Here is a 244621-nt window from a genome sequence, read left to right as displayed (position 1 = left end):
AGGGAGGATGGGGGGCACCACCCTCTCCCCGCAGCCCCATCCACCCTCATCCCTTCATTTCCAGCTTCGGGAAGGTTTTGAGCCCGTCCTTGCCCACAGACGAGCCCTGCCCAGCGGGTGCTTGGTGCCAGAGATGCTGGTCCCAAGCTGGGGGCATCATCGAGTGCAAATCATCCAGTGCCCCAAAATTTCAAAACTTTCCAAACAGAGCTACAGTGAGCCAAGAGTCAGCGTCAGGTGGCCTGAAATACCATCAGGGAGAGAGATTTGGGCTGTGCAAGCTGGTGTGAAGGAAATCCACAGGATTTGCCATGATCCAAAGCCCACAGATGCCCCCCCCAGCACCAGGAGCCACATCCCAGTGCAGGGTTTGCCCTGACCTGGGTCCTTCTGCACCAAAAATCTGCATTTTGCATTTCAGCGCTCTCCCCGAGCAGCACGCTGGGACCCCGGGGCACAAAACCACGGCGGGGCCGGGATGAGGAGGGATGCAGCGGGGGCTTCTCCGTCAGCACCGGTGGGCTCCGGCACGGGGGAGCAGCGGCGCAGGGCAGAGCGGTACCCGGAGATACCACCGGCAATTCTCTCCTCAACGCTCCCACCCCACTGAGTAATTCAGCCCACGGGTCCCCCCCTGAGCTCTGCTCACCCGCAGCTTCCCCCACCGCAAACGGGGATATCGAGGGCTGGGAAAAACACTCTCGGAGCGGCCGCACAGTCCGGATGCTGGAAATCCCAGAGGCTGATAATGCCATGATGTTTTTCAGCTTTTCCAGCCCTCCCCAGGAACCCCAGCGCAGGGGACACCCTTTCAGCAAGGAGAAATTATAATCCCCCCCTCCGTTAAACGAGTGCAAGAGCATCTAAATGACAGATGCAGGTTTTTTTCCATCCTGCTTAGGATTTGGGATTCAAAGCGTGAGATGGATTCAAATAACTGGGGTAAATAAATCAGGGCTAGTGAACACTTGGAAACAAGCAGAGCGATAGCTATTTTTGGCTGTCAAATTTGGGAGGTTTTAAGGCTCCTTCAGGGCATGAACCGCTGCAAGAATTCGTTACCACTGCAGCAAAATAAAAGCACAGCGAGGAAGGAGTTTCCTTTCTCCTCCCAGGCATGGAGATGGGCAAACCCAGCAACGCCAGGTCTGTCGGGGGTCTCACACCCACAGGAATTCTGATTTGGGGCTCTGGGGTGAAAAATGGGGACCCTGGGTGATTTTTGGAGGGAATGTCCCCATGGAGGGTCCATCCCAGGAACCTGCCATCGCTCCCAAGTAGAGTTTTTTCCCCTGAGGATGGAAATAGCAGAATTAAACCCTTTTCTTTGAAAACGCCAAGTGGAGCACAGAACATTGCTGGGATTTTTTTGAAAATGAAGAAATACCCTTTCCGTGTGGATTTTCTGCAGGAACCCCAATTTTTAAATGACTCACATGCCCCTTTGGGAAAGCGAGGCTGCCGGAAGGGCAGCTCTCACAGTGCAGTGCTGGCCCCCACCAACTCAGGCTCTAAATCCCCTGCCCCCCCCATTTGCTTTGGGGCTGCAGCACCCACCAGCACCCAGCGCTGTCCCAGTGTCCTGCACCTCGTTCGTTTAAGTTTATTAATGCAGGGAAGCAAGGAAAGCTCACAGCCCCACTGGCCGCTGGGCTCATTAGTGAAATTTTGGAAGCCTGGGCTGCCCCGCAGCTGGGCACGGCTCTGCCTTTAAACCCTGAGAGTGCCAGAGCTGGACACCAGCTTTTTTGGGGTGCACAGTGTGTCCTGAGCACCCTTTTTTTGCAAGAAGAAGCTCTGCATGCTGCACACCTCCTGTTCCCAGGTAAACCGTCCTTGCTCTGTGTCCCCAGCCCAGCCCAGAGCCCAGAACTGGCACCCATGGTCCATCCCAGGTGGGCAGCCCCCATGGGTGCTGGGGACCTGGCCCATGGGGCAGCACCCAAATAAAAAGAGCTGAACTATAGTTTAAGGCAAAGCTCAGCATCAGCATGGAGGTTCTCTGCTCTTTGCCATGGAAACAAGCGTTGCTAAGGGATTGCTTAATAGGGAGTAAAATATTCTAAAAATCTAAGTTTATGTGGCAGCAGGATTGAACCTCCAGTCCTGGGGGTGGATGGGGCTGTTGGGGGCTGCCCTGGCCACAGCTCCCACGCACAGCCAAAGGCTCCAGTTCTCCATCCATATGGAGAAAAACCCCAGCACTGGAAGAACTGGGCACAGGGCAGGGTGCTGGGTGATTTGGGGTGGGCACGGGCTTCCTGACCACGTTGGCATGGCCCTGGGGTTGCTCCAGCACGGGGCTGGGGATGTCAAATCTGCAACCATTTAAGCATATATGTTATTAAACAGACTCACAAAAGGGTCCCCAAGGGATAAAGACGCCTCAGCGTGGGTGCAATGCTGGGCTCTTGCCCAGTGCCTCAGTTTCCCCTCCTGCTGCCACCCATTTCTCCTGGCATCCTCTGTGGGCATGCTGAGCCGGCGATACCCAGTTAACTTTTATTAATTTTATGGGCACGAGGGAAGGAGCTGGGGGGGGGAATAATACAGGCAGGGGCCACCTCTGACCTTGACCCCCGTCCTGGCTCCCCGCGGCAGCTGGGCCGTCGCGCCTCCGCCGACAGCTCAATGGGCGCTTTGTCTGCGCCCGCCGGCCCCGCGCAGCCCCGTCGCCCCCAATAATATTTATGGAGTCGGCGGTCACCTTCTCCCCTGCTCCCTGCATCTCAATAACAGCCGGGCTGGGGAGATCCAGGGAATCTGGGGATTTATAGTCTGGAGAGTTGCTGCTCTTTAGCCCCATGGGGTGTGGAGTGGTGGATCCTGCCTCTCGGATAGTGCCTGCACATGAATAACGCACCCCCGCTTGGTTTCGGGCGCTGTTCACAGCTCTCCAGCTTTTTTTTTTTCTTTCTTAAAAAGAGCCTGTTTAAAAGCAAACAGGTGGGGGGAATTTTCTTGCTTTTCCCAAGTCTCGCAAAGCTGTTCTGCTCCCAAACCAGCTTTGGGGGGGTGGAAAAGGGGGTGAAAACGCGCTGCTGATTTATTTGATTGCGTTTCTGCTCACTGCTCAATTCCTCCATCAATTAAACCAATCAAAAGCTCCTTTCCAAAGCTCCAGCAAAGAATATTTTTAAGATCCTTCTGCCAGAGATGCTGCAGATGGGTGCAGCCCCAGTACCGCCGGGTGTGGGGGGATTCAGGGTCTGCCCTGAGCCCATTTCTTCCCCCCTTGACATTTGGGGAAGAAAGAGGAGGATTGGTGGAGGTGCAGGGCACAGTGATGACCCCAATATCCTGATAAAGGGTAACTTCTCCTTGATGGGTGATTTGGGGCAGGAAAGGATGGGGCATGAATCCAAGCGCCTGCAGCTATTCCAAACTCTACCAAAAACCAGGCTGAAGCAGTGGATCTCTGTGGGTGGGAAATCGGGCCAATGTGGGCTGTTTAGGTTGTTCCCAGATGTTCCAGCTGCGCAGAAATTGGTCATCTGAGTTGGATGCTACCACCACTATTCCCACATGGATGAGAGTGAGAGCCTGGCAGCGTGATGGGGAATTGCCAAGGCTCACGTCCGTCCCTGCTTCTTCCAGGGGGGAAAACCAGCCCAGAAATGATCCAGTAAATCCCCCAAATGACTCACTGGACACCCCGGGAGTGACACCGATGGCTCTTCCAACAGCTGGGCTGGATCTTCAGGGACACTAAATCCCCTCCGTGATGTGGAGCTGCTCCCACGCACCGTCCCCAAAGGCACATGCTGCCCCTTCCGTCCTGCAGAAAGTGGATTTTGGGGCTGTTTTGCTGGTCTTTGGGAGATGCCCCAGGATAAACAAACCAAACTGGTCCTTTCCCAGCTTTGCCATCATCTTCTGATAAATCCTTTAGTTTGGAGCAAACCAGCCCCCAGCTGATCCCGGTGCTGAGCAGAGCAATCCTCCGGTGCCAACGGGCGTTTCTGTGCTGATTTGGTGCTTCCTTCTGTCACTCGAGCTGGGAGGTAACGGGCAGAAAGGATGACGGGTATGTCCACAAATCCCCCTGCATGGAAAATCCTCCTTTTGGGCTGTTTAACCCCAGAGCTGCAGGTACCGCTGTGCTTCAAGCAGGGTTTTCCCTAGGGCTGGGGTGGGGGGGATGGCCCGTCGTGACCCCCAAACACCACACGGGAGAGAGGAGGAGGAGGAGGAGGGGTGCTGGGGAAAGCAGAGCCGTGATTTCCACGCATGCTGAGCTCCCTTGTAGCTGATCCATCAGGGGAACGGCTACAACCTCTGTACCCCGTCCCCATTGCACCGGGGCACCCTGGGGAAACACGAGCATCCCTCAGCATCCCCCCTGACCCGGCTTGAGCCAGCGCAACTTCCAGCCTATTTAAAAGAGGAAACAAATCTATTTTCCTCCTCCGCCGCCAGATGCGGGCTGGAAGGTGCCACGGAGCGTCGTGTTGAGCCGTGTCTGCGGAGCCGCCGCTTCCCGAGGCCGCAGCACAGGGGCTGGTTCTCGTTGTGCTGCAGAGCAGCTCCCGTTGGCCTCGAGCGTGAGCGGCTTCTTCCTGTTCCCCTTCCCCAGGGCTCGTTCAGGGAGATGCTGCATGACACCGGCCCTCGAGCGCTGGCGGCTGCAGATGAATCTGGAGTGTCACCTCCTGCCACCGCCCTCGTTCCCGGCCTGCGGAGCGGATGCGTGGGAGATAACACACCCCTGCAAAGAGCGGGGTGAGCAGAGGAGGACGGGAAAGGGAAAGTTCTGGGAGGCAAATATAAACTGATTTTAGTGAAGCTGGAGTGTCAGAGCTCCTTTATGCAAAGGGTTTGTGTTGCTCTCCTTGCAGAGCAAGAGCAGCCAGGTGCTGACAGGGCTGGGGGTGGATGGTTTTTGAGGATGCCTCCGACACTGTGGGTTTAGTCCGGGTGGGAAACGGGGATTTTGCTGCAAGAGGAGGGTGGTCGGGGCCCAGGGAGAGCAGGGGGCAGCTCACCAGGGGATGCCCAAGCAACGGCTGCCACCAAGCCCCAAACCAGCTTGCAGAGGGTTGGCCCCACCGGGATGGGGTCTGCCCGCAGCCCCTCGCCAGCCTCACGCTCCCTCCCGACGGCGAGGGCCGGGGCCGGCGCAGCCCTCCCGGGAGCCAGCTACCGGCGGGCGGGTGGGCGACGGAGGGTGTTTGTAACAGGCATCATTGCCGGCTTGCTGAGCTAGGCATAATTGTTGCAAAACCGCTGCGCACATGCTGAGCTTCATAATTATCAGGCTTGTCTGCCAGCCTCTCCCTTCCCCCAGCACAACGGCACACTTGATTATGATTATGGTGGCTAATTTTGTCTGGTGCATCTTAGGCATATGGGCCCCCACCTGCTCTGAATATGCAAACGCCGCTGATTTGCTCCTCGGCGGCTGCTCTGAGCTGGGGCCCGTGGGCAGGCGGGGAGGGGGAACCTGCCCAGCGCCGCGAACAAAGAAACCCCACGCAGCGGCGCGGGCACAAAGAGCCGCCGGCACCGGAGCTGCCCACGGCACGGTGTGGCGGTGCCCGCGCGCGGCGAGGCTGCCAGTTTTGTTTCCTGTGGATGGGATGGAGCATCCGTGAGCGGAGAAAACATACGCCATGGTGTGCTCACACACACGCCGTGGTGTGCTCAAACACTCCCTTACACAACCAACACCCTACAGCCATCCCCACCATCCAACCCCCCGACGTTTGCCTGCTCCAGCCTGGTTTTTCCCCACCGCCGGTGGACGCACCCGCATCCCGCAGCCTTGCAGAACCTTCCCTGCCCACCCGAACGTGTTGTTTTGTGAAACGCGTGAGCGGGGCTTTGCTCGCACGTCGGTAAAGGCTCAGAAAAGCGTCTGAGGGAGGGTGAAGGGCAGCTGAGGTGGTCTCACGTCTGCCTCGCCGGGACCGCTGTCAGGGGGGCTTTGCCATGCTAATGGATAATTAGATAGGCAGACAGACTGACAAGGATCCAGATGGATGGATAGATGCCACGAGGATCTGGTGACAGATAAATAGGCAGATGCTAATGGGCAGCGCAAACAACAGCTTAGACTCCTGCTAATTCCCACTGTAATTTTTAAGCTCTCTCCATCCTCCCCCCACTTTTTCCCCCCTCTCTACCTCCCCTCCCCAAGCTCTCACCAGCACACATCCATCACTTATATTTATATTAATTTTTTTTTTGCACGGAAGTAGCATAAATGGTTCTTAAGGGCTCTAAGGAATAACGAGCAGCAGTGAGCTGAGGTGGGCGTCGTGCAGGCGCTGAGGGAGGTGAAACCCCTGGGGTTACCCTGGGACTGGCCAGAGCCAGGCTTGGCTGTTGGGGCGTCTCCATCCCTCCTTTCCCAGCGCTGCCATCACCTCCCCGACACTGATTTATTTTTCAATTAAAATAAATTAAAAAAAAAAAAAAAAAGGTTTGTCCCTTTTCTTCCACAGCAGAGATGGGGAGAAGAAAATTGTGAATGGAGGGGAGGAGGATGAGGTGGATTAGAGCTGGAGACCGCGGCCGAGCGGGCGGCGGAGACAAAAGAGAGCATCTTCGCTTGTTTTCCCTTGCCGCGGGGAATCCACGTGGCGGTTGCGGGAAGGCGGGGAAAGTAGGAAAGGGAGATAAATCCTGCTGGAAGGCTTTCGGCAGCGCCCGCACCACGCGGGAGATTTATAGCCCTGCGCTTCGCAGCCACCTGCCTGCGATGGGTGCTGCTCCCCTGCTCCACCGGGCCGGGCTCGTTAGCCAGGCCCCCTAGTTAATGAGATATGGGGATGCTGATGTGATTGTAGACCTTTGGGTCTTTCCAGTTTGGCAGGGACATCACCGCCGCTGTTGCCACCCCTCTGTTCCAGCTGCAGAGGGGTTGAGCTCTGGCATGAGCTGGAGCCTCGAGCATCCTCCCACGGGTACCAGCTCCGCAGCCTCCACGCTCTCCTCCCGCTCGCTGCCTGGGCTCCTCTCTATCTTATCTGCCCATCTCCCGCTTTATCACCTCGCCCTGATTTGTCTTTGAGTCCATCAGCCCCTCCATATCTGCTCTTTTTCCCACTCTACCCCTTTTCCCTTCCATGTTTTTTATTATTTTTCCTATAGTTCTCTCTCTCACTGGTTCATTCCTCCTCTGCTCTATAGATTTCCCTCCTCTTCTCTTCTCCTGCTCCTTTTCCCTCTCTCCAGTGTATTTTCTCTCCCCTCTGCCATCGCAGGAGGGGTTGGCAGGACCGCGACAGTGGGGACGAGCGCCCTGGGGCTGGTGTCCCCGTGAAGCTGGGTCCCTGGGCTGCCAGCGCAGGCGGGTCTCGTGGTCCTATTTCGGACTGAGCTGTGAAATACAGCCCAGGAGATGTCTTGAGAGCGAGCCGGCGATGGGGAGATCCCAGAGACATCCCCAAAGGTGCCCAGAGCATCTCTGCCAAGCTCCCTGTGCCTGCCCCGGAGCAGGAGCGGAGGAGAAAAACACCATCTCATCTTTATTTCACCCAAACTGAGGCCAAGGGGGAGGTTGGGGATGGGGAAGGGCCCCGGCCCCTCCGTGTCCGTCATCGCAGGCGCACCCGCTGCAGGGAGGGGGTGTCGGGGGCGGCTGCTGGGGTGACCATATCCAGCACCTGCTATGTAGGTCAGAGCTGGCACCGCAGGGGAGCGGGGGGCCCCCAGGCTCAGGGTCACCCCCCCGCCACCGAGCTGCCAGCTGGGATTAGACCCCTGGGAGCCTCTTACCAGCACCATATATATATACACACCATATCACCATATATATATATAAAATATATATGTATAATCTTGGCCTTTTTCTTGTTTCAGGTGGAAGCATCTTGCTGATACAATTAAAAGTTTTACCAGAAAATATTCCGGTTTTTAAAGAAGCTGATTCGAGTTCTCAGCTACTTGCTGAGAAAGCGCCCGGGGGCTTTTCTGACGAGCTCCCGCAGGTATTCCCAATTTCCTTCATTTGCTTTACAAGGTAAGTGGAAAAAAAGAGAAATACCTTCCTTATAAATATAGATAGATAGAAAAAATATTCCAGGGATTATTTTTTTCCCTGCACAGATTCCTCTTTCCAGGAGTTTTCCAGTCTCTGCGCCATCACCTAGCGCAGGTGGATAAAGGCCCAGCGGTTACAGGTTGAGGTGACTGGATGGACACTATTAAGAAATGTCAGAATGGCAAAAGTTTTAATTCCCGGTTTAAAAAGAATTCCTTTTCTGGGCACAGATGTTGAAAGCTCCTTCAATTCTCGATTCTTTTCCTTCCCATCACAAAATACCCTGGGAGAAACACCCAAAGCAGCTTCACCCATCCCTGTGCATCAGCCAAGGGCAGCCCCCGAATGACACCAGGACCCCCACGGGCCGTAGGCGTTGGGAAAAAAAGACAATCTTGGGAATGTGAGGATCAGAAAGGCTTAGAATATGACCCAGCTTTTGGGGAATTAATTTTGGACCGATTTCTTGCTGCGGCCATCACCTGCCAAAATCCCACTTCTCCTTTTGGGTAGTTGCCCTCATCCCTCTGCGAGCATCTGGCTTTTTTGGGGGGGATAAACGGGTGCACATGGGATATGGACACGGCCATTGACCAAGACAGACGGACGGCGCCTCCAGGACGGACAGAATTTGGCGCGGCAAAGGGGGCGACGATGGCATTGCCTAGACGAGGCGTTTAATTAAGATGCAGGAGCGGTACTTTGGGTGCAAAAAGCGGAGGGGGAAGGGTTAAGGGGCGGCGGGAGAGAGGGGTGAGAAGAAAGCCCGAAGAAAAGAAGGGACCTCATAGCACCCGGCGGGGCTTGATGGCTTAATTACCATATTCAAATCTAATTAATTCCCCTTTGCATAAAAAGGCCACGGCGGGCGTGGGACCAGCCTTGCAGATGGCGTCTCATGCTCAGCACCATTTTGGGGCCGCCGGCCATCTTAGAGCGAGGAGGAGGAGGAGGAGGAGGAGGAGGAGGAGGTGGAGGAGGAGGACGGCTTCGCCCGCGGCGCTGAGCATCTGCTCAGGGCACCCATCGGGCACAGGGCTGTGCTGGGTGCCGGCACCTACAAGCCCCATCGACCACCATTAATATTGCTTTGAGGAAGAAGAGGCTATTTAAAAGCAGGGAGACGGAACGAAGCAGAAATGGATGGGGAGGGGGGGTTCAAAGCGATGGGACACCGTGATTTGGGGGTATTAGTGTGACCCTTGCCCTTGGTTGGGGGTCCCCGCTCTGTCCCTGCATCTCAGGGTCTCTAGATGGGACGACACTGGACTCCAGGTCGATGTGGGGATTAGTGTCCCCAGGGGTATTTGCTGCAGGGGGTGGGCGATGGGAGTGTTAAAAACCAGCACCGACACGGCCCTGTGCCACGGGAGCATCCCAGACCCATCTCCGGAGGGTGATCCCATGGGGATGCACCCCACATCCCCCTTGGGGTGCCAGCCAGCAGGAAAACCAGCAAGAAAATCCAGCCTCAACAAGGAGATACCCCAACCCCTTCCTGCACGGGCATTGTTTTGGGGGAAAACGAGGCATAATGTTCCTCATCTCCCCGTCATGCATCTGGGGGTGAACCAAATCCCTGCTGGAAAACCAACCCCAACGGGCACCACGGCAGCGCCTGCACCGGCTGCCAGGCTCACCCTGGGAAAGGTGAAAGTTATTTTTCTAATGTTTTGGACAGCTTCACCGTCACGTGAAAAAAACTTGGAGGAGTGAGGACCGCGGGGGATGTGGTTTTTCTCCCTTGACTGACTCCCAAGGATGCGATGCTGCTGCTGCTGCAGGGCTGCACTCCTCCCCACCCCCTTCCCCAGCGCTGCTGGGGGCTGGGATGAAACTGTTACCCCAAAACAGGCTCCCAGAAGGAGCTGGAAGTTGTTTGTGCGGCTAAATCCAGTGTCTGCCAGCAGGAAAAATGGGGTTTGGGGGGTTTGGATGGGGCAGAGCAGGAGGATCTGTGGATGGTGGGGGAGGCTGCACTCCCAGCTGGGAGCAAAGTGAGAGGTGTGGGGGGAGATTCCCCCTTATGCTGTTTAGTCATAAAAAAAGGATGGTTTTGAGTCACAGAGGAAAGATTTTTAGATGTACATTAAAAGGGAAATGGGGGGAAAAGTCAATTATTTGGCAACCAAAAGCTGCTACCAGTAGCTCAGTCTTTCACTAGCTTTGAGGGGGGAATCTAAACGTTTTCAAAGGGGAATATAAATAAAATGAGGACAAAAGATTTTTTTTTTTCCCCTGAAACAATGAGAAAAAGATCAGCGTGGCACCTTGCAGCCTGGCAATTGCAGCCACCTGCCTGGACCCAACAGCGAGGAGCAGCCCAGCCCCACCAGAGCCATCGTGGGTGCCCCCCGCCGTGGTGCCTCTCCCTGCTCCCCCCAAATCCCTGGTGACAGAGAGCCCGGGGGGAGGTTTTGCGGGGAACACCGAGCGCCGGCTGGTTGGTCTTGCAGGAGGGGAAGAGGAAAGCAAGAAAAGCCCAAACTTACCCCATCCGGGCGAGGCGAAGGGGTCTTGTGCATCCTTGGGGGAGCGAAGGTGACTTCCCTCGCCTGGCTCCGCCGGCGCTGCCCTTGCCATGGAGGGATGTGACCAACCAAAGTACAACTTTGCCGCTGCAAGCCCGTGCCAGGAGCAGCCTTCTCCTGGCCGGGTGGCTCCCACAGGCAGGAAAGTCCAGTCCACGGTGCCCCACGGGGCTCCTCCAGCCTTTGATCTCCAGGGTGAGGGTGCTGTGGGGTGGGTGATCGCCCCAGGGCTCTGCTCGCACTGGTCTGGCTGCTCCCCTTCGCTCTGGCCGCTTCGCTCCATCCCCGTCCACGGCGATGGATGCTGCTGGACCCCCGTGATCAAAGCAACGTGGGGATTTCTCCTCTGCAAAAAATAAAAAGAGCAATGCCGTCACCTCCAAAACCACCCCGATCACCTCCAAAACCACCCTGACCTCGCTCTGCTCATCACCGCGCCATCTTAAACATCCCGCAGCCACGCTGGGCAGGCCCACGTGGCCAAGATAATGCTTTAAGGGAATTGCAAAGGTTTCTCCTGGTACTGCCGGAGCCTGGTGAGGGGTCTCGAGGTCTCTGCACCTGCCTCTGTGTACAAACCCCGCGCGGTTGGTGGCCGCTGCCAGGCTCTGGCTGCCCACATGGGTCCCTGCTTAGGGACGGGTTCCTGTTTGACCTCTCCGTCGGGGTCTGGAGAGAGGGTCGAGCGGCTCCATCACCCCATGGATCACACCCTGGCCTGCATCCCACATCCCCTTTTGCAGACGGGATGGTGTTGGTGGGGAGAGGAGCCAAACCTTCCCCGTCTGTGTCGGATGACAGGGGCGAACCCCCTCCAGATGTGCCCTTGGTCATCTCCCCCGTCCCCCAGCACCCGCTGCCAGCTTGGGGATGCCTTGGTCTGCCCCAGATCAGCCTTTTTATCACCCAAAACCACGGGATGTAGAGGTGAGGACTTCAGCCCTCGCTGGCCTCAGCACCCATGTTCACCCGGCACAACCCTGCCTGGGGTGGGGGCACCCATCAGCCCGTTCGCTTTGCTCCCAAGAACTCAACCCCTCCGACACCCCTCAGCACTCCCGAGAGTGTCCGATGGGAAGAGAGGACCCCAAAAAAGACCGGAGACAGGGTGGGTTGACGACACTGCCCCAGACGGGCGGCGGGAGCTGGAGGGGGGGACACACACACCAAGGGGACGCCCAAGGGGACGGGGGGCTCAGACACAATGCTGCCATTGAGGGGGCCGCGCCGTGGGTCCCGGCCCTTCCTGCCCAGACACAATAGGGGCGGCCCCGCGCGCCACTTGTGCGCATTGTGCGGCGGCCACCCCCCCCCCCCCCCGGCCCCTCCTTTCTGTCCCCCATCGGATAATGGATCCGCTTTGTGTGCTTGGCTGGACAAGGACTTTGTGGCGGAGAAAGAACCGGTGTTTGTCTGTCAGAAGAGATCGGCCAAGAAAGGGACGGGGAGGAGCGGTGGCTGGAGCGGGGCAGGGTCCCTCGCCGCAGCATTGGCCTTGCACGGCCCCCGCCGCTGGCAATATTCCCAGCGGTGCCGGGCTGAGAAAAGTCCTTCCTGGGAACTCAGAGAGGTGCAGCCCGGTGACCGCGGTGCGGCCAGCCCTGTCGCTCAAACCCCATCGCTGGTCCCCACGAGCATCACACCAAATGCCAGCTCCCCTCCCCGAGCCCAACACAAATCCCAGAGGGTCCATGTCCCCCCTACACAGCTCCGGGTCCCCCAGCCCCTCCGGGTCCCCCCTCAGCCACCGTTCCTGGGGATGGGATCAGCAAAACCTACAGGAGAGATTAATTCTCCGGCCGCCTCGCTCTTGCTGTACCGGTGTGCGGGAAGGCAGATGGGATAATCCCCGACTTCAGCGTAGCCAGAGCCGCAAAGAGCAGGATTAATAAGAACTAGGCTTTAATTTTGGCAGCCCTGAACAGATCCCTTGTCCTGCAGCATCCCCAATTCCAGCACGTTGGACAATTAAGGGACAGGGGAGCTCCGCGGCCAACGGCCACGTCCTAATTGCTCCGGGAGGGGAAAGCCAGCCCTGGCCAGGAAAACTGATGGATTTCAGCCCAGCCAAGCAGCCAGCATTGCGTGTGCAGCTACACATGTGTGCCCATGACTACATGCTAACGTCATGCGTGTGCCACATGGTCCCACACGCTCTGCGGGAGCAAGCGCAGGGCCCCTCCGGCAGCAAACCACGCGCAAAGTGGGGCCAAAACCCAGGATTATTTCCTGTTAAACCAATTCAAGAAATTGTTTACGTTTATCCTATAGGTCAGGGCAGGTTTTTTAATTGTGAAATTCTGGCTTTTGAAATCAGGGCTGTGCAAATACAGGTATTTAATGAAAACGTGGAATATTGTTTCCCAAAATTTTAGCTTGATAATCCGTTTCTCAATGTGCTGATGGGTCTGTGCTCACTTGCCGGGCGCTCAGGGGACATTTGCCAGCCCAGACCCTTCCTGAGGAGGCCAAGGCGGAGATGTGACTTCAGGAAAACCCAAATCCCATCACACCGGGAGCGGGTTCATCCCACCCGAGCTTCATCAGCATGCCGGGCCTCCCACCCCGCACCCCACGCACGGGTGGCATTTTGAGGTGACAACAACCGTGGGGCTGGAGGTGGCATCTCAGCAGCACGTTCCCCTTCCCCAGTATATTTTGCTGCTGGTGTTTGGGGTCTGGGTGCCCACATAGGGTGTGCATCACCAGCAGCATCACCCCAGAGGACCCCGAACCCGCATCCCGGGTGCTGTGGGGCTGAGTCGGGCGGTTTTTCGCCCGCCAGGGAAAGCGGCTGGGCCGACGGGATGATTAGGGTGGCCTGTGGAGTAATTATCTCATTGGGCAACTAATACCCTTTCAGCAGGAGCGGGGTGGGGAAGTATTGTTCGGGCTTAGGGATTACATCAACCCGGCTGGAGCAGACAATGTGCTCCCCCTGGGAAGAGGCAGCTCAGCCCCAGGGGGAGAGGAGGGAGGCAGGGGCTGAAGCTGTCTCAATTAGTGAGTGTCCCAGTGAGGAAGAGGGTGGGGGGGGCTCATGGGGGGACGTGGGGAGTTTAGCGGGGAAGGAAAGCATCCTTAACCCTTCGTGCTCCTCCTGCAAGGGGACTCGGTCCTTCACCCCTGCAGGGACAAGGAGATGCCAGGAGGGCTGGATGCATCCCCTCCTCCCCGTGATGCTGGGGAAAGCAAACCACAGTCGGTTTTTCCCTTTTTTTCTGCGTTTTTTTTTTCTCTTTGACAGCCCAGTGCCAGCCCCTTCCAGCCTCCCTGCACAGCAGCAGCATGTCAGCCACTTTGTCCTTGTATTGGGAACAGGCAGCAACTGGGCACCGTGGCCAGGGCCACCAGAGGGGCCAGCCAGGCGGCGAGCAGGGGACTTCCCCATCCCCAACCCCAAAAAAACATGCCAGGAATGAGGGGAATGACAACCCCCTGCACCTACACCCAGCGACAGGCAGCATCGGGGCACAGCAGGCCCTTGGCATCCCCCTAAACCGCCAGCTCCAGCCCTGAGTCCACCCGGCACGGCCACCCTGCTCTGGCTGGCACGGGGTTGGGGTTCGTTTTGGCTGGGTTCATGGTCAATCAGGCGTGAGGCCGGCGGGCCGGCGGCAGCCACCACGCCAGGTTACCGGCGGAGCAAGGGGCCGGCTCCACCTGGCCCTCACCATCCGCGGGGTGATTAAACACGGGGCTCCCAGCTGCCATACATTTTTAAATAAATGAATAATACATAGCAGGGTGATAAATAAATAACGGCCATACATTTGAACTTAGCCTCTGAGAAAATCCTTTTAGTTCAAAAGGACCGGGGCGCTTGGAAAGGGGAGCCCATGCATTTTGAATGGGCTGCCATCAAGTGTCAGGGCTTGGCAAAGGAGACGAGGGGGGAGGGATAAATCTGGCCCCGACACAAGCTCGGGGCGGGGGGGTGGACACACAGAGATGAGGGTCCTTGGGCATTGCCAAGGGCGGCTTTGGTGGGAGCAGACAGCGATGGCACCCAGGGATGTGCATGCCCCAATGCTGGGCACCGAGAGCCCGCTGTGCCCCAAATCCCTGCGAAGGAAGAGGATGAGGATGGAGGGTGCCATGGCAGGAGGCGAAGGGCAGCCCCCGGGAAAGGCGAGCGGCACATGAAAGGTCCAGTCCTGCTAACCCCAACTGTGCCAAGGAGGAGTCCCCGTTTAGCAGAGCAAAGGCAACGTTTACTTAACAGTGGCCCTCTAAAGAGGTGGGTGGCCCTGGAAGGCGGCCCAGACAAATACGAGGGGATTAGACAAGTGAAAGGTGTGAGCAGAGGGGCCAAGGGGAGGAGGATGCTCAGGGAAAGTCGTTAGCGGGGGCATAACCAAGTGCCCTGAGAGGGGAGGGGGTGGTGAGGCAGAGGCAGGTGGGAGCTGGATGGAGGGAACCTTATTGTCACCTTTTTTGGGGGGGAATCCAGAGAGACCCCATGTCAGAGGAGCTGGGGGGGGGCTGGGATTAGCTCTGAGGCTGCTCCAAGCCCCCGCACGGGGCAGCTGACGGCACACGCCAGCCCTGACATGTGTCCCTGCCACGCACACATGTGTTCTGGCCATGCACAGCCACATACACACATGTCCCGGCCAAGAAGATGTATGTGCCAGCCATGCACACGCGTGTCCCCACCATGTACATGTGTCCCAGGACAGGGTCCCGCTGGGACTCGCTCCCTCGCCCTTCACAAAGCCCAAGAGCCGCGGAGGCAACTTTAATTCTTCACACAAACCGCTCCCGCTCGCTTGCATCGCTAAGTGGGTATTGATTTATTAGGCTGTAATTTAAGGCAGAACGTTTTAAAATGAACTCACACACCAAGCCCAGGCACGAGAATAAACAAGACCTGATTTATTTGCTGCCCATCTCTTGGCAGATGCCGGGTCGGCAGCACCGCGGCGCGAGGCGGGACGGAGAACGCTGCAGCCGCATCCTGGTACGGGAAGACCAGGAGGGGAGAAGCCCCCTCACCCCCTGTGCATCTCATTGAGGGCTGCAGAGCAGCCCCACATGCATCCTGCACCCCCCCAGAGTCCCCCCGGTGCTGGGGTGAGCGGGATGGGGATGGTGGCAGCCAGGGCAGGGGCAGAGCTGCCCTGACCCCAACTCGCTGCCCCAGGGGATGGCAGAGTCCGGCCACACCGGGACAGGCGGGAGGGCTTGCTCCTGCCATCGCCCATGCCCTGCACCATGCTGGGACTGGTGTGACCCCCCCGGCAGCACCGGAGCCACCAGGATCCCTCCCCAGTTGGGCTCTAGAAGCTGCAGGCTGGGGGGTTTGAACCAACCCTTTAACTTGTCCCCCAGCAAAGAGCCACCACTTCATCCTCCTGACAAGCAGCCACGAGGCCAAACCTCCGCCAGCATCAATCAGCCACGCTCCCATGAATGCACAGAGCCGGGATGGGGGGGTCATTTCATCCTTCCCCCCACCTCCCCAAGCTCAGCATCCCCCATCCGCCTCCGCCAGCTGAGTCCCGGGTGTCAAACCCCCGCCAGGTCCCATCTGCGGGCCCCGGCCGCCGCGGTGCATTCCTGCGAGCCGGCCCCGGCGCAGCAGCTGCCGGCCAGAGCCGATCGCCGCCGCCGCGGCGCAGGCAGCTCGTCTTGACCTTGCCGGTCAGGTGTTGGGGGGGGAAATAAAAAAAAAAAAACATAAAAAAAAAAATCCCTCAGTGCCACCAGCCGTTGTCGGGGCACAGGGAGGGTTTAATGCAGTGGGGACCATAATGGGGCCGGCTGGGGGAGCGAGGGCGAGGAGAAATTAGTGTCAGTGTGTGTGTGCCTTAAACAAACCTGCACCGGGGTGACGTGAATGAGGGCACAGCCTGTGTATATATTAGTGATGGGATCTGACCTCGCTGGGAGGGCTCCTTCCCTCGCTCCGCTCCTCTGGGCGTGGGAAAAAGGCCTGGGCTCTTTTCACAGCTGTTCTCGCTGCTGCACTGAGCTAATGGAGGGGCTGCCCGGCTCCCTCCTCCCCCCGCCGCCTTTTCAGTCCTTCAGCAAAAACCCCCCTTTCACAGTCCCTTAAAAACACACCTCATTGTTCCCGCCTGGATTGCATTGAAATGCCACTCGCACCCCGTCTCCCGGAGCAGCCGGCCCCAACTCCGGCTCGGCTGCGCGTGCACACGCGTGTGCAAGCCCCGGTGTGCGTGGGAGCACACGTGTGCCCGTCTGAGGCTTGGGCATGGCAGCTGGTGTGAGGTTTCATGCCTAAAGTCTGCTTGGAAAGGGGTGTCTGGCAGAGGGGGGGGAGAAATGTGGAACCAAGGGGGCTTTCCACGCCTCAGGCAGCTGAGCCAGTGTTAATGCCCCCAGCCTGGACCCTCCCGTCTCTCCCTTTTACCCAAACCCTTCGATTTTGATATAAGAAATGAGCCAGAAGGTACCAGCGCCCCTCCCTGATTTGCAAACCCAGAGGCTTGATGAGCAGAGGTGACGCATGGCCGGTGGCTGTACCCCCATCCACGACGCAGCCACGGGGTCCGACGGAGACCCCAAACACCCCGGCACCACCCTGAGCTCCCCCGTGGCCCCGGCCCTGCCCCAGTTTCACAACCAGCGTTTGATGCTCTGGGAGCAAATACTCCACGTTAAATCCCCGCCTGACACGCGAAGTGATGGGATTCCCCAGGGACGGGGCAGTTTGGGCACCTCACACCTTGATTTCCCCCAACATCGAGCCCGTGGGTTGCTCAAAAACCCCCTCCAAGCTCTGCAGAAATCCAAGATTTACAGAAAACAATAAAGAGCCGCGCAAGGATCAGCCCTCGCCTGGTTTCCCGGGGAATTAGGGCAGAGAAAGTCTGGGCTCAGCCTCCCAGGGAGCTACAGGGACAGCTGAGCTGGGGGTCCTGCTTGCCACGCAGCCATTGGGGGGGGGGGGGCTTGGTCCTCAAAGCCAGCGGCAGCGGCAAAGGCGCAGCCCCCCCCCCCCAACCAGTCCTACCATCTTCCCTTGTTTGTCAAGGCCCAGCCCCAGAATAGCACCGGGATCATGCTTTTCATTAAAAATAAATAAATACATTTCTGGTGGCGGCGGAGGAAGGCATGAAAACACCATCCCCAAAGGCTCAAAAACCAGAAGGCAAAGGCGGCGAAACCCACAGTTATTATTTTTTGAAGCAGCTGGGATTTTTTAAGCTAATCTCCTGCTATCCTGGGCGGGAGGGGGCGGGGGGGGGGGTGGACATCTCTGCCTGGTATTAGCAGCAGGACAGACAGACGCAGGGACAGCATCCTCGGGGCCTGCTCGTGCCTCCCCGCGTGCTTTTCCCGCTGACCTTTCCCTGCTGCTCTGATAGATACTTTCTGACAAAAGCGGGGACATCGCACACCTTCCGTCCTCGCTGCGCGCCTGACGCGGGGACATTGCCACTAGCAAGTCCCTGTCACCGGCTATTAGGGGGAGAAGGTCTCTGCCACCACCATGCTCTTTCCGCACGAGCGCCAGCACCGGTGCCAGGCAGGGGGGTCCCCCCAGCTCCCCCCGGTACGTAACGCATGTGCCCCGCGTTACCCGTTTATAAATGCAAATCTCTTGAACAGCCGCACGCGGGTTTGTTATCGGCGAGGATGAGCCCCAGCTCTTTGAAGTCAACATATGTACGTGATGCTGCACATACGTGCGTGACCTACATTCGGGGCTGTAGCGTTTCCCCGGGTGGGCGATGCCCACGCGTGCTGACAGCTCGGCCAACCCTCGCTCGCCAAAGCTCCGGCAATCCCTGAGGGGCTTTCCCTGCGCCGGGAGGATTCCTGGCGTGGGGAAAGGGGAAAAGCTTCAGCAAACGCTGCTCGGTTGGAGCATCCAAAAAAACCAGCTCGCCGAGGAGCCCCAGCAAAGGGTTTGGCTTTGGCGGGAGTGACAAAGCGCCGCCACCGAGGCCACGTCCTCGGCACCCGGAGCATCACCGACAGGCAGCGGGTCCCTGCATCCCCCGCCGGCCTCCTACCCTGGCCCCCGCACCCCAGCGCAGGCGAGCACCCGCCCCGCTCCTCTCACTTTCAAATATTGCCATTTCCCCGGCTGGTTTTGACTTCTCCACCCAGCACAGCCATGGAGTTTCCATAGAAACATGAAGATATTAAACTATAAATAATAATTTCTCCATAAAAAAAAAAAAAAAAGAGAGAGAGAGAAAGCAGGGCTCCATCGCATCGCGTGGGGCTGGTGGGCTGGGAACAGACCCCCATTGTCCTGGCACCCAGCCCCGCACGGGGGGTCTCATCTCCCCCTCCACGCTGGGTCCCGTGGGTGGGGGGTGGTCCCACGTGCCCCCCTGACCTCCATCACTGAAGGAGGGCCGAGCGCTCCCGCACCGCTCCCTCCACCGCCGGCACCTGATTTATCCAGGTCGGAGACTTCAGCCTGACATCTATAAAAATTAGCAGCTAAAGAGCCGGCTGGGCCATCCTCCGCCAGCTTTGGGTAAATAAACGGGAGCTTCGTCGCCGCAGTGACACATACCTGATGGGAAGGAATTGTTATTTACTGTTGCCTGTTCAATAGTTATTTTTAAATGGCCTAAAGTTAAACACATCAGTGTTTTTCATTTTCTCCTGCTCAGGGATATGTTTTTGTCTGGGGCTTTTACCCCTTCTGTCTATTTAAGTGATACTTTTTATCATAAATGACTTTTTTTTTTCCCTCCCTGCTATCAAGTTGGAAAATCATCAGCTTGTGGTGGGAGGAGGGAGCAGTGCTGGGGGTGGGGGGACGACATGGGGACCCCCTCACCCAGGGACAGGGAGATTCGGGTTTAACGGCCGAGGCTGGGAGCTGCGACCTCCAGGCACACGTGTGCGATGCTGGCGGCCGGGATGGCTGCGAACACGGCTCCTGCCACCCATCCTTGATTAAAACCTGAACACGGCGCTGCTGGCGGCGGGGGGCAATCCTGGGCAGCGTTATTTTTAGGGCTAGGGCAGGCGAGGTGCCGGCCCCGCCATTTGGTGCTCTCGGCTGAGCTTGGCGGCTGTGGGACGGAGGTGGAGCTGCCTCCTGGCTCCTCTCACACCCCAAACCCCGGCATCCCCCCAGCTCCCTCCATCCCTTCCACCACCCACAGCACAAAGGGCTCCTTCTGTCCCAGGGCCAAGCCCGGGGCCAGATCCTGCCCACCCGAGCCGACATGGGGCAGCAGCACCGTCTTGGCATCCCAACAGCCAAAGCCAGCCACGAGCTCTCTACCCCCATCTCCACAGCCAGGCCAGGGTTTTGGGGAGCACCCCACTGCTCCCGACTCACTGTACTGTGCCAGAACGGGGACGCTCAGCCCAGCCCCTCTCCTGGTGCTGGGGACCAGGACTGGAGACCCCTGGGGCCGGCCGGGCTCAGACCCGGCCCACCAGCAGCAGCCCAGGGCTTCAAACCACCCCCCTGCCCCAAAGCAGCCGGGCCGAGCGCCCTGACAGCCCCTGGGATTATCCTCAGCGTAACATCCCTCGGGAACAAGATTGCAGTTTAGGGCCTAATGGAAAAGAGGAGAGAGATGGGATTAAAAGGAAAATAATGACTATTTCTTTAGCGAGGCCGGGGAAATGAGACGGGGATTAGCGTCCTCTTTACCAGCAGTCCCCAATCCCGCTGGGCGGTCCCAGATCCAGCCGGGGCAGCCAGGGATGCCCGCGCTTGGCATTGCTCCCCAGGGGTGACACTGGGGCTGGTGACATGAACCCCGGAGGGACGAGCCCACTGTCCCAAGCACGAGGCCGAATTGCCAGCGCCGGATCCAGCCCCAGCACCCGCCGCATCCCACCACCCATGTCCGCAGGTGGACAACACGAAACGAGGGCGATTTTGCAAATATTTGCCGGCGCGGTGATTTTCCTCTCCCTGCTGATTCGCCAGGAGAAATTATAAAATATTCTGCAAGGAATAAAACATTGAAAATTAAAACTTCACTTGCAAAGGCACAAGCCCGAGAATAAACCTGAAAGGCTCCTTTCTCTCGCCTTCGGTTGCACACACCGCGCGGTGCAATTGGCTGCTTCCCTGGAATAGATTCAGTTGCTATGATACCAAGTTTGCTTTTAACGAACCCCAGAAAATTAATGGTATTCAGCAGATAAGTCCTTAAAGTGGAACCTATTTTAAGAAATTCTTGCTGAATGGTTTACAAGTAGTCAGGAGGGAGGAGAAGGTTTCCCGAGCGTGGCAGAGCCTGCGCTGGTTCCCCCTCTGCTCCCGGCCGGGATGTCGGGGTGCGTGGTGTTGTGTTTTGGGGTACACTTCACCCTGGGACTGCGAGCGGCGTGGGCAGGATTGGTGCCCAGCACCAGCTCCCTGCGCTGTGCACCGGGCAGCCCCCCCCGCCGCCGCTTTGCATCCTCCCGCCTGTCCCCACGCGGCCTCGCTGCTGCTGAAACGCTTCTCCCGCCAGCCAGCCGCTTCCTCCGCCAACGCTACGGAAACGCGGGCAGGTCGGTGCAGGCAGCCTCTGCCCAAATCCTGCCCAAACCTGCCCCCCCAGCTACAGGATTCATGGCTGATCCACATTTTGGAAAGCCTGAGACGGTCGAAGGGATGTAAGCGGGTCTGGCGCGGAAACCCCGCTCCGACAAACCTGCCGTCCCTCGGAGCTCAGGGCAAACAAGCCAGGAGCCGGCGAGATTTTCCTTCCTCCCGGCACTGTGCCACATCCCCCCGGCCCCACAAGCGGAGCGCAGGGTGGCATCGGCCATCGGACGGGGCACATCTTCCCCCAGGGACGTGTGTCTCCACCAAGGAGACAAGCCGGTGGCTCCGGGTGCCGCAGCAGCCCCGCGCTGTGCTGCAGCGAAGGCTCTCACCCCGCTCAGCACCGCTGCCGCTGAAGCACCCACGCTGCGTCCCTGTCCCCAGGCTGCAGGCAGAGGGGCTCTGCAGGGCACGGGGTGTACAAGGAATCATCTCCTCTTTATCCAACAACATATTTTGGGGTGCACGGGGGCCATCGCCGCTTTATCCCACACTATATATACGGTCCATGTACTCCCTGCCCTGAAAACGGCCCAGAGTGGGCAAGCCCAGGGTGTCCGTGCAAGCTGGGGGTGCAGGATCAGTGCCAGGGATCACAGATCCAGGACAAGGAATGCGCCCCTCTCACTGCCTGAACAAAGCAAGACCTGTCGAGAGGGGGGAAGGTGCACCCCTGCCTCTCACACCCCCAATTCCTCCTCTGCTGCAGACTCCAGTAACATCAGGTGAAAGAGGAGGCACAACCCCACGTAGGAGCCAGGATGCACAGGGCAGGGTGAGGCTGATGGAGCGAGGGATCAGGGCGTTGAGCTTTTAATATTTCGAGCTGATTCTCTTTCCCTTCTCATTCCTCAGCACCAACCCGGCCAAGGAATTGATGCCCCAAAAACCTGAGCAGTGCGACGGGGAATGGCCACGGGCCGGTGCCACGGCCCCACGTGGGTTCCTGTGCCCCTCGTGCCGTCCCCGCTGCCTGTGGGAGAGCGGCGATGGTCCGGCACGGTCAGGGCCTGATCCTGCAGTGGTTTAAGCACCTGGGTGCTGGGGCCATCCACGAAGCCTTGCCGCTGCCCAACGCCCGAGAGCGCAGGGCCAGACTCTGCGGCCAAGGAGGGGCCCCTCTCGCTGCCCGCTCCAAGCTGCACCCCAAAGCACGCGCCTGAAAACACCGTCCCTGGGCTTCCCAGGAGTGACTGGGGACCACTCAGCCTTTGGGGTCACCACTTCCAGCCTTCCCCCTCTTCCAGCATCAGCCACGGGAACCACATCCAGCGCTCTTCCTCCTCTTCCTCCTCACGGCCCCCGCAGCCCCAGGGCAACCGGGGCTCAGCCCCCCCATCCCTCACCCTGGTGAGTCTCCCCCCTGCGCCGCGGGGACCGAGAGGAGCCGGAGGAAGCAGGAGGGAAGGAGGCAGCTGGCTGCACACAACACCCCAACCCACGGGCAGCAAAGCAGGAGCACGGGGTGGGGGGGTCCAGGAGGAACCTGGGGGGGAGGCTGAGACCGGAGCACCCTCAGAACGATGCTCCCAAATCCCCCTCTCCGAAGAACAAAGCTGCAATCTCTCTGCAGATGCAGAATAACCGACGAGCGACGATGATTTATTTCTCTTCCCCAGTAGATAAATCGGCCTCGGAAACGGGTTTGCGCTAAATTACAATTTGCATGAGGTAATATATTTAGGCAACTTTCCTTCTACTTCGTTATAAACAGGGTTTCTCTGGGGGTTATTTCTGAGCTGGCCCCGTTTCATTTATCTTCGACACACCCGGCGCAAGTGAGCTTAATTGTCGACGTGGAAATTAAAACCACGGTGGAAAAAAAAATTAAAAAAAAAATAAAATAAAGGCGCTGGGTTTGTAGGTAGCCTGAGGAACCCCAGGTTGGAATCAAAATAATCACCCCGGCACTGTTGCTAGCTCTGGGCCTCAATAAAAATGATTAAAGACAAAACCCCACTGAAATTTCCACTCCACAGCCGCGTTTGGCTTCCAGCCGCTCTCCCCCTTGCAAAGGCGCCGGGGCCAGTGCCTCGGGGAGGCCGGTGGCCACCGAGCCCCTCTCCTGCCGGGAGGGCAGGGCTCTTCTCCCGGAGAATAGCGAGTGGGTTTTTACATTCGGTTCTCTAGCTTTATGATATCACATACACTCATACAGCTAGATAACCAAAGAGAAAAACCAACCCAGGTCTTTACAAAACAGGCCTCGGCCACGCCGCGCGCCCAGGGGTGTTTTGCTCCGACGTCGGAGCCCCCCGGGTGGCCACGAGCCACATCCCCTCACCGCCAATAATGAGGAAACCCCAAGGGTTTCAGGGGGAGAGCAGGAATCTGCCCCGGTGCCTCGGGATGCAACACGCAACCCCGGCGCTCCCCGATGCCCACCCGAGCGCCCCGACTCGACGTCTACACCCCAAAAGGGGACCCGCACCCTCCAGTGGGCTCAGCCCCACGCAGCCCCCCATGGCCCAGGGGCCACCGCAGGGCAGGGTGCACCCCCAGGATCCATCCCCGCCAGCGGCCCGGGGACCTGCTGCCTTCCCAGCCCCAAATTCGCCCCCAGACCCACCCCAGAGCCCGCTCCCACTTTATAATTACTGTAAATTACTGGCACGGAACTGCTGAGTCATGAGAGTGGTCGGGGAAGGGACGGGCCCAGCCGAAAGGGCCCCCCCGGGGGGTTCCACCGCGCCCCCACTTTGCCCTCCTCTTCCTCCCCTTCCTCCCGCACCCGCTCCCTGCAGCCGGGCCCGCACCCCCGGGAGGGACCCGGCATATCCTGGGGGTCCGGGTCGTGAATCTCCCGCGGGGGGGGACACCCTGCTTCCCCGGGGTGGCCCTGTCCTCGCCCACCCTTGCCCGCAGGGACCCCGCGGTCCGACCGGGAAGCTCCGAGCACCGGCCCCGGGCACCGGCTCCGGGCACCGGCCGGGCCGCGGCGACGGATGCTCCCGGGGAGCTGCCCAAGCCGGGGGGCTCCGGTCGTGCGGCTGCTCGGAGGGAAACTCGGCGGAGCGGCTGCTCCCGGCCCGCAGCGGGGGACGGGGAGAGGACGGGGGACCCCGAGAAGGGGACCGGGGAGAGGACCGGAGAGGGGACCCGGGAAGGGGGTACCTGCTCGCCCCGCTGGGGCCGGTGCTGCCCGCGGTCGCCGTCGGCTCCGGGTCGCCGCATCCTTCTCCGGCTGGCGGGGTGGGGAGGAGGCTCGGCCCGGGCTGGAGGTTGGATGTCCCCGCCCGGTGCTGGTGCCGGTGCCGGTGCCGGTGCGGGTCCCGCTCCCGCTCCCCGGCGCCTCCGGGACCTGCCTCTAAAGTTGAGGCAGAGCCGGCGGCGGAGGGATGGCTGGAGGGCGGGGGAGGGCGGGAGGAGGGACGGGGCGGCCGGCGGGGACAAAGCCCGAGTGGCGGGGCTGGGACAGCCCGGGCGTGGGGCCGGGGCAGGGGTCACCCCCCCCCCCCCCGGGAGGCAGCGCCATTCGCCACGGCCGCCGCTGTCCCCGGGGGCCGGCCCGTCTGCTCGCCCCGGGCCCCCCCGCCCCCCCGGACCCAGCCTCCCGCAGCAGCCGGCCCGCCCCGTCGGGGAGGCGGCGGTGCCCTGGGGGTAACCCCGCTCGGGCAGGGCTGCGGCGGAGCCGCCCCCAACCCCCCCCGGCAAAGTCGGGGGTTAAACCCGACGTGCCCGGGGGCGGGGAAGCTGCCGAGGCGGCGGGGCGGGGGGGGCGGCCGAACCCTCCCGTCGAGGCTGCGCTCACGGGCCCCGCTTGAAAGGGGAAATTTTGCGGCTGTTCGGCTGTAAAACCGGGCTCAACACCCCCCGCCCCGCCCCGCCCCGCCGCGTCCCCCATTCCGGGCGGTAACGGGGTCCCCCGGCGGGCCGGGCCTCGGCTCTGCCCCTCAGCCGGGGAGGGCACCCCCCGGGCCCGGGCCAAAGCGGGGCCGCGGCTCGGAGGGGCGGCGGGGCAGAGCCCGGGGCGCGGTGCCGAGGTCCGGCTCCACGTCCCCCCCGTGCGGCCGCCCGGGGCCGGTCCCGGCCGGCCCTGCCCCGGTGCAGGGGACCCGCTCCGCTCTCCCGGTCAACGGCGGGGCAGCACCGGCCAGGGGCGGGGGCAGCGGGGGGACAACGGCCTCTCCCTGGCACCCCCAGAAGCCTCTCACCGGGAGCTCACCGGCGAGCACAGTCGTGACCCCCGTGTACCCACACTCACCCGGGAGTGTCGGGGCACCGGGGTCCACACCCGGGAGCACACGCAGGTGCACACGCAGGAGCGTTCGCACCGATACACGCACCCGTGCACACTCACACCCGCGCAGGACGCCCTGGCTCTCCCCACCGCCCCCGGCCCCGCAGCCTTGCCCCGGCCCTCCCGGGGCCGCCTCGTCGCACCTGGCTCCGGTAAAACGGCGGAAAACGAAACCAACAGGAGGCCCGGGCACAGCACCGGCCCCGGGCACTGTGACGTGTCGGGGCCCCGGGTCTGGGCAGCCCCGGGCGGGCTCCGCTTCCAGCGGGAACCGGGAGCAAGGGGGCGGGCGGCGGGGCCCGGCTCCCGCTCACCGCGCTCCGGGTTTCGGGGAGGAGGCACGGATCCGTCCCGGCCCCCCCCGTCCACACCCGCCCTTTTATATCTATACACCTATATATATATAAAAATATAGATTAATATCTGCGTTAGAAGGGGCTGGGAGCGATGCGCGGCGGCGCTTGCGGCGGTGCCAACCCTCGATCACCGGGGGCTCCCCGGGAGCAGCGGGGCTTTCTGCCCCACACACCGGGGACCCCCAGGACGGGGGACCTCTTAGCAGGAGTCCCCTCTGCAAGCGGCGGCCGCACGACCGCGGGGCGCGGGCGGAAGATCCTCCCGCCGGCACCGGGCACCGGGCACCGGGCACCGGCACCGGCGCCGCCGCTCTCCGTGGTGCTGAACCGCCGCCGCGCCCCGGGGCCGTGCGGGGTCGCGCCTCCTCCGTCCTTCTCTTTCCAGCCCGCCACTAATTAATTATTATTATTGCTATTCATTATTATCGTTGTCCTCCCGGAGGTTCCCATCGCTCCGGTGCACCGCGGCACGGTCAGCCGTTGCGAGCGGGAAGATGGTGCCAGCGAGGCAGCCGGTTGCCAAATTAACGGATCGTCCTCCCGCACACCCCCGGTAGCTGCCGCTCGCGCTGCCCTCAACCCTGCCCCCCCGTGGGTCCGCACCTCGCGTGGGACGAGCCGGTGCCGTTACCTCCGCAGCCGGGCTCCTGCCCGGTCCCGGGAGGCGGCGGCGGCCGTGGCCCCGCTGGGCTCGGCCCCGCTGCCGTCCACAGCGCCCGGGGCACCGGCGGCCCCGGCCCCGCTTCGCCGCCCCGGTGGGTTCCGCTGCCGAACCGCTGCTCCCCCGGGCGGGCCCGGCCGCGGTCCTCCCTCACAGGGTAAAACCCCAACAACGACCGCGGCCCCAAAGCTCCACCGAGGGAACGAACGGGACCGGCGGAGCTTCCCCGCCGCCCCCGGCAGCACTCTCCGGCCCGGGCCCAGCTCCGGGAAGGGCCGTTTCGGGCACCGATGGGGCCGAGGAGCAGCATCCGCGCCGGCCCCGCTCCCCCGCCGCTCCCGGGCCCGGTGGCCGCCGCGTAGGGCCCGGGCGGGCCGCAGCGGCCCGGTTTCCCCCCGCCGGTTGCCGGTCCCGGCTCCCCACGGCTCCCTGCCCCCGAGGGGCCGCGGGGGGAGGCTTGGCAGCGCCGACACGGGGAAGGCGGCCGCCCCACGCGGGTCCGCGGCGGGGGCTCCACGGGGCCCGCCCGGCCCCGTTCCTCCCCGGCACTTACCGACTCGTCGCCCGCTCGTACCCCTCGCCCCGGCGGCTGCGGGCGCCGTCTCCGGCCCCGGCGCCTCTCGTCCCCCCTTCTCCCCCTCGCCGACACCCTCGTGTGAATCAAATACCTTCACTACAGCAGCCATGTTGGGCTCCGGTGCGAGCACGGCGCTCGCCGCAGGAGCCGCCGGCCGCCTCGGCGGGAGGCAGTGCGGCTGGGCTCGGCTCCGAGACCCCGGTTCCCACCGGAGAACCGGAGCCCGGGTACCCCGGCCGGCCGCTGGCCCCCCTTGCCCATCTCACCGAGGGATGCCTCCGTGCGCCAGCCCGGTAACTTCCCGCCGTTACCGGTAACGCCACTAACTGCGGGTCCCGCACCTGCCCCGCATCCCTCCGGTAAAACCGGCCGCGTCCCGGGGCTGCCTTTGGAAAAGAGGTTGAGGGGGGGGAGCCGCGGTTACCTCCGCCTCGCCCGGTTGCCGGTTCCCCCGTGGCGCCGCTCGGCCGAGCCCACCTGGGGAGGGAAAGAGAGAGAAGAGGCGTCAGGAGGAGCCGCCGCCATCGCTCCAACTTGGAGCAACTTTCCCGGCGAGGCTGGCAGCGGGGGCGGGGGGGTGGGCGGTGCTGGAGCCCCTGCCCGGTCAGCCGGCACCGGTCCCGCCGGCGGGCAGGGCGTGGGGTGCCCCAAAGCCGGTCCCTTCCACCCGTGGAGTGGGGTCACCCACCCGCAGCCCCGGCCCTGCCCAAGGGGGGGGCCAAGCCGGGACACGGCCTCTGCTGCCGGGGAAATACAGGAGACCCTCGCGGAGGGGCAGCCCCACGCCCGGTGGCTGCCTGTCTGTCTGTCTGTCTGTCTGGTTTTACCGGGCGGGGGGCGGCCCAGCTCCCCCGCGCCGCGGGCACCGGAGCCTCCCCGGGCACCGGAGCATCGCACCGGGCAGCCGCCGCCGCTCCCCGGGCACCGGAGCCGCTCTCCCGCCCGGCCCGGCGCCCCTCGAAAGCGGATTTTTCAGCTGTTTTGTTTTGGTGGTTTTTTTTTTTTCCTTTTCCTCCCACCGAGATTTTTTTCCCCCCTTTTTCTTTTCCTTTTCCCGCCCCATTTTTTTCTTTTCCTTTTTTTTTTTTTTTTTTTTTTTTTTTTTCCCCGTTTGATTCCAACGTTGTCGCTGGGAATTATTTGCATTTAAAATACAACGACTCGTTCCCCTGCACATCGCTTCGCAGCTCAATTCAACCAGCATCGGAGAGAGGAGGGGCGACCTCGAGGAAAAGGGGTCCCCAAACCTCCAGCCAAATCCACCCGAATTCCTGCCCGGCAGGAAATATCGATGTGGGCGAAAACTAAAGATTTAACAAATTTTAATGATTTTCTTTCTGCAGCCACTGTCACCTAAAGGTGTTGTGGCAACAAAGAGCGGGAGGGGATTTGACGCTCGTATTTTTGGCCTGTTCCCGTGCAGAAATATTCCCCCAAAGCCCCGACCGCTTTGCAAAGATTGATCTCTCTAAAAACAATCATATCCTGCTCTGCAAAGTGCCTCAAAAGAAAAATCTGATTTTATATTTATCCTCCTTTCGCTGCCAAACCCGTCGGAGGACACACACGCGCGGCACCCGCTGAAACTAATAGCGAGGAGGGGGGGGCTGGAAATCAAACAACCACCTCCCCAGTCCAAACTGGGGGCAAACGGTTTCCCCCCGCGCACGGCAGAGATTTCCCCGCTCGGAAAACAACGGCGTGGAAATCCCCGCCGTGCCCGCTCGGGCAGAGCCAGGCGCTTCAGCACAGGAACAACCCCAGTTACTTTTTTAGGGGGGGAAAAATAATAATAAAACAAGATAATTTTTTTTTCCTTTCTCCAGAAATGCCGAATTTAGCCCCGGCCTTTTGCGTGGGGATTTTTTTTTTTCATCTTTTTTTTTTTTTTTTTTTTTTTTTGGCGGCCGGGATACAGCCTCGCACCAACGCAGGGTTGGGAGGGGACGGGAGGGGATGCCCACACAACACACCGCCCCAGCACAGCACCCCCAAACCCCTGCTCCTCCTTTCCTCCCCCCCGCCCAAAAAAAAAAAAAAAAAAAGCTGCACACACCGAAACTTCGCTCCGGAGCCCCTTACCTCGGGCACCGGGCAGGGCAGTCTGTCCGACCGGCCCGGGGCTCTAAACCCCGGGGGTGGCTTTTGTGAGTTTGCCGGAGTTTCCCCGGGCTGTCCCCTTTTGTGCCCCATTGCCATCTAGAGGCCCTGATTAATTAATTTCACACCGGAGCTCGGGAGAAAAATTTTTCCCACAAAACAAGTGGCCGAAGAGATGTGAAACCCCTAAAGAAAAGGAGTCAACATCAAGTTCAACAGCATGCGGGAAAGGGCCTATTTCCATCACAATCGCGTCTGAGCGGGGGCCGGGCGGGGGGCGGCGGGCGGCGGCCCCCGCGCCCCCTCCGCGCGTTCCCAGGCTGGGAACAATCGCGCTCTGTTTGCCGCGCACATGCCGGCGTTTGGGCACGGAGCTGCCTTGGGATAACAGCGATAATGAGGGGGGGAAGGTTTGGGGGGAGAGGGGGGTGCTGGGGGAGTGATGGAGATGGGGGGGAGCCGGGGGGGGGGAGCGGGGGAGCGCGCACCTGGGGACTGGTCGGTCCCGACCTGTTGAGCCCCGGGCGGGAGCACCCGGTGGAGTTGGCGGGAAGAAGCGGGATGGGGGAGAGGGAACCGCCGGGCTCGGTGGGGTGCGGGGTGAGGGGGGGTCCCCAAAGTCAGGAGGGGCGGCCCCCAGGGTGGGGGGTGGGGGCGGACGACGACTTTTCCCCAAGTTTGGTGCTTCCCCCTCCCATCCCCCGGCCACGCGTTTTCCCACAGCCCCGCGGGGAGCGGGGGGTGTCTGTCCCGGGGGAGCGGGGGGTGCTTGTCCCGGGGGGGGGGCGGGGGGGGGGGCCGGGGGGCCGGGGCCCGGGGTGGCCGAGGCGGTGGTGGACGTGTCCTGCAACCCAAGCAGCTCGGCTCCGCCGGGCATTGTCCCCACGGAGCCCGTGGCCATTGTTCCCGGCGCTGCGGGAGCTGGAGGGAGGGCAGCTTTCCACGCCTCGCCCCCCCCCCCCCGTCCCCCCCCCGCCACCTCGCCCCCCCCCCCGCCACTCACACCGGGCTGCCGGGACCCGAAGCCCCTAATCCAGGGGAGGAGAGGGGGGGAGAGGGAAAAGGCAAAAAACACCCCACCCACCCGCCCCCCCCAAAAATAAAAATAATAATAATAAAAAAAAAGGCCCGGGTGGGGGAGGCGGGGGGTCCCCCCTCGCAGACTTCCTCCAAGTTGGGAGCAGCGGGAGGGGGAGCGGGGCGGCTGCCGGTGCCCGCACAGCCCTGCCCCTCCGGCGGGCAGTACCGGCAGCTGCCCGCTGCTGCCCGCTGCCCCGGCCCCGGGGAGTTCAGTGCGGGGCAGGGAGAGGGGGAAAAACCAGCGACGAAAAAAGGGAAGTGGGGGGGGATTATTTACCTCCCTCCGCACATCTGCATCCATTAATGACTTAGCGGGAGCCGAGAGCCGCCGGGACACCGGCAGCCTCCGGGGCGGGGGCTGGGGGGGACGCGGCACCGGGCAGGACGCGGAGCCCGGAGACATCCAGCCGATGCGGAGCGGGATGCGGAGCCCGGAGAGCGCTGCCGGGGCGGCGGGAAGCGGAGCCCCCCGCCATCACGTTGCCTTTACGTGGGGTTAAACAGATAACGGCTGCCCGGGGCTTTAACGCCGGGAGCCCCCCGACCGGGCCCGGGCAGCCCCGGCCCGCCGCTACCGGGCCCTCGGGGGTGGGGGGGAGTCGGGGGGGCGGATTCCGCCCAAACATCCATTTTGTCCCTTTTGGAAATGGAGATGGGAGAGAGGAGGAAAAAATGCGCTTTTTTTTTTTTTTTTTTTTTTTTCCCCTGCTTTCTCCATATTTTACTACGTAAGGCATGACGTCCTCACGTCGGGAGCGGGATAGGTTAGCCCTGCGCTGGGGGGAATGCACCGGGCTGGGCGGGGGGGGGGCGCGGGGGCGGCTCTGGCAGCAGAACCTAAAAATAACGGGGATTTTATTATTTTTTAAAAAATAAATAATATTAATAATAATAATCCCGGTGACCCCGCGGATGCGGCCCCGCACGGGCAGCGGGAGGCAGGGCCGGATCCGGATCCCCCCGCTCCACCCCCCCGTGCCTCCGCCCGGCCCTGGGTACCGCGGGACCGTCCGGGCTCGGGGCACCCCACGGGGCGCGGAGGGAGCGGGGCCGGATCCGGAGGGGAGGAGAAGGTGCGGAGGGTGTTGGGGGGTCCCCCTGCCTCCCCCCCCCCCGGGGCTGGGGCAGAGGCTGCGGCAGGAGGCGGCGGGCGGGCAGGGTCACCCCGCTCCCCGGCCGGTGCAGGATTAGTCCGTGGAAATAAAGCAAAAATCGGCTATTTTTAAATTAAATCCAAAACAGCCCCCCCCCCCCCCCCCCCGGGTGTTAACACCTCCAAGCTCTTGAAGCGGTCGGGAATGCAGCACCCCCCCCCGCCCCGCCTCCGCCGCCCCGGGATTTTCAGAGCGCGTTAAAAATCGGGGGCTGCAAAGGCGGCTTCGCGCAGCGCCCGGCGGGGTTTGTGCCCCAAATACTGCCCCCGGAGGGGGGGGACACACACACATAAACCCCCTCCGACACCGACCGGGTGCGGGCCGAGGTTGGCTCCAGCCACCGGAGCGATGGCGGGGCGCGTCCCCCCCCGCGGAGACGGGACCGGGCCGGGGGCTGCCCCGGTACCGCCCCCCCCAGCTCTGCCCGCCCCGGGCACGGGCAGCCCCCGGCCGGGGGGGGCCGCTGGCTCCGTGCTCTTGCCCTAATGAGCTTCGCTTATGTATTTCCCCCTCAACGAATATTTCTCCCGGCGGGGCTGGGGGGCGCCGGGACACGCTGTCCCGGCCCCCCACCGCCCGTCCCGTCCAACCGGGGCTTCACGGGGGCCCGGCCGGTCCCTCCCAACCCGGGTCGGGGCGGAGGGAGGTAGGTGGGGTGGGCAGCAGGAGGTCGGGCCTGCACATCGGACACCCCAAATCCTACCACCGACCCCGGAATAACCATCCCCGGCGGCGGGGTGCGACCCCCACCCCCGGTGGCGATGCGACCCCCGGGCTGCCCAGCCCCGTCGCCGGGGCCTCTCCCGGTAAAAGGCTCTCGGGGCCGGGCCCGGCTCCTCCAACCGTCCGGTATCGGCGGGCCCTGTCCCGTGTCCCCACTCCCGCCTACGGTAACGGGGGTTTGGGGGGGGGGGGGGAGCGTATTTTGGCTTCCTGATAACGTTTTGATCAAAAATTCATTAAGAGGCGCTCGGCGCAGCGCCATGAATATTTCAGGGCTTTTGCAAAACAACAAAGTGGGTGTTTGGGGGAGGATACACCGCGGGGGGGGGGGGAAGGAGGGGGGCGGCAGCCCCCGGTGCCCGGCTCGGTCCCGGTTTGCTGCAGTGGGGAGGCGAGGAGGGGCCGGGCACCCCCGTCCCCTCGGGGCCGGGGCAGCGGCCGCGCTCGCCCCCAGCCCGGGGCTCGTTGCCTCTCCGTTATAAGACGTGAAACGGCTCCGGGTAACCCGGGAGCGGAGACCGGCCCCCGGTCGGAGCGGGCGTCCCGTCCCGTCGGGGACACGCAACGCCCGGCCCTGGCTGAGCCCCGGGGCCACCGCGACAGCCCGGAGCCACCCCCGGGGCTGCTCCGCGGTCACGCGTGGCCGTGGGGCTCCGAGGGGCCGCACCTCCCCCGGCTCCTGCACCCCGGGACAGGCCCGGGGAGGGGGGGACAGAGCCGCCTGGGTGGGGGCAGCGGGGGGGACCCATCCCCACCCGGGTTGTCCTCTCGGTAACACCACGACCCCGAGGGACACGGACCATCAGCCCACACACCCCCCCCCGGGCTGGGATCCGACGACACGGGGCTGCTCCCCACGTCTCTGAGGAGGGGACGGCCCCCCCCCCAAAAAAACAACCCTTCTGCCTTTCCCCCAGCGAGGCAGCACCGTGACTTCAAGGTCCACAGCCCCCCAAATCGGGGTGCAGAGCCCCGGCAGCACATCCCCCCCGCGGCAGAGGGAGGGGGACAGGCAGCGACCGGGAGACAAAGCCCCACCGGCTCTGTAGCCCCGAGCGCCGGAGCCCAGCACCCTCCCGGAGCAGCGCAGCCCCCCCGTCATGCTGGGCCTGCAGGTAACTGGGCTTTACTGGGGCAACTCCCTGGCCAGCTGGGAAGGGGACGAGGAACCACAGAGGTGGGGAGGTGGCCCAGATCCCTCCACCGTGGACCAGGACCCCGAAGGATTGGGGGGGGATGACACAGAGCAAACACAGATGCTCTGTCTCTTCCCAGTGTCATCCTGAGCCCTGCCCCCCCCCTCCCCCCCAAAGCTGGGGGTCCCTGGGTGCCACCTTTGGGTCCAGTGCAATGGGACATCCCACTGTCCCCGCTGCGCTGGGGGTCGCTCGGCAGGTTGGGGGGGGGGGGGCGGGAAGAGGCGAGAGGGCCATCCCTGCAGGACCAAAGCAGGGCTGGGGGCACCCCAGGGCACCCGCCCACCCCACCCCGGTTTAGGACCTGTCACAGCGGGGTGTTATACTGGACCTGCAGGTAGCCGGGGGGGTGCACGGCTCCGGTCAGCTCCCGGGTCTCCCGCCGCTGCCCTCCGGGTCCCGCCGGCCGCTCCCGTGTCCCCGCGGTGGGATGCGGTGAGTGTCCCCGGCAGCCCCCAGCCCCTCCCGGGGGCTCACCTCACCCTGACATTTCCTGGCGCTCCTTCCATGCCAGCGGGTTGCCATAGCAAATCTAAATCTTACAAACAAAACGAGGAGAAAAGCCTTATTAGCATATATTCAAATGAGCCATGCAATAATGCAAACCATAAATCATGCAGTCATTGCTATTCAATCAGTGTCTCTTACCCCAGCCCCCACACTTTCACCGGGGGTCTCGCCTCCGCTTTCCACGCAGAAGCCCCTTCCCAGACCCAAGGGTGGCCCGGGGGGGGCCCTGCCAGCCGGGGGGGGGCAGACCTGGGCCAAGGCCAGATCCAGCCCTGGGCTGCCGGGGCTCCGTCCAGCCCCTAATCCCGGCCGGTATTTGTGTCGCTCGCCGGGCTCTGTTAAACAGGGTAAACTCTTCCCAGGATTAATCTCCCGCCCATGTTTTAATCTCGGGGCTCGGCCACCAGTAACCCCACCACCACCGGGAGGGGTCAAGTTCAGCGCTGGTGAGCAGCTGGTGCAGAGGGACCCCCCCCTCCCCACCCAATCCCAACCTGTGGGTGTCCAGGCAGTGGTGGGGACCCCCCCGCAAACCAGAGGTGTCCCCCCCATCCTCGCTCACCTCCCGGCAGCATGGCTGTGGCCATGGCCAGCACACCACAGGCCCCAGGGGATGCTCCCCCACCCCAAGGAGCAGCAAAAACCCCCAGTCCCAGCCCAGCCCAGTGCTAGAATAGATGCAGCTCAGCTGGGCCGGACCCACCCCCCCACTTAACCCCCCGCTTGCCCCCACCGATGCCGGTCTCAAGGGCACAGAGGGGGTTTTTCCTCCTCCCACCCGCTCCCAGCACCAGGCTGTGGCACTGAGACCCTACGGGCAGGTTTTTTGGGGTGTCCCAGGGAGCCGAGGGGTGGGAGCAGCACGGCTGGGCCCCAGGGACCTGGTCAGGGCTGGGGGTGACCCAGCTGTCACCCACCTTGCGGGTCGGTGACCCTGGAGGATGGGGGGGCACAGGGGACAGCAACGCAGAGCCAAAAGGGGTCAGGGCATGGGCCGCTTCTCCCCCTTGGGGACATTAATGACGTGCCACTCGTTAGCACCCCCGAGTCACGTTGCTTGACCCCAAGAAGCTCACGCCAGACACCCCAACACCCCCAGCTCTTTATTGATGAGACGATAATAAATAGAAAAGAGCCCTTGGGCCGGGGGAGCAGCACCCACCCACCCCACCCCTCCCCTGGTGCCTCCCTCCCTCCCTCTCGCCTGGCTGCGGGACACCAGCAACCCCCCCCCCACCACGCCCGGGTCAGGTGCAGGATTGGGCCGGGGGGGTGCAGGGTTGGACCCGCTGCTGGTGCTCTCAGTCCTGCTGCCACCCCGTGGCACTTCTCCGGCATTCCCGCTCGCTGGGGACACGCAGGGACAGACGGACGGACAGACGGACATGTACAGTGTCCTCGCCCCTGGGGGGTCCTGGACTCGCAGAGGGCTGGGGGGGGGCGGGCAGAGCTGTAGGGAGTGGGGGGCCGGCGGTGTGTGTGGGGGGCACCAGGGTGGGGAGGGGGTTTGCCAGGAGCTGCAGCCCCAGGGTGGGGGTCCAGGACCCCATGGGAAGCCCTGCGGCACCACCGACCCCCCCAGCAGCGTTGCAAAGGGCACGGGGGGGGGGGATTTCGTGGGGGTCCGAGGATGGGGGTGAAGCGGGGGGGGGAGCTCTCCCTCCAGGCTCGGCCCCCACCCCTGCACCCCGTCAGCCTCGCTATCTCTGCCAAGCGTCCATGGCCTGCGCCCGCCGCGTGGGGATGGGGGCCCGCTGCTCCTCCGCCAGCCGGGGGGGCCCCAGAGCGTAGGGGTACCCCTTGGCATAGTCATCCCGCGGCTGGAGGTCTCCGGGGCCTCGGGAGGCTTCGCTCAGGGAGGCCAGGCTGGCCAGGGGCGGTTGGGGGGTACCCGAGGGGCAGCCCAACCCTGGGGAGACCCGCTCCGACTTGATGCTGATGGTTGGGTGCTGCGGGGAGGCACCAGGGGCTGGGGGTGGCTCTTCAGTGGCGACGATCCGGCTGCTGACCCTGGGGTAAGAGGGGGGGAGGTGTGAGGCTGGGTCTCCCCGCATCCCCTGCCGAGGCATGCGGGGTGGGGAGAGGCCGAGATCCACCCTCCCTCCTCCCTAGAGGGGCTGAGACCCCCCAAACTCATCTCACATACTAGCTCTGACCCAGCCGAGCACTGGGGCTGCCTGCCTGGTGTGTGACCAGGGGGAAAGGGGGGGGGGACACGGGGACCAGGTCCCCTGGGGAAATACAGTCGGAAATAGGCTTTGCCAACAGCGGCGGGTGGGGAGGTTACCGGAGTGACCCCGTGTGCCCCAGTTTTGGGGTGAAGCTGGACAGACCCCAGCACAGCAGGTGGGGGGGGCTGCACCTTGGGTGTTGGCAGCACCCATGGCTGGGAGGTGGCACCCATGGGTGCAGCAGCTCCCCACCCACAGGCTCATCCCCAAGCCACTCTACCCCCCCCCCCCCGCCCCAGCCTCCATCCTTACCCCAGCGCTGCCATGTCCCGCGGGTGCTGCCACGCCGGGGGGCCGGGCTGCAGGAAGCCGGGGGGTGGCGGGGCCTCACCAGCCCCAAATTCTGCTGAGCAGGAGGCCAAGAGTGAGCAGGAGCCGGGAGGTGGGGGGGTGTCCAAAGCCGGGGGGGGGTGGAGGGTCTGTGGGGCCAGGACTTACCCGCTTGGGCCGGGGTGAGGAAGGGGAAGCCGGTGAGGCCGTGGCTCGGGACGCCAGAGCTGCCCGGGGTGAGCACGGGGCTCAGGGTCTGCAGAGCGGGGTACAGCGGCCGCTGCAGGAAAGGGGGGTGTCCCCCATCAGGCTGTGTGGTGCCAACCCTCTGGGGGACCCCTGATGCAGTGTCATCCCTCCCCTCCAGCCCCTCCCCATGCCCCCCAGCAAAGCCCTGGTGAGGAAGAGGAGGTGGGAGCGCATCGGAGGGGCTCCTTGCTGAATTTGGGGAGGGGACGTCCGCGTGGCCCCGGAGACACCGGGCACTGCAGCGAGCTGGAGGTGTGGGGGGGGCATCACCATCTGTCCTGCTGCCCCCTCCAGTGGTGTCACTGGTGGGGAGGGTGTCCCCAAGGCACTGACCCCCAGGGGGACCCCATGGCCGGGGGGGTCCCAATCCTCTGCCCAGGCACCAGGGGCATCCCAGGGACTCAGAACCAGCCCAACCTGGGGGGCTACAGATTGAGGGGGGGGGGGGGGGGGCTTTGTCTCATATGCAGGGACCATTCCCAGTGATGGGACCACGCTGGGGCTGGGCCCCTGCGCTCTGGGAGAGCTGTCCCCACACGCCAGCCCAGACAGCAGGTAGGGCAGAGCCAGTGTCCCCCCACTCCCCACGGCACTCACCACCGCGCTGCCACCGCTCCGGCTGCTCCCCAAATTGCCGTGGGCTTCGCCGCGCCGGCCCTCCCCCCCCAGGTACAGTGGCGGGGGGGTCTTGGTGGCCAGGGCTCGGTTCAGGCCACTGGCAGGGAAGAGGGGGTAGCCGATACCTGGACAGACAGAGGGACAGGAGGATGCACGGGGTGGCCCTGAGGGACGCGGGGTCCCAGGGGCTGCGGTGCTTTTGGGGATCCTCGTGGCTGCGGCCGGTGGCCCCGGTGCCCTCGTCGCCGCGGGCAGCTGTGCATGCCGACACGGTGCCGCGCTCCGGCAAAGCCACTTCCTGCGCGAGGCCATCGGCGCATCTGGGCTGTGGCGGCCACCCCCGGCCCGCAGCGGCCGCGTGCTGCGAGCGGAAACACTGCACGAAGCCCTTGGGCCAGCAGGCTGCAAATTTCCCCCCCCACCCCACGGCCAGACCCTGCCATGGGGTGCACCCTCACCCCAGCCCCTCACAGAGTGGCTCTGACCTCCTGTGGGGGTGTCCAGCGTGTCCTGGGGCCACCACATTGTCCCCATCCAGGGAGATGGGGATGCTGCACACTGTATCCTGCACCGGGAATATCGCCCGGACACCTCCCCCCCACCCCGTGTCACCTCCCACCCACCCGGGGGGTTTCCACTGGTCAAGCCAGAGCATCATTTTTTCCAGGTGCTTTTCAGCTGCGTGGCCCTGGGGGCACCCGTGTCCCCATCACCACCCCCCTGGGCAGGATGAGCCCCTCATGCCCAGCTCCGAGCTGTGGGCGCAGGGTGCCCAGGGTGCTGGGGCTGGCCGGGTGCTGGGTGGTGGCAGGGTGCAGGAAGCAGCTGGATGGAGGCAGAGGACGGTGTTTCCACAGCTGCAGCGGCGCTACCTGCCCACGCACCCGCCCCGGCCCCGCTCCCGGTAAGTCCCCGGGAGATGCTGTGAGAGGAGCTTTGCATGCGGTGCCTGGCTGGGAAAATCCCTGTGGGGCTGGTGAGGATGGGGTGCCCATGGCGGGGATGGGGTGCCCACAGCAGGGATGAGGTGCCCACGGTGGGAACAGGGTGCCCATGGCAGGGATGGGGTGCCCATGGTGGGCACTAGGTGCCTGTAGCAAGGATGAGGTATCCATGGTGGGGACTGGGTGCCTGTGGCAGGGATGGGGTGTCCACAGCAGGGACGGGGTGCCCACAGTGGGGATGGGGTGCACATGGCAGAGATGAGGTGCCCACGGTGGGGACGGGGTGCACATGGCAGGGACGAGGTGCCCACAGTGGGGATGGGGTGCCCACGGCAGGGATGGGGTACCCACAGCAGGGATAGGGTGCCCACGATGGGGATGAGGTGCCCATGGCAGGGACGAGGTGCCCACAGAAGGGACAGGGTGCCCACAGCAGGGCCGGGGTGCCCACGGCAGGGACCTCCTCCCCCGCAGCCGGCTCCCTGCAGCACCTCTGGGCGACGGGTCTGAGCCTACCTGGGGGCAGCGGTCCTGGCGAGCGTCCCGGTGGCTTCGGTGCCGCCGGCTTGAAGGCGGGCGAGCGGCCCTGGCCCTGCGGGGAGCCGCTGGCACTGCCCAGGGATGTGTCGGTGGCCGGCGGGGAGCTGCCGTAGGCTGCCTCGGGCAGCGGTGCCGGGCTCTGCGGGGCGAAGCGGCGGTGAGGGACAAGGGAGGGGACGGGGACCCTCATCCCCAGCGCCGCGGGACGGCAGCAACTCACATAAAACCTGGGCCGTGCCACCGACAGGTCCACGCCCTCGCTCAGCCTTCGCGCCTTCTCCCCGGGATCCGGCCCCTCGTCCAGCTCCAGCTCGTGGCTCTCCAGCCCCAGCCCCTTGCGCTTCAGCGTCTGTGGGGAGCGGGGCGGTGAGTGGGGCCCCCCGCCCGGCCCGGCCCCCGGCCCCAGCTGCCCCCAGCCGTTACCTCGAGGATGTCGGAGTTGGTGCGGCTCTCGTGGGGTTCGCTGTACTCCGTGTACTTGAGCAGCACCTTGTCCATGTCGGTGCTGGCGTACTGGAAGAGGCGGTTGGTGCTGTTGAAGATGATGAGGGCGATCTCGCAGTCGCACAGGACGCTCAGCTCGTACGCCTTCTTCATCAGCCCGAACTTCCGCTTGGTGAAAGTCACCTGCAGAGCAGGGAAGGGGACGGGATGCTGTACCCAGGACCCCTGGATACGGCCCCAAACCCTCCTCCTGGCTCCCTAAACCCCCTCCAGCTCCGGAGGATCCGGCATTCCTGGGGAAGGTTGGAGCAGCGTGACTTTGCCTCCCTGCGTGGCCTCGTGGCTCCCCGTCCCCCTCGTCCCCATCTCGTCCCTGAGCGGCTCCTACCTGTCGGTTCCGCTGATCCAATATTCGGCTGATCTGTATTTTTTTCCGGCCCATTTTTGCTTCCTACACTCGAGGCGGGGCTGGAAGAGAGCAAGAAGCCCCTGAGCCCCGGCAGCCTGAGTGAGCATCCGCCCCAGCACCGCATGCGCCTCCTCACCCCTCCGGCCGCCCAAAAATAAGTTTTGCTGAAAAAAAACAAATTTTCAGAGGAAGTTTCAGCATTTTTTTTTTTTTTTCAGCAAAGACAGTGGCAAAGTGAAAAATGAAAAATAAAATCGGCAAATTCTGCTGGGGTAGGGAGGGGCAAAATCCCCTTAACTCTGCCCAGCCGGTTCCACCACCCCGGCTCTGTCACCCCCACCCCACCCTGGCTCTGGGGACCCGAGCACCTGCGTGTGCCGGCCGGAAAGCCGCCGCGCCGCGCTGCCGGGGCCCTCGCCGGGAGCACGGGATCAGCCTTTGCATCCCCGAGCGCCTGCCCCAAGCCGTGGGGGCTGCTCCCACCCTGCCCCTCGCACTGATGCTCTTCACCAGCGGGTCCGTCGGATGGGGAGGGCAGTTATAAAGGAGGCCGGGCTGGCTGCGGGGAGGGTCCGTAAAACAAAAGGGCTGTTTTTAGGTTCAAGGTTGTTTTTTTTTTTTAAGTTTTTAAATTTTTTTTTTCTAAGCGAACAGACTAAATTTGACCTCCGCCATTCGCAGGTCAGGAAGTGGCTGTATGAGGAGACAGCAAAGCGAAACCACCCACCTCTTCAGGCCACGTGAGTCCGTGGTGGGAAGGGCGAGGGCTTGGGGGACTCTGCATCCCACCCCGGGTGCAGAGTGCCAGCACCCACCGCAGCCTGGCACTGGGCTGTGACACCCCCCCCGTGACATCCCCCTGCTGCCGCAGGGACCAAATTCTTGCTCCTCTTGCCGTCCCCCAGCACCAGTCACCCCAAAACCCCTCTGGGATGCCCTGCTGCCACCGCAGCCTGGTGCAGAGCCATGGGTGGCATCGAGGCGCTCCCAATGGGACCCCGCACCCAGCTTCTCCCCCCACCCAGTTCAGGTGCAGACCTGGCCCAGATGGGTCCCCCACCGTCCCCAAGCCATGGCCACAGGGCAAGAGCCGAGCTGGGAAGCTGGCAGGGCCGGGAGCTTGGTGCTGTGTCTCCTCAGGGACGCCAGCACCCCAGGAGCCCCCCAAATCCAGCCAGCAGCCCCCCCGCATCACAGGGATGCACCCCAGGGATGCGGGTTGGGGACCCGCCAGCCCTTTGCCCCCCCAATGCCCCAGCTTGTCCCGCTTCCCCCTCTCAAGCACGTTGCCATTTACCATCTTGCTCAGCTGCTATATTTAGCTGATCAAAACTAATTTTAATTTATGGAAGGAAATTGCGCTGCCGTTCCCACGGCCCCGCTGCCACCCTGTGTCCCGGGGCCCACGCACGACACGAAGGTACGAGGGGTGCCAAGACCACCCCAGCCCCCCCCCGGAAAAAGCCAACAATTCCCTGGTGAAAAGGCAAAGGTTTTCCCAACGATTCCTGCTGCCCACGCGGGGCCAGGACCGCTCCTGCCCTCCCAGCACTGACACCTGCGGCACGGCATCGGGCCAGGGCGCTCCCAGGGCGCTCTCGCCTGGCCACCCCCATCCCCACAATCTTTAATTTGGGGTGCAGAAACAGGGGCTGTTCCCCAGGGGGGCTTCTGGCTTGCAGCTGGGTTTGGCCCGTTTGGGTCAGGGGATGCTCATCCGGCCGCGAGCTCCCGCAATTGTTAAAGGCTCCAGGGTGCTGGGGACAGAAGGATGTGTACCCCCATCTGTAGTGGGGACACGAAACGCTGCCAAGGGCCCCCTTGGCTGGGGCCACCCCCTCCCAGCTCCTCAGCTGCCACAACACCCCGATGCCCTCCTCCAGCACCCCAGTTTCTAGCTGCGTGGGGAGCACAGAGGGAGATGGTCCCTACACTGGGTCTGGTCCTGCAAGTCCCCACCTGGCCCTGGCTGTGTTCCCGGCTCAGGGGACAGCGGCCACCCCCAGGGTGCCAGCACAGCTCTGAGCCTCGGGGGAGCCACATCTGTCCGTCTGTCCAGGCGGGGTGCTCCAGGAGCAGGGCCTGGAGGTACCAGCACCCACAGGATGATGCTGTGGGGGTCCTGAAGGGGTACTGGCACCCATAGGATGATGCTGCGGGGGTCCCAGTGGGGTACTGATACCCACAGGGAGATGCTGCAGTGGTCCTGGGGGGTACTGGTACCCATGGGGTAATGCTCTGGGGGTCCTGGAGGGTACCAGCACCCATGGGACAATGCTGCAGGGGTCCCAGGGGGGTACCAGCACCCATGGAGCGACACTGTGGGGGTCCTGGAGGGGTACTGGCACCCATGGGATGATGCTGTGGGGGTGCTGGGGGGTATTGGCACCCATGGGACAATGCTGCGGGGGTCCCAGGGGGTTACCAGCACCCACAGGGCGTTGCTACAGGGGCCCCAGCCCAGAATAGCAGGCGGGGGTGGGAGGCAAGAGGAAGCAGCAGCCACAGCGCCGTCAGGCCGGGGGAGCTGGGGACCCACCGCAGCCGGACTCCCGGCACGCTCACCGCCGGCCGGGCGCAGGGCGGCTCGTCCCCCCACCGGGGAAACCGTCAGAGGCCTCGTGCAACACACGGGGTGGTTTCATCAGCTGCCTCCCCACGCAGCTCGTTACAGCTCCGCTCCTCCCGGGGCTTCGCCTCGACCGCTCGGCCACCACGGGGGACACGCGGGGGGATACACACGCGTGGCCCCGGCCAGGCCACCAGCACCGCGTCACGTGCCAGGGTCTTGCAGGGTGGGCGCAGGGTTCGGTCGGGGTGTGGGACAGAGGGGGGGATGCTCTCCAGAAGCGGGGTACAAGGTGTTACAGCCTCCAGACCGGAGGCCTCGGACACCGCAGTGTGGCGGGACACCGGCGCTTGGTTCCCCCCCCCGGACGGGTGTTAAGGGCTGGGAGGGGAGGAGGGACTTTCACTCTGGATTTTAATTGCTGCGCTGGGCGATCAGGCAATCAGCAGCGTTACGGCTGCAGGTGATTATCACAGTCGGGGGTGACGGGCACAATGGGACGGCTCTGCCCGGCATTGCCACCTCCGTCCCGCTGTCCTGCAAGGTGGCATCGTCCAGCCTTGTCCCCGTGGCCGGGGATGGCATTGCGGGAGCAGCCTGGGAGCTGGTGTCCAGCGAGGGCTCGTGGCTGGGGACCCCTGAGCAGGAGGGAGCGGGGTTGGGGTGTCAGCCCTGGAGAAACCAGGTCCCACCTCGCACGAACGGCTCCTCGTTAGCGTTGTCGTGGTGGGGACTCACGACGGGGCCTGGCTGCAGGGATGACGCACCCTTCAGTGTCGTCATTACGAAGGCAGCCAACAAAACCCAGCACAAGCAAAGCTCTCGAGCCTTCAAAACCTTTTCAGAGAGGAGACGCTTTCCCCTGCCCGCGCCGGGCAGAGGCTCCCGTGCTGCCTGGCATCCCGCCGGCCTCCGCTCCCTCCCACGCGCGCTTATCTTTAGCCCGGGCTCTCTGCTCGCTCGCACGCACCGGGCTCGCTTCCACGCCCAGGCACAGCCCCTCGTCCCGCCATCCCTTTGCCAGCACCTTCAGCGAGGTGTCACCCCGACCCCTGAGCTGGAATGAGGTTTATAATTAACTCCCCGGATCCTGTACATCTTTAGGGGTCATTTGCATCACGCCAGAGCGTGTAAACTCCCCATCCCAGCTCCTAATTAGCGCGCTGAGACAAAGCGAACCCCTTGAGAGCGACGTGTTTTTCCGTGTGCCGCAGCCCCAGGATGCTCAGTGCGGTACTGGGGCGGTCCCGGTGCTGCTTTTGACACCTTTACACCCTTCTCCATCCCTGAATGATCCCAGAAATGTTAAATCCACCAAGTTTATCCTCAAGTCAAAGTGGGTGGGGGGGGGGGTTTAGGGGAGCACCCGGACCCTGCAGCAGCTTCTGTCCGAGCGCTCCCCTAATACTTCCAGGTCAGGGTCTCTGAGCTCCCCAGCGATTCATCCTCCCAGCTCTCCCATCCCCATGGGACAAAGCAGCATCGACATAGAAACAGGGGATAAAGCCCTTTTCACCAAATTACGGGGATTTTGTTGCAAATCTGAAAGCTGGGAGTGGCTGGGTAGAAATGGAGTGTGAAGAGGGTGGCCAGTAAGTCCCTGCTGTCGGTGTTCGGCAGCTTCCAAAAAGTGTTTAGTTGGAGAAAAACAATGATTAAAGTGGGAGAAAGAGTTTCCATCCCCTTTTTTACAGGGAGAAGCAGCAAGCTTGGCCGGGAGGGGAAAATCTGAGCCAGGAGCAGCGAAATCCCAGGAGAGGGCAGCCCAGATGCTGCATCGCAGGGACCGGGAGGGCAACGGGGCTTGAAACGGGGCTTTATGGACCAGCCGTCTTGGAGGGATTCGTGGTGCTGGGACCACCGGGGGCCACATCCACCCCTGGCCGGTGCTGCCCTGCTCCCAGCTGGGGACAGGGCCCCAGCTCTCACCAGCCCCCAGGAACGGCAGCGCTGGGGCCTTGCAGAGCGAGCAGCATCCCGAGCCCGGCGCAGGGAAACGTCAAAGTTGAGCAGGGTTTCTGCGGGGGGTTGACAGGCCCTTCTGCTTTTTATAGGTTGTTTAAACAACTAACCAGTAGAAACCAGAGCGGGGCTGGCGGCGCAGGAAGGCAGGAAGGGGAGCAGGGAGGGCAGGAGGAGCCTGCTGGGAAGCAGGGGAAAGGAGAGCCTGGTGGGGACAAGGTGCCATGGGGACACCGAGGGCACGTTAGGAGACAAGGGGGTTGCCTCCGCTAACAGCCTTCCCCCATTTCATAAGCAGCACCCCAACACCCAGCAAGATCCCTGGGGGCAATTATAATTAATTATAATTCAACTATCTACCCCCATCGCAGCACGGGGCCTGGCCGTGGCACATCCCTGTGCCCCTCCAGAGCCAAATCCAAGCTTGGGCTGGGCTCGGGGGGGATGCAGCCACCATCCAGCCCCGGCTCCAGGCCCCTCGGGGTGACACAGACCGAAAGTCCCACCAGCACCCAGCACTGGCGCGGGCTGGTGCCGTGGGGCGAAGCGTGGCGATGGGCGGAGGCTTTTCGGTTCCAGAATGACTGTGTGAAAGGAGGAAGGATTGAAATGTCCCTGAAAAATGAGGCAGCTCTCGCCCTTGGGAAGAGGGACGGACACACGGACCCCCTCCAGCACCCAGACCACCTTTTTTGCTCCGTGTCGCCAACGCTGCTGGAAGCAGCTAAGGGAAGAAACACGCTGTTCCCACGGGGCTGGGCCACCCCACGCTGCAGCTGGGCATTAATAGGGGAAATGATGCTCATTTGCTGCTGGAGGGTTCGCTGGGGGCAGCCAGAAGTTGCTGACAGCTGGCCTGAGCCCATCCCCGGGGCGTTAGGGCTGCATGGCTCACAAACCTGGCCTGTTCCTGCCAATCCTGCTGTAATTCTTGGGAAGAGGAGGGAAATCCAAAGGTCTTAAATACACAAATTCCCCTCCCGATCCTTCTGGGCAGCCCCATGGCAGCGCAGCCTGTCGGATCCTCAGCCCCCTCACTGCCAGGACGCTTCTCCCGGGTGTCAGCAGGAACCCCCGTCCCCCTGCACCACCTAAAGTTTCCCAAACCCATTTTCCTTTCCCGCTGCTGCGCCGGCCGGCCCTCAGCACCAGCGTATCATCAACGCCCTAGGCTCGGAGGGGAGTGGGAACATTTGACATCCTAAACCAAACCCGCGGCCTCCATCTACATCCCAAATCCCCCTCCCCGAGCTGCACAGGTCTCCCCCCCAATGTCACCCACGTGTGACGTGTCCCGCTGGCAGCCAGCGACGTGGAAAAGCGCCAGGATCCGGCTCCCCAGCCGCGTTGCCCACGCTCCCTTCCCAACCGGTACCCGATGCCCCAAGGGACGTGTGTGGAGCGAGGGGGCACGGCCAGTCACCTCCCCGGCGCAGTTCCCTGCTTTCCAGCTCTCCCACTGTTAATTCATCCCCAGCGAAACCCCAGAGCCAGCAGCTCCGGGAAACTTTTTCTCATTAAAAGAGTAAAACCCCAGGGACGGGGACTTGCTGGCGATCGGCTGCAGCAGGCAGGAGGATCCGGCAGAGGATCCACCTCGCTCTGCCTGCGGGGACAGGGGATGGAGGGAGACCCACGTGCACTGGGACACGCTGGAGATGCCACATGCTGGCCAGAGTCACGGCCGGGTCACGTCCCCACCCGGGAGCGGCAAGGAAGCGCCTGCTCCGAGCTGCCAGGCCACTGTGACACCTCAGCGAACCTTCAGTGGCATCAGGCCCTGGCCCTGCACCGGGTTGTCCCGGTGCTGCGTCACCAGAACCGTTACAACTTACTCCACGTCGAGCCAACAGCCCCGCCGTGCCGTGCCTCAGTTTCCCCTCCCCGCCGTGGGCTCAGTCCCAGCAGCCGAAGGCCTCGGCGGGCCCGGGGGTGGCGGGGAGGCGGCCGGCGGGGGCCGGGGCAGGGCGGCTGCCATCCAGGCTGCACTTTTGGGTTAAACCCGGGCGTTCCTCCCTGCACAGACACGAGTAAAAATAACCGCCCCGAGCGCGGCGCAAACCACAGGCTTTTTATAGCCCGCCATCCCTAGACGGCGGGGCGGGGGACGGGGCTCCGCCGTGCCCAGGGCAGCCCGCGGGGCGCCGGTCCCGCCGCACCGGCACCTCCCCGGCCCGGCACCGCTCCCCCAACCCGTGCGCCCCGACGGGGCGGCCGGTTGGATGCATGGGGCCGCCCGTCGCGGAGGGGAGCCTCGGGGAGAGGGGGAGAAGGGAGGGTGTGGGGGTGCGCAGCCGCCACTGCTTCCCCCCCCACCCCCCCATTCCGCCTCCTCACCTCCTCCCCGGTACCGGTGACACCGGAGCGTGGCCGCGGCCCGGGACCCCCGCGCCCACCCCCCGGACACACACCTGGACACCGGCTCTTCCTCCTCGGTAACTCCCCGCCGGCTCGGCCGCCGGTGCCCGGCGCTGCAGCGGAACCGGCCCGGCCCCGGTGCGGCCCCGCCGCCGTCCGGTCCCGGTCCCGGTGCCAGTCCGGTGCCGGTACGTGTCCCCGGAGCCGCGCGCTGCCCGCCGCCTGCCCGAGCCGCGCCGGCACCATTTGCATAGCCCCGCCCTCCCCGCCGAAAGATTTGCATCTCATTATCGGGCTCGCTCGCCATTGGCGGTCGCCGCAGGGCTGGTTTGCATAGCCCCGCCTCTCCCGGGAAGAGGGGCGGGGTGGAGGTGAAGGGCGGGGACAAGTGGGGAGATTGCGGGGCTGGGGGAGGAGGTTGGGGGGATTGGGGGGGGCTGGGGGGGCTGGAATAGGGGATCTGGCAGGGGAGGACGTGGGTGAGTTTGTGGGAATTTGGGGGGCTGGGATGGGGGCGAAGTTTGGGGGGTCCTAGGGGATGCGGTGCCCTCGCCGGGGGGCTCAGGCTCAGGCTGAAATGGGGGGGCCCTGGGCGCAGGTTTAGGGCCAGACTCTAGGTTTGGCCTTTGCCTTTGACCCCCTCAACCTGGTTTCAGGGGACCCCCCCCCCCCCCAGCACTGCTGATCCCCTCGGCCACAGGGCTGGGGGGTGCCGGTCCCCCGGTCCCCAGGGTCACCGAGGACGGCAAAAACCACAGCGAAAAAAACCCCTCATCAGCTCGAAACCCCGCCACTGCTTTGCAGCTCTGAAAGGAAACATCCAACACACTCCCTCTCGGTTTTATCTTTTAATTTTATCAATGAAGTGACCTGTCCTGGGGCGGGGGGGGGGAGCTGCTCCATCCTCCTGCCCCTGGCCTGTCCCCGTCCCCCCCACGCTGCAGCGAGGGGCCCTGGAGCCTTTCGCGGGGGCCGCTGAACCGCGGTGACATAACTCGAGGGAGGCTGCGAGGAAGCGCTGGGGACGCCGAGCGAAACCTCTGCAGGCAGCTCGTGTGCTGCCGGCAACCTGCTTCAGTAAAAGCAACCCCAACGCCCGCTCGCTGCAAACCCCAACGCCTCTGTGTCCCCCCACCCGGCACGGAGCGTGGGGACGGGCCTCGGTGACACCTGGGACAATCCAGCGCTGTGATTTCTTGGCACCGTCCCCACTCGCAGCTCGGGGAAGGTGGTGGAAACCTGCTCTGTGCCGGGGCGTCTCGAGTGGGGACCGGAGGACGTGGGTGGCTGTGGATCCTGGGATGATGAGCCCAGGGGGGAATTTGCAGAGCGAAGGGAGGCGAGCGCTGCTCCGTCACACGGTGACAGACCCACGGACGGCCGGGTCTGACGCCGGGGAATAGCTGCGTGTCAGCGTTTGGCTGGAGGGTGCAGAGCAGCCGCGCTGGGAAGGTGCTTTTCCCCCCCGGGGGGGAGCAGAACCCAAGCTCAGGGGATGCTGATGTGCCCTGGCTCCGTGTCCGGCTCCAAATCCGGCCCCAAAATCAGCCCCGGAGAAGGCGCAGCCCAATTCACACCCTGTCCTTGGGTGACCTCTGCCTCGGTGGTGGGCAAAGCCGCGGTGATGCCGCAGGGATGACTGTGACCACCACGCTCTGCTCCAGCCCCGCCTCGAGCCCACAATCTGCTGGGCATCCCCCGGGTGGGTGCTGTGTGCCGTGGGGCGGGTGGCTGTGCCGGGGGTCCTGCGCCCTCCGGCCGTGGCGGGGAGGTGAAGGGCTGCCCGGGAGCTGCTTGGCGCAGGGTTCCCGCAGGGAACACCCGTGTTTACAGCAGCGAGGGGGGAACTGATGCAATTCCCAAGCTCCCGTTACGTGTTACGTGAGCGGAGCCGCCCGGGGCAGCAGGTGGGATGGGGGTTATCACAGACTCGCTGGAAATCAGCTCCCATGCCAGCCCCACAGCGGGGACACGGCCTTCCACCCCAGCCATGCCGGGGGGTCCCGTCCCAACCCTGGGGGGGGGCTTTGGGGAGAGGGGCTGGAGAGATGGAGACTCTCTGGAGGAGGCTTTTGGTGCAGGCTGCGTGGGCAGAAAGGGCATGACATCTTCCTTAGGGCTGCTTTTAAAGCTCCTGGTTTATAGAGGGCTTCAGAGTGCAATTAGCAGACTGTTAATTAGCCCTGCTCATAATCTTAATTGATCCTGAAGAGGAGGTAGGAGGGAGAGCAGAAGTGCGGGAGCAGCGTCCTGGCAGCCGTAGAGTCTGAGACGACGTGTCCAAACGCCCCGTCCTGGCCTGGGCTGGGGTTTGAGGACACACAGGGTGGCCCTTCACCCTCCTGGGTGGGACCTCCCTGCCCTGTCCCCCCATCTTCACCTCGCGCCACCCAGGGGCTCAGCCAGTACCACTACCAGTGGGCCCAGCTGAACCCCCTCTTTGGGCGCAGGGGCTGCCCGGACCCCCCGGATCAGGGGGTGCCCAGGCCAGGCTCTGCCTGGCTGCTCCCTGCAAGCTCCAGGTCGGTGGCTTGAAAGCTTTGAGCTCCCTCTTGAGGCCCTTCCTGCCCCAAAATCCTGGGGTTTTGGGGAGCCCAAGCTGCTGGGTGCTGGGGGCTCCCAGCGCTCTGCACCCCAAGTGACACAGCCCGCAGGACATGGCTGAGCCCCGTCACCCTCCCGGCCATGGGGAAGGGACAGAGACACCGTCACCACAGTTTGGGGACTTTGGGCCTAGTGCCAGTGACACGGGGCATGGGGACTGACATCCCCCCCCACCCCCCCGAGCCAAAAACACGAGAGCAGAGCTGGAAATAAGCCGGGAGCCAAACCCGCGCTGCCTGCCAAGGCCAACACACCAGCTTTCAAAATAGCCCGTGTCCCGCGCGGCTCCGGCCGGAGCGGGGGGTGCCAACGGGAACCACCCACGCGGGACGGGAAGGCCGGCAGCGCCGCGGCGGGCAGCGCTCCTCCTCCAGACGGAAAGGTCACCCTGCCCGGATCCCACCGCCGGGGCTGGGCACGGGCCCAGGCGCTGATGACACCAGGCTGGAGGAGTCAGCGTCGCACCCGCTCCCCGCGCTGGCCGGGGGCCCGGGACGTGCACGGAAAGGCCCGATCCCGACGTCCCCTTGTCACATACATGGGGGGAAATTGCTGCAGCAGGAGGTGGTGGGGGGGGTGGGTTTGAGTGGGGAAACTCTGCCTCAGTTTCCCCGCTGCTCCCAAGGCGCAGGGTCTCTCCCAAAGTGACAGGTGATCCGTAGATTGAATTTTCCTGAATGAAACCTCCTCGAATCCTCCCCAATTCCCAGGGGGGACCCGCTGGCGGGGCAGATCCCCGGGGAAAAGACGCTTCTGCTTCCCAGGATATTTATAAGACACGGGAAACTTGTGTCGGCCCCAAGGGCCGGCGGCTGACGGCAGGGCAGCGCCTCGCGGGTCCTTTCTCAGCCTTGTGGGACTGGGAACATTTTGGGTGCTTGTTCCTGCCCCGATAAGGGTGCTCCGGCCGCGGAGGGAGGCCAAAGGCCTCTCACCCCGGGGGGAAGCAGGATTAGGCCCCCGTGGTGTCTGTCCCCCTCTCACCCCCCTCATCCCCGCTCGCTCCAGGCCGAGGCCGGGGGGGGGGTTGATCCCAGGATTTTCCCAGGAGCGGGAAAACCGGGGTTGACCCTGGGAACGGGGAGGGGGGGGGGGGGGGGGAGAGGGGAGCGGCGGGATCCACCGCTCGGAGCGTCTGCAGCGTCCGTCTGTCCGTCTCTGTCCATCCACCCGAGCCCAGACGGGCTCCTCGGAGCCCCCGCCCCGCTCCCGCTCCCGCTCCCGCTCCCTCCTCTCACGCCCCCCCTCAAAAGCCGAGGCGGCTCCCGGGGCCCCGTCGGGGGGTGGATGCCGGGCGGAGCCGCCTTGCGCTGTACCGGGGGGGGTGTCCCAGCCCCGGGGGGGGGGGGGGGGGTCTCAGCCCGGGGGAGCCGCTGCGCTGCAGCCCCCGCGGCGAGGGGCCGTCCCGGGAGGCAGGACCGGCCCGCCCCGGCCCGCCCCGTCCGGGGCAGCGGGACGGGCGGAGGCGAACGCCCGGCGGGGCCGCAGCTCCGGCCGCCCCGAGCGGTTCTCCCGGCCCGGTGCCGGTTCCCTCTTCCCGGTGCCGGTTCCCGGTCCGAGATCCAGCCGCGGGAGCACTGCGGGGTGGGGGTGAGGCGAAGCACACGCAACTTTGGGAAGCGGAGCGGGTCTGCCGGCCCGGTGCCTCCCCGGTTCCCGGTGCTCCCCCGGTTCCCGGTACCGGCCCCGCCATGCCCTCCGCCTACCCGCAGCGAGCCCTGACGGTGCTGCTGCTGTTCGGCACGCTGGCCGCCGCCATGGCCCTGCTCGCCTCCAGCCTCATCTTCCAGCTGCCGTCGGGGCGGGCCGGTGCCGGTCCCGGTGCCGGTCGAGGGGCTCTGCCGGAGCCGGCGGCCGCCGTCCTGCTGCCGGTGTCGGCCGTGCTGGCCGCGCTCTGCCTGGTGCTCAACGTGAGCTGCCTCCTCCTCTGCCTCCTCCACGGCTACTTCAGCACCGAGCTGTGCCGGGGGCAGCCCGGGCCCGACCGGTGAGAGCCGCGGGGACACCGGGGGTGCAGGGGGGTGTGGGGCACCGGGGCTTGGGGGTGCAGGGGGGTTAGGGGGGACACCGGAGTGCTCTGGAGCCCTGGGGTGGGGGGCTTAGAGGGATCTTGGGCAGCGGGAGGCTGCGGGGGGAGCAGGGGGCTGGAGTCCCCAGGGGAGGGAGGGTGCTGGAAGGGTGCAGAAGGAATTGGGGGAATGAGGGGTGCGAGGAGGGTGAGGGGGCAGGGTAACGCTGCTGCCCCGGGACCTGTCACAAGGTGCTCGTCACCGCAGCGTGGGCTCACGCGCAGCCCTGCCGACCCCTCCTGCACCCCACAATCCGGCCTTTACCAGCCCCCCCCCCCCCAGTCACTGCCCTCACGAAAGGGGGTTGCAGGGAGCAAACGGTGCTGCTGGCACTCGGGTATCACAAAATTCACCCGGACACAGGGTTATCTCTGGCCAATGAACCCCGGGGCTGTAAATGTGCCCCTTAATTTGGGGTGTAGCTGTGTGTGACGACTGGATCAACCAGGAGAGAGTTTAGAGCCCGCCCGGCTGTGGTTACATCCCTGCGTAAACCCAGCGCGTGCATGAGGGTCCCTCTCGGGGCTCGTGGGAGTTCTGGGGGCACTCGGGCCTGGCCAGGCCAGCTCAGCTCAAAGGGGCGACGTGCTGGGCCGGGCCGTGACACCCAGGAGCCCCCAAATTTGTCCCTTTGCAGCGGGGGCTCTGGGTCGCTGCCGAGGTGAGGGCCCAGGCCACCCGGGCAGCACCAAAACGACCCCAGGCCCGGGATCATTAACCACAGACATGTGTTGACTTAATCATTACCAGCACATTTACAGTTGCAAAAGTATTTCAGAAGCAATTCCTCTCTCCTTCCTCGACCTGGGCTGGGTTGGTGGCTCCTCTGCCTGCGCTGGCCCGGCCCAGCACCAGCTCTGCTTCTGGGTTAGAAGAAAAAAAAAACAACTTGTGAATAAACAGATTTAAAGGCACCTTGGTGGAAACTGGTCTGTCCTGGAGGTCCCTCTGTGTAGCTCACGCGATGGTCCCCACAGGACTGTTTTGGGACCACACTGACTTAAGCAAGCCAAAACTCATTTAAAGGAAATGATAATGTTTCAACAGTTACTTTTGTCCCTAATTAGACAAACCCATCAATGCCTCCGAGCACAGCGGCTGGCGGCACTCCAGCGAGCCGCAGCATCTCCTCTTGGCATCTTCCAAGCCAAGCTGACGCTTAGCGAGCTCGTTAACGAAGGAGAGCAAAATATTTCTGCAAAATACAAAGTTCCAGCAGCAAACTTTGCTTTTGGTGGGAGCTGAGTTTCTGCTGGAAAACTCGTACAAGCAGAAAATTCCCCGTAAGCTGTAAATTTGTCTGAGATCTGGTACGGCTTTGGGCTGTAAAACGCTCCATTTTGAAGTGGTAAGGTTCAACTTTGACCATCCCGCACGTGAAACGGGAGCAGCTGTTAATTAGGCAGCGAGATGCAGAGTCACAGGTAGGGAGAGGGAGCGTGGTGGCCGTGGGACAGCCCTCACACCTTGTTCAAGGACTTACAGGAGGGAACAACCATCACCGCGCGGCTGCGGACCCCGCTGGCACGTCTCGCCCAGCAGGAAAGCTCTTCCCAAAATATTATATTAAATAATATTTCTGGGCTCTGCTTCAGAGCCCCTGCGAGGCGAGAGGCTGCTTTTGGCTCTGCTGCAGGTGTTGGTAGGGTTGGGATCCCTCAGCCTCGGATTTGGAGCAGATCACTTAATCTGGCCGTGCCTCAGTTTCCCCAGCTGCAACCTGAGGGTTACACTCGTGTTTGGGAGGAAAAGGGCAGGTTCTGGGGACACAGGGGTGCTGGTCTGTGGGCAGGAGGTACCGGCAGGATGCAGCCCCTCTCCCCCATGATGTGGGACCCCATTAGCCGCCATCTCCTCGTGGCCAGCGTCGGGCGCCGGTTTCATTAGGGGACCCGCTCACGTCCCAGGGACCTTTCCCACGTTGGGCCTGTCACACTGAATTACCACTCCGCTTCTCAGCGTTGCGCTCAATAGTCCGAGCCAGCTCCAAACAAAGTCCTTCTCCTCCTCGCTAATCCCCCCCCCTGCCCTGGCTCAGGTAATTAATAAAACAAAGCGGCTGCTCTTCCCCCGGCAGCGAGGAGGAGCGGGAGCAGGTCCAGGCTCTATTAACGGCTCCTGGGGCGGGCGGCAACAGCCAAGGGGCTACAAGAAGTCCAGGAGGAGGGGAGGGGGCCAGGCCAGGGCACAGCATCCTCACCCGCTGAATTGAGCCTGCAGGGTGGAAGGAGCTGGCTGCTGCCAAGGAGCAGCGCGAGGGCTGGTGCTGCCAGGAGGATGGCTGTGCTGCTGCCCCTTCAGCTGGTCCTTTGAACCCAGAGCACTTCCAACCGGCTCCTGGGGACTTTTGAAGGTGGCCCCAGCGAGGCCTTGTGCACGCCAAGTCGCTTCAAGGGACTGTTTGCAGCTTCCCAGCATCCCAGTGATGGCAGCATCTCTCTGAGCACTCGCCTTTCCAACCCCCCGAGTCGCCTGGCACCCGGTCACCAACCTCCACCCCGGCCGCACTACGCTGCGTCCCCTTAACGACCACATCCCGCTCTCCCAATTAACACGAGCATCCTCTGGCGACAGCAGCCTCCAAAGCCCAGCGAGGGCTGAGGTTTGCCCGGCCAATCTGGCTCGGAAGATGCCCAGGCAGAGCTGTTGGTGGCTTGGGGGAGAGCTTGCCGGCACAGGGGTGGGTGCTGGGTGGAAAACAAAGGCCCTGCTGGAAAGGAGCTGGTCTTTTCATGTGTTTTAAGCACAATTCAAGTACCAAGCCCCTTGCAGACAAAAGGCTTGCAATCTGAGCTGAGCGCAGAAATCCAGTCCCAAGGGTGAAGGGAGAACCTGGCCTTGCTTAATTCAACACACCAGCACTTGTCATTCTTTCTTTAAGGGGGAGATGGACTTGCCACGCCTCCGTTTTGTTCCTTGCTTGTTCTTCAGGGTCTGCTGAACAGGGGCAAATCACCTGCAAAAGGCCTTCAGCCATTTCTCTCTCTCTCCTGAACCCCTGACTCCTTCTGGTTTCCAAAGCACAGCTAGAACTGGGCAGGAAAAGTTTGAAATTTGAAGTTATCTCAAAATCTTATGTTCCAGAGCCGGAAGAACGCAGCTCAGAGCTGTGCAACCCAGCAGCCTGGGGGAAACCCCAATTCAGCAGAGGTCCTGGGGCTCGTGACCTGGCCCCGAGCCTCTTCTCTATGCAAAACCAGTGTTTCAGTTTCTCAGCAGGGGCCAGACCATCAGCGTTTTTCCTGTGCTGAGACCAGGGCCAGGAGACTACAGAGGCCTGTATTTTCCTCACCTGTTTTCACAGGGCAGACTGGTTCCTTCTGGACAGCCGGACGGTTCGTCACGCTGCCATCGGCTTGTTCTGCTGCGGGGTCTCAGTCTACCTCACAGGCAAGTGCTCATTTCCCACCGGCGCAGCGCAGACCCTGCGTTTGCAGCCCAGCCCTGAGTTTCTACTTCAGCATCGGGTTTGTTTTGCAAATGGCTTTGCCAGCTCATTCCCGTAGCGCGAAGTTTCTGTTCTTGGTGGCCAGCCCTTACATTTGCCAGTCAGCTGCATCGCCTTAGTCCTTCTGGTTCCTCAAGACGTTCTGCGCTCTCTTTTTCCTTCCAGCTCTTGCCATCTACATGCTGCTGCTGTTTGAACTGGAGGCCGGCATTGCCAGCGCTTGTATCCTCTCCTCCGGCATCATCGTCCTGCTGATCACGGTGACACACGCCCTGGTACGGGCTTCCCAGGTTTCACGCCACGGCCGCTCCGAGGTCTCTCACACCCTGTACGAGAACGACTCTGCCCAGCACGGCGAATCCTCCGCCAGCGATCTGAACAACAAGAACGTAGCTGAACCCCGGCCCCGGCCTGAGATCCACCGGGAATTTTCTTTCCCTCCTTTCCTGGAGCGCAAATCTCAGCTGGGCTCTCCGGCCAGCAGCAACCTCACCTCCTCGGGCAGCCCCGGGCTTCGCTCCGAGCAGGAGAGCTACAACCCGCCCCGAACGCACAGGACGCTGTCGGCAGAGTCAGGGCTGCTGCAGGCCCAGGGCAAGCCCTGGCACGGCGTCACGCAGGAGATGAGGAACGTGCTGTCACGCAAACCCGGCACCTCGGGCAAGGACTCGACTCTGGTGTGAGTGGAAGTGGGAGCTTTTCGCCCTGTCTTGTCCCAGGGGAGCTGCAAGCACCAGGGCCAAGATTTGCATCTCTAATTAGAGCTTAATATAGGTCATGTCTCAGCAGAGCAGGGGGGTGGCTGCTTTTCCACCCTTCTACAGACCCTTGGGGGGTCTGTGCACCCACTGCCTGATGCTCTTTGCTCCTTTTACTGAGAAGACACCACCTCCACTCAAAGTCAAAAGCCCTCGGCTGCCTGCCCAGAGCCCCCAGCCCCTCCTGCCACGCCGCTGGCCTTTGTCACCCCCCAAACAAGGACCACGCTGACAGGGCAGTGGCCGGCAGCAACCCACACCGGACCCCAGGGCTGTCCCAGCTGCAGCGAAGGGAAGAGGAACACAGGGGTGGAAAGAACCAAGTGGAACCTTGTCCATGAGCAGACCTACCCTCCTCCAGCAGAGCCCAGCCCATCTCCCTGGCTGGCTGTACCTCCCTGCTCTTCCTCTGCCTCATTCCTTCCTCCTCCATCCCCAGGAGCCAGCACCACACCAAGACGGTCCACACAACCCACCCAGCGTGCAGCCAGGCAGGTGTTAAGAAACCGAGGGAGGCGATGGAGGAGTGAGATGGAACCAGAGGAGCCTGCAAGGTGCAGAGGATGGGTTCGGGGTGGCAGAGAGCCTGCTGCTTGGTCACCAGCACGTCCCCGCTCTACGCGGAGCTTGGCTGGCTAAGCAGGGTCACTTCAGGGGTCACCCAGCAGTGGAGGGGCCCCTCTGGGCTTTACCTGGGTGCCACCAGAAGAGCCAGCTGTCGAGGCTGAGGTCCAGGAAGGGTTTGTGTTGGCACTGCCAGTCCTCTGCTGCATGCAGGGCAGAAAGCAGGAGTACCAAAGGCAGCAGCTGTTTCTGTGAAACACAAGCAGGTCTGACTCGCTCCGTCCCCCTCCTCGCAGCTCCGTGCTCTGCCAGCCCAGGCCCAGAGCAGCAGCACGCTTGGCTCTTCCCCAATTCCTTATCCTTCAGCAATCAGCAAAGCATTTCTGCTGGACTGTGAAGTAAGGCATGAAGGGAGGCCACCGATTCAAACAGATTCCCTCTCACCTCCCGTGCTATTATCCTGAAAGATACCTGTTATCCTCAGCACAATACGATTTCTTTGGAAACGGAGTTTAGCGCTGCTTTGATCCCTGCATCCTTGGTAAATTCTTCAGCAGAAGAGAACTGTTGGTTCCAGGAGAGATTAACATTAAAGTTGCATCCTTTTTAAAGTGACCTCCAAAGCTGTGCGTACAGCTCTGCTTCCCACTGCTTGACACGGGATGAAGAAAGTCCTTTTTTTGTTGTTTTTTTGAAGAACAGGACAGTTTCTTTTTTCACTTGAAAGGCTCCAACTCTGCATGTCTTTGTTTTGCTCCATGCCCTTTGAAACACGCAGAGCCAGCAGGCTCCAAGACCCCCCAGCCGGAGTGAGCAACAGGGGAAGGTTTTAGACAGAACTTTCTTGTTTTTTCTTTTTTATTATTGTTCTCACTAAAACCAAATTCAGCAACTCCCTGGCACACACATGAAAAACTCTCCTTGCAGAATGCCTCCTGAACAAAGCTGAAGTGTGCCTACGTTACGTCTTTACACAGCCATCTACAAAATACTGAAAGCAAGACCTAGTTTTTCTGAGATATTTCTGTGGCCAAGAGGTAGAGAGAAAAACGCTTCATAGCAGTCTGCCATCGAAAAGAACTGGAAAGGACAAATGCAGAACCACCCCATTTCCCTTTTGCAGAGTGCTGTGGAAAGGGACAGAAGTGCTCCCCAAAGCAACCCCCAAATGCAGTCCTGAGCCCCAGGGCAGGATTTGCCTGCTTTGGTGCAGCACCTTGTTAGTGGGAATGGAGAGGCAGGCAGGGCTCTGTGCAGCTTCAGAGACTGAGCAGGTGGTTTCTCACTCCTCCCCGTGGCTGGAGAACAGAGAGCTGGGCTGGAGAAGGCAGCAGAGGACAGTCTTGTCTAAAATCAGGAACTGGCTGGAGGATTCTTGGCTTGTGGGGCAACAGTGCTGTAAAAAGAAAGAGACAGTCACGTCCAGCCCGCAGGCAGGACACCAGCAGCCAGAAGAATGTGAAGAACCAGGGGCTTCCTCAAATAAACCCTCCCTGCTCGCAGCAGGAGAGCAGTTTAGACAAACACAGCTTTCAGCGTGCTGCGCAGCTACGGAGCAGCATACCCCAGCCCCCACGGGTGTCGAGACAGCAATCTTCACAGCCACACCACTGTGAAAACCACTAAAAATGCTCTGGGCTGCACAGAGCGTGACCCTGCCATGTGGGCAACTGGGAAAACACAGAACCTGAACCAGGAGTGTCTGAGGCAGAGTCATTCTGCAGAGACAGAGGCACTCTGTTGGCTGTGGTGGTTTTATCAGGGATGGGCATTTGGGAATTTTCTCCCTTCTACCCCTTCAGACTCCAATACCAACACGGTTCTCAGGAGAGACAAATACACTAGACTCAGACGATCTGCTGGAAGATATTTTAGTAGCTGTAGTTCAACATACAAAAATGCATCATCGTCGTTCTGCTACCACTTATCTCTATGGGACTCTGCCCAAAAAGAGCCACACACGTGACAGAGAACAGCACAAACGCAGCCTCTCACCTACTCCATCTCTGTAGCATCATCTCCAACGTTAAACTGCAACAGGGGAGGTTCAGACTGGACATTAGGAAAAAGTTTTTCCCAGAAAGAGCGGTCAGACAGTGGAATAGGCTGCCCAGGGAGGGGGTGGAGTCACCATCCCTGGATGTGTTTAAGGGTCGTTTAGATGAGATGTTGGGGGATGTGGGGTAGGGGAGAACTTGTAGAGTTGGGCTGAGGGTTGGACTCGATGATCCCAAAGGTCTTTTCCAACCTGAATGATTCTGTGCGATTCTGTGATCTGACTCCAAACGCCTTTGACACAACAAAGATTTGATGTATTACACAACCAAACATCCCTTTTTAAATAAGGAAATAAATTATTTTCCAGTTACCCTTTTGTAAACAAGATTATTTGCTTCCCAGTAAACACAGCCAGAAGATCACTGGAAAGCAAGCAGCATGCTCTTTCAAATAATAGTCTAGAATCATATTACCGAAGTAACTGCTTGGCATATTTGCACTGGGCTGCATTACATCACCAAAGCCTCTGCCAGCCAGAACGGTCACTCAGCTAAACAGGCAGTGTCACATCCCCTTGCTACCTGCGGCCCTGCGCAGCGTTCAGCTGGTCCTTCATGGCTATGGCATGTTTGAGCAGACTGTCAATGCTCTTGAAGTACACGCTGCTGTCGGTCATGTTCTTTATGGCACTGGAAGAAGAGAGAAGGGGGGTGGAGGGAGATGGAGGACTGGTTAGTATTTGCAAAGGCAGCGTGGTTTTAGAGCGCACCCCCCCACGACAGAGAGGATGGTTAATAAGAAAGCTCAGCTACACACTAGCTAGCTGGTGGGTGGATTTACTGCAGGGGAGCAGCAGGGCTGCGCCGCACGCCCAGCTGGGGAAGAGCTGGTGTGTTCATCAAAGTGAAGCCCCCGAGATTCACGGTAACGGTTCAGAGAGCACTGCCTCACGCCCTCACACCCACTGCTGTCTCCCTGGGAGGTGTCAGGGAAGAGCAGGCAGCCTCTGCCTTGTTTCTACCGCACCACCTCCGCCTGCGAACACAACCCTGCTGCTCGGAGGAGTCTCTCGTACCTGCAGGCGTACTCCACCGTGTAGATGGCTCCTTGGCTTTGCTCCTCCCAGCTCTGCATGTCAGACTGAAAGAGAAGAGAAGGCAGCACCGTCAGGCACACACCGGGCAGAGGCAGCCCGCAGCGATATGCGCTGCCAGCCCTGCCCAAACGAGGGCTCTGGCTGCTTTTCACTAGAAATTGGGTTTGGATTCCATCTCCCGCTTGACAGCCTGTGACACACTCCAGGTGCCGCGCGCTAGTGTTTAAAAGAAACATTTACTGTCTGTATTTCCGGAAGGGCTACTAGTTCAGGCCAACACTTTGGATACTCTGGCAAAATTCCCCTTGTTTTTAGATGTTTTAGCCTACGAGCCAGCCAAAAGTCAGGCTGCGAGCAACCAGTAACCGCTCTAAGTGCAACGGACCAGCTGGATGTTTCAAGAATACTCAGATCTCCCAGTGTGTCTGGCCCAGCAGGCAACCAGGCTCTGAACTAACACGGCTCCCGGGGAGTTTGGTCCTTCATGCAAAACCAGGTAAAAGTTTCTTTCACAGCACTGAAAGTTCTGATTTCATCAGACCTGCCATTCACAAGCGGGCCTGTTCCCCAGCCTGCTCTGAAACTCCGGTGTCCGACGCCAAGCAGCAGTCAGCACCGTGCCCTTCCTTTCACGAGCTGGAAGGAGCCCTGTGAACTTCCCAGAGGCTCAAGCAGCATGGCATGCAGCGGGACATAATTGTATGCTGTAGCTCCAAGGAAAGGGAAAAACCAAACAAATACACAAATCGCAATGAAAGCGCTGCTGAATTCAGAGGTGTAGCTCAATAGATAACTATTTCAAAAGTCCTTAAGTAGTTCGGGCACTCTAAAATACGTTCTCATGGGAGCTAATTCCCCAGCCTATTCGGCTGGGTCTAGTTACAAGCCAGAGGAAAGCCAAGGGCCTCTTTCTGTGAGTGAAGGAGGTCGGGTAGGAGCTTGGACTGCGTCCAAGATCACTTCTCCTGTTCAAAGCCTGCCCTACATCAGGACGCTTGACCACATAGTTTTAAGCTACAAAAGAAACAAGCCTCTACATGCAGCACTCTAGGCAGCTCTCTGCAGGAGAGGGTCCTTCGACCCAGGACTCACAACCCCACAGGGACTGTGCTCGTCTCAAGGACCAACCGCATTTTACACGACCGTATCTGCTGCTGGGAACGCGCTTTGCTGCAAAAGACACAGAAACCTTCCTGCAGCTCCTCACCCTGCTCTCTCCAAGAGGTGCCAGATGAGCTTTAACAGCCATTTAGACCCTGACATCGCACTGGCTCAGTCGTACGTGTCACAGCCGCACGCCTGTGGTCCTGCTGTTTCTGAGCACCAGTAGATTTTAATCATTTCCCGGTACCAGAGCCAGTCATGTCTGTTCCCAGCATTCCCACCAATTCCTGGAATTTTCATGTCCTTAATTAGGAACAAGAGCCTTTCCCTAGAGCTCCTCACTTCTTAATCTCTTCTTGATGTCCTTTCTTCAAATTCCCAGGACATGCCCTTGGATGCAGTTTAAGAACTAAAGCCAGCTATTAATATACAATAGCACTAATGACACGTTGCTTGGAAGTAAATTAATGAGGAGATATAAGTTCTCAAAAAGACCAGGGGAAATCCAGAAAGGCCCCTCTGTGCAGAGCGGGGCTTAGCGGCGCAGCTACGACGCGCGGAGCCAGCGAGGGCCTCGCATCACGCCGTCGCTTATCAGGGAGGAGGTAAATCTGCTTGGAGAGTTTCAGATGGTGAGGACGGTATTAAGATTATTGTTTTATCAAATCATAAAAAGCTGCTTGTTGTAAAGGCACGGAGGTGACCTTCTTCTTGCAGAAACTCTTCTCCCAGCCCCCTTCCTCCCAATTTTTCCTAGGTTTAATCCCCCTGGGAATTTCAAAGGCTGCGTTTCGGGAGAACTCGGCCAGCCAGAGATGGAGCTGCTGCACAGCTGAAGGGAAGCTGGAAACCACAGATAAATCCTATTTCCTTTATACATTACCTGCACCTTGGGACTAAATTACCTGAGAATGGATCCACACAGAACATTTCTTTTTCTTCTTTTCTCTTCTGAAGAATTAAAACCACCTCACTTTAATGCCTTTGCTCTGATTTAGATAAAACCTGACAGCGTTTTCACGGTGCACAGCCCTGCTGACACCCTCCTGTTCCAGTTTCTAGCCACAAAGCCGATGGGCTCTGGCAGAGCAACCCAAAATATCCATCCCCATCTAATTGAACGCTCCACTGTGACGATGGCCCTGGCAGGGTCCTGAGCACATCCCTCTCTCCCGGGGTCTGGCTGCCTGGGCTCAAGGGCCTGTTCACTGCAAACTGCAATGCCTGAAATTGGGATAAAATGAGAGTGGGATAAAGGACAATGGAGGGGACCTGGCCACAAGCCCATTACCAGCAGCCTGGTAGCACAGTCAGGACACTGTCCTACCTGAGTTAAGTTTAACCCTCCCAGGTCCTACCAGGGACTGGTTACCAGCAGAGAGGAGAGCATGCTCCCAAACACAATGCTGCAGCCTTGGAAAAAACAAACTCGGGAGCTGACAAGGCTGGAGGAAAAGTCACTAGCAGCAGCTCTGGGATCTGCTGTTGTTCCAGCTGCCACAAATAATTTTCTTTCCATTTTCTCCCAGTTCTTACCACATCACTGCACCATTAAACACAGAGCCAATAACCAAGAAAGCAGTTAAGAAGCTGGAAGTGCCCATGGATGTAACCAGCAGCACCTCCGAGCAAGCACCAGGAAATGTTTTCTAACACTAGAGAGGCAAAGAGGTACTGGGGTGGCACTGGGGCAGTGCCCTGCTGTGCCCTGGGGCAGAGGGCACCACGCAGTCGGTTCAGCTTTGTCCTGACGTGCAGCGTTACTGCGGGGAGCACAGCGAGCTCTTCCTTGTGTACAAAGGCCACCGCTGCCCCAGCTGGGGCTAGTGGCCAGGGCAGGAGGGCGGCTGCAAGGCTGAACATGAAGGCATCAAAGAGCAAAGGTACCTGATGCTTGTGACAGCTGCAGTCACACGGGGGGACGCAGGGTCCTTGTGTTTGCTGCTGGCATCCACAGGACAGCGTGACCTCCTTTCTCACAAGAAGAAAGGGCAAAACAGCAGCAATTTTGGCTACAAAAGAGAATTCTCTGGGACGGCTGCAGCTAGGAAACGAACTTAGATGAGCCAGAGAGGTCACAGAACACTGCGGATAATTGCGATGAGCATGCTGAGCTGGGAAAATGAGAGAATCAAAGGTTTTCAGAGATCTTGCCCGGCATAAAGCCGCTGCCTAACAACACGTGCCGCGTCCGGCGCCTTCGCTCAGCTGTCGCTTCCATTAGTGCTTCTGCGCTGCCCCTCGTCCCCGTTACGCACCGTTCAGTGATGGGAACTGATCTCTTCCCTCTGCATGACTCGTCATACAATTTGCTCAATTTCCTTTTGTTCAGGACACATTCCCTGAAACCGGGACTATCTTGATTAAATAAAAGCAAGTGACAGCTCAGGAATAATATTACAAACCTGTCTCCTGCATGCCAGTGATGCAGTCGCATCAGCCTGTGCTATACATACATATACATCTCTATACACCTACCACTGCACACAGACACGTATATAAAATGTTAATAAATAATTGAATAATAAAGTGTCACAATCCAGGTTAATTTGGAAACCAGGGCTGTAAAGCAAAGGTGAAAAATGGGGCCTGACAGTGCATTAGCATAGACATGAAGCAGTAATCTATTCATGAGACATCACTCCTAATGAATCATGACTGGCAGAAGAGGGAGAAGGACAACAAGGCTGGCATTAAAGTGTCTGTGCTCCGTGCTCTGGAGGAAAGTAGGAACACAGCTGTGAGATGCGATTCATTATCCTGCTTTGCCTCATGTGGGCTCTTCGCACTTGTTTCTTCACACTCCCCCTTCCCTCCTCTCACCCTCCCTCTTATTTTATGTAGGAAATAAAAATCGCACAGTGTAGGCAGGGGTAATAAGATTTAACATCTCCCTCCGCCCTGCACAAAACACACTACTCGTTTTTCTTTGTCTCCACACACAAGTCCAGCTGTGCGAGCACGGGGTTGGACTCTCAAGCTTTTTTCCTCAGGTCCACAGGTAAATTTGCAACGTCCCCTCATCCCCTCTGGTTCAGACTGAGCCGGGGTCCCGCAGCACCTCGCACCCCCATGGCTGATTTCCCCCCTCCTTCCCACCCCCTAAGGGAGGTGAAATAGGGACAACGTGCCAAGTCAGGAAAATGTTTTGCGCCCGACTGTGTTGTAGCTCTGGAAAGCGAAGCACGACTCACCTTGTGCTGCGCGAGCTCCGGGAGGGATCTCCGCACGTGCTCCTGCAGCCGGTACAGGGCCACGGAGGGCTCGTTGGCCAGGACGTACATGCTCTCCGTGAATTTATCCGTAACTGCAACAAGAAAAACAACAGTTATGGAAAGCGGGGAGAAACAGGGGGAAAGGTGGGGTTGGAAAGGCTGCCCTGGAACGCTGGTCCTGTCCCCAACACCACAATGGAGAGATCAGAGCACAACCCCAGGTATTTTTCATAACTAGTCTGTTAACAAGGACGTGAAAGCAAAACCCCGCTGAACAGGCAGCCCCGTCTCCACTCTCCCCATAACGGCAACTGCAGCCAGCGACAAGCTTGGCTCCAGCCACCAACAGCCCAGCCTGGGACGTCACCGCTGCCGCGGCCCCCTACGAGCTCTGGCTGTTCTAATTTCAGGGACCACTCGGGTTATGCCCGTCACTGGGTCCTTTCTGACCCCTTTGCAGGGGGCCAGGAGATGAGCAGAGCCCAGCAGCAGCCTGGCTCCCGTTCCCGGGCCTGCTGCTGCCCGGCCTCGTTACTGGCCATTCGGGCTCATCTCTGCTCCGGCCCTCGAGCTCGCCTGTGCCTCAGCCACCCCCCGCTGCGGGGTCCTTCTGTTGCTCCCCTGCAGACACCTCCCTCCCAGTGACATCCTAAAAATGTCCACGGAGGAGACACGGTGGCTGCAGACCAGGGCTCAGGAAGCTTCGGTGTCGTTCCAAGCTGCCTGCTGAGCCGCTTCCCCCCACTCCACCCCTCCTATCCCGGCCTGTCCGGGCCAGGGACGCCTTTTCCGCTGGTGGTTTGCGCAGCTACAGCACAGCTTTGATCTCTCTTTCCCTGCACGTCTCCAAGGAGAACACCGCCAGCTCCTAATAACCAAGAGACACAAAAATCGAAGATTGTCTCATTGTTCATAGTGGGGGGGTGAATCAGGGAGTGTTTTCACCAGGCTGAAGCAGAACACCTTCCAGTTTCTGCATAATTTTCTATTTTAAGGAAAATTATTCTCTCCTCTTCCCTTCAGAGCTTTTGTTTCAGTGACAACTGCCCAGATACCCCAGTTCCGTAACACCAGTGGACACGCTGAGCCTTCCGAAGGCAAATGGGAATAAATACAAAATTTTACCAGAATAATAATCCGCACCCGGGACAGACACAACGTCTATCTCCCCTCCTGACACGAATTATTCCCAGACCCTCGCAGCAGGGCAGGTAAAGAGGGGACAAGACGGGAGAGGGGGGGCACAGGGCAGCTCCTCGCGGCAGGGCCAGCTCCGAGGGGGGCCCAGCGGGGTCCCGCCAGCTCTGCCTGCCCCGAACTGAGGGTCCCGTCGGGACACGCCGTCCCCCGCCCTGTCACGACCCCATCGTGACTAAGCCCACGGTGCCTTTTCGGGCCCTGCAGTGCCCTGCCACCACCCCCGCTGTCGCCACTTGCCCCGTCCCGTCGCACCTTTCCCTCTCCCGACCCGCAGGGCCCTGCCGTGACTTTGCTGTCGCTGCACAGCCCTGGCCCGCCCGCGCCCTGTCACGACCCGCAGGCTCCTGTCGCGACCGGCCAACTCAGACCCGCAGAGCCCGGCCACGCCCAGCCCCGCCGCACCGAGCCGCCACTCCCCGGCCGCCCCCGGCCCGCTCCCACCTTTCTTCACCTTCAGCTGCATCTCGGGTTCCTCCATCCTCCCTCCTCCTCCTCCTCCTCCTCCTCCTCCTCCCTCCCGCGCCGCCGCTTCCGCTTCCGCCGGCGCCCGCCGAAACCGCCCCGGTCGGAAACACCCGCGGCGCCTCCGTTCGCTCAAAGGGCCCCGGCTGGAAACGCCGCCCCAGCCCCCCCCCCCCCCCCAGCCCCCCCACTCTCGAGTGCTCCCCCCGGGCCGTCCACCCCCGCACCCCGGGACCGGGCCCGTCCCACGGGCAGATCTCCGGAGCGGCCTCCCCCGGGTCGGGCCACCGCGCCCCCGCTGCTCCGAGCCACCCCGGTGTGTGTGGGGGCGTTAAACCACCACGATCGCCCCTTTCCTCATCGATGAACCCCCCCGGGGTCTCTTGTGGAAGCCTCGAGGCGGGTGGAGGCCGCGGGCGCCAGCGCTGGGCCCCCCCCGCGCCCCCCGGTGCTGTACAGGGTTGGGGGGACATCGCGGGGCACTTTGCCAGGCCCTGAGGCCCGAGGGTGTCGTCCCCGTCCCCCCCCCCGACCCCGCCACCGCACTTTTGTCCCCTCACAGCCCCGCCGTGGGGCTGGAGCGCTCCCACCCCCAGGGCTTGGGGGGCCGGAGCTGCTCTCCCCAGGCGGGAGCGGGCCCCGTGTGGGACAAGGCACAAACGGGGGGTGTCCCCCGCCCTCCCCGCCGTGTCGGGGGGGACCTGCTGCCCCATGGCCGCCGCCACCTCGTCCCCATCCCACCAAAGGGACTGTCGCTTTAACACCAGCCGTCCCGCCTCGCCCGGCCTCCGTGCCGTCAGCGGGCAGGTGGAGCTGGACAGGGGGGGCCCCCACTGTGCCCCCCGCTCCCCTCAGGCGGCCCCCCCCGCCCCCGCCAAGCCTGGCTGGGCCCTGCCAGGCCGCGCCGGCTGCGGCCGGAGGAAGGGGAAGTGCTGGGGCAGGACCGGGGGATGCCGGGGGGGAGCCCAGACTCCTCACCGGGGAGCGGCGGCTTGGCCTGAGCCGGGACGGGCCCCACCGGCCAACCCCGGGGGATGGCGAGGTGGGCAGGGATGGCCGCAGGCGGCAGTGGGGGGGCTGGGGAGAAGGGGGGGAATTCCCTCCGGCCTGCCCTGGCTCGGTCCCGCTGCGAGCGGGAAGGCGGCCGTGCTGGGGGGAGCGGTTTGGAGATGCTCCCCGGGCGGCTTCGCAGCGCTGCCGAGCTTTTGTCCGCCGGCGGTGCGGGGAGTCCGGCTGGAGAGGGCAAGCGGGACCCCAAACTGCGCTGCCGGCACGGAGGAGTTTGGGGGCCACTCAGGGACTAGGCAGCCTCCCCCCTCCCCTTCCCTTTCTGTCCCTTTCTGTCCCCACTTTTTCCCCCTTTCTAACATGTTGTTGTGTGCAGCTGCCCCATGGAAGGGGAAGAAGCAGTCCCTCATCTCGTGGAGACGCCCCTAAACGACACGGACGCCCAGGAGCAACGGAAAGAGGGTGAAAATGGAGCCGAGAGGGCAGCAGGCGCAGAGGAGCTGGCAGGGACCAGGGACACGGGGGACAGCGGGGCTCCCCCGGGGAGTCTGCGGCCAGAGCAGGACGTGCCACGCTTGAACCACGGGGACGGTGAGTGCTGGGGGTGACGGGAGCTGAGACGGGGCATGCGTGGCCCCGGGATCCTGCAGCATCTGTCCCCCTGAAAACTGGGATCAACGTGCCCGGCACCCTGGGCTCTGGGTGCAGGTGGGGTGCTTGCCGTGCCGGTTGGGTCTCCTTGTGCCACGTGTGGAGCCCAGCCTGCTCCCCAAAAAGCAGAACTGAGGTTCCCAATGGCCGCCCTTGTTTTGTAGGTGGAGCAGAGACTCTCCCGAAGCCCTCGACTGCCTCGACAGACAGGCAGAGGAGCACCGAGCTCTTGGCCCTGGACAGTGAGTGCTCACAGATGCTCAGGCACAGCCCTGGTGGGAGATGAGCGTGGGAGAGGTCATCTGGGTCTCTCATCCCACAAAGGCAGCTAGAAAAAAGTCTTTTACTGCTGCTGGTCCCTCCCATAATGTGGCAAGGCCAAGTCCAAACCCAGACTTTGGTGATGACTTGTGCCAGCAGTGAGAGGTCGCTGCAGCTCCACGCAGAGGAACTGGAGATAAACTCTTTTCACATACTTTCCTAATTAAACTACAAATTGCTTGTTGAAAACACATTCAGATTTCCAAGTGGAGCTCTTCAAGGGTAGGGAACATGAGGATGAACTTGAGTGCATCCCCCAGGATGTCCTCTGCAGTATATCGTTTGCAATTATGCCATTATTGCCAGATCTCTGCCTCCCGCAGTGCCCCAGATGGACCCTGCCCCTCCTTGGGCAGCTGTTTGGGCTGTTTTATCAGCTGTTGGTCCCTGTGCACTGGTCAAACCTCAGCCTTCAGGCTCTTTACTTGCAAGGGAATAATTCTTTTTGTGCAGGGACGGGAGGGAACAGCTTCAGATAAGTCACATGAGACCTGAGCTTTCATGAAGCTCTTGGCTTCAAGTCAGTGTAGTTCCTCCCTGTGCATGGAGGAGACGTGCCCTGACTCTCTCCTCTCTCTGGAACAGGTTTCCCCCTGAAGCACTCGAACACGCTGACGAACCGGCAGCGAGGCAACGAGATCTCGGCCCTCCCAGCCACGCTGGACAGTGAGTACGGCCGGGCAGAGCAGGCTGTGCGTCTCGCACACCAACAGATGTGGGGTGTGGAGGGAGCAGAGGGACAGTGGGGCTGGAGCCTCCCTCCACCTCCTGCTGCCACACTGCTCAGTGCCCGCCGGCCTTGTCTCTCAGGCTGCTCCCTCCAGTGCTGCTGCTCTCAGCTCTTGCCCTGGCTGGCTGTCCCCGCTGCTAAACAGCAGAAGGGTGTTAATTACCCATCAGGTTTTTTGGGGCTCAGATGGGGGCTGGCCACTTACCACCTCCCCAGGCTTGCAGGGACCCACCTGCAGACGATAGGTGCTGAACTGGGGAAACATTTTATCCTGACGGGTGAATTCTTTCTGTCCCCCAGCATTGTCCATCCACCAGCTTGCTGCCCAAGGTGAGCTCAGCCAGCTGAAAGAGCACCTTCGGAAAGGTACGTGTCTCTCTGGGTTCTCACCCCAGATCACGCAGAGTCCTGCCACGTCATAGCGCACTCAGAATCACCAAGGTTGGAAAAGACCTTGAAGATCCTCTAGTCCAACCATTAAAAAAAAAATTTTCACAGAAAGAGTGGTCAGACAGTGGAATAGGCTGCTCAGGGAGGGGGTGGAGTCACCATCCCTGGATGTGTTTAAGGGTTGTTTAGATGAGATGTTGGGGGATGTGGTGTAGGGGAGAACTTTGTAGAGTCAGGCTGATGGTTGGACTTGATGATCCCAAAGGTCTTTTCCAACCTGAATGATTCTATGATTAACCTCACACTGACCATTCCCAACTCCACCAGATCCCTCAGCGCTGGGTCAACCCGACTCTTAAACCCCTCCAGGGATGGGGACCCCCCCCTGCCCTGTGCAGCCCATTCCAATGCCCAACAGCCCCTTCTGGAAAGAAATACTTCCTAATACCCACTCTTTGATAAACCCTCAGCCCAGTTTTTACTGGGAGGACAGGGAGCAGAGGGGGCTTTACCCTCCCTGTTTACGATGTCTCATCCGTGTCTGTGCAGGTGAGAACTTGGTAAATAAACCTGATGAGAGAGGTTTCACACCGCTGATCTGGGCTGCAGCCTTCGGAGAGATCGAAACGGTCCGTCACCTGCTGGAATGGGTAAGGCCACGCTCATGCAGCACCTCGTTAACAGGAGACTTCCCATCTCCGATCCTGGCAGCCGCCAAATTGTCTGTCCAGCACCATCCTGGTACCATCTCAGCCAGTTTTTCCCATGGCACCAAACAGGACGCGGCTGCAGAGCTAACAGCTCAGATGCTGCTGGATGCTGCTCCCCACTGGGCTGTGAGCTAAGTCAGGAGCATGAAGAGCCTTATCTCACAGCTAGCAATAACTGTTTGTAATTAAATATCTGCTTATTGGTAATTTGAGATCAGGCTTATCACTTGGGCCCTGTAATCTGCCAGCAAATGTGCTCGCCGAGGTATCGTTGCAGTTAATGAACTCATTGCTGCTTCGTCCTTGAGTGCTGGGCTTGCAGCTGAGGACTGTCTGGGGGTGAGCAGGAACCAGATCCTCCTGCACTCTGGATCAAGCTGCTGCCCAAAGCTCAGTCCCACATCTGCGTGTGTCCAAGGATCAGCGAGCACTCGCACCTCGTAAGCGCTGGCCAAACGCTGGCTCTGTTGCTGTATTAACAGCAACATTGCAATCTGTTACCAGAGGGACTAACAACCCAAAATAAACAAGGTGATACATTGGTAAAGGCTATAATGATGTCCAGGAGAGGTCTGTGGCTGGCAGGGCTTGGAGGACAGGGAGGTTTTCTAGGTAATTCAGTAACAAAAGAGAGGGTGGGTATTGTACAGGTGTCTAGACAGGGCTGGTAACACTGTTCCCAGTGATGGGAAAGGGGCTGAGTGACAGGAACCATCAGGCTTAGTTTACTGACACTGGAGAAGGGCTTTTAAGTCCTCACCTGAAACGTTTGATGATGCTTAAAATACACCCAGTCGGGGACTTTGTAAGGGGAGGTCACTGGGGATGCGTGAGCTGTCTCTGCCCCACCAGGCCGCTGGGCCCTGGCTCTGTGCTCAGCCCCCCTGGGGCACCCAGCAAGGCTGTGCTGAGCACCCCAGGTCTCAGCAGGGCTCCTGCACCCCGCCGGGGCTAACGCCTGCGCTGTCCCCAGGGCGCTGACCCCCACGCGCTGGCGAAGGAGCGGGAGAGCGCCCTGGCCCTGGCCAGCATGGGCGGCTACACCGACATCGTCGTCATGCTGCTGGAGAGGGACGTGGACATCAACATCTACGACTGGGTGAGTGCTGCCGGGCGCAGGCCGCTGCGGGGACCGTGCCGGCGCTGGGAGCGACACCAAGCCCCGCCAGGGCTCCGCCAAGCTCATTTTAAAATAGCAGCAGCGAGTTCGCATCGTTCTGGGCTGAGCTAGCAGCAACACCTCTCTCCTAGATGCTTCGCAGCGCTCGTCTGCCTGCTCGTGTTTTGAGAAATTAATCTGGATAATAATTTTAAATGGTTTCCTCAGTTGTTCACACTGGTGATGTTAGCAGCCACAAGGAAACAGCGCCCAGAACTTAAGGTTGTCTTTAAAATTACACAATTTAAAAGCTATTGTATTGCATACAGAGAATAATACCTGAGCAGAGCCGCTCTGTGAGAAAACACCCAGCCCAGAGCTGGGAGAGGGTGGAAAGGGGATCCCAGCGGGTCGGGGACCTGCTGCTGCGGGAGAAGCCGGAGCTGCGTGAGCACAGCCCTGTGCCAGCCGGCAGTGACGCAGCCCCTTCCCTTTCCCTGCAGAACGGCGGCACTCCTCTGCTCTACGCCGTGCGCGGCAATCACGTCAAGTGTGTCGAGGCCCTACTAGGTAACGGGGAAGATCTGCACTTAGTCCTTGGCCTCGAATCCGCTGCTCGTTGGTAACCGCCTCGGGGAGAGAGCGGGACACGCCTGGGGGGAGAAACTGAGCAGCTCCCCACTCACGGGGGGCTGCCCAGCCAGGACGGGCACCTTTTGGGGGTCCCCTGAGCCGGAGGGGGACGCCACATCGGCAGGGGAGCGCCGTGCCCTGATCTCCACTGCCTGCTTGCAGCTCGCGGCGCTGATCTGACGACGGAGGCAGATTCTGGCTACACGCCGATGGATCTGGCCGTGGCCCTGGGACACAAGAAAGGCAAGTGTCCCCTCCGTGCCTGGCAGGGAGCCCGCCCTTCCCTTCCCAAGAACCCTCCAGGCAATTCCCAGCTTCCAGCCTTGCTCAGGGCTTTTTTTGACCTTCCACCACTGCTCCCCGCTCTGAAAACGAGCCAGAGAAATCAAGATGGGTCCTGTTCCCCTTGCTCCCCCTCCAAGCCGGAGTGGTGCTGGAGATCGGGCTGGGACGGGGGAGATGGGGACAGGCCCCTGGAGAAAGGGGTTTTCCAGCCTCCCACTGGAAAACAGCAGCAAAATGGTGACCAGGTCCTGCCCACAGCAGTGGGTTTCACTTCTCTCCCCTCCCTTAGTCCAACAGGTGATCGAAAATCACATCCTCAAGCTATTCCAGAACAAAGAGCAGGAGTGACGCAGCGGCTTGTGCTGCACCGCTGCAGCACCAGCGCTTCTCCCAGCCCACACAGGACCCTCCTCTGGGACCACCACAGCCTCACCCAGCCGTGCTGCAACAAACAGGGCAGTGGCACGATGCTTCCAGCAAGGAGCATGTGGAGGGAGCTGGGCACCTCGGTGAATCTGTGCCTCTCCCCGAGGGTGGCACGGCCACGGTCCCCCGCACCCAGGGACACTCATTCCTCAGGGCAGCTGCATTTCTGCCCTGTCCGGGCTCAGCTGCTTCGTGCGTGTGTGCGTTCAGGTATTGCATTATTGGAATTAAACCCTAAAGCAGCCGTGTGGAGCCCTGTCCATGGCCTCGGCCTCTCACAGCGGCCAGTCCCCAATCCCAGTACCAGCTACTGGGGAACAGTGAGGGGAACTGGGCCAACCAACCTCCCCAAGGCCTGCGCCCCGCCGGTGCGCTGCTCTTCCTCTCCAGAGCTGTCTCATTGAAGAGGGAAGCTCCCTCTTAACACCCATAAACTTGCCAAGCCCTCTCTGCACACAGCCAGGGAAATAGCCACAGGCAGAAGCAAAACCCTGTGGGAAGCATCACCCTGCCAGCCAGGAACACAGCACGGCCCCGGCCGACAGCCACGATCCTGAGCCGGAGCCCTGCAAGGCCACAAAGAGCCGCTCCAAGAAGTTCAGGGGTGGTTGGCAAAGATGAGAGACAGCCAGAGCCCCCGGCACACAGAGGGGACTCTCCTCCTCTCTCCTGCTCAAGCCATGCACCGGCGCAGCCATGGCAAACCCCGGAGGGCTCAGTCCCGGGGTGCCACTTGCCCAAGGAGCAGCCGGGAAGGAGCGGGGACACGATTTATTCAGCTGGTGACACAAGCTGCGTCCCATGAGGATCTCTGCTCTGTCACTGCCATCCTGTGGGCCTGGGGGTCCCCTCTCAGCGCCTTGGGGTGCAATTGGGGGCAGCACCTCCCCGCTGGCAGGGTTTGCTGTCCAGTTTCCCCCCACGCAGCAGAGCCCCAGCACAGGCAGTGGGGTGCAGCCCCCCACGCTGTCCCTAGAGCCTCTCCCCCAGCACCCTGAGGTGATACACCACGATCCTCCCGAAGAAGTCTGTGCTGTTCTCAAAGGTGATCTTCAGCTTATCCAGCTCCGTCTCCTCCACCTGGAATCTGTGTGGGGGCCGTAAAGGAGAAAAATAGGCAGGAGGATGCTACAGGCTTGGGGAGGAGTGGCTGGAGAGCTGCCAGTCAGAGGGGGACCTGGGGGGGGTTGGTTGCCAGCTGGCTGAACAGGAGCCAGCAGTGTGCCCAGGTGGCCAAGAAGGCCAATGGCATCCTGGCTTGTATCAGCCATAGCACGGCCAGCAGGGACAGGGGAGGGATCTTACCCCTGTGCTCAGCACTGGTGAGGCCGCCCCTCGATGAGTGGGTTCAGTTTTGGGCCCCTCACCCCAAAAAGGCCATTGAATGACTCGAGCGTGTCCAGAGAAGGGCAACGGAGCTGGTGCAGGGTCTGGAGCACAGGTCTGATGGGGAGCGGCTGAGGGAACTGGGGGGGTTTAGTCTGGAGAAGAGGAGGCTGAGGGGAGACCTCATGGCCCTCTCCAGCTCCCTGAAAGGAGGGTGCAGAGAGGGGGGATGAGTCTCTTGAGCCAAGGAACCAGCGCCAGGACAAGAGGGAATGGCCTCAAGCTGCGCCAGGGCAGGGTCAGACTGGCTCTTAGGAAGGATTTCTTTGCAGAAGGGGCTGTTGGGCGTTGGAATGGGCTGCCCAGGGCAGGGGGGGAGTCCCCATCCCTGGAGGGGGTGAAGAGTCGGGTTGACCCAGCGCTGAGGGATCTGGTGGAGTTGGGAACGGTCAGGGTGAGGTTCATGGTGGGACCGGAGGAGCTTCAAGGGCTTTTCCAACCGAGATGATTCTGGGATTCTGTGACACGTGGGAGACCTGCCCTGAGGGGGCACGCGTGGGGCTCACACCCCGGCGTACTGCAGCCGACGTCTGGATCTGCTCCAGCTCTGCCCAGTAGCTACAGCAGTGGCAAAGGGCCAACAGGCACCCGCAGGTCTGTCGTTTAAACTGCAGCTCTGCCATCGCCCCCCCTGCCCCTCCACAACGCGGCAAAGGATATCTGCATGGCATTGATGTCCTCGGGGTACAGGGCGGATATTTTCACCAGTTCTTCACCTGCTCTGCAGCCTGCGGAGGATAAAGGTGGAGGCAGAGGCTCAGGTGCTGGGGGAGCCTTCAAGCCCCCCAAATCCTCCCTGCGTTGGCTGGGAGCAGTGGTCCATCAATGGACCAGGCTCCCAACCCAGGTCCTCGCTATTCACCCCTCTGTGCTCCAGCCCACAGCCTCAGCCCCTCTCAGGATTTGGGAGCAGTTAACAAATACCTCTGGGCCTCACAAGAAACAGCTGTGGGATCCAGGTGCAGGTAAACTGAGGCAGAGGGACCCCTGTGCCCCTAAACCAGCTCCTCACCTTCCAGCGTGCACAGCCGGCTGGAGAATCCCCCCTGGAACTGGATGTGGAGCTGCGAGACCTTGACGGTGCGGGGGAAATCCAGGGTGACCCACTGGCACGTGCCCTGAAGGCAGGAACGACAGCGGGGCTCCGTCACGGCGGGGACAGCGAGGTGTCCATGGCTCCTGGCCCCCGCACACGGCTCCCGGCCCACCCCTCTGGCTTTCCCGTCCTTGTCCCCCCACCTGGTCCGAGTTCCAGCATGTCTCCTCGCTCGTGTCGAACATGTGCTTCTTCCCAAACTGCTTCACGTCCCGGTTAAGCACAGAGCTCACCCTGCAGGGACACGCGCCACCATCCCGGGGACACAACGGGGACAGCGTCAGCGATGGGACTCGTGTCCCCTGCAGGGCCAGGGGATGGTGTGTGGCACCCAGGAGGGACCCACTGTGGGGGGGGCGGTGGCCGCAGCACCCCGCTGCCCGCTGTCCCCTGGGGGGGCTGGGACTCACCGCGTGGCCGTGTCGGCGCAGACCAGGGGCTCCACGGGCATCGCTGCCTGCAGTCGTGCTGCCTGCAGAGAGATGGGGTCAGCCAGGGGCAAAAATGGGGTCACCCAGCAGCAACAGGGACCCCTGGGCAGCACTGGGGACCCCCGGACAGTACTGGGGTCAACCCGAGCAGCAATGGAGACTCCTGGACAGCACTGGGGACCCCCAGGCAGCATTGGGGGCTCCCAAACAGCACTGGGGGCACTCTGGCAGCACTGGGGACCCCCAAGCAATATTGGGGACACTTGAGCAGCACTGGGGACCCCTGGGCAGCATTGGGGGCAGCTGGGCAGCACTGAGGACCCCTGAGAAACCTTAGGGGCATCCTGGTATCACTGGGGGCACCCTGGCAGCACTGGGGACCCCCGGGAAGCACTAGGGATCCCTGAGCAGCATTGGGGACCCCAGGACAGCCCTGGGGACCCCCGGACAGCATTAGAAGCATCCGGGCAGCATTGGGGACCTCTGAGCAGCATTGGGGACCCCAGGACAGCATTAGAGACATCCGGGCAGCACTGGGGACCCCTGAGCAGCATTGGGGACCCCCGGGCAGCAATAGGGACACTGAGTAGCTTTGTGGACCCCCGGACAGCACTGAAGAGACCCGGCAGCACCGGGGCACCCCCGGCTCCCGTCCCCTCGCCCATCCCCGTCCCCTCCGGCCGCCGCCACTCACCGTCCGCCCGGCGCAGGAAGCGGCGGAGCTGCTTCCCCCGGCCTCGGCGTCCGGGAACGCCCCCCCCCGCCCCGCCGCAACGCTCCGCCCTCCCCGCCGCGGGACCCGGGCGGGCCGGAGCGCCCTGCACCCCCCCAGCAGCTCCCGCGACGAGGAGGGGGACGACATGCAGCACCCCGGCGTCCCCCCATGCAGCACCCCCGGCCCAGCACCCCCGCGAGTGCCGTCCCTCTGTGATTCACCCCCCCCCGCAAAGGTCTCGCCCCCCACAGCCGCTCTCACGGCCCCTGCACGGCCCTGGAGTCGGGGTACACCCCCCCACTTCCAAAGCCCGGCTCCAGGGGGGGTCTCGCCGGGCCCGGGGCTGGGGCGGCCGGTGCCCTCCCGGGCCGGCTCTGTAGGTGGCACTGGCGGAGCGCGGCTGGGAGCGGCGGCGAGAGGCTGCGGGGGGGCGGAGCGCGGGTGTGCGGGGAGCCCGGCCTGCTCCGGCATCCCTGCGCATCCCAGCATCCCTGTGCATCCCGGCATCCCTGCGCATCCCAGCATCCCTGTGCATCCCATCATCCCGGCCTGCTCCGGCATCCCTGTGCATCCCAGCACACCCCAGCATCCCTGCGCATCCCAACATCCCAGCCTGCTCCGGCATCCCTGTGCATCCCCTGTGCATCCCATCATCCCGGCCTGCTCTGGCATCCCTGTGTATCCCCTGTGCATCCCAACATCCCTGTACATCCCGGCATCCCTGTGCATCCCATCATCCCAGCCTGCTCTGGCATCCCTGTGCATCCCAGCATTCCGGTGTGCTCCAGCATCCCTGTGCATCCCTGCGCATCCCAGCACACTGGAGTATCCCCACAAACTGCAGCATCCTTGAACTGGAGCATCTCTGCACGCTGCAGCACCCCTACACTGCAACACCCCCCATGCTGCAGCACCCCCCCACACTGCAGCACCCCCACACTGCAGCACCTCCCCCACGCTGGCTCATCCCTGCACACCCCAGCGTCCCCTTCGATGAAGCCACCAGCGCAGCGCCCAGGCAGGTCCAAGCCATCCCTGGTGCCCCTCGGGCCCCCCTGGCCAGGCAGCGCTGAGCTGCCCCCCCCAGCCTGTGAGGGGGGACCCCAGAGCAGCTGTGCCAGGAGAAATCACCCCCCCCCCCCTCCATATAGAACCAGGCAGCTGCTTAAAATGACCCTTTGCAGGCACACGGTACCGCTGCGCTTGCCCACGGTCCTTGCGGATGTGCCCCAGCACTCAGCGAGGTTGCCAAGCCTTGACCCCGTGGTGGTCCCGTGGCCCCAGCTGGCCCCATGGCCGCCTCGCTGGGGGAGGCCGCGGCTCTCTGCAGCCGTCCCCAGGTGCCTGAGTGAGTCACGGTGGCCGTGCCGAGGCTGCCTGCGCGCAGCCACCGGCAAAAATAAAACCAGGCGAGCGCTGCAAAACCATCGCCTCCCCCTCGCCACGCGGCTCTGGGGGCTCAGCCCCCGGCTGGGGCTGCGCACACGCGTGTCAGCGAGCACACACGTGTGTGCAAACCCACGCGGTGACACACAGGCGTGACGGGCTCCGTCTTCCTCCTCCTTCCTCCCCTTCTCCCCCCCCCCTCCCCCCGCTGAGTTTCGCCTGAGAAATTGGGTCAAAAACCGCAGGAGCCTTAATTGCCCCTCGGCTCATCGCGGGCTCTGCCACTGTGCCACCGCTGCCCGTGTCACCTCCTGCCCGCACCTGCCTGCACCAGCCCCCCTCGCCCCAGTGACCCTCCAGCCCTGCCCGCCTGAGGGGAATGGGGCAGGGGGGGCAGCACTCTGTCCCTGGGGCTCTTCAGCCTCGGCATCTTCCTCACCCTCCTCGCTCTCGAGGAACGAGGCGGGCGGTAAACGCAGCTGCTTCCCGCCGGGCTGTGCCGGGAGCAGCACGGTGGCGGCCTTGGCTCCCGGCTGCCATCCAGGCCGGCACTCAGCCACACACCGTGGGGGGACGGGGGGGGGACCTTTGCATTTTATCCAAGAGCTAATAGAAAGGCTGGTGCCAAACCGGGCGCCGGCACGAATCCAGACCCCCCGCTCCCACCGGGCACGAGCTCCCGCCCGCCAGCCGCCGGGATGCTGGCCCTGTGCCGGCGCAGCCACCTCGTGCCGGCCCTGCAGGAAACGGGTGCCGGTGCCTTTTGTGTGGCGGGTGCCGGGGTGTGAGTTTTGCTGAGCAACCCCGGCTGGCGCCGGGAGCTGCTTCCGAAGAAGAAGCGGGTGTTGTGCCCTTTGCCGTTAATTACTTGTGCCAATTGATTTCCACTTCCGTGTAAACACTGGGGATTACCGGTGAATGCGGCACAGGCGTTATTCAACGCCGCGGCCTCTCCGCCCGGCACAGGGCCCTGCCTGTTCTCCGGGATGCGCCTCTGCCTTTATTCTGCGTAGAGGGGCCGGGGGGTCCCAGGGGGGCCGGGGGGACCTGGAAGGGCAGGATTTGGCACAGCCGGTAATTAATGCTAAATAACAACGTGGTGGCATCTCGGCGCTGGGAAGGAGCCATGCAGGGCGCCAATGGGTGCGTCCCTCTGGAAGGGAATGGATAAAAAGATATAATTCTCTTATTATAGCCCTGCTTTTAAGCCGAAAACCAGCGTTTCCTCCCAAAGGGGTGAGGGCACCAGGCTTGTGGCCGGGCCGCTGTGGTGCCGGTGTTCTCACCGCTGGGGCTGCCGGAGCGGCAGCACATCAGCCGTGAGCAGGCGTGGGGGTAGGCTGTGCCGTTAATGAGCTTTGGCTCTGCTAACGGGCGATGCTGCTCGTTGTCCCTGCGTGGGCAGTGCTGGGGGGCAATTACCACCCCAGCTAATGAACCAGCGCGGTGTCCCGCTGGCCCTGCTGCTAATTATTGCTGGTGTCAGAGAGGGGCTGACCGGGGCTGGTGTCCCCCACGCTTGCTCCCATGCCAGCCCTGCCAGCTGCTCCCCCGAAATCACCCACCAGCACCATGGTGGGCACCAGGGCGCAGGGTTGGGCCCTGCCCACAGACGCGGAGCTGGTGGCATTGTCACCCAGGAGTGTCCCCAGAGGGGGGGACTGTGCTGGGTCACAGCCCATGCCCCCGGTGGAGGGGGGGGTGCTGGCCGGGGCTGGGTGCTGCGGGAGGGTGAAAGGAGCGGGTCCGGCTGCTGGAAGGGGGAAGGGAAGGAGGTGGTTGCCATGGAAACAGAAAATAAAATCAATGCATCCTGCCGGCGGGTTTGGAGGGAAGTTGGGTCTGGCCAGGGCAGGGTCCCTGTCTCCCCGGGGGGGGATGCTGCAGTCCCCAGCCCACACCCCTCCATGCCCAGGTTGTGCCATGGGGTGTGTTTGGCCCAGGCTGAAAGCAGAAACGAGCCGCAGCCGGGGCGGGGAGCAGCGGGCGAGGGGCCGGGGGCAGCACGGCAGCGGGTCCATGGCGCCGGCTCTCAGCACAGACCCCGGGTCGGGGCGTCGTGCCCTGCTCCAGCCCCGGCTTCGCACCAGCATCTCAGCTAGGACAGGCACCAGGTGCTGGCTGGCCCTGCCACGGAGCCGTCTGTCCGTCCGTCCGTCCGTCCGTCCGCCCTCCCGCTGCCTGTCCCCGTGCCAGTGCCCTGAGTGCTGGCCCCAGCTGCGGTGGCAGAGGCCTCATTAATAAGCCGCTCTCCCGATGAATGTGGCAGCTCTCCTGGAACGGGCTTCATTAGCTGCCGGCGGACCTGAGCGGAATAACAAGCGGCTCCACGGGGCGCGGGACGGGGGGGTGTCCCCCCCACCCTCCGCACCCCCGGTGATGTGGGGACCAGGGCACGCAGCTGCACTGAGGGCACGGGGAGCTGCATGGTCCCTCGCTGTGCAGGGAGGAGAGTCCCTGGCACCCAGGTCCCCTGGTGCTCAGCACCCGCGGGATGGCAGCGGCGATGCTGCTCAGCACCCCGGTCACGGCGCTGCGGCCCCCGCTGCCAAACCGGGCAGCACCAGAGCTCGGGAGGCTCCCGGCCTCGCCTGCCCCCCAAACTGGCTTTGTCATCGGGGTGATGAGGGTGCTTCACCACCCGCTCTTGCAGGGCCAGCCCCTCCATCCCCTTGGGGACTCTGCGGTGTCCCCACGCCTGTCCCCGTGCTGCGGGTTAGCCACGTCACTTCTATTGTGGAACTTGGTGGGAGCGAGACCTGGCTGAGACCTATCAAACTCGTGTCATGTGGCTTCTGGCCCCTCCGCTCTCCCCTGGGTGGCTGGGGCAAAGCCAGGGCTGTGCTGGAGTCATGGGGACCCCCTGCAGCCCCACGCTGGAGCCAGAGCCCCGCCAGGTCTCCCCGGGGACAGCGGCGGGTCCCGGCCCTTTGCGGGGGGAGCCCCTTGCCATCACTGCCGCGCACCCCAATTGCCAGCGGCCGCCTCCCCGCGTCCCTGTCACAACAAAGGAAAACATCTCTGGATGGAAACTGCAGGAGGGTCGTCACGGCAACACTGCTGCAGGATTTCACCAGAAACCCAGCATTCCAGCTCAAAAAGACACTTGGGTCCCTGCTCGCCCTGGCAGACGCCAGCGCAAAACCTGCCGGGGCCAAGTGAGTGGGACCGGGGGATGGAGTCACCCCAACCACCACTGCCCCAGGGGCCGCCTGGCCTGTCCCTGGTGGGGTTGGGGACATGAGGCTCCCAGCGGGGACCTGGTGACTGTGGGTGCTGCCCTGTGGGAGCAGCTCGGGGGGGCAGAGCCATCGGTGCTGCCAGGGTGATGCCGCAAGGACGTGCTGGGGGTGCAGAAGGGCCACCGAGCCGGGCAAGGGTGGGGACATGGGGACATCCCTCCGTGCCAGGTGGAGCTGGCTCTCTCACCCGGATGGAGGGATGGCCACGGCGGGGTGTTGGGGCTCCAGGTTAGGCCTGAGGGGTGGGGGGGACTCCATGAAGTCACCTCCCAGCTGGAGCGACCAGCCAGGGGGATGTTGAAGCTCCAAACTGGTGCCAGCGGAGGAGCTGGTCCCCGCCGCCGCGGTCCCCGGGCGCGGAGCAGCTGCCGGCGCGGGGAGGCAGGCGGGGGGAGAGGTGTCTATTAAATCCCCATCCATAAGCCGCGCTGGCTGGTGTCTGTTATGACATTTATCTCCACTCGAGAGGAGAGCTCCGATAACTCACTGCCGGCACCTTCCTCAGCAAGACAAATGGCCGGCGGCACATCAGCCACGCTGCCTCTGCCGGGGCCCACCCAGCGCCCTGTTTCCCCCCTGGGAGGTGGATGGGTGGGTGCTGGGGGTCCCTCCGCTCCCCCCTCACCTGCTCCGAGCCCACGAGGAGGTTTGAGTCCCTGAGCGGCTCCGACTTCGCTCTCCCCACAGCCCCTTCGTCCCGTGGACCCGTCATGGGCCAGGGTCAAGGTTGAGCGCAGCTTCGTCACCGCGCCCGGGGCTTGTTAGCGAAGGGTGGCCCATGGGGGGGTGGGTGCTGGGGGGAGCCCCCTCCCGCGGGCTCCGGGATAATCCCCGACCTGTGCCCGATGCGTCGTGCGGATCAAACCCCACCGGTGCCGCCGGCTTTCCGGGTGACGCTTAGGAAGATGAGGAGCGGGAGGCAGGGTTTGGGCAGCGGGCAGCCCCGCGGGCAGCGTGGAGGCAGCAGGTTGGGGGGGATGTGGGTCTTGCTGTGGTGTGGGGAGCAGTGGGAACATTTTCACCCTAAAGGGTCCCCAGGCCCTCGCACGAGCGGGGCGAGCATCTCAGAGCCGGCCCCATCCCTCCACGTGTGGGCAATGGTTCTGCCTCCACCACGAGCCACGTCCACCCCTGCTGGACCGTCCTGTCCAGGCACGCGAGACAGCACAGCACCCTCCTTCCAGCAAACCCCACGCAGCACCCATGGGTGCCGTTTCCAAAGCAGGATAAGCGGGATTAGAGACCCCGTAGGGTGACAACACCTGGATCTGTGGGAGCGGGAGGTCGCCGGGACATCCGGATGCTGGGAAAAATCCCTTGGGACCTTCTCCCCAATCTTGCTCGGTGAACATCATGGGGGGCGCATTAACCCCTTGTCGCTGTCCCCCCCTCCACGCTCTCGGGCACCTACGTGGGGACAGGGACGCCAGCTGCAACCACATAAAGAAGGGGAACAGAAGAGCTCTGTGCGCTGACAACGCCGGGGTTGTGTCGGGCGGGGGGGGGGGTTCACAAAAGGCAGGAAACGCCGCGAAAAGTCTGACACAATAGAGTCGGAAATGAGAACTTTGCTCTCGGGTTTCCGCGGACCCATCCTATGGGGAAAATGAAGGGAGGCGGGGGGCAAGAATTTTTTCGCCGGTTGTTGCCAAGTCGTGGGAGACAGGGTGGCATTCTCCATTCACCGGCGGGAAGGTGACACCCCCCCCCCAGCCCTAAACCCTCCCCAACAGCTCAGTGATGGTTTTCTCCCCCATTTTGGGGGATCGTTTCTGGTATCGCAGCTCCCTGGAGTGTCTCACCCGTTTTATTGGGGTTGTTTGGGCTTTTTCAAGCCTTCATCCATCCTCAGCATCTTCCAGCTCCTCCGCACCCCCGTACGGCCCCGGGGCCGTACGGGGGTGCGGAGGAGCTGGAAGGTGCTGCTGGTTGCACCCTGTCTGGCTTAGCAGAGATTTTGGGGTGCAGAGGGGCTGGAAGGTGCTGCTGGTTGCACCCTGTCTGGCTTAGCAGAGATTTTGGGGTGCAGAGGGGCTGGAAGGTGCTGCTGGATGCACCCTGTCTGGCTTAGCAGAGATTTTGGGGTGCAGAGGGGCTGGAAGGTGCTGCTGGTTGCACCCTGTCTGGCTTAGCAGAGATTTTGGGGTGCAGAGGGGCTGGAAGGTGCTGCTGGATGCACCCTGTATGGCTTAGCACAGATTTTGGGGTGCAGAGGGGCTGGAAGATGCTCCTCTCTTTGGACATACCCTAAAATCCCGCTGGGTCCCTGGGCAAGGATAGAGGGAGCCCCACAATGGCTTGGGGAGGGGCTGCAGAGGGGCTGGAAGGTGCCCCCCATTTTTTGGAGACCCCCGTAAAATCCTGCTTGGATGCAGCCGGCTCCCAGCGCAGGGATGTGTGTGGGGGTGCGCCGCATACGGAGGGGGGCACGCCGTGCCCCCCACCTTCTGGGGGGGACTACGGAGGGGATAGAAGGGACCCTCCCTCCTATTTTAGGGACCCCACCCCCATTACAGGGACACTCCCCCCCCCCCCGGCTGCGGGGGGCTGCGGCGGGGCGGAGGGACGGCTCCGCTCGATGGGGAGGGGGCGGCCCCGGCGGGGCGGGGAGGGGGGGGGGTGTGTTTGTGTGGGGAGTGGGGGGCGGCCCCGGTTTGGGGGGGGGGGTGGGGGGCGGCGGCGCATGCGCGGCCGCCCCTCGCCCTGCGCCGGGCAGCGCGGCGGGGCGCGGAGCGGGCGCGGGTTCGCCGCCGCTGCGGGCAGGTGCGGGCGGGCGGCACCGGCGGCACCGGCGGGGGGGCCGCGCCTGCCGCCAGCCGCGATTGGCCCGGCCCGGCCCGGCTCGGCCCCCTCCGGGGGGGGTCCGGCCCGCTGCCCCCCCCACCTTTCCGTTTTCCACCCTCCGCACCCCGCTTTTAAGCCCCCGGTGCCGGCGGGGTGCTCGGCTGCACCGGCGGCAATGACCCCCTGCGCGCCGTGAGCACGGACCCAGGTACGTGCGGCACCGGGCACCGGGCACCGGCACCGGGCACCGGCACCGCCCGCGCCCCCGCTGCGGTGCCCGGGGCCGGTGGCACCGCGATGGCAGGAGCGGGATGGATCCGGGCTGGGGGACACGGTGGGGACAAGAGGGTTGTCAGGGCTGGGGGGGGACACATGGGCTGGGGGACAGTGTGGGTGCCAGTGTGGATGGGGATGGGGACATTGTGGGTGCCGGGGTGGGTGGGGATGGGGGGTGCTGGCCCCGGCGCTGGGGAGATGCTGTGACAGGGTTGGGGACACCGAGGGGACAGGGGCTGTTCAGGGGTGGGGACGCAGCGATTGGGGCTGAGGGGGGCTCAGGAGTGGGGTAGGTGGACAATAGGGTTGGGGGCATTGGGGTTGTGGGGACACCAGGACAAGGGGACACTGGGGGGGGCAAGGCTGTCAGGGCTGGGGACACTGGGACTGGGGGCTGAGAGGGGCTGAGGGACACCAGCACTGGGGACACGGGGACAAGCAGGGCTGGGGGACGCTGGCAGGGCAGGCAGCGTGTGGAGGAGGCGATAGGCAGGGACAAGGGACGAGGGGTGGCAGGAGAGCAGCGGGTACTGGTGGGTGGGTGCCCACCCGCGCTGGGTGCGCCTTGGGGTGTCCCCCCACCCTCCCAGCCCACCTTGGCCACCCGCTTCCTTGTTGGTGGTTCCCTGGCCGGGAAGTTTCTCATCCCTGGGGTGCAGGGAGCAGGTGGGGCCAGCAGCGCAGGGGGGGCTCAGCACCACGGGCAGAATGAGTCCCAGCATGGGGACACGGTGAGGCTGGGCTGGATGGACGGAGCGTTGCCGGGACGGACGGACGTGGGTGCGGGTACCGGTGAGGGGTTTGTGGCTGCTTGGGGGCTCCTCGCTCCCACGCACTGGCCCGGGGGCTCGGCCGACCCAGCAGTGGTGGGGAGGCCAGTGCCAGAGGCCCTGGTGGATGCCAGGCCCACCGGCCCGGTGTTCCCCTCCCCGCGTTCAGTGCCGGGCACCGGGTGCTGCTTTCGGAGCCGCTCGCCGGCGTGTGGCCAAGCCATCCGCAGGGATGGGGCTGGGGGCCTTTGCCATGAGGCTTGCGCCGGCTTGGGGGGCTCCCATGGTGCTTTCAGCTTCCCAGGGAGAGACAGAAAGGGGGGGGGGGGTGTGTGTTCAATTTAAAAAATAAATAAATAAAAAAAGAAGAGCAAATTCTAAAATAAAGGCTGCAGACTGTCTGCCTAATAAAAATCGCACCCAGCAAAGGGCCCATATTGGACGGGATCACAGTTTTCCGAGGTGCTAATTTATTCTCGCAGGCTGGGGGGGAGCGGGAAGCATCACGTTGCCTGTGAGATGTGACGGCAGCGAGGTTTGCAGAATTCCTTTGTTGTGGGCAGAGAGGAGGGGACGCGGAGCTGGCCCCGTCGCCGGGCTCCCGCCGCGGCCGCGCAGCCCCCGGGGGGGCTCTCGGTGGACACCCCCTCCCCGTTGGGGCTGTGGAGGCATCGTGGCGCTGGGAGGGAGGTGGGTGCTGCGGAGGGGAGCGGGGGGGGCTGGTGGCTGCAGTGGGGTTGGGTGCAGGGGGTGTAGGATCAGCCCCGTGGGGTGCCCACGGTGGGGGGGACACAGCAGGTGGGTGGGCACTGAAATGCTGTGAGTGCGCTGGGGACCGGAGTGACCTGTGGGGACAGCAGAGGTCACAGGGACTGCGCCCTGGCTGGGGGGCAGCCGGGGGCACCCCCAGGGCTGGGGCACCCCCAGGGTGGGGGGCACCCCTGGTCTGCTGCATCCGGGCTGCCTGGGTGGGTGGGCAGTGCCCCCCCTCTCCTCCCACCCATCCCAAGCCCGTGTCACCCCCCCTGCGCTGTCCCAAATGTCCCCTCAGCTCCGTGGGGTCCCCGTATCCGCAGCTGCCCCCATCCCACCCCACGGCTCGGGGCAGGTTGGGGCGAGAGGACACCCCAAAACTGGCCGGGTCGTCCTGGCGCCCAATGGCCTGTGAGGAATTAAGCTAGGTTTCAGCTGAAGCTAATCACCAGCCCCGGCTTTGCATATTCATGAGGTAGATGAATTATTCATGAGGTGACAGCTAGTGACAGATGTGAAAATGTTCGCCCGGGTTTGGGGGGGGCGGCTTTGCACCGGCGTTATTTTAAATTTCTCTCGGTTCCCGTTCCCCCGGCTGGGGCCGGCTCGGGGGACAGGGACACGCTCCTTGTCCCCGAGGGGGCTCAGCCACGTGGCACCGGGGACATCACTGCGCCCTGGCATCGCCCTGACTGCGGAGAGAGACCCTCCCCTCTGTGAAATTCAGCCCCTGGGGCTCAGGGTGGCACGGCCAGCGCTGGCTCCCGGTGCCACCCTCCTCACCTTGCTGTCACTGCTGGGGACGACAGCCCGGCGATGCCCGGCGTGGCTGAGCCCACGGTCCCCTCCGTGGGGACCCCAGCCAGATCCTGCCCCAGCACGATGGGGCTGGGGCTGCTTCCCCACCTTGGCACAGAGGCTGGTGGTGCTGAGCCGTGCTGGCAGCAGTGGGGAGCCAGGATTTGGCTGGGGGCTGATCCCGGTGCTGCGGGGTCAGGACTTGGCCATGGCCGCACCGGGGTGCCTCGCCGGCGCCGGATTGTGGGTTAGTGGATCAAGAGGAGGTGGGAGGGAGACGGCCTCAATAATTAACGAGGCGCCGAGGCTGGGAGGACGCTGCTGGCGTGGCGTGGGGGTCCTGGCGCGGGGGACGCCGTGGGTGGTGGCTCCGGCACCGGCAGGGACGGAGGCTGCTGTGCCGCTTGCCCTGACCTTGGGAGAAACTTTTTGCTGGCTCAGCACAGGCCTGGGCTCGGCAGAGGCGGCAGCCGGGGGTCCAGTGAGGGGCTGGGGGGGAACGGAGCGTGGCAGGGACCTTCCTTTGTCTCCGTGGCTCCTGTGCCACCAGGAACGTGGTCCCCATGTGCTTCAAGGGCAGGGGTGCCACCCGGGTGGCCCCAAGGGAGCAGCAGGCTGGGGCTGTGTGTCCCGTCCCAGGGTGGGGGGAGCCTGGCACCCCCCTGCCCAAATCCCGGGCTCCCCAAGGAGGCAGCCGGTGCTGCCGGCGGGGCTGGCCCTTCCCACCGCGGCACCTTCCCTGCTGCGAAAGCAAAACCTGCAGAAATGCTGATGTCAGGGAAGGTGACGGTGCAGCCGGAGCCGCACAGCCCTGCAGCCCCCCAACCCTGAGCCCCCCAGCCCCTCGCCGCCGGCAGCACCCGCTCCCCTCTCTGCTGCCAGCCTGGGGTGCCCTCGGCGGGGTCAGGGACCGTGGTCCCATCCATCCCGCCCCGGCACAGCGCGTGCCCCGCTCCGCAGCCAGCTGGGGTTGGTTGGAAATCCAAAGAGCAACTTTCCTGTTTAACATTTAAATAAACCCCGGGCTGTTTACCCAGCAGCGCTGCCCGGCGTTTGCTCAGCACGGACCCGTCTCCAGAACAGCGGCTCTGGGTAAACAGCCGAGAGCTTGGAGGAGTATTTATACCCCGGCACGTTAACGCGGCTCTTCAGGGTCTCTCGGGTCCCTTCGGCTCCTCCTCCATCCCACCACCCTGACGCAGCCCTGGGCACAGGGCTGGGACCCCACGGTTTGGGGCTGGTGGCCCCAGGTTGTGGCTGGGAATGGGGGCTGCCCTGCTGGGAGCTGGGGTGGCCACGGAGCAGGGAGGAGGAGGATGGAGAAGGGGAAGGACTTGGGGATGCTGCAGAGAGGTGTCAGGGAGTGAGACCCAGTGTCCCGTGTGAGAAATTGTCTTGTTTGCCCTTGGAGGGGAAAAGTCGCCTGGAAGCTGCAGGGCAGGAGTGTTGAATGCGAAAAAGAAAATGGGTGAAAAGATCAAAAAGGGCCCGTGGGTGATTCAAAGCCCTGGGATGTGTGTGAGCACCCTCTGCCCCGGGGCTGAGTGTCTTGGATGCCCCCATCCAGCACCCACTGCCCCCATCCCACACCCACCCTCGCCCAGCGTGTCCCAGGGTGGTGGCTCGGCGAAGGATGGGGAGGGGGGGCAGGAGCTGCCCCAGAGCTGCCCCATCCACGCCCTGGTGCTGCTGGTTTGTGCTGGGAGAGCTCCGGACACCCCAGAAAGTCAAAATTAGCATTTCCATGGGGAGGAGCTGGAACCTCCTGAGCCCGACTGTGCCAAGCAATTTACTTTTTCCCCCGTAGTGGAAAGACGAGGAAAAGTTTGGTGCTGCCGAGGCCGTGAGCCCGGGGGATTTCCCTCCTGGAACATCTCTGAGCAGGGAAGGAGCAGCCCTGGGGCTGCTCTGGGGTTGTTTGGCTCCTGGGGGACGTGGCTGGGCAAAGGTGCAGTGAGCCGCAGCCCGCTCCCCGCTCCGCACCCCGGGAATTTCCCTCCGTGGCCGGAGCCGGGGTCAGGTCACCTCCTCATCTCCCGTCAGCAGCTGGGTTTGGGGGCAGAAAGCCCCGCGGAGCTGCTGCAGGAGGGAAGGGGCTGCAGATGCTTTCTTCTTTAGAAGAGATGAGATAAAACCCAGTTTTGCACCCCCCCAAAAAGGCCCCGTTCCAGCGCTTAACATGGGGGGGGTCTCCTTTTTTCTCTCCATTTTGCTCTTTCTTTCTATTTTTGTCCCTTAAAAAGCAGAAGGGACAGAATGAGAAATCAAGGGCTGGAAAATGGAGCATCAGGGATGGGGGAACCCGTGGGCTGAGCCAAAGCCTTGGCTCCGGGCAGCTGGGAGAGGGATGGGGGGCTCCTGGTGTCCCCCCCCAAGCCAAGTGCTCCCCAGCTCACTGTCCTGGCCAGGGGACAGGGCAGGGGTCAATGTCAGGGCCGGGGGGGACCCACATGCTGCAGCGGGGACCAGCAAACCCCATTGTGGATCTGCTGTGCATGGGGGACCCCAGGGCTGGTTCAAGCTTGTGGCCACGTGGTGCTAAGCTCCGGCGTGGCCCCATTTGGGGTTTGGGGGTGCTGGTTGCATCCCTGTTGCCTCTGCTTGGCCGGTTTGGAGGCACCGGGTGGTTAAAATCCCAAACAAAGCCCGAGCGGGGCTGGGGTTGTGGTGGGAGCCGGGTGATGGTTGTGCCCGCGGCGGGTGGGCGATCTGTCCAACTCCCCCCCGCCCTCCGCCGCGAGCCCGGAGACCAAATGATTTAGAAAATACTAATCGTTGCTGCAGTCAAACAGATGGATGGGAGATTTTCGGCGAGCGGCGGTGCCGGCTTTGTGCTCCACGCGCCGCGCGCCGGCTCCGGCAGCCGCAGGCGTCCGCTGCATGTTAATGCTGGGGCAGAGCAAGGGCCGGCTCTGCCGCTGCTGGGCTGGGGGGGCTGCGGGACCCGGAGACGCGTGTCCCACCTCCAGCGGTGCTGGGATGTCACCGTGGGTGGCCCTGGTGGCAGGGGACACAGCGGGACGCCCCGGCAGGGCAATGGGAGGCTCGGTGGGTCAATGGGTGGCACCTCGTCCTCCATCCTGACCCCACACCGGCTTCACGCCGAGAGGGAAATGAAACTCTCTGGGCTAACAGCATCGTGTGAAGTGGGGCTAATCCTGCTCCCTCCTGGTGGCTGCCGGGAGGCCCCTCCGGTGATTTATGGTTCGCTGGCGCTGCCGAAGGAGCGGGCGAGCAGCGGCCTCCCACCCCCCCCCCGCTCTCGTTGCAGGTCAAGGATGGTCCATGTGATGGGGGATGCCGGCTGCTGGTTCCTGCTCGGGCTCTCCCTCCTCCCCATCACTGTCCTGGGTAAGTGCCCCCGGCGCTCCATAGCTGGGGCTAATTACCCGATAAACAGCAACCAATAACGGACTATCAGCCGTAATAAATAATGAGGGTGAATAACAACCGGGGAGGGCTCAGGCTGCGGCCCCCAATGCCTCCCTGCCCTGGGCTGCGGGGGATTATCAAGGGAGAAGCCCCCCAGGCGATCACAGACCCCCCCCACTGCACTGGGATCCCTGCAGGCGAGACCTTAAATCCTTAATCCTGCTGGCAGCACCCCCGGCCCCCTCCCTGCCGTGGTGCTGAGCCCCACCCGGGGATTTGCCATGTCTCTGAGCAGGAGAGCCCATGTCCCCCCCTGCCCTGTCCCTTGTGGTGGGGGCATCATGGCATCCTGGTGCATGGGGGGCTTTGGGGTCCCCCCGCCCTGGTCCCCTCCCCATGCGTCTCCCTGTGAGGAAAGGACTTGGGGTGCGATGGAGGGTGGGGAGTTGGGGGGGGAAGGTGCCAGGAGGGGATTAGTGGCCATCCCCGGTCCCCAGCTGGCTGGACTCTGTGGGGAGCGTCCCCCCGAGCCCACTGCGGGCAGGGAGAGCCTGGCCACGGGGGTTTGAGACACGTGGGATTTGCGGTGGCAGAGCTGGGGCAGGATTAGTGTGGGAGGAGGAGGAGAAAGAGGAAGAGGAGGTCACAATCGCTGCTGTGCTTTATCCCAGCACGGGGATGGCTTTCCTGCTGGTGCCAGCAACTCGGTGCCACCCAACCCCTGCGGACAGGGACGGGGAGTACCGATACCCCCACGGGAGTGGTGTGGGACATGGGGGTGCCTGGCAGCATCCTGGGGGGGACTGGGGGGCTTGGCCGAGTCAGGGGTTCAGCCCTGGAGGGGCAGATTTAGCTGGCAGCATCAGTCTCCAGCCATTAGATGGGGAGATTGCGCATTGTCCCACTTCATGCTTTTCTTTGGGGGGGCTCCGGGGTGCCCTACCATGCCCCCAGCTCTCCCCACTACAAACCAGAGCCCTGTGGGAGCTCCCGCCACCCATCCCCGTGGTATCTGGGCCACTCTCCCAGCAGGCTCCCAGGACGATGGGAAGGTGATCCACATCAACAGGGTGCAGCACCAGGCCGTGCGCGTGGGGCTGGGGGAGCCCGTGGCCCTGCCCTGCCTCTTCCTGCTCCAGCCCTCCGCCTCGCTGGGGCCCAACGAGCCCCCTGACCCGCCCCGCGTCAAATGGAGCAAGGTGCGCTCGGCCAGCGGCCAGCGGGAGGACGTGCCCATCCTGGTGGCCAAGGACAACGCAGTGAAGGTGGTGAAAGCCTACGAGGGTCGAGTGTCCCTGCCCGGCTACTCCCACGACCGCTACAACGCCACGCTGGTGCTGCGCGCCGCCCGTGCCAGCGACGCGGGGCTGTACCGCTGCGAGGTGGTGGCCGGCATCGAGGATGAGCAGGACCTGCTGCCGCTGGAGGTGACGGGTGAGCCCGGCTCTGCGCCGGGGGGGGTGGCACCGCCGGGAGAGCTGCGGGGACATCGCGGCGGCGGGGCACGGCTGCCTGTGGGGATCACATGCCCTGTGTACTCCATGCACCCTGTGTGAGCTGGGGCTGGGGAGTTGAGAATGGTTGGGGTTGGGTTAATGGTTGGACTGGATGATCTTCAAGGGCTTTTCCAACCTAGCGGGTTCTGTGAGCCAGGCACCCTGTACAAGCTGTATAAGCCGTGTGCCCCGTGCACACTCTACAGGTTGTGAGCTGTGCACCCCATGTGAGCTATGCACACCATGCCCCCCGTGCACGCTCTACAAGTTGTGAGCCGTGCACCCCGTGTGAGCTGTGCACCTCATGCACCCCGTGCACCCTCCACAAGCCGTGTGAGCCGTGCCCCCCGTGCCAGCGCTGCCGTCCGCTGCCCTTCCAGGTGTCGTCTTCCACTACCGCCCCGCGGGTGAGCGTTACGCACTGACCTTCGCCGCCGCCCGCCGCGCCTGCCTGGACAACTCGGCCGTCATCGCCTTGCCGCAGCACCTCCAGGCCGCCTTCGAGGATGGCTACGACAACTGCGACGCGGGCTGGCTGGCCGACCAGACCGTGCGGTAAGCGTGCGGCGCGGGCTGCCGGCCGGGCACCCCTTGCGTCGGGCGGCCTTGGGGCTGAGCGCCCACCGTACCCCTCTGCGGCAGGTACCCCATCACGCTCTCCCGGCCTGGCTGCTACGGAGACCGCAACAGCCTCCCTGGCGTCCGCAGTTACGGCCGGAGGGAGCCCGGCGAGGAGTACGATGTCTACTGCTACGCCCGGGAGCTGCGAGGCAAGCGGTGCTGCGGCGGCTGGGTGCGCGCCGGGCCGGCTGGGTGCTGGTGCCTGGGGCCGTCGCTCCGGGGCGATGGCTGTGGCCGGGAGCGCGGGCATCTCTGTGTGTCTCGTCTGCCGCGGTTTGGCTGCGGGGATGGTGCGGGTGCCGGTGCCGGGCCAGCGCTCAGCATCACCCTCGGCGCCGAGTGGCGTGACGTGGTCGTAGCGCTTGAGTCGTGGTGACTTATCGCAGCTTTCCGTCCCCGCATCCCCGACGGGCTCTGCTCTCTTGCAGGGATGGTGTTTTACACCACGGTGCCGGGGCGGTTCGCCTGGCAGGAGGCCCGGAGGCACTGCCGGAGCCGGGGGGCTTCGCTAGCCACCACCGGGCAGCTCTACCTGGCGTGGCGTGAGGGCCTGGATCAGTGCGACCCGGGCTGGCTGGCCGACGGCAGCGTCCGCTACCCCATCAGGCTCCCGCGCAGGAAATGCGGCGGCGAGGCCTCGGGCGTCAGGACCCTCTACCAGTTCCCCAACCGCACCGGCTTCCCCGCTGCCGCTTCCAAATTTGATGCCTACTGCTATAAAGGTAACGGGGACCAGCCGCGATGCCGGCACCGCCTTCCCCCCCCCCAGGCCCCCCGCCAGCCCTGGCCCTTCTTCCCTTGGGAATCAGTGGGCACGGCTGGGAAAATTGCTGCAGATGAATATTTAATTGGGGAATTAACGAGATAAATGAGGAGAGCTGCGCTGGGAGGGAGCCCAGCTCCATGCATCCCCCTGGCACGGTGCAAGGCTGGGGGATGCGGTGCCCGGTACTGAGCCTGGGGCGGGGGGGCGATGTGGGTCCCCACTTGCGCCCCGGGTACCCGTCCTGCCCCTCGGTCCCGCCGCCAGCATGGCTGATGCTCGTGGTCTCGCCGCAGCACACGCAGCCGCGGGGCAGAAGGAGCCAGAGGAGCCGGTGCTGCCCGCGCCCGACCCATTGGGCAGCAACAATGTGCTGGTGGAGCACGGTGAGGACCTGGGCACATCGGGGGACGCCCGGGATGCCCCACGCGACCACCACGGCCTCCTGCCGCAGCCGGGCGAGGACGAGCAGTTGCGGCCAGCGAGCAGCAGCCCGGTGGCCCAGCGCGGCGATCTCCCTGGGGCTGCGCCATCGCAGGCACCGGGGCTGGGCAATGGTACGTCCCTGCCTCCCACCGCAGCGGCCCCCTCGCCGGTGTGGCCCCATGAGGATGAAGCTCTCAACGTGGTGGACCAGGCACCGCTGAGCTCCCGGCAGGATCCGGCCACCACCAGCCCGGCACCGCCAGCGCAAGAAGACCCTGACATTGAGGAGCCGCCAGCTGCCCTCCTGCCACAATCCCAAAGCCCAGCCCGGGAGCATGTCACCAGCTCATCGCTGACACCGCCTGGGCTGGGGACAGTCCCCAGCGTGGCTGTGGAGACCCCCAGCGCCGCACCGGGCAGCTCCCACGCCCCGAGGCGGAGCAGCTACGCCGGGCTGAATGGGCGCTACTTCCAGCTGCAGCGGCAGAGCCGGAACCCCGCAGTGGTGGCTGGGGACCCCCCACTGGTGGCCGGGGACCCCACGGTGGCCGGTGACCCAGTGGGGATGGTCACCCAGGCCCCTGTCCTGGCTCTGGAGGTGAAGGGGGCCGCAGCCAACGCGATGGAGACGTGGAGCATCCCCCATGCCGGCACCGAGAGCGCCTGGCAGGAGGGCACCTACTCGCCCTCCAGCGCGGTGGAGGAGATCGGCCCCAGTAAGTGATGCCTGAAGGCGGCTGGGGGGGTCCTAAGGCGGGGGGCGGTGGTCCCAGCGCCGGCTCGGGGACCCCATGGCTGTGCCGTCTCTTGCAGAGCTGATGGCACCGGCCACTGCCCCGGTGTCCCCCTCGCTGCAGTCGCCTGCCCGGAGGGATTCACCGTGGTGGAACCCCCACACAGCCCCCCCCAATCCTGGGGGGACCGCACAGACACCCCCTCCTCCGTCCCCATCCCCACCTGCTTCTGCGGCTCCCCGCGATGGTCTCAGCCACCGGCACATCACCGCAGTTGGGGCTCAGCCCCACGCCCGTGGGGACTCCCCCCGGCCACCCACGGATGCCACCGAGGACTCCTCTGGGGACAGCCTCTCCCCGGAGGATGGCGGCTCCGTCCCGCCGCGGCCCCCACTGCCCCCAGCCCCGCTGGTGGCCGAGGGCCCCGAGATGGCCCCGCAGCCCCGTGGTGACAGCAGTGACAGCAGCGGGGCCCCAGGTGATGGCTTGCTGGAGAGGCAGCGGAAAGCAGTGACCTTCTTCCACCCAGCCAGCCCCTCTGTGGGGCACCCCACCACCTCTGGCCCCACTGAGGTGGCTTCTCCCCGGCCCCAGGAGGGGCTGAGCCCCACGGCTCCCCACAGGCCGGCTGAGCTGCTGGCTGAGCCCCACGGCAAGCAGCTGGATGCGTACGGGGATGCTGGGAATGGCCGAGCCAAGCCAAGCGGCCAAGCAGCCACGTCCCCCGCGGTGCGGGATGTCCCCTCGCCTTCGCCTCCCGCCGCGGCCGGCGAGGTGACCCCACGGCTGGCGGAGGTGCTGGAGCCGTCGGCTGAGGAGGGGTCCACAGGCTTCGCCCCCACAGCCCCACAGCCCACCAGCCACCCCGCACCGGGGCTGGGGGGAGCGGAGCATCTCCTCCTGCCCCCGCCTGCCCCTCAGCAGCCCCCCGGACCCCCAGGTGGTCACAGCCATGAGGATGCACCGACAGCCCCCAGCGAGGAGGATGCTTCTGGGGAGGCGAAGAGGGAAGAGCCCCCCGCGCCCCTCGGCTCGGCCACCCACAGCCCCTGGCCATCACCCACTGCCCCCCACCCATGGGTGCTGAAGGTACACGAGTCCCTGAGCACGGGGCCACTCTTCGAGCCTTCCACAGCGACAGAGCTGGGGGGGCCGGGGGGGTCCCCGCTGCTGGATGCTGACAGCGGGAGCGGCGAGGAGCCAGGGCTGGAGGAGCGGGAGCTGCTGGCCTGGGCGGGCGCTGACAACGCCAGCCAGCACGGTGAGCACGGTGCTGCGGCAGCGGGGTGCAGGGGGCACCCTGAGCTGGTGGGCACAGGGAGAAATGGGCCGGGAGGACCTCGAGGTTGACACACACCGCCCCCGTCCAAGGCCAGCAGTGTGGTGCCAACCCACAGGGTCGGTTAAGGCAGAGGTTTCTGGTTGTGTCTCTCCTTTTACCCAAACCAATTTACTCATTGGGGAGTTTTTGGCAACTGTGATGGGCTGGGAGCAGATCCTGGGTTTTTTCATGAGCTATTAACGTGAGCTGGGAAAGCATCCTCTTAAATATTTAATATTTGCAGTTGCTAATAATAATAGCTGGAGGGGTGGCTGCTGATGGGGGATGCGCGGCACACGCTGCCCGGCTGCTGCTCGCACAGAGGCAACAAATATATTTAAAGAGTAGAGCCACGGCCAGGCGGAAAAGGCACCGTGGTTCATGTGTGGCAGCTGGCAGCACCGGGGCAGGGCCCAGGCCCTGGATCCCAGTGGGGAAAGGGGGTGGGTGCTGCAGTGCGCCCCCCCCCAAACCCCAGCTCAGGGCACCCGCTCCCACCCCGCAGCCCCGGCCGACCCCTGCCAGAACAACCCCTGCCTGCACGGCGGGACCTGCCGCGCCAACGGCACCGTCTGCGGCTGCAGCTGCGCCCCGGGCTTCACCGGGGAGAACTGCGAGATCGGTGAGCGGCCGGAGCATCGCGGGGCAGGATCTGGCCCTGCCTTGGCACGGAGCAGCGGCCACGCTTGGAAGCGGGGAGGGGAATGGGGTTGCGGCCCTGAATCCTTGCTCCCCCCATCCTCAGTCACTGCTGGCACTGGTGGAGGGGTCATTGGGGTGGGTGGGGGGTGTGGGGGGTGTGGGGGGGGTCTCGGTGTACCTGCAGCTCCCAGTGTGTCCCCGCAGACATCGATGACTGCCTGTCCAGCCCCTGCCAGAACGGTGGCACCTGCATCGATGAGGTCAACTCCTTCATCTGCCTCTGTCTGCCCAGCTACGGCGGCAGCCGCTGTGAGAAAGGTGGGGAGCACAGCTCCCCCGTGTGTCCCCCCCCCGGGGGTGTGTCACCATGGGGTGGCTGAGGGGACACTTCCCAGCCCCTGTCCCTTTGGGGATGAGCGTGGGGAGCTGGGAAGGGGACACAGGAGTCCTGCCACATCCCCCCCCTCCATGATGGGGAGCCCCCGGGGTGCTGGGGGGCTGGTCCCCTTTGCCATCCCCCTCATCCCCATCTCCCCGCAGACACGGAAGGCTGCGACCACAACTGGCACAAGTTCCAGGGTCACTGCTACCGGTACTTCGCCCGCCGGCGCTCCTGGGAGGACGCGGAGCGGGATTGCCGCCGCCGCGCCGGCCACCTCACCAGCATCCACTCGCGGGAGGAGCACGGCTTCATCAACGGTGCGGGGTGGGGGGTATCACCCCATCCCGCCGCTCGCCAAGCATCGGCACCCCGGGGTGCTCCTCGCCTTCACCGTGCGAGCCGCGGGTGCCTCTCTCCATAGGCTTCGGGCACGAGAACACCTGGATCGGCCTCAACGACAGGATCGTGGAGCAGGACTTCCAGTGGACCGACAACACCGGCTTGGTGAGGCCCTCGGAGCTGCAAGGGGTGGGAGGGGGCTCGGGGTGCGGGGCGTGGGGGGGCGCAGGGGCTCTCACCCTCTCTCGTGTCCCACCAGCAATACGAGAACTGGCGGGAGAATCAACCCGACAACTTCTTTGCGGGCGGCGAGGACTGTGTGGTGCTGGTGTCCCACGAGATCGGCAAGTGGAACGATGTGCCCTGCAACTACAACCTGCCCTACATCTGCAAGAAAGGCACAGGTAGCACCCCCGTCCCCTCCTGGTGTCCCTGTCCCCCCCTCCCCAGCATCCCCATCCCTCCCCAGCATCCCCAGCCCCCAGGCACCTCATCCTCATCCAGGAACACTTGAGCAGTTCCCCTTAATCTCCATCTTTCCTTTTTATTTATTTTTTTTCCCCACAGTCCATTCTTCCCTCTCCACTTTAATTTGTTTAATTTGCCACCATTAAAACTATTAAGTTCTCATTCCTTATCTTGAAAGTTATATTAACCTCCAGCTGCTCGTTGCGAGCCGGAGGAGCGCGCCGCCCTCTCCTGCCGGCCGCGCATTAACGATGCGCTCGCCCCGATAAGGCCATTAATTAACGATGTAAATCCTGGGGAACACCTCGCTCTGCCAACCTGACGCAGGAGCCCCTCCTAAAACCATCCACCGCCGCTCCAGCTCGCGGAGAGAACCGGTGGCAGCAGCAGGGTGTCTGTCCCCCGCATCCCCTCTGGGTGCTGGGGGGGTGACGGGGGTCCCCTCCCTCTCCCCAGTGCTGTGCGGGCCCCCGCCGGAGGTGGCGAATGCTGTCATGGTGGGGAAGAAGAAGGAGAAGTACAGCATCCACTCCAGCGTGCGCTACCAGTGCGAGGAGGGCTTCACCCAGCGCCACGTGCCCACCATCAAGTGCCACAGCACCGGCAAGTGGGACCGGCCCAAAATCCTCTGCACAAAACGTTAGTGGGGACGGGGGGGGGCCCAGGGCGGGTGTCAAGACACCAGCTCTCCCTCCTGGGGTCATGGTTTCTGACCCCCCGCCCGGGTCCCCTCCCTTGCCCCCCCGTTAGCCAGGCGGTCGCACCGAGCGCGGCGGCACCACCACCACCGGCACAGCCACCCCCACCACCAGCACCACCACCACAAACCCCGCAAGGAGCGGCGAAAACACCGCAAGCACCTCCGGCTGGACTGGATGGAGGAGGGCCACTACTTCTAGAGCCGGGGGACGAGGAAGCACAAAGGGTCCCCGACGGGATGTGGTGACGTTCCCTGCCCCCCCTCCCACCCCCCACCCTCCCCTCTTTTATAACCCCCCTTGGCTTTAGCTCCTAGGATGCCCGGCCCCGTAGGGAATAGGATCCGGAGGGGGCGGCTGCGTGTGCGTCCCCAGCCCTCCCTGCATGCCCCATGCTCAGCCCCCCCGACCTGGGGTCGAGCCCCCAGCCCTGTACGGGGACCCCCCCCCCCCATCCCTGCACGGGGGCTGTTCCCCGGCTGGGCTCTGGCCCCCTCCCCAAAGGGGGGGGTTTCATCTGCCAGCCCCCCCCCCATCTCCCACCTTGGCCGTCGTGTCTCACTGGCCCAGGGTGACTCTGTTTTTTTAGCAGCCCCCCCACCCATATTCTCAATCCGGCCCCCCCTGGTCCTGCCTGTGGGGCATCCCTGGGGCTGGCACAGGGACCCTTCCCGGCGTGGGGGGGGGGACACACACGAAGCCACCGGGGCCGGTGTCCCGCTCTGCCGCCTGGGTTGGGGTTGGTTTATTTTTTCCCCCTTTCCGTTCGTTGTCGGGTCCCCGTTGGAGTTGGCGTGTGTGTGTGTGTACGGCGCTTTCTGATCTCTGCTGTTTGCGACGTGACTGCCGTGTCCCGAGCCCCCTCCCCATCCCCCCGTCCCCCCCCCACCCCGTGCCATTTCTGACTCTGCCTTTCTGTACTGCTGGACATTTTAATAAATTTTTTTAACAGTTGAGCAGCCCTGACCCTGCGCTTTCCTGGGGGCAGGGGGGTGTGGGGAGCCCAGGGACGATCCCTGCCGGCGCTCTCCCCTGCCTCCTTTCACCGCCACTAAATTAATTTTCAGCAGACCTAATCTTTCTCCCAGGGCTTGGTTGTGCCAGCCCCGCCCCGCACGAGCCGAGCGCCCGTGAATCACACCGGAGACGCTGATGAATTTATCGGGGTGCTGCCTGTGCTGGCTGTGGGTGCAGGGGCTGTGGCTGCCATCCATCAGCCACCACCTGGGGCTCCGGTGGCCCCTGGCACCCACAGTCCCCCCTCTCCCCTCCCTGGGGTCTCGGTGGCCAAGGCGGGGGGGTCACATCCCAGCAGCTATTTATTTTCCTGGCGCTGGCAGTCGGTGACGGTGACGGATGGCCTGTGCTCAGCTGCGCCAGGGGTGGAGGGAGCCCCGAGCCCCTTCCGGCATCAGGGACGCTGGGGTGTCCCCCTCTGTGTCCTGCCATCCCCGCGGTGGCTCCCAATTGCTGCCAGCACTGTGATACCCCCTGAGGTGGCTCTGCTGATGCTGCTCCCTTGGATTTGGTCCCGAGAAATCCGAGGGATGCTGGGGGGATGCAACAGCGGGGATGCTCTGACCGAGGAGTGACCATCAGGGCTGTGGGCGTGGCACGGGGAAGCCTGGGGTCCCGTTGGCACCCAAAATGCTCCTGGAGGGTGACACCAGCAAAGGAGACACGAGAGCCTGGCTCAGCTCTCAAAAGCGGCCGAAGCTTTTATTTATTTCATCTACGTCCAGCTCGCGAGCGCCAGGGCTGCCAAAAGCCTCAGGACGGTGCTGGGCCGGGGGGGGCGCAGGGGACGGTGCCCACCCGGCACCTCCCTGCCCCCAGCATTGGCTGCTTCTGCACGAAGCCAAGCGCTAAGGAGCTGCCCCAGCCCCGGGCTCGCAGCGTGCGGCCACTCGCTCGGCCCCAGCAGTGGCCCTGGGGGGTGGCTGGTGGCAAGCAGGTGCTGGAGGGGCTGCAGGTGTCCCCCCCGTGGCTGCCCATGGTGCAGGAAGCCAAGCCCAGTGCCCCTAGTCCTTGCCCAGCGCCAAGGTGGGATTTTGCCAGTCCCATGATGCTGGTTGCCCGCAGCATCTCCAAGGGGGGGGTTCAGTGCTGCGTGGCCACAGGAACAGCACGGAGCTGGGGGCCCCCAGACATGAGGATGAGGATATCGGGGGGGCTCAAACCGGCTTTGCTCTGGCCGGGCCTTTAGCACATGCAATACGCTGATTGAGAAGCAAGAACTGCAGTGAGCTGGGAGCCAGCCCTGGATCCGAGCGCGGGCTCCTGGCTGGGCTCCTGAAGTCCTTCCCCTCCCGCTGCCTCAGTTTCCCCAAGCGTCACCGGGCTTTGGCCGCAGCCTGTGGTGCAGCAGCCGCGCCGGCATCGCACGGGCCCCTCTCCCAGTCCGACGCGGGGGCTGCCCGCAGCTCCCCACGCTGCCACGGCCCAGGAGGCAGCGACCCCGGCGGGGCGGGGGGAGCCCAGCACATGGCGGGGGGGTTCCCCGGCCAAGCCTGGGGATGCTCCGGGTGCGGGTGAGCCTCACACACGATTGGGATGCCCCCCACCCAGCGCCTTCTCTGGGGCAGCCTCACCAGCTTTTTTGAAGCAATAAACCCCAAAAAGCTTGTACTTTTTGTCTGGGAAGCCCAGGTTGCGCACGCCGGGCTCCCGGCCTCCGCAGCGTGCCCGGGGGTTGACGATGGGGTAGCGGATGCTGCCGTCCTCCAGCCAACCGGCCTCGCAGCGGTCCAGCAGCTGGATCTTCCAGGCAGCATAGAGCTGCCCCACCTTGGCCACGGCCGCCCCGTTGTTCTTGCAGGCCTGCACCGCCTCGGCGTAGCTCAGCTTGCGGTACGTCTTCAAGAAGTAGACTTTGCCTGGAGGACAGTGGGGGGACAAAGCCCTGTTGGCCACGGGGACCCGGCTGCAACATCCCAGCACCCGGCAAAGCGGGAAGGGGCTGAGCGGTACAAGCCCTGTGCCCCCCCCCTCCCAAAACTACATTTTTTGGGGCAGGCTGGAGGAGGAGACCGGCTGGGTGGGCTCTGGGGAGCCGCCGCCGTGGTGCGGGCAGATTTATGGGGGCTGCGCGGCGGTGGTTGGTGATGGCTCCTCGTGGTGATTACACCCGCTATTTATCCTGCCTGCCACCATTAAATAAACATCGGCAGAGCCCCCCCCCCGCGCGGCCCTGCCAGCCGGGAGGAATTTACACAGCCTGGGAGCCCTCCCGGCTCCCATCTGTCTTGCGCAGCCCCAGCCTCATCCATCACCCGGCCTGTTGCCGCTGTGATTACCTCCGTCCCCTGCTCCTGCCCGGGGAAGACGGGTTTTGCTAAACCAGGTAGCCCAGCCCCAAAGGTGATGGGGCCAGATTCTGGTCCTTGCTGGGGGTCCCCAGCACCAAACTCCCTCTTGATATCCCAGGGAGCCCAGGGAAGGCGCATACAGCCGCATCCTCCTCTCCCCCAGGGCTGAGCATCTTCCTGGACCATCACAGGAACTGCCCCCCCACCCCACCCCACCCCATCCCACCCCTGCCCAGCCAAAACGGGGAGCTGGGTGCGCTGTGCCTCAGTTTCCCCCCTCCCACCATTACCGTTGAGGTTGGAGGTGAAGCAGAAGGCGTCGTAGTGCTCACTCTCCTTGTGCCGGTAGCCGTAGTTGCGTACCCCCACCGGTGTGTCCTTGCGGCCGCACTCCTCCCGCGGCCGGGAGATGGGGTACTGCACCGAGCCGTCCTCCAGCCAGCCGGCGTTGCACCAGTCCATGCCCTCCAGCCAGGCCTGGTGCAACTGGTCGTGCGAGGCCAGGATCCCGTCCTGCTCCAGGCACGCCTGCTGCGCCTCGTGGAAGTTCAGGGTGTAGCGGCCCAAGCGGGGGTGGTAGGGGAAGATCACACCTGGGGGGGGGGCAGAGAGGAGGGGTGGGGTGTGTGTGTGTGGGGGGGGTCCCCCACCTTATTTTGCAGCCGCACCCAACAAACGGGGTCAGCAGCGCAAGGTGCCAGGAGCCGGTGGGGAGCGGGGGCTGCTGCGGGCTGGGAGACCCGGCTGCAACATCCAGCGAAGACGAGCTGCCGTCGACTCAGCACGAGGAGTTTGGGTGCTTCAGGCTTTGCCCAGTAACCCCAAAACTCCCCCTCTGTGACCGCAGGGACCCCTGCGGCACCCCTGGGCTCCACGAGCTGCTGCTCTGGGACGTGGGGACATCAGTGGTGCCCATGCGGGGTCCAGCCAAGCCCTGGTGTCCCCAGAGCAAGCCCGTACCGGCCGGAGCAGCGCTGCTGTGCCGCCCGAGCCCCCCAAAAAAGGGTTTTCTCCCTTTCCTGGTGTCCCCAGCCGCAGCAGCCCGTCCCGGCGGGCTCAGAGCCACGCACGGCATCAACACTGCTGCCACAACCCGGTCCCCCCCGGTGCTTTACGAGGCCGTGCCACTATCTATCTCCGGCGTTTATTAGCTGCCAGCCTGTAAACCTGGAGCAACAATAAAAGCCAATAACAGAGGCAATAAACCACGGCACACGCCAGGAAAAACAACCAGCCATAAAGCAGGGCTGAGCCCAGCTCCAGGACGTGGCACCAGGACCCGTGTCCTGGCCATCCCGCACGGGACATGGGGACACCCGTGGTCCTCCCCATCCCCGTCCCCCCTCGCTGACGTAGCCACGCTGCTACCTTCGAGGTCCAGCTTGACCATGCCGGTGTCATCCTCGAGCTCGTTGGTGACCTCGCACTCGTAGTGGCCGTAGTCTTGCAGGGTGACGTTGCGGATGATGAGTGAGGCGTCGCCGAAACCGTCCTCCTGCAGCGCCGTGCGGCCGCGGTAGCTGCCGAACGCCCGCCGCGCCTTCCCCAGCGCCACGAAGACGTCCACGAAGGCCATCGGCTCCGTCACCTTGGTCCACTTGAGGCGGATCTCGGCCGGGTCGTGGGCGGACACGTCGTAGTGGTATCGGCAGGGCAGGATGATGGTGCCACCCCGGTGGGTCACCACCTTCCCCGGGGCCGTTTGCACGACCACAGCCCCGCTGTCACCCTCTGCAAGGGACACCCAGCTCAGGGGAGTCCCTGTCCCCAAGCCTGCCCCTGCCTCCAGCCCAGGCAGGACCCACGGTGGGGATAAGGCAGGGTGGGGGCGTGGGGCAGGGTGGGGGGACCACCTTTGGGGGGAATTTCCCTCTTTTTGGAGGCTTTACAAACCCTGAGGAGGGTTGGGCAGCTCCTGGCCAGGGCAAGAGGGGGACAGTGGATGCGCCAGAGACCCTGATCGTGCTTTAATGGATATTGAACCCAACAGCCCCGAGGGCTGCAGGGCAGCTCCCCCTGCCCCAGCGCGGGGGCCCAGCCCAGCTCCCCGCCACGGACCCCCGTCCCCACTCACCCATGACGTGAACCACCTTCTTCCGTCCCCGGGCGCTGAGCAGCGCGTCGGAGGCGAGGACGCCGGCGAGGAGCAGCAGAGCTGCGGGGCCGGCGGCCCAGGGGCCTCGGGGACGCATCTGAGGGGGGGAGAGGAGCCCCTTAGCACCCCCCAGCCCCCCAGGGAGGAGAGGGGAGGTCTGTGAGCAAACCTGACCCCCAGCTCCAGCAGCCACCCCCCCCAGCAGCGATGCCGGTCCCCAACCCGCACCCCATTGGGGCTGTTGGGCCGGGGGAGGGAGATGCCGTCACCCCCTGACACCCCGCGTGGGGGAAGCCCCCCACGACACCCACCCCACGCAGAGTGGGGGTGACCGGCAGCGCTGGGTCACTCATTGCCTCCCCCCACCCAGCACCCCGGGTCCGCAGGGACCCCCGCGCCCCCCTGAACTCCGCTTCACCCGCTCGGTTACAGCCGGGATGAATATTTCATGGCAGCCGCGCGGGGCCGGATCGCGGGAGTTATTTATGGCAGCGCTGGCACATCTGGAAACCGAACTGATGGCGTGGGAGTGGGCTGCGGCTGCCAGAGCCCCCCCCGAGCCCCCCCGGTTGCCTGCGCCGCTCCACGGCCCCCCTTCCCCAGGGACAGCCGGAGGAAAAGGTGTGTGGGAGCTCCCCCCCTCCCCGGGGGAATGTCATCTCCCCCGCGCTGAGCCCCGTGTCCTCGGAGATGCCCCAGATCCCAGCCCGCAACTCCGTGGGGATGAGCCCCCCCCCGTGGGGCTGGGGAAGGGGAGACAGGGCTTGGCTGTGGGGCAGGGGGAGCGGGGTAGCCCCCCCGGGGATGCCGGTGCCCGGTTGGGAGGCAGGAGGAGAACCAGAGCTGCCCCCCCGGGAGTCCCAGTGCCCGGTCGGGGGGCAAAGAGAGCGGGGCAGCCCCCCCGGGGGTCCCGGTACCCGGTCGGGGGGTTGAGAGAGTGGAGCAGCCCCCCCGGGGGTCCCGGTACCCGGTCGGGGGGTTGAGAGAGTGAAGCAGCCCCCCTGGGGGTCCCGGTGCCCGGTCGAGGGGCAGGAGGAGGACCAGGGCAGCTCCCCCGGGGGTCCCAGTGCCCGGTCCGGGGCAGCGGGAGCGGGGCAGCCCCGGTTCTCCCCCGCCGGCGGCCCCGGGGCCGGTGCGGTGTTGCAGTGCGGGACACTGCGGCGGCAGCCCCGGGGCTGCGGGACGCCGGTGCCCGGGACCGGGCAGCGCAGCGCGGGGGGAACCGGCCCGGCCTCCGCCGGCCCCGCCGGGAGCAGCCCCCGCCCGGGGTCCCGGTACCGGCGGGAAGGGGGGGGGTGTCGTGTCCCGTCCCGGCTCCCCGCGACCGCACCGCAACGAGCGGAGCCGCCGCCGCCCCCCAACCCCCCTCCGCACTCACCGTGTCTCCGCGGGCGCCGGTACCGGCCCGCGGGAGGGGCCCGGCCGCAGGAGCGCTCCGGTGCCGCCGGTGCCGCCGGTGCTGCCGGTGCCGGTGCGGCTCCGCGCAGGGGGGCGGCACCGGGAGCTCGGCCCGGCCCTGCCCCGGCTCCCGGCGCTGCGCAGGGCCGCCGGCTCGCCAAGGTCACCGGCCCGCCCGGCCTCGGCCGCGGCCCCCCGGTACCCCCGGTACCCCCGGTACCCCCGGTACCCCCGGCCCGGGCTGCCGGCGGGGAACCCGCGGGAGAAAAGGAGTTTTGCCAGTTAAATCCCCGTGTCCCCGGTCCCCGCAAAGGCAGCGCCGAGCCACTTCCAGCACCCCCCCCCCCACGCGTGTGCACCCCACAACGCGTGTACACACCCCCCACCCCCCCACCCCCCCCCCGCACACCCCTGCCCGCCCGTGGGCATCCCCGGCACACTCAGGGGCACCCCTTCCCCCCGTGCCCCTCCCCAAGCCTGACCCTGAGCCCCCGCAGCAAGGGCAGCGCAGACAGCAGGACCCCCCCCCCCCCACCGCGCTGCACCCCAAAAGGCAGGAGGGGGCGAAGTCAGGCGGCTGCTCCCGGCCCCGGGTGGGAACCGGTGGGACCCCGGCGGGTGATGGGGGGGGTTGGCCGCTGGCGTGGGGTGACGTCCCCGGCCGGAGCGTGGACACGGGTTCAGAAGCTGCACTTTCCCTCCTTTATTTTGTAAACAGTGTTTTCCTGGCACGGTCCCCACTCCCACATCCTTCCGGGGTGGGACGGGGCCCCCACGGCCCCCGGGGACCCTCTGGGAGGGGAGCGCAGCACCCGCAGCCCCCCCTCAGCCAGCGAGTCGTCCCCCCCACAAACCTGGGCAAGGGCAGGGCCGTGGCTGCAGCAATGCCCCCGCAGAACACCCTGGGGTCCCCCCAACGCAACCCCCCCAGCGTTAGGGGACACGGTGGGGACCGGAACATCCTTGGGGTCACCGCTGGCTGCGCTGGCTGCTCTTGCAGCGGGGGATTGAGGAGACGGGCAGCAGCCCCCCCACCCTGGTGTGGGCAGGAGGGGTCACTGGTGCTTCTTGCCCCCGTGCAGGCTGGCAGGAGTGGCGGGCAGGAAGAAGGCAGGGCAGCGCAGGCAGCGGTAGGCCAGGAGCTGGGGGCCCAGCGCGTAGAGGACATTGGTGAGGAGGAAGCTCCACCAGACATCTTCAGGGGTCTGGTAGGGGAAGGGCGTGCGGGGGTGCAGCGAGGAGCCCAGGTGGGCGAACTGAGCCTGGGGACACAGGGCAGGGGGTGGCACACAGTGGGGGGGCCGGCAGCGAGGGGCTGGCCTGGCACAGCCCCCCCGACACCAAAGGGTGTTTCGGCAGGAGCACACCCAGCACGGCCTATCTATAGACCTGCCGCTAGCGCCAGCCTATTTCTGTCAAACTCATCCCCGGCTCCGTTAAGATCCACCGAGGCCAAAGTAATTAGCGGGCAGCGGCGGTGGGAACTGCTCCACATGCAGCCGCGGGTGCGGATCTGTCCCCCCCAGGCTCAGCTCCAGCTCCCCGCTTGTTCTCTCCTGGCTGGGACTGAAATTCAACCCCGGGGGTCCCCCCGTTGTCATCCCCCCCCCCCAGCAGCCCGGGGAAGGACGATGGCGCAGCCCTCACCTGCGCGATGGCACCGGCAAAAACCAAGCTCCAGTCAGGCAGCCAGGAGCAGCCGGGCAGCACCAGCCCGTAGATGCAGAGGCAGAGGAAGGGGAGGACGTAAAACATGTAGATCAGCATCTGGGGGGGGACACGGAGAGAGTCACCCCGTCCCTGGTGGCTTGGGGGGGGTTCCAGTCCCCCCTCAACCGCACTCACCTGCACTTTGGGGTAGGCGACGGGGTCGCGCAGGTACGGCTCGTGCTGGTAGATGTACTCGAAGCACGAATCGGCGGGACAGTCCAAAACCACCTGGGGATGTGGAGAGTGGAGGGGAGGTGGGCGCGGGGCAGATGCACCCACCCCCAGGACCCCTCACGGCCCCTCCGGGACCCCCATGTGGGGACCCAGCACTTACCATCCCCCTGAAGAAGGTGAACGCAGCGGTGAGGAGCAGGAGCAGGACCAGCCCCGCGTCCTGGGGCCGCTGGTACAGGTATTTGCTTTGCTCCTCCGTGACCTGGGAGAGGGAAACCACCGTATTTTCACGCCGGGATGGGGATAAAGCCAACGGCTCCCGGTGCAGCCCCTGCCCCAGCTCCCAGCTCACCTTCTCGGGGCTGAGGCATGGCAGGGCCTTGGGCTGCTGGAAGAGCCTCAGCCCAGCCCAGATTGGGATGAGGACGTAGGGCAGGTTGAGCAGAAAGGCAGGGCTGAGGTCGGAGCTGTATTTCCCTGGGGAAGGAGAGCGCAGGATGGACACGGCGGGGTGCTTGGCGCCCAGATACCTGCCGCTTGCCCCCAGGTCAGCACCATCCTCCTCTGCCCGCAGGGCAAGTGCCTGGGAGCAAACCCACCGGAGAGAATGGGGGGAGCGGGGCGGGGGGGGATGGAGGCAGCCTGGAGGGGTCAGTAACCCTCTGCACCCCAGTACCTATCAGGTTCCCAAGCAGGAAGACGACGATGCTCATCATCAGAGAGCCCAGCCAGAAGAGACCCAGGTTCCTGTAGCTCTTTCTGCAGAGACATCGGGATCAGACCCCTCTGCCAGGCTCAGAGCTCCCCTCCTCACAAAATTCAGGCTCCTCCAAACCCCACGAGCCCCCTCCCCGAGCTCCAGATCCATGAAGATGCCACATGGCCACAGAGGCCACCTTGCCTCCCCGCCACCGGCCCCGCTCACCTCCGCCCGATGGCCGCGATCATGGCGAGGTAGAGCCCGTAGTGGATGACGCCGTCCCAGTAACAGATCAGGATGCCGTGGGCCGTGCGCAGGTGGGGCTCGCCCTGCCCGTTCAGAAAACAGCGGATCATATGGGGTGGGGGCAAGCGCCTCCCTGCACCCCCTCCCCAGGGGACCCCGCGGGAGCTGGGGCTGCTCCGTGCACAGTCCCTCTGCAGCAGGAGCAGCTCCGGGAGCTGCAGCAGCGTCCGCGCTCGCCCTGGGTGTGTGGGGCTGCTCGTCTGCGAGAGCCCAGGGCAGGGCGAGGTGGTACCTCTCTGATGTAGACCTCCACGAAGCCAGAGATGTAGCCATCCTCCTCCAGCGAGATGATCAAGTCGACGACGGAGGTGAAGGAGAACGCCACAAACACTGCGGGAGAGCGAGCCAGCTCTGAGCGGGTCCCCTGGCTCTCCCCACATCCCAGATCTCCGCTCCCTGCCCCGGCACAGGATCAGTCCCCATACCCTGGGGAGGGGGGAACTCACCGCAGAAAAGGGGGTCCTGGAAGTGGCTCACTCCGCTTACGAAGAAGATGATGGAGAAGAGGCCGGCGAGCACCAGCACCCCCGTCAGCATCAGCACCAGCGGGCTGCTGCAGAACAGCAGGATGGGCTCCAGCACCTGGGCGCAGCCGGGGGGTGAAGCCCCATTTCCCCCAGTGCAGGCGAAACACCCTTTGCCTGCACTGATTTTCAGAGGTCTCTACTGAAACAGGATCAGACCCAGCTCCCCGGCACAGGGTGGGGGGTCCCGCTGTGGCACAGGGTGCTGCCCTTCCTCCGGGCGGGCACGAAATGGCTCCTCCAGGGTTTGAAATAACCCCCGGGGAGGTGAAGCCCAGAGGGAGGCTGGGTCTGACACCCAGGCACGGGTGGGAAGGGGCTGCCTCGCCAAGGGGAGGGGAGAAACCCCAGCATGGTCCTCCCTCTCCCTCTCCCTCTCCCTCTCCCTCTCCCTCTCCCTCTCCCTCTCCCTCTCCCTCTCCCTCTCCCTCTCCCTCTCCCTCTCCCTCTCCCTCCCCAGGCTGTGGCGATGGGCCACTGTTACAAGAGACTGGGAAAACCGATTCTAAAGCAAATCGGTAACGAGGAGACAGATACTGAAAGTGTGTCCTAAGAGAGTGAAGTTGTAGAGAAATCTATCCCGAGCTCGCTGCATCCCCTCCAAGAAGCATCAGCCGGAAAAGCCACAGCTCTGGTCTAGCCAATACTTCAGCTACGAAACATGAAAAACATGATGGTATTTTTCACTCAAGCTTTTAACCCTGTTACCAAAGGAAAAGAAAATGTGAAGTCGTGGCTGGCTGGCGGCACAGACGCCGCTGTTAACAGCTTATCCTGCAGAAACACCCAATTACCAGCCCGAGCGCTCGGTGCAGCACGGCCGACGTGCCGAGCGGGGACAAAAGGCCACCGTCCCCCGGCCCAGGGTCACCCGGCTGAGAACAGCTCAGACCTCATTTACAGGAAGCTGCGACAGCACCGGGCTCACGTTCACCTTGTGCAGGTGGAATTGCTCTTCTGGGGACAGGGACAGGGACAGGGACAGGGACAGGTCCCCACAGGACCCCGCACGCAGGGACAGGACAGGCGCCACAGCAGCACTAAGTGAGGCTGAGCTCGTCCTCACCACGTGTCCCAAACATCCAAACCAACACAGATGTTCATGAAAAAACCTCAAAACAATCAAATAATTGAAGCGTCACCACCTAAGTGCGTTATTACTAGTGTATAATTAATTACTACACAACTAATTACTCCCGCAGAACAATTAATTCAAAATTCAAATACGGATGCTACGGTGGAGTAGCGCAACGCCGGGTTCCTCCGCTCACTGGAAGACGTGACCGTGCGTGGGACGGGGCTCGAGACACACCGGCACCGGGGCCACCCCCACACGTACCAGCACCTTGGGGTGCTGCGCTCAGGGCACCCAGCTCACCCCGAGGGGCTTTGAGGCCACCATCGCTCACCCCGCAGCAAGGACTAATTAAGAAAGAGGGGGACGTCCCCCCCCAGTGTCCCCCCGCAAGGTCTGGGCAGGAGAATGATGCTATTACGGGCTTCAGTTTGGGGGAAGGCTGGAGGGGTCGGTGCTCCCCACAGCTACAGATGGTTTTCACCCGGTGCCGCATCGCGCAGAAGGGCTGTGGATTTCCTAGAGATGGATCCCGGAGATCTGGGCTGCAACAGCGCCGTGCCGCGCGGGATGGAAGGGAAGAGGAGACCGGAAAGATGGGAATGAGAATCGGGAGATTTTTAAGTAAATTTTATCAGGTGGCCAGGAAAGTCCCGGCTTTGGGATTAAGAGAAGTTTGGCTAAAAGTGCTGGTAGAGCAAAAGCAGAAATTAGCTATGAAAAGAAATGTGTAACGAATGGGAAAAGGAGGAGGAAGGGGGCCTGGCGGGAATGAAAGGATAGAAAGTGCTGTAAAGTGATGAAAGAAAACAGGGGGAAAACCCACAGCTGGCAGGTCCTGGGGCGTGCGGCTGGAAATAGAGAAAAATAACCAGCCGGAGTGCGGTTTTCCATAAAAAACCCATAAAGGGTGTGAGGAAGCTGCCCCTGGCTGGTGGCTGGTACCAGACACCCCAACATGAGGGTGACGGCCGGGTGGGGACGTGCGGAGCAGCTGGGCTGGGGCATCGCGGGGGCATCACTCAGCAGAAAAGCGTGACGGTGGTGATGGCGAGGCCGGCATGGAGGGGTGACATTGGCCACGCTGGGACATGCCAGTGGCCAAATTGCCCGGGCGGTCACTCTGGGAAGGGGGAGACGGGGCTTGGAGGGGTCCCCAGCACCCCAGGAGGACACCCAGTGTGTGTGGGGGTCCTGTGCCTCTGTCCCGGGGGGCTGCGCTGGGGCCAGGGGGCTGGAGAGGATGGTGATAAATCAGGGAGGTGCTGAGCGCCCTCATCCCCGGGGGGCTGGGGCTGTTGGCGAGCCCCGTTATGCTCCGCGTTGTGCGATGAGCCCGAGCGGCCCTGCTGCGCCTCTGCTTGCTGAGAACGGGATTTAAAAGGCATAAAGGTGGCCACGAACCACGGCGGCAAAGTCCCGGCCTGCAGCCGCCTCTCCACGGGCTTGGCCGGGGCAGGAGAGCCTGGACCGAGCCCCCTGCTTCGGGCTGGACCCCAGGACAGACCCAGCACCCTCCCCTGGGCACCGCTCCCCCCTCGCCAGGTCTGGATGGGACCCAGTGGCCCCCCGCAGGGTGGGATGGCTCCCACCATCCTCAGACAAAGCCTTGTCCTAGGCCAGACTGGATGCTTCCCCCCAGTCCCAGACTGGATCCAGCCCCCAGGCCCAGCGGAGGACAGGACCCAGCACCCTGCCCCGAGCCGGACCGCAGCACCCCCAGCCCCAGAGATTTGTCCCCAGCCTGTACTCACTCTGCCAAGGCGGTCGCACTGTTGATGCCAAAGGCCACGGGGATGGCGAGCAGGGACGGGGCGAGCACCCCCGGCACGGCGGGGAGCTGCATCCCCGGCCTGGCCGCCGGAGCCACCACTGGAACCCGCGGACTTTGGCCCCACTGCCGGCAAACAGGCAGCGCCCTTAAAGCGCCAGAGCTGCCCGGGAGGAAAGCCAGGGGGTCGCGGGGGGGGGAGCAGGCAGCAGCTGAACACACGTGTCTCCCTACGAGGGTCCCTGCGGGTCCCTGCGCTCGAGGGCTGCCCTGAGAAACGGCGCTATGGGCTGCGGGGGAAGGATGAAACCACTCCAAAAGAGGCTTTGAAAGCTCGGGGATTCATTCGTTTCATTCTGGAAACCTTAAGTACTTAAAAGAGCCAAGAGGACACACCTCTTCAGATCTGTAAGAGCTAAAAAGAAGGAGCAAAGCACATGAAAGCCAACACTTCATCCCTGCCTTTAATAATGAATTGAACTGAGCAGAGAGCAGGAGTTTCAAGGTCTCTGCATCCAGCTGGGAGCCCAGCGTCCCCCTGACCTCCTCCTCTCACGCTCTCTGCTCAAACACGAGCGTTTACCTCCCCGCCAGCCCGTGGAGAGACCTGCCTCAGCACTCCCCGAACTGGGCAGATATTTTCTAAGGAAACTTCCACGGTACTTAGCACGGCCGCTCAACCTTTCCCCTTCCTCCCAAAGCCTTCCCAAACGTGTCACTGTGGCACGTCACTCTTTCACCCTCTTGCTTCAGAGTCCGGGGGCTGAAGTGGCCGCCCTGCACTTTGTCCTGGGCTTGTTCGTGGTTTCTCTGTGCAGGAGGAACTCGAATGCAGCCCGCACGCCTCGTCAGCACATCACTGACGAGGAAAGGCTCGTTAGGCCGGGCTTGTTCAGTCTAGGGCGAAGGGAAAGCACCTGGGAGTAAGCGGGGGTTCAATCTCCAGGGCTGAGAAATCACCCACCAGCCCCATTTGTACAGGGGGATGTACAAAAAGCAGCTCAACACCCTGGGAAAATAAAAAAAAGGGGGTGAAACCAGGTAACGTGGGGTGACTTGACGCAATAACCTTCAGATCTTCTCAAACACCGAACCCTTTACAAGCGTCACCTGGCTCCCAGCTCTTGCTAAAGCCGCTCGGGGCACCCCTTTGCCTCCCCCTGGTGCATCCCACACGTAACCCCGGGAGATTTCCCAGCGCATCCCGGTGCCGTGCTCACACTCAGCCACCCCCCTGTGCCGGGCAGCCGTCACCACGTCGGCACAGCGGGCACCGCGAGTTCACTCTTTGATGGAAGAGAGTCCAACTTTGGTGACCTTCCGGGTCTGCGGCAGCAGCCGCCTGTTTGATTCGGTTTCTGAAGCTGAGATCCCCCGTTTGTAGCTAATGATGGCGAGGAGAAGGACCGCGCTAAGTGGCTCGCCGGGTCTCTGCAGAACTGACCCCTGCCCGCTGCTCCCAGCAGTGCGGGACTTACAACGACACAAGAAAACACAAGAGCAGAGCAAAGCACCGACTGATGAAGGCGGTTACTGAGAGAAGGGGCTCGGGAGGACCGAGGCCGCTGCGTCGAAATAAAAGGAATAAAACAACTTTTGCCAACACAACATCAACGCAGCAGACGGGGAGCGCGGGAGGATGGGATTAGCTTTAGAGACCCGATGAGCAGCAGCGGGAAGCCTGCCCGCTCCCCCCGCCTCTGAGGGCACGCAGCGACCAGGGCACCGAAAGGATGTTGCACTGCATACTGTGGAATAAAAAAAGATGAAAATGCCTCCGCTGACCAGCAGCCTCCCCGCAAGCCCCTACTTCTATTAAAAAAAACAGCAGAGAAACGGGGAGCCCAGGGCCAGCCCCCCGGTGCTCCCGACTCTGGTAATTCTGGAAAACCAGCTCAGCAGCTCCGGCTCGTGCCAGCGGGATCCCAGACCCAGCGGACGGGGAGAACCGTCACGGTGCAGTTGTCACAGTGCCCTTCATCACCTGAGCAGAAGCCGGGCCCTACCGAAGACCGGCCAGATTTCTTCTCTTTATTTCCCAATCTTCCACAATTACTGCCCACGCTGATTAACCACCCCAACCCCAACACCCCCCTGTGGGAGCCGTACGCCAGCGCACCCCCCGCAGCAGCAAACCCAGCTCCGTGCGTGCACAAGGCGCTCCCACATCTTGATTTTTCTCAGAATGAACCTCTACTGAATTCATCCTTTCCCCCATTTTTATTGAAAGCCAAGTCCTTGCCTCCACGTTGTTAAAAAAAAAAAAAAAAAAGAGAGAATCGCACGCCATGTATTTGGACTGAGAGAAAAACAAATGCAAAAGAAACCAAACCAACTGACCGCACTTTGTTTTCTCTAAGGTGCTTGGAAGGAAAGAGACCTAGAGCAGTCTCAGCCTACAAAACCCCACAGTAAGACTCCTCTTCCCAAAAATTCAGTGATTAAACATAAGGAACAAATGAGTTTTATTATATTTACAGACTGAATGAAGAAAATTTGTATTTGGAGGGGTTTCTTACGACAACAAAATCCAAATGGCCTTTGACAAACTGTGCGTGAAGGCTTGGTTCTTCGTCACCCCCATCCGCGGAAAGCGGTGGCAAGTCCCTTCTTCTGCCAGGAAGCTGGGGGTGAACTTAGTGTTCAGGAAACCAAGAGGCTGTCACCTCTGAAGCTGAATGAACTCGCCCTGCACCCCTCAACCCTCGCAGCCACGCACCGACCGGCGCCTCGACTTCCACAGGGCAGAGGTGAAACCACCAGGCACTGGGTTTGCAATGTCAGTTGAAGGTCAGAGCAGACTTTGGGCTTCACAACAGCATCAGAACTCAGTTCTTCGGGGAACAATAGCCTGACTGAACAACAGCCCCAAAAGTTGGGTTGGAGACAGTCCCTTGTTGTATTTGCAATTAAAAAAGAAAAAAATACAAACAAACACCACCACCCGCCCCCCCACCCCGTGCAGCACAAGCTGCGTATCTGAACAACAGAGGATCTGCTGTTAGGCAAAAAAAAAAAAAAAGCATTCCTTGTAAGATGGCACCGAGCTAACCACGAATGGAGTCCCTGAACTAGTCCTACGGGTATCTTTGGTGCTACCCTCCACTGTCAGCAGGGCACCGTGTAAGATCTGTGTTCTCCTCTCTGAGCACCACCCCGGCCTCGTTACAACAGCGTTGCCACGACACTCGAGTGTGCGGTGAGCAGGCTTGCAGGCCCTTCTTCTGGGTGAAAGATGGCATTGTGACTTCGTAAGTTTTATGATATTAGCAAATAAGAGAATGATAATGCGGTTTCATAACATTTCACAGTAAAATTACAATTGTTTTGAAAATACGTTGTCCCAAAAAACATTCTCAGTAGTAAGGTCGTCGTGGATTGTTCTGTGGGGAATAACAAGAGAAAATTAATCAGAATTGCTGTCTTCCCAGAACAATGAGCACCTGAGCTTAATTATCTGAAAAAGCCACTGAAACGTGACATTTCTGACAGTGAAACCTGAGGTTTGCCCATCAAAAATTACAAGTGTAGCTGCGTGTGTGTGGCTGCTAGGTGTGCTGGCACGCTGAAAGTAAGAGGCAAATGCAAACTTACACACCTTTTACAACAGGAAAACGATTACTCAGAATAAACCATGGATTCACGGACGGCCCATCTGCTTCCTTTGTGTGCAGCATTTATACTTGGTATGCACAGATAAAACTGAAACCAGGGGCTTTTGTATTTAAAAAAAAAAAAAAAGATAGCAAGGAAAGAGCGTCCATGGATGTTTTGGTAGCGATAATTTGATTCAGCATGAGAGCAGAATCAAAGAGAAACTTTCACAGCACCTGCTCTGTTCCAGTGTTCCTAGGAACACTCCCACCCTGACAAGATACGCACGGAAGCCTCAGTGGATTTGTCACAGCTCTGTTTCGGGACCCCCTTACCAGCGGATTCGGTCGGAAGCGGTAGGCGAGCATCATGCGTTTGCGGAACGCCTCGTACTCATCATCCTCCTTGGTCAGCTCGGCGGGACGATCGATGCCAAAGCCAGCTCCATCCACAGCAGTAGTTCCCCTGGTTGGAAAGAGGGAACAAAGCCTCTGAGGTAAGCACAGAATCCCAGAATCACCTCGGTTGGAAAAGCCCTTGAAGCTCCTCCAGTCCCACCATGAACCTCACCCTGACCGTTCCCAACTCCACCAGATCCCTCAGCGCTGGGTCAACCCGACTCTTCAACCCCTCCAGGGATGGGGACTCCCCCCCTGCCCTGGGCAGCCCATTCCAACGCCCAACAGCCCCTTCTGCAAAGAAATCCTTCCTAAGAGCCAGTCTGACCCTGCCCTGGCGCAGCTTGAGGCCATTCCCTCTTGTCCTGGCGCTGGTTCCTTGGCTCAAGAGACTCCTCCCCACTCTCTGCACCGTCCTTTCAGGGAGTTGGAGAGGGCCATGAGGTCTCCCCTCAGCCTCCTCTTCTCCAGACTAAACCCCCCCAGTTCCCTCAGCCGCTCCCCATCAGACCTGTGCTCCAGACCCTGCACCAGCTCCGTTGCCCTTCTCTGGACACGCTCGAGTCATTCAACGGCCTTTTTGGGGTGAGGGGCCCAAAACTGAACCCACTCATCGAGGGGCGGCCTCACCAGTGCCGAGCACATACAAGCCAGGATACCATTGGCCTTCTTGGCCACCTGGGCACACTGCTGGCTCCTGTTCAGCTGGCTGGCAACCAACCCCCCCAGGTCCCCCTCTGACTGGCAGCTCTCCAGCCACTCCTCCCCAAGCCTGTAGCGCTGTTGGGGGTTGTTGTGGCCGAAGTGCAGCACCCGGCATTTGGCCTTATTGAAACTCCTCCAGCTGGCCTCAGCCCATCGCTCCAGCCTGTCCAGATCTCTCTGCAGGGCCTCCCTACCCAGTGCGAGCAGATCAACCAAGCAGATGCGAGAGATCACCCTCCTCCTCACCAGAAGTGCCTGCTGCCGTGGAGAGCAAGGATGGGGGAGCGCTGGGCGCGCGCTGCATCGAGACAGACAGCTGACACCGAGCAGCTGATTGCATCTGCCACGTTTCTGCACCACCCTTCCACACCAGTGACGCTTGTTATTGTTAGATGGAAGCAATAGTGTCAACATGTATTTGCTTAACCTTTCCCAGCTGGAACAGAAATACCCTCGGTGCTCTGGGTGCCTCCCTGCTCAACGCTGCTCTGACGGGCAGACTAACCCTTGGCAACGCACCGGGTTGGTTTGTACCAACTGTTAAACACTGCGCCTGCCTCCCGCTCCTTCGCTCCGGTCCAAACGCGGCAGCAATTCCCTTCCATCTGCAGTAGCACCTTCTGAACCTTTCTAAGAGCATCAGAGATGGTAGAGCCCCAGCAAATCACAACCCTTGTTGAAGCCTGTGATGGGCAGAAACGGCCGTCCCTCTGTCGCTGGTAAGCCACGCTGCTTTGATTACAGCGATCTTTTATCACAGCGCTTCTCTGAACCAATAAACATCCTGCCAGGGAGATCTGGCGAAAGAGGAGCAGAAGTGCTTTACAGAGATACTTTCTATCCTGCAGTAAACAAACAACTTATTTCTGAAAGGATCTAACACTAAAAAAACCAATTTAGAGTATTTCCTATCCCCAATATTTGGTTTTGAAGCTCAGCATATGTTACCAACAGATGATCCACCTAAAAAGAGATGCTCATCTATTTTTGGATAGAACTCTGATAAAGCTTTATTTTATACAAAGTCTGATCAAATCAGAAAATTTCTGTGCAAGAGTGACGTCAAGACAGTTGCATGATCACACCCAAAGCGCTCTGACCTGGACTGAAACATCTTTCAATCACAGGTCCAGCAGCAGCAAATATTGGTGGCCTCTCACCCACAGCACACCAGGGAGCAGCCAGCAGGCACCAACGAGGCTTCGGATGCAAAAGGCATGTTCCTTAATACTTAAATAAATTTATGACTTTGAAGACATGACTAAATCCTCACAGGCCCTGGGAGAGGTGAGGTGCAGACAAGTATTATCTTCATTTTATAGATGGGGAAACTGGGGAGAAGGCACCTCTCGCAAGAACACACCACACAAATCGAGATTAGAAACAAAATGCTCTTGGCTCCAGTCATATCTCCTGCCTGAAAGTATCGAAATCAGGTCTTGGGAGAAAAGGAACCCCAAAGAAATCTGAAACGATTTTTCTCCTTTCCTGTGAGGATTCCATATTCTGTTCAAGTGATGAATTACAGTCACATTTATTGCAGCTGCTTCCAGTAGGCTAGGGTAGGAGCATCAATTATCAGCCCAAGAGGAAAGGACTAAATCAATAGTAGAAGAACTCTGCTTACTTGCTGACTGGGTTTTTAATCCCCTGCCCATCCGAGCCAAGTCCTTCGCCTTCCTTCCAGCCCATCTTCATTAGCATTTGATAACCTATGTTTTCCACAGTCAGTTTGAACTCTTTGTATTCAGAATAATCTGGCTCACGTCCTTCCTGCAGAGACACAAAAGGTAGTGTTGGTTATTTTTTACATGCACCCATCTCTGTGGGTCAGAGGAGGGGAAAACCAGCTTCAGCTACTCAAAGTTAGGATGGTTCTGACAATCAATTAATAACTAGCACGATTTCTTGGGATTCCAGTTCTGCACCACCACAGAGAAGGAAATGGGTAAATGATAAAGCACTGCACAGCCCTATAGCATAATCTGCAAGAAGCAAGCAGTGCTACTGTGAGATTAAGCTGAGAAATATTTAGCTCCTGAATTTAAAGTTGCTCACTGGATCAAGCTTCAGATACAGTTCTTATTTAAGCCAGGATCTCCAGGGAACGTCAGACCCCACGCTGGCTACATGCAAACATTATGGGGGATGCGCCAGCACCAAGAAGTTCTAGTTTAGGAAGAACTGGCAGGTATTGAAGTGCTTTGCATAAGCTTTTTGTAGGCTTTATATTTTCACTTTACTGCAATCATCTGGATAAAATTTCAAATTTTCCTTGCTTGGCGTCAGCAACCACTTATCCAAAACAGCAACAAACGGTGGGTAGTCCGAGAGGCTTGTCTGTAATTTCAGCTAACCCCCAAATCCTGTCCCAATAGTCTGTCCTCTAATTTGCTACAGCCGTTTCTCTGCAAAGAGCAAAAAACTAAGCCCTTGTTTCCTGCAGAAGTAACAGAGCTCCCACTGTACGGGCAGAAGTTCCTCAGGGCTGCAAGGCAGCTACCTGCTGGGAAAAGGGCTAAGCATGCTTGAGATCTCTCCCTCCTGCTACGGGACAAGTCTGAAGCATCGCCCCCGCCCTGCGAAGTCTCTGCTAGTTCACCTTCAGTGCCTTGAAGGTCTCCATGAATTTCTCCAGCTCGTCAGGTGGAAGAAAGTCTCCGATGAAATGTTTCCCTCTGCCCATCTGGGTCAGCTGCTCAGCCCACTCTGCCCAAGACACAGAAGAGAGGAAACAGCAATAACGCAGCGTTCTTTGACTTGGAAATTGGGAGGGTTTGTGAAGCATAAAGCCTCACACCAACAGACAGTTATGAATCTCCACTCAACAGCACAGATCCGTGAAAAGTGACCCTGCAACTCCCATGCCAGCAACGTGATCTCAGGCATCTCCCTCTGGAGGCCTCCGTACCGCCGCAGAGCGAGACGCCTGCACGGCAGCTCCCACACACCTCGCGTCTTGTCCATCTCCATGCGCCGAAGCTGGTGCTCCCACGTTCCCAGCTCGCTGTCCACCTCTTCGTCGCTGTCATAGCCATGTTGGTGCTGCTGAATTGCTTTTTCCCACATCATCTGCATCTCCTGCATGGCTCGCTTGTGCTTCATGATCATATCGTACATCTGCTGCATCTGGGGGCAGAGAGGCGACAGCGCGCTCAGGGAAACGCCCCCGTTCCCAGCAGCGCTTTGCCCCAGAGGCACGTGGAGTTCTGCGGCAGCGCCCGCCCCGGCGGCCCTACGGGGTACATGTTGGCAACTACAAATCCCAACGGGCGGTGCCGCGGCTTGATCCGACCCGCTCGCTTTCCCCATCAGACAGGAGCATTATCACAGAATCCCAGAATTGGATTGGAAAAGGTTGGAAAAGCCCCTCGGGATCATCGAGTCCAACCCTCAGCCCGACTCTACAAAGTTCTCCCCTACCCCACATCCCCCCACAGCTCATCCAAACGGCCCTTAAACACACCCAGGGGTGGGGACTCCACCCCCTCCCTGGGCAGCCTATTCCACTCTCTGACCACTCTTGCTGGGAAACATTTTTTCCTCATGTCCAGCCTGACCCTCCCCTGTTGCAGTTTAAAGCCGTTCCCTCTTGTTCTGTCACTAATTCCCTGGGAGAAGAGACCAGCACCAACCTCTCCACAACGTCCTTTCAGGGAGCTGTAGAGAGTGATGAGGCCTCCCCTCACCTTCTCCTCCTCACACTGAACAGTCCCAGCTCCTTCCATCGCTCCTCACAGGATTTATGTGCTGGTTCCTCTAACAGAGGTACCTTGGTATCACCACTGAGGACTGCTGCCATCCGCTCGGCCCCACACAGTTTAAACATCACCCTCTTGTTCTGGCAAAAGCCAATTCTGCTCTCTTTCCCCCAAAACTTGCAAGTATTCACTTACTTTCTCCCCACTGCTGAAGCAATACATAACCAGCTGCAGATGTGACACAACAGACCTTATAGATTTTGGGGTTTAGTTTGGTAGGACAACAATTGGCTGGCTTAATTCATATTCCCCAAAGTCCTCTAATATTTCTGCTGACTGCAGCACCACATGATTCTTAGGCATTCAGCACAAATCCTAGAGATTTCTTTGTGGGCCAAGTTTCCCCAACTGGGAAAGTTTCTTTGCTACCTCCACCTCCATTTTCGCATTTAACCCAGCCACACTGCAACACTAGATGAATTTGGAAATCATTTCAGGGCATTACCTCCTGCTGCTCTTTCAGCTGTTTCTTCTGGGCTTCGGAGAGCTCCGTCACACCCACCAAACCAACCGGTTTCCCTTTTTCATAACCAAGACCCTTGAGGTCCTGAACTGTAATAAGCACATGTTAAAAGACTTTCAAAAATCTGAGACAGCTGTTGAGACCAGCGAAACCGTTATCTCAAGATCCCCACATGAAGTTTTACATTTATTTCCTCGTTCCAGCATTGAGACCCTTAAGTGAAGAACAACCACCTGGTAGGACTTGGGAACCACAGAGGCAGGGAAGCCACCGGGTCGCAGCTCCTTCACCAGCCAGCTCAGAGTGTTCCCTCACCCCGGCCCAGGGCTCTGCCCGGAGCACGTCAGCAGACTCGCAAACCACGTCTCACATCCTCAGGGGTCACACTGCATGGCAATCTGCTACACCGTGCTTTAAAAATTATTCCTCCTTAAGATTAATTCTCCTCATAAGGCTTCCTCGTGAACCCCGGCCATTGCAGAGCGCGATGCTTAATTATTCAGAATTGAGTCACAGGCAGATCTGAGCCTGTCAGCTCATTGGCCAATCTGTGCACGTAAGTGTCTGCTGATTACTATGTAAACAGCAACTTCATTCAAAATGAAAAGCAAATGACCACATTAGAATAAAGACATGAGCATTATGCTGCTTTTGGAAGTTGCCATTCCCCAAGGAGATTTTAGTTTCTAATCTACAGGCTCAAGAGCAGCATTGCCAGGGATGTTGTCCCTGCTTTCAAAGAGGGGGCATTTTAAGCCTCTGCTTGACAATCCCATTGATGTACCCTCCTTCTCCTGCAGCATCCCTTTTCAGAAGCTCCTCCTTTGGAATCATTTTTGCTGTTTTATCAGGTAAGCCCTGAAATTAGATACTAACACTATCTGGGCAGGGCACCTACTGATTTAAAATGACCATACGGCACTCTGAGTTCAAAGGGCAAGTTACAGGGAAGAGAGAGGGGGAAAAAAAAAGGAAGCTTATTTTTAATTGCTGCACCATGAAAGAAAGTAATAGAAATACTGCTGGGGCTGCAAAAAAAGAGATTTACAATGGAGATTGCCTTGCGAACTTGGTTCATAAATACCTGGCAGCTCCCAGCTAAAGCACCTCAGAGCTAAGATCCCAACAGGTAAATATTTAAGGGGTTTAAAGAAGACACACAACCGCACTTGAAAAGCGCATTGCATTTTTTAATACACGGATTTCTTCCTAATGACTGCAAAAACCTCCATTTGAATGTAAGTCCAGACTACAGTTAAATGATGCTTCATTAATTATTCATTATCTATTAATTATGAAGCCTGATAATAATAGGATCATTGTTCATGACACCAAATGTCTACACAGCATGCTAATTAGGCCCCAGGGGTCATCTTCTCCCTTCCTCTTATTCGCAGGCAGGGCAATTGATCTGAGCACTCTTATCTCCCCTCCCTTCCCGCACGCTTTCGGCCGAGCACTCCACGCTGGGGAAGGGGCCTCCTTCACTCCCGGCTCCCAGGGAGAACATACAACAGCGCATCCACCCTCCCTCACACAGCTACAGCCTCTGCACATTCGCACCAGCACCGGGAGTCAACTCTGCAGGAAGAGTTATGTAAAACACTGCAAGAGGTTTTCCAAGAGGAGGGAAGCAAGAATTTGTGTTATGCTAGGTTTGGTGCTAGGATACGCACTTTCAGCTCCCAAGAAATAAGAACGAATAGACAAATAAACCTATCTATTATTGATGAACAGCCCAATTTCTGTCCCGGAGGGGAGTAAGATTTGGGAACAGTTTTAATGAACACGCTACACCTATTCCACGTAAAGAAGAATCTGGCTCCAAACGTTACGTGAGACTGGGGCACTTCAGCATCAGCTCCAGCCAAAGATTCACCTCCTGTCTCAGGGCATGGGAAAGCTTTCTCTGAATGCACCGAGGAAGACTCTCTGCCCTTCACAGAGGTCAGCAGCTCTTTGGCTTAGCTCTGAATTGCATAAACACTCAGGCTAAGAGCCAGGCATGGCTCTAGAGGCCTCGCAAGCTGGTGCCTTGCCAGCATATATAACCACCTTAAAGGAGAAAGGTGAGACCGGAGCATCTTCTTTTACTTCCCAGAAAGCATATGCCACTGCTCCTTCTTGTGCTAAAACTACATCTGGTTTGTCTGACTGCTCTGGTACCTTGCAGACTTTATGCTAGGAGATGCTGAAAGTCACTGCAGAAATTCAGCTCTGGGAGATATTTTTGTAGGCTTGGCCCGAAGTATCACAATACAGGGAAAGTTGACGGAAAAAGCAAAGCTCCACCCCAAGTCCACATCTGAAGATAGAAAAGTCTATTCATAAATAAGATCAGTCAATGAATTTACATAAAAATAGATAAGATTTATAAGTTCCTTCCACCAGTCGAGCACCAGGCAAACGCTACGCAAAAGATAAGGAGTTGCTTCTCAGTCTCATGTTCAGCAAGCCTGGGAAGAATACATTTTTTTCCTTGAATGACATCAGCTTTGCCTACAGGGTTAATGGTGCAGTCTATCTGCAGCATTGGCAGAAGACTACCTGAAGGTTTATCCCTTTCCCACATGCCCAAAGAGGAGCTTGTTACAGAAGGAAACGTCCTTTAAGGACAGCAGGAGAAATCCCAGTACAGAAGTGCCTGATTTTTTGCTTCATAGTCTGAAGATCTAACTGAATTAAAACTCATCAAACCCCAACCAATCCAATATCAGGTTTCAGAAAATTCTAATGACAGCCTGTAATTTCCCATTAGTCCACAGAGTTCACTAATCACAGTATCTCCGTTCTGTTCAGCTTTTCAGATGTATTAGTCCCTGCAGTACGTATGCAGTTAAGTGGTTTGTATCAATACATTTAAGAGGAGCCTTGTTTCTGTCCAAACAGGCTACACTTTCTCCTCTCCACGATACTGATTTATTACTAAGAGTAGACAGGAAAAGAATCAGAACAGTCCTCCACTAATTCCAAACCAATTGCTAAGGATAAAGCACTAAGACGTAGATATTTAGGTACCAAAGCATACTGTGCAAATCTAGCCTTCCACAGGACCAGGGCTGTAATTTGGAATTCTCTTCACCTGTCAGGTTGAAGAGGTTGATTCTAAAAAGGGATTAGTCCATCTGAACCAATAAAAAAAAAAAAAATCCTTCCCCGTGCAGAGCATTAACAGCGCATTAACAGTTGATTTGTTATGCCTGGCAAATTGTTTGCTGTCCTTTTCTTCTACTTGACACAAAGCCCTGCAGAAAGTGAGCATGAACACAACTAGCATGTCCCTGTCTAATTAAGAGGAAGCTAAAAGAGCCAGGGGAGATTTCAGCAGGAAGCATGCTGGAATGAGCACATGGATACCCCTGCAGCCCCCCCCACTGCAGCAGAAGGTATTAAGACAGAATCTGATGCTTGTTTTGATAGCGCCTGCCCCGCTTCATCATCAAAGCTTCATTACTGTCTGCAAGAAAAAAAAAATTACTCTAGAGGTACAAAATCAGGAAAGACTTTTGCATCTGATTTCTGCCTTACTATGAGCAGCAATTCAAGGTCAGATAAATAAGCCACCCAGGTTGGTATCTCGTCCTGTACATACGAGATGTAGAGCCAAGACTTCTGTACAGGGCTGTGATCAGAAGACAGAATTACATAGGAACTTCTCTTCATCTACATTTGAAGTGCTGGATTAGGAGACAGAGTCTTTCCTTCCTTCCTGACCTCTGCAGAGCCAACAGACACCACAGCACATATACAGCCAACCCTGCATCTTCCCCAAGCCTCACAATCAAAGCTATTAACAGCTGAGCAATTACCTCCTCTAAAACCCAGCTACAGCAGAAGACCCACGGACTTGCTGGAGCACTGAGTTGTACAGGATGACCATGTGTTGAAAATTATCTGTGGTCTCACCCTGCAACTCGGAAAATTACAGCTTGTTTTCTATGACTTGTCCCGCTTCATCTGTTCTGCTATTGCTTTTTGGAAAAGGTCCTTATTGAGACAGGTACTTACTACTTTTCCTGTGACTCCAGCCCCATACTATTAATTCTCTCAGTTTGCCAACACCGACACGCCTTATCTTACGTCTTCTATTTTTCACATCCTTTCCCCATACCACACTAATTGGGCAAAGGATTCAAAGATGCCATCTTAAACGTCTGCATTCACCTGTCACCCTTGAGTGACTCGATTTTTGTATGCATCTCTAACTGCCTGCCTAATGACCTATCTGCACATGGACAGATGAGCCACCAGAGTTCAACCTCCAAGAGCTCCCGAGAAGTGCCTCAACTGGAAGAATTCTCTTCCAGGGCTCAAAGAGCGCTGCACCCCCTGGGCGATCCTAGCAGGTGAAGTAACAGGAGCATGAGCCTCGATGCTGGATGAGGACTGTGAACCCCGTCTGTAATCAAATGAACTGAAACGGGTATAAATTGGAACGGGAAATTATAGTCGCGTCCGCCAGCACTTGGGGAACAGAAGGCTAAATGGGAATAGCTGATCAGTTAGAGTGAGATGGAAGCGCTGCCCAGGGTTTTTATCCTACCATGGGGAATAAGCATAGTTCAGCCTTTGATATTTGTTTTCCAACAGACTCTCTTCCTGAAGTGAAATAGCCCTAAACAGCGTAGAGGCTGAGGCTGTAATGAGCTATAGCACAGCAGGGTTTTAGAGATAGCTGGAGAACGATAAGATCCAATCCCTGGTGTCAGCGAGATAAAGTGGTTTATCTGGGCTTCCACACAGGGGAGAGTTAGCTGCTAGACCCAGCTGAAAGATAGGGGGTTGGCAACCAAGGAGATTACAACAAGAGATAAGACTCACTGGGTTTTCCGTTTACAAAGCCAGCTGGGCTAAGGCAGAATGCGCCCCCCAGGAAAAAGTTATTCAACACAATATCCAGCCCCACTAACCTGAAAGAGGGGAGGGAGAATCCAGCTGTTGGACGAGCTGCGGGAGGGGTAATTCAACCTTGTCCTCCTCGGGCCCCCACCTGCTCTTCCGCTTCTTTTTAGTAGTGCCTGTAGCAGCAGCTGTAGTTGGTGTTGCAGCCGTAGTTGTAGCTGTCTGATCCGGTGGAGTTGTAGAGGATGATGGTGAAGGTGAGGGCAAGGATGAGGGCACGGGCAAGGGCGAGGGCACGGGCAAAGGCAGAGGTGAGGGCACGGGCAAAGGCAGAGGTGAGGGCACGGGCAAAGGCAGAGGTGAGGGCACGGGCAGAGGTGAGGGCACGGGCAAGGGCAGAGGTGAGGGCACGGGCAAGGGCAGAGGCAAAGGTGAGGGAACAGGCAGAGGCAAAGACGATAAGCACAAAGGTGACGGTGATGCCTCGGGACTCGTCTTCCTTTTCAGGCTGGACTCTCCAGGCAAGGAGGCACACACAGTGCTGGTTTTGGCCTTACGGAACTCCTCCAGTTTCTGCCGGTAATACTTGTAGCCTTTGCTGTTTGGCTCATACAAAAACCTATAAAGAAAAAAAAAAGTTTAGATGTAACAATCATACACAGGGGCTAGATGTAGCACAGTTTGGTCAGGGCTTTTCTTTCCTGCAATGCTCTTGCACAACTAGCCATCCCCCACGCTTCCTTGCTCTCCAGCACCATCCTGTGTGTATGTGCATGCAGCGCAGGGCTCCGCGTGCCTTTGGGATCAGGAAGCATATTTCCCATTCATGAGCAAACCACCGTTATTTTTGGTGCCAAATAAACATACTAAAGAGGATCATGTTACATTTGTGGAAATGCAAGGTCCTCCCCCAGACTTCACCTGCCTTCCAGAACATGTCTGGAAAAACTGCAAGGGGTCCAACAACACGTCGGGTTTCAGTTCACAGAGGAAAACAAACATTCAGGTTGGGAATGCCAAACCACTGCCTAAAGAAACTGCTCCCAGGCCTCTAGTCAAGCTAGAAGCGTTGACATTACCAGTCTGCTTAATTACACCACAACTCCTCCTTCTGTTCCCTCATACACAAAAAAACATTGCTTTATTTGCTACCCCTTCCAGAAATAGGCATCTCTGACCTTTTGGGTAAAATAAAACTCCTTAGTCTCTGTGGGAAGAACATGAACAATCCTCAAACTAGCAGCTATGCAAAAAAAAAAATAAAAAAAAATCAATATAGTCATGTTTGTTACAAACATGTTATCTTTTTGGGCTCACTCCAGTTTAAATACTTCACACAGAAAACCTGTCTAGTCCTACCTCCTCTACAATCTTCCCTTTTTAGAGGAGCAGTTTAACACTTGATGTAACCTCTCCTCAGGATAGTGCCTGCTCCCACAAGAAAACATAAGAGGTGACAGGCCTTTCCCACCTATCGCAGCACAACACACACAGGCGAACACAAACAGCTCTCCAATGTATTTTAAAATTCACTAAATGTGGTCTCGCATCCCTGCATTTGAATAACAGCATTAAGGATTGCTTCAGGACCTAGCAGAGGGCAGGATGGGACCCTCCCCACGGCAAACCTGATGAAATCCTAACAGAGGAGATTGTGTTTAACTTGCCCATGCTCGGGTGGGATCACAGCGGTGTTTTAAAGTAAATAATGAAGCAGCTCAGATATTAGCACATCTGTCTAACGTGATTCACAACACAAGGGGAGCACCCCAGAGGGCCAGAAGGCAGCCAATAAAATGCCAAAATATCAGCAACAAAATAAGGCTTGCTGAGCCCCACTTCACTTCCAGGGAACACACCAAATTGTTTCTAAGAGCAGAAAAATAAAACAAGGATGAGACCAAAGGGAGACATTACACAGCTGTCAGTGAGCACTGACAAGAGCAATGCACGTCTGAAAGGCTGAAAAAGATATTCCAAAGGGGGAGCTAATGGTGAAGGAGTGCTACCTGTACGGTAGTGAAGATGTTGTGTAAAGAGCAACCCAGGAAATTAATTGGACAGCAGTGGTATGAGTGGTGGATGGGGGCCCACACCAAAACACAGCTAGAGGGAAAAGTATAAAGGTTAGAATTCTACTGGAACATTGCAACAGAAAACAGGTGGGGAGGGGTGCAGGTCGTAAATTAATTCTGGGGAAAGCGAATCGATTTCTTTCTCTCTGAGCCTTGCTTTAAGCTGTGAAGCTTGAGAATGTAGAAGTGTCAGTGCTATATAAGTGCACGGTCCTTGTAACTTCAGAGTTACCACAAGCTTGTCTATTAATTCCCCCTAAAAAAAAAAGACTCATCCCCATTACACTGAGCAGCAGGTTTGTTCCTTTACCTGAAAGCATGGTTCTCGCGGTTGTTCTGCAAGGCAATAGCTTCCACCTCGGGACCCCCGTCTGCTATGAACCTGGCCAGTTTCTCAGCAGAGTTCCTTGTCTCTTCGTCGTCTGGGGGTGAAACTTTAAGCAGGCTGTCAGTACTGGGCCCAACTCACACAAGCAACAGTCAAAGCCTATCTGTTCTAAGAACCCCAAGAGCAGAATAAGGGCAAAAGGTCGAGTTTAATTTTTAGAAATATCACACATAAACAGTCATAAGAGTTTATATCACAAAAACATGATATCGCATAAGGTTGTACAACAGCTTTGTAACCAGAGGAGTGCCCATTCACACATCAGCTTCCCCTGTGCCAGGAGCTAGATGAGAGCAGATTAACAGACAAACCAGCTTTTGTCTCCAAAGATGGACACTCGTTTCTCTTTACTGCAGAGGAAGTCTGCTTCTTCCCTGCGTCAGGCACTTCTCCATAGGGTTACACTTCAGCACTTGCAATTATCTCTAGTTAAAGGCTTTGCCACTGATGTCCCCAGGAGTAGCAGGAAGGCCTTAGAAAAAGCGGCAAACTAATACCGCACCGCAATCCCACGTGGACCTACTGTCACTGCACATCTGCCAGCCATTTTAGGGGAGGGTTGTAGAACAGAGGAAATTCTCCAGGGAACAGTCCCCATCCTCACCTGGAAAAGGTGGCTACTGCAGCCTTCGTCCAAAGGCACAGAGAAGGCTCATTAATATTTCAAGCATGTTTGATGTTTATAAGGAGCCAGGCAAATATGTTATTTAGCCACGACAGCCTTATATGACATTTGCTACCTGCACAGTACCAGTGCCAGTACTCCAGTGTGCTGGCACAGGACCAGGAGGCAGAAGACATGATTATAAGCCATGGACAAGTCATAACCTTTCCTTGCTTCAACATTCCACACCTGTAAAGTATGGATAATACTGCTTAGCTTCCAAACCATTGCATCAGTTAGTTGATATTGGAAACAAGCTCTTTCAGCCTACAGTCTATTAAACCATGATTTGTTTGAGCTGTTAACTCATCAGCGTGACAGCTAAATTGCATTAAGACTCCTCTCCACAAAAAAGGAAGCTGACACGGAGGGGCTGAGTGATTTCGCCAGGCCCACGCTGCAGGCCTGAAACAGAGGCTGGACTAGAAGTGATAAATGCCTGGCCCCCAGACCACACTTCACGTGCTAAATAATTTCTGTCTCAACACAGTTAACCAGATTCCACTGCTCACACCACCTGTCTGTTGGCAGATCATCCACTTCTGCTGTTTTCCCACCTGAAAACACAGTCCCTCACTTGCAAGGGTTTATGTCCCAAGCAGAAAAGAAAAGCTTCAGATAAGGAAACAGCAGCAGAAATGGGGATTATGTTCAACAAACAAACAAACCATTTTCATTTTACAAATCAAACAAGAAATTTTCCTAAATGCATTGTCACGGCTGAAACACCTTCCAGAATACACACAATGGAGAATCATTTGAGTTCTCTTTAAGTGTTTTGGAGAAATAAAAGGAAAGTCTCTTTCAAGAGCCCATTACCCAGGGCACGGTATCACATGCTGTGGGCGTGGGAAACAACCATTTTTGGCACAAGAGTTTGACGCCATCATGGTGATGTTTGATCACCATCTCCTTCCATTTTGAAGTGTTATTTACAAGCAGCAGATTGACAGCCAAATACCCACTCCAACTGTTTCCAGAACAGAGCTAACGAGCAGTTACAGAGAGTGAAGAAGTAAAATTTAACTTATGTAATTCATATTTCAGATCCCAGTCTTAATTACCTTTCTGAGAAGAGGATGCCTGAGAACTTTGATTCTCTTTTCTTATCTCTGCCACTTTCTTTCTGTAGTAAAGGAATTCTCTGCTGTTCTTATCATGCAAAAACCTGGGGTGGAAATGGACGAAAAAAGGGCAGAAAAAAATGCATCAGCGACAACGATACAAACATTGATACTCTGCGATATAAACAGCTCAAAATCAAAAGAGATACAAAATAGATAAACTACTCAGAATGTACTCAAAATGTGGATTACAGAGTCTTCAGCATGTACAAATATACAGAGCTTTAATCTAAGGACTCGCAGCCAAACTTCTTGTGTCACTTGAAGGGAAATAAATAACAGTCTCTTCTGATAGAGGAGGGAATCCTCCGTCCGCAGCCACGCAGCGTGTCAGCGGCGGAGGAGACAGACCCGTCCCGAGACCCAGTCCAGTCTCCCCAGGTGCTGTGCAAGCACCCAGACCCCCCGACTGTGCTCCTAACTCCAGCTGATGCGCTGCCTCAGCACCACCACAGTGTCCCTTCCTGCCTCACTTTCCCCAGCTATAAAACAATTACTCGTAACAAAGCTCAAATCCACCAAACGATAAACTAAACCAAACACATCCGCCAGAACTACAGACACAAGGCTGATGTTTTTCTCCTACAAAGAGACAACGTTCAGCTTTGGAAGACAAGAGTTATCACTGCACTTACGAAAAAGCTGGGTTATCCTTGTAGTCTTCCATAGCGACCTTCTCTAATTCTGGTCCCCCTTCAGCCACGAACCTAGCCAGCTTTTCCACCACTTGTCGGGTCTCCGCATCCTCTGGGGGTAAAACTTTAAGCAGGCTGTCAGTACTGGGGTTCAACTCACACACCAAACAGGCAACAGGTACATTACTTCTAAGAACCACGGCGGCAGACAAAAGTAGAACGGGAATGGGAAGAAAAAGGATGAAATGGGGGATCCAGTCTCACACAGCTGTACAAATTACAATCCCTAGGTTACTGTCAGCCTCTGCACTCCCCTAGTAGGAAGTTCATACTTTGTCTAGATTTTCTCCCACAAGGAAAAGCCTAAGATTTGGATCACCACAGCTTAGGCTGCAACTTCAACTGCAACACAATTTGCTTCTGACAATTCTACTCCATACAAAACACAACGGGGAAGAACAGGAATTTGGTTTTAGCCACCACATTACTCGCTAAAGATTACAGATCCCAGTTCCCAAGCCATCGCTCTGTACCCAGCTAGCGGAGACAGATTGTGGAGCTGGAGCACACAGCTCTTCCTACTGGCATATGCCCATGTCTCAGCCCTCGCTTGGAGGGAATCCCACCAGAGCTAAGAGGAGAGCTCAGTCTCCAAGAAACTGTGTTGCAGCCTCTGTGCCAAGAAAGGGACCCACTAACACCGAGAGCGGTTACGGAGCTGATGCAGGACACGTTCAATGGGAACTAAATGCAGGCGTTTGTCTAGACAACAATATTTTGGGTAGGGCGCTGAACAAAGAGCACGCAGGAGCAGAGCTGTTCACGCTGATCCAGACTAGATTTGAACCCACGATTTTTGAATTAAGGGTCCATATTCCATCTCTGCTCCCCGCAGCCAGCGGCTATTTCTCACATTCCTGCAGTGCATTTCACGCTTGAGTTCAGACTTGCTAAGCTTATGCTTTTATAAATACCACCAGAAATAGCTAGGCATGGTTTTGTAAACATATAATGAAATAAATTATGACACAAAGCTTAGTGTGACTTATTTAGCAACTCCAATCTAATTTTATACTTAGTACGCATGCATGAAATTCAGATTATTAAGCAAATCTGCCTTCTGGCTTCCTAGCCTAGGTTATCCAGATAAACTTGGTTATCTAAGTGCTGCAATATTCTTGACTGGTTTTCTATCCTGCTTAAAGCAGCCAGGACCTAGAGATGAGATCTTCTAATGTAACTTTGACAAGGGGCAGGAACTTTGATTTTACCTCATCATAGCTCTGTGCCTAACACGCTATCTTATTTATTAACACACACAATTTTTCCCCCTACACAGCCACTCTCAAACTGAGGACTTTTCATTTTCTATCATTTAAAAAACTGAAATTCCGTTTTAAATACAAGCATTATGTCTATATATTTTCTAGAGAACTCAGCACTAGGCATAATACATTTTGATTGTACAAAAGCAGGATTCTTTTGATTAGCAAACAATCAAGCACCACCAAAGGCAGCACATATTTTTTCTCTATTTTCACAGAGACTTACAGACTGGTCAAGCACTTGCCTTGGTAATTCAGAGAAAATAAATCTTCCTAGGCACAAAACAGACCCGTCCTAACTATGGGGAGTGACCTCTCTCCCATGCTGAGCTCAGGTGGGATCAGTAGTATCTCACAGCATTCAGTTCTCAGCTTTTCTGCTGAAGCTGGCTTTGGAGGAGTCCACCAGCATTAACTGCTGTCATTTATATTTCATGATGCAGAAGTCTGCACACAGGAATTGTGCTAAGAATACCAATTCACAGCATAAGGCAAAAAAAACCCCAACCCTTCACTGGGGAAAAATATTGAAGGAATCCTGTTCCCACACTCAACTCCTACCACTAGGGTAAGTGGACCTGCACCCCAAAACAAACAACGTAGTACAAGGTGTCATTTACCTTTAATTTCCAACCACTGCTCATAATCTTCCTCCTCATCTTCATCTGGCGACTGAAACACACTGAGGCGGTTAACGACTGGGGTCTGTTTGGAATGGGAGTAGTTCTTCGCTTGGTGCAGCATGCTGCTCAGGACCTGACCGGGGCGCTTCCCAAACAGCATCGGTTTCTTCCCAACATTTGATGCTGAAGTGTTTGCCGAGTTATTAGTAGAACTTGGGGGAGGTTCTTAGAAAAGAATGAGGGGAAAATAATTCCTGTGCATCCTTACTGTTTTAATCTCAGGTTACAAATAACAACTCAGGCAGTAATACAGCTGCAACAGGCCGTTATTTTCAGAGTAAGTTAAAGACACTGACTGGTAAAAGCTGCAAAACAAAGTGAAAGCTGTGATGACTTTTTACAAAGTGAGATTCAAGCTAGAAGAGAGATGCTTGTCTTTACAGCACCTACGGAGGGAAAGAGGGCAAACCTCCCTGACGCATCTCGAAGACTTTAATCCAAATTTAAAGGGGTCATCATTGCTTTAGAACTTACTCGTACTCGTAACAGCTCATAGCAGGGTTTCTAAAGTGAACATACATGGAGGCAGCTCACACAAAGCTGGTATCACCAGGAGAAGGAAGGCCTCCTGTGGTTCAGAAGTCGACCTACCAGTACTTGACTTTTCCTTCTGCAGCTTGAGAAACTGCTGGAGGAAACTGCCATCATTAACAAACTTGTTGGAAACACAGGCTTCATTGTCAGTACCGTCATCTCTGAATAGAAAAAGAAAAGTAGGTGATGGTACTCATCATCCTCCCCCATCCCCTTCACATGCATCTATTTTGAACAGAAAACAAGACAAATGCCAGTGACTACTAATCTCTCTCACCCAAGGTTGAAAACACACCTACCTTTTCCAAAGCACAAGAACTATTCAGCTTGCTGCTTACAGCATTTACCCACACCCTCCACCTGGTTTGTTCACTCTGTTGAAACAGGATTGCTACTTGCTCTGTTATGCTACTCTGCTTCCAAGAACCACAGAGAATCATTTAACTGGAGAACTGTGCTAACTTTTAGTAAAAGATAACAGGAAGCAGAAGGAAAGTGTAATAATACCTTGTTAAAAACATGAATGCTGTCAGCATATATCTGTTCTCACTAGTACCTGAAAAATCTGGCTAGCTCAAATAAAGTAGCCTTTACTCAGTTATCAATTTCAGCTTTCTCAGTATTTGCCTCCAAGTGCGAGAGCTTTGGAAAGCTTGTCTCTTCAGTTTCATTTGACAAACATGCCCCTTTTCCATCAGCGAAGCTCCCATCTAAAAGCACCGTAATTCACACGTACTCTCCAAACAGAGGTAGCTGCTGTATGCTCAGGTAATTCTGTTTCGCTTGCTGCTCCAGTCTGGCCTCAATCTCTCTCTTCTTCTGCGCTATCAACTCCTCTTGGTGAAGAATATTCACGTTTGTCTTGGCCGATTTAGATTGCGCGACCCCAAACCACCGGCTCGCTTTTCCTACGGGGAAAATTAATTTCTTTTTTTCTCATTTTTCCTACGGGGGGGTAAAAATCAAAGCTGCGGCCCTCGGGGCCTCCCTGAGCCACCGCGCCGACCGGGAGGGATGATGCCACGGCCCTGCCCCGGCCACATACACACCCACTCCCAACTCCCGCAGCGGAAGGAAGGCCGCCGAGCACCGTACGCCGCCACCCCCGCGCAGCAGCCGACTGCCAGGCCGCGGGGCCGAGGAAGGACAGCGGCAGAGGCCGGGGGTGCAGCAGGACCAACCGTACCTGGCGCATCCCTGGGGTTGTCCATTTTGGAGCTCCCGTCCCACAATGCACCGCGGCTGGCGGGGCGGGCGGTGCCGGGCGGCTCTGCCGCAAAGACCTCTGGGAGACGTAGTCCCGCGGGGGCCTCCGCCTCCCTCCCCGCGCCTCCCGCGGCAGCGAGGGCCGGTCAAGGGGCCGAACCGGATCGCTGAGGGGGGCTTTGCCGCCGCCATTCTCCTTCCCCAGCCCCCCCGGACACAGCTCGGCGGTAGAGACCGGACGGACTACAACTCCCATCAGGCCGCGCGCCCCCCGCCATTTCCCATCAGCGCCTCAGGCGCCTCCCAGCGGCCCGCGGGCGGCGGCGGCGGGGCGGACTCCATATCCCGTCGGCCCCCGCGCGCCGCTCCTCGCCCCCGCCCCGCCCCTCCCGCCCGTGTTGTCGCGGCGGCCCTGAGATGGCGGCGGTGGCGGCGGGCGCGTCGGGCTCAGCGGCCGGCGCGGCCCCACAGCAGCAACCGCCGCCTCAGCAGCAGCCGCAGCCGGCGGCGGGTGGTGCGGCGGGTTCCGGAGAAGCGGGCGGTGGAGGCGGCGGAGGGGCCGGCGGCGGAGGAGGTGGCGGCGGCGCTGCTGGGCCCGCACCGGGGTCGGGGTCGGGCGGCGGCGCGGCCGGGGGGGAGTCGTGGTACCTGGCGTTGCTGGGCCTGGCCGAGCACTTCCGCACGTCGAGCCCGCCCAAGGTGCGGCTCTGCGTGCACTGCCTGCAGGCCGTGCTGCCCCGCAAGCCCCCGGCCCGCATGGAGGCCCGCACCCACCTCCAGCTCGGCTCCGTCCTCTACCACCACACCCGCAACGGCGACCAGGCCCGTGGGCACCTGGAGAAGGCGGTGAGCCCGGCGAGGGGGGGGCGGCTGGGAGGGGGTCCTGTCAGCGGGGCCGGCCTGTGGTGGTTGCAGACTAACCGGCTGTCTTCTCTTGCAGTGGTTGATATCCCAGCAAGTATCCTTTTCCTGGCCGCCCGGGCAGGGAGCGTCGCTGCCCGGCCACCTCGCTCCCGCAGTGAGGGCTCCCATAACAGAACACCTCCTCAGAGAGAGAGCCTGGCCCTGGGGCTGGGGGTTTAGCTGGTATTTTTAATCTACTTCCGTGGTTGGGAGCTGCTTTCCTAACATGTATATTCTGTTAAGGGCTTTTGGACGTCGGGCTGTTGCTGTTTTCCAGACAGTTTAACATTTACTTAACTCTAGTGCTGCTAGATTCCTCAGTTTGAAGATGTTAAGTTTGAGGCAGCCAGCCTTCTGTCCGAACTGTATTGTCAGGAGGTGAGTGCGCTGAGACTGCTTCAGAAATTGTCGGGTGTCTTGGGGCTGCTGCGTTTGAGTGTCTTTGGTCTTGGAGTAGTGTATCGCTATTACTAATAGGATTTATGAAACTTTTAGAGGTCAGCTGCGATGTAGAAATAGAGTGCTAAAGCGTAAGCTGGAAAGACTTTTGGTCTTTCTTATCATGAAAGTTGCTGCTGGAATTGCAACGCAGGTCTTGCACAGCAAAGGAAGTTTACTTGGCCAAAGTATTTCTTTAGCCCTCATTTAGACAAAGACAGGCTAATTTGGGGGGAGGGAGGGAAGTAGGTGGTTTTCCTCAGGCTTTTGTTGTGTTCCTAGGCTATTTTTATTCTTTTTCTCTGGAAAAGCTTTAACTAGTCTTTACTTTCTTTGAAGCAAATGTTAGCTTTTCTTTTTGCAGGAAAAGTGTATATTAGAATAACGGCCAAAGGAGTTAAATAGCTAATACTTTTGAGCAGACTTTCAGTCAAGTGTAGATGTGTGGGCCCAAACGTTAAATACTTGGCTTTGTTACTTTTCATGTTTTAAGGTTCCTGACCTGTGAGACTTTAACGAGGGATCAACACAGAATCCAACTTGTTTAAAAGTTACTATTGTTAGGGATGAAGTTCCCAGTGGCCTGTTTTTTATGTCGACTATGGTGCATGTTTCTGTTTCAGAATTCAGTGGATACAGCAAAACCTCTGTTACGCAAAGCCATTCAGATTTCACAGCAGACTCCGTACTGGCACTGTAGATTGCTTTTTCAACTTGCAGTAAGTGATTTGTATTGATGACCATGTTACACTGTAGCCCTGTGATTGGAAAAATGGCTAGAAGATATCTGTGTTCCTCTTAAAAAGAGCTTGGATGTCTTTTTTTTTTTTTTCTTTTTCTTTCCCCAATCATTGCTGCTAAGAGAGGAAGAAAAGTTCATGCTATAAAGTAATGATGCACTGGTAGGCTACAGATTGGATCAAGGCCCACTTCTTAGGGAAGAAGGCAGCAAGGATCATTCTGTGGGCTCTAGTAACACGCAACTTTAAGAGACAGAGCAAAATAAAATCCACCTTAGGGCTTGCAGGAAGGGCAAATGTTCTTTTAAAGCCTGCTGGAATTGGAGTTTGCCGACCTGAAGTGTTTGTTTGATTATTTTCAACCTAATTAGCACACAGAGCAGAACTGGAATGGGAAGAGCAGCTGGTGCAAAGGCCTCCAAGCAGCGTTACTCTTCCTGTTCTGTAATATGCTCCAAGCCTGGCTTCAGCTGCACAGGTCGGACCGTCTTCGCTTCTAGAAATAAACTGGCACATGGTGGAATTTGCAGTGTTTTAACAGTTGTTGCAGTCTTTACATCATTTGGGAAACTAGTCTTAAAGTGCTGATTGTCCTGCGTGATCCAGCGCATTAGGTGGGGGCCATATCCAGAATATTAACTTATCAGTGGGACGAGCAGATTATTGCTGAAGAACTCCCCGTTTTTCCAGGTTATGCCTCTTCTCCGTTCCTAAAGAGGCTCGAGGTGTTTAATGCGGGAGTTGAGGGAGTTAATTGCTCTTAAAGGTATTCTGCAGCAGAGAGCCAGTTAGGAAGCAATTTTATCTTTGAAGACTGGCTTAATAGTCACCTGTACTTGTCTTTTCCCCCTTCCTGATGAGCTTAAACAAGCAGACCAACTTTGTTGAGAAGGAGTTGCCAGGCTCCTTTGTGTAGTTTAGGAACAGTGAGTTGTGGAGAGCCTTCCTTTCCTATCGATTAAAGGACAAATGTTTACTTTGCGATGAGTTAATGCCTGAGTACTCAGAAGAAGCTTAAGTGTTTTTCTTGGTGCCTCCCTCTGAATAGGATCTTTCCTTGAAGCTTGATGTTCTTTGCTGATTTCCTTTCTGTCTGCTATTTCCTTTCGGGCTTTTGCTTGACCACAGAGGCCCGTGTGTCTCATGGCCTTGGTGCCTGTTCTACAACCCTGGGGCTTTCTACCTGACTTTGGAGAACTCAGAAAATCATAGGAGGGAGGGAGAGGTGCTCTGGCAGCTGCATCATCCTCTCCCCATCCCCGGAAACACACCTCGCAGACTCTCTGCTCTCCCTGCTGGAAAACACGCTCTGTTGTTCCAGTTACTCCAGGTCCATGGTTATATTGGAGCTGTTGGGATCTGATCTGCACATGATCTTAACGGATTATAACAGCTTTGCGTGGTATGAAACTGGGCTGAGACATTTTCTTTGAAATGTTACAGACATTTTTTTTGGAGAATGCCAGGTGTTCCTGGAAAATGTGTCTAAAATCAGATGATACATTTAACAAGTACCAGTTTAGAACTTGTCACGTGTAAAGCACAGGAGTAATTACATTTTTAAAAAAATGCTAACTAAGTTCACAAAGAAAATGCCAATCTCTTACGGACTTTTTTTCATTTCAGCAACTACATACACTTGAAAAAGACTTAGTATCTGCATGTGACCTTCTCGGAGTTGGAGCAGAATATGCTCGGGTGGTGGGATCAGAGTATACCAGGTGAGTTCCCTGGACTTGTTTTTTCTTCCCACAGTAAATATTTTACTTTCCTTTTTCTTTAGAGATACTCTGGTTTTATTTAGAGATGTGATTGCTATGTGGGTTTTAAAAGCAAACCAATATTTCTGAAAGTTTCTCCAGCTCTTTCCTTTTAAAACGAGTAATGTCCACTAAGACTCTGGAGAGTCTTTTTCTCCCACTGAATTTTGTTTATTGTCTTTATCAGCAAAAGTTTTCGCAGTAGCCTGGTTTGACCTTAGAAACTATTGTAACTGGGACTATCCAAAGCTTGGATACAAACCTGAGAGGCTGGGATTTTGGTTCGTGGGGCTGATTGAACCGTTCCATTTAGCTTTTAAATGTCCTTTCTGGGGCAGGTTCTTTAATACTCTTTTCTCTGTTGTCGTTGAGGGGGTGAATGGCAGATTTTTTTATTCTTCAGGGTTTTTATTTACAGTTGTGGTTTGAGTAACTTTTTTTTGAGTGTGACGTTGTTTTGTTTCCTTTCAGAGCACTGTTTCTGCTAAGCAAGGGGATGGTAAGTAGGATGTACTTTTTAAATAAACTATTTACTTGTTTAACTGGTATAATGCAAGTTACAGAGCAATAGAATGTAACTTGCTTGAACATAGGCTGTTTGTTTCAAGGTATCTTGCACTTACCTGTGCTTTATATATTGTGTTTTGTTCATGTGAGCAAGCACAGTATTAAAATATATCTGGGATAAGCCTTAAGTCTGCAGGATTCCTGTGAATATGTTCGGCTTTTTTTTCTTTATTAATTATGACAATTTTCTGGAAGGAAAAAGGATAACTTCAAATAGTCACTGGAGCCCTTGTAATTAGGGATGAAAAGTCTGGTCGTGTGAAAAGTGCAATAAGATGCCTTTGAGTCTGTTTTTGTTTTAAATAGATCAATGTACTTGGGGCGCTCCTCTGGTTCTCCAAGTCTTTAAACCGTTTAGCGCAAAAAGAATTAATTTTTCTTTTATAGCTCCTTCTAATGGAACGGAAGCTGCAGGAGGTGCACCCTCTCCTTACTCTTTGCGGGCAGATAGTTGAAAACTGGCAAGGAAACCCCATCCAGAAAGAGTCGTTACGTGTATTCTTCTTAGTCCTGCAGGTCACGCACTACCTGGATGCTGGGCAGGTACGTGTGGGTTGTGCTGCTTAGAGTCCCCACGTGGGAACTGGGGAGAAGGAGTACTGCCTCAAAAGGAGCTAATTATTACACTGAGGTGATTTGGGGGGATTTTTTTTTTTTTTGGCTGCGCTGTGCTTTTTGTCAATGCAACCTAATTTCTACAGACTTTAATCACAAATGAAATGAGGAGTGAAGAAATTAGTCATTTCTTCTTCCCCGAGGAAAGGTTTGCTGTGATACGCTTATAACCGTGGCGGCCCCTCTGGCTTTTGTATCATGTCGGTGGAGATAAGAGGCTTTGTGTATAATTTTGAAAAACATTTTGAGTGTCTGCTGGTCGTATATGCAAATATGAAGGGCTGATTGTTGTTAATCCTGGAACGGGCCTAAAGTAGTCACTGTTGTGTCGTGCTAGCGTTGTGATTTATGCACGAACTAATTTCCTGAATGTGGGGATTATTTATTGCCGGGCAAGTTTTCCCAACTAAGTAAATGTTCAGGCATCTGGGCTGCAGCAGCTATGTCTGATTTGAATCATCTTTTGCAGGTGAAAAGTGTGAAGCCATGCCTGAAACAGCTTCAGCAGTGCATCCAGACCATATCCACGCTGCACGATGATGAAATTCTGCCCAGCAACCCCGCTGATCTCTTTCACTGGCTGCCCAAGGAACACATGTGTGTGCTTGTCTACTTGGTGAGAAGCTCTTTTTTACTTAATGTATATTGCTAATTAATGAGGAATTGGTTAAAAATTGCTTGGAGCCAGCAGCGATAGATTCTGCAGACCATATGCTGCTTTACGTTACACTGACAGTTTAATTCTGCCACAGCATCTGTGAGACTGTTGCTTTCAGTGATGTCGGTGTTTGAAGAGACTGTGCGAGGAGTCTGGAAACCGGCATGTAACTTTATTAATATCCAAGCCAAATAGAATCAGGTTAACTCGTACGAAGTAGAGCTACGTTGGCTTATTTTTACCAACACAGCGACAGTCGTGACTTCAGATTCCTGAAACTAGTTGCCCCGCTTCTTGAATATGATTATGCTCCTGATTGATGTCAAAAATTAGTTTGAAAAGCTGGTAGCTGAGGAGTTGTGAAAACTCCCAGACCTTTCCTCTTTGCGAAGATAATTTTTTGTAATCTTTCCCATATTTTCCGGCAGGTGACGGTGATGCATTCCATGCAAGCAGGATACCTGGAGAAGGCTCAGAAGTACACAGACAAAGCACTCATGCAGCTAGAGAAGCTAAAAAGTAAGGATAAGGATTATAATTTAGCTGATGCCGCAAGATTCCATTACTTGTTGCTAATTTAAATTAAAACCAAACTACAGCAACCTTCTTTAGCTCACTGCAGCAGCCTGCTGTTTCTGCTGCAGCTAAGAACTTTGCTCTGTTTTAAAACTGGATAGTTACTTTGAATACAGAAATCGAGTTTTGGGGGTTTTCATTGTAACGCAGTAAATGGGGCTGTAAATACCTGCATTTTCATGCTGCCTTTCTGATTGTCCGTGTATTTGGTTATCCAAGTTTTTGATTCAAATGAGTGCGTGTTCCCAAGGAGTTTTTCATTTACTGGTGCTCAGATTCCCACTCCTGACAGTTCAGGCATTGTGGTGTTGGTGTGGGTTTTTTGATTGTGGGGGTTTTTCTTTGGGGTTTTTTTTTTTTTAAACCTGTGACGTACGGAAGAGGAGCTGGGCAGTATGCTGACTCTTCTGACACCAGGTGGTCCAGCCAAAGGGATCACTCTTGAGATTTCCACAAAGGAGTCTTTGTACTGAGGTCTCACAGAACCCCCTGCAGTTGAGGAAGCTGGCTGGGTGCGGGGGAGGCTGTGTGGATGGGATGTTCATATTGTCTTAACTTCACTTACTGAGTTACTTTTGTTCCCTTTTCAGTGTTGGACTGCAGTCCTATCTTGTCATCATTCCAAGTTATTTTGTTGGAACACATTATCATGTGTCGGCTTGTCACGGGGCACAAAGCCACAGCACTGCAGGAGGTAAAAATGGGCTTTGATCATTTCCCTAGTTGTGGATGTGTGCAGTGATAGCTTTTAAAACATGGCAGTTTCAGCTTTGAGGAAGATACTTGGGCTCAGATGGGGATTCCAGCAGTGCTAAACTACTAACAGATATAGTCAGGCCTAACAGTGCTCAGGATACCACAACTCTGAAGCCGTGGAATTAGCTTTTTCTTAATATTTCAGAACACTTCGAAGCTCGTGGAGTCAACAATAATTCATCAGTGGCTACATCTGACACCTTCCTGATCAGGTGTCGCAGTCTGACTCTGGTGTCTTTTCCCTTTCTCTCAGATTCATGACAGAATGGCTCTTAACTGCCTCTTAGTGTTCCTGTCCTGTCCAAGTATTTCTTAGTTTTTAAGGTTTCCTGCCTTTCTGTCCTTTCCTCCTCTTAGATAGTTTGGGGGGAAGCAAGAGAGGGACAGTGTTATTTAATGCAAGAAAGAACTGAGCTTTTTTTCCATTCTCACAGTCATTTTTAAATCCTGTTCATCAATCCCTTATTTATAGGACTTGCTGCTGTATCATCTCAACCTCTGCTGTCAGCCTTCTCATGAATGTACTCGGGCGTTGGGGGGAAATTTAGCTTGCTAAAAGAGTAGTCATCGGTTCTGGCTTATAAAACTCATCACAAGCACATACCCTGTGGAAGATTTTGATCCCAGTTTCTCTGTTGCATGCCAACTCAATCTCTGAGCGTGTCAGAAGAGCTCTGACTTAGGTTTGCAGGTGGTGCCACCATATGGTGGAGCTGCTGCAAAGCAAATAATTCAAAACCAGTTTGAGTGTGCGTCTGTGTGGGAGGCGTGTGTATGGAGCCGTGTGTACCTTGGCTGGAGGCAAGGCTGGCCTCTGCTGTTACCTGGGAGCATGACTTGGGGTTCTTGAAGCAATCGCTGCAACGTACGGAATGAGGTGGATGATGCAAGTAGGTGGATTTAGAGAAACGGAGAAAAAGTATCTTAAAATATGTTGGTTTTTTTTTTTTCTAACAGATTTCACAAGTCTGTCAGCTCTGCCAGCAGTCTCCCAGACTGTTTTCTAATCACGCTGCCCAGCTGCACACTCTATTAGTAAGTGCCTGTGATTACCAGTAAACTTTTGACTCTAGAAGACAGTACCCAAGACTCGTACTTGTCACTGGGACCTAACGAGGACGTAGAGAGGCAGACAGTGATTTCCTGCTGAGTAACGGGGCTGCGTTACCGATTGCCAGCCCTGCTCTGGTTGGACTGGATGATCTTCAAGGTCTTTTCCAACCTAGATGATTCTGTGATCCTGTGACTCACCCCCAAGGCTGTCAGAGGCTTAAGTCCCTTTTTAAAATAAATGATGTGTAACGTGATAGTTAGTGTGTAAGGTAAGTACAGGAGATTTGTACTGTGCGCGTTTGAGACAGTGTGTTGTAGGAACTGTGTAAGGGGAAGAACTTATGTAGTGTTGCTGTTTGAGTATTAAATTAAGGGGTGTTTTTTAGATAAATGGGGCATTTTTTACAGGAGCTTATTATTTTGAAGAACTTTGTGTAGAAATTGCTTATTTTTCCCAGAGCCAAGCAAAACTAAGACGTGCTGGTTATCTTTTTTCCTGCTAATATCCTGGATTTCTTTGGTTTTGTGCTGTCCTTTCTTCTTTGCATTCTTGACTTGCTATAATTATATTATGCGTTACCTTAGAAATATTGTGTCTTCTGCAGGGGCTCTACTGCATTTCTGTTAATTGCATGGACAATGCAGAAGCACAGTTTACTACAGCACTGAGGGTAAGACTTTCTTCCCAAACTATTTACTGTGGATGTTCAATGTGGAAACGGGCTTGTTGCAATTGTTGTGTGGGTCGCCAAACACTTGAGGTTAGAAGGGAAATCTGGAGATTGTCTGTATTAGTTGCACTAGTTCATTTGTGTTTTCTTCTACCCTGAGCACAGCTCAGGTCAGGAGGATTTATTAGCAGCAAAATATCAGACACCAAATCTGTGATTTAGATGGGCTGAGCAAATTCTGGGTTAGATGCTGAAATATTTGACTCTGCTGTTGGTATCTCGTTTATTTTAGCTCACTACACATCAAGAACTGTGGGCATTTATTGTGACAAACTTAGCCAGTGTGTACATCAGGGAAGGCAACCGGCATCAAGAGGTAAGTTGGTTTCTGACTGTTGTTCTAAAAATCAGAACTTTCTTGGAGAGAAAACCACTGTGCTTGGATTATTCTTTTTTTCTGAGCGTTTTTGCAAAGCGGTGCCTTGTCTGGCAGCCAGGCAAACTCCTTCGTCAGGGTAATGTCAATTAATGGTAAAGAACGAGTGGTATCAGCTGGCCTTGCTGCAAACCACCGAAGCGGAGTGTTCTGGATGCAGCACAGAATTCTCTGCAGCGCTGGGAGGGCAAGTTCCCAACGTGTGGTGTGTGGTTAACTCTGTCATCTTGACTCATTCAACCTGTGCGCTTCAGTTTCCATCTGTTCAGGGCTTTTATTAGATGACATAAAACCTAGCAAGGTTTAACTAAACAGCCAGAAATAGGTATGTGCGTGTGTGTGTGTGTGTTCGTTTCGCTTCGGCCCGGTGCCTGAAGCCACGTTAATGCAAAAATTCAGCTGTGTGCACTCTGACGTCGGATCCCTCGGCAGTAACTTTTCAGAGACACTCAGGTCTCTTCTGAAGAGGCTGTAAATGAACTTTTTCACCAAGCACACAGGACTCTGTTAAAAAGCTTAGAGAGCAAAAATAATAATTAAAGAAGTTGACTCTTTTTTTTTTTTTTGCCTGGTTGATTTCTAGTTTTAATTAAATAGCAAAACTGATACAGCACTCATTTGGGTCTTGAACTGCTCAGATATGACAGCTAAAATTTTTCTGAGGGAATACTAACACTGCGTAGAAAGTTCTGTGAAGTCTGAGAAAGCATATTTTATATAAAAGTGGATGTTAGGATCGGAATGGGCATGAAAACTCAATGTTGGAACGTTTGTGCGGTGACCTAACCCGTACAAGTAAACTTGAGTGTGTTTGTGGTGACTTGCACCGTTTTGATTTAACGTGCACTTCTTACAAAAACACTTGCTGTCGGTACTGTAAGCCTGTATGTGAGAAACACTGATTATCTTTCTTTTCCCCTCCTACTTTTGTAGCTTTACAGCTTATTGGAAAGGATAAATCCAGACCATAACTTTCCTGTGAGGTGAGAATTCCAGAACCTATCTACATGCTGATGTTGCATTGGTGATGGTAATACTGGATTTGTAGCAGGCTTTTTTTTAAAAGAAAACAAAATCAACTTCTTTTCAAGGCAGAAGTTCTGACCACGCATTAAATATAATGTTTTGTTCGGAGATTTGATTATTAGGCAAATTCCTAGAAATCTGTCTGTAATGCATGTAATGGCTGCACAATGCCGAGGTTTCAATGCGTTGCTTTGTCCGTAGCTCTCACTGTCTTCGAGCAGCAGCTTTCTACATCCGAGGTCTGTTCTCCTTCTTTCAAGGAAGATACAACGAGGCAAAGTGAGTATAAATCGGTGCACTTGGAAGGTTGGGGAAAAAAAGGAGAGACTAAATCAAGCTTTTTAAGATAAAAATGAAAACCCCGAGGCCTTGCTTTCAAACCTGCTAGCTCTTCTCCCTGTGGATTTAGTCAACCTTCTGCTTCACTTAGAGGAAAATACCAGGAAGCTGTTTGGTTTTAGATCTCTTTAGTTCTGAATGCTGAGAATAACACTTGTGCAGTGTTCTGCAGTGGCACGCCTGAAACAAAAGCTTTTCAAAGGAGGACCCGTGTTAGACTCCTTCTTTGCTAAATGAAAGGTGAGGGTTGGGAATGAAGTGCTTTGTTTAAGGTCACCTGCAGCACGCGTTTATTCCAAAGTGCTAATATTTGCCAGTTGGATTAATTCAGTTCTTAATAATGTTTCTTAGGTACTGGAGTTTTTAAAACGCTTTATTTTTGCTCTGTTTTGGTAGACGATTTTTGCGAGAGACGCTGAAAATGTCAAATGCAGAAGACTTGAATCGATTAACAGCATGTTCTCTCGTACTCCTGGGTCATATATTCTATGTGTTAGGGAATCACAGGGTAAGCCTTCACTGCCGCCGGTATTACCGTGTAAATGTTTGACTTGTCATTTGCCAAAGAAAATCGGGACATTTTGTGAAATTAATCTTATTTTAAGAATGCTTGTTTATTGGTATCCCGCTAAAAGTTGGCAGCTTGTTGACTTACATAATTCTGTAGCTGTAATTTGCATGTTTAATAACGCTTTAACAAAGTAGTAGTGTTTGAAGCCTATTCTAGAAGGGTGTGTTTCTATAATGCCTGAAATCACTTGAACAAAGGAGCTGAATAAAGGACAAATAACATCATTCAACTGGATTGTTTTGGAAGGAATTGTGGGTACAAGCTCCTTAATTCTCACCGTATGCCAGAATGCATGAAATATTTCTATTATCTTGCACAACATAGACACTGTAATTCCTAGGACAGAGCAAAATTCCAGACAGCTTTAGATATGATGTTTACGTTATTGTCCCATTAAGCACTTCCACTCGTTAGCTAGAGCGTGGCAGCAATTAGACAAATTTTCAGCACAAATTTAACATATCTATGTAATGTGTATTCGCAAGGGGGGGAAAAAAATATCCATTTTATTTTGATATCTGCTCTTCACCAGGAAAGTAATAATATGGTAGTACCAGCCATGCAGCTTGCAAGCAAGATACCAGATATGTCTGTGCAGCTGTGGTCTTCGGCTCTCTTGAGAGGTAAGTTAGGGAAAGGTCTTGCACTTAAAGAAAGCGGCCAGGAGCCCCTCGCTGCTCGTGGGGGATCAAGTGGGGGGGGTGCAGGCCAACGCCAGCCTCGCTGGGAGCGAAGTGAAACGCTGCCTGGCTTTGCAAAACACCGCTCAGAGTGCGAGGTGGTTCTTCCAGTTAGTGGTGTGCAGCTCTGGCAGTGCTGTCAGATGCTCCGGGGGGGTTTGGGGGGGGGGGGGTGTAAGACCCCTGGGGCGGGAAGGGCCTGGAGCATCCCCCCCCCCCCACCCCCGGCCCCATGTGACTGGTGCGAGCGGCTGTCGCGTTTCTCCTGCGGCTGCTGGACGGCAGGTCCCGATGCAGACACCTGAACTCGGGAAGGGCCCCGGTTTGCACCCCTGTAGCATTTATTCTGCTGCTGCTCTGCTTCCCTTCGACTGCACTTCCAATTGTAGTAAACATTTGATTAAGTTTCACTTAGGCTTTGCTTCTGTGTATGGGCTCTAATAAATATAAGGGACTATTATATCGCTTCATACATAAATATTGTTTAATCTGACTTACACAGGCCCCAGGATGCTTTGTTCAAATATTGACTAGCTTCTTGGCAGACCGTCAACATTAATGCTGCAATTGATTTGCTCTCACTAGAAAATAAAGCCGTAACTCTACCCTTTTTCCAAGAACTTATCCCGCAGCTTCCCTTTATATTAAATTGTCATGTTTACTATAAGCACAGTGCTCTGCATCGAGCTCTGTGAGCCAGGCTTATTTTCTGCTTTGCTGTTGCCTTTGCTACAAAATCGCTTCCAGGCGATTGAAATACTTTTCTTACTCATTTCCAAGTAGTAGTTGACGTACAAAACCTGCCGATAGTACAATGATGAATCTACTGTAGATGAAACACCGCCCCGTGTTCAGCTGCTGTTGCCTCCGGTCGTATCCACGAGCCTGGGAACAGTGAGAGGCAGTTCCCGTTCTGCTTTGATTTTTCCTAAGAGCTTTCTCTATAGAACTAATTAACTACTCTTGAAGAAAAGGTGCTTGATGAGGAGAACCAGAATACAACCACATCTTCATCGATAGGAGATGCAGCGTCCCAGCCCAACACACTGTGCTGCTTGTAATTTTATAGCTGAAATTGGGTGATTCTTAGTAGGTTACCAGTCTTAAATCTGACTGAGCTGATAACTGTGAGTAAATCTCACAGAAAACCAGACACTAAGATCAGCTTTCGGTGTACGCAAAGCAGCAGGCTTCTGTAGTCCCCCAAAAGCAAGGATTCACAAAAAAAAAAAAGTGTTGCTTGACGTCTGAAACGGGTATTGCTGAATCCCGCAGCAGTGAGCCTTTGCTGTCCCCACTAGATGGTGCTGGAAACTCAAAATCCAAACGCAAACGGCAAAGGGGCTTTTATTGGAGTGGGACACTTGCTTCCTCCTTTTAGAGCTACCGTAATGTTATTTTTAATAGTTGGAAACTAACACCAAATCCTGCAACGTGCGCTGCCGCGCTACTGGAAAAGGGGAGGCTTCAGGTTCCCAAATGCCCCTGCTTCTCTAAAAGTGATGATAATCTCTTAAAAGCAGTGATAAAACTTTGGTATATTGGCTGTTTAAATGATTCTGTCATCAAATACAGGGAAGAGCCTTTTTGGATAAGAGAGCTGGTCAGCTGAGCACAAGCAGAGCCCGTGTTTCTTGGTGAGCACACGATGCTCTTGTCTTTCAGACCTGAACAAAGCCTGTGGAAACGCCATGGATGCACACGAGGCAGCACAGATGCATCAAAACTTCTCCCAGCAGCTCCTCCAGGACCACATTGAAGCGTGCAGTCTTCCAGAACACAATCTCATCACGGTAAGCGACCTCCATCTTGCAGTTATGAGCTGTTTTTAAGGCAAAACTTTGCTTTCCTTTACTATTCCTTCCTTCTGCTGAGCGCGCCTCAGTAAGTTGCCAAAATTCAGTCTACTTCTAGTATTTAAACTGGACTGATAACAGAAAAAGGGAGTGTAATAGGTTAATTTTTATAAAGGTTATTTGGTGGGGCGTGGTCTTTGTTTCTTAGAAGTGTTTTCTTGGTAAACCAGAACTTTTCTTTTTTTAAACAGTTTTTGTAGCAGGTAGCCACTTTGACAACCATTGCTTTTGAAACAAACTTACTATGTTCTCAGGTTTAATTTTAATGTTGAGGTCATCCAGTCTGCCTTGTTCTGGGGAGTGTTTGTACACTGCTAAAAGTACAATTTTTACTGATACATTAGCATTCCTAAGGTTTGGGGTTTTTTTACTTATCTATAAATTCAAATATTCCAGTTACACCATCTGATGTCTCTGTAGCCATTGCCTTAAGGTGCAACTTCCTTTAGACTTCAAATATTGATAGCCTTCCTGTCAGAAATGTTTTTAACACTGTTTTTAAAATATAGAATGATTTCCTAAGCTGCAACCCAGCAATGGCATAATTTAATGTTCTGGATTGAAATAATGTCCAAATGGGAACATGAGCTGCAAGGAACTTGATGTCTTTTTCCCAACATTCCCTTTTGGGGAGAAGAAAGGGGGGGAAAAGGCTGATAGGAGGATGCTATTTGCTGGCTTTGCTCACGAAGGGATCCCCAGACTTGTGAGGATGAAAGTGTCGAGACCCCCCGGCCAGGCGCCTGCCTCCACCCGTGAGCGCGGCCCAGCGACACGAGCCACCACTCCCGCCTCCCTGTCTTTGCTTGCCGTGGCATAATCTGTGCTGGATTAGAAATCTGGAGGGGGAAGAAGATTAAAAAACCCAAATATTAAATCTGCCCATTTTAGAAGATTTTTGCCCAATGTGAGAGAAAAATATTTTAGTAGCGAAATGAGAGAATCAGAGGCTTTACTTGCTCTGGGAACACCAGAGCTGCAGTGCATAATGGGCTCAAACACATCCAAAGTTAGTCCCTCGGTGGTGGAAGTCACAGTTTCCCACGTTTGGACGGTCAGAGGTTTACCTGTAAGAGCAGGAAATGCTTTTGCTTGATCACCATTGACCCTGGATCCAGCACAGGAGTCAGCTGGGTTTGGAATGACGGGAGCTCCACGCATGTAAAACAAAGTCAAACCTGATACGCAACTTCTCGTGATGAAATCTTTAATTATCTCCCGGTAGCGAACGTCTCTATGGCGAGCTCCTTCCTCTGGCCTCGCTGCCATTCCTCCCCTCCCCGGGCAGTGGCTGTAGGATTTTCATGCTGTTTGTTATCTTTCAGTGGACAGATGGACCACCTCCTGTACAGTTCCAGGCACAGAACGGACCCACCACCAGCCTGGCCAGTCTCCTGTGAAACAGAATAACTATCAGGACAGTGTGTTTAAAAAGAAAAAGAAAAAAAAAAATGCCAAAAAAGGAGAAAAAAAATTCATGCAAAATCTTTTCTTCAAAGAAAAGGCAGCAAACTCCTCTTCTAGCGAGGGCCTTGTAGGAAACAGATTGCAAAGACAACGTACATTTCATAGACTTGCGAAGTGAGAAGGGCATTTTAAGCTGCTTTTACATAATGTGTGTGAATATACAGCTAGTGTGTATATACCTACTGGTTTTAATCTGCTTTCCTCTTACTGAGAATTAAGGTTTAGTCCAAAGGACACTTGTTCCTTAAATTGTTAGGTATCTACTTTTTAAAAATTGTCACAGAAATGAAGAGGACTCACGCAGTTTTGAATACCAAGCCTTCCCTGGAGTACGATGCATGCCAGTTTTAATGTTTTCTGTGCCCTTCCGCTCCTGGGAATAATTGGATTAAATCATGATTGATTGTAGGGTGCCCTAAAGTTCGAAATTTAGTTTCTGAGGTAATATTCTTTCCTTCTCGTTGTCTGCAAGTCGTTGCCAGTGCTGTTTGTAGCCTTGCAGTGAAGGTCGGGAGGAGATGGGCGCGATCCGAGTGCTGAGGGGTGTTCGCAGCCGGGGGGGTGCGAGGTCCTCAGGGTGTCCCCCCCCGGCTGAGCAGCAGGTTCCACCTCCCGGATGCAGGAGTGTGGGACAGTGTGCCACCACTTCATCCCTGGGAGGGTTTTTTTCCTTCTGTCTCCCCTCACTGATGTGCGGGCCCGCCCAGGGGCAGGCAGAACCACAGCTCTCTCCATCTCTGCCACTTGGTGTGATTTGTACAGAAAGAGGAAAGGTCTTGTCCTCCTGGCTAGTCCTGCGTTGGCCAAGCAGCTGGGAAACAGCGTTTTTTGCATCTTTACTGCAGCCTCACCAAGGGAAGGCAGCATCTGTGCCTTAATGATTTTTACAAGTCAGAGTTAAACTAGGTGGTTAAAACCCAAATCCAATATAAGCCAGAGGCTTATGATAAAAACTATAGTCTTGCCCTTGGCAAAAACTTAACGTTTCCAAACTTTTCTGTGTTGGCTTTCCTGTTCTGTCTCAGTGTTTTGAACTCTTCAGCTGTGAATTCTCACTGCGTTTGCCTGTGCCTCGGCAGCTGCCTCAGAACAGGAGAGACGAGGCCCAAGTTTGTTCTGCAGAAAACAGTGTGAGAGTTGTTAATTCCATGAAGCAGCAGCAGCAGCTTTATAGCAAGGATCTGTGCCAGTCCGTTCAGTGCCATGTAAAGCTTGGGAGGTTCATGGGGTTGAATAAAGGTCTTTTTCTCTCTTGGTAGCTCTGCATATTTATCTCCCAACTTAAAAGGGGTAGGGACAAGGAATCTGCTAGAAAAATCACTTGTGCAGGGCTCTCTGTGATTGCTTCTTAGGGAGGAGGAGAAAATTTTAGAGGAAATATTTGACCCCTTCAAACCTTTAAAACTTATTGCAGAAGGAATACTGTGAAATCTGTCTTTAATCATAGGATGGTTTGGGTTGGAAGGGACCTTAAAGATCATCTAGTCCAACCTCCAGTGGTCATTCTTTTTCAAAGTCTTCTGTCTAGCAACTGCTCGGACACACTTGCTTTTTGTAATTCAAACCCCTCAGTTTTTACCACTAAATGATATTAAGAGGACAAGTGCTTGTCCAGTTACCAAATAGGATTTTATGTTTCCTCTACTGGACATGTGATGCCAGTTTAGGTCCTGTTCTCAGACATGTACTCTTGCAGAAGCCATCTGTATTTTAGGCCTTGTTCGGTCTCCACCAGGGGAAAAAACGGCCTCAATATTGGTATAGGGAGAGAGTCTCATTATTGGGTTTGCAAGAAAAAAATCAGTGCTGTTTAAAATCTCCCTTAAAACTCAAAAAAAATAGGAAAGAAGTTTGTGAGTTAGCGTACAGGGTATTTGGAGGTACCACATACAGGGAGAATCCACGCAGATGGGCCCCGTCCTGCATCTCTTGCTCACTGAGACCGTGGTGGGTGTCACCACCCGGCTCTCACAGCGTCCTGTCCCCTCGGAGGCTCTGGGCTGCGGAGCTGCCCCCGGCCCTGCTGCGGTGTTCCTGGGGCCGGGGCAGGAGCCCGTCCCCCTGGCAGCACTGTGGTGGCCCCGGGTCGTGGCGAGAGGAGGAGGAGGGTTCATGGGTCTGAGCTTGGCTGGGCCGCGGGGATCTGTTAGAACTTCATAAGCTCAACGGCTGGCGTGTGCTCGGATTCCGATCGGGAACGATCGGGTAAATCCTACCTCGGGAATATCGATACCACAGGGACTATTTTTAAGTCTTTCCCTTTTCTTGGTGTGTGTATGGGAAGCAGTATCTCCCTTTGGCTGCTCCCTCCAGAAGTCACTGAGTTGCAAGGACTCAGTACCTGGTTTTAAGCGCCTAAATTTTCTTGTAGCTGAGGAATGACTAGTAACTGCAAAACAAGTACTTTAAAATCTGCTAGAGTCCCATTCAGGTCATCCAAACATTCTCTTTTTTTTGTCTTTTGTCATCCAATCTGAGGCTGTTATTTAACTGATTACATGCTCATCGCAACTATAAATTGCTTTAAATGTTGGCCAAAAAAGTGCTGCTTCTATAAGGCAATATTAAAAAAAAAATCCCAACTCTAGAGAGCTGTGGTTTGGGCTGAGTTTAAGAAAAGCACTTTGCAGCAAGTGAGATGTCCAGGTAGCTGCATCTCCTGACCTTCTCCTGCTGCTCGAGGACCTGCAGAGCTGAAGATTGTGTTGGGGGAGAGCGATTTGCAGTGGCAGTTTTCTGGCTTCTCCTTGTCGGTACTTGTGTGCGGACCAGGCTGCTCTGTAGCTCGGCTCCTTTGCCGGTCTGTCCTCGGAGGGAAGGAAGTACTTGAGGGAAAGCTGCCTGCTTGCTTCTGATGGAAGTGCGCTCAGGTTTGAACAGGAACCATTTGCTGAATGTGGGAGCTGAACTGGTAAAGTCAGGAGGAACAACCCGGGATTCCCTCGGCTGTGACGAGGCAGGTTGGCCTGGGCTTTGCTTTTGTGCAGAACAGCGCTCGGCCGCGCTCCCCCGCAGCCTGTGGAGGCCAGAACTCTGCTCCATTTCCAGAGTCCTCTTCCCATCACAGAATTTCACAAATCCTGTAAATTTGAAAATAACTCGCTGATTTTCTATCTCTAAAATTCAATGTACATTTGTTACAATGTACAGTGCTTTTTAACTACACTTGTATATTAAATTATTTAATAGTTTTTGCTTTTCAGTATCTTTTGTATGTAGCAGAGATTAAAACAAGGACCTCATAACTGAAGTTCTTCCTAATTTTCGAATGCGTATGTAAAGTTGAACAGAAAACTAGAAGTTTACAGTTTACAAATAATGTTCTGTTAAGTGCTTGGTCTGTCTAACTTGATTTGAACAACCTATTTCTAATCTTTCTTGTCCAATCATTTAATTCTCTATAGAAACAAACATGAAGTCTTTTATGAACTTCTAAAAAAATTATTCTTCTAAAGATGTAATTTAGAGAACTGTACAGTTTTTTCTCTAGTATTTTTAAAGGAGTAGCAAGAACTTACACAGAAGCATCTAATCACTGTTTTGTAGATAGTGTAAAAACTTATATATGTATAGAGAATGCAGTCTGAAGTGTTTGCCTGTTGTATTTCATTTCCTACACTATGAACATCAGAAAGGCCCATGTACACAGGAAATCTAGATCAATCTGGCGGCTGGGGAATTAGAAAAAAAAAAATTTAAAAAAAATCGTGAACTTCATCCCCCGTCATCCCATCTGTGCACTCACTGTGACACCAGGAGCGAGAACCGACATTGGTAGAATGTCAGGGCCTTCTGCTGCAAAGCTGCCTGTGGACACGTGGAGTTCAGCACCGTGTATTCCGTGTTACTTCACTGCTTTGATTTTATTCATTTTTTTTCCAAATTCGCCAGAAAGTAAAATGATGACAGGAGCTCAGTAACGTCCCATTTCACTTCAGAGATTACTGACCTCTCCAAATCATGCTGAATAAACCCGTCTCCGGAATGTACGGCAGTTCTTGCCACAGTGGTGAGAAGGAAATCGTGTCGGTAGTTTAGGCTGTACAGAACACTTGGAGAAATCAGGATGAAATAACACCTGTCTGTGCTCTTCTACTGTCTGTCTTAGCAAGTGTATTTAATTGTTTCCTGCAGTGAACCTTTAAATGTTACGTCAGGTTTGTACAATGTATTGTTAAGTGTTTGTAGTTCTCCATAAGTAGCAGGACGCGTACCCTCTGCCAGTGCTCCTTCCCCAAGCTGTAAATACAGTAACTCATGTAATGAGACGGAACCGGGGGCATCACTTTGTTGCCTTGGTTTCCTCTCGTTTTCTATATTAGAAGAATTTTTAAATAAAGTTTAATTTTACTTCTTCTAGCAGTTTGTAGAATACTAATTCCTTTAGTTGACCTGCAGGCGCTCCTCCCTACAAAAGACACATTTTAGGTGGCCACAGTGAGTTACCCCCTGGCCCAGCCCGGCCTTAGAAGCTGTTTTAAGGCCCTGGGCAGAGCGCTGGGGGTGCCGGGGGGCAGGCGGGGAGTGGGGCTGGATCATGCTCTGCCTGCAGCTTGGCTGCGGGCTCCTGCCTGCAACGAGAACCAGAATTTCCTGCTCGCAAATGTCCACCGAGCGCTCGCCTTCGCACCCTGGAGATGGCCGAGGGTGGCTCTGAACCGGCTCTGGAGACGGCTGCAACCTCGGCAGCCCTCTAGGGTGAAACAAGACTTTTGTGGATCAGTCAAACGCCTGGAATTTCTCTTACTTGGTCTAGAACAGGAGTATTTCTCACCGCAGTCGTGCAGTCACGAAGGACGTTGAGTATATCTGACCTTCACAAATGGGATCTGGTTTAATGGAAGATTGCTTTTAGTGTCTTTTATCCCAGAATTTTCTGGCAGGTATTTTTACATTTGCAGCTTAAATTTAAAAGGAAGAAGAAAACTGCTGAATTGATTTGTCTGAAATTTCGACGAAACTAAAAATTTTAAGACTTAACTGCAGACGGTCCCTTTCTAAAACATCATCTGAGCTGCTCAGCTAGTCCCTTGAATTTCATCACAGAAGCCGAGTAGGTTCTGTTCCAACAAGTTACTCACTAGATGAAAATTTAAACCCAAATGGCAGCTTCCTCTTGACAGTGAGCCTTGGCTCTGCTGACCCTCCAGTCTCCTCACCCTGGTTATGTGCAGTTCCATCCTCAGAAAAAAACTGTATCTGGCATAAACCGAGTTGTCGTCTCCTTCCCTCCGTCCTGCCCTTGTTCATCTGCTGTCAGGGCCGACTCTGGGATCTCCTCTGAAGCAGGTTCCTCGCAGAGGAGGTACCCAGTGGCAAAACTCCACGTGAACACATCTAAAATGCGTTAGCAAGAGGTACGAAAGTTTTGGTACTTGCCTGATAGATCCGGAGACGCATCCAGAGTAGATCCTCTTTGTATTTTACTGCGTAGAGGCTCGTTGTGAGCTGACAAAGCAAAATTAAGATGCCAGCCTGCTGCACAAAAAGCGACTAAGTTTTCTTTTGTGAAGTATTTTTGCTCTTATTTAGCTTATTGCACGCTTGAAACATAAAGGAGAAAAGGGATGTTCCGGTGTTTGGGACCACTGGATCCTGCCTTTGCAGACAGCAGAGCTCGCTGTCACCTCGGTAAAGTTCTGACCCAACCGGGACAGGGGAAAAAGTTACTGAAGAGATTTCTGGAAATTACTTCTAGGTAGTAAAATGCATCTTGGGCTAGACCTGTTTTGAAACTCTCCCGATGACACAGCGAGTGAAGCAAGTGGAGATGCACAAGTGTGTGGATTAAAGTGTGGATTAAAGCATCGCTTCAGAAGGATCGAGCCCTTAGTACTTAACCATAAGGTTTTGAATGGCCTGAGGTGAAGCCAGTGGCTTTTAGTGCTTTAAGTCATTAACCAGAGTAAACTGGTTGCGAGCTGCACAAATAACCCTGAAGTTATTTGTAGCTAAAACTCTCGTACAAAGGGTGGAGGAAGGTGCTTTGTAACAAGAAGACTCGGGTTCAGACTTATATAAAGGATATTGAGCACAAAGTTGTTAAGAGAAATGGTGAATCTTCAATCTAGAGTGGAAAACAGCTGAGAAGTGGAGTGTGTTGGCACTTTCCTGACCGTAGGCTGAACACGCTCCGGGCGTGCTGGAGAGGGAGGGACGAGGCCTGGATTCTAGCTCTGGTTCTGCTGCTCTTTTCTTGCAAAAGCCTTGATTACGTGCCTTCCACCTTCACTTCCCTGCCTAGTAACATGGGAAGCACACTGACTTATGCTTATTAACGATTATGAATGAAAATAATAAGCATTATCTCACATTTAGTCTTTTGAAACAAGCACTTAAGTAACCTGATACGAAGCTGCATCTAATCCTATAATAAGCTGTATGTGGAAAATAATTGATGAAAGATTGGTGCAGGCATTATAAATAAAGGGCAGTTCCCCTCACTTTATTTACCCCTCGATTATAAACTTGCTTCACCCAAGATTTTCTTTTTTTCCTTTTAAGAGCAAGCTCACTTGCAGGTGTCTCAAAACGCTGAATAAGAAGTCCTGAGGCTTACGGCAGAGCCAGTGAAGGTAGGTGGCAAGCTGGCAGCTCAGAAGGCATTTTTTTGTACGAATACAGTTGTTCAGGGAGTCTCATGGGGAAAGTTAATTTATTAATTCCTTTGTTCCCGTTTCTATGCGTTGCCCTGACCGGGTGGATTTAGATAATCCCCCCCGCGGCGGTGCCGAGCCCCGCGCAGCCCCTGACCACGGCCAAGGCTCCCCGGAGCCCGCAGCAGAGGGGTTAACATCCCTTCGCCAGCTCCCGCAGGAAAGATCGTTATCGGGGCCCCGTCGGAGGTGCGGCCGATGGCACGAAAACGTCTGCGCACCCCTGACCCAGATCCGCGGAGGAAGCGCGGCTGACTCACCCCAACCCCGGGCTCCCGCGGGCCCCGGGCGACTTGCCGCGGCTTGCCGCTGCCGGGCCCGGCTCCTGCCCACCCCCCCCGCCCCGCGGGGACGGGTCCGCGACGCTACGGCGGCTCGGGGACCGCGAGGGCCCTTCCCCGGCGAGGTGCGGCCCGCCGGCCCCTTCCTCCCCCCCCACGGAACGAGCGAGCGACCCCGCCGCCGGCCCCTATCTGAGGCCCCAGGCCGGCCTGCGCGGGCGGATAAGGGCCGCCGGCGGCTCCGGCCCCTCCCCGCGGGCAGCGCATCACCTCAGTCGGCCTCGGCGCGGTGCCGGGGGATGAGGGGGGTGGGGGGGGGCCGAGCCCCGCCGCCGTGCCCGGGTCGCGGGGGGCGGCCGAGCCCCGCGCCTCAGAGCCCGGGCCGGCCGCGGGCCACACCCCCTCCCCGTGCGCCGCGCATTGGCTTCCGTTCCCCCACCCCCCGAGGGCCGCGCGGACGTTACTGGCCAGCCCCGCCGTCAATCAAGAGGCCGCCCCGCCTCTTTTCCTCACCGCTTAGTACGTGGGCGGGCCGAAGGCGGACTCTGGCTGCGATTGGCTCGCGGGGTGGGCAACCCCAGCTTTTCATTGGCCGTCTCAGCCGTCCGTACCTGGTTTCAAAAAAAAAACCGCACCCCCCCCCCTTAAAAAAAAAAAAAAAAAAACAACCAACAAAAAAACCCCAAGACCCAAACCCCACCACCCCACACACCCCCAAAGGCCCGGGCAGGAGGCGGGGCGAGGCGCGCGGAGGCGCAAGTTTGTCCAAATCTGCCTAGCAACGGGGGGGGGGGGGGGGGCGGGACAGGCGTCCCGAGGAGGTGACGGTTGGTGGCGCGCGCGGCGCCCCGGGAGTCCCGCGCCGGCGGCAGCGCGGGGCGGCCCGGGGAGGGGAGAGGGGAGGGGAGCGGGGAGGGGAGGGAGGGAGCCCGGCGCGAGGCGGGTCTCCCTGCGCGCGCAGCCCCCTCCTCCCTCCCTCCCTCCCTCCCGCCTCCTGTCAGTGGCCACCTGAGGGAGCCGCCTCCCCTCCCCCCACGGCCCCAGTCCGGCCCGGGCCCCGCTGAGGAGGAGGAGGCGGCTCTGAGGGGGCTGAGGAGAGTGAGTGACATCCCCACCCCCCGCAGCCCCTGGGGACCCGGCGGGGGGGGGACACGGGGGGGGGGGGCGCTGGGGGAGAGGGGTGGGGGGACACACCCCGAGGGGGCGAGGGGGCAGCGGGGCTGAGGGGAAGGGGCGAGTGAGGAGGCGAGGAAGGAGGTCGGGGGGAGGGGAGAAGCCGAGGAGGGCGAGGGGAGAGGGGCCGGGGGTCGCTGCGCTGGGGGGGTCGCGGACCGGTGTGTGTGGGAAGGGGAGGGGGGGGGTGTTGTGAGGCACGGCCGCCCCCCCCCCCCCCCCCCCCCCCCCCGGGGTACGGGTGTGGGCGCCCCGCGGGCGGCGGGGCCGGGGCGGCAGGGCCCGGGCACGGCGGGGGAGGGGAAGGCCCGGAGGGACGCTGGGGAATTGGCCTGAGGAAGGACCGGGCCTGGGAGGGGCGCTCACAAAACCGGGGGGGGGGGGGGGGGGGGGGGGCGGGAAAGAGGGAGGGAAAGGGGGGGGGAGGGGAAAAAAAATTAAAAAAAAGGGTTGGGGAAGTACCAGCGGAGGGTGGGCAAGGCTGAGGGGGTGCCAGGGAGGAGCGAAGAGTGCATCCTGGGAGTTGCCCGATAGGCACAGCTACCAGAGCATGTCAGCAAAGGCAGATTATTAGTCCCAGAGACTTGGGAAGGCGGGGGAGGGGAAGTGGGGGAGGGGAGGGAACTACCGATGCTAAAGATGGGGCATCCGGGGAAGAACTTGGGGCCACCGGGCCGGGCTGGGGGCAACCAGCTCCGGAGCGGGCGGGGAAGGGGCACCCCGGGGGGAGAGCCCGGCGGTTGGAGGGGGAAGGGTGCTGCTAGAAACAAGAGGGCAGCTTTTTTGGTAACGAAGGTACCAGGACTCCTGAGAGAAGCCTCAGTGGTGCGTCCTTCGGGGGGAACAAGACGTCCACTGCAAGAGAAAGTGGTGCTCCAGAAATGGACAAAGTTCTGTCGCGGGGCAGCAAAAATCGAGGGTCTGCCGTTGGATGAGGCGTCCCTGGGAAGAAAGGGTGGATGCAGGCAGGGTGAGGCCACTTACGGAGGGGACCTGCTAAGCAGGAACAAAAAAACTGGTTGCTTGCTGGAGAGGGCCAGATGGGTTGAATTCACGACAGGACTTAAGATGGAGGTGTTTTGTGGGGCTGATGCCAAAGAGGAGTCCTTATACCCCTGTGTCTAGATGCGTGGAGGTTCTGTGCTCAAAGATTGAGAGCCAGGCTCATTTTCACCAATTTGAAAACACCACTGTTGCGTTTGCCTCGATCACTTTCTTTTTCTGGCAGTGTTTTATCTCTGTACTACTTCGGGGGGGGGGGGGGGGGGATTTAGTTTGTACGCAAGACAAGCTCTATTCAAAATAAAGTTATATCCTGTCTGTGGTCTACCACCTTCTCCTCACCCCCAGCTATCTGCCATGTTTCACAGAGCGTATCTAGAGGGCTTCTTAAAAATCTAATTCATTATTAATTTTCTATCTATCTTCCACTTTTTTCCCCGTCTTTGTGATAAGTGGTGAAAAGCTAGAGGAGTATAAGGGAGCGTATGTACGAGCTGTGTACGCTGTGGCAGTTGCTATAGGTAAAAGAATATTGTCGGTTTGAGTATTTGGAAGTAACTAACTTTACAAATTTTGACTCTTCACGACATTTTTAGGAGCAAATTCCAAACAAGAAAAAAGTGTAAGGGAAGAAAAAGCTTTTCCTTTTGCTTTACCTTGAGAAGGACCCGTAAATATAACTCCTAAACAACTTAGGAATTGGTGGCACAAATATTTATTTGAATGAACTGAATACAAAGCACTGTTAAATGCAAAGAAAACTGTGTGAAATACTTCAGTATTTTTCATGACTGTACCAAGCACAAAGTTTTAAGAAAGAAAACGAATTTTTAGTGGTCAGTCTTCCTTTAAACTGTAGATTGAGTTTTTCTTCTAATCTCAATCTCAATGGTACAGCTGACTCCTTTTTTCAGACTTTCTCGAGAGTTTAATGACACATCTTACCTGAGCACGCGTACTGTTCAAGCGGTGACTAAATCTTCCAGAGAGTAAAACAGATGTTGTTACCGCACAACTATAACTGAAATTATGTCCGTGTCCCTAAATCCTGCTGTCCAGTGGGCTACTGTCTGAAGCAAGCAAAATGCTGCAAGCTATTTCACGTCTCCCAGTTGGCTTCGTTTTAACCATCTTAATTCCCTGTTGCCATGAGCAATTTCAGAGGGTCTTGCAGGAAGAAACTCGTCTATAAGCCACAAATTGGGGACTACAAATAACAAAATTTTGTTTAAAAAAGTACACAATCACACCAGCTTTGCTTTTGAAAGCTGCTTGAAGAATGTGAATTAGCTTTCATCCAAAGTTAATTATCCAGTTGCCATCATGACAGACTGGGTGCTTCAGGGATTGTACATAAGAGGCAGAACCACCTTAGTGCAGCAAAAAATATCAGGCATTGCGATGATTTAGGTATAACTGAATGTCTCTTCTCTCGCTAAGAGTTCAGCTGTTTGGGCCAAGGGGAGATCAACTGCTTTCCACCCCGCGATCCTCAGCATGAATTTAGGGAGTCCGCTGAGTCTCCAGAGAAACTGGCCTGTATGTTGTCACAGTTCCCCAGAGGCAGGCACGGAATTTAAAAGGAGTAGTGGCGACTTCTGCAGCGGGTCACAGCCACGTTTTTAGCAGCACCCCTGAGGGAACAGGAGAGACAACCCTAAAATGTCTCCTAGTAGTAGTGTGATGCTGTGGAACGAGGACTCGGAGCATATCTCTGTGGCATTCTTGCTCAGAAAAAAACTCTTTGGGAAGATGTGTGAAGAGTATTTACCTATCCTGGCTTGCTGGTCGGCCCTCTGTTCCTTGCAGAACGCTGGGGTTTGATCTCATCTACACTTCTGGGCTGACTCAGAGTATCTAGTTTCACAATTCTGGTGTGCCACCAAAAATATCAATGGATGTTGCAGCCAAAGAACAATGAGAGAAAACACACTATAAGAATACCCCTGTTGCTGACTAATTCCCTTTTCTTTGGAGCAAGGTGGCGTGTACGTTTTTGGAATCCTTACCGGCGCGGTTAGTAGCCCAGCTCTGAAAGCTGAAGGCATTTGAGCTGCCGTACCATGTACGTAGAGGTGGCCTGGCTGTTGGAGAGCATCTGAGAGCATCTCCGGAGGCCAGCGGTCTTGCCTGGTTGGTTGGTTATGTATAGAGATGCCATAAGTTCCTTTCAGAATAGGATAATAAATATTTTTACTCAAGTAAAATAAACTGCATTGACCAAATCCATTGACCCATCCTAATCACAGGAGAAAATACTACTCTTTGGGTCTTCCGCAGGCTTAGAGGAGAAAGCTTAAAAATCAGTATGGGCAGGAGGACAGAATCACTATTGTGTGACCGAGTCCTCCCTGCCTTTTCACTTGAGTCGTTACTTTTAATCAAATAGGTTTCTAGATTTGCAAAATAAGCAAATTAATGCTAGTTGTGAAGGATGCTCTGTGAACACGCCATTTCCCTAGAAGGAGACACACGGACGTACTGTGGCCATGTGTGAGCTATTGCGCCTTCATCATCGTTTCATTTTACAAGAGGTTCCTTCTGTCAGCCATGACATCAGTTCACCCTTCAGCTTCTGTGGCTTAGGACAGATCTATTTCTTGCTGCAAGTGAATAATCAGGGTGTTAGTGCCAAGCTGAAATACTGGAACGATACCTGCAGTGTTTGCTTTTTGGTTGCCTGGCACAGTAAACCAGTGGCCTTACGCTCACGGAGCTACCAGAGGTATTTTCAGGGTTTTTCCATCTTTTAATTGTTTTTGCAGCCCATAGCAGTTTTTTCTTTGCCAGAAAACCCCATCTTCTAATCCACTGTCCTTACTAATAGTCTCTTATAAGTTCTTGAAGTTTATGCAACTGAACCCACTTGCCCAGCTGATAGGACGTGGATGTTCCAAGGAGGCTGGAGAAAATGAGGGGAGGACGGTCGGTGTTTGGTGACAGCTTCTGGCCTTTGGGTCCAAAGGGCCCCGATCAAACGGCTTCACAGCCGGGCATCATGACTGCCAGTATAAAATCAAGCAGGTTTTTTTCCTAGCTATTAGATTTCACCATTTTTTCAACGTACACGCATATAATTACTGATGAATTAGAAAGCATTATATTTTTAATTTATAGATAAGTATCTCCAAAGAGCATTGGAGCCCAGATACAGTTGCCTTGGTTCCTATGTGCAGACCAGTTAAACTATCCTTCAACAATTGATTTATATAACTGAAATAGCTAGGGAAGTGAGAAATTTCCTTCCTCTTAGGATACAATGCCAAGGATGTCAAATCTCCAGAGAGCCTGATGATAAGAATTGGGCTGTCCTTTTCTGCAGTTATTAAACAAGTATATGATCAGGCATTAGAGCGCGGGGGCCGTGGAGTGCGGTTCTGTGGCACTCCCTCCCCTCCCTCTCGGCTGCCTGTGCCTCTGCACGCTGCAGACCCAGAGCAAGGCTGGGTAAGTGTGTGATGGAGGACCGGCCTCCTCTTCAAAGGAAAACAAAGGGTGCTTCAGCTTTTGGTGACAGAGATGGGATTTTTTTTCCCGGAGAGCCATCTCTTGGCAGTGCATTGGGAGCGGCGTGTAACTGGTAGCAGCATCTGATGGCTGCGAGGGATCTCCCCCACTGCCTTTGCTCAGTAGAAGTAGTTGGATTCGTTGCCCAGGTCAGATTTCAGGTTGGAAAGCAGCTTACCAAAGTCTGCCTGTCGGCACAACTAAGTGTTCTTCCTTCTTCCTCAACTGATTCTAGTTCCTATTGAACAGCCTGTATTTTCTAACGTAAAGACGCGGGGAAACCACATATGCAATTTGTGACGTACTATTAAAATATAAGATTATTCTGGAAGAAGAAAACCCCCTAATCTTGGTCCTGTTAATTCTGGAAAGGTGGTCTCAGCAACTAATGCCACGAATGTGCGGAGAGTTACAGTTTAGGACTCTCACAAACTCTAAGCGAGAAGCAGTGGTTGCTTTATGAATACTTTTCCCTTGAAATCTGCCTGAAAAAAATAAGACCAGTAATGACTGATCCCATCAATCCTAAATTTAGAAATGAATTTAATTTATAAGCCTCGCTTTTCAGCAGGAAAGCAGGTTATGGAACTGACCTAGTATAGTGCTGTTGGGGGAAGAGAGGCGACTTCATAGAACTGAAGTTAGAATTAGCAGGCGGTCAGGGGAAAAGACTGGCGGTTTTTATGTGCTGATAATAAACATCTTATTACCAGAAGGAACAATGTTAATAAATGCTTATAGTAAACATGGTATAAGACTCTCATAATCCTCGTGAAAATACAGAGGTTTTCAAAATGCAGCGTATTCCAATAACAATCTGTCTAGTTGACTTTATTTAGATCAGTAAAACCTGGCTGTGCTTTCTCAGACCTTTGGCTTTACATCAATGTGCCCGTGATTGCTTGTAACGTAACTTTATGGTAAGGCTCTGTTGGCATCTTACAAATAGCACAGTCAAGTCCTTGAGAATTACAGGTAACAAAGGGCTCGGAGTATTCATCTTTCAAAAATAACAACATGAGTTATAGTAAACTGAGGTCATGTTGAACTGTCAAGCTTTTATTCACTACAGAAGTTGTTTGAGAGGTACAGATAACTTGCTTGGCCTTGACACGATACAAATTTTAATAAATCTAATTATAATCAAGGAGATGATTTTGTAGCGAAATGGCACAGTTGTCTTTGGATGCAATGCAAGTTTCAATGCAGTGCTGATCCCTGGGTGGATGCCTTGAGAAACCAGGAACAACCGGGCACTCCCTTTCACAACTCTAAGGATAAAGTGCTCAGTTTTATCGAAGGCACAGTGTTCTGCAATCTGTTTTGCTCTAAGTTCCTACGTTTTGCTCTTTATCTACCTTTCATTGCAGTCACTTCTAAACCAGGATTCATTTCATCTCTGTTGCGAGATCTCTACGTGTGACTTCAGTTCTCTGCCTGGCTCCCTCCAAGGCTACCTTGATTTTGGTCCTGGAGGTTCGGTGTGCTAAGGTTAATCACAGTCTCGTGCCGACCACCTCGCTCGATGCTTTTGCCTGTAGCCAACCAGTAGCCCCGGTCTTTGCGGCAAGAAGGGCTTTACTTCCAGTAAAAAAAGAAGTTAAGGCTGAAGCTAATTCAGTTAAAAGATGATTTTATACACAACCAGCCTCAGTGTTCGTACACAGTATGGGTTTTAGCGACAGGGAGAGCATGAATCATTTGCCTGTCTGCATATTTAAAGAAGTCTAAAGTAAGAGTAACCTGACAATGTTTTGGAGGATCTTGTATCTATTTTCATCAAAACTGTATCACTGGAAAAAGATGGTCTTGCACAGGCAGAATTTATAGCGTTCCATCAACTCCTTATTTCTCGGTTACCCCGTCCTTAAGGATCTTTAGCCAGAACTCGTCTGTTAAACCACAGAGACCTGTGGATGTCACGGCATCCGTACAGACAGATATCTGATTGTGCGAGCATTAATCTCCGTTAGGAATCTAGTCTGATGCTGGATTGAGAGAATAAACTACTGGGAATTGCTCAAATACATCTGTGGAATTTAGGTGGAGTTCTTCAGGCTGCAACTACAAACCCGTTTACCTTGTGAAAGGCATTCCCTACACACTCGGAAACCTTTCGTTTGCAGGGTCTGAACTGTAAAAACAAATCTTTCCTGAATCAGGCTTTTCTGTGTCCAGTTTGCCAACTGGTAAACACTGACTGGGGGGTTTGTTCAAATCTGATTAATAACGATGTATTATTAACAATGACAACCCGGAGTCAGTAACAACCACCTCCTGCCATTTCCGAGACACTCGGGCAGATAAACACACATCCTACTTGAAAATACTTGTGAACCCTTTCAGTTTTAAGTTTGATAACCTGAAAATCCACAACGTGGCTGAGCAGCACAATCTGACTTTCAAAATCTTTGGTACAGTTGCTGAAAACAGCACCACAGCCCCGTGCAGGGACATCTCACGTGTGTCAGAGGGAGAAAGCGAGGTTTTAATCGTGGCATCTATGATACTGTACGACTTTCAGGTCTGCTGCTTAATCTCCTTGAGAAATGAACCATTTCAGCCCCAAGGATACCAGGCAGCCTAACTGGTGCCTTCAATGATAAAAGCTGGTTTTCTAGAAAATGGGGTAACTACAAATAGAGCTTCTGGTCCCTTCTCTTCCACAGTTGCTCAAACTTAACAGTTATTGAGGTCATATTTATATTTCCCCCATTACCTCTAATTTGGAGGGCAGTAAAGACCAAAACGCTCTCCACGATGGAGGAAATGTCGTACGCGTTTTCATTCTACGAGTACGTCCCAGTAACGCTGGTGTGTGAACTCTCTTTTCTCCTGCCTTCACTGCTTGGGGTTTCAGAGTATATGGACACGGATACTAGCGTCAATTAGTAATTTAAATATTTTTTAATCAGGAGGCAACAAGAAAATGATACAGAGCTGGAAGTTGCACTCGGGAAACCATTCATTCTTAAAACTACAGAGTTTAATAGCACAGTGGTCCTGTAGCACCTCGAGTGCCCCCACCCTGACGAGCTTACTGGTTAGAGGAGGCAAAATGCAGTGCGAGTGTGTAAGAGGGGGGGAAATTAGCAGATAATAAGAAAATAATCTGATTGTATGTGTGGACCGTGGCACAACCCTGTTTTCATTTAAAAAGGGCAGTGTTAAGTGATCAGCAGACCAGCTGATGCAGAACAAGCCACTGCTGGTTACCTCTTGGAAGCAGATTCCCCCGGTGCCGAGTATCCCATAGTCTGTTCTGGAGAAGGATTCCACGCTAGAGAAAAGGCTCAGGGACCAAGCCTTATCTCTTGCACAAAACGATAAAACCAGTGAGGTTCGTGAGGGCTCCTGGTTTTTCTTTGTGTATCACGCTTACAGGCTGCAGACAGTTAAAAATAGGCTGGCAGGTCCAGATGAAAAAGATTCTTGGGGATATTCAGTGACTGATACAATCAGCAGGAAGGGAGCCTGAGATCTCTTTGTAGGTGTGGACCCACTGATTTGAGTTCCTGCTTCTCATAGGAGCGTTTGCGGCGGTTAAAACTTACAGTAAGTCAAATTATACCAGAAGTTTGTAGAGTTTTCCGCAACTGGTTAATTCTTCCTTTAATCAGGGTCAAGTACTGAGGAGCCATGTGACAATGATCAGTAAACAAGCAAGAGGTGCTTGTTTACAGCCGTTCCCTCCAGTAATGGCTCCGTGGGTCTGACTCACTGTTTGCCAGCAAAACATTTGTGTCCGAAGTTGCAGATCACAAGACTGACTGATCTGAGACAGTCGGTGGTGGACCAGTTTTCAGGAGGTTGAGATGTCCTTTGGCAGATCTTTAAATAACAGCAATGCAGGGTGAACTTTGTTCTCTCCCACTTGTGAGCAAAATCGATAGTCCATGAAGCGCTTGTTGAATTGGAGCAAAGCTCCTAATATATCCTCTTCCAGCCATTAAAGTGCTTATTTGAGACAGGGTCAGATAATATCACACTGAAGGCACCATCTTGGGCCAAGCAGTGTTTGCATGCGTCCGCTGCTTTCCCCATTTCCTCAGTAACTTACTGATCTTTAATGTCTTTCAGTTCCAGAAAGATTCATTTTCATTTCTCTTTAGGGTCATTCACCTCATTGCTTAGATCGTGGAATTCTGACTGTTTCCAATCTCGTGTCCTGCTTTGCCACAGAAACCGTTTCACATTTAAGCGTCGCTCCCGGTGGGTGGGAGATAGGCAAACAGACCCGGCGGTACAGATTACAGAGTGACTCTGAAGTGTCTCAGATTCTTCTCGTCAAAAAGCACCAGTTTACCATCTCATCCTATTCCTGAACTACTTACCAGAAATTCTGTCCCGAGCAGCTGGTGGGAGCTGCAGCTCGCACTTGCATGAAAATAGTTCCACCAGAAAAAAACAGTTTCACCAGAAAATAAGTAAAGGAGCATCTCTTGGTCTCAAGCCTATGGAATTCCTTTCGTTCTTAGCATAAACCATCTTAAAATTGTATTCTTAAGATTTTGAGTACTGTTGCAGCATGCTTACAGTTTTATCCTTTTTTTCCTTTAACTATTTGAGGATGTAGTCTCTTAATTTCAAACCTATAGCCAGCAATGTAAAAGATTTAAAAAACCCCATCCTTTACGAGGTGCTAGGGTTTGCTTTTTTTAAAAAAATAAGAGGATTGCCCTCTGTCTTGTCCCAGTGTCAGACTCCAGGTCAACACACCCTCAGCAGTAGCCCCTAGTTTATCTTCTGAACGGTGGAAATTAGGTGAATGTAACACGGACGCCGATCTGAAGCAGCTTTCAGAAGTATCTGTGCTGATTTCTTGCTCCTCTAGACCATCAAACGACCTCAGAGTTGTGTTCTCTACCTTTACTAAAACACATATCGGCTACCGAGCTTAAGAACCCGTTTAGCCTGTTTAGGATGCCAATATTAGCATGTTCCCATGCGTCTTACATCTGCTGTTGGTTGCAGGACGATGACCAAGGCTTCCAGATCTGGCTTGAGCTTTACTTCTTCTTTGACCTACATTCTGATGTGCATTGAGAAAAGGCTTAATCTCATTTTTCTTTCTTCCTTTAGGGACACTTGTGAATTTTGCCTGAATTGTTGGGGTTTTTTCTCACATCCCTGTACCAAATTCTGCTCTTGTCACAACAAAATTAACATATGCTATATTGGGTGGTATTTTTATGAGGAGCGGAGATAGTGTGGTATTAAAATAGATAGGAAGGATGAAGTATTTGATCCATATTACCTATGGACTTTGCATTTGGAGTGTGGGAAATACCTTTGGAAGAACAACTTCATAGTTGGACTTTGTGGCTCCAGCAAAATTTTGCTTTTGTGACGAGATGTTCAGCTTTAGAGTAGAATCTAGGCTACGTCACATCAGTTCGGGTTATCAGGACGAGTATTTACGCCGTTTTCCGGGTTTATGCTGCCTTCTTAAATGAAAACCAGGCGCGAGTAAGTATTCAAGGCCATTTGCTAGGTTGGATCTTTGTGATACATTTTTATAAAAACTGAAAAGACTGATACAAACAAAGCGCGTGCCTGCTGCGTGCCGCTGGCTGGGGAGGCGGACGGGGACGGGGACGGTTCCCTCTGGAGCCACCCACACAGAGCCAGCCCGGGCACCGGGGAGCGTCATTAGCGCCGTGCAGCTGATGCCCTTCTCCAAACAGTGTCACCTTAGTGACACACCCAAGACATGCCAGCTCCGGCCCAGCCAGCCGGCTGAATTCCAGCCTTCCCTCTCCCAGCTGACCGCACACGCACGGCGCTCTGCCCTGCGCTTAATTGAGTAGCTTTAATCAAGGCCCAGGTGAGAAATGGTGAGGTAATACTCTGGAATTGCCTTCCTGTGCATCGTCTGATTCACAGCGAGGAAGGGATTCGCAAAAGTACAGCTCTTTGCTTACATAAATGGCTTCTTTAATTTTGAACTATTGGATTTTAATTTAAATGTAGTATTTAATTTAGATTAAAATCCAATAATATTAATAATACCGTGTTGCCTATTTTAATAAAGGAGATGCATAGCGCCCAAGTATTTAGTTAGAAGGTGGAGAGTCCCAAAAAGGGATATATTCAGATTAAAGGTGCACTGACACTTGGCTGTGAAGGTTTTAGGTGCTATTTTAAATAGGAGAGGGAACTGCTTTAATCACGTTTTAGCAATACTCTCTTACTGACGAATACTCTCTACCTGGCAAAGATGTTTATATATTAAAATAGGGGTAAGGTACCATTTATCAATTGCTCTTTCAGATGTTTGGTTTCCCTTGTTTGGACCTAAGTAGCGTCAGCTTTATTTTTTTCTGAACACAAGATTAACATACCTACAGATTCTTCCCCAAATCCCAACTCTTTCAAAGTCTGACAGATACGAGGTAGATTAATTTAATTAGCTTTTTTCCTTAATTTGTTGCAGTTTCATAGAACTCTCCTCCTGAAAGCAGTTTAGGACTAGTTTCACTGCAGCAGTTTACATAAATGTGTGAACAAGTTGCCTCATGGTACGTATATATTTCTAGGAATACACAAGTCTGTGGTATCGGTGTTTCTCTTGCTGGTAGAGCCACCGACTTGCCACACTTGATTGTCACTGAAATGACATCAGCTTGTGTCTCTATTAAGCGATTACAACACCGATGCACCTTCCAGGTGACTGAATTATCAACAGTCCCTCTTGATGCTGCGCCTGTACCATCCCCCGGCAACACCTCGTTGCTAAAATTGGAACTTTGCCCCCAAAGAGAAGCCAGTCTTTATTAAAAAATAAAAAATCAGTTGCTGGTCTTAAACCACACACAGTTCTAAAGTATTTACTAAATAATCACTTACTTTGATGTTTTAAGTAAGCTGATGAAAGAAGAACATAAAAAAGCATTCTCTTCACTCTGCAGTAGCATTGCCGTGCATCGTGTTCCGAGGACTGTAGACAGGTGGTTTGCTTTTCTGGGCTTACAGTTACCTGACCCGTAACAACTAAAATTGAATTTTCCCTGGTGGTCTTCTTGTGAAAAGGGACAGGAGGGAGGTTTGATGCGTGGTCCCGCTGCTGGGCGCCAGCGGGCAGGCGGAGAGCGAGCCAGCTCTGGGGGTGACGGGGCCGTGCCGGCTCTCCCCCTGCATTTCTCCGAGGGGGCACCTCCAGTCTTTTGACAAGGGGATGTCCATCATTTTTAATGTGAAAAAAATAATCGGCAAGAGTCTGGATGATGTGCTGACAGGGAGGCAAAGTAATGGTGCAGACGGGTGAGCTGTCACTGTCGAAATCCTTTGTGCTTGAACATGGGGTACAGTAAGGGGATGTAACCCACCCAGAGGCAGAAGCGCGTCCCCTGTCTTTTCACAGGACCTATAAATTAACTATCAGTCTCAGAATGAAGTCATCACAATCTGAAAAAAACCCAACCCATTGCTAATTATTCTGCTTCTAAATCTCTGTCAATAAGTATCACACTGGGAGATGTGTTGGCGGGGAGCATTCGCACACCAGGTCTGGCAGAATATTGCTTTTGGGGTAACTTTCTTCCCTAACTCCTTGTGACATCCCTCCTGTTTTTAACTTCAGGCTTCAGCTAGGTTTTAGAAATCATGTCAGAAATATGACTGTGGAGCCAGAAGCTTCGTAGGGAGAAGCTTTTAGTGAGGAAGGAGGACCCTGAAGGATGGTGTATAGCCTTACTGAAAATTATTAACCCGAGACTGACAGGGCTTAGTGAAGATGGCGTCGAGCTGGTGACTTAGGAGCCGGCAGACCACATCCAAAAAATAACCTGTCTGCAGAAATGTGGAAATCTGGAGGTCTTGAGGCTTGCTGGCATTAGTCTACTACAGAAAATCTAGGAGAATTTGGCTCTTTTGGTAACTTGCAAAGGTTATTCATAAAACCCCCCCCCCCCGGCAGACCTGTCCGGGGATTACAGCCCAGTGGGAATATTATAAACAGAAATACGAGGGTGAGAACAGCGTTCAGGGAGCTGCCTCTGCTGCAGGACGGAATTGGGTAGTTAGTTGGAAAACCACACCAGGGATCTGCAAGTGTGTTAACGGGATCGGTAAAAACAAAACAAAACACCAACAAAAACCAGTTCAGCATCTCTTCTGCTGTTACTCTGCTCTAAAATAATTTACCTGCTGGATTTAAGATCTGGTGAACGTGGCTTCCGAAAGCCCTTCTAAAGTTTCCTATCAGATGCACAGGAGAGCAGGGCTCCTCCACAAACGCTGCTTTTCCGTCCCACCCCGCCGCAGTACCTGGGCCGGGGCAGTAGCCAGGGTGGCCGGTGGCCGGGACGGCCGGTAGCCAGGGTGGCCGGTAGCCGCGCTGCTGCGCTGGCTCGGGCCCGGCCGCGCTCTGCGGCCCCGAGTCCTGCCGCGGCCGGGAGTTGGGTTTTGGGGTGTTTCAAGTTATTTTCCGGCTGCTTTCGGCTACTGGCTGAGCCACCGGGAGCGGGCGGCAGCGCTGGCGGGAGCTACCCCGAGCTCTCCGGTGTATGAAAATACCGATTTCCGGGGTGGCTGCTCAGAGCGTCCCTCTCCCCAGCCGGCGGAGCTCGGCTCCTCTCGGTCGGACTTTCCTCTCTTCAGGACGGATTTCGGAAACGAGCCGAGTCCGTGCCTCCCCGCCGCCCGTCCCCACTCGGTAGCCAGGCCTCCGACTACCGGTAGCCCTGCCCGGAATACGCAATCTGCCCGGGGCTGGCTCCCGCTGCCGTGCGCTGCTACTCCTCCTCCTCCTCCTCCTCCTCCTCCTCCTCTTCCTCCTCCTCCTCCTCCTGCTCCCCGCTGTCCTGCCGCAGGCTGGAGCGGCCGCGGGAGCCGCACGCCGCTAATCCGCTTCCTTCATCAGCGCCTCCAGACGCTCAGGAAGGAATAAGATAAGCGGCCCCCGGGACAATCCGTGTCAGCGGAGGTCCTGCCGTCGCACCGGACCGCGGCAGCTCCCCTCCGCCCGGCCCGGGAGGCGGCGGCGGCCCCCAGCGCGACCGCAGCCCCGGGGCAGGGAGGCCGCGGCGGAGCCGCCGCCGCTCCACGTGGCCCCGAGCGCCGCGGCGGGACCCGCGCCCCCCGCGGCGGCGCCCCTCGCCCGCGCCGCAGCCAATCCCCGCCCGCCTACCATGTGCCGCGACCCCCTCCGGCCAATGGCGCCCCGGGTCACAGACCTGCTCCACCATTGCCCGGAAGCGGCGCCGGGCCCCTGCGCGCTGCGGCCGCCGCTGCTGCTCCCGCTGTCGCCGCGCCAGCCCCGCCGCCACCGCCGCTGCGGCGCAGGACGGGGCCGCCCTGTGTTTCGGGGACAGCCCCGCGCATGCTCCGCCGAGTGACGCCGCGACTCCATGTGTGAGAAGCGCATTATTTGGCAAAGGGAGCCGCGGCGGAGAGGATTAACCGGGGGATCCCTTGGCGGCGCGGAAAAAGGGGGCGGCCAGGCGCGGGGGAAGCGAAACCGGCGGCCGGGGAACGGGCACCGGCGGCGCTCGAATGCGCGGGGACCAGCGGGGAGGTGCCGCGGCGTGTGAGTTCCCAGATTAAAAGTTCTCGTTGGGTTTATTGTCTTGGGGAGGGAGAGGCGGCGGCAGAGTTATTTGTGAAAAGCGGCCGCCGGGGATGCGGGTGCGCTCCCGGGGAAGTTCCGGGAGAGCCCGGTCGTGCGGGGACCGCGGGCAGCCCGGGAAAAGTGCAAAGTCCTGCTCTCCGGCCGCCGGGCTCCAGCCCTCGGGCGGGCTGATTGATTAATGCCTGCCAGGGAAGGAGTTCGTGCCGCTGCCTGCGGCGGCGAGGAGAGGGCTCCCGGGGGCTCCCGGGGTGGATCCTGCCGGTAAACCAAAAGTTTGGCGGCGCGGCGCGTCCCCCGAGCCCGGGGCCGAGCTCCCGGGGTCGCCGCCGGCTTTTGTTCGGCGTTGGGACGGCAGCCTGCGAGGCGTTTGTTTCGGAAAGTTGTTACGGGCTTTCCGCCGTGCCTGCTTCCTCTTCCTCCTCCTCCTCCTCCTCCTCCTCTGTCGCCAGCCGGGCCGGTGCGGGGCTGGGAGCGCCCCTGCCCCCGCTGCCCCCCGTGTACGGTGGTGGCGGCGGCGGGACCGGCCCCGGGAGGGGGGGGGGGGGGGGGGCCGCAGCGGGGGGCGAGCGGTCGCCCCGGGTAGCCCCCGCCCCGGGCAGCCCCCGCCGTGGCACTGGCCCGGCTGGCGGCCAGGCTGCGGCCCGTGTCACAATAAGAGTCCTCGCCCGCCCGCCCGCCCTTCCTGCGGCTCAAGGTGCACCGGGCTGCGCCCCCCCCACCCCTCCGCCTCCCCGCAGCGAGGGGGGTCGGGGGACGGGGGGGGCGCAGCCGCCGCCTCCCCCCGGGTGTCGTGTCGGTAATGGGGGGTTCTCGGCCGGGGCCGCGGGTGGAAGCTCTTCTGGCTGGGCGCCCTGCCCCGGTTTCTCCATTACTGCACGTTCCCGGCGCCTGCGGGAGGGGCCGGGCAGGATTTGGCCCCGGTCGGGATAGTCCCCGGGAAGCGGCGCTGCCCGAGCGCACGCAGGCGTCGAGCTCCCCGGTACCCGGGAATCGCCGCTCCCGTTTGCAGAGGAGCCGTTTGGGGGGGGCTCGGTGACTGAAAACTGTCTGGCATCGGTCGCTGCTTTGGAACCACAAAGCTGGGGAAGCCCGTAAGTCGGGATGCACGTACTTACTTCTCTAGAGCATCTGCTTACTTTTTTTCTAAAATTTATTTTACGCTCTCTATATGGCTTAGGTTTTACTTTCACTTTTTTCTGGCTGCCCCTCGCTCTTCTATTTTTGTACTTCATGAGGTAGACTCCTTTCCCCAGACAGAGGTTCCCAAGCTGATGGACCCAGCAGCGACTGTCACAGAGCACTAATTTGCAGTCATGGCCCTAATCCTCGTTTCCAGCTTCTTTTGCAGGTGTCTGACTTTCATGTTTCTCTCTCGCTTGCCCGCCTGCGAATGCAGCTGGAAGCAGAGGTAGCAGAGCTGCTTGTAGAGACAGTTACACAGGAAGTGAAACGAAGAGGGGCCTTTGGGAATAAGAGACATGCCAGTAGGCTGGAAGCTGCCATGCATCAGCGGGAGAAGAGAACGAAACCTTCCTTTCTTCAGACAAACTATTGACCAGCGTCTCAAGTGGATGGAGACGTGGGTAGGAAGAAGCAGGAGTGTAAGAGATGTGCTGTTAGTGGAGAGGACGAGGTGGTAGGGGACCAGAGGCAGCAGAAAGCACGAAATAAAGGGATGTGTAGCCCGTGGAGAGCTTTTTGTGTAAGAGAGCTGTCTCCTGGGCGATGTGTTGCCGGGCACGTGCGTTCTGCAGACCCAAGACTGGTGACAAACGGTCGGTCCCACCAGATCGTGGGATGTGGCGGTGATACGCACCGATGTCTGCTGGCGTTTGGGCCACGGGGAGGCCGGTAGCCCCCCGAGCGCTCTAAGCGGGGACCGTGCTGTATTTGGGGGGGGGGGAGAGCTGGCTGGTGGCGGGGACGTTGCCCCCGAGTGTCACCTCAGAGCCATCTGAGACTGTGACACGTACGGAACGGTGTATTCCCGTACATCACGCTCCGTCACTCGCCGCTGGCGTCGCCTTCGGTGCGTCTGGATTGTCAGGCTCTGGTCAAAAAAATGGGGGTGTGATATCCTGGAGGCAGCGAGGCTCTGCAGTTAAGTATCTCAGATAGGATCACAAAATATGCTGGTTTCAGGGCTGGAAACTATTTAGTTTCTTTTTTTTTTTTTTTTTTTTTTTTCCCTCCCCACAACTATCTGGTTTTGAGAATGGGGAGGGCAGCGCTGCTTGGCGTTGAGGCTGTGAGAGCTCACCCCTTTGTGCGTTCTCTGGGGGTCAGCAACAGGCTGATACTCTTCTAACTTGGAAAAAGAGTGAACATATTACCAGTTAGCATGTGCTGGCTGAACTTTGAGTGTGAAAAGGACTGAGTTCTGTGCTTGAAGTGAAAACCACCTCGCTGAGCTTCACTGGAAGAGAGAGAGTTGTATCTCTGTGGTCACTCGGTGTCCAGCAGTGGCGCGGAATGCAGGTAGCCCAATATATTTCTCTTTCCTCAGAGATGGAAGCACAAAGGAGTAGCTAATACCATCCCTAACAGCATTACATAGTCATGAGGTTACATCAATGGGTGATGATGCAACACCGCTGGCATATGATGCAGTGTCAGTATGCTAATACTGTAACTTAATATAGCTGCGTTACGACTTTTTTGTAGTAATTACAGGCCGGTAGTCATATGTGGAGCTGTATAAAATCATTGGTTCAAATTGAGACAGTGCTGGTGTATTGTGTGATGTTTGTGACGCTTCTGCAAGGCACGATGAAGGATTTGGATCACTTTTTTGGTCAGACAGAAGCACATGTACATAGGTCCAATGTTTGGCCCTTTTAGGTACCTCTGCACGGCCTCGGGTTTGAACTGGAATTATCCCTTTGCTGTCAAAGGAACTATAATTGTGGGAGGAACTCTGGGCTTACTGTCTTATGGTCTTACACTTCTATTTCTGGGTGTGCTCTTCGTTAGCCCTACCTGTCCGTGTGGGCTATAAGCATTCTTACTTCCTTACTGAATCACTTCTGCTGTGCTCTTTAGGGGCGGGGGAAGGAGAAGGAATGATGCTTGGGACAAAGGAAGTCAACTTGTGACGTCTTTTGGATAGCGCTGGAAGTATTTTAAAAATCAAGTCTAAAATTCACTCAGATGTAATGAGGCCACATTTGAGACACGTTTTCAGCGGTACCTCTTGAAATGGTGTCCATGTTGTGAAGTCCCTGGCCAGTCGCCAACCAACCAAAATCTGCAAGAAATTGGGATGGACAGAACCGGCGAGGTGCTGCGGTGGTCAGAGCTCAGCTTTTCTGCTTTGATGGAGCACTCGCTTCGTGGGTAACTTCAGAGTGGAAAATGCTGCTTTGCTGATTAAATTTAAAATGTTTTCATAGAGCATGTTTTGAACCGCAAACTTCTAGAAGCAATCTCTAGACGTTACTCACTGATAGTAGTGTACCTAAGTGTACTTCAGCATTTAAAAATTCGAATCTTTGGGCATCAGAACTTACTTTTTTTGACACTATGCACATATGAACTGTGAGTTCTTCCCAGGCTCAAGTTACCATTAACACTTTGGTTTCTTACTGCCATACTCTGAGGGGAGTAGTCGCGTGCTTATCTTGCTTGTGTTTCACAAAACACTCTGTTTCCCTTTTATGTGTCTTGGGAGGTAGAAAGTCGCGTGCTCTGTACAGAGTTCACGTGTGTGATACGCACCTGTGCAGGGACGGGCTGTCATCCTGCGGACAGGTACTGCTCAGAGAGGTCACGACGACAAAGTTGGAAAGAAAACATGCAGTGTGTGCGTTCCCCTTTTGAATTAAAATACACGTGCTGAGCTGTCGTTACAAAATAAAAGGAAAAATGAACTGTGATGTAGAGGTTTTTTTATTCCTCCTCTTAGAATGACCAACATTGCAGCCCTGTTCCAGGCGCTTCTTGACTTCCAATTCATGTCTTTTTCAGTAATAATCTTAAGTAATGTAGAACTGTATGGTGTGTTGGGGTTTTTTTCACTCCAAATGTTCCTGGAGACTGTGGTATCTGAAAATATGGTAGACTTATTTTTAGACTTGGGGAAGTAACGTTTGCTTTTGTGTAATGCTATTCATATTTGAGGTAGCGCAGCACACGGTCTGTAGACCAGTATGTGAAGTGCAATGTAGTTAGCATATTTTGTTGATTGGGGGAAAAAATGGCATGTGAACACTCTTTCCTCTTCTCCTGGCATTAGACAAAAGAAGTGTTCAGAGAAGAGCTGATGGACTGGGAAGCTCCAGGACAGCCCTTCAGTTGTGTTCTTTGAAAGTCTGTTCTGGGTAGTTTCATCAGGCTGTCCCTGCTCTCCCGTGCTGCTTGGTTTAGATTTGTGCCCTTAAAACTTACAAGCTAGAGTTTGGCACTTTATATATAGACATTCTGCTTATTTATGCATTCATATTATGATTGATTGGTGTAAAGACTTGCTTGGGATTTATTTTTTTTATTTTTTTTAGGCTTTTCTAGCTGCCTTCCCCCTCCTCTTGTCTCTGCATTTCTGTGGCATCCCTTTGCCTGGGGAATGGGACATCTGTTGAATATGTTGACCCTCACTCAGTTAGTGGTTCCTGCTTGATTCCTTACGTACCACCTGGAATTTCTGAGGTTATTCATTTCTTTGTGATGTTTTCTGTCTGCTGAGCACCGCTCAGTCTGAATGCCCTGTGTACAGCAGTGACCCTCGCTGTCAGATGAATCGTGTGTCCATTTTCAGGTGGGGAAAAGGAGAGTGAATTGCCCAAAGCAAGCATTACAGGACAGGGACAGAACAAAGTTAAGGTTTATTAATACACAGTTTCCTATGTTGGCTTTTTGCTGTTCAGCACTTTTCCTTCCCCCTTCCCCAACTACTGAAGGTACCGGCGTTTCTACCTTTCATTGCCTTTAATTGCGTTCTTTGGTGTTTGACTTCTTGGTGTGTCAGATCTCGGGACTCCAGTGGGGCACCAGTAAACGAGCGTGTGTGTGTGTGTGTCTGTGTGTCTGTGTGACCTGTTCGGCATCACCTCGGGAGACTGTGGCTACCACGGGGCAGGGAGGAATTCTCCCGTACAGCTTTCCTTCCTCTTAATTACAGAGCGCCTCTTCATTGTGCTGGGGCTTTTTCACCTGTTGTCCGCTATGCTCCTCTCTTTCTAGTGCAAGTGAGGCTGGAAAGCAGCGTCGTGACTCGCTTCAGGAGCACAGCTCACTCTCTTTGAGCGAAGAGGGCATTTGGAGGAGAAAAAAATAAAAATCTGATTATAGCATTTGGGCTGAATGGGACAAAATCAAGGTTTAGCAAGAAAGTTTTGCCTGCATTTGATGTGTTGACTCTTAAGAAAAAATGTTTGAATGTGTTGCTGTTTCAGCGTTCTGAAATAAGGCAGAAAGTGGAAAAACTTTGCCATGTGCAGCTGCAGCAATGCCCTTTTCTTTCCTCTTTGCCTTTATTATCAGGAGGGTTTGACACAGTTCAGGATTGCAGGGCAGCGCTGGTCGGCAGCGGGTCGGTGTCTGGCCAGAGCTTTGGATCCAGCACAGCTCGGAGGTGTGGAAGGCAGATGCCAGGTGTTTGTCCCTGTTATTGCATCTTCAAAATCACACTGCTCAGGGCCAGCTGATGTCCTGTGTGCTGTAGGAACTTGTTGTCACCTTTATCATTGTTTCCCTGTCCTCCCTGGAGGAGAAATTTTATATTGCTTTGAGTAAGTAACTTAAACCTCTCCATGCCTTGGCTATCCCATCTGCAAAATGGGTATAAGCTGTGTTACAAAGGAGGTGTGCAAAGTGTGGCTTGTAACAACAACTCCTTTTATTTTAATCTTCGTCTTCTCTAGCTTTTATCTCTGAAATGATTTAACTCCATGTCATCTTGTGTTTTCAAATGAGAATTGCTGGCAGGACTTAAGATGAGAAGAGGGGGAAAAAGAGTTGTCGCATTTACCCCACAATCCGCAATGCCAGTTTGTTGTATTAGGAAATGCAAACATTTGAAAGGTCTGGGAGAGTAAAATTTAACAGCCAGTCACAGGCGCTGAAGGCCAGACAAATACGGGGAAGGAGTGTCACGTGTCGGGCGGGGAGCTGGCAAACCCCTAGACCGAGGGAAGCAGGGAGAGCGCCCCTGACTCTCACGTTCGTTATTTCAAGGCTTCGTGTGTTTGTAGGTGATGTGCTCAGGTCAGGTGGATTTTTTTTTTTTGCTCTGCAGAATTTCTTTCTGTAAATCCCTGATAACCAGCAGGTCTCTCCCGGTGGCAGGGTCAAGGCTGCGCCTTTAACCGAGACGTGCGGAAGCTTGTGATCAGGAGTGTTTATTTTGCCTTTTATTTTTAAGAAAGCTCAATTTCGGGAGGCTCTTTCTCCTCCCACCACTGTCCTTCCTGGAGAGCCCTTGGGCATTGACTGGACTCCTCGGATCCTCCCTCCAACTTCTGGTTTGTGCACAGAACAGACCGATGTGCTGACCCAGACCCGACGGGGGTCCTTTCCCGTTTAGAAATCTTCTGCGGCTCGAGCAGGTGCTGCTCACGTTAAGCAGAATATATTGGATGGTCTGTATCTGTATCATGAGAATGATCGGAGTCTTAAAGCGCTCCAGGAGCGTTTAGGTATCAGCTATTTAACATGCACATCTCTGAGTTTGTATCGATCTGTTCTGCTTGTATTCTTTCTTACTCAATTCTGGTTTTGACCTTTTTTTTTCTTTTTTTAACTCTTATGAGTGAGTTGAGCATTTCAGCCTCTATTCATTCTCCTGCTTCTTTGTTTCCTTCTCTCTCCCCTCCCTCCCACCCTCCCTCCCCGCTTTTTCTCCCAAAAGAACAACAAACGAAAATCAATCAGTATTTTGCAAGAGTAAAGGAGTTTTCATGACTGTTTTTGGGTGACCCTCAAGGTGAGGCAGTTTGGCCACGACTTGCCTCTTCAGAGACGTTGGCAAGTTTGGCATTCCAGATGATCTGGCATTAAGTTAATGCTCTGCCGGAAAGGCTTTACTCCTGCCATGTTTGGAAGAAGAGTTGGTGTCCAATTCCTTTAACAATTATGAGGTGACTAATAACTTGAATGCAGTTTCCCTGCTAATTTGTGGTGCCCTGTAGTGAACTCTGCTGCGGCATGAAAGGGATCAGTGTGTGAGCGCTTCGTCTTCTGGTTTTGGTGTCTTATGCGTCACCTTCTGACTTGGGCTTATTCCTGTATAAACACGAATCAAACTAAATTAAAAAGTTATACCCAAATCTCTCTGGACCCGGTGGCCCAAGCCGTGTGGATCGAGAGTGGGGAGGCAGTCCACCGCGCTTCCAGTCATCCATAACAAGATGTGCTTTTTGTTGCCCTCGCTCCAGCGGTGTGAATGGGAGCTGGAAGGATGGGAACAAAAAAAATGAAGCCTATAAAAGAGCACTCCCACAAGGCAGGAGATAAGCCCTGACACGAAGTAAACACCATTCCTCCCCCTCTACCTCCACTTCCAGTCTCTTCAGCTGAATATCAATGGATACTTAAAAAGTCAGGTACCTGAAGAAGTTTCTAAACCACCTAGCAGCAAGTGAGGCCGTACGATATTTTCTTATTTTTTGCACCCCCATCAACTGAAAATAACTCATCACTGTTTAAATGTGTAAAGTACAGTGGGTAGTTCCAGCAGAGAGTGTGGAAATAGATACTCTGCCTCACCTTCCGGGAAGAGGTTCTGCTAACTCTTTCTATCATAATCACTAATTCTTTAACAGTAAATGTTACTCAAAGTTCTGACAAAAGTGGGTAACAACAATTTCTAAGAATGTCAGATGACACCTCAAAAGGGAGGTTATTTTTTTCAGTCATATTTGATGGGAGACCAGATGAACATGGTGATAGGTAGGTAAGAGTGAGCTGCTCTCAAGGCAGTATATGGGTTTTTTTCCTTTCTCTCTTAAATATCCAAAATAAGTAGAAGTTTATGATGGGATCTTTGCATTAAAATGCCAGATTGATGGAGTTGAAGGAATAAAGGCTTATTTTGTCGCTTTTCAATAGGAAAAAAATGAAGCTGTGATTGAATTTTCAGTTACTCTTGAAATTGATTTTGACATGACCTGTCTCATTCACTTTGGGATACAAATACCCAATTTTACTACCTGTAAGACTATAGGAGTTGGCATTCAGGAAAGCTTAGCTTTTTTTTTTTTTTTTTAAAATTCAGTAGAACACTTCCAGTTGAGTGATGCTGGTTGTCTCTTGTTTCCTAACTCAGTCTAGATGGAGAGACTTTTGTCAGTACTGGCAGCTGAAACTCCCATCTCCTGCGCACCAGACAATTACCCCGTTGCCAACACAGTGGTCAGCAGCAGGTTTTCTTAAAACAGTTTTGTAAATGCCCAGAGCGTGGCTGGACCGACCGGAGCCCAGCGCTGGTGTGGGATTCTGTTGAAACAGGGCAAGCCTCCTTGCAGCAGCAAAGTCACTTTTGTGACTGTTTCGTAGGGGAAGTCTTGCTGAAGATGGTCAGTGGTGGCTTTTCTCGTAGTTTGGTTTATGCTACAAATACCAAAGACTTTCCAGATACTAAAATGAGTCAGAAAATGGAATTGTTAGCTTTCACACTAATGCTGATTTACCTGCTGCTGTAAGTAGGAGCAACTTCCTTGCCACAGCCTGTCAGCTATGCCCAGTATGTTCATTTGCTGAAATAGCCATGTGATCACGAGCTTTGAAATGCTTGCAAGAATTAGAGGAAGTAAACTGAAGGCATTCATATTTAATAGGATCTTAGAAAATCCTGTCTCCAACAGAATTAAGTACTGCAGCGTGCATGTGTCCCTAGCATTGTGGTATGTACAAACACACTGAGATCCACACACAATATAAATCTAAAATTTTCTGGTTTTCATTGTAAAATAGTGAAATTACATACGTGCCAGTCGCAGGCACAGTGCTAGTGTTACTCTCTGTAGGATGCTGTTGAGTATGGATTTCCAATTCTGCTTTCTGCTGGCTTCCTTGTTTGTTTGGAAGGCTCATGAGATGTTGTGTGTGAAGGAGGTGCCTGGTGGTTTTGGTAGTGGAAGAACCTTTGCCTGCTTTTGTTTGGTGTCTGTGGAGGGTGTCCAGTGAAGCTCCACTCATCTCTGGGTTGTGCTCGTGAGGAGCTGAGGATGCCCTGGCAGCATCCTTCCTTTCCGGGCCGTGCATGCGCAGTGCCTCGATTAACTCTCTAAATGTGACAGGAGTTTGATGTCCTCAGCCTAATTCAAATTCACTTTTGTAGTTGAGGGGAAAAGGAGGGCGACATTTGTAACAGCTTTTCTGTACCTGATCCTGAAAACAGATGATACTGCAAAACACCTGTGGCTCGTGGTGTAGCTTTTATTGAACGATCCCAATGAGGAGATGACATTCCCCATAAAACTTGAAAAGTAATCCTTGCGTAACTTTCAGAAGCTCAGCTCGACTAATCTGGATTGGCTCTGCGTAATAATTCTTACTTTCATTAAAGTTATGCTCCAGTATAGTCGGTAGCCCTTGCGGTTAAGGCGAGGATTAAATTAATGTCTTGCAGCTCACGGAAGATTGCCCATACGTAGGAACTGTCGCTGCAATGGCAGCATCGCCCAGAGAAACTTCTGGATTGTTGTATCAATAGGTGTTAATATAATTTGCAAATCCTGTTTGTGGGAAAGTTTATGTAGAGTCAAAAAAGAAGCAAAATTAATTAGTAATATAGAATATGGGGTGGAAAGCGTAGTGTCTTCGGGGGTGGTCTGGTATATGGCGTGTACGTAAGGTATTGTGGTGGGAAAAGCTCTGAAATTCTTCAATTCTGAAGAGGGTAAACTTCTTACTGGACATCTTTAAATAAATACAGCAAGCTTTGCGACTGCGTTCCCGCACTTCTCTGCGCTGCGGGAGAGCTGGGGGCCGGGAGGCAGAGTGCACCTCCAAGTTGTTACCCTCAATCTTCGTTCCATTAGTTTCTGTGGGAGGTGTTTAAGATTCCTCTGCTTCTTCTCCTTCCTTCAGCAAAGGTATCCAGAGAGGGGTGTAGTAATTCCTCTTGTTGGACCAAAAACTGTTGTTAAACCTGAACATGATGGTTTAACAAACAGCCAGAACTCCTGAGTGATAGAAGTGGCTCGGGGAACAAAAGCATGTGAATCCTGTCGGTTAAGACCTGATGGGTAACTTATTTCTGTGAGGTGCCTGAGAATTATGATGATGAAGACTATAGAAGTAATTAAATAAGACTCATTTTAATATTGCGCATGTTATTGATCCCTTAGGACATTTAGATACACAAACTTGATAAGAAGATCTCCTTTGCAAAATGTTGTTCGGTGTAATTGTGACACCTCTGGTTGTTTTCTACCCAAAATGTGCTCATGTTTTTTGTGGAACTTAGATGATGTTTTACATAAACCCACTGAAGTAACCGAGTCTAAATTTCGTCTTGCTCATCTTCGGAATCTGTTTGCTTGCTGCTTGTTCTGAGTCGAGGGACCCTGACAGGTTTCTTACCAGTGGTTAGGTTTGCTCAAGATTAAAAATCCCCCTCGATCCCACGGGTGATAATGACAACTTTTGTTTCCTTTTCCCCTCTAAGTGCAGGACCAGGGGCTAAACATCAGCCCCGCAGCCTGCCTTGGTTTTCACACCGCCGTGGCTGTGTGCAAGCGTGGCTGGCGACGTTCGGTGTGCAGTGCTCCCTTTTGATCTCAGGTGGGGGATGCAGTGTGCATCCAGATCAAGTTTTGTGTGCCGAGGCTTCTGAATTAATTAATGATGGTGGCTGTGCTCGGCTTCCCCTGTAAATAGGTGTGGCCCCTGGGTCCCTGCCAAGCTGCCATTTCATTCCCTTATTTGGATTTCTGAACGGTGTCATTCTCTACACACACCCTCGGTTAGGTTTTTAAATAATATAGTTGGGGAAACTAAAATTGCTGCTACAAAATTATTAGCTTATGGGTTATTAATGTACTCCTACAACTGAGATTAAGATCATGTCATTAGTGGAGGATGGTATCTTGAGCCCCCCCCCCCAAATATTTATTTAAAACAAAAAAAAGGGTTACTGCTGTGTTTTCAGTAGCTGATGCTGAAGCCAGGTAGGCACAAACCAAATTGTTCAGGAGGATTCAAGTTGTCGTATCTCAGTTGATTCCAGGTTGCCCAATTAAAGTCACTGGCACTTGGTGAGCACAAACTGCCCGCAGAGCACAGCAAAGCTTCGTGGCAGCAGTGAGCGTCGGCGAGGCAGATGAAAGCAAAGCCCCCCGAATAGGGCACTCCAGAGCAAACATGGTGCATACAAAAAGCACGTCTTACTCCATGATGAAAGTAGATCAGATTTTTTCACCAGAGCTAGAAATAACAATTTGCCACCTGCTTTTTTTTTTTAAAAAAAAATAATACTTGGAGACTGAAATGAGTGGCAACATTCATCTCTCGTAATGAGAGTTGCAGCAGTCATCTTCCTTGGGGTTGTTGGGCGCTCGGTGAAAGAGGTGATAAATTCGTGCATGCATCCCTCTTCCCCTGTTTAATATTCTGCCAAACAGTTCTGCAAATGCATTTCATAACGCTGCCTCTTTGCATAGAAAAGAGACACCCCCTTCCTCTGTCAAAAATATATTTTACATCTGAAAACAGAAGATAGTAATTCCAGTTCTTGAAAAACATGTTTATACAACAATCCACAGAGACCTGCGCTGTCGGGCGATCAGATTGCGCTTTGATTAAAACCAGTTGAAGGCAACTCCTCGGGGTGGCCGGAGGATGAGGTGGACAGGCTCAGTCATCTTGAAGGAAACACAGAGCGTGTCAGTCCTGCAGCGTCAGAGCCGGTGTTGTTGATCTGGATTGTTCTGGATGACGAATAATTCAGTGATAGGAGCCCTTCGTGCTCATCCCATTAATCCAGGAGATCTTGGCCCTGGGTGAGGATCAACATAATTGGCCATAAATACGGAGTAACTGAAAAATAGTTCAAACTGTGCTATGTATAAAACAGAGAACCCCCAAATCAAAACTCTTGAATCTATTTTTAGCTCTTCTTGGGGTTCTCTCCTTTTGTTTAACAGTAGATACGATAGTTCCTCTTCTTGAAGCAGGCACTGCTTTGTTCATGGCTGCTGCTTGGCTGCTGTCTCTGACATGCAGGGTGTTTTCTGTTGTTCCTGCAAGTCAGCCTCTTGCAAAGATTTTGATCTCATGAATCGGGTCTACCCATTTAGTAATTACAAAGATTAACTTGGATAGATGTGAAACAGATGTATAAAACGGTTTGGACCTGGCTCCAATGCAGCCTCTTAATCAGTGGATTCATCCTTTCTCTGATTTAAGTCCCGTTTCACAGTTTAAACGACTAATTGTGAAATTAATGACAAAAATAATATTTTCTGTTTCACTCATGGACTTCCCTAATTCCTTATCATACCTTTGTTCCTTTGAGTGAGGACATGACATTGCTTGAATGCTTCTCTACCAGGGAATTCAGCTCTTAAAGCCAAAGCAAAACGAAATTGGTCTACCCAAAGGGTTGCTCTAAGGTTAACTTGATCTCGAAATACCAGCTTTTGTAGCTCACTTTATAACACATTGCTCTTACTTTTATGAAACTGAAGTGTCTTAGAGCTGTTTCCTGTGAACTTTTTGAGGAATAACTGGTTTTTCAGAGATTTGCTGGGGAACCTGCCCCCCCCCCCCACCCCCCATTTGAAGACATAAATTGTATTATGAGTGAAAAGCAAGCTTCGTGCTTGTGTCTGCTAGAGCCCGTAGTGGTGCAACCCTAGACAATCATGGGTGTTTCTATTCATGAGTAGCCAACCAAATCGTGATCTGGGTATTTTGAGCCTGCCTGATCTTCTGAATCAACCTGCAGAGAAATGCACTCCATTTTGTGCTGACCTGGGACTCCGCGCAGGGCTGGCCAGGGTTGCATTTTCCACGTAGCATCTGTAAACTCTGTTGCATTTGCTGTGGGTGCTTCAGCGTTGTGAACTGCTGACCAGGACAGCAGTAATTGGGTACTCCAGGCTCTGGTTACAGAAAGCCAGATTTGCAAGGTCTTGAATAGCAAGGCTTCCTAGAAGAAAAACATAATTGCAGTTAGTGTTGATTTTTCTCTCTAAACTGCATTATTGGAACCTCTTTATCTTTGCATCTTCCAGGTATCCACACTTGACTGAGTTCTGGCTAATGTCAGTGGAAAGCACAGGTAGATCGTGAGGCTTGTTTGGGGAGGGAGGAGGGAGCTTGGTCATGTAATTACCACCGAGATACTCCAGACTGAGGAACGAGAGAAGTCAAAATGCGTTTGCACTTTGGTCTCAAAACAGTAAGTTTTGATTGCAAGAGATTAGATTATACCAGTGTTTTCCAAAAGGTTCAGCCTGGATTTTCTGGAGAAAACTTACTCTCAGATTTCCTGTTGTCCTGCACGCTGGTGCATGTGAGTGGCAGCATTTGAGAGGGCAGAGTAAAGCTGAACTCTAGTTCTGCTAAGCGAGATCTGTGTGGAGTGTGGTGCCGCTAGTGTAATTAGTAGATCGTACTCTCCCAGACCCAGAAGTAAAGGCAGGGTTTCTCCTTGAAGGCCTGCCTGCACTTCCATATGATTTGGCAGCCCTTGGTATCCAGTAGAGAATAAATGCTGGAAAATAAGTGTTCTCTAGAAGAAGGATGTGCTGGGGTGACGTGCTTGAGGAACAGCTGTTGCCAGTAAGTCGTTTTCCTATATCTGACTTTCTGCTGCTGTCTCAAGCGATGCCCTCGCCGGCTGGCGCAGCCTGTGATCCCCGTCTGGGCACCGGCTTAACTAAAGGGTTACTACAGCCCCTGGTTTCCCTGCCCCGCGAACGCAGGCATTGATCTGAAGGGTGTAATTATAAATGCTATTGATGGCCCGGGAGGGGAGTTGGATGTTTTATCTCTGGCACAGGAATTCAGGAGTGAGTGGGAGAGACTCTTAATTTGTAACAGGTTTTATTTGCAATCTGACTTGTACACAATAAACGGGTAGCGGTGGTATTAATGAGCATCTGAAAGGAGCTTTTTTCCTTCCTACAAGGTGGCACTTCACTGAAGAGTGGGTGTGCAGGGTGTTTGGGCAGCTTTCACCTCGATCTTTAGGCACACAGAAGTTAAAAAGCAATGCTTGAATATTTGGAGAAATACCAACGTATGCCAGGTACAGAATGGATCAGCACATTCATAAAAAGCCAGAGAAGTGCTTTTCCACTCCATGATGGTTGCTTACACTGTAGTGAAATGTGCACCATGACTATTATTTCTCTCCAATGGCTCTTCCTAGAATTCTTTTGAGATGTGTGCAGGGAGGAATCTGCGGTTTTGGAGTGTACAAAAATGCTTTCAACTGGTATTTCGGTGCTTAAAAAACCTGATTTGATACTTCGAGTTCTCCTTCTAGACCAATAAAGTCTTTGAAGACTTTACTCTTGTACTCAAAAATGTTTATGGAAGTAAAGCCTGAACACATGAGACAGAAGCTAGCCCCTTGTCTGTCAATATTGAAATTGAAATGTGACTCCTTTTTTTTTCTGCTGACCAGTTCACTCAGCCTTCCAAAAAGTACAGAAGTTTTCTTATCTTGGTTGTTTGAGGAGGTATGTGCAGCAGTAATGCTGAACTGTAGTACCTGTGTCATAGTTTCCATGCCTTAATCTTCTTAGAGAATCCATAGCTTGTCTTCCTCTGAAAATGTAATGTTTTTAAAACCCTGTCTTGCGGGCTAAATCTCTCTTGAATTTTACTGGATCATAATTTTTCTAGCTAGTGTTGATGGGATTCAGTAACGTTGCTAAAAATGTGGTCCTTATTATTCTGATCTACAGCTTTCATCATCATTTCATAGAGAAAAAAAACTTCATGAGTGACAAAGTAGGCTCCGAGCAAATAGATCTGATTTCTGTTGTGGCAGGTTGGCAAGAGATACTGTTCAGTCCAGTGCCTGTTTAATTTCCTGAATATTTCTCTTATTATGGTTTTAAAAAGTTGCTATATCAGAATGAGAGCCACGATTCTTTTTAAATGAAACATCCAACTTCTGGAAGAAATTGCGGAGAGATAGGATACTAAAGGCTTGGATTCTTGAAGGGTGGAGGAGCTGCTGCAGGACCCGCAAGACGGGCAGCGGGTGGTGTCCGCGGGTGCTGGCAGAGTCGTGGGCGCCCTTGGGCGCAGCAGCGATGCACCAGAGCACCCGAGCACGAGCCCTACCTGCGCTGGCCTTTCCATGGAAGTGCTGTCAAAACTTAGAGCTGCTGCTTGGACAGAGTTTCACTTCCGAGTATTAACCGTTTAATTGCCTGCTTCCTACGAGGCTCCCTGGACAGATGCTTTAAAAGTTAATCCCTCAAAATATTTGTATAAGCATTTTAACCTTTTTTTCCTTAGCGGCGTGTGCTGCGAAAACAAACTTCCCATCTTGGCGATGCGGGAGAAGGCTGAGCCGCTGGAGCCAGCCGCGGAGGGCCGGCGCGTGGGAGCCAGAGCGCGATGTGGGGCTGTGGGGCCTGTGGCCACCCCGGGCAGCGTGTTGCCAGCCGGCCGTTGGGTTTCGGTGGAAACTTCCACGCGCTGAGTGTGGGTCAGCACGAGAGGTGGCCCCAGCCCCGCACCACCAGCGTCCCACGGCGCTGAAGCGGTTAAACTGCTGTTCTGGTGTCCTTGCAAGATGAAAACTATTTTAGTCCCATGACACGAGCACTATGGGAGTTTAATGCTACAGTTCATTAAAAATGGAGGCTGGCCAGAGCCTCAGAAATACGATTTGGTAGCTTGGGCTTCCCACGTCCAGAGCACATCGGAAGGAACGATCTCTGCTGAACTCCCCCAAAACACGGGGAGGCTCTGACCCGAGGGTGCTGCCGAGCTCGTTTGCATAACCATATTCCTCTTTCTCGGGGAGGGGGGGGGGAACTTTCTGCAAAGCGCAGGCTCCCTCTGTGCTGGAGGTGCCTTGCGTGCCGCCCTCCTGGCAGAGCTGAGCCGGCCTCGGATGGAGCCGGTGCACAGCCAATGCCTAGAGGATCCTCCCCTCCCACTGTGACCTTTACCAGTCCTGTTCAGCAATTATCTCTATACCAGGCAGAATAATTCCTTTTTTAAAAAATTTTTCATCCCCCCCGCCCCCCCCCCCCCCCCAGCAGAGTTACAACTTGTGGCTTCCTGCTGGCTGCAATAGTGTCGTAACCACCAATTACCACGGCCGTGCCGTAGCGCTCGGCGTGGCCCGGGACGTGGTTGCGTTGTGCCAACTGCGTTCTGTCGTCTTCGGCGATGAAGAAGTGGTTTTGTTTGTGTCCGGGCCAGATTGCATGAGGAGCAGCGTGGAAGTATCTGTCGGGTTTTATAGCGCTGTTGAAGGCCCTGAAGTAGCTATTGCAATGGTTTTCAATGGGCTTCTAATTAGAAAAGCATTGGACTAATAGGATGAGCTATAATTAGCAAGACCTGCCCTCTAGATAGCTAATCAGGGACCAGAATACAGTTGCATATCCATTCATGCGGTTTCTATATCTGCACTTTCGTAGCAATTTGTTTAACCTATTGGAACCTTTTGGGGTGCTTAAAATAGTAAAACAGAGAAGACGTCCATGGACAAGACGACCTCCAAGCTTGCTGGAGTTCGGTCAATCCTCGGGTGGGTGTCAGCCCTTTCCTCCATCGCAGAGAGGAGGACTAGAAGTCGGTGAGCCATTGTCCTGCCTTCTGGACAAAAGAAAATAACTCTGCAACTTTTTGAGGAGGGAAATGACTCAGTTCTTGGTGGCTTAGCAGAAATAAGAGGCCGAGCTTCCAAGGAGTCGTCTTGGCAGCCAGCGTGCATCAATTACTGTGCTCCACCTCCAGCCCAGCGCTGCTGCCGTCTGCCCCGAGAGCCGACCCCGGCGGCGTGTCAGCGTGCTCAGCCCCGAGCAGGACCCGCTGCTGAAATTGTGGCTGTTGCCTGGTTCTTCGCTTTGTGCCGTGTCAAAGCAGCCTGGGATAAGGGGTGTTGGACTCGGCCTGCGCTGCTGGCGCAGGTAACTGCTGATCCAGTAGTATGGCAAAACTAGTTGGTTTTTCTAACTGACCAGTGTACACTGGCTGCGGGTTTCTTCCCTCAGTGTTTTCATAGAGAGGGAGAAGGAAGGTTTGGATATCACACACTGTGTGTACAGGCTCATAAAAGGATTTTTGTAAAGCGTAAGCAAGCGTCAGCCAGCGGAACTTTTTCTGGAGTAAGAAGCAGATAAACACACAAGCATGTTCTTCTAGAATTATTTTTATATGCTGTCCTACAGAATAAAAGCTTCACTAAGAAGTCGTTTCCCCCTTCTTTCTCTGCTTCATGTGCAACTTCATGGAGGCTTCTGCGGGGAACAGTGATGTGGTCTCGAGCAGGACCGGGAACGGGGGGACAGCTGACTCCATCTGTGTTACGTGGTGTGGGCGGTGGTGATACCCACCAGAACCTCTGACTGGATTTAGTCAGTGCGTCCAGCTTGGCACCAAGACTTGCTCTGGTGTCTTGTTAGTGAAAATACCAAAGTGTCGCTAAATTGCTGAACTGAGCCCGTGCGTGAGCATGAGTGTGACCATGTCACATCCAAAGATGACTCTTCATTTGCATCTCAGTGTTCTTGCCACTTAAGTAGCGTTACCTTCACGTAGGTAGCGCTGGACAAATATTGCCTTGTTGGCTGCACCTTACTAGCTATTAAAATGCTTGTCTGGGGGCCTGCTGGCTTCTTGGACAAATTAAAGGCAATGAATTTCTTTCTGAAGATGTGTCTTCAGGTGTTCTGCATGCACACGTGGACCCGTACTGCTTTTTGTGCAAGAAGTAAAACAAAGAGGGGGCACATCAACTGCTTTAAGACTTGCCCGGAGCAGGCTCCTGTGGTACCAGCTGTTAGGACAAGTGCAGGTCTCGTAGGTCTCGTCTTCCTCGAGGAAAACTGTCGGTTAGAAGTGGGAATGTTGGTTTCAGCAGGTGTTGGGGTCAGACCAGAGATAGCAAGAAGCAGTTGGTTTCCTCCTAGCATGTTAATGTAAAGTCTGAAGGAATACAGAGTAAGAAAAACAGTAACTTTACAATGGTTTTAACTGTGCTTTTGTTTTTAATCCAAAAGCATTTGAGCACACGCCTGGCCAGCAGTTCCTTTCCTTAATGTAACAGGGTGCAGTCTTCTCATCTTTCCCATGGGTACCAGTGTTTCAGGCCAGCTGTCTCATCAGCGAGCGAGTTTTGGGTGAAGGTGGTGGGCCTGTCACCAGCTATACTAACCGCTTGTCTCTTCCCGCAGGATCCTCGCTGCAGTTGCTTTCAGCCACTCGGCCTGGTCAGGATCCCACCTGGAACCCATGAACTTCACTGACAGGTAGGAGTTGTGAATAAGATGGAGGACGAGTCTCTAATGTTGCACAGACACCCCTTCTGCCCCTCGTTCAGTACTGGAGATGAGGAGGTGGCCTGGGAGGGTGGAATTGTCTTCTGGTCTTTTGCACCTTCAGCTCCTGCCTCATCCAGGAGGACAAGGAAGAGCTGCAGAGGAGCTCTGAGATCAAACTCAGATCAGAATTCGGCTCCTTAACCAAAAGTGGCCTTTCATTTAGCACTTTAGCTCCAAAGTAGGTAAATCTGCCTTGCTAAGGGACAAAGTTGTTTCACTTCCTTTTAACTGGGCAGTCACAACAGCTGCACAACATTGTCGGTCTTGAACGAGAGGAGAAGCAAAAGCAAGCACACAGAAATTCCTCCCTTGAGGCTTTCTGTATATTTTGATCATTTGTGCAACCCCCAGAAGAAAAATTATGAATGGAAATGAAATTTCTGCCGATACCTTGTAGCTCTGGCAATGCTCAGTGGTGTAGCTGAAGTGAAGCTCTCTTGCTCGGCCGTCCTGTGTGTGATGGTGCTCACCTGTCCCAAAATGAAGCATTTTATAAATAGCAATTTAAGGATTTACCCAATGTGGTTTTTTTCCCCAAAACATGTATTGCCAAGGCTCCAGTGGTCAATGCTAAGCATTTCTGGTCTTTGCTTTTCCTCCTGTCTCAGTTTTCCTGGTGTGGTTGTTGATGTCTCTGCTCGTAGATTTACTCATTTGATTTACTGTGTTTTACCCGAGTCAGCTTCAGAACTAACATCGTGCCAGCCATGAGCACCGCTGGGTTCTCTGGCTGTAAGTTCCCAAATCTTGCAAAGCAGTGCCATCTTTCATGAGACCAGAAGGCTAAATGAAATCATAAAAACACCTTAATGACATCAGTCGGGGGTGAAGGACTAGGAGCAACAGTGAGAGTAGCAGAGAGACTCACGCTTGGATGTATTGACCATAGGCATGGAAATTTCTTAATCTACTCTCTTGTTCAGTGGGTTATCACCATACAACACCTGAAAAACAGCTCTGTGCGGTTGTAGGGCAGTATGCACAAATACTATCTTATTTTGTCAGTTCAACTTGTTATCCAAATACTGCATTCTGAACCATAATCGAAACTGGTATTTAACGGCTCTCCTGCACTGAGGAATCTCCATGATTTTTTTGGTAATACAAAGCCCAGACATAGTCATTAGCAGACTTCCTGCCCAGTAGTTTCTAGACAAAAATAGATCCATAAAACTTGGGGGAGAATTCAGGTCAAACAAGGCCCTCGTGTAGTGGCTGTAAGTAGTGCCCTCTAAAAACACCTCTTTAAACCCAAAGCAGTGGACCTTAGAATTAATATAATTTTAAAGTTCCCTGTTAAAGAATTGGACTATGGATGGGTACATAAGAGAATTCCTTAGTTGTTCGGATCTTTCTTTTGGTACCTTGGCCTTTGTATCCACTTACACCAGTTCCCTCTATGATCGTCCTGTGGCTGTATTAAATAATTTATATTGGGTTGAACGTGAATCCAGAGCACAGCACTTCTTGGAGAGGAGTGATGCTGAAGCCAGTGTGGATGGTCTGGGTGCACAGAGAGCCTCCCTTCTCTTTAAGTTTTTAAAATGCAGAAAAAACCCAAGGAATTGCCTGTATTATAATATGCACAGCATGTGGTGCTGGAAAAGCTGATTGTTGTTGTGACTGAGTATTTAAAGATGCTAATTTTGCTGCTCTTGCATTAAAATAAATGAACCAACCTAGATCCCTCCTCTAATAAGCAGCATACATTAAATGGGGAGGGGGGTGGAAGAAGGGGAGAGGATCTGATTGCAATCTATGGTGCCGTTACTTAATATTTAAATCTGTTCCCATCAAATAAAAGTTTAAATCAAGTTACAGTCCTTTAAGTGCAAGGTTTTATTTTTGAGTCAAAATAAACACTGGATAAACAGTTTTTAATGATTAGTTAATACCTGTGAGGCTCGATGTGCCCAGAGAATCCGAACCTTGAGGAAAGGCAGACTCTCACCGAGGCGGAGTCGGACCGTGCGCTTCCAGTCATAGCTGGTGTCTGTTAACAAAATGACTTTGATTTCATTCTTCTCCTTCGGCTGCCTCGCGTGGGGGTCGCTGAATTCCCCCGGCAAGCTCAGGGGTGACAATGAACCAACTCCATGCTGAAGCGTGCAGTTCATTCCTGAAAACTCCAGCTCTGACTCACGGTCATGGAGCGTGTGAAAAACTGGCCCTGCTGTGCGGAGCGGAGCAGGGAAGCGGTGTCGTGGTGGCAGGACTGAGAAGCGAGGGGTGTTTTTTAGGCTGGATACTCCACGTAAAGAACAGCAACGCTAGCAAAAAGTATTCAGGAGAAAAAAAAAAGCAGGTTTTTTAGTTGCTTTATTATAATTTTTTCTAAGATCACCTTGATAGTGAACACTTCTCTGGAGCTCCTACAAAAATTTTGCAAGTTAGTAGATTGATTTTTACAGGCAACAGCTATTTCATGCAACAGCATTAGTTTAGTCTTTAAAAAAATAAAACATCTACATGTTTAATGTAATCTATGCGGCACATTGAGCTTTCTGTTAAGAATTGTGAATGCTTCTCTCTTTGTCACGCAGAGCCCTTCGATAGTGGTTAGACTCCCGACTAATAAATGGAGCCAAACTCAGCCATAATAGTGATTTTTAAGATGAGTTGACACAAACGCTGTGGAAAGCAGAAGGGTGACTCCTAGTGTAGTGGGACTTCAGCTACCAAAGTCCCGTTTCTGGCCAAATACAGAACTTCATGTTTGTGGTGCTCCAAGCTCGACTTCAGTGCCTTTCTACAAATGTTTATCTGTTCATTTTAGTAAATATTTAGTCAAGCCCGGGCTGAATTGCTTCCTACTGCACTACAATGACTGCCAGCAGTTGCACCGTGGGCACTGTGTGTCTTAGTGCCTGGTCACTCGGATGGAAATAAAAGCAGCTTCTGCGAGGCTGGAGGTGCAGAAGGAGCTGCAGGTGCTCCCCTCTGAAGCCAGGAGCAGCCATGGGGATGTCGTGGCTGTTTTTAGGACAGCGTAGGGTTCTGGGACCCCACATTTCAGCTGTTTTCCTTCAGCGATTTGTTGTGTTGGTATCCCTGAAATGATGCTTTTCTGGTGGTGGACTGCTCGGGAGAACTTTCCTCTGCTGCCTCCAGATGCCCGACACCCGTGGCACAGAGGAAACTTCTGTGGGCTCTGTCTCCTTTTAATTGCAAGTACTTAACAGTCCTAAGCAAGCTCATTTATTTTTCCCCGAATGCTTAAAGAAGGGGGAAATAATAATAATAGCAAAAAAGGGAGGCAGGACTGCGCAGCCGGGAGGTGCTGTGGTGGCCGGCTGGCGTGAGCACATGCAGCTGAGCAGCGTGGGAGCCCGGTGAGGGAAGGGTTAAGGGCTGCCATTTTGTTATGTAACACCCTTAATGGACATATCAGTGAATGGCACCAAAATGGCAGGGCTTAACCCTTGGTGGGCTGCAGTGCTCAGCCAGCCAGGGGCTGGGAGCCTCTCCCCGCTGGGAGCAGGGAGCGGGCTGCGAGCAGGTACCCTCCTCTCGTCCCTTCTGCTGGAGGGGGCTTCAGCACTGGCAGTTCTTCTTCTTTTTAGGTCTCGTGGTATGGAAATAATGGCTGAGACAGCAAAATGATCAACCCACCTCTGGCTGCTCTCACGCTTTTTGTTGCCTTCATCAGGCAAAGGATGGATTTTTGGTTGCCCAGTTGAATTCAGGTGCGGGATGATTTCTGGGTTGTTTTTTTTTTTTTTTCAACCTGCAGAAGAACCTGTGTTCTTGTCCTACTGCTGTTGCATTAGTTTAGTCTTTAAAAAAATAAAATCTAGTTCTTACTTGGGCTTTCTAAAGTTTTTTTTTTTCCTAAACATCTATGTGATAAGGTCATGAACAACTTCTCTGTGTGTGCATGTGTATGCACATTTATACACGTGCACGTGTGAGTACACATGCACACAGTTAGTACACACACACACACACACATATAAAAATTTAATTACTTTTTCCAGGGCATCTCACTTATGGCTTCAGGATCAATGAGTATATAGGAAAAAAACCCACTTATGGCATAACAAGAAAACCAGCTCAGTTGAAGCAGTGACTTTGCATTGAAACTTTTTACATCCTGCTAGGAGAAATTAATTTCTAGGCATGGTGGGGCTGGTGCGTGCGGCTGATCCACGGTGACTGCACGGGCTGCGCCTGCAGGTCGGGCTGGTGCCCACAGCGGGTCCGTGCTGGGTGCGAGGGACTGGTCAAGAGTCAGTAAGTTTTTGATCAACTACCTTTAGCAAATACTCACTGAGGAGCGTTGGATGTGTCTTAACCTCCCTGTTTCCTCCTCTGTAACCTTGTCTGGTCTTTCTCTCTTTTTTTTTTTTTTTTTTTTAATTTCCCCCCCCCCCCGCTCTTTTGCTGTAAAAGTTTCCAGATCATGCTGGGGAAGAGGGTTGATTGTTGATCTTTGCTTTTGGCTACCAAAAAGAGCGATTATCACATAGCTGGATGGGTTAGTGTGCGGCTGCAGTGGGATTCGAGCCCGTCTGCAGATGGTCTGTGCTGAACCCGTATCTGCTGCCGGGGCTCGCCAGCAGGGCTGAGGATTCTACCAAAGTGTCGGGATGTAATTTTAACTTCAGTCCTTTTAACTTCAAACCACCAAGTTGTGCTAAACAGTGAAAAGTAAGCAGAACTACTTCTCTGTGAAAGAATTACTTGGAGTTTGTACGAGGAAGTTATAAATCATGAATGGGAGAGGAGTGAGGAGGTAATATGGGTAACTCTGAATGGGATGTGGGGAAAAGTGGAAGTGTACATTACAAACAGCAAGCAAAGTGTGCTGCTTTTTTTTTTTAAAAAAAAAAAAGGTTTTGTCTTCATGTACCATGTCAGTGTTCTCTGTGTGCATCAGAGCTGTTCCGGCTGCTGCCCCGCTCCCCTGTCCGTGCCCTGGTCAGGCAGCAGCCGGGTGAGCCGGGCATGGCTTCTGCAGCTGTTTGGGTTTATTCCGGGCTGGACCGTACATCTGGAAAAATCAGCGTAAAGTAATTCATTTCCCAAGTCTTAAACTGGAACTTTGTGAGTTTTTTCCTCTTCTGTAACTTTTCCCTGCAGCAGCAAAAGCAAGCAAGAGCAGGTGATTGCAGCAGCATCCCCAGCCCTTTGCGAGGGCCTGGGCTGTATGTCACATGTCCTTCACATCCCTGCTGGAAAAGACACTGGCTGATTTAAACCAGGTTTATCTTGGTCTTGCTGCTCTGCTCTTTGGAGGGAGGAAGGATTTGGAAGACAACAAGAGAGCTCTTTTGACCCTTTTCCCGATGGAAAGCGTACCGGTGGTATCACAAGCATACACGGTGTTTACCGGGCTGGTGTAAATAGGTTGGGAACTCAGGAGGTTTGGGGTTTTTCCTGTTGTCAGTGTGCTCAGAGGGCAGTGGAGCTGCATGGAGGCGTTTTTGACAAGGCTTCAGGGTGACCAGTGTAATGGCCTGCAGTCCAAGGAGTTTATTGTGGTTTATATGGTATACTCAACTGCCTTTTGAATTATCGTAGTAGTTAATCTGTTACAGTGATAGCACTTAACAACTGAGCATTTGCTGCTTAGGTCCTGGGCGCTCCACCCCGAGCTATTCCAGTCCTTGTAATAAAAAGCAGAACCTTTCATAAAACTTAAAATTTACTGTGTAATACTTGCTTTCTCTTCCTTCTTTCAAATAAAAGGTATAATCGAGTTGAACCGAAGCTGTTTACTGTTCGTGCTGATCGGTTCCTTTTGCTGTTAACGGTGGGGAAGCAGAAGTGGTGATTTTGGGAACGGCTTCAGAAGTTACATGTTATCCTTGAAACAGCCTGGATGTTTTGAACCATCTACCTGATTTATTCTCATCTACTGGAATCAGTTGGTCACGGTGCAAACTCAGTAAATCCAGCAGATATAAGGGCTGGTCACAGAGTGTGCTGGTAAGATGCTGTTTAATAGTGGTGGTAAAGCCTCAGGTGATGACTGGCATGCTGTCCTCGGGTGCTGGGGATTAAGCAAATTGCCAGATTTGCCACTGGGAGAGAGTTTTCTTCCCAGGTGGGTTTGGGTTTCTCCCATGTCCTCCTGTCATGAGAGGAGCCGCTCGTGCCCTCTCCATGGAGGACGACACTGTCCCTGCTGGTGCAGGTCTCTGCAAGCACCCTCTTCTTCCTCCTCTCTTCCAGGGTACCTGTCTGGTTTTAACCTTTTCCTACAGACCTCGAGTTTAGGCTGTTTTGGGAAGAGTTTTGTAGTCTCCCATGTGAAATAGATCCTGCCGGGGACTTGCCTGAACTGTTCACCTGCTTCTCAATGCCCTCTGACATGCAGGAGATGGGGCCCAGTAACCCATGTGATTCTCATAAAAATCTCTGACAATCACCAGTTTTCATCTCTCTTCCTGAAAAGAGAGGCAGAATAACCTTTTTAAAGAAAATCCTTCTCATTATTTTATCTTTTTCTCCTCCCCTTCTCTCAGTGCTACATTAATTTTCCTTCAGGTCTCTCTGCATCTGTATCCATGTTAGCAAACTCTTTTCCAGTACCATTTCCTGAAAGGGTTAAAACTGGTTTAGGGAGCTTGATTTTAGGGCTCATCTACAGTAAGTATGATCGCTATCACAATAAATATAACCACTATTGTGATAGGGGAACTGTGCAACCAGATCTCTCTATTACATGAGCCTGCACTTGCAATCTCCAGATTTGGCTGTAAAAACCTTAGTGCAATCTCGTCCCAAGGTCTTTCCAGTAACGTAGATCTTCCCAACGCGCCGTTTCGGTTGTGCTACAAACACTCTTCTCTCTGGCAATCACTGTCCCTGGTTGCTGCTTTTTCAGCCTACGTCGTTGCAACAAGACACTGTGAATTTTTAACAGAAACTTGAACTGAATTTTGATTTGTAGAAAAGTTCTCGTAGCAGCAGCACCGTTCCTCAAAGGAAACCAGAGGCATCGCTTTTTGCCCGTGTGAGTTGGGAGCACGCAGGGAAGCTGAGGCCATTTCCAAATCAAGTTCTTGTTGGTGTCTGATAAGGGGGCGACGGTGGCGTTACAAGGGGAAATGGCCACGGCTGGTTCGTAAAGGAATTGCAGGGGGCAAGATGTGATGTCCTTGAGAATTTGTAATAGGAGAGGGTTTTGCTGGAAAGGTACATTGTGCGTTTTCATCAGGGTTGTTAATCTGTTCAGTCTGACCTTTGTAAGGAGTTTGTGTACGAAGGGTTTGCCCCTGGAAATGCTCTGAGCCGGGTGCTTAGTGCCTGCCTCTCTCCATCGCTCCGAGACGAGCTGTCTGGGTTAGCTTAGTGAGGTATTCAGTTTGCATTACCTGTCTTTATGTCAGGATTTTGACTGCATTAATTTTTTTAAATAAAACTTAGTGCTGATACGAGATTTAGGTAATTTCCATTGCTTGTGATGTTCCTCAGGTAAGCGAGCTTCAGCTCTGAGTGTGCAGTTCTGCCTGGCAGCTTTACGTGTGATGTGGTATGAACTATCCCAGTATAGCTGAAGATGCTGCCTTTCCCCATCCCAGTCAAAACTGGAAAAAACAAAGGAGTTGAAATAAAGCATCGTGTAAATGTTCTTAAAGTTTGGAGCCTGAAGTGCTGCTGTAGCTCTCGGATCAGCACAGGCTGCTGGAGCTGCGAGGCTGGAGAGCATGAAGATGCTGAAAATAAACCCAGATCAGGGTTTAAGGAGGTTTCCTACTGACTAAGCAGTCTTGCTTCAAGAAAGTCGCTGTGATTAATGGCACATCTCAGCTCCGTAAGCTGGGCGATAGCTGCCGGTCCTTTGTTTTAGCCCTGGGTGCAGATGCGTTTGCACTGAGTTAATAGGAGGAAGAGTTGCGATTCCCCGGCAGCCGGTTGAGGGGGAGAAGCAGTTGTCATGCTGCCGAATTGTCAGCAGAGACACTTAAACCGAGGTACTATTATAGTTAAAAGCTGAGCTTTAGAGGGCTGGCTGAGCCGGAGCGGGGTTTGGAAAAGGCTGCTGCCTGTCAGCTGGGGTACGCTGAGCTGCACCGAAAATCTCCGTGCTGCTGGCTGCCTGCCTGGGCTGCGTGCTGTTTACTCGCTTTCAGAAATACCGAAATTTAACTTCGCCTTTCTCTAAAACACACCTTTCTCTCCTTATTGTAAGTTCAAGTGTGGTCACACTGTAAATGCAGATCAGCTGAGGGGAGGCACTTTGTGTATTGACTAGGATTTTAATTCTCCCCCCACCCCTTAAAAAATACATATTTCATCCAACACCGTGCTGAGAAACTTGTGGTCCCTTGCATGGGGCTTACGCTATCAAAGTGGCCATTTCACGTAAAGCTTATGTGACACTGTTGAGTAACGGGGTGGTGGGGGTGAGCAGAGGTTAATTATGTTGTGTAATTATGTTAATCTCTTGCTGCTAAAAACATTTTAAAGACTTTGTTGGTGCGTTGGCCTTACTCTTGAAATCCATTTTAAAAGGAGGAGGAAAAAAATCTGGGATGGAAGGAATGCTTAAAATCAATTAATTAATTAAAAAAATTGGTGTGGGGGTGTGTGTATTTCTCTCCTCTGCCCTCATGGCACCCCCTTGGTGTGTGGTGTCCCCAGGCACCCGGAGGGGAGCAGCGGTGCCGGAGGAGGAGGAGGAGGGATGCTCCGGGGTGCCGGCCGGGTTAGCCCCGCTGCGGGTTGCCTGCCGCCGGCTCAGACTGGTTTCTGGAAAGTGCTTTGTCTCGCAGGCTGCATCCTGGGAAGGGTCATGTGGAGCCCAGTGATGTCATGGGATCAAAGCCTGACTCAGCTCCGCGTCCGATGGATGGGTGTCCGCAGGTACCGAAGTGCGGGCTGAGATGGCAGAGCCCACCAGCAGCGAAACTTCCCGTGCCTCCGGCAGGCGAGGAGTTAAGGCTGGTTCCCCCGAGCCCAGCGCTTCCTCTGCCGCCTGGAAAAGCCTGGCTCCTTCACCAGGAGGGGAGAAAGTCTCAACTTGAGTATTACAATGGCAGTGCCTTAGCGCCTGGCGGCAGGCTGTCAAGAACTCTGGAAGCCTCTCTTCACGCAGGGTGTGGTGGTCCTTTTCCCCATAGTGTCTGACTCCCGAAACTTGCAATCAGGCTCAGGTCCTCAGAAAGACATGGCAGCAGTCCCAGGCAGATCCTAATCTAGAATTTTGTAATTGCATTTATTTGCATGTGAGGCAAATACATACATTCTTCCTGCCTTTTGGTAAAGAGCCAAACTTTTTTTCGTCGTGGGGGTTTGTATGTTCGCCTGTGCTCTAATGCAGGGGTTGGTTGTTTTTTTTCCTCCTTGGTGATTCTAGTTTATGCTTAGTGAGGTTTGTGTGTGTGTTCTTGTTTTGCCTCTTTTTTTTTTTTTCATTTGTTTGTTTGTGCTTAACATAAAAAGTGTAAGTACAGTGATGCCGGGTGCTTAATAGCTTCAGTCTGAGATGTATTTTGAAGATAGGGTAAGCGAGCATACTGGCAAAACTTTGATTGCTCTTTCTGAACTTCTTTTGCAGTAACCACTGTACTTTGCCCTGTTTTGAAATTAAGGTGTTTTGTCCAACTTTTTTTCCAGCGTACTTACCTCATTTGCGTCTCCTCTCTCCCCAGAGCCTCACAATGACAGAGGAAGCATGCAGGACACGAAGTCAGAAACGAGCGTTAGAACGTGAGATAACGCATAACGATGTGGACAGTAAAAAACTAAAAATGGAGAAAGGACTGTTAGGAACAGATATAAATGCTGAAGGCGACATGAAAATAAAAACAGATCCTGGAGCTGGAAAAGTGCAAGGATTATTAAAAAGTGGAGAGGTGAAAGCGACCATCAAAGTGGAGGTTCAGACGGGAGATGAGCCTGTGGACATGAGCACCTCCAAAAGGTGAGTGACGACCTACGTGCTGCGGTTGCACTGTAACGTTCGGGGCACCGGCACAGCAGGAAGAAGTCCTCTGCATCATAAAGGTAGAGAGAATTAAAATTTTACGTGTCTGTGGCAGCTCTGGCTCTTCACGTGAGATTCAACAGCTACTTCTGTATAACTTCCTTACTGATTTTTCTTCCACAAGCTTTGACAGCCGTGGCAGCTGTGATGAGCAGCTGAATAAAGAAATACGGTCTTGAATAGAAAAACGTACAAGTTATAAAGAGGATGCGCTTTGAGCTACTGATTGAGATTTATGTGAGGAAGAGTGGTTTGGGTTTTTGTAATTGAGCTGTGATATAGGAAAAATAATAGATTATAATTGTCTAAACAGAGGAGTTTTAATTGCAACTTGATTCTTCCTGACAGAGCAGTATGTATGGATAAGTCTGACTTTCTTTTTGAAGGAACTTGTGGATTTTGACACTGGAAGTGTTATGAAAAGGCAGCACCTGTCTGCAGCAATTCTCTGTAAGACAAGCTCTTAATACTTTTTTGAAAGTCCAGCCTCCTTAAGATGTCTGAATTTTGACATCTGAAAGCGTGAATTCAAAGTCCTGTATCACTTTGGAGAATTTTATTATTACTGAAATGTAAAGCTTTTCCTTTGACTTCAATATGAGATACAGACATGAATTGGGTGGTTCTCACATCTACAGGCATCACTTTAAAGGCAGATTCCGAATCTTCTGCCGTATTTCTAACCCAGACTCTGGCTGTACCAGCATGAAAATTCTATCAGAAGTTCCGTGGCCCTGATGTTGGCCCTTTAAGGTCTTGCTTTTTATTTTGTAGTCCAGTAAGATCCAATATATCGAGCAGGAGGTCTAGAAGCCTCGTTTATTCCCGGTGCCGACACCAGCTGATGCTGGAGTGTGGTGATACGTAAGAACTGAGACCTGCCTTGTCTGTGCAAAACGGCTTGAACAGTTCTTGGGAGTAATAAATCTGTGTTTGCTTGGATGTCAGGTGTTACAGCAGTGCAGCTTTGAGGTGTGAAGCTGAGAACATGAGATCCTTATGTATCAACTGTGCAGGAATGATTGGGAGGAGAGGTGCTTACGGGTGCTGCCAAGAAAATTGGTATCTTTGATGTTTAATGGCAGTTCATCTGTAAACTTTTCCAAACTTTTGGTGCTTTTCTAAGAGAAATAACTTAGACTGCAAGAGCCTGGTTACTTTATCCAAATATTACTTCAGCGTATGTAAAACAAGACCTCGTCCATCAGCGTGATTGAGGGAAGGTGATAGTTTTTAGCTTTCTCTATAAACCTTCTGCCAAAGGGACGATTACACAAGTTGCCCAATTTAATACTTAGGAGGTGCTTGTGTCTTGCACAGAAGCAGTTCACTGGGGTACTGGATGACTTCCACGTCAAGCAGTTGTATTGTGCTGACTAGGAGGAAATCTCTGAAGGTGTCTTTTGGCGCTACCTACTAATTAACAAAGTTATGCATGCCCTTTTTTTGAAGAATATCTAAAAAGATTGCTCATACCAAAAATTGAATAAATTAGAATCAGGTATTCTAACTCTTGTTGCAGTACTTGCCCCCACATGCATGTGCTCTTTGTGAATTTATAATATTTTTGAAATGTGTGCCAGTGTTTCTGCGCTGTTGGTGTCCGTCTCTGTGGCAAGACGTGCAAACAGGATGATGAAGGGGCTGTACACTTAACTTCCCAGAGAGCATCTGGAACAATAACACCTATTTAGATGAGATGAGAGAACATCCTCTCTCCGGACAGCGTTCTTATTTCAGGTGGTAATAGGATATTGTTGTATTCAGTTTCGGCAAGGAGGGAGAAGAGGCTTCCCCATACAAAAAATATGCTTGCGTAAGGAGGCAGTCTGATCCCAATTCTGCTGAAGTTAATAAATATAATTAAGAGTTTCATGAGGCTTTGGATAAGCTCTTTGGATACTGTTTGTGAGTTGGAACACCTTTCGTCATGCATATTTGTATAAAACTCTTAATAGAGAGGAATTAAACCCTGGGTCATCTCAAATGACAAAAATGAGCCTGAATGATTCTGCAAACTTCTGGGAGTAAGGCAGCAGCTTCCCAGGCCCTGGGGCTCTGCTCCTGCGTTGTGGCCGTGCCCTTGGTCCGTGCGTGGCTTCGCTCCCGGAGCATAAACGTGGCGCTGAGCAGCTGACCGGCCTCAGGATGCAAATATCTCCAAGTGAATGCAATCTGAGTCTGGAGATGCCTGTGATATAGAGGGAGCTTGTCTCTGGATGAGTCTGATCCCTTGCATATATAAGAATACAATTGGCATTTGTAGGGAAGGTGGATCTTCATTTCATAAGGCTTTTTTTTTTTTTTTTTAAGTGTGGGACTTACCTTTCCAGACCTTTGATCTTTAGAGGAATTTAGCTCACAGTTTTCATAAGACCTGTGTCTTTAAAGCAGTTGAGCTGATTTTCTGAGGAGATGAAAAAAGAGCTGTTGCTTAAAATGACTGAACAGCTACAAACTTCTTGGGTAAAATTCATGCTTAGTGATGTATGGTGTTTTGGCTTTTAAACTTCCGTAATACTTTTAGAACTGAAAACATAATATTTTCCTTGGAAAAGGTAGCCCAGCAATAATCACAGTTTAACTGACATAAAGCTGATTGAATGGATTATCTTCCTGAAATCAGTTGATTTTCAAGATCTGAACGACAAACCTGGCAATATCTCTGCGTTAAACTTAAATATTTTTCTTTTAATATTTTTTTTTTTTCTAAACCTTGAAGTTAAATTTAAAAATAGTATCTGGTTTGAGCACATTTACTGATGCCAGAAGAAACAGAAGAAAGTCTGTAGTGGTAGAAGTCTTTGATGAGAGGTCACACAAGGCCAAACCAAAATCTTGCTCCTCTGCCTGGCGTTTCTGCAGCACTGGGAGCTCGCTGCGCTGCTGTGTAATTATCCCAGACCTACTGCGGAGAAGGAATGGGAGGAAGGAGAGTCTGCTCCCCTCGATAAGGACACGTCTCGTTTGCAGTGGGACGGTAAAATAGTGTCACGTAAATGGCTTTGCTTGTGAGTACACTGATTTACATCAATAGGGGTGCTGGAGGGAAAGAACGTTTGTCAAACCTGGTTGAATCCTGGTGTCTTACGGTGCTTTCAAGCTCTGCTTTCCCTTTCCTCTGCTCTTCATCTCTCCTCTTCTTTCCTTGCCCTTAAATACATGAGTTTCCTACCACGTGTGCCCTGCGCTGAGCATCGGTTGCTTCCCGCTGAGGCTGGGGCTTTCTCCTGGAGCCATTCTTGGCTCCTGCTGCCCGCTGCATTGATTGCGCTCCAGACGCAGCTCCCTTCATCTGGGGTATACGTTCTGACCGTTTGGCAAGGGGTTTTTTTTCCCTAGTTCTATTTCCCGAGCTATACAAAATGAACTAGCTGCATACACAGTCCTGGTTAAGCTCACGATTTCTGGTGTGCTCACAGGAAGGTTTGGCAGAGACCACAAGTGATGTTTCTGGACACAGCTGGCTAGCTGGATGGGAGCTGCTGTGCTCAGACAGGTCTACGAGGACAAATTCTCCTCTCTCCTGTGTACTGTTAGCCCGACTGTAGGAAAACCTTGCTCATAAATAGAGGAGTGGGGTGTTTACAGGCAAGAACACTACTTGACCCCGTGAGCAGCTGTGTTGTGCTTGGTTGTTGCGCTGTGCTATCTTAAATCCTCAAAATTATAGTAACTCTCCAAATAGATAACCTCAAAGTCTGTTTCACTTCAGAATTCTAAAAAGCGAGGCTTCTCAGTGCTGCAAGAGAAGTGAGAGAGAGCGAGAAATGGTTTTGTCGCAGCACACGAGCACGATGGCAGTGGTGAAGGTGATATTGGTAATAAAACACAAAGAGTTGGCTTCTGTCTCTCCCCGGTTCTCGCTTTGGCTTGATAGCACTCTGGGAATGAGCAAGCTCTGTAAAGCAAACTGGAAAACTTTTTAGGCAGTTGAACATCTTGCAATTTTTCCTGTATTGTCAAGAGTGGTAAATTAGTGTATTAACTATTTCATCTGTATTAATTGTGGTTTGATCAAAACCAGTTTAAGGCAAGCTGATAAACGGGAATTATTCCTACAGATTTCGTATCATTCGGGGTCTTACTTTTTAAAAAGCCCAGCAAACAGAAAAACCCCCATTCCGAACCACTACATGTATTGTGTCATCTTCTCACATTAAGCTACAGAGTCTGGATTTTCCTTCCAATTGAAATACAAGTCTGGAGAAGCCAAAAAGTCTGCATTTGATACGTTTGGTTTATTTTCCACCAAATGCACCCATCTATTGTCCCCCGATGTGTGGTACCCACAAGTGTCAAATACACCCACAGCGTTAGGATCCTGCTTCTTGAAATTACATGGAGCTGGCCCTGACTTAAGCCATTGCTTGTTTGCTTAAATGAAAACTGTCAGGAAGGGTGAGAGTGAGGAGTGTGTAGGCATCCCTAGAGCTGATGCTCTCGGAAAAATAATCTATCCAAACGCCTTAGGTCCTTCAGTTTTAGGTCTTGCTGGTTATGATTTGTGTGCTTGACAGATGTCGCGCTGCTCAGGAACCTCAGAATAATCATGTTCTTTTGTTACATGGGATGATTTAAAATATCTAATAGAAATTGTTTTGAAATTGTATGAAAGTTGGCCTAATAGCTGTGCTCTGAATTTCCCTGTTAGGGTTTGGATGCTAAATTTTGGTGCTTTGAAGGATTTTAGGTTGGTTTGGGGTTTTTTGTTTTGTTTTTTTTCATGTGGCCAAATCACATTTAAAACTTCGGAAGTGAATGGATTTGACTCTGAAATTCTAACGTGTTCTTAAGCACATCGGGATGCAGTCTGTGTAGGCTGACCAGACTCTCCGCTTTACTGGAATTTACTGGGAACAGTGTTCACGGCAGCGCCAGCGAAGAGCAAGAGGCTCCTCTCTTCCCATTAGTAAGCCTGGAAATATGGCCCAGCCCCGTACTTCAGATCCCCTTTTCAGCTTATGTACGTTGTGTCTGTGCCTCCTGTACTGAAGGATATTGTGACAAAATTGATGCCAGAGTTTCTTGGGGAATTTTAATGTTTCATTTTAAATGCAGACATAGTTTGATTAAAGTTTTCTTCCTGTATGCTCAGAGGAAGGGATGGAGTTTGTTTTGCTTCGGTTTCACACCACAGTCACTAGATCCATTGCAACGGCTTTGATTCGTGTAGATAAAACATCTCCAGGAAAAAAAAAAATTCCCCACTGTATTGCTTTTTCTTTCCTTGTTTGTCTTCCTTCCTTGCCAAATATTTTTGGATGAGAGTATACAAGAGATTGTTGAATGGACTGAGGCAAAACTGTTGCATATTTGCTAATGCAGATTAAGCTTTAGTTTGAATAACAGTTGTGATGCTTCCTTCAGTTACCTGCAAATGAGCAGAAAATGTTGGGATACGGCAGGATGGGGCTGTCTGGGTCTGCTCTGCAGTGGGGGATTTCGGGTTTCAGGTCAGCACTACTGTAACTTTAACCAAGTGAGCATCGCATTGATTTTTTTTTTTTTTTTTTTTTTCCCCCCAGAGTGATCAAAAGAGCATTTTAGAGCATGGGTAAGATCTGGTCTGTAAAAGGAAGCTTATTTTTTTGTGTAATGCTTCTGGATCAGTATGAAGGAATGCAAAGAGTGCTTGTTGAGATACAGGAGCTCTTCTGTTAACGTTGTGACGCTCTCTGTAAGCTGCAGCGCCAGTCCTCTGAAATTAAACCCTCTACCAAAACCAGTAGTTCCTGGGTGTCTCTTTTTCTCTCACTAGTGTTAGGGTTAAACTTTGTCTTCCTTGGTCATTCTTCATTGAAATTTCTGTCTGGCAGGAAGGTGAATCTGTTGGAAAAGTCGAGTCCAACTCGAGATACCTTAGACCTTGGATGTATCATCTTCAAGACAAAAATTTAATTAATCCTCCCCTGGTCTAGCTAAATGGAAGCAGACCTCCAAGGCTGGATTTGGCCACCTTGACCCTCTTCTTTCTTTCAGATCAGCAAATAAATACACAGTGTCCCCATGGGAAAGTGGCTTTTTCGTTTGGTTTGTTTTTTTCTGGAATAGTTGTTGTGCTCTGAATTGCCACAGGATGCTCCAAGACACTCAGGAAAACTCTCGAATAGCGTGATGTGTCTGTCCTTCTGCTCTGAGGTTTTTAAAGAGAATATTGGAGGAAGCATGGCCTTTTTCTTAGCGCACTTAGTGACTTAGGAGGTCTGCGTTTGATTCCTTACACAAACTTTCTGCAAGGTCTCTTTTAAATTGTATTTTATTGCTGTGAATGCTTAAATGGGTGTACGTAACCGGGCAGCAACCCTGCTTTCATCTTCTAGCACAGAGTCCAAATGATTGAGACAGCAACACTTATGAAAGCTGAAGGGAGAATAATAGAACTATGTCTTTATTTAGCTAAAGGATATGCCTGATGGCTTCAGAGGATAAAGGTCATAGTATCAGGGCAGTTATCCCAAATTATTAACTGCTGGTGGCAGTATTTTTCTGAAAGTGGTGATATTTCCATTGTCTGTCTTATTTTGAAACATCTGCTTTGAATTTTTTGCTTTACACACAGGCTAACAAAAGAGTAAAGCAAACTCCTTTTTGAAGGAAGATTGTTTTGCACAGTTCTGGTCTACATTTCTGGAGTTCAGTCTTGTGCCACCTCGTTCACTGTGCAGTTGGTTGTGCTGCTGAGGAGATAAATCCTGTGATACCGAGTATGAGTCGATTTGGTTGCTGTGGTCAGTATGTGTAGCCTTAAAAAATAGATACTCCCTGCTTCAAGAAGGGCTTTTCCTCCGTGAGGTCGCATGTAGACTCAAAGTTGGTGTAGGGAGATGGTCCTAAACGGGTACGACATGCTTTTGTGGAAATATATGATTTGAGAACTCTGAATGTAGCGGTTTCTAATGCGGCTTTTATTAGATCAGCGTCTTATAAAATAGCTGTCAGGAATATCGTAATGTATCTTGCAAAATGGAGAAATCGTACGGTCAGGCCAGTGCCGGGCGGTCCTGGTCGTGTCTCCTGCTTCACAGCCTGGGTGCAGGATGGGGTTTGTCGCAGAGCTGTTGTGGGCGAGGTTTTATTTCCTAGTTCCAGATCTCATATCGTGTCTCATATCGTGGTCCTACAAAACAGCTTAGGCAGCCTTTGTTTTTTTGGTTGGGTTTTTTTTTTTTTTGGTGCAAAGCAGTGGTATCTTGCATAGACACTTTGTTTTGCTGTTGCTCTCTTCCCGGTGCAAGGAGATAACCGGGGGTACCCCCCGCAGCAGAGGGGATCCCCTTGGCGAAGGTGCTCTAGGTCCGTCTCGGGAAGGTCCCGGTGTGGTGTCACGGCTCGGCCGTGGCCGGGCAGACCAACGTCCATCCCAGCTCCTGGGGCCGTGGCCGTGGGCTGGCGAGAAGCGTTTGGAACCAGTCGGTCGTGTGGCGAGAGCGTGAACGGCCGCTCTCCCTCCATCCTGCCCGGCTCCCCGGCCGAGCGAGCCCAGGCTTGGCCGGGCGGGCTGCGAGCTGTGCTCCCCCTCCTCCTAAATTTAGTTGTGTTTTTTTCAAAGATAAGAGTATTCAGATGGCTGATGAACGCAAACTTCTGTTGATCGCACATTGCTGCAGATGTCCTGTCGTTCTGTTATCAGCACATGTCGTTGAATTAGTTCAGGATTAACATTTTCCTCCTTGTGCTATCCGGGGGCTGGCAGGCGTCGTCTGTCAGCCTGGCCTTCCTCATCCAGCCTGAAAATAAAACTAGGAGGACTCCACAACGCGGGCCAGTGACTCTCTCGGGGCTTTTTTTTTTTTTTTTTTTTTTTTTTTTCCCTCCCCATTTCTCACTTCATTTCTTGAAAAACACCAAGGGGACCCTTGGTGCAGGTGTCTGCGGTGGGGGACCCCGGGGAGCAGTGGGGACCCCCGGGCATGGCCGCTCCATTTTCTCTGCCGGCACCTGAGCCCGACCTCACCTCACAAAATGAAGGCCGGGCAGCACCGGCTGGGACCGGCCGTTGCCATGGTTTTCACCGTGGCAGGTCACGTGCCTGGCGTGTCACATGACCCAGCGGTGGCCCCGCTCGGTGCGGGCGGGGAGAGCCCCGGTGCCGCCATCTGAAGCGGGTTCAGACGCTGCCGCCTCGGCCGGAGGAAAACTGGCAGGAGCACGGCGACGGCGGCTCCGCCATGGCCCCGTTGGCAGCTCCCGGGTTCCGCCAACCTCCCTGCCGAGGACGGCCCGACGGCAGCCGGGCTGCTCTCGCCACGGCTTGGCGAGGGGGCGAAGCGTCGCCCATGGTGGAGTCCATCATCTGCAGCCAGAGAAAATCCTTCACGTCACCTCGTGTTTGTGGATGGAACGTGTTGACCCCGTAGCTTTCCGCAGCAGCCGCGTGGGCTGGTTCAAGGGTGGAGCTGGCGAGAAGAGCCCTTGTGTTTCAGGAGTGGGCTGGTTCTGCCGGCTGCTCAAATCCCCACGTTTGTGTGATTCTCAGCTTTTTAGGTAACTGTCCCTGCTCTTCCTGAGGGACTGAACCTGAGGGTTTGAGGAGGAGCGGCCGGCGCCTGGCTCCAGTTGAGCATCAGTCCTTCCCGCGGAGCTGCTCCTGCTGTCACCTGGAAAGGGCTCCGCAGGGACGGGCTCAGCACGTCGGCGCGTTCCCGGTGCGCCCGGCCGGTGAGAGCTCGGCCCGACCCGGTTCTTCCCCGCTCAGAGCGACCTGAGCCAGTTTGGTGCTTTCAGACACAGGACAAAGCTGGAAAATACTTCACCTGTGCCACTGTTAAACTCTGAGGTTGTTTCAAAATTAAATGATTCCAGTTTACTGGTTTGCTGTGCCCTCTAGAGGACACTCTACTTTTTTCATTATTTTTTTCCACTAACATGGAAATTGTGTTTTAAAAGCTGGGTTTTGAAGTATTTGAGGCTGGTTCTGCAGTATCCAAAATACCGTTCGACCTGCCCCGAGCCTCACTGAAGGTGTGTGTTCCGCAGAGATTATCAGGGCAGGCGGCTTTTCGGTGCTGTTACTCAGTGTGAATATCCTTTGCATCACTAATTAAGATAATAAGGATTAATTTCTGCTAATCATTGAATTCCTAATAAATGTGACATATCAGTTAAGTCTAGAAATTGTTGTTTAGCCTAAGAAGTAATTGCCTGATATTTAAAAATCCAAAGCTCGTATGCCACGTCGCTTACTTGTGAATAATACAAACCACACTTAAATATTTGCTTCGTACAAATTCTTTATGCGTTTTGTCTAATGCATAAATGTAGAAGGTTCTCACTGTAAACGTTACTGTTCCTGCTTCTGAGTTACAAGAAAAACAAAACAATTACTTGTGTTATGTTCTCCTAAAATTCTTGCTGTTGGCCCTTTCTCAAGCCCTGTGGTTGTTGCCGGGGCAGCGGGGAGGACTTTGCTGTCCCGCTCCTGTGAGGCTCCTGCTAAACCTCTCAGCAATCACATGCCACAAACCTTGCTCTGAGGTACTTCAGAGTTTGAAATCCCAAATCTGGTACCGAAGGTGATCTGGCAGTGACCAGCTTGTGCAGCAGAGGAGAGGCGCTGGCATCTGTTGTCACATCACGTCATCTCTGTCCCTTTTGGTTCACGTAGTTTAAGATTCTGTTCTCGTATGATAATTGTAGGTGATAGAGCCGAGAGGTGATTTATTGTCAGGAATTCAGGTGGAAGGTGCAGCCATCACGTTAAGGCCAAATAAAGAGTTAAAATGAATATAAGTCTGGATGTGTTTCAGTGGGTTTTGATGAAGTTGCGTGGATGTGTCTGTGGTGAGACTGTTAGAGGTTTCCACTGTTAATAGCAGAAAAGAATTTAGTAGAGTTGCTGTAGAAAGAAAATAATGCCATAAAGTTCTTAAACTCAGGTAAGTGAATAGGTGTGAATTGTTGGTGTTGGGTTTCCTTCAGACTCAGTAACTTGGGTGGGGGAAAGTCACAACTTACAAATATTTGCCTCAGAAAAGGAAAAAGAAAAGCTGGGGGGGGCGGGGTATGATTTTGCCTTTCAGCACATTAGAGAGAAGCAGCAAGTGACCTGTTTGTCCCTGGCTTCGGGTGGGATGATGTGGTCTTCTCCCAGCGCAAGCAGAGCCCTGGGAAGCCTCTGTGTGTTCGGAGGGGAGTGCAGGGGCTGGTGGAAAAGCTGCTGATTTGGCGGACGTCACCACGGCTGCGTGGTGTGGCTGCATCTCGCCTCCTGGCCCGCTTTTGGGCTGGGAAGCGTAATACCCCCAAGGAGAGCAGAAACTGATTGTCCGTGTCGGGTTTATTCAGAATTTGAGAGATTTGAGATTAATCTAGCAGAAGGTTGTAAATAACGTTACTTTGCAGCGTAAAGTAGTTGTTTGCTTGTTTTTATTAACTTGCTCTCTGTATTTTTCTTTCAATTTGCAGTGAAATAAAGAGAGAAAAGAGAGTCCCCTCACCGGATGTTATAGTGTTATCCGACAATGAACCTTCTAGCCCTAGAATGAATGGTTTAACAAAAATAGCATTAAAAGAGACCAACACAGAGGCACTCATGGTGAGTCTTCTTGTCTTGACACACTTTAAGCTGTGCCATCTAGAAAGAAGAAAACACACCACTTGTTCCTACAGAGGCACTTGTGATCACAGGGGCAGGTGGATACGTGGTTTTATAAAGATGGATTTGCAAGGAGGGAATCTTGAGGCTGTTAAAGGCTGATGTCCTTTCAATTTTTTCAGGCTCTTAACACCTTGATTTTTATATAATTCGAAAGCACACCTCTTTCAGAATTGGCTTTTTAGTGGGTGCAATGTCCCTTACTCAGCATGGCATAACAGAGATTTGTTGTCTGACTCTGGCTTTACTTGTTTTGCTAGCTGAAGATATCTCAGAACTTTTTTTGCCTTTGAGTTCTTTCTCCATACTCACCTCATGTCCGTATATTGCAGGCATGTCGGTGATATTATGATGTATGTGACAATTATACTGTTGTAAGTTCTTGTTGTAACTTGTGTGGTATCTGTCTTCTCCCTCTCCCCCCTCCCTGTTTTCCCATCCTCTACTGCCATACCTGGCCCTGCAGAAAAGCAGTCCAGAGGAGCGTGAGAGAATGATTAAACAACTTAAAGAAGAGTTACGGTTAGAAGAAGCAAAACTTGTTTTATTGAAAAAGTTACGGCAAAGTCAAATCCAGAAGGAGACCACTACTCAGAAGGTATTTATTCTCCTACAGATACTTACCATCTCATCTTTTGAAATGAAGGGGAAAAATATTGAAATAACTCTGGCAGTTGCCATAAGCTATGGAACATGAGATAGCTTTCAAATAAAGCATATCTCACTTTTCATAAAACCTTTATGAAGTTTATAGTGGTTTATCCCGTTAACTGTTCCTTTCTGTGGAATTCCGTTTTTTGTCTTGCCAAGACCAAACAACAAGACAGTTCATCCTATCAACCGTATTCAAAAGCCGAAGACCTTTTTGTTAACTCAGATGCATTTATGACTGTAACATATTTCCAATTATTAAACACTTCGTCCAGTCCTTAATGCTGCGTAGAGATTGCTGAAATACATTTGGAAGAGATTCTTGCACGTAACAGATGTGCTGACAGGTAGAGTTAAAGCCTTTGAACCCCAGGCTCTGGGAGCTGGCGGCCGAGGGCTGCAGTTTGTGCTGCGTCGCAGAAGCCCAGGTCTGGATTCCAGGTCTGACCAGGTGAAGTAAGTCTGTGCTCAGCTGCACACTTTCATCACCCAAAAAACCCAGGTGGCCCCTGGAAGGACCGGCTCAGCCCTCCCACCCTGACCTCCCTTCCCTTCCTCCTCTTTTCTCCCCACCCCTCGTCTCCCACAGCCACGCGCAATATCCAGAGTGCTGCGAGGAGAGTTGTTTTCATCAGCAACTAACCCAGAAAAAAAAAAAAAAAAAAAAACAAACTACTTTTTTGTCAGAGGGGTCACCCATTCTGCTCACTACGTGTGCCGTTCGCGCTGGCACTGAAGGGTAGAGGTGGAGGGTGGCAGGAGAAGCGCAGAGGAGGTTGGGAGGCGAGGGGGTGTGCGAACACCCCACGCGCTGCTGTCAAGGCACAGGTGAAATTTCAAGTATCTGTAACAATGGCAACTAAACAATTTTATTTTACAGCGTGTGATGCTGACTTGATGGATTTTTGTGATGGGGGCGATGTGTAGATCTAAGTGCACTTCCCGGTGCAGGTGGATGTTCATACAGCTCTCTTGGCTGGTTTGGGTGGTTTTATTGGCGTCTTTCTCCTGGACTTCTGAGTGCTTCAGTAGATGGGATTAAAACTAATGCCAGTACCTGCATCACTCAACTCGCTGCTGAGCCATGAGCTCTGGATGTTTGAACTAACGAGGGTGAAATGGCATATCCTAAACTTCTTAATATCTGATGTCTTTTTCCTAAACTTTTTTCACTTTGCACTATGCTTGAACCTAGTTAGTTGAGACTAGTAGTAATGGAGGCTAAGACTGAAGTGGGCTCTAAGCTGAGACTGCTAAAATAGATTTCCAGATTGCTCTGCTTTTGGTGTATAGACTCTTATTTTCCTGGTGTAATCTTATCTATACTTACCTAATAATGTCTTCATTTAAATACGCATGTTGAGATGCTTGGAGGAAGAAAGGGATGGGGGAGGGGGGGAAAACCAGTCTTTGAAGATTCTCTTACTGAGGCGTAAGGAGGTAAACGCTTTTATTCCCTTAGCTTCTGTAATTCTGCTTACACCCTTACACTCGTCTGCTTTCTTTCTGGTTTTTCCTCTTCCAGCCTGCTGGTTCCTCTGGGAGTGCTGTGGCCACCCCTCCGCCCTTGGTGCGGGGACCGCAGAGCGTTCCTGCTGGCAAGCCGTCCCTCCAGGTCAGTGGGGTGGGCCAGGCTGCCAGGTTTAGGGCATGGACCAGAGAAGAAGGTGCACAGTACAGAAAAGACAGTCCCATCACATTAATTGCTTGGAGCCAGGTGGAATTTTTTTTTTTTTTTTAACTCCCAAAACCCCGCTATAAGCTTTTTAAGAACGATTGGGGTGGGAGATAAAAGTAGGATGTCACACGGAGATAACTCTCATAAGCTTATTTTTCAGTGGCTGATCATCCTGATCCACTCTGCTGATAAACACATCCATGCTAGTACTAACGACCTTTGGCCAAAGAGGATGCCATGGAGTTACGTCATAGAAATGTTGTGGCAGCCTGTTGCCGTACCCTCAAGAGACTTAATTGTGCCCTCAGTATGATTAAGAGCTGAGTGAATCATATGATTTTCTCTGTTGGCTTGGTGGCTGACTGGCACATGATGGTAGGAAAGATCTTGGTTCAGACTAAATTAAATGAAATGTTGGAAAGCCTTGGGGAAGAAGAAAAAGAAAAGGCAGAGGCAATTGACATCTGTCAACCTAATCTTCCTCTTGAGCCTCGTATCTTGTTTTGCTTTTGGATTTAAAACATTCCTGGTTATTTACCTTGGGTTAATTCGAAACAAATTTCAAAACTGCTTCAGCATAAAATGCTTTCACTTAGAAAATGGCAACTCTTCCTTTCAAAATCCCCTGGAATGCTATACTCCATGGAAGGGGTAAATTTGCTATCCGTTTAGGAAACGTTCGCAAAACCTAAAGCAATCTGTCAGTTGGAGTAATCTCTCCCTTGAGGCAAGTTGCCTTCACTGAAGACAGCACTTTCAGAGGAACTGGACCACGAGTTAAACCTTCAGCGATCAGACAGTGAAACTTCGGTTGGACAGAGCAGAGAGCTGGGAGCTAAGAATCCAGAATTGAAGTTATTCTGACTAATTTGTGGTGTTTGGGCAAATTAACCTCCATCTGCTTTTGCTTGACTGTCAAAACTACTAATTCCTGTGTGTAGGAGCTGAGTTAACGTTTGGTCTTCAGTTGCAAGGCGTGCCAGAAGGGGAGAAAACTTCCCACCTGCCTAAATACGTACGTGTGTGCACGTGGTAACTCATGAAAGTGGGAGCTTCGGCGTTTCTAGAAGCCCTCATTCGCAGATGAGGGTCAGTTTGGGGCTTGAGTGAGGGAAGTGGCAAGATGTGTAAAGCCACACAAACAGGATGGAGAGATTTGTTGCTCTTGAGCAGCGGGTGCTGCTCAGGCGCGATTGCCTGGCGTTGGTGGTCTGCAGGGATCAAAGTGATGCCTGAAAGGGTATCACCTTTTAGAGTGTCACGAGAAACTTTGAGGATGTGATGCAGGCTGCAGCCCAAAAAGCATGGGCAACAATTTTTCAAACTTCTTTAGCCTGATTCCTTTTCTTTTTTATTTTTTCTCAAGCTTTCCCCTTTTCCTGTCTCTTTTTTTTTTTTTTTTCCTTCCCACATGCATGCACATGCCTGGTCCGTTCACCTCCCCAGTTCCTGCATCCCCACCTTCTGTCTGCCCCGTGCTTCTCCTTGAAGACAGCAGTTTGTATTTCCCCATTCTCTTACTCCTGCCCTCAAAATACACTTTTTTTTAATTGCTTTTTTTTTTTTTTTGGACACTAACTGCCCCAAAGCTGGCCCTGCCATCTCTAGTCCTACAGTATCTCCACTGGCTCAGGACAGACACTGCATCCGTCACACCAGCCAGAGAGGAGAGCTGCTCTCGTGTCCCCCTGCTCTCGCGCTGGGGTTATGGCGTGCCTCTCGCTGTGTCTCAGTGCAGCAGTTCTTGAGCGATTGTATTTTCGCGGTGGGAGGGCAGATGAAAACGTTCTTCAGGGCTGCTCTTTACCTTTTGAATTCTGTGCAGGATGAGAAAGAACAATCCCTGAGCATGTAGCCAGACCGGCATCGCGTCCTTACGTGTGTCTGTATTGCTGCCTAAGATCTCAGGTGCTGCTTTAGTGGCACACCGAGCCGCAGCAGAGAGCATGCCTGTAAATACACCGCAATAACACAATGCGAGTAAACTATTTTCTGTTTTGCAGACCTCTTCTACACGTATACCGGGCACTGTTATTCCTCCTCCCTTGGTCCGTGGAGGGCAGCAGACTTCTTCAAAATTAGGAACTCAGCAAAACACGCAGATAGTAATGCCTCCTCTTGTCAGAGGAGCACAGGTAAGTATTTACCTTGGGGTAAATCCTCTGTTTTTCCTTACCTTAACGGTTTCCTTAGTCATCTTCCTGCTTGTCTGGAGGGAACCTGTGAAGTTCCTGCTGGAATTTCTTAATATGTCTCGGTGTATTGCTGCTGAAAGATCCTGCATCGTGCCAGTTTTGCGTGTTGTGCTGTCCCATAACGCTTGCAGTGAGGCGTGAGCAAATCCTGGGGCAATGCAGGATGCTGCCTCCCTTACCTGCACCAAAGCGGTTTGTTTCCCTTTATTATGAAAGTTAATTTACAGGCCTCCAACTTCACCCGCTTTTTAGGAGAGCGGCAGCAGAGGAAATGAAACACAATCCCTCGTTCTTCCATTTTTTTTTCCCCTCATTATTCTTTCTGTCATATCAATTTCACCTTTTCAGATGCTGAAACTCGGGTTTTTTTCCTCATTGTGTCTGTCTTGTGATTGAATAAGAGCTGCTGAAATGAGATAGTTGACTGGAAGTGTGAAAGTGCAGGGTCTTTATCACCTATAACAGAGAACAGTGATGTCACTAAAGGAGTAGGAGAGCAGTGTTCAATTCGATACGGTCTTCTAAAATGATGATTTCCATGGGATACCAGGAAAAAAATATTTCCTTGTTAAATGAGGATTTATTTTGCAGTGCAAGGTCTGCTTTTATCTGTTGCACAGCCAGCATTAAGGAGCAAGGTAGAGAATTGGTATTTCATTTTCTTTCTCTTCCGATTATGGAGAAGAACTCATTCTGAGAAGCAGCTTTCCTAACGCCTTTAAAATGACAACTATACATTTAGAAAGAAATTGGACTTGGACACTTAGGTTTTTGGCACAGCTGTTTTGGCCATAACGTGATGGCCTCACATGGGAGCATCTCTCTTCACGTTGCGTTCTACTTGTTTCATTTTGACAGAGGGAAAGGGAAAAACATCACATTTTGACACGGGTGTTAACTATCACGCTTTCTTTGCGTTCCTGCCTTGCCTCATCTCCACTGTCTCGTGTCATCCCATTTGACTCCCACCACTTACCTCCCGCTCTCTTAATCCTCCCCATCACTCATGGCACCATTGCATCAGCCCATTTCTGTGTCTTCCCAGCAAATCCACAACATCCGACAGCACTCCAGCACGGGGCCGCCTCCGCTGCTGCTGGCGCCGCGGGCGTCGGTCCCCAGCGTGCAGATTCAGGGGCAGCGAATTATCCAGCAGGGTCTGATCCGCGTCGCCAACGTCCCCAACACCAGCCTGCTCGTCAACATCCCGCAGGTGAGTTCCGTAAAATAATGTGCCAAACATAACATTCACCTCGCAGGAACGGATAAATGGTTTTAATTACCGATTGTCCGGTTCCTGTATCTAATTGGCGTGGCCTGCTGTCATCTAACCAACGTGGTGTTGCCTGTTACTGCTCCTTGTTCTTCCCATGTGGTCTCTTCTCTGTTCACGTTCACCCCCTGTATGTAGGAATGAAGAAAAACATTACAGAATATTGGACTAGATGATCTTCAAGGTCTTTTCCAACCTAGACAGTTCTGTGAAAGAAATCTATATTTCAGTGAACTGAACGTTGTGCCTCATTTCACATTTGGTATTTCAATAGGAAGCTGCCCATTAGGATATCTTTTTTTTTTTCCCTCTCTTCCTTAAGAAGTGTAAATGAGTGTTCTAGGAAACAGTGCTCCTGTTTGAAACACCGAGAGACGCCGAAGCAGCAGCTGACAGCAGTCTAACACTGATACTGCCTTACAAGTGCTGTAGATAAAGGAAACTATTTAAAGTCAGTGCTTTGACAAAATCATAAGGAAGAGGAGGCCTTTTTGGGTTTTTTCTTTAGAATTTCTAAAACTGCCTTATAAAAACGATCAGTAAAGAAAAGTGCAGTTCTTCAGAAAAAGAACGAGTGTGTTAGATGACAGGTCGTATTTGTAACAGGAGGTACGATGTCACAGTAACCGTACGTATTGTGATCTGTTCGGTCACAACAATTAAGGTTCAGAGGCAGGGGCTTGGCCCGCGCTGCTTCCCTCCCTCCCGTCCCTCGGCGGAGAGCAGCGCGTGTCTCAGCAGCGTTTGTCGCTGAGCTGGGTCCTGTTTCCTCCCAGGCTTCACCAACTTCAATCAAAGGTACAACCGTGACGTCGGCTCAGGCTAACGCCACGACGACCAGCGCCGCTTCCATCGTCAACTCCAACGACTCGCCGGCCAGCCGGCAAGCTGCCGCCAAGCTCGCCTTGCGGAAGCAGCTGGAGAAGACGCTCTTGGAGATCCCTCCTCCCAAGCCGCCCGCGCCAGAGATGAACTTCCTGCCAAGTGCAGCTAATAACGAATTTATTTACTTAGTCGGGTTGGAAGAAGTTGTGCAGAATTTGCTGGAAACTCAAGGTGAGATGGCGTTACAAATGTTCCTCAAAGGCGAGGAGAGAATCCTTCCCATCTGGGCTTCACCTCACTAGCAGTCAGCGATAGGTTTCGGGCATCACATGATTAAATTGCTATACTCTGTCAAATCTAGGCTTTACTTCTTTTAATAATTTTCAAACTGTTTTATTTAAAATTGTAAAAAAGGTCTAAAAAAAAATTTTTAAAAAAAGTTATCATTTCTCATAGGCTAGACACTGATTGTAAAGATTTCTCTAGGTACTCCCCAGATCTGTTCGCTTCCTGTCAGCCACGTGTTTGTCCATCACCCCTAAATTCTCAAACCAGTATCTAAAGAAGGATCCGCAGGATACCTGCGCGCTCACTCACAGAAGTAGATTTAGTAATGCAAAAGGCTTCAGACTGGAGAGAGTTACAGGTGGAGGGTTTGCTTTGTGTGTTGGGGTTTTTTTATGCTGGAATATTCTTGAGGGTTTTTGGGTATTACTCCTTCCTAGAAGCTGCAGCTGGAGCTGAGCTAAGCTGGTTGTGTTCTCCAGGTAAAGTTTCGGTTGCTGTATCATCTCGCGAGCCCTATATGTGTGCTCAGTGTAAGACTGACTTCACCTGCCGTTGGAGGGAGGAGAAGAACGGAACCATTATGTGTGAAACCTGCATGACATCGAATCAGAAAAAGGCCTTGAAAGCTGAGCACACTAACCGGCTGAAGGCTGCCTTCGTCAAAGCACTGCAGCAGGAGCAGGAGATCGAGCAGAGGATACTGCAGCAGACGGCATCTCCTGTCCAGACCAAGGCAGACCCCATCGTGCAGCACCACTCGCTCAAGCAGGTGAGGCCCCGGCTGCCAGGAGCCAGGTCTTGGTGCTGACGGGGCCGGGGTCCCGCGGCTCCAAGCACGGGTGTTCGCTGCGCAGGCACAGAACTGCTGCGTGAGCTTGCTTTATTGCAGCTCCCCGGTGTGTGTGTGGGGAGTGTGAGCTTAAAACCAGGCTGGGGAAAGTGCGTTTTGTCATGGGGGGACCTGAGACTTGAATTATGTTCTCTCGGTACCTGAAGAACGGAAGAGTGGTGGTTTTTGTGTAGAGTCACTGGAATTATCCAAGGTGTTGAATTCGTATCCTGCAAAGTCTGTTCCTGAATTTTTCTAGGATGCACCAAGTGCTCCAGCACCAAAGACACAAGAGTAAATTGACCTAAAATAGAAAAATAGAATAAATTGGCTTGAGCCAGGAGCACGTAATGTTGCTTGTGAAGTTTTAAGGTGACGGCAGCAGCCATTCATGGTGGCGACTGGGTCTCGCACCTTGTAAAACCACCGTTCAGTTGGAGGAAGAGAGAAGCTGCTTAAGTGCTGCTTGGAGTTGAGATACTCAAGGTACTGGTTATTTAGGACAGGGACGTAGCGTTGCCTGCATAGGGAGATGCTTACGCTGCACATTTTTTGCTGCTTTGCAGTTGATTATGATTCCTCATCCTTAAGGTGCTCTCAGAAGCAGAAAGCTGATTCCTACTTTGTTGTAGAGATGGCCTGGAAAGTTTTCAGCCCTAAAACTACAGTAACACATTCCAGACTTGGCAGAAGAAGCTGAGAAAGGCCAGAGGGGCAGTAAAGATCCATCAGGGCTCTTGTACTTGAGAGACAGAAAACTGCTATATAGGCCTGTCTTCCCGTTTGCTCTCTTGCCAGACTTCTAGCCAGATGTCTCGAGGTCCTCCTGGAGCTCCGCGAGGAGTGTTGCATGCATTTAGCCAGTCACCCAAGTTGCAGAATGCATCGTCTGCAGCAGCACTTGGGAGTAGGCCAGGTAAGCATGCTGAGAGACCTGTCAGCAAGGGCAGCGCTGCCGCCTGGAAGAAGACTCCCATCAATACAGGTAGATTTTTCTCTAAAGTTTCTTTTATTTGTACTTAGTAGCTGCACTCTGTCCAACAATCCTAGTTCTTTGGGTAAGGATGCTTTCTCTTTGGCACTTCCTGCATGAAAGCCCGGTGATACCGAGGCTTTGCTCTTAGTCTTGTCGTTGGCACTTTTGGTGTGATTGATGCTCGTCCAAAGGGGCAATCAGGTGGTGCTGCCAAATAAAAACTACCGCTTTGCACATTTATAAGCAGACCAAATAGATGGAACGTCAGACTCTTCGTCGCTGAGTCCGTATGCACAGAGTTTGTCGTTTGTTTCTGGGGGTTTAATTTTGACTGGTGCTTTCTCTTTGCTGAAAGCAACACACGGTAAATAGATGGGTTTGCTCTCGGTGAGGCTACAGCGCACGCTCCCAGCGTTCCTCAGGGTGTGAAATAACTAAAGCTGTTGCTTTGAACAAGTGGAAATTATAAATTCTAATCTAATCTTTTTTTTTATATATATATATATAAGAATCTGACTTGAGTAATTTGTTTTCTTAAATGATAATTAGGATCTCCAGGAAGGAAACACTGTAGCAACTAGCTCTTTTGTCATCTGCTTTCTTGCCCAGTGTTGAATGGATTTCTTCTGATTTTTTTTTTTTTTTTTAATTCCTATCATTTAAAACATAATTTCATTGCAGAGAGCTCTAGCCTGCTCAGATCTTCATCTCTGATACAAAATCTTGCTCCTGTTTGTTCGGATGATTTTTGGAAGCTTCTGAAGGTGTCTGAGCTTCGTGGCCAGCAGTGTCCCGTGCTCAGCTGATCCGTTTTCACGTGGATGAAATGTGGTTTTGCCACTCTTGTGCCTCGTGTTTGTATCATACGGTGACACTTGTTCTCTCTTCTCTTTTATATCTCGTCAGGTGGGGCTTTGCCTTTTGTTAATCCTAGTTTAGCTGTGCACAAGTCGTCTTCAGCAGTAGACCGCCAGCGTGAATATCTCCTGGATATGATTCCCCCACGGTCCATCCCACAGTCCGCCACGTGGAAATAGTGCAGAGGAATGCCCAAGAGGAAGACTTTCCTGTTTCTGCCATCCTTTTTATACCACATTACAGTGGAATCTGCTTTAATCCCAGCTGGATATGCCCCAGGCTTTATAGGATGCAAGAAGACCACTCCTCATCCCATCGAGTGCTGCTGTCCCTGCTATGAGAAAATGACACCACGTGGGTGGGAAAGACTTAAGCTCATTTGGTTCTCAGATTCTGATGATTGACTGATGATGAAGGCTGTCAGGGAAGGGGAAGAATTCTCTTTCTTTTTTGGCTTTATGTATTTAGTTTGGATTTTTTTGTCACCAGCACAAAAGGAGGACTAAACGACTCTCTGCCTTCAGTTTCTTTCTTAGTAACTACCCCTTCACCAGGAACATGGTGTTCGTTGGCCATCGAGCATGGATGTCAGCTCAAGGAGAGAGGAATTTCAACCCAATCTTGCAGATGCATTTAGTGAGCCGAGTTCATGTTTGCTTTTCTTCCCTGCCCCTCCTCCAGCCAGGAAGGCAGTCTACAGGTTATGATGTTTCAAAATCTTCTGGTGATGAGCTAATGATAAATAAGTACAAACTCAAATTCCGGTTGAGTATGTTTTGTTTTGTTTTTTTTTTTCTTTTTCTAAGGGACTGGCTGCCACCAAAACTTGTCTGGTAGGTGGGAACCAGTGCAGGAGTCTCTCACTTTTGTTGGATTCTGTTTTGAATAGACTTTGAACTGTTGGTAGTCTAAAAATCTAATTTACTGAATAGACAAACACCGTTGTTCAGTCTTTCTAATTCAGCGAAGAGCAGTTGGGCCTTTCATATGTTCCCAGAGACTTAAAAGTGAAACTGTTTTTGATTATTTTCTTTTTGGAGGGTTTTTTTTGTTGTTGTTGTTTTGAGCAATTTTACTCAAAAAAAAAAAAAAAAAAAAGAAAAAAATTTAAAAAAAAAAAAAAAAAAAAGGAATTCCAGAAGCTGCACGCAATCAGAAAGGGCGAGTGGAGGGCGCAGAGGAGCCGGGGGCTGCCGTCAGGTCGCAGGCTCCTTCCTCTGCCGATACCCGCCGAGGAGTGGCCACTGCTGGCCCTGCTGCGGTGGCCCGGTGGCCGTGCCAGCGCGTGTTGGGCACGCTGGGGGCAGGACTGCCTACTTTGATCCCTCTAGAGCTCCGTTCTTCCAGGCGTACCAAGCATGCTCCTCTGTCCATCACTTCAGTATTTCATTTTTGATAGAGCTTTAGGTAACCCTGCTTTAAGGACAGGTTTCTACGTGGTTTTAATATATTTTGGGGATTCCACAGGTTAAACCCAAATCCATCAGGTCCAGGTTTGTTTGGGTTTGTGTTTTTTTTTTTCTCCTTCTTGTCATCTTCCCTCCTCCTTCCCTGTGCTTCTCCCAAATTAAAGTTGAATTCAAGTGGCAGAAATACATGCCTTACTACTTATGTTGCATATCAGTACTAGAAGTAGTGCTGATAAGAATTATTTGCAAAATTATATATATATATCTATATATCTATATATAAAAGAAAAGGGGGGAGGGGTTACTATTCAGTCTATGCTGACTCTATTTTCTTAGTAGTTGCTGTTAGATCTAACTTTAAACCAATAACTGTATAGGGTTGTCCCCCTTCAGATCTAACTATTGCATAGTGAAAAAGAAAACTCGTTCATTTTAGCCCCTCTTCTGTTGTGTGAATATCAGTATTTAGATACTTTGAAAACTGTTCAGTAGTCTAGAAAACCTAGTTTTGCAAAATGGTATTTGTTGCTGTATAAAGCCCTAGAATTTCAATTTGACTTTGTTTTTTGTTTGTTTTACAAATGTATATTAAGAGCTAAATGGGAATGAGATTAATTGGTTTGAGTTTTTAATTTTTCTTTTCATTCCAAGATATTTTGGATTGGGAGATGTGGAGAGAGAAATTGAGTGCATTTTATTTTTGCACCTTGAAATATTAAGAAAAAGTTTCAGCTCCTTACCTGTGTGGAGTTTTTTTGGGGTTTTTTTTCTCTCTTCTGACAAATTGCCTGCATTATCTCATCGTTGATGCAAATGTCTAGCACTGTTAAATCTCCTGGGAAGAGTGCATTTGTTTAAAAAGAACAAGCAAAACTTCTCAAACTAAAATTCAAATGCCTTTTTGGGAAGGCTGGGCTACTTCACAATTTCCTTCCAGTGTTGGGGGTAGCTTTAGCTTCAGCTGATGCTGGAAAAAAAAAAAAAAAAGGAATGGAAAGAGGGGCAGAAGTGTTAAACTTGCCTGTTCTAAAAGCTATGTCAAAACCTTTTTGGATACCGCCGGTTCAGTGCAGCAGCTTGTAAATTCTCATTTCAGCACAATGGATGGGGGAGACTTAAGCCTTAAAATAATTGAGAAGACTTATTTTAAGATTCGGAACTAAAAAGTGAGTCTGCACAATCCTGTCTTAGAACCGTTGCTCCCTCAGCAATGCGCGACCCCAGTCTGTTTTCATTTAACGTAGAATAAAACCCCACAAATACCATCTTATGTGTTGGGGCAGGATTGGTGTGAAGGCTTGGTAAGTGAACAGAAAACACCACACGGATATTAGGCTGTTGGGATTCAAACCAGTTTTGACATCGTTTTTAATCTGTGGTTCTTGGAGTGTTGCACGTAAGTTAGAGGATATATTTATTGCATATGTGTTTCTGCAGAGTTTTAGATAAATGCACCAGGAAGCGACTTAAGTTGTATACATGGGTTAAATGCCAGAAGAATTGCTTCTTCCTTTGTAGTCAAAACTGCATATTCAGTTGAGTAGTGTTGAACTGGGCTAGTTAAGGCACCATGCTAGGTTTAGATAGTTGTTCAAACACTTGTTACAGTCTTTCCAAATCTCCTCCTCCCCATCTGTATGTTCCCCTTCTTGCAGAAAAAAAACCCTGAAAAACCAACAAACAAAGAGAAAAGCTCAGTTAGCTGGAATATTCACATTAGTGGTGTTATGCCCTAAAGGTTAAATTCTTTGGGAGTTGTGAAGGGGGGGGGGGGTTAGACACGCTTTAAAGAACAAATCTTTGGTTTATTTCTGCCGCTGTCATGTTTGGGGTTCCTGCCTCCGTAAGGGCTATTAGTTCTGCCGCAGACTGTCCGAAAGTCACCTCGTCGGCCTCTCCTGCAAAAAAGACCATTTTACTTAAAGCTCCCTCAGAACAAGAGACTGAACGTGCTGCTCGACAGTCCGACCGGGATCATTCAGGTGGAGTATCCGGCATCGTGTCCTGTTTCCCCGACCCTCCACTGCTTCGCTGCAAACTGCTGCATGAGCTGGTTTGACATTGCTCAGATGCTGCTTGCTTCCCCCCTCTCCTGGGGAGAGGGTTAGAGCAGCGTTGGTTCTTGCAAGCCATATAACCTTTCTTTGAGACGTTGCGACTACAAGATTTTATAATACAGTAATAATGAAAATGACTATTGTACTTAGATTTTAGCAACTTGTGAAATAAACCCCGGATTTTCATTTGAAACCCGTGTTGCAACTTGGGAGCTGTGTGGTTTTTTTTTAATTTTTTTTTTTTTTTTTTTTTTAATGACCTAATTTATGATCTGTTTGATTTCTGAGCGTTGGCGAGCTTGCAGTCCTTCGCTCAGAAACACGACGAGTGGCCTGGTTGAACCTTTTATTTTTATAGCGCAGACGACTTGGACAGTGTTTCCAGCTCATGTAGAGGGCGACTTTGCTGATTTTTGTGTTCGAGGGTTTCCTGTACTCAGCATTCCAGCTGTCATGGTGGGGAACACTCTTGGCTAATCCTAAATTCGAGAGAGTTCGGGGTTGGGGGTTTTTTCTATAGATATTTTTATCATCGCTTTAGGGAACCACTCCTTCACCTCTGAATTCTCAGACCTAGTTGTCACTTTTTTTTGCTTACTAAGGGAGGAGACGGGGGGGGGGGGGGGGGGAGAAAACGTACCAAAATACAGTTCGGAATGGAAAATGGGGGACTTAGGCTGCAGAAGTGAGTATAGCAGAGCAGGCTTAGGCAGGTCCCATCAGAAACCCTATTTTGGCTCATTTCTCACTTTCTCCTTTTGGAAGGAGGGGGCACAGAAGGCTTTTTTTTTTTTTTTTAATAGTAAATATATAAATATATAAATATATATATATAAAATGCAAAAAGACCTCAAGGAACCACAGTAGTGTTTGTCTGCTTAAGGCAGAGTTACGCTGTACGTTGCATTTAGCGAAATAACTTGCGTTGTGTTTTTTTTTAAAAGACGAAGAAGAAAAAAAGAATTTATAATCATCTAACAAAGGAGGGTAACAGAGTAACGTTACGCCAGCGCAGGGTATGTTTTTGTCACTCTTATTTATTGTGACTCTAAATCTTTGATAATAAAACAAAAACTTTAAAAAAAAAAATTCCCACTAAAACCTGATAGTCTCAATGGCGGAAGAATCTGAAATCAATAACTGTATATTGTATTGTGAGGGATTTTTAGTATTTGAATGACAATAAACAAATGGACAAAGTGTCGTGTCTGCCTCTTATTTCAGGTAGATCAGTTCTGAGGCGCATCTCGTTTCGCACCGCTCTCGTGTCGGTGAGGCTGCTGGAGACGAGGGCGCGGGGTCTTCCCCCAAAAAAACAGGTTGATGGGAGAACAGGAAAGGAAGGAGAAGATAAAGTCTGTGAAATTCCATGGATTTAAATTAAAAGCCTCAAACAGATTAAACGTCCTCACAGGTGCCATCAGACAGGGCCACGCGAGTTCTGCAGGTGGAAACAGGACGCAAGTGCCTCTTCAGCCCTTCTCGCCCTGGACTTGCCCCTCGGTTTCCCGCTGGGTTTTATCCCTCGTGCGTGTCCTGGGGTAAGAACTTCACCTCCCAAGTAAGCGACCCGGAAAAGATGAAACAAGCTGCCTGCGTCCTGCCTCGCACCACGGAGCGGGCTGGGAGCTGCCGTTGTGGTCGCTCTGCAGTTCCAAAATCTAGAAATTGAACCCCACGTTCCTCCTGAAATACGTTAACACGTTCATAAGTTTATTTCAATACTCCAGGATAACTCAAGAAGCCGGTGGATCGCTCCCCTCTGGGAGGAGAAAGGGAAGATGTAGATTGCAAACGTTGCCAGAATATTTTTGACCTGGATTCTGGGTAAAAACAAAGCGGTTGGAGCGTCGCTCAGCAGCCGGGGAAGCAGCAAGGCCCAGAAACGCGGCTTTGCCGACGGCCCGTGCTCCGGAGTCGCTGGTTTGGGAGGAGAAAGGAGAGGAGGACGCTGTCCCTGCTCTAGAGCGAAGCCCGGCTTGAAGAGAGGGATAAAAACGGGGTTTATTTTCAGCTCAGGTTTCCACACGCAGCATGTGTGTTGTCAGGGGCAAGACCAAGACACTTAACTCGGGATTCGTGCACGTGCTGGATGGAGCCCTGGGCGTCCGTCTGTGACTCCCACTGCTCGTCACCAGGCAAAGCCGGAACCCCCCAGCTCCTCACCCAGCATCCCAGCCCCATCCTGCCAGAAACACTCCGAGGACCGTGTCCAGTCGTGGTCCCTGGCCGCAGGCTGAGCCCCTGCCCTGCGGTTTAGCGGGAAGATGAAGGTTTGAAGAAGTGATGGTCACGGTCTGGCCGTGCTCTGGCGAGTTCCTGCTGGAAACGCCTGAAATCGCGGAGGATGAAAAGCGGCTTGTTCTGGGTGAGAGCAGGAAGGACTCGTTTTGGCGTCGTAAAAACCCGTTTTGGAACTGCAAGAGCTGAGTGTCTGCGGGGCAGAGCAGCGAGGAGGAGGAGGAGGCAGTTACGGTGAGGAAGCCTTGTTTTACGAGCAGACCCACACCCAGGGCAGCGTGGGGCGGGCAGACCCGGGTACCCCCCAGCCCCCCTCCCCGCTCCCCAGGGTGACCCTGCTCTGTCTTCACAGGTGTTGAAATGTTTGACCCTCACCAGGTGTGGGGATGTGATTTTTGCAGGTCCTTTACAAGCTGCTTCTGACCTTCTAGAATTGGAAAAATCTCTAAATTTCTGACTGTACAAGTTCAGGAACCAGTTTAATTCAAGCTATTTCGTTTTTCTCAAAGCTGTTTAATTGCTGTGCTGCTGGAGGCTCTTATTGAGGAAGCCTTTTTATGCAAAACTGCTGAAGTGCAAGCTATTAACTCTGGGCTATTTTGGTACCAAAATCATCAAGCTATTGTGGATTAAAGTGCTAGAAGATGGCAGTATCTGAACCTGGTAGGTTCCGGGGGGCAGCTGAACCAGGTAACGTTGGACAGAGGTCCTGTACTCCTGGTTAGCATCTCAAAAGTCACAGAGGTAATTCTATTTTGCTAATTGCCTGTGCTAATTTAGATCTTGCTGGCACCTGAAGCGTTAAGCCCACTACACTCCACCCTGAAATTCTGTCCACAACCTATTTTATTCCCATTCCCCATCAGCTACAGAAGAGTCTTCCCTCCGCTTGGGGCTGCCCCATGGCTCGACCCGCCCTGAACCCCCCAGCTCTGCTCCCCGCCGAGGGGATCCCCTGAGGAGCAAAGAGGCTTCCAGGTTCGTTTTGATCTTACAAATCCTTGGCCCGGTCCCAGAAGCGGGAGCGTGATGCGGCAGCCGTGTAACAGCGGGGTGGGATTGCATCAGCTCCTCCACGCTCCCCTCATCCGAGCCGGCGCCGGGGTCTCACCTCGCATGAGAAGGTGGGGGCTGCGCCGTCGTGTCCGGCACCTTCGTGTGCTGTCCTTGGCCAGGGGAAAAAGTTCAGGTTGTGATGAAGACAACGAAGGGAAAGTTTGGCTCTTTAAATACCTTCTTTGCTGTTAAATGATGAACGAGGGAGCCCCTCATCATTACAGCCACACCAGGTTTAAGGTGAACCCAGGAGAGACACGTAAAAAACCTTTTAAATACAAATGAAGTATTAAAAAGCTGTTTCTCGTGTCAGTCCCCTGCTCCCCTCTCTGGACTTTGATGGGGAAAGGGCAGTGGATGTGTTTTAGGCCATCCCAGTTTGGTTCAGGGCGGGGAGCGGGTGGGCGGCTGCTGGAACCAGCCAAGCCCTCTCCCTCCAGGCGCTTCAGAGGGGAATATGGAGTTATTGCTCAGCAAAAGCCTTAATAATTGCCTTAATAATGAGTATTTGAGTAAGGAATTCCACTCCTAAGGTTAAAGGTTATTTATTAAAAAGGAAATTTGTCAGACAACCCAAGCTGTGAAATAACGACTGCTGAAAAACAAAACTTCTCTTTGCTCCCGTTTTGTGGTAATAAAGCCTCGCCTTTAAGTCAGGCTTAAGAGCAGGAGAGCGCTGGGCACATCAGCCCTTGGGTGCTCTTCCCGGTGGCCACCGTCCTGCAGCGAAAGGACCGACCCCTTGAAGGCTGCTGCTCAAATTAGTGCCAGGTCTGAGCCTCCTGCTCGGCTAATTGCAGGTCTGTGAGATGGGGAGGGGGGGGGAAGCTCCGAAACCGGCTTCGCCCGCGTCTCGGCGTGGCCGGATGGAGCTGTTTGATGGGATTTGCGAGGTTTTGAGTCAACAGCCCTAGAGAAGGGTAAATCGAGGTTTATGGGGTGAAGCGGTGCACAGAAACCTCATCAAACGTGTTCCTTCCCGCTACGAGGCAGAAATAATCCCATTGATGCAACCCCCAGGCCCGGCGCTCAGCACTGCGCCCATCGCCTGAGCTCGGGGGGGCCACACCCCCACCCTCGCTGGGGGGCAGCCCCCGGGACTCAGCCCCCTTCTCCAAAAAGGCTTTTTTTTGTTGGTGCATCCCCGTGGATGGAGCCTCCCTCGGCCCCGAGCTCCCTCACTCCAGCCCGGGAGCCCCCAGCCCAGGGGCTTTCGGGGTCCTGCAAAGCCACCAAACCTGGTCGGAGTTAAATTTGGCTTCCGAGGTGGAAGGGACAAGGGACGGGGGTTTCTGTTTGTAAACGAGCTGACTGATCTCTCCTGCTTTTCTTCTCCCTCCCCGCACACAGCCAGGCTGGATCGGGGAACGCGCGTAGGTGTTCTGCCAAAGTCACGCCGGCTTCGTTAGGATAATTTGCCAGCAGAAAAATCCCCAGGTAAGCGTTAAAACACTCCAAGCCCAGAAACAAAACCCTGTCTGCTGAGAAATGAGGCTGAATTTCTTCCCTTTCCCCTCATCCAGCATCTTTAATCCACCCCTGAATCATAAACCCCCGTCCCCCAGATGTGGCTTTGGGGGGTTTCTCCAGCCTTTCCCTGCTGCGTGTGGTGGGGCTGGAGCATCCGCAGAGCCCAGAGCCGGTCCAAGTCGTGTCCTCGGTCATTTCCCGCTTCACTTACATCCTCCCCCACTGAAAAAAAAAAAAAAAATACTGCCTCCCCATCCCCTCCACACCTTCATTTTCCTGGCTCATTAGCTCCGCGAGCTTAATCACGAGCCACCGATCGCTTTGTATCTCCTCAGAGCCAGGGAAGCAAAGGGAGCGGGAGGCGTCCGTCAGCCCAGGCGTGGTGGGGAGCAGGGGTGGCCCCCCCGGGGGTGCAGCCCCTTCTCTGGAGCCTCCTCAGAGGCAAAACCTCAGCGTCTGGGGGGAGCGGGGCCGCCCCTGGAGCACACGGGGCCGGTGGAGGGGATGAAGGGACCACACGGAGAGTGGGGAAACGGCTCCCAGCGTGGGAACGTGGCTGGGGAGCGGGAACCCCCCGGGGAAGCTGCAGCTCGAACCGCGGCACCGGGGCGGGATGAGGTTTGCCCGTGCAGAGGTCGAGGCGCTGGGTTTGGTTTCTCACTGGGCCAAGAAGCTGCCGGAGCCCCGGGTTTGTAGTTTTGCCTCAAGGTGCGGCCGATTCCGGGGGCACCCAGCGGGCGGGCACGTGGACGGGGGGATAACGCCCGTGTTTTTCCCTCCAGATGCGCTTCCCCGGGGGTAGCGGTGAGAATCGCGGGTCACTGTCGGGTCCAACTCCCACCTCGGCCGAGCGCGGGGGCAGGGGACGAGGCCCGGAGCCAGCGAGCGGCTGCTCCATCCCCCACGAGGGTTTTTACCCACAGCTCAGCTCGATTCTCCTGAAAATTCGGTTGTGATGAAACAATTCGGTACCGGGGGAGCCGAGCGCGTCGGTGATGCAGAGGAAGACCCTGGCTCTGGGGGTGCCGGCGCTAACAACCCCCCCGGGGTCACTCAGGATGGGGCGAGGAGCTGGAGACTTTCCTGCGACTGCTGCTGCATCCCGCAAGGACCACGGGCACCCCCGGGCTCGCCCTTCCCGTGTCCCCCTCCCCAGGGCACCCCGCGGCCCCCCCAGCCCCCCGTCTGCAAAGTTATTACGTCCCCGCGGCAGCCGGGGGATTAGAGCCGCCGATTAGGGCTTAAGACAAGAGTGACCTTGATCTGAAGCGTCCGAGGGCTCACGGCGCCGGGGGGGCACAGGGAAAAACCCCCCCGAGGGGTGCGGGGCGCTGTGGGGGTCCCCACGCCGGGGCTTGGGGGGGTCACGCAGGTAAAATGGTGGGTGCTGGCTGCGGGGGGGGCTTCGGGCTGGGGGGGAGCAGAGCACAGCCGGGATTTGGGGTGCGAGGGGCTGGGGGGGAAACACCACCGGGGGCCTGGTCACGGCCTGTCCACTGGTGAGCGCACGCTCCGGCGTGAGCACGCTTCTTGGTGCGCGCTTGCACTTTTTTTGGTGCGTGCTTGCTGGTGGGTGCACGCTTTTTGGTGCACGCTTACCGCTGCGTGCTTGCCCATGGCTGCGCTCTTGGTGCACGCTGGCCAGGGGGTTCACACTTTTTGGTGCACGCTTGCCAGTGCACACTTAACCATGGCTGCGCTCTTGGTGCACGCTTGCTGGTGGGTGCACACTTTTTGGTGCACGCTTACCGCTGCGTGCTTGCCCATGGCTGCACGCTTACAGGTGGGTGCACGCTTGCTGGTGCACACTTAACCATGGCTGCGCTCTTGCTGCACGTTTGCCAGTGGGTTCACACTTTTTTCTGCACACTTGCTGGTGGGTGCACACTTTTTAGTGCGTGATTACTGCTGCGTGCTTGCCCGTGGCTGCGCTCGTGGTGCACGCTTGCTGGTGAGTGCACACTTAACCACGGCTGCACACTTGGTGCACGCTTGCAGGTGGGTGCACACTTTTGGGTACATGCTTGCTGGTGGGTGCACACTTTTTAGTGCGCACTTACCGCTGTGTGCTTGCACGTGGCTGCACTCTTGGTGCACGCTTGCCAGTGGGTTCACACTTTTTTCTGCACACTTGCTGGTGGGTGCACACTTTTTAGTGCGCACTTACTGCTGCGTGCTTGCACGTGGCTGCGCTCTTGGTGCACGCTTGCCAGTGGGTTCACACTTTTTGGTGCACGCTTGCCGGTGGGTACCCCCATTCCTCATCCCCCACCCCCCCGTAGCTCCAGCTCAGCCTGGTGTCCCCTGGGGGGTGCCCCGAGGCCGGGCTGAGCCCCCCCCGGCTGCAGGATCCGTGCCCGGAGCGCAGCGGGTGTCCCGGCGGGGGGGGACCCACCGCTACCCACCGCTTGCGTTGCCCGTTTAAGGCGCGGCCGCCGCTGTCACGTGGTTCCCCTCACGGAGCGTTTCCTGTGAGAGCGGCGGAAGTGACGTCACGGGGCCGCCGGGATGGCGGCACCGAAGGTGAAGCAGGACATGGCCCCGCCGGGCGGGTACGGCCCCATCGACTACAAACGGCACCTCCCGCGCCGCGGCCTCTCAGGTGGGCGGCGGCCGGGGAGCGGGGCCGGGGCGGGCCCGGGAGGCTCCGCGGGGGAGGCTCGGCCCGGTTCGCCTCGGCTCGGCCCCCCCGGTGCCCCGGTGCCGGCCCCTCACCCGCTTCTCCCCCCCCCGCAGGTTACAGCCTCTTCGCGCTCGGCATCGGCAGCCTCTTGCTGGGCTACTACACCCTCATCAAGTGGAACCGGGAGCGCAGGTGCCGCCATTCCCCCACCCCCCTCAACCCCGGGGCTCCCCCCGGTCCTTCCCCGCGACGCTCCACCCGCCCCCCGCTTCTCCCGTTTCACCCGCCCGCGATCCCGCGTCCCCTGCCCGGGGACTCCCCGGTTCTGGCACCTCGTTCTCCCCCCCTCACCCCCCCCTGCACTTCCCTGCCCGGGATTTGCTTTCCCCGCATCCTCCCGCCCCCCCCACTGCTCCCCTCCAGCCCGGGTCCCCCCCGCGCCGAGCTCTGACCCCCCGTCCCCATCCCCAGGCGGCTGCTCATCGAGGACCTGGAGGCGCGGATCGCCCTGATGCCGCTGCTGCAGGCGGAGTCTGACCGCAGGTACCAGGGAGGGGGGGACGTGGGGGGGCGCGGAGAAAGGGGGGACACTTGGCACCCCAGCGGGCGTCACGTCCCCGCGCTCCGGGCTCAGCCCTCCCCTCTCTCGCAGGACCCTCCGCCTGCTGCGGCAGAACCTGGATGAAGAAGCCAAAATCATGAAGGATGTCCCTGGTTGGAAGGTTTGTGTCTCCTTGGAGGGGGGCGGGCTATGCCCGGAGGCTGCCCCTCGGTGATCCCGGGTGCAGCCGGCGGCAGGAACCGGCCGTCCCGGTGGGTTTGGGCCCGCGCCGTGTCTCTGGGAAAGCTCAAATTGTCGGAAGAAGCCCCCCAGGAAGCGGCAGTGCAGGGTGGGGGGCTGCGCTCAGGGGTAACGCTTGTCCCCCCACTTCGGGGCTCAGAGCTGGGACCGGGGGGACACCAATGGCAGCGCAGTGGCTGCCTGCGCCCCCCCCGCCCTCTCCGCCCAGCGCTGTGTCCCCCCCCCACTCCCAGGTTGGCGAATCCCGGTTCCACACCGACCGCTGGGTCCCCCCGACAGTGGACGAGCTTTATTACCTGCGCCCCCCCAGCGAGATGGACAACGAGAAGTTCGGGCTGCAGTACTACGTGTGAGCCCGGCACGGGCTGCCGGCGGCCCCCGGCGCGGTGGCAGCGGCTGCCAGGGGCCGCCTGTTCCATGTCTGATATTAAACCCCCCCCAGATCTGGGATTCAGACGCGCTGTCGTGCGTGGCTCCGTGTCGGATGCGGTGTCCTGCGTGGTTCCGTACGGCTCCGCGTCCCGCAGCGGGAAAACTCGGCTGCTCCGGGGGCGTTTGCTGCTCTTCCCTGTTCCTGCGTGGCCGGGGGTCCCGGTTCTCGCTCCTGCAGCCCTGGATGGGGGGGGGGGGGCGTGGGATGGGTCCTGAGCAGCAGCCGCTCGCTGCAGAGCCCTGCCCCGGCTGCCAAAAGCACCCCAGGGGGGCTGGGAACCCCCCACTCCCATCCCCGTGTCCCTCCGTGTCCCGGTCAGGGTCTGGTGGGGGGCGGGGGGTGGGGGGTGGCCGTGTGGGCTCTGAGCTCCCCCCTCCCTGCGGTTGCTGATGCCGCAGATGCACTTTGTGAAAACCACCGATTTTGAGTTTTTCAACATATTCCCGTAGCTCGGGGGAGGGAAGGTGCTTCCCGGGGTCGCTGCGGGGTGCAGGCAGCTGCCTGCCTGCTGCCTGCGGGCCGAGGGAGGGGAGGGGGGGGTGTAGGGGGGGTCATAGACGCGATTTCTGCCGCCCCCCCCCGCCATCATCCCCGGGCGGGGGCGCGGGGCGGGCCGGGGGCCGGTGCGATGCTCCCGGGGAGGGGGGGCCGGGCCCGGGCGGGGCGGGGGCAGCCGGAGCCGCCTCCCCCGGGCGGCACCGTGAAGCGCTGTGGCGGGGTGGGGGGGGGTCGCGCTGCCGCCGGTCCCGCAGGGCTCCGCCGCTGCCCCGTCCCGCTGCCCGGTATGAGCTCCGCGCCCGGCCGCGCCCGGGAGCCGCCCCGGTACCTCAGGTGAGCCCAGGCCCCCCCCCACTGCCCCGGGGAACCCCCCCACACCCTCCCGCTCGCCGGCACCGCGCGTTGGGAGAACCGGGAGCCCCGGGCCAGGGCGGGGGGGTACGGGGATCCCGCCGCGCCTCTGCCCCTCGCCGTGCGCCCGCACCGGGGCTGCCGGGGATTAGCTCCGGCACAGCCGGGACCCCCCCTCCAGCCGCTGCCCCCCCGCCCCGCTCCGGCTCACCCTGGGCTGGTCCCCGCTTCCAGCAAGGACGTGACCGGTGCCGGGTCTCCGCGGGACGTGGTGGGGACCCCGGAAGGGTGCTGGGGGCTCCCGCGGCGCCGGGGATGGGATGGGACCCCCGTGGGACACACCCCCCCCCCCGCCACTGCCCCGGGACTCCCCCTCGGGTCGGTTCCTGCCCCCTCTGATGCTCCCGGGCTCCTCCTCCGGCCCCCGCGCTGTCCCCACGCGTGTCCCCCGGGACAGTCGGTCCCCCGGGGCAATCCCACCCCGGCTCCTCGCACCCCCGAGCCGCGGGGGCGAGGGGTGGGGGGGGGCTGGTACCCAAATAGCCTCGGTTGCCACAGCAACCGCATCCCGGGTCTCCATGGCTGCGGCAGGGATGTCTCCGGCAGACGCGTTCCCCGCGGAGTGGGGGGACCCGGTGGGGAGGGGTGGGGGGGGACCCCGGTACCGGGCAGGGTTGGTGCCTCCGGTGTCCCCCGGCGGGGGTGGAGGGGGGACACGGAGCCGGGATGCAGAGTCAGGATGTAAAGGGGAGGGGGGCACAGAGCCGGGATGCAAAGGGGGGGACTCGGAGCTGGGATGCAGAATCGGGGTGCGGAGCCAGGGTGCCCCCTCCAGGGCCCGGGGTACGGGGGGGGGACACAGGGGGGGAGCTCTCGACCCCCTCATCCGCCGGCTCCTCTCCCTCCTGCCCCATCTCCGCAGCAGCAGCCTCGGCCACCCACCGTCTGCTCCGGGAGGCACCACTAACTGGGTTGAATTGGGCTGGACTGGGCTTTGCTGGGTGTCCCCCCCCGAGGCTCTGAGGGGTATCTCCCCCTGCACAGGGGTTGGGACCCACATTTTCCTCCCCCCCCCGCCCCCCCGACTCTATAGCAAAGCCAAACTGCAGAGAGCCCGGGGCGAGCGGGGAGGGCTGATGGCGAACGCGCACCCCGGAGCGTTTTGGGGGGGACGCTGCGAGCTGGGGGGGGGGGGGGGGGGCAGCGAGCCAGGACCCAGGGAGCCCTGTGACGTGTGTGTGTGTGTGTGTGTGTGTCCCCCACCTCCCTGGGGACGATGCCAGGACAGCGGGAGCCAGCCCGGGCCAGGGCCCAGGTTTCCCTGCCAGCAGCGATTACGGGCAATGTTCTCCCCTGGAGCAGACGTGGGGAGTTTTGTCGAAATGTGCCTTTTGTTGGGTGACCGACAACACAGCTGCGCTGGGACCCGCTCGGCCCCGCCACCCCCGCATGGGAGGGGGGGCCGGGGGCTGCATTTGGCCCCTTTTTTTCCCCCCCATTTGCCCACAGGTCTCTGCTGTGGGGCTGGGGCCGGGCTGGGACTCACTAGAGGGCACCAAAGGATTGGGGACGCGGACGGGATGGGGTGGGAAAGGAGGGGATGGGGCTGGATGAATTTTTTTCTGGGGGTCTGCCAGGATGACCGGGTCACTGGGGACTTATGGGGTCTGCCAGGGTTTGGGGCGGGGGGCGGGGGGAGGCTGTGGGGCCAACCAGAGGACGTGAAGTCAATGGGATCTGTCAGCACGGCCGGGGGATGGGGGCTGTGGGGGCTGCCAGGGCGACCAGGGCATGGCAGGTCTGGGGGGTTTGTCAGGATGGCCCGGGGATGGGGGGCGGGGGGGTCAGCCGGCCTGGCGGGGCGTGGGGGGGGCTCCCTGGGGTCTGCCAGAATGACCAGGGGACGTCGGATCTCGGTGGTCTCGGGTCTGCCAGGACACGTGGGGGTGGGATCTGCTGGGGGCCGGGGCTGGGCCGTGGGGTCAGCCTGGACAATGTGGGGGCCCCCCCCAGCCCCCCGCAGGCAGGACCCCGACCCTGTAACCCCTCCAGCTCGTGGGGCCGGCAGCACCACACCGTTCCTGCCTGTGGCGGGGGGCCAGCGGGTCCCCTGAGCGAGGTGTGAGCGTGCACCCCCAAATCGGGAGCACGGCCGGGGCCCCCCAGCTCCCCCACAGGCCTGCGGGTTTTCACCCCCCTGGGCTGCCAACTCCGGCCTCTCCCAGGGGCCAGATTTCACCGTCCCTTCCACAACAAGCGCGGCGGCAGCGGCGCGCTGGATCCGGCACACGCTGTTCCCATCCGCGGCGCAGGTGAGCCAACAGATGTGAACAATTATTGTCCAATTTGGAGGCTCCCCGGCCCTGCCAACTCCTGGGCTCGGCAGCGAAGGAACAACCGCAGCATTGTTCGCTTTTATATAACAGCCCGATCCCCACGAGTCCGGGGACGCTGCCAGGGCCGTGAGTGCCTCGCACGAAATACAGCCCCCACCCCGCCGTGCCGGGCCCCCGAATGAGCCGGCCGTGCACGTCCCCAGCCCTGAGCCACCGGCCGTGTCCCCCCCCCTCCACTCCGAGCCCTGCAAACCCCCAGCCCGGTGCCCCCCACCCAGGCATCCTCTGCCCCACACCCTGGGGACGGAGCGGAGTCCTGAGGGGCTCAGTGCCGGGGGTGGGGGGTACATCCTCACTGCTGTCCGCTCCCCCCCCACCCCGCAGCAAGGCAGAGGCAGAGGCCATCGAGAAGGAGCTGCTGGAGGATTATCGGTTTGGGCGGCAGCAGCTGATCGAGATCTGGGGACACGCCTGTGCCATGGCTGTGACCAAGGTGAGGCGGCCAGTGGGGCTGGGGACACCCCATGGGGCTGGGGACACCCCACAGGGACAGGGACACCCCACAGGGCCGGGGACTTTGCTGCTGGCTGCTATCCCACTCTCGTCCTGTCCCCCTGCGCGGCCTTTCCCACCCTCTCCCTCCCTCCCCAGACCTGGGGACAGGGGACAGCCAGGGCTCGTGGCAGAGCCCAGCGGGAAGCGATGCTCGGGCTGTGCCAGGGCTGCAGCCTCTCCCTGGGTGGGTTTTTTGTTTTTGTTTTTTGCATTCCTCAGCCTCGCTTCATTATTTCCCCTGGGGTGAACCGGGCTCACCCCGGGACCGTGGGTTGCACCGTGTCCCGTGGGCGCTCAAGCCCTTCCCGGGGTGTCGGCACTGCCAGGTACCAGCTGCCCTCACTGTGTTGCGGGGAGGAGGGTGCTGGGGGGATCCCCGGGGCTCCCCGCGCCCTGGCCACGCTCTCCCGGTGCTGGGAGCCCTGAGTGCTCGTGCTGGATGCGAGGAGGAGGAGGAGGCGGCAGCAGCCGGGCTCTGGGCAGATGAAGGGCAGCTTTGTGCCTCGCGGGCCGGCAGCTCCGCACCCGCCTGTCTCAGCTTTTCCGCTGGAGGTGGCTGGACCGTGCTCTGCCCTCCCCTTCTCTAAGGGCAGAGGAGTTGCCTGAGGAGGGGAAATATTCGGGGCTTGGAGCCTCTCTGGATCCTGGGGCTGGTCCCAGTCCCACGCCGTGGGGCTGCCCACCCCTCCGGGGACCCCCGTACCACAGGGCTGAGCATCCTCCTCTTCCTCGTGGGGCTGAGCTGGGGAGAGCAGCCACAGGCCCCAGCTTGGGGATTCCCCCCCCAACCCCAGCCAGTGTCCCCAGCATCGTCCCCTCCTGGCACGTCCCCCGCGGCCACAGGGCAGTTGGCAGCACGGCCGGTGCTGGGGCAGGGCCAGGGCCAGGCAAGCGCGGCTTTGTCCAGCGCGCCGGCGGCTGCAAGCGGGGCCGTGCCGTGCCGCTCGGGTCTCTGGCGCTTGGATGGGACCAGGAGCCAGGCTCCGTGAGCAGGAAAAAATCCGTCAATGGATAAACAGAGCCTCAGAGCCTCCCTTCGCAGGCTGCTGGTATGCGGAGCGCGCGGCCGCCTCCCTGCAGGCTGGCGGGGAGCCCCGGCCCGCTGCGGGCATCGTCCCTGGCCTGGGCATCATCTTCATCCCGCTGTGGGCATCATCTTCATCCCGCTGTGGTCACTCTCCTCATCCTGCTGTAAGCATCATCTTCATCCCGCTGTGGGCACCATCCTCATCCCACCATGGGCATCATCTTCATCCTACTGTGGTCACCGTCCTCATCCCGCTGTGGCCACTGTCCTCATCCTGCTGTAGGCATCACCTTCATCCCACTGTGGGCACCATCCTCATCCCACCATGGGCACCATTGTCCCCCTATGGGCCCTGTCCTGCCCTGGGTGCCATCCAAGTCCTTCTGTGGGTGCCACCCCCATCCCACTGTGGCCATTGTCCCCATCCCATCACATGCCCCATCCTGCCCTGCGTGCTGTCCCCACCCCACCCTGGGCATTGTCCCCGTCCCGCCTTGCACCGTGCCACCCGCCCAGCAGCACATCCACACCCTGGGTCCATTTGCCCGGTTCTCCCTGCCATGTCCCCGGTGCTGGGGACTGTCCCCAGGGCTGACCCGGGGCGGGGCGGGGGGCAGGGGTTCGGGGCTCAGCGGTGGGGCGATGTCCCCATCTCCTCCCTGCAGGCCTTCCCGCTGCCGTCCCTGCCGCGGAAGCAGCCCACGGTGCTGGTGGTGTGCGGCCCGGCGCAGAACGGGGCCATCGGGCTGGTGTGCGCCCGGCACCTGCGGATCTTTGTAGGTACCTTCCTCCCTTCCTTCCTCTTCCTCCTCTTCATCCCCGAGCGGTGCCAGGCTCCAACGCCACATCCACGCTCTCCGCCGCGCAGGACTACGAGCCCACCATCTTCTACCCCAAACGCTCCCCGGACCCCCTGTACCGGGATTTCACGACTCAGTGTGAGAAGATGGACATCCCCTTCCTCTCCTACCTCCCCACCGAGGTGAGCCCCCCCTACCCCAGAGCCGCTGCGCTCACCAGCTGACGTGGTTGAGTTTATTATTCTTTTTTTTGATTCCTTCCCCCCGCCCTCCCCACCGCCGCCGCCCCCGGCTCTGCTGGGAGCCCGGGGATGCCATGAAATCCAGCGGCGGCTGCCGCGGCCCCGCCAGCCACCGGCTCTGTTGTTGTTGGAAGCGCCGGGCTCGGTGAGAGGAATGTGACCCGAAAACGCTGCCCTGGCCGGGGCCATGCGGCTCAGCGTGCCGGGCTCTGCCCCGCCACCGCGCCCCTCGCCCCCCCCGTCCCTGCCTCAGCTTGTTGGGGGGGGGATTTTTTTGGCAGTAGCTGCTGGGTGAGTCTATTTATGCAGGAAGATGGGATCCCAGTGTGGGGCTCGGTGCTGGTCCCATAGTGGGGTGGCTGGGGGACCCCCCCCAAACACGCTGCGCACCCCGTCCTGTCCCCCCCCCCGTCACCCCCCCCCCAGGTGCAGCTGATCAATGACGCCTACAACGCCGTGGTGGACGCCGTGCTGGGAGCCGAGGCCGAGGCGGGCGAGGGGAGGGAGCCCTGCGCCGCCATCCTGGCCACCCTGAAGCTCATCCGCATCCCCATCGTCAGCCTGGACGTGCCCTCAGGTCCGGCACTGTGCTCAGCTCCCCCCACCCCGGGCAGGATGGGACCCCCCCCACCTTGGTGCTCCCCACACGCTGGGCTTGTCACCCTGCCCACCATGGCGTCACCCTGGGCTTGGCGCCTGGGCAGCTGGGGAGCCCCTGCGGTGCCCTCCCAGGGCGGGGACAGCCCCGGGGACCCCCCACTTCCCCCCCAAGCCTGGCAGCATCCCCGCCGGGAGCCAGGGCTGGCGGCCGCTCTCCACGGATGCATTCAGGGCATCCACGATAAATAACAAACTCCCTGAACTGAGACATGATGTAATTTGAAAACACCCGGGTGTCTGGTGGCCAGGCCTGGAATTGCCATCACAAACCACCCCCCCCCCCGTGTCCCCCCCACCCCGCCCCGCGCCGCAGGAGCAAACAGGAGCCCTCGGCACAGCCGCTGGTGAATCCCCACCAAGAAAAACCCTGCGTGGTGCCAGGATGCGGCCGGAGCCGCGCAGGGTGGCAATGGGTGGGGGGGGACATGTACCCCATCCTCCCTGTGCCCACCCCAGAGCATCCCCCACCAACTCTGGGCCACTGGCAGCACCGTGTGTCCCCCCGGGGTCACCCCCTCACCCCCTCCCCGTGTCTTTTTTACCGTCGCAGGGTGGGACGTGGAGGCCGGGAGCAGCGGCGGGATCAGCCCCGACGTCCTGGTGTCCCTGTCGGCGCCCAAGCAGTGCGCCCGCCGCTTCCTGGGCCGCCAGCACTTCGTGGCCGGTCGCTTCCTCCCTTATGATGTGCAGAAAAAGTTTGAGCTCAACCCCCCCGAGTACCCTGGCACCGAGTGCGTGGTGGCCCTGCGAGCCCCCCGGCAATAAAGCGCTTGGCGGCTCTGCCCTGGGGTTGGCGTCTGCCTGGGGATGGGGCTGTTGGGGACATGGGGTGGGGGGACGGTGGCCTCCCAGTGTGGGGGGTTGAGCTGGGGGGCTTGTGCCGGGCCTCAGCCCCGCGCCCCGTCCACACCGGGGGACTCAGCCACTGTCACGGCTCGACCCCCCCCATGCTCTGTCGCCAACCTACTTTTGGGGACAGACCCAGTGTCACCCCTCTACGGCCCATCCCGAGGGGACGTGGGCAGCCGCTGGGGTCCTGGGGGTGGCTGTGGGGTCCCCGGTCCTGCTGCATCCCACCCCCCCGGGCCTGAAACCCTCAAACGCACCAGGGAAGGGTCGTGGAAGCGGCCCCCGTGCTATGAGGTGTTTAATTAACAGGCAGGGCTGTGACGAGCCACCGCTGGGGACTGTCCCCACCTGTCCCAGCAGAGAGCGTGTCCTCAGCCCTGCGATGGTGCTGGGATCTGCTTTGCCCCCCCGGGGGAGCTCGGTGCAGCCGGAGTTTCGGGGAATGCAGGGAATGCGCCGGGATTTCCGCCAGCCGGGCTGCGGGAGGGGGCTGCGGTCCCCAACTGTGGGCAGCTGCGGTTTGGGGGTGACCCTGGGGAGGGGAGGGTTCCCCACCCTGTGTGTCCCCCCCCCCACCTCACCATCACACACCAGCACCTCTGGGCGCTTTGCATCCTGCAGCCCTCAGCAGGGGCAGCTGGGGCCATGGGTGCACCGAGCTCTGCACGGCCTCAGCTCGGCAGCGGGAGGCGGGCAGCTCCGACACACCCACGGGGGCCAGGTCACGGCGGGGGCACCCACCGGCCCCCCCCCCCGCCCCCTCCACCCCCCCCAGCCTGCCGTGCCCCAAGGCAGCGAGTGCCAGGGGAACGCTGGCACCCCGACCCCAACCGCAGCAGCGCCGGGGCCGGCCTCGCTCTCGTCTTTTTCCCCCCTTTCCCTCCCCTCCGCATTCCCAAGTGCATCCAATTTTAGCAGCTTTGCAAAAACAAACCCTCAAGTTTCCCGGGCTGGAGCGGCGAGCGGCAGCGCGCGGCCGGCTCGCCGGGGAGGGCTCCTTCCCGCTTCCCTCTTGTCACCGCTCCAGCTCCGGCAGAGCCGCCGGCCCCGGGTGCCAGGAGCCGATTGCTGCTGTCTGCCGGCGCGAGTGGGAAAGGCCTCACTCATATATAGACCCACGGTGCCGCCGCGCTCGCAGTCGCCGGCCGACCTGCCGCCGCGTGGGCAACCATGGGGGAGCTGGCGTTGGCCCTCCTGGCTCTGGCCGCTCTGCACGGTGCCAAGGCACCAGGTAAGGCCGGGGCTGTCGTCTCACCGCGGCACAGGGACCCCCCGCCCCGTCCGTGCCGCCGGCTGTGGGCATCTCTGCCCTCCCTGGGGGGCTGGTGGCGGCGATGCCGGGCATGATGGGGATGGGGCTGAGCGCTCGCCAGATGTGTGCCGGGGCCAGATGTGCGCCGGGGTCGTGGTCACGGATGGGGGATGTGCTGGGGATGCTCAGGGCGGTTTTGCCCTCCCCGGAGGCTGTGTCACCGGAGGGACGGGGACATGCCCAGCACCGTGTCCCCCCCCGCCTGCTCCAACACCGGGTGACCTGTGGGAAGCCCCGGTCGCCTCAGTCGCTCCGTGGGGGTTTTATCCCCCAGTGCTGAGGCCCCTCAGCCCCGTGGGGGTCTCTGCAAGACACCAAGGGCAGCGTCTGTGCGATCTGAGCTGGGAATGTCCCTGGTCCAGGGACAAAATCCATCCACCCGCAACAGGTCCCCCTGCCCCCAGCTCCCTGCCACCTGGGGAGGGGACAGGGGATGGCAGGGTCGAGACCGCCCTGCCATGGCATCGCTGCCGGTGGAGGTGCCCGTGGGGTGCCCGTGGGGTGCCCACTGCACACCCTGCACAGGGGTGGCTTGAGTGTTCAGCCACATCCTGCCCTGTGCCCGGGGGTGACAGGCACCAGGGACCAGACATCTCTCCGGGGACCTGCTCCCTGCATTTGTCCCCTCCAGCACGGTTGAACCCCCATCTCAGCCCCGAGGATCACCCGTGCGAGGGCGGGTGGGTGGGCAGAGCCCTCGGAGACCCCGGCTCCCTGGGCTTCCCCACCGTGGGCCGTGGCTGGCCGGGCTTGGAGGGAGCTGGGGTGGGACACCCCGCGCCCGGGATGCCCAGCGAGCCCCTCCGGGCCGGCCGCTGCCGTGGCGGCGTCTCCGTTTGCCGGCTGTGGTTTTACAGACCGAATTCCTGCCACCTCCCAGTTTGACTGGTGGGGCTCGGGGTGACCCCGGGGTCATGCCGTGGAGGGGCCGTGCGTGGGCACCCCGCCTCATCTCCCCACCCCACATTGCCCCTGGGGCTGAGCTTGTCCCCGGGCAGCCAGCAGTTCGCGGGCAGCGTTTCCCCGTGGACACAGCGTGGGCCCTGGCGTGGCCGGACCCACCACGCGGCACCAACCTCGGCCACCCCTCGGTCCATCCCTGGCTGGCCGGGAGGCTGCAGCCCATCCTTGGCCACCCCGGGACGGTGACACCGTCAGCCTGTCCCCATGGAGCCGGTAAATCCCGCTCTGAGCCCCTTGCCCAGCTGATGAGGTGGGTTTGGGGGGGCTCAGAGCAGGGGGGGGTCCCCATTTCTGCTGTGACACGGCGTGTCCCGGTGCTGGCTGCGCTTTGCTTTGGTGCCTCCGGCTCGGCAAGGGGCCGGCTGGTCACCGTTGGGTGCCCTGAGGAGAAAGAGGGTGCCCCAGCACTGGGTGCTCTCACCCTGTGCTCCCCCCAGAGCCCCTGGAGAACGACTCGGAGTCGGGCAAGAGCGGCGTGGGGGGGAAGCCCTGGAAAGCGGCCCCCAGCCCAGCAGACCTCGACCTGGACACGGCAGGTACGACCCTCCCTGAGCCCCCCCGGCCCTCCGGGGACACCCCGAAGGGGCAATGCCCACAGTGCCAGTCCAGGAGGTGCCATCTCCCCCTTCGGTGACCCCTCGCAGGGTCCACCCCGCGCTCCTCCCACACTGCATCCCCCCCACCCCCGGTGCCCTCCATCCCCACGTGCTTCCATCCACACTTTGTCGCCCTCGATGTCCCCAGCACCGGTGGCACCTCGGGGTGCATTTAGGGACACGGGGTGGGGGCTGCCCCCCAAACCATGCGCTCAGGGCTCGCTCCGTCCCAGGCAGAGGAGCTGAGTGGACGTCCTGGTTCAATATTGACCACCCCGGGGGGGCTGGGGACTACGAGAGCCTGGAAGCCATTCGCTTCTACTACCGCGGGCGCGTCTGCGAGCGGCCGGTGGCCATCCAGGCCCGCACCACCGAGTGGGAGCTGCCCGAGGAGGTGGGCGAGGTGGTGCACGTCAGCCCCAAGAAGGGTTTTCGCTGCGTCAACAAGGAGCAGCCGCAGGGCAAGACCTGCTCCAACTACCACATCCGCTTCCTCTGCCCGCTGGGTGAGTGCCCGTCCCTGCCATGTCCCCCCTGCGGACCCCGCTGAGGTGGGGGGTCTGTACCCATTGCTGCACTGTCACCCCCCCGCTGTCACATCCCGCTCCAGCCATCACCCCTTGGGTGCACGATGCTGGGCATCGTCCCGGTGGAGTGGGGGGCGTGGCCAACGTGCCCCCCCTGCAGCTGGGTGGCGGGTGGTGGGTCCCCAGTTAATGCCTCTGCCCCCCCCAGAGCACATCTACTGGTCGCACTGGTCCTCCTGGAGCCCCTGCTCACGCAGCGCCTGTGGCAGCAGCGGCACCCAGACCCGCACCCGCCGATGCGTCAACGCCCGGCTGGTGGCCGCGCTCAAGGAGCTCAAGTGCAAGGGCAAAGCCGTGGAGCGGCGGCCGTGCAGCGCCGGCCCCTGCCCAGGTAGGGACCCCCACCAGCACCCACTTGCCCCCGCCGTGGCCACCGCTTGCCGCCTGCTGCCTGCCACCTCCGGCTCGTGCTGCCGGTGGCACGAGGGGTCCCACGGGGCCGTCGGCACGTGGTGGCTGCCCCCGTGCTGACGCGGCAGCTCCCCGGGCGAAGCCGCCGCCGCCTGCACATCGTCAGCTTAATTGCAATAACAGAGGCCACGCTGGTAAAAATAGTTTGGCGGGGGTGAGCCGCGGCTTGGCCGGGCACCGGCGGCGGGATGGAGCCTCCCTGGTTGGGGACCCCCCGTGTGTCCCCGTGGTGTGGGACCACCCTGGGGGCTGGGGGGGGGGGGAGTGCGGTGGCCGAGTCCCACCCGGTGTGTCCCCCACAGAGCCGGCGTGGCTGGAGTGGGGCTCCTGGGGCCCCTGTTCTCGCAGCTGCGGCAGCGCCGGGACGCGGACCCGGCGCCGGAGCTGCAAGACAACCAAGAAGGTGTCGTGCGCCGGCCGCCCCACCGAGGTGCAGAAATGTCCCCCCTCACCCTGCCCAGGTACCTTGGGGACTCCGGACCCCCTTCCCTTTTTCCCGGTGCCCCCCACCCGCGTGGTCCGGCCGTGGCCGGGGGGTCTGAGCACCGCCGTGCCGCCCCGCAGCCTGCCCTGAGCACACGCTGCAGGGCACCGTCGTCTCCGCCGCCACCGGCGCGGCGCTGCCGGACGCCCGCATCTTCCTGGAGGGTCGCCCGCCGGTGCTGCTGGCCCACAGCGATGCCCACGGGCGCTTCGCCGCGGCCGGGCTGTGCCAAGGCTCCGCCGTCAACATCAGCGCCCACCGCGACGGCTTCGCCCCCGGCCTGGCGCCCGTCGTCTCCAACGGCTCCGGCGTGGCGGTGGCACACGTGAGGCTGCGGAGGTTGGGTGAGCGTTGCGGGGTGGGGTGAGGGGGGGGCTGAGCTGTGCACCCCTAGAGGGACCTCCCGGAGGGATGCGTTGATGGGGGGAGCGATCCTGGGGGGTTGGAGACGACTCGTTTTACCCCCTCCACCTTCCTCCTCTGCAGAGAAGCCCTACATGGTGCTGCACCCCACAACGAAGGTGCGGGTGGCTGGGCAGGATGTGACCTTCTGCTGCAAAGCCTCGGGCACCCCCGTGCCCAAGAAATACTACTGGTGAGCGGGGGCCGGGCAGCAGAACGGCAGCACTGGGGGGTGTGGGGGGGCAAGGCAGCCCCGTCGTTCCGCTGAGCCTGTCCCCGTCCCTGCAGGTACCACAACGGGACGCTGCTGGAGAGGAAGGTGCACCGGTACGGCAGCCGCCTGGTGCTGAGCGGGCTGGCACCGGCGCAGGCTGGCACCTACCACTGCAAAGCCAGCACTGAGGCGGGGGCCATCAAATCAGCGCCGGCGCAGCTCACCGTGCTGGGTGAGGACGGGACGGGCTTTCTTGGCGGTAGAACCGCGCCAGGATGGGGTGTGCAATGGGGAGGGGCACCCTAACGCCCTGTGTCCCCCCTTGTCCCCGTGTCCACCAGCCCAGGGCCAGCAGAGCTGTAAGCCAGAGCCTGAGCCGAGCCTCGTGGAGCTGCCCAGCGAGTGCCCGCAGGACGCTGCCGGCTCCCGTTACTACGACGTGGGTCGCTGCCCGCCCGTCCCGTGCGCCGACAGCGCGGCCGAGCAGACGGGGTGCGGAGCGGACGTGGGGCGCTGCTGCGGGGTGCGGAGGATGGAGATGCGGGAGATCCCCTGCGCCGGCTCCCTGCTGCCCCTCAAGGTGGTGGCCGAGTGCGGTTGCGGCCCCTGCGCCCAACCCCGCGTCCTGGTGCAGGGCCGGGTGACAGCGGCTGACACCGGCGAGCCCCTGCGCTTCGGGCAGATCTTCCTCGGGGGGAGGAAGGTCGGCTTCACCGGCTACAAGGGCTCCTTCACCATCGAGGTGCCACCGGACACGCAGCGCTTGGTGGCTCGCTTCGTGGACCGGCAGCAGAGGTTCGTGGATGCCATCAAGGTCTTGCCCTTCAACCGCCGCGGCGGTGCCGTCTACCAGGAGGTCAAGATGCTGCGGAAGAAGGAGCCGGTGGATCTGGACGGCAGCCGGAGCAACGCCATCCCGCTGGGGGAGGCCAGCGGCCGGGACCCCATCGGGGAGCTCGTTCTTCCCGCTGGTGCCTTCCTCCGTCCCTCCGGGGAGGTCTTCAAGGGCACAGTCAAAGCCAGCATCACCTTCCTAGACCCCAGGGACATGGCAACGGCCGGCGCCGCCTCCAGCGACCTCAGCTTTGCCGACGCCGAGGGAGAGATTGTGCCCCTGCGGACCTACGGCATGTTCGCCGTGGATTTTCGGGAAGGGAAGAGCGGCGCGGCGCTGCAGACAGGGCCGGTGGAGGTGCGGATGGATGCGGGGCAGGTCTGGATGCCGGAGCACCTGCAGAAGATGAAGTTGTGGTCCTTGAACCCCGAGACCGGCTTGTGGGAGGAGGAGGGGGTCCTCCGCCCGGCTGGGGGGAGCCGGGGGAAGAGGGAGGAAAGGACCTTCCTGGTGGGGAACCTGGAGATCCGGGAGCGGCGTCTCTTCAACCTGGACGTGCCGGAGGACCGGCGCTGCTTCGTCAAGGTCAGGGCTTACAGCAACGAGAAGTTCAACCCCTACGAGCAACTGGAAGGGGTGGTCATCAGCCTCATCAACCTGGAGCCCCAGCCCGGCTTCCCCGCCAACCCCCGGGCGTGGGGTCGCTTCGACAGCGTGGTGACGGGTCCCAACGGCGCCTGCCTGCCCGCTTTCTGCGACGGCCAGCGCCCCGACGCCTACTCGGCCTATGTCACCGCCACGCTGGGTGGGGAGGAGCTGGAAGCCGTGGCCTCCAGCCCCAAGCTCAACCCCAACGCTGTTGGGGTGTCTCAGCCCTACCTGGGCAAGCTGGGCTACCGCCGGTTGGACCACGATGACCCCAACTTGAAGAAGACAGCTTTCCAAATCAACGTGGCCAAGCCCGACCCCAACAACGTTGACGAGACCAATGGTCCCATCTACCCTTACCGCAGCCTCGAGGAGTGTGAGGAGGCGCCCGTCAGCGCCAACCACCTCCGCTTCTACCGTGTGGAGGTGGACAAGTACGAGTACAACGTGGTGCCCTTCAAGGAGAGCGACCTGACCTCCTGGACCGGAGACTACCTCTCGTGGTGGCCCAACCCTCAGGAGTTCAGGGCTTGTTTCATCAAGGTGCAGATCGAGGGACCGCAGGAATACATGGTGAGGTCCCGTAACATGGGGGGCAGCCACCCCCGCACTCGGGGGCAGCTCTACGGGCTGCGTGACACCCGTAGCGTGCGGGACATGCTGCTGGAGAACACTTCGGGCGCCTGCGTGGAGTTCAAGTGCAGTGGGATGCTCTTCGACCAGAGCCTGGTGGATCGCACCTTGGTCTCCATCATCCCCCAAGGCAGCTGCCACCGCACGGCTGTCAACAGCCTCCTCCGGGAGTACCTGAGCCGTCACCCGCCCGTGGCAGAGAACAACCACACGGCCGCCTTCACCATGCTGGCACCGGTCGACCCGTTGGGTCACAACTACGGCATCTACACGGTGACGGACCAGAACCCGCGGTTGGCCAAGGAGATCGCCATCGGCCGCTGCTTCGACGGCACCTCTGACGGCTTCTCGCGGGAGATGAAGGCGGATGCGGGCACGGCCGTCACCTTCACCTGCCGGGAGCGGCCGGCGGGGCGGGAGAGCTTCTTCCAGCGCCTGCTGACGGCCCCGGCCGAGGCGTTGGCCGAGATCCGCCGGGAGATGGGGACCAGCGAGATGCGCCGGGCTCCCCCCGAGGTGATGGACTTCGCCTCTGGCGCCCAAGCCCCGGGCCCCACGGCCACCCGCCGGACCCCCAGCAGCCGGCGGAGGACGGGCCGGGTTCAGGGGCAGCTGTGAGCGCCGCGGCCCCCCCTTCGCCACCCCGTGCCCCCTCCCCGGCTCAGCTCTGCCCTCTCTTTCCCCGTCGCTTTTACCCACGCTCATTTATAACGACCGAGGAGGGGACACACAGACACACACACACGGGACACGTGGAGTGGGACCCTCCCGCCGTGGCCCCGGGGGACAGCGGGGCAGGGCACCGCTGGGACATGGGGAGGGGGGTGACAGCGGGCAGCCCCCACCGGCCTCGCCAGCCCCCCACCCCGGTGCTGCCCCTGCCCTCGCCCCCAGCCCCACGCGGGGCAGCTCTTGGTGCTCA

At 56.0% G+C, this 244621-nt stretch overlaps 14 protein-coding genes and 3 long non-coding RNA genes across 31 annotated transcripts; 9 read left to right on the top strand and 8 right to left on the bottom strand.

The window, feature by feature from the left end:
* Positions 1–35310: 35310 nt before the first annotated feature.
* Positions 35311–46380, bottom strand: MEF2B (myocyte enhancer factor 2B). Its single transcript, XM_074808804.1, has 9 exons — positions 46258–46380; positions 39295–39374; positions 38886–39089; positions 38683–38811; positions 38439–38601; positions 36958–37103; positions 36280–36391; positions 36094–36187; positions 35311–35620 (listed from the first exon to the last, which is right to left on the bottom strand). Exons 2-9 carry the CDS (start codon positions 39346–39348, stop codon positions 35311–35313), a joined length of 1212 nt encoding a protein of 403 aa, XP_074664905.1. The 5' UTR covers positions 39349–39374; positions 46258–46380.
* Positions 46381–50248: 3868 nt separating this feature from the next.
* Positions 50249–58015, top strand: TMEM221 (transmembrane protein 221). Its single transcript, XM_074808524.1, has 3 exons — positions 50249–50795; positions 54182–54267; positions 54491–58015. The coding sequence occupies exons 1-3, from the start codon at positions 50500–50502 to the stop codon at positions 55006–55008; spliced, it is 900 nt and encodes a 299-aa protein (XP_074664625.1). The 5' UTR covers positions 50249–50499; the 3' UTR covers positions 55009–58015.
* Positions 51609–64779, bottom strand: BORCS8 (BLOC-1 related complex subunit 8). 4 transcript variants are annotated; one of them, XR_012621088.1, is made up of 7 exons: positions 64702–64779; positions 63845–63928; positions 63040–63152; positions 58721–58785; positions 58227–58334; positions 56864–57043; positions 51609–51740 (listed from the first exon to the last, which is right to left on the bottom strand). XR_012621088.1 is itself a non-coding variant. In XM_074808525.1 (6 exons), exons 1-6 carry the CDS (start codon positions 64736–64738, stop codon positions 57001–57003), a joined length of 450 nt encoding a protein of 149 aa, XP_074664626.1. In that variant the 5' UTR covers positions 64739–64779; the 3' UTR covers positions 56488–57000. The 4 variants fall into 4 exon arrangements, 2 of the variants coding, with proteins under 2 accessions (XP_074664626.1, XP_074664627.1); XR_012621089.1 differs by lacking the exon at positions 51609–51740 and having other exon boundaries at positions 56488–57043; positions 58119–58334; XM_074808525.1 differs by lacking the exon at positions 51609–51740 and having other exon boundaries at positions 56488–57043.
* Positions 59661–62249, top strand: LOC141916236 (uncharacterized). Its single transcript, XR_012621090.1, has 2 exons — positions 59661–60477; positions 61375–62249. It is a non-coding gene; the product is annotated as an uncharacterized LOC141916236 (long non-coding RNA).
* A 748-nt stretch (positions 64780–65527) lies between the features above and the next one.
* On the top strand, positions 65528–71219 carry RFXANK (regulatory factor X associated ankyrin containing protein). The gene is made up of 10 exons (XM_074808764.1): positions 65528–65764; positions 66107–66321; positions 66546–66623; positions 67288–67368; positions 67733–67798; positions 68372–68472; positions 69506–69631; positions 70135–70201; positions 70427–70507; positions 70839–71219. The coding sequence occupies exons 1-10, from the start codon at positions 65757–65759 to the stop codon at positions 70895–70897; spliced, it is 882 nt and encodes a 293-aa protein (XP_074664865.1). The 5' UTR covers positions 65528–65756; the 3' UTR covers positions 70898–71219.
* A 511-nt stretch (positions 71220–71730) lies between these two features.
* Positions 71731–74601, bottom strand: NR2C2AP (nuclear receptor 2C2 associated protein). Its single transcript, XM_074808765.1, has 6 exons — positions 74583–74601; positions 73868–73929; positions 73601–73691; positions 73374–73479; positions 73022–73089; positions 71731–72064 (listed from the first exon to the last, which is right to left on the bottom strand). The coding sequence occupies exons 2-6, from the start codon at positions 73906–73908 to the stop codon at positions 71948–71950; spliced, it is 423 nt and encodes a 140-aa protein (XP_074664866.1). The 5' UTR covers positions 73909–73929; positions 74583–74601; the 3' UTR covers positions 71731–71947.
* A 7437-nt stretch (positions 74602–82038) lies between these two features.
* On the top strand, positions 82039–96830 carry NCAN (neurocan). Of its 4 annotated transcripts, none has more exons than XM_074808859.1 (15): positions 82039–82223; positions 87884–87963; positions 89014–89418; positions 89861–90035; positions 90123–90250; positions 90530–90823; positions 91161–92006; positions 92104–93285; positions 93851–93967; positions 94192–94305; positions 94528–94686; positions 94791–94873; positions 94968–95112; positions 95633–95815; positions 95931–96830. In XM_074808859.1, exons 2-15 carry the CDS (start codon positions 87891–87893, stop codon positions 96182–96184), a joined length of 4158 nt encoding a protein of 1385 aa, XP_074664960.1. In that variant the 5' UTR covers positions 82039–82223; positions 87884–87890; the 3' UTR covers positions 96185–96830. The 4 variants fall into 4 exon arrangements, with proteins under 4 accessions (XP_074664960.1, XP_074664962.1, XP_074664961.1 ...); XM_074808861.1 differs by having other exon boundaries at positions 82040–82223; positions 95927–96830; XM_074808860.1 differs by having other exon boundaries at positions 82043–82223; positions 89017–89418.
* Positions 96831–97567: 737 nt separating this feature from the next.
* Positions 97568–102821, bottom strand: HAPLN4 (hyaluronan and proteoglycan link protein 4). Its single transcript, XM_074808573.1, has 5 exons — positions 102656–102821; positions 101257–101374; positions 100551–100913; positions 99473–99775; positions 97568–98750 (listed from the first exon to the last, which is right to left on the bottom strand). Exons 2-5 carry the CDS (start codon positions 101372–101374, stop codon positions 98413–98415), a joined length of 1122 nt encoding a protein of 373 aa, XP_074664674.1. The 5' UTR covers positions 102656–102821; the 3' UTR covers positions 97568–98412.
* Positions 102822–103613: 792 nt separating this feature from the next.
* On the bottom strand, positions 103614–109088 carry TM6SF2 (transmembrane 6 superfamily member 2). Of its 4 annotated transcripts, XM_074808590.1 has the most exons (11): positions 108919–109088; positions 107586–107709; positions 106012–106118; positions 105798–105895; positions 105485–105588; positions 105236–105318; positions 104912–105036; positions 104720–104821; positions 104521–104613; positions 104323–104442; positions 103810–103937 (listed from the first exon to the last, which is right to left on the bottom strand). In XM_074808590.1, exons 1-10 carry the CDS (start codon positions 109008–109010, stop codon positions 104357–104359), a joined length of 1014 nt encoding a protein of 337 aa, XP_074664691.1. In that variant the 5' UTR covers positions 109011–109088; the 3' UTR covers positions 103810–103937; positions 104323–104356. The 4 variants fall into 4 exon arrangements, with proteins under 4 accessions (XP_074664689.1, XP_074664688.1, XP_074664690.1 ...); XM_074808588.1 differs by lacking the exon at positions 107586–107709 and having other exon boundaries at positions 103614–103937; positions 106012–106115; positions 108919–109086; XM_074808587.1 differs by lacking the exon at positions 107586–107709 and having other exon boundaries at positions 103614–103937; positions 108919–109085.
* A 2295-nt stretch (positions 109089–111383) lies between these two features.
* SUGP1 (SURP and G-patch domain containing 1) lies at positions 111384–131358 on the bottom strand. Of its 2 annotated transcripts, none has more exons than XM_074809131.1 (14): positions 131313–131358; positions 130863–131034; positions 130184–130287; positions 129530–129757; positions 127585–127708; positions 126890–126993; positions 125084–125207; positions 122767–123317; positions 117839–117945; positions 116584–116761; positions 116235–116341; positions 115260–115405; positions 112865–112994; positions 111384–112318 (listed from the first exon to the last, which is right to left on the bottom strand). In XM_074809131.1, the coding sequence occupies exons 1-14, from the start codon at positions 131335–131337 to the stop codon at positions 112292–112294; spliced, it is 2127 nt and encodes a 708-aa protein (XP_074665232.1). In that variant the 5' UTR covers positions 131338–131358; the 3' UTR covers positions 111384–112291. The 2 variants fall into 2 exon arrangements, with proteins under 2 accessions (XP_074665232.1, XP_074665233.1); XM_074809132.1 differs by having other exon boundaries at positions 127585–127696.
* A 391-nt stretch (positions 131359–131749) lies between these two features.
* MAU2 (MAU2 sister chromatid cohesion factor) lies at positions 131750–150803 on the top strand. Its single transcript, XM_074809133.1, has 19 exons — positions 131750–132178; positions 132273–132290; positions 132548–132613; positions 133297–133392; positions 135040–135134; positions 135645–135672; positions 136128–136283; positions 136825–136971; positions 137442–137532; positions 138180–138283; positions 139303–139380; positions 140004–140069; positions 140362–140445; positions 141439–141488; positions 141733–141810; positions 142267–142378; positions 142974–143064; positions 144787–144914; positions 146303–150803. Exons 1-19 carry the CDS (start codon positions 131750–131752, stop codon positions 146375–146377), a joined length of 1992 nt encoding a protein of 663 aa, XP_074665234.1. The 3' UTR covers positions 146378–150803.
* On the bottom strand, positions 145887–149248 carry LOC141916519 (uncharacterized). Of its 2 annotated transcripts, none has more exons than XR_012621143.1 (2): positions 149109–149248; positions 145887–146371 (listed from the first exon to the last, which is right to left on the bottom strand). It is a non-coding gene; the product is annotated as an uncharacterized LOC141916519 (long non-coding RNA). The 2 variants fall into 2 exon arrangements; XR_012621142.1 differs by lacking the exon at positions 149109–149248 and adding an exon at positions 146745–146882.
* Positions 150804–154242: 3439 nt separating the features above from the next.
* Positions 154243–220864, top strand: GATAD2A (GATA zinc finger domain containing 2A). Of its 4 annotated transcripts, none has more exons than XM_074809136.1 (12): positions 154243–154479; positions 186952–187026; positions 196701–196972; positions 207443–207572; positions 208099–208230; positions 209809–209898; positions 211965–212096; positions 213202–213369; positions 214206–214485; positions 215022–215311; positions 216170–216287; positions 217254–220864. In XM_074809136.1, exons 3-12 carry the CDS (start codon positions 196710–196712, stop codon positions 217382–217384), a joined length of 1734 nt encoding a protein of 577 aa, XP_074665237.1. In that variant the 5' UTR covers positions 154243–154479; positions 186952–187026; positions 196701–196709; the 3' UTR covers positions 217385–220864. The 4 variants fall into 4 exon arrangements, with proteins under 4 accessions (XP_074665237.1, XP_074665235.1, XP_074665239.1 ...); XM_074809134.1 differs by having other exon boundaries at positions 154251–154479; positions 216170–216356; XM_074809135.1 differs by lacking the exon at positions 154243–154479 and adding an exon at positions 168477–168592 and having other exon boundaries at positions 216170–216356.
* Positions 160102–168091, bottom strand: LOC141916520 (uncharacterized). Its single transcript, XR_012621144.1, has 2 exons — positions 165913–168091; positions 160102–164510 (listed from the first exon to the last, which is right to left on the bottom strand). It is a non-coding gene; the product is annotated as an uncharacterized LOC141916520 (long non-coding RNA).
* Positions 220865–227890: 7026 nt separating the features above from the next.
* Positions 227891–229319, top strand: NDUFA13 (NADH:ubiquinone oxidoreductase subunit A13). The gene is made up of 5 exons (XM_074808522.1): positions 227891–228040; positions 228175–228253; positions 228533–228604; positions 228714–228783; positions 229097–229319. Exons 1-5 carry the CDS (start codon positions 227947–227949, stop codon positions 229214–229216), a joined length of 435 nt encoding a protein of 144 aa, XP_074664623.1. The 5' UTR covers positions 227891–227946; the 3' UTR covers positions 229217–229319.
* A 756-nt stretch (positions 229320–230075) lies between these two features.
* YJEFN3 (YjeF N-terminal domain containing 3) lies at positions 230076–236547 on the top strand. Its single transcript, XM_074808708.1, has 6 exons — positions 230076–230127; positions 232866–232974; positions 234729–234839; positions 234932–235045; positions 235532–235682; positions 236316–236547. The coding sequence occupies exons 1-6, from the start codon at positions 230081–230083 to the stop codon at positions 236528–236530; spliced, it is 747 nt and encodes a 248-aa protein (XP_074664809.1). The 5' UTR covers positions 230076–230080; the 3' UTR covers positions 236531–236547.
* Positions 236548–237782: 1235 nt separating this feature from the next.
* CILP2 (cartilage intermediate layer protein 2) lies at positions 237783–244381 on the top strand. The gene is made up of 9 exons (XM_074808811.1): positions 237783–237845; positions 239327–239425; positions 239719–239991; positions 240221–240403; positions 240786–240944; positions 241048–241311; positions 241454–241562; positions 241658–241815; positions 241925–244381. Exons 1-9 carry the CDS (start codon positions 237785–237787, stop codon positions 244315–244317), a joined length of 3699 nt encoding a protein of 1232 aa, XP_074664912.1. The 5' UTR covers positions 237783–237784; the 3' UTR covers positions 244318–244381.
* The last annotated feature ends 240 nt before the right edge of the window (positions 244382–244621 follow it).

The sequence above is a fragment of the Strix aluco genome, chromosome 29 (genome assembly GCF_031877795.1).
Source record: "Strix aluco isolate bStrAlu1 chromosome 29, bStrAlu1.hap1, whole genome shotgun sequence".
NCBI classification, from domain to species: Eukaryota; Metazoa; Chordata; class Aves; order Strigiformes; family Strigidae; genus Strix; species Strix aluco.
Note: the sequence above shows the minus strand (reverse complement) of the source record. Positions and strands in the feature narration are given on the sequence as shown.

Coding starts and splice junctions, on each gene's coding strand:
- NDUFA13 (XM_074808522.1), top strand. CDS start 227,947: ATGGCGGCACCGAAGGTGAAGCAGGACATGGCCCCGCCGGGCGGGTAC. Junction 228,041..228,174: donor CCCGCGCCGCGGCCTCTCAG/GTGGGCGGCGGC, acceptor CCCCCCCCGCAG/GTTACAGCCTCTTCGCGCTC. Junction 228,605..228,713: donor CAGGCGGAGTCTGACCGCAG/GTACCAGGGAGG, acceptor CCTCTCTCGCAG/GACCCTCCGCCTGCTGCGGC.
- TMEM221 (XM_074808524.1), top strand. CDS start 50,500: ATGCCCTCCGCCTACCCGCAGCGAGCCCTGACGGTGCTGCTGCTGTTC. Junction 50,796..54,181: donor GGGCAGCCCGGGCCCGACCG/GTGAGAGCCGCG, acceptor CTGTTTTCACAG/GGCAGACTGGTTCCTTCTGG. Junction 54,268..54,490: donor GGTCTCAGTCTACCTCACAG/GCAAGTGCTCAT, acceptor TTTTCCTTCCAG/CTCTTGCCATCTACATGCTG.
- NR2C2AP (XM_074808765.1), bottom strand. CDS start 73,908: ATGCCCGTGGAGCCCCTGGTCTGCGCCGACACGGCCACGCG. Junction 73,692..73,867: donor TGCGCCGACACGGCCACGCG/GTGAGTCCCAGC, acceptor GTGTCCCTGCAG/GGTGAGCTCTGTGCTTAACC. Junction 72,065..73,021: donor AGGACATCAATGCCATGCAG/ATATCCTTTGCC, acceptor CGGCCCCCACAC/AGATTCCAGGTGGAGGAGAC.
- SUGP1 (XM_074809131.1), bottom strand. CDS start 131,337: ATGGACAACCCCAGGGATGCGCCAG. Junction 129,758..130,183: donor GAAGGAAAAGTCAAGTACTG/GTAGGTCGACTT, acceptor TTCTTTTCTAAG/AACCTCCCCCAAGTTCTACT. Junction 117,946..122,766: donor TTCTCCCTCCCCTCTTTCAG/GTTAGTGGGGCT, acceptor TGCTTATTACAG/TTCAGGACCTCAAGGGTCTT.
- CILP2 (XM_074808811.1), top strand. CDS start 237,785: ATGGGGGAGCTGGCGTTGGCCCTCCTGGCTCTGGCCGCTCTGCACGGT. Junction 237,846..239,326: donor GCACGGTGCCAAGGCACCAG/GTAAGGCCGGGG, acceptor TGCTCCCCCCAG/AGCCCCTGGAGAACGACTCG. Junction 239,992..240,220: donor CCGCTTCCTCTGCCCGCTGG/GTGAGTGCCCGT, acceptor TGCCCCCCCCAG/AGCACATCTACTGGTCGCAC.
- MAU2 (XM_074809133.1), top strand. CDS start 131,750: ATGGCGGCGGTGGCGGCGGGCGCGTCGGGCTCAGCGGCCGGCGCGGCC. Junction 132,614..133,296: donor CCGAACTGTATTGTCAGGAG/GTGAGTGCGCTG, acceptor TTTCTGTTTCAG/AATTCAGTGGATACAGCAAA. Junction 136,284..136,824: donor ACTACCTGGATGCTGGGCAG/GTACGTGTGGGT, acceptor CATCTTTTGCAG/GTGAAAAGTGTGAAGCCATG.
- NCAN (XM_074808859.1), top strand. CDS start 87,891: ATGGTCCATGTGATGGGGGATGCCGGCTGCTGGTTCCTGCTCGGGCTC. Junction 89,419..89,860: donor GCTGCCGCTGGAGGTGACGG/GTGAGCCCGGCT, acceptor CTGCCCTTCCAG/GTGTCGTCTTCCACTACCGC. Junction 94,306..94,527: donor CGGCAGCCGCTGTGAGAAAG/GTGGGGAGCACA, acceptor ATCTCCCCGCAG/ACACGGAAGGCTGCGACCAC.
- BORCS8 (XM_074808525.1), bottom strand. CDS start 64,738: ATGGAGGAACCCGAGATGCAGCTGAAGGTGAAGAAAG. Junction 63,153..63,844: donor GCAAACCACCAGCGGAAAAG/GCGTCCCTGGCC, acceptor TTCTTGTTGCAG/TTACGGATAAATTCACGGAG. Junction 58,786..63,039: donor CGGAGCTCGCGCAGCACAAG/GTGAGTCGTGCT, acceptor CTTCTCTTTCAG/TCTGACATGCAGAGCTGGGA.
- HAPLN4 (XM_074808573.1), bottom strand. CDS start 101,374: ATGCGTCCCCGAGGCCCCTGGGCCGCCGGCCCCGCAGCTCTGCTGCTC. Junction 100,914..101,256: donor GAAGGTGGTTCACGTCATGG/GTGAGTGGGGAC, acceptor TGTCCCTTGCAG/AGGGTGACAGCGGGGCTGTG. Junction 99,776..100,550: donor GGTCAAGCTGGACCTCGAAG/GTAGCAGCGTGG, acceptor CCCCCCCCCCAG/GTGTGATCTTCCCCTACCAC.
- YJEFN3 (XM_074808708.1), top strand. CDS start 230,081: ATGAGCTCCGCGCCCGGCCGCGCCCGGGAGCCGCCCCGGTACCTCAG. Junction 232,975..234,728: donor GTGCCATGGCTGTGACCAAG/GTGAGGCGGCCA, acceptor TCCTCCCTGCAG/GCCTTCCCGCTGCCGTCCCT. Junction 234,840..234,931: donor CCCGGCACCTGCGGATCTTT/GTAGGTACCTTC, acceptor TCCGCCGCGCAG/GACTACGAGCCCACCATCTT.
- MEF2B (XM_074808804.1), bottom strand. CDS start 39,348: ATGGGCCGGAAAAAAATACAGATCAGCCGAATATTGGATCAGCGGAAC. Junction 36,188..36,279: donor CCTCACCCCGGCCCAAGCGG/GTAAGTCCTGGC, acceptor CCTCCTGCTCAG/CAGAATTTGGGGCTGGTGAG. Junction 35,621..36,093: donor CGGGACATGGCAGCGCTGGG/GTAAGGATGGAG, acceptor CTCTTACCCCAG/GGTCAGCAGCCGGATCGTCG.
- TM6SF2 (XM_074808587.1), bottom strand. CDS start 109,010: ATGCAGCTCCCCGCCGTGCCGGGGGTGCTCGCCCCGTCCCTGCTCGCC. Junction 105,896..106,011: donor CCAGGACCCCCTTTTCTGCG/GTGAGTTCCCCC, acceptor GCTCTCCCGCAG/TGTTTGTGGCGTTCTCCTTC. Junction 105,589..105,797: donor TGGAGGTCTACATCAGAGAG/GTACCACCTCGC, acceptor CTGAACGGGCAG/GGCGAGCCCCACCTGCGCAC.
- GATAD2A (XM_074809134.1), top strand. CDS start 196,710: ATGACAGAGGAAGCATGCAGGACACGAAGTCAGAAACGAGCGTTAGAA. Junction 207,573..208,098: donor CCAACACAGAGGCACTCATG/GTGAGTCTTCTT, acceptor CTGGCCCTGCAG/AAAAGCAGTCCAGAGGAGCG. Junction 208,231..209,808: donor AGGAGACCACTACTCAGAAG/GTATTTATTCTC, acceptor TTCCTCTTCCAG/CCTGCTGGTTCCTCTGGGAG.
- RFXANK (XM_074808764.1), top strand. Junction 69,632..70,134: donor ACATCAACATCTACGACTGG/GTGAGTGCTGCC, acceptor CTTTCCCTGCAG/AACGGCGGCACTCCTCTGCT. Junction 70,202..70,426: donor GTGTGTCGAGGCCCTACTAG/GTAACGGGGAAG, acceptor GCCTGCTTGCAG/CTCGCGGCGCTGATCTGACG.